This window comes from Colossoma macropomum, unplaced genomic scaffold, assembly GCF_904425465.1.
Source record: "Colossoma macropomum unplaced genomic scaffold, Colossoma_macropomum, whole genome shotgun sequence".
NCBI classification, from domain to species: Eukaryota; Metazoa; Chordata; class Actinopteri; order Characiformes; family Serrasalmidae; genus Colossoma; species Colossoma macropomum.
The window spans coordinates 36,227,960-36,516,317 of record NW_023494799.1 but is presented as its reverse complement, the minus strand read 5'-3'; the positions used below and the strand labels follow the sequence as shown (position 1 = coordinate 36,516,317).

Here is a 288,358-nt window from a genome sequence, read left to right as displayed (position 1 = left end):
CTGTTTAATTATAAGTTTATGGTACATAAACCCACACAAACATAAGTCGACCTGAAAAATAAAATACAAGTACAAGAACAATGTTGAATATGGACCCTTTTTAAATAGAGAAGTGTTAATCAATGATTTTTAACATTCAAAGGGTTGCAAGGTAAAAAGCTGTTCAGTCCGCTCTTTCTCTGGTTTCAGATCACAGTTGAGGACTACGAGCAGGCCGCTAAAAGTCTGCTGAAAGCTTTATTCATCCGGGAGAAATATTCAAAGCTAGCTTACCACCGTTTCCCCCGGACCACTGCCCAGTTCCTTCGCAGCGCTGAGAACGCTAAGTGGAGGGAGGAAGATGAAGTCTTGCCAGGTGTGTCTACATAGTCTTCTTTAAACAGTGACAGAGCTTACATTTCAGGAGACTTCCACCTTAATTTTTTATGCCTTCCATTAATTTCATGTGCAGGCATCGATACATACATGAAAGTGATGTTGGTGATGTTTTTACCTGTTTTGTTCCATGTCCTTGATGGAAATGTCAGTTGTATTGTATCAGGTATTTGAATTCTGTGTTATTGTTTTTAATTGACTTTGTAACATTCTGTTGTCTCATCTGTCCACTGTGCAGATATCTGCCCATGCCCCCACAAGGGAGAGGACCCCTACAGCGTGGAGAACATTCCAGAGAACCTGGGCTATGAACTGAAAATGAGGGATGGGATTATATATGTGTATGACAATGCTGAGGCTCTCAGTAAGAACAGACCCCGCTGCCTGCCTTACCCAGACTTGGAGACGTTTGCCATGGACCTGAGCCATGTGCTGGCCATGATCGCTGATGGTCCTACGTGAGTGTGTGTTAGCATTAAAGCAGACAAAGTTAACTCAGCATAGAGCTGGGCGATATGGCCAAAAGTGTTATCATGATAAAAAAATTCAATCAATATCGATACATATCGCGATAAATGTCAAATCGTTATTTCTTTGGAGTTTCTTTGGCTGATTTTTGCTCCTGAGTGTTTATTTGCTGTTTTAAACTATCCTTTATGGTCAGAACATGATAAACACTCAGCAAACAGTGGGACTTTTCACAAATCTGTCATGTGACAGTGGGAGAAAGTTTCTGGTTAGCTGTTTTTACCAGCTGGAAAAGCACAGCTGCAATTTTTGTAATATTCATAATTTAAAAAACAAAACAAATTACTTTTGGCTGTCTGGTTACAAGTGCTAAACTGTTTAGTTTCTCAACAACGGCAGTACGAACAGCAAACATTAGCTGGCCTCAGTACGTCAGTGATGGATCACACAGCCTTACTGAATGTCACACATACAGCATCATCAGTTTACTTTTGTTTAAATCAGTGCTGTAACTTGCATGAACCCAATTCTTTGTTTCACTTTTGTTGCTATGGATTGCACTAATACTAAAATATGACTGAGCAACATAACACACGGTGCTGTAGTTGTGAGGAGCAGACATGATTTAACGCTGCTAAAGCTCGTTAGGATGTTAGGAAAGAGGTGAGTTCACTGTAGGACAGTACAGTTACGCCACTGATCTCGTCACTCACACTCGGTCACAGGAGAATTGACGATCGCTCCACTCAGACAGGGAACGACTAACCCCAAGTTTCAAACATCGCCGAAGTATATCTAATCATGTCGAAAAACTCGGAAGTGCGCCATCTTGTGACAACAGCAGAGTAGTGTCGCTTTCCTTACAGTAGAAAAGCCACCAGGGCTGTCACAAGAACGTGGAAATGTGAGAATGCTCTGTTCTATCGAACATTTCTTATATTTCAATTGAGGGAAGTTAAATCGCGATAATTATTGTTATCGTTTTATCGCCCAGCCCAAACTCAGCATATTAAACATGCAGTAAAAAGCAGCTTCACACATTTAGACTTGGATTTTTTCTATACTTAGAAAAACGTACTGCCATAGACGACTGAACTTCCTTGGATCGAAGTTCTACCTGCATGAGATGCTCAATGAGATGGCTGAACTCAAAGAACTCAAGGGTGTGCCACACCGGGATTTCTATAACGTCAGGAAGGTACGACTCCTTTTCCCTTCCTTTAATTAGTTAAGTCATACCTACAGAACTTACATACTAGGAATGGGTGTAGTTATTTGTTGTTTGAATGAAACTTGTTGACTGGTAGTGAGTAAAATCACATATATACTTATAAATCACTAAAACAGCTCAACAATCAGGTATGGATAGCTTGTTATGCCAGCTACACACAATAAACACATGTTAAAGGTTAGGTTTTTGGTTTGTAAGACCAACAATATAAAATACTTTTTCTGTTTTATGTATATACACTCATCAACCGCTCCTTAATAACTGGGTGGTGGATCATTCTCAGCACTGCAGTGACCCTGGCATCGTGATGGTGTGTTAGTGTGTGTTGCGCTGGGCACGAGTGGATCAGATATAGCAGTGCTGCTGGAGTTTTTAAACACCTCAGTGTCACTGCTGGACTCAGAATAGTCCACCAACCAAAAATATCCAGCCAACAGCGTCCTGTGGCAGCATCCTGTGACCACTGATGAAGGACTAGAGGATGACCAACACAAACTGTGCAGCAGCAGATGAGCTATCGTCTCTGACTTTACAAAGTGGTCCTTCAAGGTAGGAGTGTTTAATAGAGTGGCTAGTAAATGGACGCAGTATTTAAAAACTCCGGCAGCACTGCTGTATCTGAGTGACAGTGCTAAGTCCACCATCCAAATAATATCTGCTCTGTGATGGTCCTGTGGGGGTCCTGACCTTTTAAGCAGAGGATGAAAGGAGGCTGACAAATTGTACAGAGAAACAGATGGACAACAGTCTGTAATTGTAGAACTACGAAGTGCTCCTATAAGGGAAATGAACAAAGAGTGTAAATACGAGGAGGTGTACTTAATGAAGTGGCTGTTTGATGTATAAGTTAAGATTAGTGTGCCGCTGAGGAACTTTGTGCTTGCCTTTATCCTCTCAGCATGGTGCCATCATGTGAAAGTGGGAGACCTAGCTAGTGGGTGCAATTGCCAATGATGAAATTGGGTGAAAATTGCTTAAAATCTTAACAAAAAAGTGCATACTTTTAAATGTGTTGGTTATTGTTCACAGGTAGACACTCACATCCATGCTGCGGCCTGTATGAACCAGAAACATCTGCTCAACTTCATCCAGAGCACCTATAACACAGATGCAGAGCGTGTGGTGCTGGAAAAGGCTGGACAGAGACTGACCCTCAAACAGGTCTTCAACAACCTCAATATGGACCCCTATGACCTCACTGTGGACTCTCTTGATGTACATGCTGTAAGTGCCTGCAGATGGCTCTTGTTATGCGATACTTTCCTTTGCAGTTTTATGACATTGATATGAGCTGACTTTAACCTCTCACAGGGCAGACAAACTTTTCACCGCTTTGACAAGTTCAACTCCAAATATAATCCAGTAGGTGCAAGCGAGTTACGAGAAATCTACCTGAAAACTGACAACCAAATCGAGGGAGAGTACTTTGCCCGCTTGATCAAGGTACAAGAAGAGTTTATTCATTATTCACATCAGTGCATTTCACATGTGACTTTCTCCATTACTCTATCAATAGACATCCACTGATTCATTTGTAACTTGGCAGGAAGTTGCTCATGATCTAGAGGAGAGTAAATACCAGCATGCTGAGCCCCGCCTTTCCATTTATGGTCGGTCCCCTGAGGAGTGGGAGAGCCTTTCTCATTGGTTTATCCAGCACAAGGTGCACTCCCCCAACATGCGTTGGATCATCCAGGTGCCCAGAATATAGTAAGTGCTGTAGTGTAGTGACACAGTGATGTACAGCCCTCATCTATAACATTAATAAGATTATTTTGAACCATTGAGTGAAATACCTTTTATTTTCTTGCAGTGACATTTTTAAGTCGCGGAAGCTGATTCCTAACTTTGCCAAGATGCTGGAAAACATCTTTCTTCCCCTCTTTGAGGCCACTGTGAATCCTCAGAAGCACAAAGAGCTTCATGTCTTTCTGAAATATGTGAGTTAAGTCCACAGGCATTTGGTCTCACCCACACGTACATGGAGTGTCTGATATCTTGAATAAGCGAGGTTGGCCACAGCCGTTACGATTTTGTCAGTTGCTTTGTGGTTAACTGTCTGCACGTCCATGTGCATGCACAGGTTTTATCAGTCCGACAGGAAACACACTTTTCTAAGCAATGTGCCACTAGCTCTTGTTTTCGAGTGTCACCTTGCCTCTTGGAACTGAGTTAGAAGGGTTGGTGGTTGAAAACTTCCCTACGAAATGGGACCCATAAATAAAAAGATTATTAACAGCTACTAGCGCTGCTCTGTAGGCAACCCTGCGGCTTTAGTTACATTTAGGGCATCATATGCCTTCAAAGATTATGTATTATGGCCCACCCCTAATTCTTCGGTGATATGAAGCTGAAGTCAGCTATTCGCCAGCTTCTTGGTCGAATTTTCCCGTTCCACCTTAAATGGTGCTGAAGTATGTAAATGGAATGTAACTGCTGCACCATTTAAGGTGGAATGGGAAATTTAGCCAGCTAGCTACTGAGACATCAGCATGCTACTAGCAGTATTGTATGCTTCTTATGAAGAAAAGGACCATAATACGTTGAAACAACGTTGAACTAAGATAATTCAAAGGTTATCGTAACTTTTTTACTGAGATAATACATTTGTGTGTTTCTTTGCTTGCTTGTGCAACCAGCTTGCCAATTTTTCTCATAACACTCTGTTTGGAGTGTGCCTCTGAAAAACCTTGTTTGGGGGGCCTTGTAGCCCTAACACTTCATCCTACCCCTCTATCTCAACAAAAATCGAGACACACTACGCCTAGGTGTGAACGCAGAACCGCGGAGTAAGGGCTGAGTGGTAGGGGCGAGGGGTGAAATGGGATTGGGCCATAGTCATTGGGCTGAAAAATGCAGCTAGCGAAGTTGATGGCAGCACATTAAGCAAGATATTCTCACAGTTTGCCAACGCACGTAATTTGTGATATGTACCAGACTCATATGTTCATCTTTTTGGCTTTTACATTTTATTACCTTACCAATATATCTCCTCCTTCAGGTGACGGGCTTTGACAGTGTGGATGATGAATCCAAGCACAGCGATCACATGTTCTCTTATAAGAGCCCCAAACCTGAGCAGTGGACCACAGACGACAACCCACCCTACAGTTACTACCTCTTTCACATGTACGCCAACATCATGGTGCTCAACAATCTGAGGAAGTAAGTGCGGTCTCAGCTATTTGACTTTGGAACCTGTCCAGACTGGAAATTTCCATTAGATGAAGGCATCACCTGTCAAAAGAAGGAACTGACTGCATTGCTCACACCACTAATGGGCTTACCGGGTTCGCCTTAATTGTTCCAGTAAAGAGAAGCTATTGTACTGCAGGGGTTAGAGGTACTTTGAATAATCTCTGGAGGACATGCATAGAGAATGGGTTTCCAGTTGCATGGATGTGAGAGAGAGCGAGTCCTGCAGTGCAGCAGGCCTTCTATAAATACCCCCATATCAGTTGCAGTTATGTGTTGGGTTACAGTTGAAGTTCTTGGAAAGAATGCAGCTCTGTGAGGGGGAATAAAAGATGTTAAGTCATCCTCTTTCTGGGGAGAGGTAGAGGTACCCATGGGCTATAGAATCATTTTTTTTATTGGTGGAGCAAGACATCAGCTCCTGTTCCAGTTGTCACATGTGTGTTACAGAGCCTCACCCTGTAGCTTGTATTTCACCTCATAGCAATGTTATTACCATATTATTACTGATGGTTTGCTTCTAATATTACTTAATGATATTATAATGATATTCCTTCATTTGATTGTAAATCAAAATAATGCCAAACTGGTGTGCTGGCATCCTTCTTCTGGATAAGCGCATCCACTTTACTGTTTACTGGGGAGCAGATTCTTAAGCATTGTAGCAAATCTACATAACAGTCTTTGCAAATTAAATACCAAATTTTCTATTGTATACATTTTTTAATTAACCATAGATTCACATTATAGTGCAAATGGAATAGTTAAACAAAGGCAAAGGAAAAAAGAAAGAAAAATCACATGCTATGTGAAAGAAAATGAAGGAACGATAATTTGCATAATATCTGCACTTATTTAAAGTGTATGCAATAATATGCTCTGTTCTAGGCTACGTTCACATTACCAGGTTGAAGTGGCACAGATCCTATTTTTTGCCCTAATGTGACTCAGATCTGATGTTTTCAGGGCTGTGTGGACACGCAAATCTGATCTTTTCAAATCTGACCTGAGTCACTTTCATATGTGGTCCTAGATCAGATACTTGTCCGATTTGTGGCCATGGGACCTTAATGTGAAGCTCAGATTGGAATTCATGTGCTTTTTTTCTCCACTGCACCATCATTCAGCGTTACCATGGCAGCTGCGCCGAACAAAAGTTAAAGCCTGTAAACGGTGGAAAAGAAGCTCATCTCACTTTTTCACCTTCGTCTCGCTCTAATAATGAAGCTGAGAGCTGATCAGAGTTAATTATCTTCTCAGCGAAGCTCGTTCTGCTCGTTAGTTTGTGCTGATGACACACGTGATTCATTCACCTGACGTTACTGAGTAGGATGTGCTCATGCGGGTCATTTCAGGACGCCGGTTCATCACATTAATGACAGATTTGAGTCACTTACCTAAACGAGTGTGAACCATCGTGTCAGAGAGATCGGATTTGAGCAAAAAATCGGATTTGAGAAATTAGGCTTGTAATGTGAACGTAGCTGTAGAGAAACTTTACCGAGTCAGAATTGTTCACAGTGGTGGTGGTGATGGGAAACACTTGAAGCGTTTAATGCCTCTAAAAAGTACCTCACAATGTTATTATATAAAATGGTAATGAATGTGCAGTCTAATGAATGACATTGTTTTAAGATCATTTTGAAAAAAGGTTCTGACCTCAAATGTATGTTTTAAAACCCATTGATGGCGGAGAGGGGACATGCAAGGCTGTGAACAAATCTCAGTAGGTTTGTCTAGAAAGGAGAATTTCATCAGTCCACTCTGAATAACTTTATTTACATGTCAACAACTGAATTCTGAATACTACGTGGAACTCCCCTTTGATTCAAGTTACATTTATTTTAATATTGATGGTTATGATATAGGTCGGCTCACTAGACCTGTAAGACATTTATATTTACATTTATGGCATTTGGCAGACGCTCTTATCCAGAGCGACTTACAGGCGAAGGTAGTGTTTGGAGTTTTGCCCAAGGACTCTTACCGGTATAGTGTAGGGTGCTTGTCCAGGTTGGGTTTTGAACCCCAGCCTACAGTGTAGAAGGCAGAGGTATTACCCACTACACTATACCAAGACATAAGAGTCTGTATTACTATGTGGCAAAATGGATAGAATAATAATTTGATACTAAGAATATATGTGCATGTTTGTGTGTGTGTGTGTGTGTGTGTGTGTGTGTGTGTGTGTGTGTGTGTTACCACAGAGAACGGGGCCTGAGCACCTTCCAGTTCCGACCTCACTGCGGCGAGGCTGGCTCCATCACCCACCTGGTCTCAGCGTTCCTCACTGCAGACAACATCTCTCATGGCCTGAACCTGAAGAAGGTACAGTGGGGTAGCCTGCCTGCAGCCTTCAGTGGCAGCTTATCTAAAACACTGTCAAACACTCTCTCTGAAACACTCTCTCCATCTGCCTGGCAACCTCAACTCTCCATTAGCTTATCACACTTAAGTGGAGCTGTGTTACCGTTGCAGAGGTGCTGTGTTTCTGCCGCCTCTGACTGCATGAGTGATGAGAGCAGGATCAAAGCAGCTTCAGTGACGCAGTACAGGCACATGCTAATGCACATCTAACGCTTATGCTAAAAATGACCTGCAGGGTGGAGGTAAATGGAAACAAAGACACGGATAACAGATCTCTTTGTGTGTGTATTCTCAGAGTCCCGTACTGCAGTACCTGTATTACCTTGCCCAGGTGCCTATTGCCATGTCCCCTCTAAGTAACAACAGTCTGTTCCTGGAGTACTCCAAGAACCCACTGCGAGAGTTCCTGCACAAGGGCCTTTGTGTATCCCTCTCTACTGATGACCCCATGCAGTTCCACTACACAAAGGTCAGACACAAACAACATCAGGGTCATTCTACAGAAACGTCCGTTTTTGTGTCCCTGGCATTTAGAGATATATTACAAAAAAAACATGTTAGGGTTACAATTTATTTATATTTTAAAATAAAGCTGGTTAAAGTTATATTAACAATTACACTTTCTTGAGCCGTCAATTTAGCAATATTGGTTTTTGAATCAATTATCTAGAATTCCAAGCACCACAGAAGAGCTTGTCCCCCCAAGTCATGTGTAAAGGCTGAGGCCATATTTTGAAGAAAAAAACACATTTTTCTGCATTTTTACCTACAATAAACTATACATGACTATGGAATATATAAATTAAATGACATAAAGAAAACAAACGCCAAACAAATATTATGAAATATATAATGAAAGTTGTGGTCCCCAGGAGTCATGTCACTGGTGTTACTGTGTAACAAAAAATCTCTTATTTTCAAATAGTCACACTGATGACATCACTTGACTTCCTTTTACCTATTTTCTGAGGATCTATGAAGAAAAGCACATGGTGAGTCCACTGTGTCTTTTCAGTCATCAGAAATGTTCTCATTTAGCTCATGATTTCATATGAAGCTTTTAGTTGACGTCACTGGTGTGACCGACTTTATTCTTAGGTAATTGTAAAAAAAAAAAAAGTATACAAATGGATTAAATGAAATATTTTAGTGGATATTCCATGACTGACAACATGTGGTAACACCAGTGACACCTATGGATAGATAGAAAAGTGGATGTTTCTGTAGAATGACCCATCAAACAGCTACATATAATCCAACATTTCATCAGGAACACATACAAAGCTTGACCAAACATGCTGTCTGACATGTTTTGTTCTATAGGAAGCACTAATGGAAGAGTATGCTATTGCGGCCCAGCTGTGGAAGCTCAGCACATGTGACTTGTGTGAGATCGCCAGGAACAGCGTGCTGCAGAGCGGCCTGTCCCATCAGGTAATACCTGTCTAGCCTTTAAGTAATAGTTTGGCAGAAATCTGGTTTACATAATTTTCCCCTTAACTTTCATTTTCTATTAATAGGGCTGGCGCAAACAGCATTTTCAGACCTTGAATGCTTGTTTGTTTGTCCTAACATGAACCTGGATACTGAGGACGATATGCAGGCCAACTTAAGCTCAGTCATAGCTGAGGCTGGGCCTACACTACACGATTTTGAAACTGTTTTTAAGCCTGATTTGCCCCTTGCGCCGAATTTTCACAATCTTTTCCAGGTCATAAGCTTGATCGGAAGCAAACAGTGGTGCGGATGATCTGGTAGTGTGAGAGGAGAAACGAGTAAATCTTTAGCCCTCTGAACGAACTCTGAAGTGATCGGAGGCCCTCCGATCTTATCAAACATGTTTGATATTTACGTAAAAAATGTATTTAAAATCTTCATGAGTCTTATAGTGTGAGAAGATCAGAGATTTACTCAATGAGTGATTCAAACTGCCAATCAGAGAGCTAGAAGAGCAGAGAAACAGGCGAAGGGATGTGTATGCACACCGCCTGAACAGCGAAGCACAGACAGATGAGCTTTCTGTAAAAACACAGGCAAATAAGAGCCGATAACAGGTTTATAATATGTGGATCCAGAGGTCAAGTCACTCTTTTTACGATTTCAGCTCAGCTGCCAGTTTGTAGTGAAATATTTCTTCAGCTCTCGCTGTAATATCAGCTTTTCTCACCACATATTAATCCCCAGTTTGCACTTTCACTACGCATAAAAGCACAAACAGGTCCAGTAAATTTAGCTTTGTTTGTGTCGTGTGGTTTGAGGAGATCTTGGAGTTTACATTTTTATTCGTAGCACAAACTGATTGTGTGTTATTCTCTCTCTGCCTTAGTCTAGTGTGAGCACCCACATGACAAAATGACAAGACATTATGTGACAAACTGACGTTTATTTTGTGATGCTCTCCGTTTTAGAAATCTGTTGAGATTTTAAAATTTGTGTAGCGTACACCCAGCCATAGAGTGAGAGGAGTAGAGGATTAAGGAGGTTTTGGAGTACAAAAGACAAAGTTTCCAAATACTAAATAGAGAAACAGGACAAATGGATACTCCACCACTAACTTAGTAGATAAGTGTTGCCATATAACATCCAAAACAAGCAAGTTTATTTGCGATTACGTAATAACTAAACACAGTTTGGGGCCAGTGTGAGATGAGTTATGCATGCAGTTTGTGCATGCGTAATTGGTGGGTTATAAGTTTCCATTATTTTCTACATTAGCCTCACAGCTTCAGAGCAAAACTAAAGAAGCAAACCTTGAATACCAAACATGTCTTAGCTGATTATCTGCATGTGGTGTAAGGGAAAAATCGTATGAATTAGATTTTTCATCAAAATGTCCCTTTAATGTACTAAAGCCTTGCAGTCACATGGGTCATTGTGGAAGCCTTTTAACAGATAATTCTTCCTGCAGGAGAAAAAGCACTTCCTTGGGGCCGACTATTTGAAGGACGGGCCTGAGGGGAACGATATCCGGCGAACCAACGTGGCGCAGATCCGCATGGCCTACAGGCATGAGACACTGTGCAACGAGCTCAGCTTTTTGGTGGACGCAGTGAAGTCTGAAGTCCTGGGTTCACAACCACAGTGACAATGCTGCATATGTTCCCAAAAGACTGTACCTACACATCCCCATAGACACATGCATGCTGCCATTTAGACGAGATTGCATGCATCGGGGACAGCAGTGTGCTGGTATTACTTGACATTGCTGCTCAGGTTAAGGAAAATAAGACCCTGTAGTCGACACCGTCTTCCATGTCAAAGCAGGTACACGGATGTCTGTGTACCGTTGCATGCGAGTTTTGCGCTGAGCAACACATCCTCCTAGCCTCGGAGGTAAAGCAGGACTCAGGAGAAAACAGGCAGTAGAAAAACAGGGGAGTAGCTCCCCCTTGTGGAAATGTGGAGAAATCAGTTTTCTAGAAGATGAGCTTTGGAGGAGTAGTGAGAGAAATTTGATTATGAATGCAGACTATATATTGTACTGTGGCCTTTAATGTAAGCTTTCACAGCTATTTGAATGAGACTAGCTCAGGGGTATCCAGTTCTGGTCACCCACACCTGCTAAACCCGATAACTGGCGAGATGAAAAGTGCGTTTGAGTAGATACCTCACCAAACTGATGTATTAAGGCCCTCCAGAATCAGAGCTGGACCCCCCTAAACTAGCTGGGCTACGTGTTGACTGAAATCTGGTACCTTTCCACTGTCCACCTCAATCCTACAGTGACACCACAGCCACTGTGAGTTAAGATATAAGCACTAGAACAGTGGTCACCAATACTCTCTTGGAGATCTGCATTCCTGAGTTTAGTTCCAACCTGCATTTAACACTCTGCTCCTCCCTTACCTAACACTGATGCACCTGATCCAGCCAATCAAGGACTTCGGAAGAAGTAAATTAGCTGGAGCAGGTGAGTCAGATTGTAGTTGAAACTAGCAGTGTGTCCCAATTCAGGGGCTGCGTCCTTTGGAGGCTGCATTTGAAGGCTGATAGCGTCACAGTGGCGCGACTAGACTGTCCCATTTCGAAGGCTCCTTCATATGCGGGCCGAGAAACGTGTCCTTTTCATGGTGACGAAGGACCCAACGGGTGCATCCTTCACCAGCCAACGTATCCGGAGGTTCATTGCGTGCTGGCGAGGTAGCCAGCGGTGAAGCATCCAGCTCTAAAAAATGAAAAATAAACAACTAAAATCAAAGTTTCTGGCTCCCTCTTTAAAGAACTTGACAAGAGTGGCGTTTCGTGATGCACCTGTAAGGGCGGGAACAGCGGTGCTGTGATACAAACAGACGTGCCTTCGTAGACCGCGTCCTTCGAAGGATCCAACCCCTGAATTGGGCCACACTGTAGATTCAACAGGAAAGTATATCTCCAGGACCAGGGATGGTGGCTGCGCTTAGAGAAATCACTCACAAACCTCATTTGTTAAATGTGTAGGACGTTACAAACCAAAAACAAAGAAAGCACCATATGTTCTGTTTTATTTGCTGTTAGAAGTTCTCCATGATGTACTGTATGTTCATACAAACACCTTAAAAGCTTGCCTGCTGCCTCTGGTGCCCTTTAAATCCCACTTAATTTAGTAACTGGTCAGAAATGTTGCACATACTGTATATAAAGATATATATAACAGCATATACTCTAACTGTACCTAAACATTAAGGAAAATGTTTGTTTATATTGTTGTAGTGATTAATAAATTGTTCTGAAGGAAGATGAAAAAGGAAATCCTCTTCAAGTCAAACGAAATTAAACGTATGCCAGAGGTCACTAGTGTGGGCTTGTTGGATAAATACTCACAAAGAACATCTGAAATCTAACACCTCAGACAAGTTGCTATTCTGCTAGAGGAGTCGACTAGTTTGTTTTCCTTTAACATACCATCATACTTTTATCCGGAGACAGGAACTTTCACAGTCGGGACACTGGATACGTCCTCAGCCTTTTTGAATGAGCTAAGCCAGTGCTGCAACATCTGCCCATCCATAGCTGACTGAGACACAGTTTAGCTAGACTCAGGTGGCCGTACACTAGAAGACATTAAAAAGAATTTGAAAAGACTTTTGAAAGACTAAAGTCTGACACCCTCTCACACCTAAAGACAATCACAGAGTTTTTAGTCACAGACTATGATTTTGCAAAGACTGGGAAGACTGCAACTAGATTTTTGAGATTATTATCCATCATGCACCTGGTGGAAATTTACAAGCTGATTTCCTTTCATTCTGTAGTGGAACAGATGGGAAGATACGTTGGCTGAGCGTGTAAAGATCCGGGGCTCAGCCCAGTTCACTGTAGAACTGCGTATTCTGGCAGATCATCACCCATTTTTTTTAATTAACCTGTAAAATGTGCAGTTACTTTCTTAATTTGACAAAAAGCAAAAAAAAAAAAAAATTCTGCACATTTCCCTCATTCCTGTTACAGGTTTTATATTTCAGAGAACCTGAAATATAAAAAAAAAAACCAGCCAGTTTGCATTTTAAGTTAATATGATTATTGTACTAAAGCAGATTTGCCTTTTTTTACGCGCGTGCGTTTTCTCCTTTACGCTCTCTCTCGTTGCGCCCATGCGCTCGCTCGCTTGCACTAACGCGCACCCCTGGCACGTCACTATTTGCATGAGCCAAGACTTAAAACTTGCGATAATATTCAACATGGTTGATTTTGTCGTTGACTTAAGATGGTTGTCCTGACCACCTTACACTAAACGATCAAGATGACGTGAGCGCGATGCAAGACTCTCATGATTTTATTCCGACACTGGGAATTTGTCTGCGACAGTGAAAAGTCATTTGGTGTAAGCTGGTGTAAGTTAACTCGGGTAGCTTTAGCTCCCCAGACTGCCTGCTAATCTAGTAAGTCGAATGTAAACTGACATCTTGTGTCCTCGTAGAACAGCTGGTGTGGTAGCACATCAAGTGGTGTGTCAAGATCTCTTGTCATGCACGGCATAAATCATTAATAATTACTTAATATTAGAGTTGGGCAATATTTATCATTATTGTGATAAATTGCATCACAATATGCTTTTCTGAGCATATTACTGTTGGAAGAAAACCTTGTAGCTCCATTTTTCAGTTGTTGACATAATTTGAAAATGCCTGTTGCTGTCTACAGTGTGTCAAAATTTCATGATTAATGAACACAAAGAAACAGCCCAAAATTACTTGGAAAAAAGTCTGGTTCCATTGACTTACATTAAAAGTAAAGTAGGCTTTTCCTTCTCCTGTAAAGTTACCATTTTGAAGATACGAGGTTTTCTTACGACAACAGCGATTTGGTGGATATCAACACTACTTAACACCCAACTGCATGTTTGGTTAAAAAGTGTAGCAGAATGTAAAATGTTGAATACCAGTAATTGGATATATAGTTTTTTGATAGTATTTCTAAAATTTGGTAATATTTTGTGTGTTCCATCTTATCAGATGTCAGAAAAATATAAAACTGTGACGTATCGTGAAAACTGTCCTTAAGGATCGTCATATTACATTGTGCCATATCGCCCACCTCTACTTTATATTGCCCCTTGACATTTGGAATTGAGAAAATTACTTTGTAGATTTTACTTCCTTCACTTGGAATCTGAATCTGTGTTGAAGTCAACTTCAAAATTTCAGCAACTGAACAACTCTGTGTGGTTGAATTATTATTTTTTTTTATTGCTTTATTGAACAACATATAATGGACATACAAAGGGACTGACAACTTAATAACAACTGAGGCCACATGAGCTACAAAACAGGACATTATATCAGTTTATAAGTGGTAAAATGTTAGACTGATGATTGCTAAATGGTTTTTTGAATGCATTAAGGAGTGAATATACATTTCAAAGTCCTTTTTAAGAACAAAAAATATATGGCTTCTTTTCAAAAATTTACATTCGTGTATGTAGAATTTTGCTAAGTACAACAATGCATTGAAGTTTTTTTCATCTACAATGAATACACCAAAAAAAAAACTTTTCTGAATGAGGCTGAAGTCACAAGAAACGTTCTTTCTAAGAAAATTCAAAACGTTATTCCAGAAAACTTACTAACAATAGATACATTCCCAAAAGAGATGATCAGTGGTTTTGTCGTAACAGTCTGACATAACAGCAGGATTAAATTTAGCTAGTTTATAATTTACTAAAAAAACAATTTTGAATAATTTTAAGAGAAACTTCGGAAATTTTACTGGAAAGGAGAAAACTTTTTCTAAGCGACCAAACTTCTTTCCAATCTCTGTTGCCAAATTTGTTATTCCAACGAATACAAGCAGGAGCAGAGATTTAAGATCTATGAAGGATGGATCTTATTTTGTTATTTGTAAAATGCTTACTTATAAAAAGACATTGGTCAGTGAATAAAGTGGAAGAGTCTAAAGGAGTGGGAGTTGATGATGATGTGCCTTTGTGGTTGAATCCTAATCCCGCACTTGTGCGCTTCACGCAGTCATTTCAAATTCAAAATCCAATGGAAACTTCAGACGAGCCCGATCCAGACCAGCAGACATGTGAGCCTCTACACAGGTGAGGAAACGTCCTTGTGTAATTATTCCTAAAAATGAATATCCAGAGAGGTTATTGTTATGCCCGTACTCGCAATGTGGAAATTATTTTGATAACCAGCTTCAGCTATTTTCAGTTTATCGTGGCCCAGTTTCAGCAGTATTCTTCTTGATAGCCTAGCTAAGGCTAACGTCGACAGGACACTCTCATGTCTAAACTGTCTGACTGTAATGTTCAGCTAACATGACTCAGTGAGGTTTTGTTGATTTTTATAGCTCACAGTAAGTCTGTCTCCTAAACAACATCGAAGAGCCGTTGCAACTGTAATGAAGACCTCAATGCGTTTAGAGTGCGTTAAGAGACGCTTTGGGGATGTATTTAAGGAAAGATTTGAGTGTTTTGAAATCTGCCGTTCGTTAGCCTCTTTAACTCCAGCACTGAACTAAATAAGTAAACGTGTCTTGGCTGTTTGTGATAAAGTGTGTCCCTCGACTTCGCAGTATGTTGTAGTGGGAGGCACGTTCTATGGGCAGCAGTGGTGGACAGTAATGAAGTCAATGTTATTCGTTACTGTACTTAAGTATTTCCATTTTGGGTGACTTTTTACTTTCACTCCACTACATTTCAAAGTCAAATATCTCACTTTTTACTCAACTACATTATGAAAAATCTGTCGTTCCTATTGGCTGATGTGTGTATAAAAACGTAACGTCAAAAACGAAAGAAGCGTGAAACAAGAACACCAATCGGTATGATGTTTCTTTTTTCTGAATTTATACAAACACTATTTCATTTTATAGTAAATTTGTTTTGGCTAGTTTATGTTTATGAACAGAGACCTGCAGATGCAGTTTAGTAAAGGAAACTCATTTGTGAATCTGAAAGTTAATATGTGACTGTGGGTTTATAAAGACACTTATGACAAAGTTGGAGAATATTATTTTTGTAAGCGAACCATTTTATCCTGAGTTCAGTTCAGTCCCACATACAACCAATGAAATGGATGTTAGTCCATCTAGATAACCAGATAATGTTCATCACCTGCTGCTCATCCACTCTACATGAGTGCGCATCACAAGCAATTGTAGTAGTTTATCAGTGTATCATTACAGCCACATTTATATCACACATTTGTGTAAGCGTAATGTTTATGCATCAGAAATCATAGTTCAATTAATTATTTCAGAGGGAAACATCAGGGAGGGTCTCTGAACTAGCTAATCATTTCTGTGTGGTGATTGGTGAGGGTGGTGAAGATAAAACATCATAGATACTATTGGTTGATATTATTTTTGTTGCTGCACAATGAAAAATCAGAAAACATTTTAGATGCTGGAGAAGTTATTAGATTTTGATAGTAGGAGAGTGTAGTCTTTTAAATGAGATGGTTAATTGTGACAAACTATAAAGATTAAAGGGGTAATAAGTAATTTAATGTCCATTTTATCTATGTATCTATTTATCTATCTGTCTATATATATATATATAGATACACCGATCAGGCATAACTCATTGTCCATTTTATCAGCTCCACTTACTATATAGGTGCACTTTGTAGTTCTACAGTTACAGACTGTAGTCCATCTGTTTCTCTGATACTTTGTTAGCCCCCTTTTACCCTGTTCTTCAGTGGTCAGGACCCCCATGGACCCTCACAGAGCAGGTACTATTTGGGTGGTGGATCATTCTCAGCACTGCAGTAACACTGACGTGGTGGAGGTGTGTTAGTGTGTGTTGTGCTGGTACAAGTTGATCAGACACAGCAGTGCACTTTTGACTCATCAGTGTACAGAATATTATCCCAAAAGTCTTGGGGGTCATAAAGATGTTTTTTGGCAAATGCAAGATGAGCCTTTGTTGTCTTTTTGGTCAGCAGTGATTGGTGCCTTGCGGCTCTCCCATGGATTCCATTTTTGCCCAACGTCTTTCTTATTGCGGAATTGTGTACACTGACCGTTACTGAGGCCGGCATTTCTGTAGGTGTTCGTCTGGGTTCTTTTGTCGTCATTGCGCTTTTGGTTAAATTTTGATAGGCTGGCTGCTCCTGGGAAGGTTCACCACTGTTCCAAGTTTTCTCCATATGTGGATAACGGCTCTCACTGTGGATCAATGGAGTCACAGAGCCTAAACAATGACTTTGCCACTTTTTCCAGACTGGTAGATTTCAATGACTTTGTTCTGCATCTGTATTTGAATCTCTGTAGAACGTGGCATCATATGCTGCTTTTTAAGACCTTCTAGCCTGATTCATACTGCCAGACAGGCTCTATTTAAGTGATGGTTAGATTCAACAGGTCAGGCAGTGATCACGTCTGACTGTGGCTAGTGAAATTGACCCCAGTAGACAATGGAGTTTGGTTAACTGGTTGATTTAGTAGCTAAGTGGGCAGTTATTTTTTCATACGAGGCAAGGTAGAGATGAACATTTTTCCTTCAATAAATTAAGTCAATTTTACTTGGATTATCTTTGTCTAATATTAAATGTAGTTTGATGATCTGAAACATTCAAATGTGCAAAATATGCAAAAAGTAGAAGAAATTGAGAAGAGGGCAAATACTTTTTCCCACTGCACTGTATGATCATTTCAGAAACTTAAATCGTTCAGATCTTTCACCAAGTGGCACACCTCCAGTATTAGCCAGTGAAAGGCAGCTTTATTAAAAAAAGCAATACATTCTGTTAAAAAAAGTTTAATCAGATTTATAAACATTGTAAAATATATCACAGACAAAAACTACATAAGAAACGTCGAATAAATAAATACATTTGCATCATGCTATTTTAAAGTGGCCATACAAGCAGTTTCTCAGAGTGGTGGTCTGTAGTGGCTGGTTATGAAGTCGCTCTGCTTTTGCTCTCATTTTCGCTATCAGTCTCATCGTTCATGGTCACACTGACATCATCTGCGTCCTCAGGGTTGTTTTCCGGCTCAGTTCGGGACTCTTTCACACCTTTTGTGCTGCATTCGTCCCAGACCTCGGTCTCTATGCACTCCTTCTGCTCCTTCCCATCCCACAGGCCTGTGCAGGACCTGTTCCTAGAGCAGAAAAAAGGTCAGTTTATTAGACTTAAGTATCCAGTGATGCCACAGTGTACATTCAGGGAATTGTAGGATGCCTCAAAGCAGTTTTTCAGGACATTTTATTGAGTTTAATGGACAGGACCACACATATAAACAGTGATATTGGAAATTTCACCTCCCCATTTTAACCCATCCATGCAGTGAAACACCACATACACACTAGTGAACACACACACGCTAGGGGGCAGTGAGCACACTTGCCCAGAGTGGTGGGCAGGCCTATCCATGGTGCCTGGGGACTTCAGTCACATACTGTCGGCTCAGGGGATCGAACCAGTAACCTTCTGGTCACAAGGCTGGTTCCCTAACCCCCAGCCCACGACTGCCCCCAGCCCACAACTGCCCCCAGCCCATGACTGCTCCCATGTCAACAACTGTTCATATTGAATAATCATAGTCTTTGTTCACGTTACAGTGTTTAAGTGGACTGAATCTTTTTTTTACCTACATGTGGTGTTTTTTTTCTGAGCTGTGTGAACAAATTTTTTTTTCCAAATCACAAATAACCTGATTTCATATGTGGTTCTAGAGTGGGTATAAATGCAGTCAGAGAACAGTCAGATGGAAATTCCTACTTTTTTCCATCATCCAGAGTCTACAGTGTGTCAGCAGTGGCTACAAACTATGGAGGACAGCAATTGTGGCTCTAGTCAGTGGAGGGGGAGTGAAATCTGATTTGCTTGAGATTTGGGCAAGTTAGTCAGGGACAGCACTGTACAGATGCAGATTATTTTAGAGTTCTGATCTGTTCACACTTATTAACACAAATTTAGACAGAAATACTGTATCTGGGCAAAAAATCTGAATTGAGCACTGATATTCGACCGTAGCTAAATTATCATTCTGACTGTTTATTTATTCTCACAACAGTTATGTCTGATCACAAGACCATCACTTACATTTTGAAGTACCAAACAGCAACCATGGCAGCCAGTAGGAACGTGAAGATGGTTGTGATGAGCAAAGCGGTTGGGACGACTGAGAAATGAGATGGGCAGGTAAGAGATTTGAACAAATGGCATGTATTTTTTTTATGTATTACACAAAATAATGGGTCAGATTGGATCATAATAATATAAGATACCGACCTCCAATGTTGGGCTTTGTGCCACCTAAGGCCTGGGCTTTTTCCTCGTCCTCTTGGTAGATCAGAGAGCGAGAGGACCCAGGAAAGGTGGACTGGACATCAGACGAAGAGGCGGATGAAGCAGAGTGGGTAGTTTTTGCCCGTTGTAGACGAACTCCACCTGTAGACATGTGTGGTGTAGGTGTCCCACTTGTGGTCTTATGGACTTGTGTTGTGGCTGCTTGAGCTTGAGCTTCAAAATCTGCAGGTTGAATAAGTAGATTGATGTTACGTAAGACACTTGGCAACCCATTACAACTGATCTCTCAACAGTTCTGAAGTTTGGTAACATTGGTCAGTTGCCATTACATCCCACTTATTTCCTTCCGTGTCATTATGTCCAAGCACTTCAGAGGAAGTCGGTAAAGGGACAATTACATACTCAGAATTTCCCATTTCCTCCAGCACTGCACTACACCCTGTGCTGTTTTGTTGCCAAGAGAGACACAAGATTGGCAGGTTTGGCAAAGCAATTAGCAAGACAAAAGTTGGAAAGAAGAAAAAAGCTAACAGCTGCTAAGGAAACTGTAGTCTGTGTAAGTGATGCACAGAGTATCATTCGTTTATTGTTATTACAATATTGGCCTTTGAATAGAGGGCTAATTTGCATATTCCGGTCTTCTGTGGTATCAGTTTCGCAATCATGGCATTTCATTACTGTTCGCTGCAACCATCTTAACCAGTCACACTTCCAAGATTTATGAGACAAGATATACAGGGTGTCCCAAAAAAATTGACATCATTTCGTAGTCTAATAACAGCCAATTATCTCAAATGATCTCAAATTTTAACAAAATTTTTATAAAATAACCAAGATTAATTTTTAATGTTTTTTTTCAGGTTGAAGAATGGCGTTCACTAGAAATGAAAAGGCATTTTGTGTGTTAGAATGTGCTCGAACACGGTCAAACAGGAGTGTGCAGAGTGCATTTTCGAGAAAATTCAATAAAAATGCACCAACTGGAAAGCAGATTTGGACACGGCACAAAAAACTCAAAGAGGAAGGCTGTCTGTGCAGCGCAAAGGGATCTGGACGACCACCAGTATCGGAGGATATTACATTTGTGAAGCTGTGAAATCAGTTATAAAATCTACATCCCTCTGAATTTCTTAATTTTGACATCTTGTATTGTTCAACATGAAGCCTATTTAATTACGTTTGCCTACGACATGTAGTTACTCAGACATTCACATCTCAAATGATGTCAGGTTTTTTGGGACACCCTGTATAAGTGAATTCTTTTGGTCAAAATGAAGTCTTCAACCTGTGCTGTGATTTGTGTCCTACCTGTTGAATTGAAACAGAAGACATCAAACTTTGTACTGAGACCAGCCCGCCATGGGATGACCCCAACTTTTCCTTTACCACACACTTCATTGGCTTGAATCCTTGGAACAACAGCAATTTGTTCATCTATCCATCCAAACCTGAAAAACAAACAAACAAAAAAATTACCGGAGATCCATTTCACACAACATAGCTTGTAATCCAGAAGCAGTCAGTCTTTTCTGGCTGTACCTGCATGTTTCGAAGCCATGTGTAGAAGCACGGAGCACCTGCGCCTTATCTGCTATCGTCACACCCAGCTGTTCACACACATCTCTGGCTGTAGATGCGTTGAAGGCATAGCTGCCTGGGAGTGATGCATGGAATACTCCCGAGATGCTGCCGTGTTTGGGGAACACTGTTTATTATCAGAGGGATAGAAAGTGGATGCAGAGTTAGTGTTAAATGGCTTAAACTTTCATACTATCAAAAATGGTATATGGATCAGATGGCTCAAGAAATATGCAAAAAAAAAAGCCTCAGTTATGAATATTGGGTAATTGTGGACTGTACATACAAGCATTTCATTACAGCAAAGTAATAATCTTGGACTTCTTTACACAAGGCACCATAAGAACCAAATTTCAACATGTATTTCGCCATTGTTGGAACAAAACCTCATTTCTCCAGAATGATAACTTCACAGGAGAAGGAAAAAACCTACTTTTAATGTAAGTCAATGGAACCAGACTTTTTACCAAGTCATTTTAGGGCCGTTTCTTTTGGTCCATTCGTCATGAAATTTACACACAATATAAAGACCAGCAGGCTTTTTTAAATTTTGTCTAAAACTGAAAAATGACAAAATGGAGATTTGAGGTTTTCTTCCGACAGCAGTGATTTAAAATTACAATAGTGATATGAAAAGCACCATAAAAACCAAATATCAACTGACAATCAGTATTCAGCTACTGGAATCAGAAACAGATTACAACTCATAGTTAATACTCAAATACTTATTAATGGCACCATTAGAATTTGATTTGAACTGATATCAGTATTTGTACCAATATTATACCAAGATATCAAACTGATACAGATATGGCTGGTGGAGCCATGAATGGAGCGCTCTTACCTGTGATCTTGCTGATATCAATAAGCACAGCGGATGAGATGAAGCTCGCCAAGAGTAGCGCCAGCATCTTGACTTTGGCCATGATGGAGGAGTCGCTTCACTCCGAGTTCTCCGAGATGAAATGATGTGCGTGTCCGAGTGCCAAGAGAGGAGGTTATAGAGAGGCTATCCGCCCCCAGGGATGCAGGGAGGGTGAGTGAAGGGGGCGGTTATTTCATAAATGCCCCGTGTGAAGTGTCATCACAAGGCCACGGCACTGGGGAAGAGGAAACAGGAGGTGCGCTGGCATCTCTGATGAGGTCAGAAGGGGGAACGTGGGCTTTAGGAGCCCGGGCCAAGCCGAGGAGAGATGGCTTGATGATAATGAATGCCGATAACGGATGACAAAAACCATCATCTCAGCTAAACTTCATTCTGGGTGAAAATGATCTAATGCCGTTTTTATTGTCACACTGTTATACAGTACCAGTCATATGTTTTCTGTATTATAATACTAGTTTTAATGCAAATACACGCAAAACATTATTCTAATATGTTGCTACTATCCTACAACTTAATAGGGTTTAAAGTATTTGTAGGATAATATCAAATTTAGGAAACTGTAAATGGTGAGTCCTGATAAAATCAACAACAGGAATGCCTCATATTTGAAGCGGTGATACATTGTTAAGGCAGATAACCTAAAGCAGATTATTATACAGGAAATTAGGTGATTTTCATATACTATTTATGAATTAATAAAAAACGGCTAGCCTAAATGTACAACCCCATTTCCAAAAAAGTTGGGAAGCTGCAAATCAAGTAAACCATATTTTTGAAGGAAAATACTACAAAGACAACATATCAAATGTTGAAACTGAGAAATTTTATTGTTTTTTAAAAAATATTTGCCCATTTTGAATTTAATGCCAACAACACGTTCCAAAAAAGTTGGGACGGGGGGGTGTTTACCACTGTGTTTCATCACCTCTTCTTTTATCAACACTCTGTAAGCGTTTGGGAACTGAGGAGACACTGCTGTAGTTTTGAAAGTGAAATGTTTACCTGTTCTTGTTTGATATAGGATTTCAGCTGTTCAACAGTTTGGGGGCTCATTTGTCATATTTTTCATTTCATAATGCAGCAAATGTTATCAGTGGAGACAGATCTGGACTGCAGGCAGGTCAGTTTAGCACCTGGACTCTTTTAATATGGAGCAATGCTGCTGTAATACACGCAGAATGTGGTTTGACCTTGTCTTGCTGAAATAATCAAGGCCTTCCCTGAAAAAGACGTCGTCTGGATGGCAGCATATGTTGTCAATACATGTATATATCGTTCAGCATTAATGGTGCCTTCACAGATAAGCATGTCACCCATGCGTATGGTTTCTTCTTTTTGTTTTAGAGTTTTAACTTGCATTTGTGGATGTAGCGACAAACTGTTTTTAATGCAGTGCCGTCTGATGGCCCAAAGATCACGGCCAGCATATACTGGTTTTTGACCTTGTCCCTTGCATACAGAGATTTCTCCAGATTCTCTGTATCTTTTAATGTTATTATGTACCGTAGATGATGAAAAGCAAAAGTTCTTTGTTGTTTTATGTTGATAAACGTTATTCTTGAATTGTTGCTCTATAAGCCCACATAGTCTTTCACAGAGTGGTGAACCCCTCCTCATCTTTACTTCTGAAAGACTTTTTATACCCAATCATCTTAGTGACCTGTTGCCAATTAACCACCAGGTGTTTTTTTAGCATAACACACCTTTACTAGCCTATTGTTGCCCCTGTCCCAATTTTTTGGAACGTGTTGTCGGCATCAAATTCAAAATGGGCAATTATTTTTCAAAAAACAATAAAATTTCTCAGTTTCAACATTTGATTTGTTGTCTTTGTACTATTTTCATAGAAATATAGGGTTTAAATGATTTGCACATCATTGGATTTTGTTTTTATTTACATTTTGCACAGCGTCCCAACTTTTTTGGAAATGAGGTTGTATATCTTGGTGACATTATAAGAACCTTGTGGGAAAAAGTGGTGATAAAGAGCCTCTGACTCTCTAGCAGTGACTGTAAACAAAGTGTCTTTGAAGCTGTTTCCCAAAGCAAATGAAGTCTGATGGGAGACAGTTGATGCGCAGAGATTTTGTTTGTTTAGCTTTGGTACCATACTTGAACAATTATTTCCTGTTCTCCATTGCTGTCATTAACGAACAAATGTTCCTCTCACTTCCTGTGATCTTTCACTGACACACAGCTCTGTCCCACTTCCAGCAAAACATCTTCACTCCACACACATTCATACACACACACACACACTGCATCATTTCGCTGTTAGGGGGAAATGACGCAGGAGCACAGGAAAAATGAGCCAGTTACTTCTCTGCCAACATCAGCGACTCAGCAGCTCTCATATCAGAATGGATTGTGCAGTTTTACCCCCTGCTGATGCTTGCAAAATATGACCTCATGGCGAAAGTCCATGTGCGGCACAAACTGCTGCCTAATACAGAAACTCAATGGCAAAATAAGTTCAGACGGAAAGAAAAAAAAAAACAATGTAAAGTGTCATCGTAACATGCTCGGCCACCACGAGCCACCAGAACAGCTTGGCGTAGATTCTACAAGTATCTAGAACTATACTGGAACGCCATTCACCCAACAGATATTCCCCACTTTTTGTGTTTTGATGATGGTGGTCCACAGTCTGTCAGAATTTAGGACAGTAGCTATAACAGAACAACAGTTCTTAAGTTTATAATCTTATCATTAACTCCAAATAAGAAAACACACACACATCTTCTAGGGCCGCTTATCCTTCTGGGTCGCGGGGGGAGCTGGAGCCTATCCCAGCAGTCACTGGGTGGAAGGCGATAAGAAAACAGTATTACAGAAACATCCTAGCTAGACAAAATTCCTAAATTCTGTCCTAATTTTAAGCCAACCCCAGATCTGTCTTAACTTCTGGCAGCACAGTTCACTATAAGTAGAATAATGACGCTACATTTATCTACACTGAAAACTGTGCTGTTTTCTTTTCTAACAGCGTTTAAAATCTCAGACGCTGCAGACTCGATCTCCACCGTCCCTCTGATTACCTTCGTGTGGTAATGTTGATGATAAAATATTACAGTGAAGGTGGTGAATAATGAGGAGACGGAGCTGAACGTGTGTCTGTTTATTAGGAGGAATAACGTTAGCGCGCTCGACTGAAGCGTTTGGGAAATGGAGACTGAAACTGGGGAGCAGCGACTTTGATAAACAGCAGGGGGCGCTCACAATATTTATAACTTTCAGTTTATCACGCTTTAGTTTTATTTAACTTTCTTACACCAGTAACGTTAGCTTGATCACATGTTTATGTTTCAGCTGTGTGCGTGTGGTCAGTTGCTAGGTAACAGACACAACAGTTGATTGTGGACTTCGATCAAACGAGATAAGTGATAAGATGCTGTAAGATAAGATTCCTAAATTAAGATCAGATTTGCTTCTGTAATATGAATTTGTGAAAAATCTTATCTTGACCTGTCAGATCTTAAGACGTAAAGATAGGAAGTTTCTGTAATATGGTCCCTGGTGTCTATGAAGGCCAAAGCTTATGATTTACTTCATGTTCATACTCATTAAACTCTCACACTCTCATCAGGATAGAAATGTTTCATTTCTGAAGATGAGCAGTCAGTGCTCCCTCTAAGAGGACAAGTGGATTCAAACCACGGCAGCAAATAAAAAGTAAAATACTCTGGGAATACTCTGAACACGAGGGCTCACCTCACAAGATAGAGTTAACCGATGATGGCAAATGAGGCTGAAGTTGGCTTCCTATTCATCAGCTTCCTTTTTACATTTTCCTGTTCCACCTTAAACGATGCAGCAGTTACATTCTCACGCTTGAAGTGCCAGAAAATAACTGCTGCCCCATTTAGAAGGGGAAAGGCTGAACAAGAAGCTGGCGAATAAGCAAAGGCAACATTAAATCAGCTCCACTGAAAAACCAGAGAACACTGGACACACTTAGCTTGACAAAGCTACCTTTTAAATTCCGAACAAGCTAAGAAAATAACACAGTTCATGACGTACGTCAAGTGCAAAGACCTGCGTTCTTATAACGTAGAAAAAATCAACAGCAAAGACACTGGAATGTTTTTTTCACCAACACAGTCGTACCCAAGCGTAACTTGTGATGCTTGAACGTCGAGGGCAGTGGATTCCTATGTGACTATAATAGTGCATTATCTCACAGGAGACTGGTGATAAAAAAAGATAATAAAAAAATAATAAATCTTAGAGAATAAATAATAATAAATCATAATACATCACAATAATATTGTATTGTGAATTAAGTATCGTGATAACATCGTATCGTGCAGCCTTTGGTGATTCCCACCCCTAGTTTTTACCACTGAACTCTCAAATGTGCGTTTGTCTTTGTAATGAGTGGTTTATGCACTGAACCCTACTATAATACCCACATTTGTGTAGATGCAGATAAACTGTTCTCGCAGTCTGAGCACGTCCTGCATTGACATTCTCAGTCACCTGAGGAACAGTTGCTCTTCTGTTTTTCCATATTCCAGTAAAGCACGAACATCAGACATTGAATATGTGCTTTAGGCCACAACCATGTTTACTGATGTTTTCCCCACAGTTCTAAATGCAGATGTGACTTTAATCAATGTTCCTATTGAAACACTAGTCTGTTGAGCAGCCCTTATTAATAAAGCTGCTGCTTCAGCAACACCATTAATGAACTCGCTCTCAAAGTCACTTGTCCTCTTGCCGTCTTTAACCAAATTTGAAGTTAACTGGACCTGGTCAGTTTATCTATATATGCCACAGAGCATGGTAGAATATTAATTGTATTATGCAGTACACCTGTCTGCAAACATCTGCACTCCATTCATTCACTGTTCATTTATTAGGATTTTTCCTTTAGTTTATCAGTTCATCTCTAGATTATCACAGTTAAATACTGTTAACTTTATTAAAGTTTCTCCTCTGTAGGTTCTTCTTGTACATGTACAGTTACAGACTGTAGCCCATGTCAGTGTGACTGCTATATTAAGAATGATCCATCACCCATATAATACCTGTGCATAAACTGACCAATGATAAATTAGGTAGAGGGTGGACATCAAACTGCGCAAGACAACAGATGGGCTACGGTCTGTTATATACACCTATATAGTGGAGCTATAAGGTAGGTGGACCTCATAAAGTGGAAGTACAGGTTATGTGTTTTTAAAAAAAGGAATAGTTGGTGAATGTTTGCCACAGCCGTTGTAGTCTAATAAGAATGCAGTGGTTAATGCATTACAATACTTAAGCAATAGAAGACGAGAGGGAGTGTGTTATCGCGATTTGGTTGCTGTAGATCATCACAGCCGTGATGTTATTCGCGATAACACATGGCCTCGAGTGTTCTATCGCTTTTACACAACAGTTAAATAAATAAAGTAATAAATTAATAAACTGGGCCGTGAACGTGGCGTTTAATATGTTTTAATGTTCGCAGTTCCTTCCGCCAAATTATAGTTCCTTAACAAGCAGCTTGTTGCTACGTCAGAGTAACGAGCTCCGCCCACTCGCTGCACAGCCGGCAGTTCGTTCTCCAGCTCCACACGGACCAACTGACCGTTTGGGAATTTAGTGTAGTCTCATCTTCAGAGTCTGACCAAATCGGCTGTCGGTCAAATGTGATCTTAAAAGTGTCCATTTTCTGTTTGTGGCAAAGTAACAAGTGAAAACGTTCAAATGTCCTGAGCGTCTCCTACAGCTGTCAAAGTCGTTGCTTAGCAACAGCGTCTCAGCGGAGTGATACAGTGTTTGTGAAAAAACCTGTGATGTTATGGCGAAATAACAGCACGGTTAGAGCGCTTCTCAACCAATCAGCTTGCGTGGCCGGAACTAACTGTTGTATAATGTGTGTGATCTTCTGGAAAATATGAAGGGCTGTGAATTTCATTTGAATCTTCAAATTACTGAGCGTGTTTTTAAAGACACCTTTATTAAAAGGTGGAGTGGCACAACCATTAACACACGTGTGCAAATATCTAAAAGGATGACAGAAATCTCTCATGCTAATTCAAAGTGCTCTCTAAAATTTCTGGAAAAAATTGTTCACACCATTGTGCTGCAAGGACACAATTCAACACAATCAAATCAAAATGGCAAATATGTGTTGCAAAAATATTGCACTTCAGCAGCTACCTTGGAATGTCAAATCAAATAGACCATGTAGACATTAGCAAAGATTTTAAAACCCATACCAAAGATTAAAGCTCTTTTAAATATATACTATATTTCTTATTTCATCTCATAAAACCTGAGAAGTACAATAGTAAAGTTTGAGTGGTAATATAATGTGTATCTTTCAAATGGTACATTAGCTTTAGGAAATGCTGGTAGCCAAAGATAAAACCACATTATTCTCTCTAGGTGAAGTAGAACACCTAATAAATCTATACTCAAATGATGGTACGTTACAAGCCCACTTGGTCCCTAAAGAAAAGTAGGTGATTTTGCCATGTTACCCTTTTGACTTCGAACGCTTCCCTAAAACAGCTCTAGACTGAATTATTCGTGATTCATAGATCCCCAAGTTCAGTTCCAAAGTTCAACGAACTCCTCAGACTGTCTTTGAAACGTGGAGGTGTGTAGACTCGGTGTTACTCTGGAGTGGGATTCTTAGATCCTACGTGCAGTCCTAAAAACTTCTTCTTGCCTGGAACGGCGGACTTCTCTGCCGACGTGTCCCCTTGGACACTGTAGTGGTTGCTGAAGAAATGTACGAGATTGACCACAAAGAATAAAACTAAGAATAAGGTAAGAACAATCCACAGAGTCCTATTCCGTTTGAAGATCTTCGGACAAATCCGGTCAAGGACTTCCAGTGCTTCCTCATACCTACTGTAACGATAAAATGTGATGTTGAAAATGGTCGACACAGATCATCAATATCCATTTGCCATTTTAATGTTGTCTTATACAGTGTTTCCCAACCCAGTCTTGAGGGACATACAGACAGTCCGCACTCTTGCTCTCTAGCAGCTCCCAGCACACCTGAACCAGTTTTTCGGTTCTTCGTTGCTTGGCTCAGGTGTGCTGGAACCTGGTACAGACAGCAGAGCCACAGATCATCTGTGGGATTCGTAAGAACTGACTTGGGAAAAAACTGGCCTTAAAGAATAGGATAATAAGGCATAATTACCTGTTTGGCTTCTTTTCTTTTTCCAACTCATCTCCAGTTATCTCTTCAGCCTCCATCAGCTTCTCTTCTGCCTTCTCTTCCTCCTCCTTGACCTCCTGAAGCTCCTTAAGCTTTTTCAGTCCTTCCTGATACCTGTAGATATAAATACATATACACATCAGGAATGCTGTAATATGTGATTGTGAGGACTGTTCCAATATACGTCCAACAGTATCCAGGCACCCCTTCTAATTACTGGATTCAGTCATTTAAAGGGGAAGTATTATGCTTGTTTTTAGTGTTCATAATTATATTTTTTGGGTTTAATAGAATAGATTTACATGCTTCAATGTTCCAGAACACATTATTTTTCTCATACTGTACATCTCTATTCACCCTCTGTCTGAAACGCTCCTGTGTCTTTAAGCGCCCACTCCTGATGAGCCTAGTGTACTCTGGTTGGTCAGCTCGCCCTCTCTGTTCCGATTAGTCAACTGTCAGAGCGGTTAGGCCCCTATATGTTCTGCCCCTGTGTTGCAGTCTGCAGACAGACCCTTCTCTCCTGAGTAGCTGTAAACACTGGTGTGCCTATTTTTCCAATGGCGTCGGTTTTGCTGTATCAGTTAGAGTCCAATCCTGAAAGTCAGGCCAGCGTCTTCACTTGGCTACCAAACTAAACAAACTCTTCCCGGCCTCCAGTAGTTACTGTGTGTTGTGTGAGGGTGTACCAGGCTTGCTGGTAGGCAGCCAATAAGGGCTGCATACTTTGTTAGCCCCCTTTTACCCTGTTCTTCAGTGGTCAGGACCCCATGGACCCTCACAGAGCAGGTACTATTTGCACTGCAGTAACACTGACGTGGTGGTGGTGGTGTGATAGTGTGTGTAGTGCTGGTCTGAGTGGATCCGACACATCAGTGCTGCTGGACTTTTTAAACACTGTGTCCACTCACTGTCCACTCTATTAGACACTCCTACCTTGTCAGTCCACCTTGTAGATGTAAAGTCAGAGACGATAGCTCATCTGCTGCTGCACAGTTTGTGTTGGTCATCCTCTAGTCCTTCATCAGTGGTCACAGGACACTGCCCACAGGACACTGTTGGCTGGATATTTTTGGTTGGTGGACTATTCTCAGTCCAGCAGTGACACTGAGGTGTTTAAAACTCCAGCAGCACTGCTGTGTCTGATCCACTCAGACCAGCGCAACACACACTAACACACCACCACCACGTCAGTGTTACTGCAGTGCTGAGAATGATCCACCACCCAAATAGTACTTTCTCTGTGAGGGTCCATGGGGGTCCTGACCACTGAAGAACAGGGTAAAGGAGGGCTAACAAAGTATGCAGAGAAACAGATGGACTACAGTCTGTAACTGTAGAACTACAAAGTGCACCTATGTAGTAAGTGGTGCTGATAAAATGGACAATGAGTGTAGAAACATAATGTTATGCCTGATGGGTGTGTGTGGTTACATTTGTGGAACTACATTTATCATTCTACATTAATGTAGATTTGCCAGTATTAGCCAGTTATTTTGAGCTGCAGTGGTTGGACTGTCAGACTGTGATGGATGCATCTTGCCAAGATTCATATTCATGTGTGTATTTGGGTGGAATCAACCTTATAGGTGTTACCCTTTTTTGTAGGCTTCCTCCTCGATCTTGGCCTTGATCTCCGCTCTGATCTCCTCCAGGCTGCAGGAAACTTTGAGCGGTGCGGCTGCCTCACCTTCCTGCTCGCTCGGAACTTTTCCACTGCATTGTTTTGGAAGAGTAAAGAGGAGTTAGCATTGGAGCTATAAACATAAGCCATTACGCAGACCGTTGCGCAAAATGACACTAAACCCTTTGGCCCTCACTTTAATGAAGCAGCTGGGACACGGGTTAAAGTGGCACACACTTGGGAGGCTAAATGTCCAAAAAACAATGTTGAAGTCATAAGCTGTACACAGGGAGTGTTAAAAATGTCCCTTGCTTTAAAAGACACGCACTTCAAAGTAGTTGTTATTCTCTTTCATAGCTAAGGCCTTTGGCATGGATGTACATGGCATAAGGGGCCTTTTAGTCTCACCTTATTAACAAGAGTGGGCGCCAGGCCCGAAGCCTGGACTTTGTCAAACGCTCCAGCCCAAATGTTTAGATTAAATCTCAGAATAGCATGTAAAACCAGCTGCAGCTGGGGCTTTCGCGGAATGCTCTGGTACTATTTTGAACCTGCTAAAAAATTTTTGGGGGGAGTTGCATAATTTGCAGTCCTTTATAAGGCCCACGCTTCCTGTTCTAAATCATTTACTGACCCACTCCTTCAGATAGGCTTCCTGAAGGCCAGACAAACAAACAAAATATCCTGCAGCGCAGCAAGATATCTTGATAAAGGAACTCCATGTACATAGTGTCCGAGACTGCAGCCATCACATTGTTTTGAAACAACAGTAAATGACCTTGGTCTTGAACATTTTTGCAGAGCTGGACATTCGAGGGTGTGCTTTTTTGCACTGGTACTGGATATTTCTCAGGAGAAAAGAAATAAAGTTCTTCACTTTAACATACTTTAATGTAACAGAATCTTTAATTTTGAAACATTTCTATTGGTCCAAATGGGGTAAAAGTGAAAGGGACCAAAAATGACAAGTTACAAGATTTTGATATGAAAGCAACAGTATATAGAGTTCATTTGTTTACTCACTCTCCTGCAGCTTGTTGTGCTGGTTCTGAAGCGGCATCGCTCTTCACACTGTTTGTCTCACACTAAATAGAGAAATAAGGGTAACACTTTACTGTAGGGTGCTGTTCATAAGGCAACATGACACCTACATAAGGTTGTCATGACAACTGACATAGCCCTACATAACTGTTTATAAATGCTTGCTCCAATAATCGTCATTTGCTATAAAGGTTACATTTGCCAATTTTGATCAAAGTCAGCTAAAGTAACCTTTATGACAGATGACGCCTGTTATAATAAGCATTTATAAACAGTTATGTAGGGTTATGTCAGTTGTAATGACAAGCTTATGTAGGTGTCATGTAGCCTTATGAACAGCACCCTACAGTAAAGTGTTACCGAAATAAGAAACACGAACAAAATCACAAACCTTGGCACCACAAAATCAGCTTAAACTGCAGCATCTTGACAAATGACGAGTGGTTCTAATTGATGTGCTGACGTTAGAAGTTACTCATGTGAGAGCAACTTTGATAAAGCATCATCAATCACCTGACACACGTAGACACAAAGGCTACAGTGTTGTGACAGATGGGAAGAGCCAGTCGAAAGAGAGCCTACCAGTACAGGAAGTGCACCCGGGCCAGTGATGGGGCCAGGGCCAAGGCTAGTGCCTGTTGTAGTTGGGGTCTGACCAGGGACCAGGAGATTGAACTTCGGAACCACAGCCACACTGACTCGTCTTCTAGGTAACGCCTAGAGGGGCAAAACACAAACTGTTTCTTTATTACAATCAAACCATGTAATATTTCTCCAACCTTTCATTTACTTAAACAAGAACCATCTACCAAAGGCACAATACCTTTCCCATTGTCAGAGACATGGATCTCGACGCACGTGGAACTCCATCATCTAGATAAAAGACGCATAAAAACATGTAGCTTTCAGAATGTGCCACAAAACAGGAAGCATTCAAGCATGTTATAGACCGATCAGGCATAACATTATGACCACCTCCTTGTTTCTAAACTCACTGTCCATTTTATCAGCTCCACTTACTATATAGGTGCACTTTGTAGTTCTACAGTTACAGACTGTAGTCCATCTGTTCCTCTGCATACTTTGTTAGCCCCCTTTTACCCTGTTCTTCAGTGGTCAGGACCCCCATGGACCCTCACAGAGCAGGTACTATTTGGGTGGTGGTAACTGATGTAGAAAAGGTCAAACAAAACTCAAGCCTGAAATACTTTAAGAAGATTGTGTCAGCGCTTAGTGCTGTTCATCAGAGCATAGCCGCTCCCCAGTTTCAGTTTCAGTTTCCCAAACCGCGCTAACATTATTCCTACTGAAAAACAACAATGCATTCAGCTCTGTCTCCACCATCACTGTAATATTTTATCTGACAAGTTTTTATTAACATTAAGAGGTTAATAAGGTAATACGAGGAGATGGTGGAGATTGTCTCTGCAATGTCAGACATGTTTAAAACGCTGTTAGAAAAAAAACCCTCCTAAATCACAGCACCGTTTTCAGTGTAGATAAATATAACATCATTATGTTAGTTACAGTGAATTTTGCTGTCTGTCTCTGCATAAAACAATAGAAACGTGGTTAAAAAAGAAGTTAGGACACTCTGGGGTTTATCTGAAAGTTGGGACAGACTTTAGGAAATTCTGTCTAGTTAGGATGTTTGTGTAATCCTGTATGCTTATGAGTTAGGATAAGATTATGAACTGTAATAGCTTCTGTCCTAAATTCAGTCCTAACTGAAGTTGTCATGGTGACTGAGCAGATAAGATTTCAGAATTTAGAAGTTTCTGTAATACGGTCCATGGTTTTCCATTGAACTGACAAAAAAAAACAACCAATGGAAGTGTGTGCTTTCATAAAACAGGTAGAAGTACCAGTTACCAGAAATTGCTTTTCAGTTTTTGAACATTTTACTTTTCGACTGTAACACTCACCTCCACTTTCCAAGGAGCCACCATAACAGCGGTTGGAGTTCTGATTGGCTAGTTTCTTAAACTCCATCAGCTCTGCATGGTCCTTCTCATATGTCCTCTTTAGGTTCTCCACGTACTGCAGCATCACTTCTGTTGCCTTGTTCATTCGTTTCTCCTGTAACACCAATGCAATGAATTAATAACGAGACTCACTGATGTCTTTATTGCTATCAAAGGCAACACTTGGGGATGTGTTACAACTGACATTCAACGTGTTTTGTTTTGAGTTGATTTTATCCTGTTTTATTTCTGACTTTCTAACTTTTATTTCTCAGCATTCAGTAGATATGTTAGCACTATGATTTATACTACAGTTGTGTGCAAACGTTTAGGGCCCTCCTAGCCAAATTTCATATTGTGTTGATGACATTTTGTACATATTTGTACATATTTTGTCAAAAAATTAAAGAATCTCTGCAGCAAACTATTTTAACAAATAACTTTTTTTCTGCAAAAGCTAATGCACAGTTACTTTATACACCGATCAGGCATAACATTATGACCACCTCCTTGTTTCTACGCTCATTGTCCATTTTATCAGCTCCACTTACTATATAGGTGCACTTTGTAGTTCTACAGTTACAGACTGTAGTCCATCTGTTTCTCTGCATACTTTGTTAGCCCCCTTTTACCCTGTTCTTCAGTGGTCAGGACCCCCGTGGACCCTCACAGAGCAGGTACTATTTGGGTGGTGGATCATTCTCAGCACTACAGTAACACTGACGTGGTGGTGGTGTGTTAGTGTGTGTTGCGCTGGTCTGAGTGGATCAGACACAGCAGTGCTGCTGGAGTTTTTAAACACCTCAGTGTCACTGCTGGACTGAGAATAGTCCACCAAACCAAAAATATCCAGCCAACAGCGTCCTGTGACCACTGATGAAGGACTAGAGGATGACCAACACAAACTGTGCAGCAGCAGATGAGCTATCGTCTCTGACTTTACATCTACAAGGTGGACTGACAAGGTAGGAGTGTCTAATAGAGTGGACAGTGAATAGACACATGTTTAAAAACTTAAACCTCCCAGTCAGAATTGTTCTGAATGCTAACTCACGGTATGTTTTTACACAAAATTCTCCCAAATATGTTGGCTGGTGCCTGAAACACTGTTTGGGCATAAAATGTTTTTTAAACATATATTCATGGTGGAGAGATACATGCAGAAATTGCATTTATCATTATTTTACCATAATCAACGTTACATATAAAAAACTCAAAAACAAGTTCAATAGTCGTTTTGGTTAGCAAATAAAATGGCTGTATATATATTGTAGACATTGTGACCCCTGGTCATCACCATTTCTGATCACAACACTCTGACTGACTGTCTTCATCTTTAATTATGCAGAAATTTCTAAATAAATCGGTGGAATTTTCCCTTATTATCTGTCTCCATTGCTTTGTCTGCCCATGTACCTTTTGCTAGCTCTTTTCCTCACAACTGCAGATCCTCTATATGTCTGAGGCCCCATAATCATTCTTATCTTTCCACATGAAAGGGTTTTCAGAGATGGTTTCTTTATCAGAGATCAAGTGGCGCTGTAATCATGCTGGGTCTCAGTGAGGACTTCCTGATTCCTGTTGTGCTATAATTAAGCAGTGGAACACGAGAGGGAGTGTGTTATGGCGGAATAACATCACGGCTGTGATTTGGTCACCGTAGATCATCACAGCTGTGATGTTATTCGCGATAACACACTCCTTGAGTGTCCTATGGCTTTTATACAACAGTTAAATAAATAAAGTAATAAATTAATAAACTGGGCCGTGAACGCGGCGTTTAATATGTTTTAATGTTCGCAGTTCCTTCACCAAATTATAGTTCCTTAACAAGCAGCTTGTTGCTACGTCAGAGTAACGAGCTCCGCCCACTCGCTGCACAGCCAGCAGTTCCTTCTCCATCTCCTTACACTGAATTACCAAACTGTCACCACTGAGCAGCTTTTTGTTGTTTATTGGGTCAGTTTTATGGCTCAGTCCGATTTGGTCAGACTCTGAAGATCAGACTACACGTTTGGTGAATGGTGTTGGGTTCATTTCTGGCTGATTCCAGGTTGTTTAGCTGTTCTTCTGTCACAGCTGCCGACTGAAAAGCTGCTCAGTGGTGATGACAGTTTGGGAATTTAGTGTCGTCTCATCTTCAGAGTCTGACCAAATCGGCTGTCGGTCAAATGTGATCTTAAAGTGTCCATTTTCTGTTTGTGGCAAAGTAAGAAGTAAAAAGGTTCAAATGGCTTGAGCGTCTCCTACAGCTGTCAAAGTCGTTGCTTAGCAACGGCGTCTCAGTGGAGTGATACAGTGTTTGTGTGATGTTATGGCGAAATAACGCTTCTCAACCAATCAGGTTGCGTGGCCGGAACTAACTGTTGTATAATCAGAAAAGAAGATAACCGAATGACTGATATCTTCTCAAAGGGAGTCGTTCTCGTAGACATATTTGATTAGAACTGTACTAATATAAGTTAGAAAAAAGCGGTTTAATGGAGGTAAAGATGCTCGCAGCCGGGCCCCGAGGCATGCAGAGTCTAACATTAAAAGTGTTGCCACTGGCGACAGACATACCACTGAGTACCTCTCCATTCACATAGTTTACTTTGGCTTGCACATTAACCTAAGGGCAAGCATAACATTGGGCTAAATCTCTCACAAACATATCGGTTGGAAAAAGACACATTCCTGTGCCCCCTTAAGCCCCTCGAAGAGAGGCCCATTTCCCTCATGAAAACAAGGACGAACACTCGCGCGTGTCAGAAACTTCCTCGCTGAGATTTGCAGCAGGGGTCCAGCAAACGGAGGACTAGCCAAGTCTCACCTGCCGCACTGCTCCCACCATCTCGGCTCGGCTGGATAGACGGTTGGCCAAGCGGTGCAGCACAGCCACAGTCTCGACGAGGCGCTGGTAGGACTCCCTCTGCTCGGCATTCTGCCACAATGACACTGTGCCCTGCAATGGAAAACAACAAAAATAACACTATGACAACAACTGTGATCTTGGCTTGGGGAGTTTTGCCACTTCTTAGGGGTCCCATTCCCCATACATTGACTGTGGTTGCACAATATAGACAAAATAGCTCCACTTACTATACAGGTGCACTTTGTAGTTCTACAGTTACAGACTGTAGTCCATCTGTTTCTCTGCATACTTTGTTAGCCCCCTTTTACCCTGTTGTTTAAAGGTCAGGACCACTATAGTAGAGCAGGTATTATTTGGGTGGTGGATCATTCTCAGCACTGCAGTGACACTGACGTGGTGGTGGTGTGTTTGTGTGTTGTGCTGGTCTGAGTGGATCAGAGACACAGCAGTTTTTAAACATGTGTCCATTCACTGTCCACTCTATTAGACACTCCTGCCTTGTCAGTCCACCTTGCAGATGTAAAGTCAGAGACGATAGCTCATCTGCTGCTGCACAGTTTGTATTAGTCATCCTCTAGTCCTTCATCAGTGGTCACAGGATGCTGCCCACAGTGTTGGCTGGATATTTTTGGTTAGTGGACTATTCTCAGTCCAGCAGTGACACTGTTGTGTTTTAAAACTCCAGCAGCACTGCTGTGTCTGATCCACTCAGACCAGCGCAACACACACTAACACACCACCAGCATTTCAGTGCTACTACAGTGCTGAGAATGACCCACCAGCCAAATAGTACCTGCTCTGTGGTGGTCCTGTGTGGGTCCTGACCATTGAAGAACAGGGTAAAAGGGGGCTAACAAAGTATGCAGAGAAACAGATGGACTACAGTCTGTAACTGTAGAACTACAAAGTGCACCTATATAATAAATGGAGCTGATAAAATGGACAATGAGTGTCGAAACAAAGCTCTGTACGTAATGAATATGATATCGGATCATATCACATATCAAATCACTGATTTGTTAAAACTCACACTAAACACTCTTCGGCACAACTACAACTGAGGTTCATTGATGCTCCCAGCTCATAGTTGAGCTGTGATTAGTTAGAGGAGTCATTTTGCAGCCTGGTGAAATAGCCTTATAATAAGTTTTATAATAAGAGTCTTATAAAGGCTGATATTACAGTAATGATTTTCACTATTACTACATATTTGTTACAGTGAATGATTTTAGATCTGTAATATTAGACAAAAAGGACTTTATGAAACATGTTTTTAAAAAATATATAATTTCTTTAAGAAGGATAGAAATCTAATGAACGGATTACCCCTGTGAAAAAGTAATCGCCCTCCTAGTTACTCACACAACACATGAACCAAATTTAACTGATATGAGATTCATGGTAAATGAGACCCTCGCTCATATCAGTGTTTACCATCAGAGGTTTACTGGCATGTTTTCAAAGCACTGTAACAAATGATATATTGTGCACCCCACCACCCCTCTTATCTCCTGTAGCTGACCTTCAGCATGTTTTTAAACTCTTCCAGTTCCTTCTCCGTGTTGTCCTCTGTGAGGTTGCGCTCTCTCTCTGCCTGCTTCAGCCGGGTCTCCAGCGTGTAGTTGTCATTGCGGAATGCAAGGGACAGTTGCACAAAGGCATTCTGCGGGAGAGAGGGGGTCATTTCTGAGAACAACAAAAGAGACACTAAATCCAGAAATGTACCGTAAGGATGCAGCTACGCAAATGAGAACGGCAGCGATGGACCAATGACTCAATGTGCACTGTTACAGGTTGCGCTTGTGCTGCTTTATGAATTGCATTGACAGAGTTTAGAATGCAACAACATGGAAGTGTTGTGTTTGCGTTGTTTTTGCATTTGCATACTAGCATGAGGTATGTTTCTGGCCTAATATGCATGCAAGGAAACCAGGTGTGGAGACAGTAGTCCAACAGGAAACAATGTACATTGGAAACAGTGCAATACTGGTTTATATGGGTATATATTTAGAGTCTAATGTGTTTATATTTATCTGTTTTTTCTTATATATATTTTATTGTATTTAAATTCTACAAGGGAGCTACGCACCTAAGATTTTTACTCACCTTCGCACCTGTATAAATGTGATGTGACAATAAACGTGATTTGATTTGATTTAATTTGATGTATCCTCACTGTCAGAACAAAACCTTGTATGTCCAAAATGGTAAATTTACAGGGGAAGGAAAATCTTTCTTAACTTATAATGAAAGTAAACGTAGCCAATTTTTTAAAAGTAATTTTAGGCCATTTTATTGTTCTATTAATTTCAAAATTTTAACACAAGGTAAAGGTTAAATTATGCAAACATGTAAAAAATGACAAAGATGCAGAAAGGCTTTACATGAAAGCAGCAGTATACTCAGAAACTCATAAAAAGGTAATAAAAAGTTCCACTGACATGGCTGGAATGCCATATGAGGAAGCCAAGACAAAAGATGTTTTGCATTTGATGAACTCTATACCTCCTACGAAACCCTACAAATTGGCAAGGATTTCAGCAACGCCTGTCTGTTATGCCCACTGTAGCATTCAGCCCATTAAGCGCAAGATCAAAGCAGAGCTGGCGATGGAGAGGAATGCAGAAATGACCTGAAAGCCCCTTGTGCGATCAAAGCGCAGTGTAGAAAACAGCAGAGCCAGAGCGTCTAAGGGGAAGACACAGAGAGCAGAAGCCTGGGCCTTGACCCTGTCCAGCTCGCTAGCGTCATCCTGGGAGCAGATCGTATCCACAGAGGCATGTTTGCGCTTCCTCACAGGGGACAGGAAACCACTAAGGCCCATCAAAATTGCCTCGTCCTAAGCCAGGCTTGGGAGTGCAGACAGAATGCCATGGACTTTCCATACATCAGTGCCTTCAAAACAGCCTCAGTCAGGGACACAGTGTACCGTCGGCCAGCGCAGCTGCCAGTTGCACTGTAACTGGCAACTAGTGCTGTTATGACCTCTATGACTCATTGTTGTCTAATAAAAAACGATCCTCCTAATCATCCTCATAATCCCTCCTCTATCACCGTTTGTTTAATGAACGCTCTCTCCCTCCCTGGTGGGCTGATCTGTCCTCCTTTGCTGCTCTGACACACACCAGAGAGGCTGAGTGGAGAACACACGCTGATATAACAGTCACAACACGTTAAAGTGTTTGAAACAAGGTGATAAACACCCACCTCGACTTCTTTCTCTGTGAGAGGAGGTGCGCTGGAACAAAGAACACAAAGGTTCAGTTATTGACATAACATAGCTCAACTGTACTGCATGCTGTATTACAAACCTCAATTCCCAGGAAGTTGGAATAGTATGTGAAATGCGAATAAACACAGAAACACAGAAAGCAGTGATTTGCTGCGGAAACAGTGCAAAGTAGAAAACAGTATAAAGATGAGATATTTGATGTTTTACCTTATTGTAAATAAACATGTTCCCAAAAAGTTGAGACAGGGACAATTTAAGAATTGGAACATTGTGAAATGTTGAAAACAGGTGTTCATCCCAAACAGGTGATGCAATCATGTTTGGATATAAAGGCCCTGGTCTTTTATGAGAAAGGATGAGTTGAGACTGCCATTTTGGAAAAAATGCGTCAGCGAAAAATCTAGCGGTTTGAGAACAGCTTTCATCAATGAGTGAATGCAAGGATTTTAGGTATTACAGCCTTGCATAAAGCGTAAAGCGCAAGACCAAAAGCCACAGATGAATGCTCCGTGACCTTCAATCTGTCAGATAGCACTACACGAAAAACCTGCATTTTGTTGTTGTCCAATGAAAAACAAGTGTCTCTAAAATAGTAACTTTAAAGGAGAGGGCAAAAATGTTCTTTACTTTCAATGTAAATTAATGAAAAAAAAATTATTCTAAGAAATTTTGGAGCATTTCTATTGGTCCAGTCATCATCAAATTTTCACACAGCTGTTGAGCTCAAATGATTCAGAAAAAAAAATCGCAAAAAAAAGGAGATACATGTTTTTCACTGGACAGCAACGATATACGCGTTATGTATATCACCACATCAGATTGTTTATGGAAATAGTGGATGTTGTGTTCTCCAGGCCAGGTAAGAAAAGAACCATCCAGATTGTTACCAGTATAAAGTTCAAAAGTCAGGTTTTGTCATGGTCTAGGGGTGTATTAGTGCCCATTACATTGGTAACCTGCACATCTGTGAAGGCACCATTAAGGCTGAAATGTGGAACAAAAATACACTGCATTCTATATAACAACACTTTTCAGGGATGTCCATGTTCATTTTAACATGACAACACCAAGCCACATTCTCCACGCTCTCCACCAGCATAGTTGTGTAATCAGAAAGTCTGAGACTGGCCTCCCTGCAGTCCAGACCTGTCTCCCATTAAAAAACATATGGTGCATTATAAAAATATGAATATGAAGGTTGTGTGACTGATGGCAAATAACTGCACTTTCAAAACTGGATGAATTGATGTCTCCAGTCCCCGAACAATTAAGTGTTGGTAAAAGGAAAGGTAACACAGAGGTAAACATGCTCCTGTCCCAACTTTTTTGGAATGTGCTGTAGGCCTCAAATTTGTAATGAAGGTATATTAAACGGTTTATAAGCTCAAACATCAAATGTTGTGTTTTTTCTCCTTTTTTATTTAATATAGGCCCAACAGAGTTTACTAATCACTGCTTTTCGTTTTTATGATCATATTTATATAAACTCACAGATTTTTTGGAATTGAGGTTTGTATATCACTGTTGTCAGAACAAAACCTTCTTTACTTTTAATGTAAGTCAATGGAACCAGACATATTTCTAAGCAATTTTGGGCCGTTTCTTTTGGCCCATTCATCATGAAAGTTTGATACAATATAAAGGACAAAAGGTTTTTTCAAATTATGTAAAAAAACTGGAAAACGACAAAAATGGAGATACGAGGTTTTGTTCCGACAGCAGCGATATGATATGCAGTAGAGGGCTTATGACATGGTGAATGCAGTGTGTGCTGACCAGCCTGGTAAGCCTCGGTGTAGTTTGAGCTTGCGCAGCATGATGTCTGATATGTTGGGCATGGCATCTGCTTTCTCTTTCGACTCCTCATCTGCTGGGGAGCTACTTGTAGGAGAGGAGGGACCTGAGAATGAGAGAGCAAAGTGAGATGTTGGTCTGTTTACAGTGTTTTCCAATCTGTCTATATCTAACTATATCCATATCCATGCAGGGCAGGGCTCTCCACAACCAGGACTGAGAAACAGTAGTCTAATTAGTACATACTAGTGCTGCTTAGAATGTCCACACTTGTTGACCTTCTCTGACAAGATATCTACAGTTGGCCTGTAAACTAATAATGACAAGTTTATTGCCATCTTCTGGTGTGTGTATGTAATAACATGTTTAGACAGTTCCATTGGAAGAAAAGGTCATCAGGTTCATGTAAAGACAGGGTCTGAATGAATGCCAGCTGGGGTCGCACCTCTCTCCTGTTCAGCCGTCTCACTCAGGTCCGGCAGCTTTGACCCAGAGATGCTCTGGTTCCTCATCAGCTTATGTTCCTGAAAGAGGACAAACAAGCTCACATGATTCAGATAAGCTTGGAATTGTTTTCTTTCTATAGTCATCTGACCACATTAGACCATCACAGGAACAGACAGTACTGAACTCTGTTACTTCTTGCATCATACCTTGCCCCAAGGGTCCTAAAACCCTGTGAGCTACAAGAGTCACACAAAGGTTGTAACATCAAATTAAAATAATAATAATAATAATAATAATAATAATAATTGAATCATCAAGAGAGCCTAAGATTAGCCCGTTGTTTGTACCATCCACTCTCTTGATGCACCTGGCTGCCCCAGAATTACCACAGATGGACAGTGATCACCTCCCTTTTAAACTCCTGCTATGTTGTGATTGGTTTTCTTATCCCAAATTTAGTTGATCAGCCAAGAAATGGAAAAAGTTCCATGCTAAAGTTGCAAGGCTAATGTAATGGAAGTCTGTTTTAGCCACATTAGCCTCATAGCTCCAGTGCAAAATTAAAGCCAAGTTCAGACACCAAACATGCCTTGTTTGATTGACTAAGTTTAGAGTAAGGGGACATTTTTTTTTCACTGATTTTTTTTTTGGTGAGGCAATGATTCAAGCTAATGTGTAGCTAATTACAAATTATAACACAGCAGAGTTTAACAGAGGATGATGGTGATTTATCTTAGATAATTCCAGGGAGGCCAGGTGTGACATTTCTATAACTGCCATTTAAATGCAGTTTTTGGCAGTGATTGACAGTAAGAAAGTAAATGTAATTCGTTTCTGTACTTAAGTAGTTTTTTCGTGTATCTGTACTTTACTGAAGTATTTCCATTTTGAGTGACTTTTTACTTTCACTCCATTACATTATACGAAATCTGTTGTTCCTTTTGGTTTATGTGTGCATGAAAACGTAATATGTTAAAACGAAAGAAGCGCAAAGCAAGAACACCAATCAGAGCACAGCATACACTTTGTTTTGAGCTTGTTTTGACCTGTTGGTCATACCGACCCAATGCAAACATACAGTGCAACAGTGTAAAACTTTGGGAGTGTCTATTCAACATAAATGATGGAAGAAACTCCTGACTCTAACTTAACTTTGTGTAAATAGACCACAATATAGAAATATGTACACATATGCAGTTGTGACTGGCGTGTTTCTTTTTTCTGAATTTATACAAACACTATTTCATTTTATAGTAAATTTGTTTTGGCTAGTTTATGTTTATCAACAGAGGCCTACAGATGCAATAGTTACCTGCCTTATTACCCCACTTATCTGACTGTCACCTCACTGATCCCTTACTTTGCCACTACACACCCTTTAACTGCTGCTGCACTCAGCACTTTAACTTTAGACGCATACTTCGCACGATGTAAAGGTTACAGGCATGACTGTGTGTGTGTGTGTATGAGTGAGTGATGGTAGGAATGCATGTTTATTTTATTTTTTTGTATTCTATTTTATTTTATTTTATTGTATTTTATTCTATTCTATTTTATTTTATATTTATTTTATTTTATTTTATTTTATTCACTACATGTAAATGTTCTGTTTTGGCTGAGTTCTCCTGTTAAGCTGTCTTGAACTTTTGTTGTCATTCCACTATCCAGTATGGCCCAGTGGAGGATAGTTTCCCCCTTTAAAAAGGATTTTTGCTGATTTTTCAACATTTCTGCATAATGAAATATTTTAAAAAGATGTAAACAAAGTCATGTAAGTGCTGTGATGTGAAAGGATCCATTCTGGAGAAACTTACTGAGTCAGAATTGTTCACAGTGGTGGTGACAGGAACCAGACGTTCGACAAAGTTTAATGCCCCTAAAAACTCCCTCACAGAAAGTTATTACATGAAGTGGTCACAGATACATTGCCTGATGCCAAACACATTGTTGTATGATACTTTTTTAAATCGAATCATGGTAGAGAGGTACATGAAGGGCATGCTAAGGCAAAATATTAACCAAAGAAAAGTTATTTCTTTCTCATACACCACTATTTAACCTTTACCAACATTAGGTGTAGAAATTCAGAAGACATTTAGGTTCACTATGGTTGTACTAGACATCATGACCCCAGGTTCCTGTCACAACCATTGAAAATCATTTTGAGCTAGTAATTTCCTCTGCGATGCATCGATGCCCATCAAACCACTTTGAATAATATAATAACTTTAATATAATTATATAAAAATAATATAATAATTTTGATGATTAAGCTATCTGGAAATTTAGAAAAATCAGTGAAATCCTTTTTAAGTCATAGTTACTCTCAGCGTTTGCTCACTGGGGGTCTAGACCTGGATTTATGTGATGCAGATTAATGACAATGCGGTTTAAAGCCCCATATAAATGAACTGAATTGAACTGATTACCTCTCTCAGCTTGGACAGTTTCTGGACTGGAGGCACCGGGAAGTCCTTGTAGCCAGAAGATTTTAGTTCCGGGAAAGGACCATCCTCATCTCCTTTGGGCGCACCGTTCCTTACGGAGCCCACAGCATCCCAGGAGACGGCCCTCATAAGGGGTGGGAAGGCTCCAATGGTTTTGATCTCGGCCGTGCACGGCGCTTGCTGGGTGGGCGGCCGCGGGACGGGTTTGGCCACTCCGGTGGCTGGGGTCTGACTGTCTGGTTTCACTGAAGGTGGGCCAGGCTTCTTTCCCTGGCCGGGTTCTGTGCTGTCCTTCTGAGCTGTGATGGGCTCTCTAGCTGTGGCAGGAGCGGCATGGCGAGGAGTCAGAGTGCCAGAGGAAACCTTACGCTTCTCAGGTGGCTTCCAGTCCACAAGTCTCTTTAGACTCTACATGGGAGTGAAGGGGAAAGTTTAATGTTACTGAACACATACTTTACAACTGTCTTTTGACACTTAGTTACTGCACAGCGCTGCTGTGGGAACAAAACCTCAATCTCCAAATGGTAACTTTACAGGAGAAGAAAAAAACAACTTTACTTTTAATGTAAGTCAATGGAACCAGACTTTTTTCCAAGTCATTTTGGGCCATTTCTTTTGGTCCATTCTTCATGAAATTTACAAACAATGTAAAGTTCAACAAGCATTTTCATATTATGTCAAAAACAAAAAAACGACAAAATTAGAGATATGAGGTTTTGTTGTGAAAGCAGTGATAAATTACTGACGTTTTTGAACAATTTAATTAATCTCGGTTGCCATTGGTGTATAGTCATATGCAAATTAAGTTTTGTTGATTTTCTAAGTGAAAATAAGTAAATACACATAAATAATAATAATAATAATAATAAAATAATAATTCTCTACCGAGAAGACTCCTGCACATTTTAATTCACAATCACTGTTTATTTGTGGAATTTAACATATTGTGCCCCAATAAAAGTTGCTGAAAAAGTCATATTGAGGAGTGTTCCCTGTAGAAGACGGTTAATTAATTTTCAGTTAGAAAGTTAATTAATTTTCAATTAGAAAGTCAACAGAACATGTAATTTGACAAGGAGTGTTTAAACTGTTGTGTACAACTGTAAATGCCATGAAACCCTCTTATTATTTCTCAGTTTGTTCATTGAAACAAGCAAAGATGTGCTGTCGAAAGTGCGATCAACACCACATTCGTCTGTGAATCTTATTATCATTTGAATATAAAGAAAAACTGATGCGTGCGTAGTCACGACTTGTTTAAAGAACAAGGTCTGTTATTTTTTCCCATGTTTTTGTTGTTTTGTTCACATCAAAACAAACCAAAGTCAGTAGTGCAGACTCAAACTGAATGGAAATTTAACTCAACTATGTCATTATGTATTAAAATACATCATTACTTTAAAATAGCAAAGCAAAGTGACAGTATAACCCAAGACTTCTAAGGGTTAATAAACAAACAGTAATAGAAAGAGTGACAGAGACTGGCAAAATATAATTGACTGACCTCCTGGTCCGCTTTATTTACTTCTCCATGCTCACGCACAGCAGGCACCTCCAGTCGCTGACCATATAAGAGGTATACATAACAATGTTGGAGCAATGAGAGAATTGCTGTAGTCCATATTAGTCACTAATAATCACTAAGAAGAGATAAATATTGCATAAAGTGACATTACCAATCACAGATAACTCACCTGACTTGTACTTGAGCTTGTAGGGGGGCTTGGTGTGACCTCTATAGTTAAACCAGCTGCAAACCACAAAACAGAAAAAGAAGATCATTATTCTGTAGGTCGTAGGTCACGCCAGTGATGAACTTCCACACCAGTGATGGTCAGTGAAGGCGTGTAACTGTAAGGTTGTACCTGTTTGTGGGGGAGCAGAGGTGGAGCTGCTGCGTGAGGGTGCGGGAGAAGAGCCGGGAGTCGGGTTGGGTGAGAGAGCTGAAATCCAAACACACTTGTGTTAACCACGTTTGGGTTTGCACATGCTTCATCACATAATAATAAACAGAAAGAAAAAAAAACATCTAAATAAAGGAAGGAATGCACGTTTGGGTGAATGTTTGCTGTTCATAATGGAAATGAAACGTGATTCTGATTTAATTTCACTGAGGCCTATAATGTTAGAACTGAAAGCAGAGTGGAGAGTCAGAGTTCAGCAGAAACATGTAAGACAACCTCAAATCAATCCTGGTCATATTGAACATGATTCATCATACCATGCAATTTAAATGACAAAACTCGTGTAATCTTTGAAATAAGTGTAGAGACTTTTGCACACCTCTTCTGCCCCACACCTTCTGAGTTTTAATTATGCCCCTGTACTCCAGTGGGCATGAAATAATAACTACCCCCATCTCTCACCAAGAGAAATAGTCAGCCAGCTCAGAGCCTCTTCCTAATGCTGCATTTCACTCTGAAATACACCACAGCACGGACGTAAAATGCATTATGATGTCTGATTCACAGTGATTTTAAAGCTACACTATGTGCATTTGGGGATTTGGAGACCTCTCTGGTGGAAACGTGTAACTGCATGCAACGTGCAGAACATTTTGTAACACCGATTGTGCTTCAGACCGCTTCCCTGAGCGGATGAGTCTGATGACTGAGAGCACGCTGAAGGAGTATTCAAAGAACTCAGTCAAAACTGGTGAACGACACGGTGGTGAATGAATTATCTACTCTTGTCATCGTATTTTCATCAGTATAATGTTGACTTTGCATTTGCGATGTAAACACTGAGCTGGACATTCTTCTTGATTCTGTGATATTTAAGTTATAGAACACCAGAGGGAGTGTGTTATCGTGAAATAACATCACGGCTGTGATTTGGTCACAGGCACAAGCCGAAGGTAAGTACCGTAGATCATCCATATTTTATACAACAGTTAAATAAATAAAGTAATACATTAATAAACTGGGCCGTGAACGCGGCGTTTAATATGTTTTAATGTTCGCAGTTCCTTCCACCAAATTATAGTTCCTTAACAAGAAGCTTGCTGCTACGTCAGAGTAACAAACTCTGCTCACTCGCTGCACAGCCGGCAGTTCGTTCTCCAGCTCCACACAGACCAACTGACCGTTTGGGAATTTAGTGTCGTCTCATCTTCAGAGTCTGACCAAATCGGCTGTCGGTCAAATGTGATCTTAAAAGTGTCCATTTTCTGTTTGTGGCAAAGTAAGAAGTAAAAAGGTTCAAATGGCTTGAGCGTCTCCTACAGCTGTCAAAGTCGTTGCTTAGTCTCTCAGTGGAGTGATACAGTGTTTGTGAAATACTGTGATGTTATGGTGAAATAACAGCGCGGTTAGAGCGCTTCTCAACCAATCAGCTTGTGTGGCTGGAACTAACTGATGTATAATAATAAATAGGGATGTATGATGTGGCCCAGAAAACACCTGTGAAATCCAATCTGACACTGCTGGCTTTAAAATGTTTATTTCGTGCTGTACAGGGAGACTGGCAGGCACCATGTTTTAGCGTGTTTTCACTCCTGACTCAGTAGCGCTACTTTTCTTTGGCAAATTTAACAAAAAAATGTAACATATTGCAGCTTTAACTTCTGGTTGCTTGGCATGTCCTTCTCTGACGTCTAGGCTGGACCATAAAGTATGGCCTCTGCTTTCACGTTCTTGCCCCTCAGTGGTGAAACGGGCTTTCTTTTTAAGTTTACAGTACCAGTCTCTCTGTTCTTTCCACCATGAACAAAAGACTTACCTCTTCAAACAATACTTAGGGCAGCACACTCTGATATTATCTGCACTTTAGTTTTATGCACTTGGGTTTTCTGCACTTAACGTTTGTGTTTATGGTTGGATTCAGGGACTTTGATTATCTTTGTAGTAGATTACATTGAAGTAAGCCATAATAAGGCTTTTGTCTTTTAGGTCATGAATCCCTGCAAATCCTCTGGGTATTTTGTATCAGTTTTAGGGTGTAAAAATGCATAGTGACATTGTGATATGAGACCATGTGCATCATGGAGAATCGACATTCTGTTAATTATGGTATTGAATGCACCTGCATTGTTTAGACACCAATCAGAGCCTTACTCCAGCACTCCTCAGGGGGCCCTAGGGAAAAGACAGGAATGGGGTCCCCGGGATGCATATTTTTAAATTAGTTCATTTCTGTGGGTTTTTGTCCCACAACAGTACTTTTATATTTGACTGGCCATTTTCCAGCCTCTCTTTATCCATTAGAATGAACCTTTTAACTCCTTGAGACCTCCGGTGGTTCCAAAACACACTTTGTCATATTCTTTACTTCATAACTTTCATATTTCATAAGCTTCATTCAAAAGCTGGGTGTCATATGGGAGCTGTAACTGTCTTCTTTCCAGTCAAATAGATGGGTGATGTAATTTTAAACCCTTATAATAAAAGAAGCTGAACTCAAAATTTTTTTTTCTACTGAAAGTCGACCCATTTTTCCACAAATCTGAGCTACAAACTGGATCTCAGATGGCGTCTCTTCAGTGATCTGCTCTGTAAAAATTATTTTTATAAAATAATACAAAGAGCGTCTAAGATTTTTGGCTTTCAGCAGTAAATTGTGAGCATATAGCAATATGTGTATGATCATAAAACACATGTTCTGTTCATTTGAAGGGGAGCTTGTACAAAAACAAATACCTAAAATTTACATTTATTTCATGCAGTTACTGAATAATTTGCCCTTCGATTTGGGCCTGTAAATTCAGATGGAAAACCGAAATATACCCACGAGCATAAGAGGTTTAATAAACCTGTTGACTGTGCCTTTAAGATTGATATATGTAAATTCTGTTCTGATTGGCTGCCCTGTATTGCGTCTTATTCACTGGGCTGAAACACTCCTTACAACTTCAGCGTGACTGGGTGGGGCTAAACAGCTGTTGGCTACATGGGCAGATACATGTAAATGTAAATGAGTTGGGTTTTTAATGACATCACAAAAACAATGATTTAAAAATGGGCTGTTTTTGCAGCTTAGGTTTTGTCTACATACTAAATAAATCTATTTTGTTTAAAAAAAAAGGAAAAGTTTGGTTTCCCTGACTTATATCTAAATATTTTTTACTTGTTTCAAGTAATTTTATTATGTGAAATTATCTCATTATATTAGTGGATAATTGAGCTTGTTTTAATAAATATGCAAAATTATCTGCCAATATCGTGAGAATTTCACTTAACAAAATTACTATAATAATAATAATATCAAAAATAATAATTAAAACAGCAGCAAGTAACAGCTATTTCTGATATATATATATATATATATATATATATATATATATATATATATATATACACATTTCAGAAGAGGTTATTTAACATCAAGACGTACAGTATATCTAATCTATGTCTTCATGGGGGCCCTGGGTGGCTTCCTATCTTTGCCTAGTGCAAAGATGAGCCCTGGCCCTCCTCCTGTCTCCCAGCTCAAGTGTTCTTTGCAACAACATAAATAAAGTCATTTTTCTTCATTTGAATTTTGCTCAAGTCTGAAAGGTGAACCCAGCATTGTGAATCTTTACACCCCAAACAGCTCCAACTCATCGCACATTTTGCAAGTTGGCCTCAATAAGAGCTTCTGCTGAAGGAATATAAACTACTTGGGTTGCCACCCTGAAAAGTCCAGGTTTTTGGTGGCTCTCCAGGAAAAGTTAATTCCATTCACGCACACACAATGTTCAGGAATCCACGCATTTTCATATTTCTCATTATGATTAAACTGCTTGTTTCTATCCAGGCAAACCATTTGTATACAAAGAATGGGTCTGATTAGCTCAGATTGCACTCTGGATAAAGACAGCTTTTTGGGAGAGGTGCACTGCTGGCGACATGTTTAGGCACTAGACAGCACTGCGGCAGGGTAACAGAAGATTAGGATCTCCAGCTGAACTGACATCTAATCACCTTACACTGTGTAGTGGGCACAGCTGTCCACCTGCTGAATGCAGTAAAAATGAAGCCACTGATTGAGTGTCCAGGAATTTAATGGGGCTGAAGTGGAAACTCTAAAACCTACATGTAAATTCAAAGCTGGGCAAAGCTGCAGGGCACATGTTTAAAATTACTTAGCGGTGTGAATAATGTGCACTTACATCTCATAAAATAGTGTGCAAAGGTTTGGGTGCCTTTGGTCAAATTACATGTGTTGTTGATTTTCTAAACAAAACTAAGTTAAACATCCTCTACAGAGACACGTCTGCACATTTTAATACACAAATACTGTTTCTTTGCTGAATTTAACATGTTGGGAAAAAATAAAACATAAACTGTGAAATGCAGAAGTTTTAAATGTCTGAACAATTAATTTTATTTTATATATTTTTTCCAATATGCTAAACTCAGCAAAAAAAAATAGTAATTGTGCACTAAAATGTGCAGGAAATTGCTATATTTAAGTTTGTTTTCCTATAGAGGATGTGTTATTTTCATATAGAAAATCCACAAAATGTAATTTGACTGGGGGTTTTTGCATGTGACTGTTCACGACACCATCAGTCAACCAAGAAAGTGTGAAAATGTGTGTGCAATGACAGCAGCATTTGGCAATGTCAGGTCACAGTAGTGACCTTTGAAATGCACACTTTCAAAATTCTGCCTCAATTTGCGCTGCATGTTTCTGCATCGTTCAGTTTTTCTTATTTCTCTGATTTTTACTGCGACTCCTGAATCTTTTGACTTAGTGCTCCAGGTGCCCCAAAGAAAACACTGGAGGCCTGTAAGTTTGAGCTGAGTTTAGAGTTTAGAGGAAGAGCTGGAGGCCTGTAAGTTTAGAAGTCCATTTAGAGCTGGAGTTACCTGTGGGTGACTCTGTGAGGCTGCAGGTTGATCGTCGCCCCCTACGGGTCAGGAACCGATCACTCACTTTCTTTGCCTCCTCCAGCAGCTCCAGGTTTTTCTGCCGGTCCTCCTCCGACAGCTGTATCTCCGGGAGCTGATCCTTCACCAGGTCAATCACGTGGCCATCATTATCTGAGAAGCACACACACACACACACACACACACACACACATGGATACAGAAATCCCACACACACACACACACACACACACAGATGTAATCTATATCCTCTTTTCTTAGCTCAGCACAGGGCATTATGCCAAAATAAACTGTAATCAAAGCAAAATTGTCTCAGTCCCTCAAATTTTGCGTTCCAAAATAGCCTCACAAGTAGACCCCCATGTTTCTGAGCTCTATAATGACCAAATTTAGACATTTACAAGACCCTGGTACAAAATAGTGCGTGCTGAAGTCATAAATCAAAGAGGATTTCATTGACAAACCTAAAAGGCCTTGTGTGTGCTTCGCTAAACTGATCGTAAAATACAGCACACAAAACTACATATTCTGCATGTCAACACATGGCAAACTCTGGGGCTAAGCTTGAGTAACATACCTACTGTAGTGATGGGCCCTGAAGAACCAGCGTTCCTTGACAGCCGAGGTCTAGGACTGTGCGGCCTGAGACAGCAAGATAAAAAACACAGATTAACACATTATCTGTGTAGAGTATTGTGCAAAAGTCAGAGAGCACTTCAGTCAAATGCAGTCAAAATGTCCCTCACATACAAGCTATTCATTTTTCAGCGTCAGGTGAAAAGCAGAAAACACCTTAATACATTAGATCTCAACGACTAAATATCCCTTTTTCAGTATTCAGTGTTCACCCTCTGCCTTTCGTACATCTTCCATGCTTTTCAGGAGACTTAAAATCTACAGGGATATTTTTCCACAGTCTTACAAGTTGGTTGGTTTTCTGCTTTTCACAATCTAAGAATTCCAAACACATTCGGTGATGCTGAGGTCTGGACTCTTGAGTGCTCAGTCCATTGTTCTGAGAACACCAGCAGCTTCTTTGTTTGTTTGACTTCCTTTTCTGTCTCAAAGATGAAAGCTTTAAATGCTGTTAATCTGAAGGGGACAGGGGACAGTTTTGGTGGTCTACTAGGTCTTTCGCGGTTGGTAGGAGTCCTATTTTCTCCGTATTCACTTATTTTCCTTCCTCTTCTGTGGAGCCTTGCTGGTGACATTGCGTATAAATAAAAGCAATGCATGGCCACAACGTATTAATGTACGGGAATAAGATCCTAAAGTGTGGCCACAACTTATTAAGGTGTGAGATCATGCCTTATTAAGGGGGCAGTTCTGGGCTGGAGGTTGGGGAATCAGCCTTGTGACCAGAAGGTCGCCGGTTTAATCTCCTGAGATGACAGTTCGTGACAATAGTGCCCTTGAGCAAGACACCTAACCCCCAACTGCTCCCCGGGCACCTTGGATAGGGCCGCTCTGGGCAAGTATGCTTACTGCCCCCTAGTGTGTGTGTTCACTAGTGTGTATGTGGTGTTTCACTGCACAGATGGCTTAAATGCAGAGGTGAAATTTCCCCGTTGTGGGACTAATAAGGGTCTCTTAATCTCAAAGCTGTGGTCACATATTAATTATCTCATTCTCACACCTTACTAGGTCGTGGCCATGCATCTTTATACAGGACGTCACCAGCAAGGGCCCCATACTCTTCTTTATGCACGTGGATTATTCTACATCTAACCTCCTCAGAAATATCTCCTGAAAAATTAATGCATTTTTAACTGGAATAAATGAAGGGGGGTCTCTGACTTTTGGACAGTACTGCGTATGTGAACCCAGGAAGGCTCATGCCCTGATACCCTTGTCATTCCCACTGGACATCGGCTGAATAAATGTTGCACTACTTGTGAAAGCAATGATTTGTTGAAAACAATGTTCTTTACTGGAATCAAGCACAAATTTGAAAGACAAACAAACCTGGTTTTCTCCAGTGGACGTGGCTCTTGTTTGCTGGTTTGTCTTGGCAGTACAATTGCAGGGGGAGCAATAGTCACATTCACTAGCTTAGTTTCAACAGGGATGTACTGAAAAACACAGAAACAGACTTAAAGAGATAGCAAAATTGCACAATTCTCTCATTACCCCAAAAGTAGATGATAAACCAAGATATGTACAGTGTCCAAAGTTTGCCTCTTTAGTTTTGCACTGGGGCTACAAGGCTTTTGAAGCTTACAAGCAACAGAAGCCTAAAGCCCGGATTACATATACAATGCTTTATTCTTCAGGCACCAGAATATTTAGCTAAAGGTTAAAGAACCCATATTCTGTTTTTTTGTGGTTTTACGTACCAAAAAAAATTGTCAAATCACTTTTATACCACCATTTTCCAGCCTCTCTTTGTCCTTTAGAATTAAGCAGGCTCTTTCCATTATTGTGCCTTTAAGACTGATACATGTAAATGATCTCTATTCTGATTGGCTGCCCTGTTTTCGAACATGTCTCATTTGAAAAGCAGTCCAGGATGAAACACTCCTTGTAACTTCCACATGAATGGGTGAGGCTAAACGTCTGTAGGTTGAATAGGCAAATATATGTAAATGCTTTTGAATATATGTATATTATATGTAATATATGTAAATCACCTCATAATGTTTAAAAATTTCAGCAATGTAAGTATAATATGAAATAAAATAGTACATCAACATTTTATTTAAAAAAAAAAACTTTAGGAAAATTCAGTTTTCCATGATATGGACCGTTTTTAATATTTCCTAGAAGGATGGGAGGCAAATGACACACTTCTACTGTCCAACAAAGAAGGCCATTGCCCATCTCGGGCTCATCTTTCTAATGTGGTTTATGTGGCTGGCACGTCATGCATCACCGTCTTGATTAGAACATGCACACAGCAAAGGATGAAAATTATCCGTGCATCCGTGTTTTCAGTGGAAAACCACAGCACTGAGAGCTCTCCATGGTTACAGCTGAGCGGGGAACATAACAAATGTCCAAAACGTTCAAAGAATTTATGGGAAAAAAAAAACAAAAAAAAAAAACAGAAGCTTGGTGGTTATTTCAGGAAGCATCAGAACATGGCCGGTTTCAGAAGGTGGTCCATCAGCCGCAGGGAGATTTTCCATCTGCAACAGGCTTTGCTCGAACGTCTCCAGAACTTCCACAGAATGCTCTAAAACTTGGTCTCCTGAGAGCCGCTGCACAACATACACACGGGCTCGTCCCACGGGAAAACAGCCCGTCTGTAATCACATCCTGCTCCCATCATGAGATTAGTCTTTGTAACAGTCCATAGTCGTTTCCTTCTGCTTCACTGAACTCATAGCAACTGCTTCTTCATGATAAAACCCATATTGTACTTATTTTGCTCCCTAAGGTACAGTTGAAACATTTGTGTGGTTTTATGTACTAAAAAAACCTGTCAATTTATTTTTACAACATCATTTCCAACCTTTCTATATCCTTTAGAATAAAACAGGCTGTTTCTGTGCCTTTTAGACTGATATACGTAAATGATCTCTGTTCTGATTGGCTGCCCTATATTACGTCTCATTCAAAAAGCAGTCCAGGCTGAAGCACTCCTTGAAAGGGTGGGGCTAAACTGCTAAAGACAGATTAGGTCAGGGGTCGGCAACTTGCAGCTCTTTTACTGCCCTGTTGCGGCTCCACAGCAGAATTAGATTTGTTGGTAAGAATAAAATAATCCTCGTCTTAAACGCTGGAGTTAATGTCGAACTGCTAATTCACCCTTTAACCCTGAAGGTTGGTGCACAGACTTAGCAAATAACAGACAACAATACCAAGCTAGTGGCTACTGAAAAGGCAAAGATAAAGATTTAAGATGAACATCGATAATATAGAGACAAATGGACTTATTTGCATTCGTAATCACTCAGCTGGTTTCCTGATACGTTTAATCTGCAATGAGAAACTGTCAAACTCTAAACAGGCGTGAGGCTGAAGTCAGCTTCTCATTTGAATTTGTCTCGTTCCACATTAAACGAAGCAGCAGTTACATTCCAGCACCTCAGTCACCGTTTAAGGTGTAACGAGAAAATGCGAACCAGAAGGTGGGGAATGAGAAGCTGAATTCAGCCTCGTAAAAAGCTGAATGTTAAGAGACTTTTTAGAAGAAATTATTACACTTTTGAAGAAAAGTTTCCTGCCGGAGATGCGAGAAAATCAGCTATAGGTGGCCTAAAGCTTAAAGCAAAGTAAGTCTTCGTTTTCATTTATAATTTTTAGCCTTTACTAGCACATCAGCGCATACTGAGACATATTTACAGCCAAGACGGTAAAATGGACATAAAATGCTGTGGCTCCCAAGGTGGTTTGATTTTTGTTGAAAAGACAAAATGGCTCTTGTCAACATTTGGATTGCTGACCTCTGGATCAGGCAGATGTATGTAAATGCGTTGGTTTTGGTGACATCGAAAAAGCAATAAATTTAAATAACTTGGTTTCCATATATGAGCACTGTCCTCTAAAACGTCTGCTATATTTTCAGTTCTCTATGAACTGGCCATCATTGCTAAAGATCTACAGTGTAATACAGTACATATTTAAATGATACGTCACAGCAAATAGCATAACGCTGCTGTAATGCAGCAGTAAGAGTTGCTTTTATTTGCTTGGCCTGCACTCTGGGATTAGATTTTCAGAGTTTAATATGGTCCTGCGGCAGAGTCTTATCTGGGCCCTGAACTTTATGAGTGTCTGTGTGGGACGTCTCTGCTCTCTCAGCAGAGTATCGCAGTTGCTTTAATGAAACAGCAGAGCGTAGCAGGCTTTGATGTCCCAACAATCCTTGGTTTCCAAAAAAGAAACAGAACAGTCAATCCTGTCTTTTTCCTGGGCCTCTTCAGACAGTGCTATGGTTTTAGTCACTGAGACTATATGACAGAGACAGCTACTCAAATAGGAAAGCGGACATTATAGGGCCTAATAAAAAGTCCTTCAGAGCTCAAACCAAAACAGCTAGACTCTTTGGTTAAGGAGTCCAGGTGAGCTAATGGCTAAAAATACAATGTAAGAACCCTATAAGTACCAACAAGCACTCTCAATGAACTAGCAGGAACAAGAAGTTACTGGAAAAGGAACAAACTCTTTCCTTACAGCAACACTCACTGGTGATGAACGTGACTCACAGTGAAAACAGCTTCAAATCAAGCTTGAAAGATTAATCATAAGTTATTTTTGCTGTACAGCAAGATGCAGATCCTAGTGCTACTCTAGCAGCAACGGGAAATCAGCAAAGCTAACATAAGTAGCTATGAGTTGCCAGATTTCAGCGTGTCAAAACCTGACAGCTGTAGATGCAGGAAGGGTACAGTGGCAAAATGATGTCTTACCATGTTTTTGTCTTTAGTTTTTGTCCTATTTGAAAACACTTTGATAGTTATCTGACTTGTTTTTGCATTTTTTATCATACTTGAAGAAAACACACATATACATTATATATTAAACTCGTTAGATGCTGTACAAATAAATTTTCCAGTCAACTATTTGTTCTGCCATTGAAAACTTTGAGGTGAACAATCTGTTTATTCACTCTGTCCTCTGTAAGTTAACTGATGCATAAGATTAAGACGCCTATTTAACAACTTTTGGAAACTGAGAAATAAGAGGTTTATCCTGAACCGCACCAACACCCAGCGTAACTGTACTAAATACAAGGTGGTTCAAGAAGATTCATCCGATTTCAAAATGATGTATTTCACTTGTAAATCATTACAGAACAATGCAGTGAACTGTAAATGGTTTAAATGAGCATAAAGTTTATTATGTAATTTTACAAGGTCTCAGTATGAACCTCCTCCAGCTGTACGGACAACATCAACACCAATAATAAACAAATAAACAAATAAACAAATTCATCCCATACTCGATTGAGCATGTCAGATGTCACTCACGGCTCTTTCAGTGCGATTTCAGATCATCCAGTGTTGTGGAACCAACGACGAACGCTCTGAGCTGTTGGAGGTTCTCTGCCGATTAAAATCACACTGCACAGTTATGACGGATTCACTCTTATTGAAGTGGAGAACGCAGAACGCTTTCTGCTCAGGGGTCAGAAACTCTATGACCCCCTCTTTTAATTGGATTGTGATTGGTTCCTAGGCGCTTCACGGTTCTAAAAACATGGCACTTTGAAATCGGATGAATCTTTTTGAATCACCCTGATAAAAATAGTAATGGCACCATTGATGGTGCACTAATTTGATGTGCTAATCAATACAGTACATGTACATTGAAATGCAGCCGCAGAACGCACCTGAGCCTGAAAATCTCTGTGCACACGTCCCCGTGCAAGACTGCAAGCAACAGAGAGAGTGAGCGAGTGCTTCAGAGAGAGAGAGAGGTGTAATGACAGGACTAGAACAGCACGTTATTTAGTTCAATTCAGGGGATGCGTTTAAAGTGAGATTCTACTAGACATTTTAAGACTGGATAGCGATCTTTCTGGACTGTCTGGTCCAAAATTGGACACCTGGCAACCCTGGTCTTTAATGTGCATCACTGTTGTTGTAGCAAAACTCCAAAATGGTCGCTTTACAGGAGAAAGACACAAAATACAAAAGGTTTTATTCCAAGTGATTTTGGACCATTTCTGTCAGTTCATTCATCAGGAAATGTTCTCACAATGTAAAAGACGGCAGGCGTTTTAAAAAAAAAACAAAGGTTATGTGATTTTGATATGACATCATCATACATTTCATGATTACATGAATTTAATTTCATGATGATATGGTCCAAAATAATACTCTTGAGATAAAAAGAACATTATTGAACATCAAAAACTTGTTTTTTGCTTCTCCATTAAAGTTATCATTTGGAGATATGACAGTGACGGTTTATAGTGTAATAATATAAAGTAATCAAAAAAGGATGCTTCACTTTCTTCCTACCATGAGCACTGCATTTGTGTGTGATAAGGAGCAGAGGGAGAAAGTGGATGGTAGAAAGTGTTCCAACTCGTCAGGATTACTACATCCCTACATGAGGAAACAGGTGTAGAGAGAGAGGGAGGCTCACTCACGGTGGAGGGCGAGCTGGAGGAGCTGTCCATCTCTTCCGGAGAGTCCTCCTCCTCTTCAGGCAGGGTGGGCATGGCGGGGGTGGCCGAAGGGCGAGAGCGGGTGTGAGGGAAGATAAACGGTGTGTGGGACTCTGGGCACAACAAGGTGATGAACGCTGGGAGAAGCTCGCTTAGCCGCAGACCCTGAAGAACCACATACAGCTGAGATATCCTGCCCCGACTGCAAGACAACATCAAACACACATACACGAGTTAATATTACTGTTTCTATAATACTTTGAGGACCTATCGTAGGGCAGTGTTCATAAGGCTGCATGACACCTGTGTAGGCCTTTCAGGACAACTGCCATAGACCTACATAAGCACTTATAAATGCTTACTCCAATATTGCATTGTCTGTCATAAAGGCTGCTTTTGTCAATTAGGTATTCAGGTCTTTGATCTATTTAAAGCCTCTCGTTTACGTTTATTTGTAGCCAATCAATAAGAAATATACACCGTTCAGGCATAACACTATGACCACCTCCTTGTTTCTACACTCATTGTCCATTTTCTCAGCTCCACTTACTGTATAGGTGCACTTTGTAGTTCTACAGTTACAGACTGTAGTCCATCTGTTTCTCTGCATACTTTGTTAGCCCCCTTTTACCCTGTTCTTCAGTGGTCAAGACCCCCATGGACCCACACAGAGCAGGTACTATTTGGGTGGTGATCAGACAAAGCAGTGCTGCTGGAGTTTTTAAACACTGTGTCCACTCACTGTCCACTCTATTAGACACTCCTACCTTGTCAGTCCACCATGTAGATGTAAAGTCAGAGACGATAGCTCATCTGCTGCTGCACAGTTTGTGTTGGTCATCCTCTAGTCCTTCATCAGTGGTCACAGGACGCTGCCCACAGGACGCTGTTGGCTGGATATTTTTGGTTGGTGGACTATTCTCAGTCCAGCAGCGACACTGAGGTGTTTAAAACTCCAGCAGCACTGCTGTGTCTGATCCACTCAGACCAGCGCAACACACACTAACACACCACCACCACGTCAGTGTTACTGCAGTGCTGAGAATGATCCACCATCCAAATAGTACCTGCTCTGTGAGGGTCCATGGGGGTCCTGACCACTGAAGAACAGGGTAAAAGGGGGCTAACAAAGTATCAGAGAAACAGATGGACTACAGTCTGTAACTGTAGAACTACAAAGTGCACCTATATAGTAAGTGGAGCTGATAAAATGGACAATGAGTGTAGAAACAAGGAGGTGGTCAGAATGTGATGCCTGATCGGTGTATAAATGGCAGTGCCAAAATTTGGATCTTCAGTGTTGCTATACGAAGGACCGCCACTTTAGAGGTCAACACAGCCAGAACAGCTGTGCTGCTGGTCAAGGATGCAAATTAATGTGTCAGAAATTTAAACCTGATGCAAAGTTTTGCACACAGCATTTATTCACAGCTTATTATGAATTCCATTGAAATTAATACAGTACATGGTGACTTCAGCCTGGTGATTTTCCTGCTCTCCACCTGCTGCAACAGCTGAGTTGAATCAGGTATGTTTGAGCAAGTAAATGACCAAACCATGCAAGGATAAGGTCCTCCAGGTATTGGACACATCTAACCTCAACAACCCCCCCAAAAAGAGGGAGAGAGAAAAAGCAAAAAAACATTTTTCATCACGGAGACCAGTTGTATGTCCCCACAATGTCAAAATGTTCGTGTTGTCCCTCATCTTGGGGACAGTTCATCGTCACAGAGAACTAAATGCCTGCACATACGCAACATGTCAGGAAATCACTCAGCAGGATCAAGCTTAATCAAGATTGTGTGTGGTATGAGATTTGCCTACAGATGGTCGCTGAGGGCAATGTGTCCATCACAGGTCTTGTCCGCTGCCACCCCTTTGCATTTTTTCTTTTATCGCCGAGATCCATCTCCCTGTATCTACCAGAGGGGCCTGAGAGGAAATGTTTTTCATCTCCCTTCAGCAAATACCGATTACATTTCAGATACTGGCTGTACGTTAAAAAACTGAGTGAGCGTTTACCAGTGGTGGACGAAGTACACAAACCATGTACTTGAGTTAAAGTAGAGATACCCAAGGTAAAATGTTACTGCAGTAAAAGTAGAAGTTCCTCCCTTTAGACCTCCACTTGAGTAAACGTACTAAAGTATTTGCCTTCAAATGTACCTAAGTATCGAAAGTGAAAGTACCAAAAGATGAATTATGGCTCTAATTAATCCACTCATTTTAGGTGAAAATATTCTAGTGTCACTCTTGTGACACCAATATTTTAATAGAATGTCATTAATTAGTGACGCTGATGTCTATTCAAATTATCAAAAGCAGAAAACACTGAAGGCAGACAGTTTCCATTAGATTTATTTCCAACTTAGTTACAAGTTTAAGTTTAATAAAAACTTTAAACTCAGGTTCACAAATGAGTTTCCTTTACTAAACTGCATCTGTAGGTCTCTGTTCATAAACATAAACTAGCAAAAACAAATTTACTATAAAATGAAATATTGTTTGTATAAATTCAGGAAAAAGACACGTCAGTCACAACTGCATATGTGTACATATTTCTATATTGTGGTCTATTTGAACAAAGTTAGGTTAGAATCAGGAGTTTCTTCCACCATTTATGTTGAATAGACTCTCCGCAGACTTTCCTCTAGACTTTTACGCTGCTGCACTGATGTTGAACTGTATGCTTGCACTGGGTCGGTTGACCAACAGGTCAAAACAAGCTCAAAACAAAGTGACCGCTGTGCCCTGATTGGTGTTCTTACTTTGCGCTTCTTTCGTTTTGACATGTTATGTTTTTATGCACACATAAACCACAAGGAATGACAGATTTCTCATAATGTAGCGGAGTAAAAGTAAAAAGTCACCCAAAATAGAAATACTTCAGTGAAAGTACAGATACACAAAAAAACTACTTAAGTACAGTAACGAATTTCGTTACTGTCCACCACTGGTGTTTATGTGCATGGGATTTAAAAAAGCCTACAAACATCATCATTCAACTGATCTTCATCATGACAGGGTCAGTGAATCCTGAAGAAGATTTAAAAACCCATAAACAAGAGCTACAAGAGGGAGGCGAGCAGAATGATCATAAAGCTGCAGTTATAATGTCGTTCATCTCACTCATGCATCAACAACTTCATTAAAATATGGCTGTTTCAGCTGAGAAACCCATCTGTCTGTAAAAGTTAGGCAACAGTACGGCTTTCTTGGAGTTGGGGGATGAAAGAGCAAGGCCAAGTTGGGAGACTGCTTCATGCTCCCTGAGGAATGCATTCCTAATTCCATTAAATCTATTCTCATTTCGTCCGAGTTCTACAAGAAGCTATCTTTGGCTTCATGTTAACCCAAACAAAGCAGGAGACACTGTTTCTGTGTTCTTAGGGATCAAAATAGATGGACAGAATGATAAAAAAACAGTGAGCGAGAGACACAGAGAGAGAGACAAAGAGAGAAAGTAAATGAATTTCCTGTAAGAGAGAAACGTCTTGTGATGACTGACTTAAATATCAGTCCAGGCTTCACGATTCATAACTGTACAATGCAAAATACTGTGAGTGAATGAAAGGTCAGCAATGACACAATCATAACGCCAGGAAATCAAAATGTACATCTAAAATGTTTGGAAATGACAGACCAGCGAGTAACGTTCCTATTTCCTTTGAGCTGAATCAACAAAGAGTGATGGACTGGAAAGATATCACTACATCAGTGCCTGAGCCAAAGATAATAATGTTAGACAAGCTACCGATGAGAGGACAGCGGGCAGAGACAGTGCTGTATTTTCTGACCTGAAGTCATCATCACTATTGCTGCAATGCCTAACTTTCCCCTGCTTTGCTCCTCACTGACCCTCTCTGTTCTTTTCCATCCATCATCCAAGTGGGCTCATACTCCTTCACTTTCCTCAACTAGGGGTCTGGGGTGAAACCTGAAGCCTAGCTGAAATACATCCCTTAAAAGGAGAAGCTGCACTTCAGAACACATTCTCTGCAGACTCAATGAGATATAGGCATATCCAGCCTGGGTGGGGGGCATCATACCATTAAGTCCCCTTTTCAAACAAAGATATTAATAATTACCAAAGGCCTGAAATCAGGATTTGGTGAGGAACGTGAAGCATCTCTGTTAAGGCTTCTTATCGCAGCGGAGCTTGAGTTCATCTGCTGTGTGCACATAATTTCCGGTCAATCGCAAAGCTAATTAAGAAGGCAGCTAAGCTGCTGTGCAGCAGGGTTGTTGTTTGTCTGATGACAGATAGAAGACTGACCGGAAGCCACAGAGCTTTTGGTGGGTCGGTCTTATTCTGCAGGCTCTCACAGCCTTGGTAGAAGGTTTTAAAGTGTTCATCATTTTTAACATGAAATATAATGTGGGGTGTCAAACACAAGGAGAAACAGCAATGAAGTAAGCAACTTTTGAATAGAAAATGCATGCAAACTAAGTGAAATATGCACAGTTTTTACTTTAAGATTAGCTTTTAAAATTAGTATTTGTTCATTAAAGCTGTGGTATGTGAGATTTGGGGATTTGGAGACCTCTCTGGTGGAAATGTGTAATTGCATGCAATGTGCTGAACAACATTTTGTAGCATGGGTTGTGCTTCGGAACCACTCCCTGTGTTGGTGAATCTGATGATTGCAAGCACTTTGGAAGAGAATTCAAAGAGAACTCAGTCAAAATTTGGGGAGGCATGTGTCTTCCAGGGATGTTTAAAGTGAAATGCTTGCCAATTTTATTGTACCATCATCAGCTTAAGGCTAATTTTTGAGTCCTAAACATCGAGTCAGACCCTCTTTTTAAGCTGGGCATGTGATGTTAATGCGTAAAGATGCATGATGTGGTCCGAAAAACTCCCACAAAATCCAGCCTGATGCATCTGACTCTCTTTTTCTGACTCAGTAATGCTACTTCTATCAATTTCAACCAAAAAAATTACACAGTGCAGCTTTAATTAAGCTTAAATAATGCTTTCCTAAAGACACCAAATACTGACCTTTAGTGTTCCAGTAGAATCCGCAGTCTGTGGTTGACAGGCTTGGACAGAATCAGTCTCTGGTGCCTCAGAACTTTGCTCCTTTTCAGATCCTAACTCTGCGGCTTGACAAGTCCAGCTTTTCTGTGGTGCCTTTAAGATCTCGTTGTTTCTTGTGTCTTCTTGCCTCCTCCCACTGGCTTCTGGTTCCTCCTTGCTGCTTCCACTGCACTTTGAAGCACCTTCACTCAAACTTAGGTCAGTTGTATCAAAAGCACGTTGCTCTTTTTCTGAAAGTTGTCCTTTTTCCACATGCTCCGAGATTCTACTCCCTCCACTAAGCTCTAATTCTGAGCTTCCAGAACTTGCTGACTCTTCTTGGCTCCTTCCACTGTCCTCCTGCTTATGTCTGGGACATTCGTTCCCCTCAGGGCTGGCGGTTTGGCCACTGTCACCTTCCTCTAGTACAACTGCGCTGCTCTTACTTTCTTCGGACTTTGATAGAAAGCCTTCACCACAGTCTGGCTCCTCTGACCTGAAGTAGAACAAAGAGTGGTGATTTCCAGAGAAGATGCGTTTGGAAAGCAGCCGCCTATGTAAGTACTAAACAGGTCATATTAGAAGCAATTTGTCACCGTGCGTAATCAACATAACAGTCAGCAGAGCCGTATCCTGTTGCATTACCTAAGAAAAATGTGTCTTTGTTCAAAGTGACAGATGGGCCTTTCATTCTAAACTAAAAGCTCTCTGTGGATTTTTGCAGGAACTAGTAGAGAGCAACAGTAATTAATTGGAGCTTTGGTGGGTGACAATGTAAACTCTGCTGTTTCTGCACAGTCTCACCTAGCATTGGCTCTCTTGGGCCGAGGATTTTACATAAACACATACGCGACTCGTCCTGTAAGAACTGGAAGAATGTAAACACTGACCCGGCTACATTCTCCCATGTGTGACTGTGCGTGAGCTCCTCGCAGGCAGGGCCCAAGAGAGGGGAAGTTTCCGGTAAAGGGCTGTGAGCGGCAGCAGACTCTCTCTCACAGGTGTTCTGTTCTGGTGGGCTCTGTTTGCTAATCAGTCCCACAAGAAGACGATCTGACAGAGAGGAACCAACATTGTTAAAAAAAATGGACGTCCCTGCAGACGCCATGACGTTTTGTCAAAGCATGCTACCCAAGGTGGAGTCAAGGGGTGGCCAATGCCACCCTGAAGTGAGACGAGGCCAGTGATGCAAACTGGTGCAGTCAATGAAACTGTGAAAATGATTAGGCTAGTTTTTACACAGAGACTCTCCAGTCAGTAGTTACTAACCAATGAAGTGTGTTGACATATGACTCTACAGCAAAGAAGCCAGGCCTACTCTGAGTTACCTAAAGCTCACTGCTACGAGCTCTGTGTAGAAACAACTGTGAGTTTAAGAGAAAGCAACATATTGTAAACAAATCAAAAATAGGAAAAGGATTAAACATTGTCAGATTATGCTATTCATTTTACTAATGCTAGCAGCTCACACAACTAGGCATTCTCTTAGCAAACACTTCATTAGTTAACATTATTAGCAGCTAGTTGGCCTCACTGATCATTGTTTTGGTCATTTTATGGAACCACATTTAGCCACCATGTTCTCATGTTCTGAGATTATATTAAATAGCAGGTTTTAAAACCTGAATGGATAAAGAATTTAAAAAACCCAAATATCTCAAAAAAAGTGGGACGAGGTGAAAAAAAGTTGCTAAAACCAAAATAAAAAAAAGTGATGGAAAAGCGTTTTTTAAATAAACGGTGATGAGTCCATGATTCCTACAGACGGTCTGATTGTGGCGCAAAGCTTTCCGAAGGTTGCTTTCGACATTCTGAAATGCCTAATCCAAAGCTGGTTTGAAAAAAATCGTTCTGCACAGTGAGCTCTCGGAATTGTCTGGTGCGCTTGCGTTCCCATATGTAAGCTGGATGTCTTTGGGGTTGCAAATGAGATTTCAGCCCTTTTTAGGTGGGCAATTTCCCATCCTGCCCAGCATCTATGCAGATAACATGGCCATAAAAACATGCCCAATGGTTGTAAAGATAAATCTCTCCATTTTGCTTGTTTCAGTGCAGCCCTCTAATCATGGTAGCTTACATCGTTGAAAGTTTCTTTGCATAACTGTGGTGAATGGAAACTTAATTCGCTTTTTTATCTGCTGAAATTTATGCATGAATCATTTGTGAAAAGTTTGAATGGAAACCCAGCCAGTGTCATGTTAATTTAAGTTTGTTTGTTTTGTGAAATAAAAGACATTTTTTAGCTCATTATCCAAACAAGTGTCAGCATAGTAAAACTAATAATAATATGGCCTTTAAGATCACTTAAGGTCCCTTTACAGAGCATCCAAAAATAGGCCACCGTAAGAAAAACAAGCAAATAGAAGCCAAAGCAAAACCAAACAAAGAAGTGGAGCAATGGTCACCAACCCTCCTCCTGAAGACCTACTTTCCTGTGGAGTCTAGCTTCTAACCCGCAACTCACACACTGCCCTGCCCACTTACCTGACACTAATGATAAGTGTAAGGTGGGGGGGGGGCAGCATGTCAGCTGCAGGTTAAATTTGAAGATCTCTGCACTAATGCTGATCCAGCCAATCACGGACTTCTGAAGAAGTTAATAAGCTAAAGCAGGTGTAGTAAAGTGTGGTTGGATCTAGACTCCACAGGCAGGTCGATCTCTGCCACCAGGGTTGGTGGGGGTTGGTGACCACTGATGTAGAGCATTAACAAAAACAAAATAAACAGAACAAGCAGGAAAAAGCACAAAGAGGCAATACGAAGACAACGACTACACAAACTGAAATTAGATAAGATGATCAGAACAAAAATAAAACGACAACATCTAAAAAATATGAGGTTGAGATGAGTGATGCTGTTTTCAAATCAGCTTTAAACAAAGAAATGGATGACTAATCACAAATATATAATCGGGCAAGATTTTCCAGAGTTTAACCATGAATTTATGATAGTTCACCTGCCAGGAACATGCAGAGTAAATGTGGTATATTAAGAAAATCACAGTTTTTACCAAATGGGCTGAAGTCTTTGGGCCTCGTTCACCAATTGTTCTTAAGAAGAAATTTCCTCTTAAAACCCACATATCACTGCTGTCGGAACGAAATCTCCATTTTTGTCGTTTTTCAGTTTTTGACATAATTTGAAAATGCCTGTTGCCCTTTACATTGTGTGTAAATTTCATAATGAATGGACCAAAAGAAAAATTATTTGGAAAACATTCTGGTTCCATTGACTTACATTAAAAGTAAAGTAGGCTTTTCCTTCTCCTGTAAAGTTACCATTTTGAAGATACGAGGTTTTCTTACCTACATTAAAAGTGAAGTATGTTTTTTCCTTCTCTTGTAAAATTGTCATTTTGGAGAGGTTTTGTTCTGAGAGCAGCGTTATGCATGTTTTATTAAGATTCTGACAGTCACCGGTGTTTTCTTATCTGGGGTTTGTTCTTAGGTAAGAACAGAATCTACACACACCCAAGATCACAAAGGTGAGAGCAGTTCTTCGCTTTCAGAAGACGTCATGAATCTGATTTTTTCTTATGGTCTTTCTCATGAATAAATTTAAGAAAAAACCAGGGAAGATGTTGTGAATGAGGCCCATTCTTTTCATAAATAAGCTACTTTTACTATACATGTTGGGTTGAAGTCCAACCTTGCCACCCCATTGTAAAAGTTCTGGCTGTACAACTGATGCCAAGAATGAAGAAGCCATTAAAACATCAATTTAATGGCTAAATATAGTAGTTTCTGAAAATGTGACTAATGGCCAGTACCTGTAGAAGAAGCCTGTGAGATGTCAGTTCTGGTGCAGTTCACCCACGCATCAGATGAGTCAGTAGAGTCATCTGTGTCCTGGGATGCTTCCTGGTTGCTGCAGCCCTGAAACGGAGATGCAGTATTACCATGGTGATCTTCAAAACAGACCATAAAGCATTGCTTCTCTTCCCCCTTGGCCCTTTGCTGAATGGTTGCTGATCTACTATTGGACCAGATCTACGCTGACATTCAAAAAGCCATAAAACACAGTTCGGGGTTTGTGTGTTTTCCTGACACTAGCCGGAAAGGGCGACTGTGAGTGCTGTCTCATAGGAGCACTTGGAGACACAGCATCAGCACAAAAAGTCTTCTTTTCAAAAAGAGATATGAAATCAAAGCTGAAGCTCTTCTTCAAGCTTCACAGCTGTTCCCAAAAGAAAATAGTCCAGATAATCTACAGATCATGTCTTTTCTGTCTGGTGCAATAGCACAGTTTCAGCATATGACACATTCTGCTCTATACATAAGGCAACATGACACCTACATAAGGTTGTCATGACAACTGACATAACCCTACATAACTGTTTATAAATGCTTGTTCCAATGATTGTCATTCGCTATAAAGGTTACATTTGCCAATTTTGATCAAGGTCAGCTAAAGTAGCCTTTATGACAGATGATGCGTGTTGTAATAAGCATTTATAAACAGCTATGTAGGGTTATGTCAGTTGTAATGACAAGCTTATGCAGGTGTCATATAGCCTTATGAACAGCACCCTACAGTAAAGTGTTACCGTTTTTTCTTCTATTCAACATTGGTGTATGGAATATTTCTTGGTACAAAGTTAGAAATAAAGGTACTGTGTTGGCACATTTCTAATTTATCAAGGTACAAACAATGTAAATGTTCCCTCAAAGGCGCGACAGCGGTTTTAAGGTCCAGCTGTGCTACTTAAATAAGTTTTTCCAGGTGAAAAGTTTGTATTTATACCTTTTCATAACCGAATATTTTAAAACAGATCAATAAAATAAAAGCCTGGAGACGAGACGGGGTGTGTGGAGTCAGTACAGCTTAGAAAATATCATTTCAATGGATTTAGTACAGTTATGTTCCCTGACTAAAGGCACTGAGATGTACCCTAGAGGGTCCCACACCAGCGACAAGAGGGGAACTGCCCCAGTGATGGTTTAGCACCTTTAATTCTGAGAGTGTAGCAGATAAAGAATAAAGAATAACTGAAGCTGTTGCTTCCTACTCTGATGTTGAAGCATGTCATGCAGTCTGCCATGTGACCAGCAGCCTTCTGGTTATAGACAAACAAACCTAAAAAATGATTTTGTTAGTGCCTACACAAAGTCATTCTACAAGAATCATTTTGGCCCATCAAGCGTATCTCATCTCATCTGTTGCTGTTACATCCATCAGATGTAAATGTCTTATTTTATTGTTAAGCCTTAAATCCTTCAAACCTCAAGCAAAACTGCAAAAATGTACAGTTCTTAAGCCTTAAAGTATTAAAGCCACAAGCAAAACTGACCAAATTTGCAGTTCTTAAGCCTAAAATCCCTCAAACCTCAAGCAAAACTGCACAAATTTGCAGTGGCACCTAGAAAAATGCCTGCTTGGTGGTATTGGTTTTGCACTGGCCTTCAAAACAACACTTTGGTGGTGGAGCGAGCCGCCGGCAGGACTCTCGCAGCATGTTCCCCTGCTGAGAGTGACACAGATGAATATTGCAGTGTAATCGAATCACTCTGATTATTTCCTGCCGAATCTGTGCTCCACACGGGCTCCTTCGCCCTTTTTCCCGCTCATTCTTTTTTTCTCTGGTCTGTATGGTCTTCTCATTGACCGGAGCTATTTTTAGCAGACGTTCTCAATCCCTGGCCTGAGAGGGCTGGCTTTGTGAAAAAAAATAAATCTGGCGAGGACGCGGCGGGTCAAGCCCAAGGGACCCGGCGGCCTCAGGGTCACTTCGCGGTGAAGCCCTCGCCGGGGCTGCATGAGAAAGTCAGTGCTTGGCCCCCTCTCTCTCTCTCTCTCTCTCTCTCTCTCTCTCTGTCCCTCTCTCTCTTTCCCTGTCAATTATGTAAGCCAGCCTAGCTCGCCAGATTTGTTTAAAATTTGGTTGGGCGAAGCACAGCCAGTTCTCAGCCCAACGAGGAAGTGAGGGAGATAACAGAAAAGGCAGGGACGTGAGAGAAAAGAGGGGAGCCGAGCTGAAGAGCCAAAGGTCAGGCAGGTGAGTGGCACCCTTCGGCGCCTACAGCTCATCGTGCCATAAATAAATAACCGGCAAAGAGAAGCTGCTCAAACATGGGCACTGTACTGACCTGCTGTAAAAATTTACATGTAATCTGCTGCACGGCATGGACCAGCGAGCAGCTCTGAAACGCAGAAACCGAAAGCTTCTCACAGTCACGCGTTCAAACAGGCTACAGCTGTCACGATGCAGCCATGCACACACTTAAAAAGGATGGTTCTTTAGATTGGGTTCCTCTATTGTTTAAAGTTTGACATCATAACAATAGCAGAACCCTTTTTGGTGCTATACTAAACCATTTTCAACAAAGGTAGGTTCTATGTAGAACAATATACAACGCATTCTCCATCTATCTGAAGAACCATTTCACCATGCAAACAACCATTTAAGCATGAAACGGTACTATCTAGAACTCATGGTTCAAAATAGAACCAATGCCTTTTTAAAGAACCCTTTTAAAGTGTGTACCTTTAGGTCAGTTTACACTTTAGCAGCACTATTCTGGAGTTGCATGTTCATGTGAGAGCCCAAAAACATCACTTGCAATAATCATGTTCTAAGATAAGTTCAATTCCAGTTCCAGACAAATATGACAACCTTCAAAAATACCATGCAGCCGTCATGTACAGCTGTTCTAAACGCTCAGCAGTGCACAAATCCTCCCCCATCAATTCATACAAACATTGAATAAGCAAAAAAAAATATATATATATATATATCTATATATCTATATATGTTCAGATATACATCTATACCTGAAGGTCCAGCAAGGATCTCCAACGCTCCTTCCCCACGTCTCTACTCTCCTACAACTCTCATCTCGTTCCAGCTCTCAGTTGTTGTTTTTTTTCAGCTCCCCAGTCCTCAGCGCTCTCTCTCTTTTCCTCTCCCTAACTTTTTTTCTCTCTCTACACCAGCCTCTCTTTGACTCCTGGGAGCTTTGACCATTTAAGGAGAAGGCTTCTCTGGGCAGCTACTGCTGCGCTGTGCTCTCTCTCCCGACGCTCCAGCGAGCTGCAGCTGAAGAATGGCTGTGTCCTCTCTGTACCACAGCGAGTGGTACCCTGCCCTGCCTGCCTGTTTTGATCCTCACTGTGGCACAGCAGCCTTCATTCTACTATCTCAAAAGCCCTCGAGTCACAGAACAGTGATATCCAGCCGTCCCCTAAATCCTCTCCATATGTACATCCCCCAACTCACAAACATGTCACTCTAGGGGAAGTGAAGAAGGCTTTTGGTAAATAGTAATGCCTGACTACCCATGCAGAGAAAGGCACGCTTGGTATTTTTGGCTAAACTTCTGCAATATGTACCAAAGCTGCATCGCCTTTCAAGCAGTGCTGTTTGATATATAAAATATTTTGTTCGCACACAATCGATAACTTTTCGATAAAGTTGAATGGGAGCAAATGGGAGTCTGATTAGATAGAATGGAGTGAAGAACAACCTATTCAAGCCTTTATTCGCAGTTCTTCACCTGTAACTATGTAACATAGATAACATACTTCGCTGCTGTTGGAAGAAAACCTCATATCTCCATTTTTGTTTTTTGACATAATTTGAAAATGCCTGTTGTCCTTTACACTGTGTGTAAATTTCATGATGATTGGACTAAAAGAAATGGCCCAAAATGACTTGGAAAAATGTCTGGTTCCATTGACTTACATTAAAAGTAAAGTATGTTTTTTCCTTCTCCTGTAAAGTTACCATTTTGGAGATACGAGGTTTTCTTCCGAAAACAGCGATATTAGTGTGATAGTATATTAGGAGATTCAGAATAATGCATCGTACACTGGCAAAAATGCTTTTCGGAGAAAAAACACTTTTGGTTGTCTATGAAGAACCTTTAAATGGATGGGTCCTTAATCTCTAAAACTGCACGTAACCATGTGCAGTTCTGGGCGTTCCTCACTCATATATAGTTGCATGCAAATGTTTGACTACCCCTGGTTAAATGACATACTTTGTTGATTTTCTATGCGAAAATAAACTAACAAACTTAAATATGGCATTTTTCTGCTAAATTTGGTGCACAACTTTCGTTTTTGTTTTTTCTTGGTTTGAAATATTGGAAAAAAATAAAAACAAAACAAGTGCCAAAACATTAACTTTTGCATACGACTGTAATTTAAGAAGAACTCAGCCAGACTGGATTGCTTTCCATGTATTTATTAATTAATAACTCGTTAAGGATGTGATAAAAGACTTTAAGGAGTTCAAGGCTGAAGAACCACTTTTTAAAATGAGAGGCGTAAGTGTGAAGAACCCTTTTTAAAGCATGAAGAACCTGATGTAAAGACTGCATACCAAATGAAAAGTGTTTCCTGGAACACTGTACATCCAAAACCAAGAACCACTGAGGAGTCTTTATTCTGGGAAGCTGAAAAGTAAGTCATAATGTTAATAACTGAGTAATAAGCCTGTAGTTTTAGAGGTTGAGGGGCCACGTTTGGAGTAACACATGCTCCAACCTGAAATATCCAACACAGCATTATTCCCCGTTATGGGCTGACAGGTCACTTTGGGGCAGGAGGATAATTGTTCACTTTGCTTGAGGGCGCTTGATGCCCAGATAGGATTAGCGCGGACGAGAAACGTCTGTGGAAAAAATTCCAGTGATTCTCCTTGAGTTATCTAGTACGATCAAACAGAAACGGCTGGATTCAGAGCGCTGCTCTGTCAGGAGTCTCACCGCTGCCTCTGCCCCGTAACTGCCATCACCTGTGAGTTATTTCCAAGCATCTCTGACACATTTGAAACAGCAGTTGACTTCACACCACTGCACAGCCGAAAGTGTAAGCTACGACCATCTACACGTCCACCGCCGGACAAAATAACGTAAAAGAAGGGAGCTCTTACCTTGTGGCTATTATCCTCAGCTCCAGCGCGCAGAAGCGAGCCACCTGTTTGAAGAGAAGCAGTTACAAAGAGGCACACGGGTTCATTTGCATCTCACTGGCCTGTCATGCAAATGACCAAGTGTTAAAAAGCACCAAAATAGCCGGCCTTCCCTGCACTTGTGACGCACTGGAGGAGGGAGGTTCAGGCGACTGATTGGCAGGTGAGCTTTTCCACACTTCTTTTCAGCTCTTCTCTCTCCCTCCTTCTCTCTCTCTCTCTCTCTCTCTCTCTCTCTCACCCTGTCTCCATATCTATGGGCAACAATAACCTGGCAACCATTTACATGAAGCGCTTGATCCTGTGGCTGAGAGCGTGCGGCCCACACTGGCCTCATTGTGTTACTTCCAATGGAGCCGAGCAGGAAAAGTGACCGCTCTGCAACTCAGAAACACTGCTGTAACTCTGTAGGTCAGTATTTCACTGTAGCATCACTGATACACTCCAAAAAAAAGAACATTTAAAACAGTCAGAACATTTAAATTCAGTCAGAGCAGAGCGAGCATTTACGTGGATAATGGCATCTATTAGTGTCAACATCTTTTCAGTTTGACAGTTAAACGACCCCCATGGTTCATGTTTTTGAGAGTATTTCAGTAAAAAATCTCCAAGAAGTGAACAATAATCGTCTGCTTCATAATTCAGGCGAGGGTCAAAGTGCGGTTATGCGAGCAAGGCAGACAGCTCTGTGTCATTCATCGGCAAGATCACAGAAAAGCATCCTTTTGTGCTTCAGAAGAGACAAAACACACTGTAGAACAGCACTGCGAGATGTGTTGTTTTATCTGAAGTGCGTTAAGGAGAGCTCTTCAGCTTCATAAATCGCTACCAACTGACATTCAGCCTGCTGCCTGTGCCGGAAATGTAGGCTCTAAAGAAAAAGCTGGAAAAGCTCTGTATTAAGAGTATCATGTTTCTTTAAGGTCAACCCCTAGAATTAGCCGCTGTGTGAGACTGGAACAGCAATGACCTTCTCGGCGTACATTATGATGCTGTATCGTCATGAGGAAGGAACTGAAACAACCATTAAACTGTTGCCATTTAGTGCCCTCCAGAATGAACACTCTTGGTAAAGACAAGGCCATGACAAAATGCCTCTGTTGTTGATCAAGAAAAAAAAGAAAAAGAAAACAAAAAAATTCTCAAGTAAATGTCACCATTCCTGACTCACACTCAAAACTATCCAGCCCTTCATCTAATTTCCAGCCTTTTAGCTAATTGAATTACAACCCTATTTCCAAAAAAGTTGGGACGCTGTGCAAAATGTAAATAAAAACAAAATTCAATGATGTGCAAATCATTTAAACCCTATATTTCATTGAAAATAGTACAAAGACCAAAAATCTAATTTTGAAACTGAGAAAATTTTTTGTTTTTTGAAAAATGTATGCCTATCTTGAATTTGATGCCAGCTACACGTTTCAAAATTATAATTTTTTGTAATTACATTTGTAATTAAAATTGTACATTATTATAATTAGACTAATTTGAATTACAAATTGTGATTTGTGAAAGGTTTATGCTTTTTCTTCCCAACACATGAGTAGTTTACTGTTTCAAAACTGCTGTTAAGTGTATTTAAAGCTTTTTTAACTCCAGTTAGAGGACTTCTGCCTCATATACGTTCATACGTTCGACATTTTATTCTCAGCCAATGAGCTGATCAGCTCACCAACCAATCAGTACCCAGCACAGAAATGAGAAAATATGTTATGTTATATCCATATTACAAGAAAGTATAGAGTACAATTCGAAGTGAAACAAATTTAATAACAAATAATTATAACAGTATAATAATAATAAATTTCAGCCAATTCAGCTACTGCTAAAATTTTCACACACAGCTTGAACAATCTTTATAGAAAAGTACAGCTAATAGAATGGGACACTCTGGGGCAGTCACACATGGACCTAAGGTCACCATTCCCAGTGCCAAGAGTCGGCTACAGGGGTATAAACCGACCCAGTATTGGGCTGTGGAGCAGTGGAACTGTGTTCTCTGGAGTGATGGAGCTCCATCCAATACCTTTGGGACAAGCTGGAGTGGCGTTTGTGTTCCAGAGCTAATCATCCAACATTAGTGACCTCACTAATGCTTTTGTGGCTAAATGCAACCAAATCCTCACAGCAATCTTCCAACATTTCCAAAATCTAGTGTAAAGCCTTCCCAGAAGAGTAGAGGCTCTTACAGCAGCAAAGAGGGACAAACTGCCTATTAATACTCTTGATTTCAAAAGAAACACTGGATGAGCAGATAATGACAAAATTTTGGATATACACTGTACATTGTGTTTTCTCATTGATTTACATGATAAAGTGCATTTGGGTCTGAAATGTTCTGGAGGATAAATATTAGGTGCAAAATTACTGCAAATTTACAGTAATGTACTAGCAGTCGAGCTGCCAGGTAGTTGCAGTAATGAATATTTACAGCATTCATACTGTCATGTTTGCTTACATATATATATATATATATATATATATATATATATGTAAGCAAATATATATATATATATATATATATATATACACCGATCAGGCATGACCACCTCCTTGTTTCTATGCTCATTGTCCATTTTATCAGCTCCACTTACTATATAGGTGCACTTTGTAGTTCTACAGTTACAGACTGTAGTCCATCTGTTTCTCTGCATACTTTGTTAGCCCCCTTTTACCCTGTTCTTCAGTGGTCAGGACCCCCATGGACCCTCACAGAGCAGGTACTATTTGGGTAGTGGTGGTGTGTTAGTGTGTGCTGTGCTGGTCTGAGTGGATCAAACACAGCAGTGCTGCTGGAGTTTTTAAACACCTCAGTGTCACTGCTGGACTGAGAATAGTCCACCAACCAAAAATATCCAGCCAACAGCGTCCTGTGGGCAGCGTCCTGTGACCACTGATGAAGGACTAGAGGATGACCAACACAAACTGTGCAGCAGCAGATGAGCTATCGTCTCTGACTTTACATCTACAAGGTGGACTGACAAGGTAGGAGTGTCTAATAGAGTGGACAGTGAGTGGACACAGTGTTTAAAAACTCGAGTCAAATGCATTTTCAAAGGCATTCTGCCTCAGAATGAGCATGATAGGAGAGAGTATGATATTGCAAAGAGGAGAGGTGCTGTTTTTTCGCCGTCTTTCCAGCGCGGCGGTGAGTCTGATAATCAAATTTCAAACACATCGCTACTGAGTACAAACGCATAGTAGGTGAATCATTTTGAAACCATTATTTCTTAATCCACTTTGGGAAATACATTTAATTCAAACTCCTGAAGCATCCAAATCCCTGTGTAAATGAAATATCAATAGTAGTCTACCAAACGGCAAATGGAAAACTTGCATGTATGAGCGGGAAATTTAAACTCAAACTTAGCCATTTTGCATATTACATTTTCATTTTCATTTTGATACTGATATGCTTTCATGCTGTGGAATCATTCGTTATGTAAATCCAGAGTAAACGTCTGATTCGAATATCTTCGGGAAAATGCTGCAGATCTCAGTTCTGACAATGAAAATAAAATCATCATCATCATCATCGTTAACCGCTTAGTCCAGATAGGGTCGCGGTAGCAGTTGGGAGAGCAGAGAATCCCAGACGACCCTGTCCCCCGCAACTTCCTCCAGCTCATTCCCGGGGACCCCAAGCCGCTCCCAGGCCAACTTGGAGATATAATCCCTCCAGCAGGTCCTAGGACGACCCTGGGGTCTTGTCCCGGTAGGCCGTGCCTGGTAGACCTCTACCGGGAGGCGTCCAGGGGGCATCCGGATCAGATGCCCGAACCACCTCAGTTGGCTCCTTTCAATGCGGAGGAGTAGCGGCTCTACTCCGAGCTCCTCCCGGATGGCCGAGCTTCTCACTTATGTAAAAGTGTTACATAATCAGTATAGAGAAAAACTTAACTGTACTCTGCTACGACTTAGCTCTGAAGATCCCTAGACCACACAAGCCCTTCCTGGATCGGGGCCTTGTCATGGCGGAAGGGCTTGTGTGGTCTAGGGATCTTCAGAGCTAAGTCGTCGGGAGCAATATGCTCCTGGTAGGGTCTCCCAGGGCGAACAGGTCTGGAGTGAAGACCCAGACTAACTCGATCCCAAAGTCCTCCATGAAAGACAGACACAGACGATCGTGTACCCTGCCCGGGAGAGGGTCACCGGGACCTACCCCTGGAGCCAGGCCTGGGGGTAGCATCCCTCAGCGAGTGCCTGGTGGCCAGGCGGCCCACATAACCCGGCCGGGCTCAGCCCGAAGAGGCAACGTGGAGAGACCATGTGGGCCCACCACCCGCAAGGTCCAGTGTGGGGGAGCGGTGCAGTGCTGTATAGGCAGTGGGAGATTGCAGGGGGACCCTTGAAAATAAAATACTTGATAAAAAATTCTAGGGGTTGGCTGAATAAAACACTGTGAACTACTCCTTCCCCAAATTAAAAACATTTCAAATCCACACGATTCATGTGACATAACAGAAAACAGGGAATTTCAGCAAAAGGCAACAAGATTGCATGTATGTGTTTTGAAACTAACCCTGCTAATCACCCTATTTTTATACTGTATGTGTAATCCTACATATTCATTACATATGATCTCTTATTACTACCTTTTTTACTGTAACTGTAGCAGAGTACAGTTAAGTTTTTCTCTATACTGATTATGTAACACTTTTACATTTATTCTGTCACTACCCAACCCTGCTAACAGGCTAGCAGGCTCATCTAATAACACTTACAGTTGGGCTTTAGGTTGAAGTATTTGCTAAAGGATTCACTGAAAAACTGCAATATACAAAGTAAAAAAATGTTAAATGCATTTAAAGCTCCAAAAGCCAGAGCTGTATAATATTAAACTCAGTGTGGAAAAGCGAACGTACACTCCCTGTTAGTTTGGTGCTAACAAAACCCATAGTTAGCTGGGTCACACTTTATTTGAATGGTCCCCTATAGATGCTCTACAGATACTTAAATCATTAACATGCTTTCTGGTGATGTTCAGTTGATTATCAACAACAGTTTGGTTTCGGGTTAGGGTTGGAAGTAGGTGTAGGTTTTGCCTTGAGCTTCAGGTTAGGGTTAGGTTTAGGTTTAGGGATAGATTTAATAAACACTTTCACACTGAACTTGAAGTTTAATGGATATTTAGTTGAATGTTACTTAAAGGCCGATTGAACATTTACAAAACACCTACAGTGGACCATCCAAGTAACACTCAACTTCACACTCGGTTGCATTTAATGTATATTTAGTTGAATGTTGCTTAAAGATATACTAAACATTAACCAAGAATCTACAGTGGACCATCCAAATAGAGTGTTACCATTAGCAGTGGTAATCAGGTAAACAAAGAAAAAAAGACAAAGTGAAAGTTTCTACATTAGTTAATGCTATATGATGATGTTTATGACAAAAAAGTGAGCTCACTTCAATATTACCTGTTTTATTTTATGTTGGTACAGGTTGTGCTGGGTAAGCTAGTATGCTATTAGATAGCGAGCTAGGCTTATGTTAACTGACTTTACCACTCGTTAAGTATAAACTTGTTGTGTTTACCCTGGTTCACAGATATTAATGCAGCTAGCAGTTTTAACATTTAGGCTTAGGAAAAATAAGTCAAAATCGAAGTGACGATGTTGACCCTTTGCAGAAAAGCACCTTTTTGGTGCCTGGTTTTACAGTAAAGCTTATGATACTGTTTATGTATTACAGTATTTTTACGATGATAATCTAAGTGCCCTGCTAGAAAAACCTGCCTTTTATTTACAGTATAATCTGCCTGTACTGTAAATGACTTCCCAGAATTCAACAAAGGATGCTGAATAAAACTGTAAATCACATTTAATGAGTCTTACTGGTTTCAACACAGTACATTACTGTAGGAATTACACAAAATGTGTACAGTGTGGACGACACTGCAGCTGAGCACTAATAAGAAAAGATTATTGTTTGATCACTGTTTTTTGTGATTACTTGAAAAAGGATAACAGTGTCTTAGATGAATTGACCGCTCTTTACTGTCTTATTCTGGGAAAGCTCTGGTGAAGGTTGTCTGACCTTTGTACCTTTGTACTCAGCAGCCGAGTTTGTTTAATGACATGTGTGCCAACCTTATTCAGTGCTTGACCTGATTACTTAACAACAGCCAGATGGATATACTGTAAATGCAAATAGAACATAGTGACACAGTGGATCATTTTTCTACATCATTTGAGCTCAGCAGCTTTCCGTGTGGTGAACGTTTCATGATGAATGAACCATCAGAAATGCCCCAAAAGTACTTCACATGTCTTTTTATCTTAACTTACATTAAAAGTGAATAATGTCTTTGCCTTCTCCTGTAGAGTCATCATTTCGGAGATAATTGTTTTACTTTTCACAGCAACAATATTTAATTTAGTGATTTAACAGCCTGAGTACTCTGCAGTTGATTTGAGGAAAAACAATCCTCAAAAGTCAGCGAATGGCAAACGTTGCAGAAAAACTAAAACACAATTTGACAAATTAATTAGCGTACCTGTAGCATGTGCAGGGGGGCATCGTAACAGAGCCTACATGGGCCTATCAGACATTTCCTACATTAACAGGGTGGAGCCCACCTTATTGACTGGCTTTATGACCAGTGACAACATATCGAATGAGAAAATGAACACTCGCTTTCTCTTTTTTGTCCATGCAAAGCAATGATGTGGAGGCCCTCAGCAATGCGGAGGCCCTAGGCAAATGCCTGCTTCACCAGTAGCTGCCACCGGCCCTGCCTGTAGCCCACCTGTTCGTCAGCCAACCCCTACCACATTCATCACTGGTCAGTTTCTGACCACAGGACTGCTGTTGACCAGATATTTTTTGGGTGGTGGACCAATCATAACACAGCAGTGACAGTGACATAGCAGTGGTGCTGCTGGGGTTTTTACATGTCACTGCAAGAGTGAGAAAAGCCCACCATTCATAAATATGCAAGAGCAGCTCTGTGGCCAATAACTGACCTCTAATGAAGAGCTGGAGGATGGCTAACACAAACTGTGCAAAAAAAACAGGCCACGGTGTCCGTACACCAGCAGCGTACATGCAAATATAAACAAAAACTGGAGATATTACTTACAAAGTCTGTATCAGTTGCTGAGACACTGCGGTTTATTTGTTGTACAGTTAGCAGTTAATTTATGAAGATCTTATTGTACTTATACACTTAAGGGGTAAATATTCCGCATGCAGCTCATTTTATCTGTCTGAGAAACTATAATAATATTATAATAAACAGAATAACATTTAATAAATGAAAAATCCCTTTGTTCTTCTCTAGCAACCCCAAAGAAAAACAGTGAATAAACCCAAATCAACTCCCACAGGAACGAAAGTCCTAAAAGCTATTTCTGTGAAATACTGATGTTACTCAATGAACATGTGCGGTGAGCCAACACAAACAGGCCATCTAAAGCAGCTCGCAGCGCACACAGCTGCCACATTACACAACCTCCATGTGCCCCTCATTTACCTGCTCATTTGCCAAGCAAATGAGATACTGTTAAATACTGCATGCTGAAGAAGGAAAAACAATAATGACATGATAAGAGGCCCAAAGATGAGTGCTGACACACAGGATGAAGATTACATCTTTGCTGTTGCATTTTTTACATCACTCACCCACCCATACAGACCCTCATATGATAACAGGCCCAACTGATGTCAAATTTTATATCTGATACTAGGACTGATACTTTTAACCCTCCACTGCACACATTATGAGAGCAATTTAAAAAAAAAAATATTCAGTTCACTTTTCTTGCATAAAATGGTCCTTGATTAATTTTTTCGGACCTGTTTATTAAATTCAAAAACATAAAAAAACTCATAGTAATAATATGTGCTGGGGACCTTTTAGAGTATGTTGCCTTGAGGTAACATTGTGCGACAATGGAAAGAAATGATATAGAGCCGTGTTACCTGAAGTGGTGAGACCTGGCTTGTGACTGGCTAAATCTATTCCACTGTCACACAACGTTGCTTCTAGGCAACAAACATATTTCTGCAGATTCTCAAAATAAATTGATACTGAATGTTAGAAAAGAGGTTTAAATATGCCCACTACGAGATAGTACAACCAAGTACATGCTTTTTATTGACTTACTCAAACTCTTCCCTTTATTGTTAACATTGTCATTGTCTTTAAATATGTTTAATGTTATTGCAAAGTGAGGAGAATGAATTTGTTGCCCTGAGGCAACATCGTGCAATACAGGGTTAAGGAGCTAAAAAGTCCCATAACTAATAGTCGAATAGTAGTAAAATAATAGTATTAGAAATTTTTATGGTCAGCTGTGATGCTACAGCCATCCATGGCTGACAACCCAAGACTGCACAGCTGGCCTTGCTCTCTCTGGGTGGCTGGTAGGCCTGAGTGATAGAGATATAATCAGATATCACCAATGATTGACAAGTAACCCTATGAAGATGCATAAAGGCGATGATCACTGTGTTGGGAAACTGACAGAGAACTAGAGAGGCGAACTGGAGAGCACTAATTTACCAAACAGCTTACTGAATACACTATGTGGACAAAAGTATTGGGACAACCCTCCTAATTATTGAGTCCAGGTGTTTCAGCCTCACCCATTGCTAACAGGTGGATTAAATCAAGCACATAGCCTTGCAGTCTCGATAGACAAACACTGGCAGTAGAGGGTCGTACTGAAGAGCTCAGTGACTTTAAACATGGCACTGTCATAGGATGCCACCTCTGCCACAAGTCAGTTTGTGAAACTTCTGTCCTGCTAAATCTGACCCCTGTCAACTGTAAGTGCTATTATTGTGAAATGGAAGCAACTAGGAGCAACAACAGCCTAGCCACAAATGGTAGACCACGCAAACTCACAGAGGGGGGTCCGCACAGTGCCTCTGTTGAATCACTTACTAAAGTGTTCCAAATTGCCACTGGAAGCAACATCAGGATAAGAACTGCACATCAGGAGCTTCATAGAATGGGTTTCCATGGTGAAGGAAAGTGAGTGAAAGGAAATCTTACTGCCTCAGCAGACCAAGACACTTTGGACAGTTCTATGCTTCCAACTTTGTGGGAACAGTTTGGGGAAGAGCCTTTTCTGTTCCAGCATGACTGAGCCCCAGCGCACAAAGCAGCTCCATAAAGTCATGGCTGGGTGAGTTCGGTGTGGAAGAACTTGACTGACCCTCACAGAGCCCTGACCTCAACCCCATCGAACACCTTTGGGATAAACTAGAACGGAGATTGTGAGCCAGACCCTCTCGTCCAACATCAGTGTCTGACCTCACAAATGCTCTTCTGGATGAATGGACAAAAATTCCAAATCTTGTGGAAAACTTCCCAGAAGAGTGGAAGCTGTTATAGCTGCAAAAGGGGGACCAACTCCACATTAATGCCTATGGATTTAGAATGGGATTCATAAAAGCTCCTGTAGATGTATTGTGTAGGTGTCCCAATATTTTTGTCCATATAGTGTATGTTGGAGTTGAAGTAGGAACGGCTTATATGGCAAAACTATTATATCAATACTTCAAGACATTTTTACGATACACAATACGCATCATAATATTTAGCTTTTCTTACATTTAATAAGCTGGAACAGACAAAGTTACAGTGGCTGGCAAGAGCCTATTCACAGTACAGTTAAAAACATGTTGCAAACTCATAAATGAGCTGTAAACACAGAAAACACTTTCCTCGAAATGGCTACACCTGAACTACATTCTGCAAATGTGCTGCAAATGGGTCATTCTGCAGAAACGTCCATTTTTGTGTCCCTAGATTTTACAGACATATTACACTTAAAAACATGTTAGGGTTGCAATTTATTCATATTTTTAAATAAAACAATATGTCATTTTAACTATTACACCTTCTTGAGCCTCAATTTAGCAATACTGGTTTTTAAATCAATTATCTAGAATTCCAAACACCACAGACGTGCTTGTCCCCACAATCATGTGTGAAGGCTGAGGACATATTTTAAAGAAAAAAACATGTTTTTCTGCAATTTTAACTACAATAATCTATACATGACTATGGAATATATCAATTAAATGACATAAAGAAAACAAATGGCAAATAAATATAATAAAATATATAGTTGTGGTCCTCAGGAGTCGTGTCACTGGTGTTACTGCACAACAAAAAATCTCTTATTTTGAAATAAAAATCACACTGATGACATCACTTGACTTCCTCTTACCTGTTTTCTGAGGATCTATGAAGAAAAGCCCATGGTGAGTCCACTGTGTCTTTCAGTTATCAGAGATTTTCTCATTTAGCTCATGATTTCATATGAAGCTTTTAGCTGAAGTCACTGGTGTGACCGACTTTATTCTGAGGTAATTGTGAAAAAAATTAAATTTAAATTACATATTTTAGTGGATATTCCATGATTGACAACATGTGGTTTGATGCTCCGTAGCCATTTTGTAAAATGCGTTTTTCATTAAAAGTGTCTCTAGTGTTACCTTTATTATGTGTAACACTAATGAGGATTGGTAACACCAGTGACTCCTATGGACAGATAGAAAAGTGGACGTTTCTGTAGAATGACCCAAATACAGAAAACATTTTCATGAACATGACTACACCGCAAATAAAGGCAGCACAGGCAGCTTCAGAAAGCCAGTCACAACACAACGGAAATGTTTCTGGAAGACTCAAAGGGGATGAAATGTCTGTGATGGAAAATTACTGACAGAAGTAAATAAGACCGCAGACACACACATCCCTGGTTCATAGTAAACCTGGCTGGCCGTGGTGGTGTTTTGTGTTCAGCCTTTTATAGTGACAGGAGTGACTACCTTAGTCTCTGTAAAGGTTAAAAATGAGTCATTTGTGTGTTTATTGTGATATAAAATAACCAATTTAAAAGCAATGTTGGTGTTTTATTAGTAGGTTTATTGCAAAAGTAAATGAATCTGCTATCAGTTTGACCCTAACTAAACACCATAGCAGCCCCAGTGTTTTCCACTGATATAGGATTACAGCCTTTTCTCATTCTGGATGATGCAAAAAAGGCCTTTTCCCATTATAATCGTGTGAACTGATTGCTGGTCTCACAGCAACTTATACCATATAAGTGGGGTTTTCTACCCAATGTGTTTTCCCAGATAAAGAATGGGGGCTAGGGACAAAGCCACACAAGCCCCCCCTGAGGGTCCGGCAGGAAAAAGCAGAAACCAAGAAACAGCTTCACCACCCACACAAAGACAACGTTTAAATTAGCACGTAGTCGCTGTCTGAGCAAAACCTCCTATTTACAAACTAGTAACGTTACACAAAGGAAGAAATGTTCGTAACTTTTGATGTGAGTTCATAAAATTGCAGTTAATTAATTTAGTTAATTAATTAATTAGAAATAATTTTGGGCCATTTCATTGATCCATTCATCATGAAATGTTTTACGGGATATAAAGGGCAGCTGGCATTTTCAAATGATGTAACAACATAAAAAACAGCAGAAATGGAGATACAAGTTTTTTCCAGAAGTGACGACATAAGACACTCTTTTTATAATAAAAATGACCCAAATTTTAAAAATATGGAAGGAAATCAATCAGTACCATTTGTTGGAGAGGACAGGTTCAGGCTGCTGGGCTGAGAGGCAGTCTCCAGTTCAGAGTAGGTGATGGCGCTTCTGCTGCAAACCGCTAGATTGCCGACATCTGCTGGGGTCACATCAGAGCACACGGACGTATCTGAGGACTTGAGAATACATTTGACAAATATTTTAACCAGAAATTGTAGCGTACGGAGCCACGACTTACTAAGGCGTGGGGACAAGATCCTAATGCATGACCATGACTTAGTAAGAGAATGAGATAGTTAAGCCTTGACCACAGCTTAATAAGGCCTTACTAAGTCATGGCCACGACTTAATTATCTCATTCCCACACTTTACAAAGTTGTGGCCACTCATCACGATCTCGTTCCCACACTCTATGCTAACATCTTCAGTGTACGGTTGGAGTGATTTGTGGGGTTCTTCAAACTTCAGAAAGGTTCTTCACACTCACATGTCTCATTTACAACAATGGTTCTTTAAAGGAACATCCACTGAAAGGTGCTATAAGGAAACAAACGTGGTTCTTCTATGGCACTGTTCCAAATGAGCTTTCATTTTTAAGACTGTAGATTTCAGGGCTAGAAGTCAACAGAGATCTGGAAGAAATGTTAAGCAGCAAAAACTGTGATTGGCTTTTCGTCCAAATATCAGTTACTTCAGTTGTGTCTGAAAGTTATATTATAGCACAGAGACAAAAAAAGACAAAGTGCAAATGCAAAGCTGCTGTTGTAAAGAATGTAATTTGTAGAATTTAATGTATTGTGTCCTGATATTATTGTGTAATTACACATTCACTGATCAGGTATTACATTATGACCACCTCCTTGTTTCTACGCTCGTTGTCCATTTTATCAGCTCCACTTACTATATAGGTGCACTTTGTAGTTCTACAGTTACAGACTGTAGTCCATCTGTTTCTCTGCATACTTTGTTAGCCCCCTTTTACCCTGTTCTTCAGTGGTCAGGACCCCCATGGACCCTCACAGAGCAGGTACTATTTGGGTGGTGGATCATTCTCAGCACTGCAGTAACACTGATGTGGTGGTGGTGTGTTAGTGTGTGTTGCGCTGGTCTGAGTGGATCAGACACAGCAGAGCTGCTGGAGTTTTTAACATTTCATTGTCACTGTTGGACTGAGAACAGTCCAACCAAAAATATCCAGCCAACAGCGTCCTGTGGGCAGCGTCCTGTGACCACTGATGAAGGACTAGAGGATGACCAACACAAACTGTGCAGCAGCAGATGAGCTATCGTCTCTGACTTTACATCTACAAGGTGGACTGACAAGGTAGGAGTGTCTAATAGAGTGGACAGTGAGTGGACACAGTGTTTGAAAACTCCAGCAGCACTGCTGTGTCTGATCCACTCAGACCAGCACAACACATACTAAAACACCACCACCACGTCAGTGTTACTGCAGTGCTGAGAATGACCCACCACCCAAATAGTACCTGCTCTGTGAGGGTCCATGGGGGTCCTGACCACTGAAGAACAGGGTAAAAGGGGGCTAACAAAGTATGCAGAGAAACAGATGGACTACAGTCTGTAACTGTAGAACTACAAAGTGCACCTATATAGTAAGTGGAGCTGATAAAATGGACAATGAGCATAGAAACAAGGAGGTGGTCATAATGTTATGCCTGATCGGTGTATTTTGTATTTGACTGTGTAGCAAAATGACCACTCCAGACCTCTATGAGTTAAAGGTGAATTCTAGTGATTTTTCAAAATTTATGCATGATTAAATAGTTAATATATAAACAAAGTCATTCAGAGTTGTTTGATGTGAAATGCTCCGTTCTAGAGATACTTACTGAGTCAGAATCATTCACAGTGGTGGTGATAGGAACCAGACATCCAAGGCATTTAATTCCTCAGAGAGGGTAATTGCACAGAATAAATACAAACATCTAATGTCTGAGACTTTGTTTTACAATAATTTTGAGATAAGATTTTGGCCTAAAACGTATTTCTAAAAACACATTCATGGCACAGAGGTACTTGCAGGGTGTACACCACAAGTGGTCCTTTGAGCGCACTATAGAAAAAGCACTTTTGATTACAGAAAGAACCATTTGAAAGAGAGATATGTGAGCGTGAAGAATATTTTAAAGGTTCAAAGAACTTTCAGTTTCTACAATCCCATTTCCAAGGAAGTTGGGACGCTGTGTACAATGTAAATAAAAGCTGAATGCAATTATGTGAAAATTTCGAACTATATTTAATTGAAAATAGTACAAAGGCAAGTTATTAAATGTTGAAACTATGAAATTTAATAGTTTTTTGAAAAAAAGGTCCATTTTGAATTTGATGCCAGCAACACATTCCAGAAAAGTTGGGACGGGGGCCTGTTTACCACTGTGTTTCATCACCTCTTCTTTTAACAACACTCTGTAAGTGTTTGGGAACTGAGGAGACACTGCTGTAGTTCTGAAAGTAAAATGTTTTCTTGTTCTTGCTTAATATAGGATTTTAGTTGCTCATCAGTTCAGGGCCTTTGTCATATTTTTCATTTCATAATGCACCAAATGTTATCAGTGGTGACAGGTCTGGACTGGTGGCAGGGCAGTTTAGCCTCCAGACTCTTTTACTACGAAGCCATGCTGCAGAATATGGTTTGTCATCATCTTGCTGAAATAAGCAAGGTCTTCCCTGAAAAAGACATCATCTGGATGGCAGCATATGTTGCTCCACAACTTCAGCATTAATGGTGCCTTCACAGATGTGAAATTCACCCATGCTATGTACACTAATGCACCCCTATACCATCATGAATACTGGCTTTTGAACTGTTCACTGATGGTCCCTCTCCTCTTCAGCCAGAAGGACGTGGGGTCCATGATTTTCAAATAGAATTTCAAATTCTGATTCGTCAGACCACAGGACACTTTTCCACTTCATCTCAGTCCATTATAAATGAGCTTGGGCCCAGAGAAGGCGGCAGCATTTCTGGGTCCTTTTTATGTATGGTTTCTTTCTTGCATGGTAGAGTTTTGAGATGCTCTTTGTTTTTTTAATACCCAGTCATGTTACTGACCAGTTGCCAATTAACCTAATTAGTTGTGAGATGTTCCACCAGATGTTTTTTTTTTAGCATCACATGACTTAATTAGTCTTTTGTTGCCCTCGTCCCAACTTTTTTGAAACGTGTTGCTGGCATCGAACTCAAAATGGGCATATATTTTTCAAAAAACAATAAAATTTCTTCAACACTTGATATGTTGTCTTTGTACTACTATGAGTTAAATTTATGGTTATATGATTTTCACATCATTGTATTCTGTTTTATTTACATTTTGCACAGGGTCTCAACTTTTATTATGGAAACAGGGTTGTATACCTAAAGGTTCTATACTAATTTAAGGATTTTTTTCAGAACGTTTACATTATGTGGAGGGCTTAGAACTTTCAAAACGTTCTTTATACATTCTAGGGCTGCATCATATGTACATGTACATGAAATGCAATGTTTAATAAAGCTGTCAGATATCACGATGATGATATGAGAAGCGATAAATTATTATGGATGTGATGCGAGCACAGACCTTTTTTTTCGGATGTGTAAACAGAAATCTAACTAACCTCTTTTAAGCAAATACCAATATGCAAAATTACAAAAGCACCAATTACTATCATGCAAAGAAGAAATAAAATACTAACAGCTTCTTACATCAGAACTGCAAGCACATTTCTTCTAATGGTTCGTGCCAATGAAGTCTCTCCGGCGCTGCGTGTACGAGGTAGTTAGATCTGTTCTTTCATCACAGCTCTTAAAGATGTGTTTATCATGAAAACTCATATAATGATAAAAATATGATTTATCTCACAGCCCTAACACTTAGCATATCTAACGCATTGTGCAAAGAACCCTTTTAGTCGGCCCAAAGGAAACAGATAACCATTATCAGTATCACATATAAAACTCAAAAGACACATGTAGGTTCACTGGTCATTTTGGAGTGTAAATCCAGTCCTAGTTCCTATGTACTGTAGAGTCTCAGTCGCCAATTTGGCTATTTTGCACCATTTCATATCAAAACACTCTAATAATTTGATTTAGTGACTGAATTCTGCAGAAAGATAGAGGAATTGGACTCCCTCTTTAAAATAATATAAAATAAGAAATGTTGATATATATTTTAATCGCAGAGATTGACCACTAAAGCAGCAGGTATAAGAACATACCGGTGTGCTGGACACTCGGGCCTCCAGTGCGCTGAGCTGGCTCTGGGTAAGTGCGGCTCTGCTGAGTGCATCCTCCACTCTGTGGCTGATGGTCTCCAGTCTCTCCTTCACCCTCATCTGCCCTTCAGTGAGCAGCTGAGCGGCCTGAAGTGCACTGCCTGCCACCGCCTCCACCCGCCTGATCAACTCCAGCAGCTTCTCTCCAGCCACACGGCAGATCTCAGCCTTTTCTCCACTCACATCTCCTGTTTGCTCTGTCTCCACACCTATGTCTTTCTTCTCAGTCTCAGTCTGGCTCTGGGCATCTCTGAGTTTCCTCCTCTCCTGCTGTTTCTGAGAAAATGAAGCAAAGAAAAATGTTTGTCAAAAACACCTCATAATTCTTGCCAATAAAATGTGAGACATATTATGAAACATTGCATTTCAGTAATTTTATAGGAAAGAATTTTTCAATGTACACTTTCAAAGTGTTATAAGATTTTACTATTTTATTGCTATTTTGGACCATTTCTTTCCATCCATTCACCATGTTCACAGACTGTGAAGGACAGCTGATGTTTTCAAGAAGGATTTAAAATATAAAAACCTGAAAAAAGTTTTGTTATGAGGCTTTGATGAGACAGTGACAATATATTTCCAGCGACATTTTACCTTAAGCGCACTGAAGCCTTTAAGTACATATTACTTCCGTTCTTACAATTTTAGTTTCACCTTAACCTTATGACATCAGTATTGTTATAAATAGGAACTAAGTGCTCAAGACGCCAGATACAGAGACCACCCCCCCATCAAATTAGTTCTAATTTGAAGTCATATTTAAGTTTATTCCATGTAGAACTTATTCTCACTTAGAAAATCAAGACGATTTGGAATTTGACTAGGGGTGTTCAAACTTTTGCATATGACTGAATGTATTAACTCTAGAACCACATATAAAAGCAGCTTAGATCTGATTTGAAAAGGTCTGATATTTGCATTCACACTTCTTTGAAAAAATCAGATCAGTGGCAAAATCATAATGTAAAGGAATTGGACTTCTAATAGGATCATAGCCTTTGTTTATCATCTCAAACTGAAAAATACTGGACAAATCTGACCTTTCAATGAGGTAAAATGATCAAAAATGATTTAAATTTTCTTTCTCAGAAACGTGTGTCACAGTTCTTGGCACCTGTAAATATTCTTACAAGCAAAATCTCACGTATTCCCATTCATGTCACCCCATTCATAACCTTTCTAAGCTAACCTGAGCCTTAATTATTCATACGCACCTTCAGTATAAATATGAAGTTCTAATAATTCTGAAGGGTGCTGTAGCTGAGTTAGCACACACCCTGAGTTACTCTGACAAGGTTGTTTGATGGGATCACTTGAAATGGGAACTACACACGTTTCAAACAACCTGCATAAAATCATACTCATAATAGGACAAAGAAATGAGACTCTGAGAATTGATGACCACTGGATGTAATCAGATTTAATTCATCACCTCCAGACGGGCGGCCTTCAGTTGGCCCTCCAGGTTGCTAATCCTCTCCTGCATTTCCCCAGCAGCCTCCTGGGCCTCCCGCGCTGCCCGGCTCCTCTCGCCCTCCAGTCTCAGAGCTCTCCACCAGGTGACGGCTGCCGCCCTGCGCGCCTCCTGCGCCTGCCGCTTAGCGTCAGCTAGCCTGCGCTCCTGCTCCTCCCACGGAGCCCGCAGCAGCTCCAGCTCCTTCACACTGCAGCCACAGCCACGGCAGAGAATACATACTGCTAATGTATGGCATTGTGTCATGAAATCCCATATGTAGTCGATCAGCCAAGACATGTTTGGTGACCTAAATTTGCTTCTTTACTTTTACTTATGTGGTTTTTCACCCTGTATGACACACTGTTATCTATAAGAATGGACATAGCTACGTCACATAGCTGAAAAGCAGTAGCAGCCGTCATGAAGCCACAAATTTGTCTATTTTTATAGATAAAGGTATATTATACTACAAAGCCCACATCAGCGAGTCTATTTGGGATTAATTAAAAGCTCAATGTGATTGTGATGATTTATGCACAAGGCTAATTGGTTGTCAGCGTCTTCCTTTAATTGCTAGCTACATTAGCCTAGTAGCTCCAGTGCAAAACTAAAGAATCGAACATGTCTTGACCGTAGATTTTTCTGTGACATGGTAAAAATTCCTTACATTGTCAGAAAGTGTTGTTTTGAGCTTGCCTGCTGTTGCTGGTCTTGTAAGTAAGCTCTCTCTAAAGTTTCAGCTGTAGGACCGCATACAGCATCCTGAAATGCAGTTAATCAAACAAATGAGTGTTACAGTGCAGTAATTATTGAGTGAAACACAAAAAGAACAAAGACATTTTGTTAGGAATGTTAAGAACGTCAGTCTAATGAGCTCCCATTAAAAGTATAGTACAATCAAAAAAGGCTAAGGTCGCCACAATCTGATGAAAGCGATTGGGCCTTCAGAGAACGTCTAATAATTTCTATGAACTAACAAATACAAACTTTTAGCCAATTTTGTTTAAAGGCCTAATGATTTTTGGGAACCAGCAAGTTTACATTTTTTAGCTTTGTTAACTGGAAGAAATCATTATTCTTGTTTTTAAAATCTGTAGTTATACAATTAGTAATACACTTATTTTATTGTTAGAAACAAAAGTTCTTAACCTCCCAACTAAAAATGGTCCAGTCAGTATTTTTTTTCTCATGACATCTCTGTAGATACAGCCAAGCAAGCTTCTCTGTTGGTTAGGCCTTCAGGAGCTGGACAGTCTGTCCCAAAGTTCACACTTGTGGTTTTGTGTACTGTTGTGCACGTTCAAGTCCCATTTCTTAAATGTGCCAAAGCACAGTGTGCAAGACCAGACAAAACACTCTGAATGCATCATTTCCTGAACAGTGCATCAAAACGGTATTGAGCTAAGCATATTTCCCACAGTGTTGGTGATTTTGTTACACATTTTTTGGGAAAAATTCAGGGAAGAACATTCACATCACAAAAATGTCAGCAACTGCATGTCCCACAAAGATACGATACATATCTGCACATTTATGGTCTTAATGAGAGCTTTTTGGAAATACGTCACGCAAGTGTGCACCTACGCAAACCCACAAACCCGCAAATGTGGACTTTAAGACAAGCTGCAACTAAAAAAATAATTAGGAAGTGACAATGGAATCAACTAATCACATTTTGATCACAACCAATCACATTTTCAAAAACGGTGGGACCAAATTCATGACAAAACGTCACTCTAGGCCAAGGGTGTCCGAAGTCTGGCCCCAGGGCCAAATTCCAAACCTTGGACAGATTTTAAGTGGCCTTGGCTTCTGTTTAAGATTGTGTGTATAAGTGGCCCAGTATATTGCAGTTTTTCGTTTCACCTGATGGTGGCAGCAGCACTATATCAGAGCAGTTTAGGTAGCTAAGTAAATATTAACCCTTTAAGATAAAAAAAAAAAAACTTGGCTATTTATGCTGTTTAATCTGCTCTTCTTGTTTAAGAACGTGATTTCTGAATGTAGTTGCTGCATTTATTTTACATGTAAAGAACATTTTTAAAAAAACCAAAAATGTGTAGGTTTTTGTTTAGGCTCAGAAATGATATTTTTGAACCAATAAACACGTGAATAAGAACATGGTAGCACACAGAAAACTCTGATAAAATGTTCTGATATTTTGAAAACTTAATATTTTGAATCATTTGTGAATAATTTTTTGGCCCTTAAGTATTTTGACATGGTACAATCTGGCCCTGTTTGAGAAAAGTTTGGACATTCGTGCTGTAGGCCTTTTCAAAGTCACTGTCTATAAATACCAGCCACAATCTAACCAGATTTCAGTGGATTTTTAGAAGCAGAAAACAGTGGCAGCAGCTGTTTGCCAGGACTTTTTACTGAAAGAGTCACTGTAAAACTGCAACATATAAGGTAAAATATTTATTAATGGCTACCAGCTTCAAATAAAACCTATGCAACATCTTTCACAATCCAGAAGAGCCAAAAATGTTCACGTTCATTAGCTTAGTACTAACATGTCATTAGAAATCCCATAGGGGTGCTATCAGAAATGCTGCCTTCTGTTCATTGTTAGCCACATTAGCATGTTTGGTCAGGGTATTCCTTTAAGTGAGTGAGACAAACATCTGTAATTATGTGATAAGCATGTACATGTTGTTGTTTTTAGGCTCCTCCCCTCTCACCCTCTCTGAGACATGTACTTGGAGCAGCTGTTTGAGGTCTGCAGACTTGATCTTGTGGATGATGTTCTGGATGTCTCCTCTTGGAGAGGGAGGAGGCAGGATCTCAGGCATGGAGCCACACGTCTCCTCCATAACTGTCCTCTGCTAGAAGAGAGAACCGCAGCTTAGGCCACTTTGGACTCTTCCTGCATCCTGACCAAAATGTCCCTCAGGTTTAAAACAATTTAGTACACTGTCTAAAAGTTTGTCCAAAAGTTTGTAGACACCAGCTTATCCGGTATTATAAGGGTATTAATAGGGAGTTTGTGACCCTTTTGCTGCAGTAACAGCCTCTACTCTTCTGAGAAGGCTTTACACAAGATATTGGAACATTGCTGTGAGGATTTGATTGCATTCAGCCACAACAGCATCAATGAGGTCAGGTACTGATGTTGGATAGTCTGCTCTGTAGCACAAACACCACTCCAGAGAACACAGCTCCACTGCTCCACAGCCCAATGCTGAGGGGCTTCTAGCCATTAGCATTGGGCATGGCTTATTCTATTAGCAATGCTTTTCTAAGGAGATTATACAAGCTGTGTGCTCACTTGAACAGCTGTGTTAGCAATGGGTGCACCAGTGACACTTAATTTCACACCGTAAAAAAATGAGAAGTCAGCTCAACTTAAAATGACATAGTAACTGATTACTGGCTTTTCTTGAGTTGACTAAACTTGAAGACATCAGAGTTCACCCAACTCAAACTTCTTAGTTGAGTCAGACGTTCTCCCAGCTACTGTTTATAGCTCTGCATCTCAGTTAGATAAACAAAATTGAATTTGTGTTTTTTTTTTTTTTACTCAGTTTCCCCACTAGCTGGCGCTCCTTCTATCATACAGTCCCATCTGGCATATTTTCCTCTTGGGCTTCCACATGTGGACAGCTGTGGTATTGCTGGGATTCAAACTCACAACCTCCTGACGTTGGGATGAATGTTCAGTCAGATGCACCACATGAGATGTTGCCATGCATTCACATTTATGGCATTTGGCAGACGTTCTTATCCAGAGCGACTTACAGTGTGATCATTTTACACAGGTAGGCGAAGGTGGTGTTAGGAGTCTTGCCCAAGGACTCTTATTGGTATAGTGTAGGGTGTTTGCCCAGGTGGGGATTGAACTCCAGTCTACAGCATAGAAGGCAGAGGTGTTACCCACTAGACCACACCAAACATGCTTTGAAGTTAAAACAGCAGATATTTTCTCCAGTGTATTAAACATCTGTAGACACAAAATCTGAGTTGCTTCATGTGTTCTTGAGTGGTGCAGTGGACTAAGCCGTCACTCCAAAAGGTGGTTGTGAGTTTGAGCCCTAGTGATGCCACAGCCATCAGTAAGTGTGAACCCAAGAGGAAAACTGTCTAGCAGCAATGTGTGATGGAAAGAGTCCTGGCTAGTGGGGAAGTTGAGTATAAAAAACGAGTTCATTTTATTTACCTAACCGAGATGCAGAACTAAAAAAATTAAAAGAACTTTTGACTCAACTAAGAAGTTTGAGTTGTGTGAACTCAATTTGTGTCCTGAAGTTGAGTCAACTCAAGAACAGCCATGTAATTAGTTACTATATCATTTTGAGCTGAGCTGACCTCTCATATTTAACAGAGCATAAATCAGAAGGGGTGTTTGGGCACTTTTGGACAGTTTTAGGTATTATGTATGCACATGTTTAATGCATTACCGGCTGAGCCTCCATTATCTCATGGTGTAGTGAGTAATGGTTAGGGATAGCGCCTCTCTTCACTCCAGGAGGACTCAAAGCACATTTGTCAAACCTGCCACAAAGCAACAAACCGCCTGAATTTAGTCATGTAGGGTCCAGACATTCATCCTGAACAGGCTATTAAAACTGGCAAATCGCTGCCATTTACCTCAAGAGTGCTTGCTGTGAGTGCTCTTGTAACCTCATCAAGTCAGATTGCAGACTCTTCAGTGGCAGAAGAGAAAAAAGTGATTCGGAAATGTTTATAAATGACCAACAAACTGTCTCTGAGTTTTCAGTGCAGGTCCAATGCACACACAGTGGCGTGGGCCGAACATTGTATTATGAATGTGCAATATGAATGCAGAGAATGTAGTACCTCGATGATTTTGTGGTGCTCAAGATAAGTGTCCTTCAGCTTCTGCAGTGCAATGTTTTTCTGTGAAAGAGATAAAATGAGAATGACTTAGGAGTAATCAAAAACCCAAATTGTGGTGACTTTCTTAAGATCTACTTTCCTTTTTCTCAGTAGAAAATAAACACAGTTGTATGCAAAAGTTTGGACACCCCTGGCTGTTGATTTTCTAGGGGAAAAAATGAGTTGACACATCCTCTACAGTGAACATGGCATTCTCCTGAACATTTTAGTGCACAATTTCTATTTATTTGCTGAATTTAACATGTTAGAAACACATAAAGTATGCTGTAACCTTTGCACGGGCCAGACTTTGTTTTATTTTTTCCCCCAGCATGTTAAATTCAGCAAATAAACAGAAACAGTAACAGTAGATAAACATTAAATTGTGTTATCTGTAGAGCAGGGGTGTCCAACGTCCGGCCCCAGGGCCAAATACGGCCTGCAGGTTGATTTTAATCGGCCCTCTCACCTATATGTTCCTGCTGTTCCTTTCACTTGACAGTGGCAGCAGTTTACAATTTACAATTAATTTACAATTAATCTGCAAGATAATTTGAATGACTTAGTCGTGACTACATACAAACAGCACAGCTGACGGGACAACCGGCAATTTCTACTTATTCATCCAGAGCCATAACAAATATGTGCCTCATATGTCAAGAGACTGTACTGAATTTAATATTACAATACATGACGAAACCCAGCATGGACAGTACAATTAATGTTCAGGGGAAAAGAAGGGCAATAAACGAAAGCAGCTTTTTATCAGAACAAATTCAGTAGTTTGTACAGCGATTATTACTTGTTCTATATGTTTGTGTTTTTTATATTTTGAGTGCAGAATATTTAAAATGATTCAGGAGTAACATCTTGGCAAAGATTGACCGGCCCTCAGGTATTTTGATCATGTCCATTCTGGCCCCCTTTGAAAAAAAGTTTGGACACCTCTGCTGTAGAGGATGTGTTGACTTATTTTCATGTAGAAGATCAACAAAACATTAATTTGATCAGTTCTTCTGCATATTACTGTATATTACAATATTGTATTATTGGATCACCGATTACTGAATTCTTTCTGTTTTGATCAGTCAGTGACTCAGTAAGAGACAGTGACTCTTGGAGGCCCCAAAACTATCGTAAATAAATGCCTCAGACATCATGCAGTGTGTTTCCCACCATTTCATGTATTAACTCTCTGCAGTGTAGCTCTTAGACGCATTAAATGCTTCAGAAGTTTGGTTCCTATCAGCACCACTGTAGACAACTCAGTAATTCTCTAAAATGATGCATTTCACATCAATCTGTAGTGGGAAAATAGTGGTAAATCTGACAAAAAAAAAACATGTTTTCTTTGGGGACTTTTACCCTGCAAAGCCCTTCATGTGTCTCTCCACCATGAATCGATTTTAAAAATACATTTTGAGCCACGACTCCAACTCAAAACTATCATAAAATAATGAATGCATATACATGCGCTCAAGAATTCGATCATAATCGGATTTCTGCAGTTATCAGATTATTCAAATGGTCATGTAAACACCATATTCTGATCTAGAAAGCCGATTTAGAAATCCGATAAAGAGGCTGGGTTTTAGCTCATTAATAGGATTTCTCAGTGCATGTGAACTCTTACTCTGATTTCTTTCTATTTCTCAGTCTGCGCATGCACGAGAACAGACGGTGGATGTTGCGAGACGCAGCAAAACACTTTTGGAGCTGCACTGAAACCAACCACGAATTAAGGGATTTAAATATTCTTCATCTTCTAGATGATGTGTTTTCATATTTTCAGGGAAAGTGGAGCGATGTTTAAAAAAAAGCTGCAGCATGAAGTTTACGTTACGTTGCATTTACGTCACGTCCTCTTCTGTGAGTTTATTGGATATCTGATTACTGTCTGACTCATGAAGACCTGGAGTTTCCTCATTATCTGATTACTCAAGAGCATGTAAACGCATTGATCGGGTTTTCTGATTAAAATCTGATTTTCTGCAGTTATCGGATTATTAAGTGCATGTAAACACACTGAATGCCGCAGATATCAGGCAGTGCGTTCCAAACAATTGAGTGAAATAACATTTTGTGATGTCAGTTTTGGAGGCATTAAAATGCTTCAGATGTCTGGTTCCCATCACCACCACTGTAAACAATTCTGACTCTGTAAGTTTCTCTATAATGGAGCATTTCACATCAAACTACTCTGAATAACTTTATTCACATCTTAACCATTAATTTATGCAATTTTAAAAAAAATCAGTGGACTTCCCCTTTAAAGCACATTTCCTTTTTAAGTTAAATTACTATTTCAGTCTACGCTTCTGGATAAAAGATGAAATATGAAGTGATAAACTATGAAACTGTCTACTGAGGAAACTTATTAATGGAATTCGGCCATTTTTTCAGCAGAAACAGTGAAAGCTTTTGAATACAGTGTGATACAGATGTGTCTCACCTTGGTAATTTCCCTCTCTTTCACTGCCAGTAACACACGAGTCTCCTCCAGTTCTTCCTGCACACAGTTAGAGACCAATATTACAGATATTGCAATTACAGATCACATCCACCACAAATAAACAGTGTGTTGATCTCAGGGGAGCACTCTCACCCTGATGTCTGTGTTGGCTCTTTTCAGTTTGTTCATCCGGTCCTCAGCACAGCTCCGCTCAAACATCAGCTTTTCATTCTGTTGGGAGAAAAGCATCGGTGGGAAAAGTGCGACGCAGTTATCTTCAAAATAAGTGCTGATTTGTGAAAAGTTACCTTTTCTTCGATTGCTTTGATACGGGCCTTCAGGTGTTCACTCTCCTTCATCTAAAATATGAAACACCTCATAATGTAAAGATCACAATCAATCAAATCAGTGCTGGTACAGTCCATTACACTGCATATGTTATATTGGCTGACATCATTACTGATCGACAGCTGTGCTTTTCAAAGAAAACTCTCAACACTGCCAAAATAGTATCTTGTTAAGTCAAATGATCTTAAATCTAGTATATATATATATTCAATAGTTCTCCTGTTGATATTGTTGTAAGCTTAATTTAAGAACTTATTTCCATTTTTTACATGTTTTAAGTAATTTTATTAAGTAAAATTATCTCAATATATTGGCAGATAATTTTGCTTGTTTTAAGAAATGTGCTTGAAATAAGCTAAATTATTACTTAACCCTTTTGTGGTGTTCAGGTCTGTGGGGCCCATTTTCAATGTTTACCAAAATAAAGAATTATGCTATTTATTATTATTTCAACCCCAGATTCCATGTCCTTTGCTCATTTTCTGTGAAGAACATATAAAATAACCCATTTTCAGTTTCTTCACTCTGTTCACCCCCCACACATTTATATTACACATGTGGTGTTGGGTGAACCCTGTGGGGAATAAAAGTGTGGAAGTGCTGTGTCCTTCACTCTGTTCTCCTCCTACATGGCCTGCTGTTAGTGTGTGTGTGTGTGTGTGTGTGTGTGTGTGTCTGTGTGTGTGTGTGTCTGTGAGGGTGGACAACATGGACAGGCTGCTGACTGGCTACAGCTGCTAAAGGAGAACCCTACGCTGGACACGTAATATTTTAAACATCTGGCATTTACATAAATTGTTATGGCTGTATTGATTTAAAAACCAGTAATGTGGTTCCACCAGACCACTGAGTAACAAACACATCAACACCACACAAGGGTCAAAACACATAATAAATGTCTGGAAATAAGCTAAATAATCTTATAATCAGTGCACAACCATCTCAAAATAAGAAATATTAGATAGACTAGAATTAAAATAATTTAACTTGACAAGATGCTATTTTTTGCAGTGAAAGTTAATCATTTTGAGTTCACCAGCTTATCAGTGCTGTGGAGTTTATTTGGGGAGGGGGGGGACAGATAGAACCCTTTCATAGAACCTATTTCCAAAGAACAATTCTTCTTTTTCCTCACTTTTTTCACATTTTTTTTAAATAATAGTGTTTGACATATGATGGTAACATACCATTTACTTCAGTTCATACAGTCCATATATGGACATTAAGCTGCTAAAACAGCCTGTTTCAAACTGACTGTGTCCGACACATGCAGCATTTTAGCTCCACCCATTCACACAGAAGCTATAATTAGGGTTTCAGCCTGTACTGCTTTCTGATTGAGGCGCAATACATGGCAGCCCATCAGAACAGAGCTCATTTGCATACACTGTCGTGTGCAAAAGTGAAAACGAGTTAACACATCCTCTGCAGAGAACACACTTCTGCTCATTTTAATACACTATTACTGTCTATTAGTTGAATTTGAAAAAAAAACAAAAAAACATAATGTGGCTTGTGCAAAAGTTTTGGCACATCCTATTTTGTTTTGTTTTTCCAATATGTTAAATTCAGCTAATACATAGAAACTAGAATTTCCAGATACATGCCATGGCTAAGTGTGTTCTCTGTAGAGGATGTGGTGACTTACTTTCACTTACAAATAAACAAAACATGTAATCCGACCGGTGTGTTCAGACTTTTGCATATGACTGTATCAGTCGCAGTAACAAAACCAGCCTGTTTAATTCTAAGGGACAAAGAAAGAGCACATAAAAGCTGTTTTTAATAGATTTTTGTTACCAAAAATGCATAAAAATATAGAATATGGGCTCTTTAAACTCTTCTCTACCTTGTATTATTAAGGCATCCTATCTTCTATATTATACATCATTTATGCATAGAACTCTTGTATAACATTGTATAAGTAATTCGTCAGACTGTAATGACCTCCAAGGAGCAGTAAGCAGTTCCAGAAGCAATAAATAAAGCTTTAAGAACTCTTGTTTAGGAGTGCGACTGACCAGTGCATGGCTGTTGGTCTGAGCTTTGGTGGCTCTGTCTTGGCTTTCTCTCAGCGCTCTCCTGGCTTCATCCAGCTCCTCAGACAGAGAGCGCGCTCGCACTACACACAGCTGAGCACTGGTGATATTAAACACACAGACACCAGTGCGGTTATTTATTAAACATTTCAAATACGTTAGGCATCGTTCCAAAATACATGCTAAACACTAACGTCTTTCAGGATGTACTGTCTACATACAAGGGTTCTGCAAGTTACACCCAGACTCTGGAACTGTACTGGAGGAACGGAACACCAGTCTTCCAAAAACGTTCCCTCAGCTGGTGTGTTGATGATGGTGGTGCAGAAAAATCAGTTTACAAATTCACACACACTCACACACACACACACACACACATACACACACACACTCACACACACACACACACACACACACACACTCACACACTCACACACATTCACACACACACACACACACACTCACACACACACACACACACACACACACACACACACACGCACACACTCACACACACACACACACTCACAAAGGTGAGTCTCTGACATTTTACAGTCTATGTACACTGATAAGGCATAACATTATGACCACCTCCTTGTTTCTACACTCATTGTCCATTTTATCAACTCCACTTACTATATAGGTGCACTTTGTAGTTCTACAGTTACAGACTGTAGTCCATCTGTTTCTCTGCATACTTTGTCAGCCCCCTTTACCCTGTTCTTCAGTGGTCAGGACCCCCATGGACCCTCACAGAGAAGGTACTATTTGGGTGGTGGGTCATTCTCAGCACTGCAGTAACACTGACGTGGTGGTGGTGTGTTAGTGTGTGTTGTGCTGGCCTGAGTGGATCAGACACAGCAGTGCTGCTAGAGTTTTTAAACACCGTGTCCACTCACTGTCCACTCTATTATCTTGTTGGTCTACCTTGTAGATGTAAAGTCAGAGACAGCAGCTCATGTGTGTCAGAATAGTTTGTGTTGGTCATCCTCTAGACCTTCATCAGTAGTCACAGGATGCTGCCCACAGGACGCTGTGGGCTGGATATTTTTGGTTGATGGACTATTCTCAGTCCAGCAGTGACACTGAGGTGTTTAGAAACTCCAGCAGCACTGCTGTGTCTGATCTACTCAGAGAAAATAACTTAAGTCTCACTCGGATTTTAAACTGGACTTAACTGTGTCTAGGAGAAGAACCTGAGACCAAGAGGAGATCTCATTTAGAATATTGAATTAAATGAAATATGAATAAGAAACACAGCATTATAATACCTTTTTTAACATATAAATATATTGCCTAAAAATAGTCATTATATTTTATTAATCTGCGTGTATTTGCATGTCATTTTTTCTGACCTTTTTTCAATAATGGCCCGTTAATGGGACGTGCTAAAACGCTTAACATGAACAAACCTTAACATGACTTCATGCACTAAAACAGTGACCAAGGAACACAAAATTTCTCTCCCATTTTACTGGTCAGAGGCTCTCTTATGCCAAAAGATGAAGTCAATCTAAGCAGAAAGTCATCATTTCTGTTACATACTGGACATGATTGCCTTCTACTACCAAAAGAAGAACCTGCATTGTAAAAGTTTTAATTTTTTATGTTCAGCTTTTTCCTTTGTGTTTAAACCCATTATAAGGAAAAAACCTCACACAGCTTAATGTACTGAAACAATTGGTTTAGCTTGTTAGGCCATGTTAAGCTCTTGCCTTACATGTTTCTATGGAAAAAAACTATACTTGAAAAATGATTGCTTTATTTTTAGATTACAGGCTTGTCTTTTTTATAGTAGTGTGTACTTAAACACTCAGCAATACAGTAGAGTCTATGTTAAATGTGCTATTCCTAGATTATTTTCTTAGTACAGTGAGCCATGTTAACCTTGTAGTAAATGGGTTTCAAAAAAGCTTAATGTAAAAATGATTACATTTAGATTACATATTCATTCTTTCAGCTCTAGAGGGTCCTTGTGACAAGCAATATGTGAGAGAAAATTGGTGGTTCTAGATAGCTGTTTGAGTACATTATGCCACTTCTTTACTAAGCATTTTAGAATGTCAGTTAAGTACATCTCGGACAACGACAGCACACCTGGCCAGTTTGCTGCGCAGCTCTGACACCTCCAGACTCAGCTGAAGGTTCGCTTCCTCACACTGAGACACCGTCTTCAACAGGCTGCTGTTCTGCCCACTCAGCCTGTTCTGAGCGTGCTTCAGCTCCGCCACCAGGCCCAATAAATCGCTCGATTCACTGGAGCCAAGAACAAGAACAGCCTCAGTGCAACACAGGTATAGCTAACATTCATCTTGCTTTACAACTTGTCAAACTGTAAAGCCTGAAGAAATGAAATGACTCTACTGACCAATGACATTCAGCTCGGTCTGTGAAAGTGGTTTCAGTGAGTAAAGAAGAGTATTCAGTCCCTGTGAATGAACAGCGAGAACATTAATATGGTCTAAAACCAAATCCTATGTATTAGGATGATCTGATACTCACCACTCCCAGCTGCTTTGCACAGATCTGATCCTGACGCCTGGTAGTTGTCGTCAGATAACCTATAAGTAAACAGCAACATCTGGTCAAACGCAACAAAGTCCAGACTATAGAATATGAGACTTATATGGATTATTCTACTGAACTGATTCAAAGTCAGAGCTGAAAACACCAAAGTGATAAAAAAAACTACTGAAACTTTACCAAATGTTTCAGTAGTGACTGTTTTGTGACAATTTTAGCTCATTTTCAGCAAAAGTTAAAAAACACTAGCAGGTACATAACTAGTAAATACAGCTGTGAATAGTTGTACATACATAAAATTATAATATTTTTATTAAAACACAAAAACGTATATTTAATTGCAGAAAATGTGTGTTCCGGTACTGACAGTTCTTTATGCTACATATTAATTTTCAGACTTTGGAACGCATTTACTTCAAAACAAAGTGTGTGTTTACATGCACTTAATAATCCATTCATAATCGGATTTCTGCAGTAACACTGACGTGGTGGTGGTGTGTTAGTGTGTGTTGTGCTGGCCTGAGTGGATCAGACACAGCAGTGCTGCTGGAGTTTTTAAACACTGTGTCCACTCACTGTCCACTCTGTTAGACACTCCTACCCTGTTGGTCCACCTTGTAGATGTAAAGTCAGAGACGATAGCTCATCTGCTGCTGCACAGTTTGTGTTGGTCATCCTGTAGTCCTTCATCAGTGGTCATAGGGCGCTGCCCACAGGACGCTGTTGGCTGGATATTTTTGGTTGATGGACTATTCTCAGTCCAGCAGTGACACTGAGGTGTTTAAAAACTCCAGCAGCTCTGCTGTGTCTGATCCACTCAGACCAGCGCAACACACACTAACACACCACCACCACATCAGAATACAAACCCATGTTTGAAGTGTATAATCACCTATAACTACAAATTGTTGTAGTTTTGTTAGCTTAGAATGAGCTTTCATATCTACATAGGGAGCAGGTCCTCTTCCAACAGAGGTTGTCATGTTGCGCCGCCATGTTTCTACAGTAGCCCAGAATGGACAAGCCAAGCCCTGGCTCTAAAGACTGCCTTTCGCGTTTTTATGTTGAAGCAGCAGCTTGAATTTTGTTGGCGCAACAGCACCGGTTGTAAGACGTAGAAAGAAGAAGAATCAGTGTGCTGCTTGTGCTGGCTGACCATTTTGTGTTGTGAGAAGTTTGAGAACCTACATTTTGACAAATGGAGGATCAGACTTAATACTTAGAACAAGTAAAAGCAAGGGAGGGTAAATCCTCTTCGTCAAAGAAGGGAAAACATGATGGCCACTGTAGGTTCTACCACTCTCTGCAACAATCTGCAACCTCACTGTTAGATGCCACTAAGTCTTACACACTGCACCTTTAAGTTTGTTGATGTTTGTCTGGTCGGCCAAGAGACTTCTATTATATCAGCCTCGTAGCTCCACTGCAAAACTACAGAAGCAGACTTTGGACACCGAACATGTCTTAGCCGCTCAACCACTAGCCGCTTTGGGATAAGGAAAAAACTGTGTCCATTCCATCACCCCTGGCACATTTGGTTCAAAGAAGAAAGCACAAATTGAAGACATATAGGCCTACAAGTTTGTTTGTTAGCACCCCTTACCTGTCTTGGCTACACTGAGCGATCCACTTCCTCATGGTGGTGTGGAAGGCGTCTCTGCTGACGAGGGCATCCTGGTCCTCAGGGTCCAGCATACGCTGTAGAGCGGTCAGCTTGTCCTGGCCGTGGCTGTGGCCCGTCATGGCCTGTAGATACTGCACCACAGTGGAGGCCAGGACCTCTCCTGTTGGTGAGAGACATCTCTGAGCTCTGTAGAACAGCTAACGGCTCATTCCTTTCATCACTGAAAGAGGAGACTCTACCTTGGCCTGTAGTATCGCATGCCTCGAAAGTAATATTCAGCAGCTCTTCTTCTGAAAAGCCATTCATGTCAAGTTCGCACAAATCCCTGTTGTCAGGCCTGAAGGCTGAAACAATGAAAAAGCGGTGGGCTCGTCATTGTAATCACGTCTGTAAATGCAAATGACCACATAAAAGCTCTGTCCATCAAAAAAGACTTACTTTCACTGAGGTCATACATCTGGCAAGGCTCAAGGGAGCAGGTTCCAGAGTCGATGGACAGACTAGGAGCGCTGTAGCCATGGTGGTCACTTTTTTGTGCCTTGGACTGGTGAGACAGAGAGGTGGGCTCACTGTCCTCAGCAAAATCCCCAGAAAAACTTTGGCCCCCATTAAAGTTTACTGAGGCCATCGCCGCTGGGGAAAGAAAACAACGTAGCACTATCAGTGTAGATCACTGTGCCAAATTTGCTCTGCCAAGTTGCCATGATATTGATCATGATATTGACTTCATGCACTTGCAGCTTAGAATGAAAGAGGACTATATTGTTAACTATATATCTTGACCATAAACCATAATAGTAATAATAATTATTCCACAGAAATAGTTTATACTGCAGTCCGCCGGTAAAGGGAAGTACTCAGACCTTACATATTTATGGATTATGCTATGATCTGGTTAAGCCCAAGGCATTATCTGTGATATTAATAAGCTAAATATATACAAAATTATCATTGATAGTACTTTCTATTGGGAGGTGTCTGTCCCAAACCCTAACCCCTAAAACTACACTTGTGAAAATAAGACATTTTTCTCAAAGTGAAGCTGAAAGATTTAGTTTGATCATTAGTTTAAATTTTAGTTTTAGTCCAGAGGGGGAGCTGTGTTTGACCCCTGCATTGTAGAGCAGGAAGTGAGACTGCATCCCTGTCCGTCATGGCCACATGGTGAACAGTTGTGTCTCACTGTTTTGAAGCAAATGTGTGAAATCAGACGTGTCGCTACAGAAACACATATTGTCAGCAATTTACTACATTTTTTGCGTTTTAATGTCGATTTTATGTGTGTACAGCTGTTCAAAGCTGTGTTTGCTAGTCATGTGAATTCTGCTCAAAATTAGCAAAAACTGTTACTACGAAAAATAGTCATTACTGAAAATTTGGGATTTGGTTTCAGTAGTGTTATGATTGCTTTGTTAGTGACAAAATTAAATGTAAAGGGGTCACTCAAAAAAACAAAAGGATTTCAGTGTAAAGTCCAAGTCAGTTAAAAGTCGGAAATATGTTTTGAACTCTAACTTTGAATCAGTTTGGTAGAATTTTACACAGATAGATAGATAGATAGATACATAGATAGATAGATAGATAGATAGACAGATGAGCAAGAAACCAGTAAAATGTGCAAAAAATGTATTTATTTTAAGTTTAAAATTGGAAAAATTTAACATGTGCCTTAACTTTTACACAGGCCACATTGAATGTTTTAGACAAGTTTCACAGAAGTGTGCCTACATATATATATATATATATATATATATATATATATATATATATATATATATTTATATATATATATATATATATGTATATATATATACACACACACACACACACACACATATATATACATATATATATATATGTAGGCACACTTCTGTGAAACTTGTCTAAAACATTCACCGTGGCCTGTGTAAAAGTTAAGGCACATATTAAATTTTTCCAATTTTAAACTTAAAATAAATACATTTTTTGCACATTTTACTGGTTTCTTGCTCACAGCACACCCACTTCAAGACATGAATGGCTTGTTAATGAGTTGATTTGTCGGACCAGGTGTGTTTGGAGCAGAGAGAATAAACTAAGGTGCAAGAAGGGGGGGCTCCAGGACCACGGGTTGGGAGCAACCGCTATAGAAGATGTATGTATGGTGTGTACATATATATTTATATAGATATATGCAAAAGTCTATGCAAAAGGCACATAAGTGCATTTTTTGAAATCACTCTTTATAGATGTATGTATATATCAAAATATCACATTCAGAAATACTGACAGATATATGCTGTAAGAATATGACTCACTAACTCACTAACTCACCCTCAGGCCACTATTGACAGATATATGCTGTAAGAATATGACTCACTAACTCACTAACTCACCCTCAGGCCACTATTATATCTATTATATCTGAAAAAGAAGAAAAGATCCACAGAAACATACCTTTCAGTTGACTACTTTCCTCCTGAAACCTCCATTCTGTCAACACGGTGGCTACGGTGGTTAGACTCTCAGCACAGGAAGCATGTTCTCACCGAAGGCTGAAAGCTGCACTGTTGTGTAAGTAAAGTGTAAGCAGCGTCCTGTTGTCCATAGCTGACTGTGCTGTTCAAATAGAAACCCCTTCAAAGCTAATCTTGAGAAAGGCTTTGTCTGTTTTCATCTCAGTACACACATCAAATCCAGCTGACATGGCTGCCCCCCAACCCCCCCAGCCCACTTATTTCACTGCCTGTGTGCTCGTAACAGGACACAATGTTGTAATGGACTGTTTTAATTAACATTCTGCAGTTTTCCATATCAAATGATTCAGCTACGCCGATGCTCCACACTAATCGAGCCTCCCATTCAATTCCCTCATCTCTTTTGCCTCAAAGGCATAACCAAACTCCAAAGAATTTTTACAAGGCTAGTCAGAATTTCATTGACTGTACAGGCTCATTACTCATTCATTCATTCTTTCATCATCATCATCATCATCATCATTATTATTATTGTTGTTGTTGTTGTTGCCATGTTTGTTTTTTATTAAATGTTGGTAGTATTATAAGGCTGTTTCTAATAACTAAAATTATTATTATTATTATTATTATTATTTATTATTATCATAAGTATTAGTAATAGCCAATTGCTGTTTTTGAATGTATTTTTCTTTTTCTTCTTTTTTCTTGCTGTTGTTAGATAGATAGATAGATAGATAGATAGATAGATAGATAGATAGATAGATAGATAGATACACAACTAGGAGTTGCAGCAGTATTACAATGTAAAGTGCATAGTGAAAGAGTCATTACAGCAGGTTATGCTATATTGCACAGTGAGTATTAACAGGAGAGGAAATATAGTGATGTGGTTTAGCACAGTTCAGACAGCAGGAGATCAGTACCGACTCTGCACTGTCGTTGTAGAGACTCATTGTATCAAAAAAACACATTTCTAAATGTACCTTAATCAAAATGTTTTCAATTTGCAGTCTGTGTTCATTTCAAATTAGATTGAATAATCACACAAATCACTCGCAGTAATGATCAGTCGAGATATACGTATGTCTGGACCTAAGAAGAAAATATCCTGGGTCTTCTTAATGTAGACCTGAAAAGGCCCTCACAACAACAGTAGTCAAGCAGCCTTGTGGAAGATTCTACAACTGGGTTGCCAGACAGCCCTAAAAATATTTTTCCACATACAACCTGAGAAAACGTGTTATTTAACCATTAACCATGTGTTAACAAGTTTCTTTGCTGGCAGTGCCTAAAATGAGTAATGCGGTTGAGTTTTTAGGATAGAAATATGCAAGATGGTTAGAAAAAAAAGAAAATCTTTTATTTTCTTCCTGCCATGATCTTCAGGAAATTCAGATGATGCAACATCTTGTTCAACATCTGTGGAATATTCCAGACACTTTATAGAGCTGAACGTGTTCAGTTAACAGAGTTGACTCAGCAAAGTCAAGGGACGCCTGAAAAAGGATGTTTCAAGCATGAGATGTTAGATAAGTCTAATATTAGACAAACGACAAAATGCTCTTCTAAGAGACTTTTATCACTTTATTTTGCCCATAAATTGCACAGGTACATACTGTTACAATACAGCCTTCAGGGCTGGAAAAGGAAAAATGTATAATATATACAGGGTGTCCTAAAAAAATGGACATCATTTGAGATGTGAATATCTGAGTAACTGAGTAACTACATTTCAAAAGAAATTAAATAGGCTTCATGTTGAACAATACAAGATTTATTTATCTAAATTTGAACAAGAAATTCAAAGGGATATAGATTTTATAACTGATTTCACAGCTTCACAAATGTAATATCTTCCGATACTGGTGGTCGTCCAGATCCCTTTGCACTGCACAGACAGCCTTCCTCTTTGAATTTTTTGTGCCATGTCCAAATCTCCTTTCCAGTTGGTGCATTTTTATTGAATTTTCTCGAAAATGCTGCTGCACATTCTTGTTTGACTGTGTTCGAGCATATTCTAACACACAACATGCCTTTTCATTTCTTGAGAAGGCCATTCTTCAACCTGAAAAAACACATTAAAAATTAAACTTGGTTAGTTTTTACACATTTTGCTAAAATTTGAGATCATTTGAGGGAGAACTGGCTACGTTATTAGACTACGAAATTACGTCATTTTTTTGGGGGGACACACTGTATTATATATAAACAAAAAAGGAAGAAAGAGAGATGAGGGGAAAAAAGAAGACTAAGAGCATTTAAGGTTTTGCAAACATTCAGGATTTTACAATATTCTAGCGTGTTTTGCTTTAGTGTTCTTCAGTCACTGAGGTCAGTGTTACTGCAGTGCTGAGAATGATCCACCACCCAAAGAGTACCTGCTCTGTGAGGGTCCATGGGGGTCCTGACCACTGAAGAACAGGGTAAAAGGGGGCTAACAAAGTATGCAGAGAAACAGATGGACTACAGTCTGTAACTGTAGAACTACAAAGTGCACCTATATAGTAAGTGGAGCTGATAAAATGGACATTGAGCGTAGAAACAAGGAGGTGGTCATAATGTTATGCCTGATTGGTGTAAGCAAACGCTTCTAAACCCATTTATTTGGACAATAAATGCCTTTAAAAACATTAGAATAATAATAAACGCAGTAAAAAGTAACAAGGATTTCTTATTTTCCAAAATGCAATTAAGACATTTTGAGCTGGTTAGAAGAACAGTGTATGGGTTCTGACTTCTTTTCATGGCCCCAGCCATTGAATGCATTAATGCAAAAAGGAAGAAAGAGAGTCGAGGGGAAAAAGAAGATGAAAAGCATTCAAGGTTTTGCAAACATTCAGGACTTTACAATATTCTAGCGTTTTTTTTTGTTTTTGTTTTTTTTTGCTTTAGTGTTCTTCAGTCCTTTCAGTGACTGAAGAACACTAAAGCAAAAAAAAAAAATACATTTAGTTTTTAACCATTTGTATGGCACCGAATCGATTCTTTTACGGAAAACGGAGAGATTTTGCTCATTTTGTGAGGACTTTTATTTTGCCCTCTTCAATCCTGGCACGGGAACTGATAGCCGTTGTTGTCCTGAGGCTGTGGAGAACCGTGAGAGGAGGAAGGCAGAACAGAAGAAGCCTCTGCTGAGCCGAATATCGGGGTTTAAAGTGTCACCATGTCTCGGGGATCCATCGAAATCCCCCTGAGGGACACGGATGAGGTACGTAGACACTTCACATCTTCACGTTTTGTCTTTTTTCACAGCTGTTCGTGTAGCAGAGCGCGCGGCGGCTAACTGACCCTCTGTCGTTAACGTTAGCCACGTTCGCTAGGTTAGCTCGTTAGCATTCGCGCCGCTGTGAAAAGTTCGCTTAAATTTCATTTAATTCGTGTTTGTCTGATTTTTTGGGACACATTATCTGTTTTACTAACTCTATCCAGGCTAACGACCACATATTGACTAGTTACATAGTTATGTCTTCCACATAAGACGGTAGTAACTGGCTTGTTGACCTGCCAAGGTAGCTAACTTAAAGGGACACTCCACCAAGTTTTCAAAAATTTTCATAACTCAGGCACCGAGATATGAACAGAGGCATTCAGAGTGGTTTGACGTGAAGTGGTTCATTGTAGAGAAAATGACAGATTTCTCTACAGTGGCGGTCACAATATCTATCTACAACACAAATATGGCAATTTTAGTCAGTATCCGTTTTATTTACTAACATAACGCTACGTTTGTCTTCTGAGGTTTTATATGTAGTGTTAATGATGGTAGAAAGTCCTAAAAGGTAACTTTTCTTTGAGGACTATTTTGCCTTACAGTACCCTAGATGTGTCTCTCCAATATAAATGGATTAAAATACAGTTTAAGCCAAAACCCTATCACAAAACTATCCTAAAACAAAGTGTCAGACATCAGACAGCGCATATCCAATCATTATGTAATAACTTTCTGTGAGGAAGCTTTCAGAGGCATTAAACTCCCAAGATCTTTCAAAGTTCCTATCACCACCACTGTGAACAATTCTGACTCGGCGAGTTTCTCTAGAACAGATTTCACATCAAATCAAATCAGTTTTTTTTTTTTAATTGGTGGAGTTCTCCTTTAAAGGGTTTATATTTGGGGGTGGGCTGTTTGAATATTTTTTGGCTTTCTGGAAAAACTTTTTTTTTACAAAAAGAAAAATTTGATGAACTGCTAAAGATAGTGGTATATCACCTATGCCAGCTTATGTTGTGTAGTTGTGTAATGCATGTTGGGTATTATAGGTGGAGCATGCTGATGGACAAAAAACAGAACAAGATACAAAACCCTGAATGCTAACAGACTACTGAGGCTGAGGGGTCCAATGCCGCATGCTACAGAATGCTATGTAACATGACAGATAAAATACTACAGGGAGATTCACTCGAAAGAGGCCCCGAATGTTCCTCTGTAACTCCCGTTAGGATGAAGCAATCTGAACCAAAATAACTACACCACATACCTTGACGTATGTGTAATCGATTGCATTACATGCGATGCTGGAAGTGATCTCCATTTTCTGCCAGACACTTGAAGGGGTAAGGGGGCTATACACCCAGAAGTTGCAAACGAAGGTTAAACGTCGTGAAGGCTGTCCGGTGCCTACCTCATCGCTCCGATGCAGGGGCATCCCAGCTTTATCGAAGCTCAATATACTGAGGAGCACATTGCACGTTGTTTCGTTCAGATTGCTTCATTCTAGCGAGAGTTATTACAGAATATTCGGGGCCTCTTTCAAGTGAATCTCCCTGTTTATGCTAGATGTGTGCCGGAATATTCCTTTAAGTTGCTCCTTCAGTTGAGTATGAAGTATTACTATGTATTAGCTGAAGAAATCAGACTGAAGTCATTTTTTGTTCAAGGGTTAGCTGTTAAGAATTAACATGAGTTGAACTTCAGGTTTACTTCATTATCTGGGCTCTGCTGTCAGGTCCACTGTAACATTCATTGAGCTGACTGTCATTGATCTAACATTTGTCTTTTAGGTTATTGAGCTTGATTTTGATCAGCTTCCTGAAGGAGATGAAGTCATCAGTATCCTTAAACAGGAGCACACACAGTTGCACATATGGATTGCACTTGCTGTAAGTTCTGCTGCTGCCTTCTTCTCTTTCTTTTTCTTTTTAAAGCCATTGTTTGTACCATAGTTGAAACAGTGCCATTGCTTTAAACTGACTGTGACCTTTCACAGCTGGAGTACTACAAACAGGGGAAGACGGAGGACTTCGTGAAGCTGCTGGAAGCAGCTCGCATCGACGGAAACCTCGACTACAGAGACCATGAGAAAGACCAGATGACCTGTCTGGACACTTTAGCCGCTTACTATGTGCAACAGGCACGCAAAGAGAAGAACAAAGATGCAAAGAAGGACCTCATCAACCAGTCCACCCTTCTGTACACCATGGCAGACAAGATCATCATGTATGATCAGGTAAAAACAGTGTTTTACACATGTCTATTTCAACACTGAGCATTGCTGATAGAGGCGTGGTTAGTGTTCACTTTCAGCAGAGGTTGAAGACAATATGTGTTTCTGTTTGTTTCAGAACCACTTGCTGGGGAGAGCCTGCTTTTGCCTGTTAGAAGGGGATAAAATGGATCAGGCAGATGCCCAGTTTCATTTTGTCTTGAACCAGTCCACAAACAACATCCCTGCACTGTTGGGTTAGTAAAGCTGGGTTGACATCACACATTGTTTGAAAGTCATATCAGAACCTCCTAACTCACAACTTTTTTAAAAAAAAATTACGCTATTTTAGAAAAGCGAGATGCATTTTACATGAATGGACCAATAGAAATGACCCCAAATTACTTAGAATTAAATCTTTTACATTAACATGCATTAAAATAAAAATATTTTTTTCTTCTCCTATAAAGCTTCATTCATTTCAGGGTTACCAGGTTTTGTTATGATTTTACAGTATACAGTACTGTGCAGAAGTATTAGGCACATACACCGATCAGGCATAACATTATGACCACCTCCTTGTTTCTACGCTCATTGTCCATTGACCACTGATGAAGGACTAGAGGATGAGGTCAGTGTTACTGCAGTGCTGAGAATGATCCACCACCCAAATAGTACCTGCTCTGTGAGGGTCCATGGGGGTCCTGACCACTGAAGAACAGGGTAAAAGGGGGCTGACAAAGTATGCAGAGAAACAGATGGACTACAGTCTGTAACTGTAGAACTACAAAGTGCACCTATATAGTAAGTGAAGCTGATAAAATGGACAGTGAGTGTAGAAACAAGGAGGTGGTCATAATGTTATGCCTGATTGGTGTAAGAAAAACTCTTCTAAACCCATTTATTTGGACAATAAATGCCTTTAAAAACATTAGAATAATAATAAACGCAGTAAAAAGTAACAAGGATTTCTTATTTTCCAAAATGCAATTAAGACATTTTGAGCTGGTTAGAAGAACAGTGTTTGGGTTCTGACCTTTTTTCATTGCCCCAGCCATTGAATGCATTTGCTCAAGTCCACCGCCAGCACACCTGGGGCTTGTATTCTTGCTTAGCCAGCTAACTTTACCGTAGTTCGATCTCACACTGGATTTTCAGTCTTTTAATATTGAATCAGTTTTTACCAAACTTCATTACCATGGCAACTTATGCTGCCTTCCTACCCTGCTCCAGGACCAGTTGTGGTTGGGATTTTGGATCATAAACAGATTTTGGGTCTTTTTTTTTTGTAGCATCAATCATATAAAAGAATGCTTTTCAGTGGAGAACACAAATCATACTTCATGGATATTAAGCATATACCAGTTGCTCCATTAAATGCTAATACAGAAACCTTTTTTGCAGTTATAAATGCTTTATTTCTACATATTTATGTAGTGTGTTTTCTGTCTTTTTTTCTTTGTTGAAAAACAGGCCACTTGACTCTGTTTTGTGCAGTTGGTGTAAGCATGACGTCTGAAATGTCATGCTTTCATATGCACTCACACTGTGACTAATCATGGTTTACGTATCTAAACTTAGGTTAACAGAAAAGGTTGTTAACTGTCATTGTAAAACTGAAACTCCATCAGAGACTTTGTGTAAGCTGAACGTGCTTCATGAGGTGGTGCTTTGATTTAACGAAGGATTCATGAGCCAAACTAAGTATTGGAGGAATTAATACTGGGTGCCGCAGGGAGAGTTTTGGAAGTGGCTAAGAGAACACACTGACATACATAACATGTTTGTGAATGATAGGTTGGTTCATATTTCCATTTGATAATAATTATTGCATTTTACCTTTGCAGGTAAGGCTTGCATTTCCTTCAACAAAAAAGATTACAGAGGAGCTTTGGCCTACTATAAAAAAGCGCTACGCACAAACCCAGGTTGTCCAGGTGAGCTCGGTGAATTACATCCCAACGTATGCATTTTGTTTTCTTATACTGTCTCGAGGTTAATGTTCTCTAATTCTTTCCTGTAGCTGAAGTGAGGCTTGGAATGGGCCACTGCTTTGTGAAGCTCAACAAACTGGAGAAAGCTCGTCTGGCTTTCAGCCGTGCCCTAGAGCTCAACTCGAAGTGTGTGGGGGCTCTGGTGGGTCTGGCTGTCCTAGAGCTCAACAACAAAGAGGCTGACTCCATCAAGAATGGAGTGCAGCTGCTCTCTAGAGCATACACCATTGACCCCAGCAACCCCATGGTGCTCAATCACCTTGCAAACCACTTTTTCTTCAAAAAGGTAAAGATATAATAGCCATGGTTAATTTTCATGTATGTTTTTTCATTCTGGAGACTTTAGACTTCACCTACATTCTGTGTTCTTTCAGGACTATAGCAAAGTACAGCACTTGGCTCTTCATGCATTTCACAACACTGAGGTAGAGGCCATGCAAGCAGAAAGCTGTTATCAGTTAGCCCGCTCTTTCCATGTTCAGGTAAGAGCAGAGTTCCCATATATTCAAAGCAGAACATGTTTGGTTTAAATTTCTTGGTGATTAAACCTTTTGCACCTTCACTACAGGAGGACTACGACCAGGCTTTTCAGTACTACTACCAGGCCACCCAGTTTGCCTCTTCCACCTTCGTCTTGCCATTCTTCGGCCTGGGCCAGATGTATGTGTATCGCAGAGACAAAGAAAACGCAGCTCAGTGCTTTGAGAAGGTCTTGAAGGCTTACCCCAATAACTACGAAACCATGAAAATCCTCGGGTCCCTTTATGCCGCCTCAGATGATCAGGAGAAAAGAGACATTGCCAAAGTATGTCTTGGTGTCTACGGGTAATATGTTGTTCACTTTTTATCTTAAAATGAAGCAAATCAATTACACATTCCCTTTTTTGTATTTTTGAATATTTTAGGGCCATCTGAAGAAAGTCACTGAGCAGTATCCTGATGATGTAGAAGCTTGGATTGAGCTCGCACAGATTCTTGAACAGACAGACATTCAGGTAAGATGGGTGTTCACAATCATGCAAAAGTCTGGAAGCAATATTAACAATTTTTATTTGATGTTTAATAATAATTTCACTTTAAATGTCACAAACTTAACCCTATTTTAGATGTTTTATTAAATTTGTAAAGAATTCTGTGAGCAAGAACTTATTAAAAGTTTAACTAACCTTTCTTAGTGTTTGGTGAGTAAACCTCAGTGCTCTAGGTTTGTCTTCCACTTGGGAGAGTCGCTTGTCGGTTTTTTCATTATTTGTTTTATCTTAGCATCCTTTAACACCTCCAGGGTATTGATTGAAATTTTTTTTGGAACACTAATGTGAAAAAATTTCCCATGAATACAGTGTTCAGTTGATGTCACACATTTCGCTGCTGCCGTGTTGTTGACACACCACTGCTTTACACAGAGAAAACAGCGGCTCTCATAGAGCAACTGCTTGTACGGTGTTAGTCAATTAAGCATCACTGACAGATAAAATATAGCCATGATGTCTTGCGTAATTCATAGTCGTAGGAACAACAGCAAGAAAAATAAGATAATGTAGGCTAAGCTTTTATAGTATCAGGCTGTTTGACGTTATGAGGGATAGGAGACAGAAGAGCTGAGCCAGAGAAGGAGAATTCAGTGGGTAGTGAGAATAAACAGGAGAAACTTTCAGCTTCCCATACCAAAGTCTACACTCATCACTTTGTCACAAGTAGACTGTTAGATAAGGGATGAATTCTGTTTAGCCGATTCTGTTTCGCTCCATTTATCATCGTTCATCTTTGCGGCTTCATTCTTCATCTAAAATTGCTTAATGTGTCTTAAGAATTATGTTTAAATTGCACAGGACAAGCAATGAATGCAGTTAATGCCAGAATAATAATTAGCAGTGCTCACTTAAGCTAATGTCAAGTTAACCCATCAAGCATAGTTATGTAGCTATTAATTATGTTCACGATCTCAACAGTGTTCACTGTTGTAGTTGATGGTAAGAAAGACTTTTTATTGCTGACCCTTCCACAAAATAAGGAAATAATTAATAAAAAAAAGATAATCTAGTGATTTATATGTCTTTAGCTCCTGTGATGTGAATGTTGATACAGCATTTATGGTAATTATAGATGTCTGGTTTTGTTATTATGGGCAATAACGCATAATCGTGACGATAACTTATCAGTTTATAAAGATAAATTATCACCTCAGACAACATTATGGCCACTTCAGAATGTCAACAGTAAGGCCACAGGATGCTTTTTCTAGGTTCTGCAAATACTGTCCATACAGGCTGACATTTTAGTTGTCAGTAGAGTTGTGCTGTCAGTTTTTCCTGAGATGGAAAAAAAGATATGTGCTATGTGATTAAAAAAGCACAAGATATGTGCTTTTTGTCAAGTTGTTTGCTTTATCATGAATTCTGGATGTTAATTTTTAAAATATATTAAACTTTTAAATTTTATTAAACAGCTTTATCAGTCATTTAAAATCTTCTTTGGCTGCATTTATCATCGTTCATCTTAGCGACTTCATTCTTCATCTACAATTTCTATAATGTGTCTTAATAATTATTTAAATTGCACAGGACAAGCATATGAGCACTTTTGAACAGCAGTTGCATTTTAAATTGTAGTATACACTGATCAGGCATAACATTATGACCTTGTTTCTACACTCATTGTCCATTTTATCAGCTCCACTTACTGTATAGGTGCACTTTGTAGTTCTACAGTTACAGACTGTAGTCCATCTGTTTCTCTGCATACTCCAGCAGTGCTGCTGTGTCTGATCCACTTGCACCAGCACAGCACACACTAACACACCACCATCATATCAGTGTCACTGCAGTGCTAAGAATGATCTACCACCCAAATAGTACCTGCTCTGTGAGGGTCCATGGGGGTCCTGACCACTGAAGAACAGGGTAAAAGGGGGCTAACAAAGTATGCAGAGAAACAGATGGACTACAGTCTGTAACTGTAGAACTACAAAGTGCACCTATATAATAAGTGGAGCTGATAAAATGGACAATGAGCGTAGAAACAACGTGGTCATAATGTTATGCCTGATCGGTGTATTTATTTGGGGCTTATAATTTGCTTGGTTTGCTATTTCTGTTACAAATATCTTCTGATCCTAATTCTCCTCCCCCTTCCAGGGTGCTCTGTCTGCATATGGCACAGCCACAAGAATCCTCCAGGAGAAGGTGCAAGCTGATGTGCCTCCTGAGATCCTCAACAATCTGGGGGCTTTGCACTTCAGACTGGGGAATCTTGGGGAAGCAAAGGTAAAACTGACGACTGATTAAACATGACAGCTTTTTACTTTATAAAGACCTGATACTAACAGGGCTGCAAGGCTGGGATCATCGGATAACTCGGCACTTTCCAATTGTTCATTATAGAAATACTTCTTGGCTTCTCTGGAGAGGGCCAAAGCTGAGGGCGAACATGACGAGCACTACTATAATGCCATTTCCGTCACCACATCTTACAACCTGGCCCGACTCTATGAGGCAATGTGTGAGTTCCACGAGGCTGAGAAGCTATATAAGAACATCCTGAGGGAACATCCTAACTACGTGGACTGTAAGGAAGCTAATAAACTGTACACTTCAAAGATAACACTTTCTTTTAATATGAAAGATTTAGTGAAATACTTATTTTGTCATGTTTAATAGGTTACTTGCGTCTTGGAGCCATGGCCCGTGACAAAGGCAACTTCTATGAAGCCTCAGACTGGTTCAAAGAAGCTCTTCAGATCAACCAGGTAGTTACTGTTTTTGTAATTATTACTTTCTTGTAATTTTTGTTCTTTGAGAGCTTCGATCACACAATTATGTTTTGCAGGATCACCCGGATGCTTGGTCCCTGATTGGAAATCTCCACTTGGCCAAGCAGGAGTGGGGTCCAGGCCAGAAGAAGTTTGAACGCATCCTGAAGCAGCCGTCCACTCAGAACGATACCTATTCCATGCTGGCGCTGGGCAATGTTTGGCTTCAGACGCTGCACCAGCCCACAAGGGATCGGGAAAAGGTGCTTGATGATTTATTTATTTATTTTTTTTTTTCTGTTAATTTAGTGAATGTAACTTCCAGCCTTGTCAAAATGACATTCCAATCTTACCAACTCATCCATGTCTTTTCCATGTGACAGGAAAAGAGACATCAGGATAGAGCTCTAGCGATTTATAAGCAGGTCCTGAGGAATGATTCCAAGAATCTATATGCTGCCAATGGCATAGGTATGCGGCAAGTTTATGTTCAGTATGTTCATAAATAAGGTGACAGTAAATGCTACAAACATTTTCTTCAGTTGCCCAGTGATTCTGTTGTCCTTGAGGAGATTTCATGAGAACTTTAGGAGTTTTAAACATATTTTTTTCTCTCATTACAGTCTTTCTCCTTTTCCTCTTTTTCAGAACTGATACTTAATGTTTACTATTTTTAACACAGGGGCTGTTTTGGCCCACAAGGGCTATTTCCGTGAGGCACGTGATGTATTCGCCCAAGTCAGGGAGGCAACTGCTGATATCAGTGATGTCTGGCTGAACTTGGCACACATTTACGTGGAGCAGAAACAGTACATCAGTGCTGTGCAGATGGTGAGAGTCTGAGAAAACAAATACGACTGTATTGATGAGGATAAGAAAGCCTACAGCTGCTCCTGTCTGTCCTCATGACTTGTTGTTTTTGTGTTTTCAGTACGAGAACTGCCTGAAGAAGTTCTATAAGTACCAGAACACAGAAGTGTTACTTTATCTCGCGCGAGCGCTCTTTAAGTGTGGAAAGCTGCAGGAGTGTAAACAGATGTTGCTGAGGGTGGGTAAACAAATTGGTCAGAGTCATGTGGAAAACTATGATTGAACATCTGTGAAGTCTTTTTCCACTTTTTGTAATCTCCTTTCCTCTTCACTGTGGGTCACCAGGCTCGCCATGTGGCCCCCAGCGACACGGTGTTGATGTTCAACGTGGCTCTAGTGCTGCAGAGGTTGGCCACACTGGTGTTGAAGGATGAGAAGAGCAACCTGAAAGCTGTGCTGAGTGCGGTGAAGGAGCTGGAGCTGGCCCACAGGTGGGTTGGCTGCTTAGCTCACCCCAAGTGTCTGCAACACGTCCGTTGTAGACTTATTTAGGACACTTCCATAATTCTAACATGTCCCTCTCTGCTCACACAGGTACTTCAGCTATCTCAGTAAGGCAGGAGACAAGATGAGGTTCGACCTAGCACTTGCATCGAGTGAAGCAAGGTGGGTTCACATGATGTAGTCATTATGGTTTAGTAGTTGTATGTAGCTCAGTTTTCTTGACCTGGCTTTAGTTTAAATCAGAGCTTCCCAAAATGAGGCCTGCTGGCCAAAGTGGGCCTGTGAGGCCATTTGATTTGGCTCTCAAGAAAGTTTCCCCAACTCTGCCCCATTGCTTACCATGAGAGAACAAACGTTTTTAGAGTATAAATAGTGTTGTGTACAAAAGTTTGGGCACCCCTGGTGAAATGATTTGTTGATTTTCCCCTATGTGAAAGAAAAGTTAACACACTCTATACCAAGAACACATATTTTAGTGCATTACTGTTTATTTGTTGAATTTAATTTACTGAAAGAAAAAAAAAAACTAAAATGTGGCCTGTGCAAGAGTTAGGGTACACATTAATTGTGTTAAACTGTTAAAAATTGAAATTGTGCACAAACATTTGCAGAAAATGGCATATTTAAGTTTCATACTTGTAGAGGATTTGTTAACATCAACAAAACATGGAATTTAGTAAATGTTGAAGTTACATATGAAATGTTATGAAGTTACATACTCTATTTGAAATCTACCTACCCCTCATTGGTTTACTGTATTGTAGTCAGTTAGCTTTTGCAACAAGTAAGCAAATAAAGAAAGCTTATGACCACCAATTAGCATAGTCAGAATTATTTTGCGTAGCTATATAGCATTTGGGCAACCCGAGTGTTAAGAAGAGCCATTTTGTCCTTTTGTTAAAAATCAAACCACCTTGGGAGCCACAACATTTTATGTCCATTTCACCATCTTGGCTGTAAATTTGTCTCAGTATGTGATAAGGTGCTGGTATAGGCTAAAAATATAAACGAAAATGCAGACTTCCTTTGCTCTGCTTTAAGCTTTAGCTCATCTATAGCTGCTTTTCTCACATCTCCGGCAGGAACCATTTCCGCAAGAATGGAGTAGTTTCTTGTAAAATGTCTCTCAACGTTTGATTTTCATGAGGCTGAAGTTGCTTCTTATTCGCCAGCTTCTTGTTCAAATTTTCCCGTTCCACCTTAAATGCCACCTGACGCACTGGAATGTAACTGTTGCAGCATTACAGGTGGAACGGGAGAATTCAAGTTAGAAGCTGGCGAACGAGAAATTGACAGCTTTGCGACTTTTTAGTGTTTGAGGGTTTCAAGTTGCAGATTAAGCATATCAGAAAACCAGCTGGGATGATTATAATAATAATAAGTCCATTCGTCTCCAAATTGTTGGCGTTTAACTTAAATCTTTCTTATATCTTATATCCTTCTGTTTGCATTTCATTAGCTACTAGCTAGGATAAATGGTGATATTAAACTATTGCTTTAGGAAGACAGGTTTGTTCCAGCTCATTGATATTACGGTTATGTCCTTGATCAAAGCACTTAACCCCAACTTCTTAGAGCAAACTTGACATGATGCATGTATTGCCCTTCCAGGCAGTGCTCTGACTTGCTAAGCCAGGCACAGTACCATGTGGCTCGGGCCCGTAAGCAGGACGAGGAAGAGAAGGAGCTGCGGGCAAAGCAGGACCAGGAGCGGGAATTACTGAGGCAGCAGATGCAGCGTGAACAGGAGGAGAAGAAGGTCAAAGAGGCCGAGGAGCAGAAGAAGCTGCAGGAGCAGAGAGCTCAGTTTGTGGAGAAGACCAAGAACCTCCTCTCCTTCACTGAAGAAGTAAAAGAGTCTGCAAAAGAGAAGAAGAAGGGAGGCGGTGGGCGGGTGAGTGTCTGTAGGGTCCTCGGAGTGTCTTGTGTGGATTGTATTTAGAGGATGGAACGGTCCTGTAAACGTTGTTTGTATTTTTCAGCGCAAGAAAGGAGCAGACTATGATGACTTTGTTAACGATGACTCTGATGAAGATCTGCCTGTGAAGAAGAAGAAAAAGAAGAAGCCTCGCAGTGGCAGCGAACAGGAGGAAGAAGGCGAAGAGGGTGAGAAGAAACCACGCAAGAAAAGGAGGAGGTGAGGACTCTTGGGAGACGTGTGTATGTGTGTATGTTTGTATTCATTTGGTTAGAACTCTATGTTGACCATGCTTCTGTTACTGTATCTGTAGACCAGCTAAGGGTGGAGATGAGGAGAGTGATGAGGAAGGAGGCTCAAGACCTAAGAAACAGCGTAAACCCAGAGAGCGCAAGAGGATTGAGAAGGTACAGACCTCATTCCACATAGTGACTGTGGTTATTCTGTGTGAATATTCTAAATTAGGACCCAGTGCTAACTATGCTTTTCTCCTCGTAGCCCAAACCTGAGCGCATGCCACCGTCTCTTAAAGGGAAGATCAAATCTAAAGCTATTATTTCCTCCTCGGAGTCCTCGTCTGATGAGGATGGCCTGAAAATCGCAGAGGATAGGTAGGTGTTGTATTAATTGTTTTGATCATTCGGGATGTTTCGATCTTTTGTGAAGTTTTAATATTGAATATCTGCTGATACTCATTCCTGCTTCAGTATATTTTGCGTATAATACAGCCGCACGGCACATTAAAGTTAGTCCGTGTGTAATTTACTTTAAAAGTATTTAAAAAGTACTTGTAAAGTACTTTAAAAGTACTTTACTACTAAGTGTGTAATTTACATACCCTTGGTTTAACTGTTTTGACGAAAGGGTAGCTTAACTGCATTTAAAACATTGCAAGCATTGCAGGGGTTTCAAATGGCTTTTGAGGTGTTTCAATTTACACTTTAAAATAGTTTCTCAATATAAACATTCATACAGCTTGTTAACTTCTAAAAATGTGCCTCACTGCTGCAAATTGTGAATTATAGCTGTTTGTTACCTCAATGAGAGCTGCATAAATAGGCCTGTCACAAGTGTTCCATAATTGGCTAATTGCAATTATTTAAGCTGATGTCAGTCCTTTTCCACAGTTGCTACATTTCAGTCATCTGGAGCTGGGTGATATGGCCAAAAAGGTTATCACGATAAAAAATTTCATATGAGTCAATATCGCGATAAATGTCAAAAGATTTTCTTTATATTTGGCGACTCTTTTTAGTCGCTCCTCCCTCTCTAATCATGTTGTAAAATTCGTAAGTGCGCCCTCTCGTGGCGACAGCAGAGTAGTGTCGCTTTCCTTGCAGTAGAAAACGCCACCACGGCTGTCGCCAGAACGTGGAACTGTGAGAATGCTCTGTTATACTGAAAATGTATTGAACATTTCTTATAGTTCTATCAAGGGAAGTTGTATCGCGATAATTATTGTTTATCGTTTTATCACCCAGCCCTAGCTAAAGCTAACAAAATCAATTTGGAGACAAATGGACATTATTATTATTATTATTATTATTATTATTATTACTCCAGCTGGTTTCCTGATACGTTTAATCTGCAACTTGAAACTATCAAACACTAAAGTCTCAAAGCTGTCAATTTCTCGCTCGCCAGCTCCTGTTCCACCTTAAATGCTGCACTTTTAGGCTTGTAATGTAATTGTTGCGAACAGTGAACCAAAAAAATATCGATCACAATTATTCATGACAATTAAAATACAGCTAATTTTCATTATGACAGCCGTAGGCATAAATACCCAACAGTGTTGTAAAATTGCATCTATAACACAATGTTATTTAGATAAATGTGATTTAGGTTTCACATAATGCTTTACAGATCTGAACGTCAAATATGTTGAAATTCCTATCCCTAAAATTGGATCGGCTTAATAACACCAATGCTGATCCACCATATAATGCCTCAGTTACGATACTAATCTTTCAGATTAGACCGAGAGATTCCAATTGATCAGTTGATCACGTCTTTGCAACGAGCTCGTTTATAGTCTTAACTCCGGGTTGCTTTCTGCCTCAGGAACCCACAGGACAGTGGTTCCGGCTCGGACGACGGAGGCCACCGGAAGCGCATCGCTTCCGACAGCGAGTCGGACGGAGAGCGAAACCGTTCGGGCAGCGAGGGCGGCAGCCCCCGGCGCTCTGCAAACTCTGATGAAGACGAGTCCGGCAGCGAGCGGCCAGTGAAGAGGAAGAGACCACGGCCGCAGTCAGACTCGGAGCAGTCGGACAACGAGAGCAAGAGGAGCCGGTCAGAGGGATCAGAGGACGAGTCTCGGCCTGCGTCTCCAGCAGCAGTGTCGGATCAGGGCTCGGACAACGAGGGATCACCGCAGCGGTCAGACAACGAGTCCGAACCTGAGGGATCCAACAACGAGGCCTCCAATCGAGGCTCTGATGATGAAAGTGACTAAGTTTGTTGATACAGAAGAAATAAATGCGCGTTGGTCCGTGACGTGAGTCCTGGAGGTGTTTCTCAAAGCAGGGTTTCACAGTTAGCTGGATCATTTAAGCAAGAGTTGCCCAGTAGAAACATCCCTCATCTCCACTCCTATTGGTTGCTTGATTTTGGGCTTAATTTTTCTGGCTAACGGAGAAAATCTTCCTTTGTTAAATAGTCCCATGTGAGTGAGTCATTGTCATTTTTTTTTCACCTCTACCACCTTAGCTGTTATGACTGTCTTCTCTTTGTTTTTGACGCAATTTGATGCTTTAGTGACTTTTCTTCAGAGTAGCTGGTCATTTATTATTTTGGTGGGGGGAGAAAGAATCACTTTGTTTTGAGTAAAACTGCAAAACCTACAGAACAATCCCAGTTGTGCTTCTCATCACTTGGTGCATATATCGAAGTAAACCAGGTTGGTGCACAAATATTTGGAATAAAGAATCCAGTACAAGATGTACATTTATAAACTGTGTTGGAATAATAAAGAAAAAAATACATTTTTCAGAAGCTCTCACTCTTTCTGTACTTATCATACACTTAGTAAAACAGATTATGCATTATTTAAGCAATAGAACATGAAGGGAGTGTGTTATCGTAAAATAACATCACGGCTGTGATTTGGCCGCAGGCACGAGCCGAAGGCGATAACACACACCCTCGAGTGTTCTATCGCTTTTATACAACAGTTAAATAAATAAAGTAATAAATTAATAAACTGGGCCGTGAACGCGGCGTTTAATATGTTTTAATGTTCGCAGTTCCTTCCGCCAAATTAGTTCCTGAATAGTTCCTTAACAAGCAGGTTTTCAGTCGACAGCTGTGACAGAAGAACAGCTAAACAACCTGGAGTCAACCAGAAATTAACCGAACGTGTAGTCTGATCTTTAGAGTCTGACCAAATCAGACTGAGCCATAACACTGCTGCAATATCAAGTTCAGCTCAGTTTTGTCAGTTTTTGCCAGATCAGTATTAATGTTGTTTTGTTCCAGCCAGTCTGTAAAGCATCTTACAGCCCATTTAGTTTGGCGAATGGTGTTGGGTTCATTTCTGGCTGATTCCAGGTTGTTTAGCTGTTCTTCTGTCTCAGCTGCCGACTGAAAAGCTGCTCAGTGGTGATGACAGTTTGGGAATTTAGTGTCGTCTCATCTTCAGAGTCTGACCAAATCGGCTGTCGGTCAAATGTGATCTTGAGAGTGTCCATTTTCTGTTTGTGGCAAAGTAAGAAGTGAAAACGTTCAAACGGTTTGAGCGTCTCCTACAGCTGTCAAAGTCGTTGCTTAGCAACGGCATCTCAGCCAAGTGATAGTGATTAGAACGCTTCTTAATCAATAAGCTTGCGTGGCCGGAACTAACCGTATAAAGTGTACTTAATGATGTCAAATGCTTTCACATTGTATTTTCAAATGAAGTGATAATAGTTTTTGACATCATTGCAAGATTTTGTTCTTGAGTCTGTATAGAGGTGGAAGGTCAGAGTGTGACTGTAAAGTTGGTATGTTTGTAGTGCACAGGTCTTTCAGAGTGTTTTGATATGAAATGTGCCTTTCTAGGTCAAATTTCTAAATCAGGATTGTTCCCAGTGGTGATGGGAACCGGACATCTGAAGAGTCTGTTGCTTGAGACTTTCTTTCACAGTAGTTTTGAGGTGGCGGAAAGATACTCAGAGCACAGTAAGGCACAGTAGTACCTAGAAAATGATCAACGTTGCATATCGCTGCTGTCAGAACAAAACCTTGTTTCTCCAATTTTTCAGTTTTTGCCATAATCAGAAAAAGCCTGTTGCCCTTCACTTTGTGTGTAAATTTCACAATGAATGGACAAAAAGAAATGGCCCAAAACGACTTGGACATAATTCTGGTTCCATTGACTTTAAAAGTGACTTTAAAAGACATTAAAAGTAAAGCTTGTTTTTTGCTTCTCCTGTAAAGTTACTATTTTGGAAATATGAGGTTTTGTTCCGACAGCAGTGATATAAAAACTCAGATGTGTTTGGTTTAAAAGCCATTTTTGATAATATATGGCTATATTTGCATGGCAGAGATGGTGATGCTCGGTTCCCATCACCTCTATTGTGAAAAATCCTGTTTCTTTGCACTGAACCAATTCACATCAAACCTCTCTGCCTTTGTTTACATCTCGAATTGTATGGCTAATGTCACCAAACAGCACTGGTAGTTTCTACCGAACAGCAGAGTGAAATAACTAATACGTAGTGAAGGAGGACGTGCCAGGTTTGCTTCTAACAGAGACAAAGTTTGTGTTGAGTCCAAAGCTGTGGCAGAATATTTTAAACAAGGAAACCTTCTGGAAGGAAGACCTGTTGTCAATAGTTGCCCCAACAAGATCTGTGTTTCATTGGTGTTAGATAAGATTTATGACCAGGTACTGAACTCTTAGAACTGTGGAAGAAACTATCAGGGTCCAGTGAGTCACCTTGTATTTTGGTTTCTGCACCTTTTGAGGAACACAAAGAAACCTCCACTTGGCTGGCTCCCAGCTGTCCCACATAGTGGGCCTGTTCTTTCGAAAGAAAAGGTACTCTGGAAACAACGGGAGCCAAACACCATAATGTTTCCATGTTGCTAAGGCTTTTCATTATTTTTATACCCTCTATTTACTCCAACAAACTGCTTTTAGCTCAAGTATCTACAGCAGGAACAGGGATGTTTATGTCTTACAGCCAAACATCAGATATTGGCCTAACGGCCTGCTATTGTAAGCTTTTTCATCACAGAAGGGTGACCAAAGCTCTCTTGACCTTTCTATTCACATAGACTTAATCTATGACCACACATACAAAAGCCCACTGAATCCTGGTGTGTAACTTTATTGAAAGTTAAGCAATAGTGGTACACAGAACATTCTGAGCTTTTACATCTTACAGTAACACTTTAAATAGCAGGTAATTCATTGTACAGATGTATGCATCAAGTTTTATTGTTCTACCTAGAGATAAAGCATCAATTGATTCTTTCATAAGGTTCAATAAATAGGTATTAGATATTATGGCAAAACATTGTTAGGTTCACAAAGTAAATGGTTGGCAATTCCAAATTTCAGATGTCAATACTCATTTCTTTAACTTTATTTCACCAATTAAAAGTCTTCAATCTAAAAATTCATGTTTACACATTGCTGTTTCAAAAGTTGTTGCATCTGAACAGGCCATGTCTGGTAATCCCTGAACATGCTGTAAAGAAAAGATTTTCAAGTATCAAAAGTTTGACAAGTAATGGAGGGGACAAACATGGGTTGATTTAAAATCGTATAACCATTTCTCCCACATGGCTTTCCATTAAAGGGGTTTGGGGTGGGGGAGTGGGGAGCCACCTTAATCAGATTGTAGCAAATAAAAATAAACCATGATTTTTCTATCACAGGCTTGGAGAGTATTTTCCTCCATTTGAGGAGGGATTAAATTCAACCCAGCAGACTAAACCCATTACTAAAGAGGTAGAAACAAACCGACTTAAAACGTATGGTTTCCACTGATTACAGTTATGGATCCTTTGTAACAATCATGGGAGCGTATTGCAACAACTCATGACACTTAGCACATAGTGCATTTCTACAGTTGTGTTATAGAGTGAACAGCAGCTGGAAAGGTTCTTGCAAATACATGGTTTTTAAAAGGCCAAAAATAAGTAGTTTCAAGCTGCTAATACCATTTCGTAGGTGGTTCATAATCAGTAAACCATTACATGCCTTATGATGAAAGCGGGGGGGGCGCACCAAAAAAGGCACCAAAAAAAACAAAAAACAAAACAACCAACAACAGTACTGCAGACTGAAGTTCAGTAATCGAGAATGCAGGTCATTGAAGCATTGTTGTACAACAAAAAGGAGAAGGTGTGGAGGGAAGAGGGTGAACACACAGTAGGTTAAGAGAAAAAAAAACAAAAAAAAAAAAAACACAATTACATCTTTGCACCGTAAGGCTTTGGCTGGTTTCTTAGTCAGCCTCCTCCTCAGACTCCTCTTCTTCAGCTGTTTCCAACCAGGTAAGCCACTGGTTCACCTAAATGAGAACAAGTCAGAATAGGTTTAGGTGTCTAACATACAGAGACTGGTCATAAATACAGGGAGATTCACTCGAAAGAGCCCTGAATATCCTGTAATAACTCTCGCTAGGATGAAGCAATCGGAACAAAACCATTGTGCAATGTGCTCCTCGGTATATGGAGCTTCGAATGAGCTGGGATGCCCCTGCGTCGGAGTGATGAGGTAGGCGCCATCGCCATGTTTAACCTCTCTAATGCTTGTCGATACATGCAGGAACATGGAGTGCCACATCGGAATGTGTCTGGCAGAAAATGGAGATCACTCCCAGCACTGCATGTAATGCAATCGATTACACATACGTCAAGGTACGTAGTGTATTTTTTTGGTTCGGATTGCTTCATCCTAACGGGAGTTACAACAGAATATTCGGGGCCTCTTTCGAGTGAATCTCCCTGTATGTATTCAAATTACAACATGCACCAAGAGTACCTGGAACAATGCTTTTCCTTTGCCAGGAAACTCTTGGGTAATATCTTCTTTCCATGCAAGGAAGGCTTCTTCTTCAATTATCTCCATATCATAAAAGTTGACAAAGTAGCGCAGTAACATTCCTGGAAGAGAAACACATTGTTATCCAATTAGCCTAAAGATACAAGGCCCCCACACACACACAAAAAAAAATAATAATAATAATAAAATAATAATAATAATAATAATAATAATATCCCCACAGACCACAGTATTAAAGCTGCATTCAAGCATATACCTTTGGGAAAAGCCTTGGTATTGCAGTGCACTTGCAGCGCATACAGAGCACTGACTTGCAGGTCCACGTGATCATGCAGGAATTTTTGCATCACCGGTTTGAAGGCAAGTAGCAGCTGCTTCTCCTGGTCAAGCTGTTCTTTAGAAGGTGCTGATAACTGGTCGTCTCCGTCGTTGGAATACATCTCGTGGAATATGTACTGCAAAAAGCTGAAGCAGAGAGAGTAAAATGAGTGGATAGTGCAAGTGACTATAAATAGTAATGAATGAATAGGTTACGTATCAGCATCATACCTCGTCATCAGAATGTTGACAAAACCTTTGTCGGTGTGAAGCTTGGGAGAAATGTTGTCCTTGATCCACTTGTAGATGGACTGGGGAGCTGGATCAGCTTTGATCTGCTTCAGAAGCTCCTTCTCCAATTTCATGAGGGGGAACAAGAAGCTCAGGCCCTTCCCCTCCAAAATTTCCAACATGCGGTCTTTGTTTTGGTCTATTTCTGTGAACAGAAGACATGGTCAACGCGAGTTTCATTCCAAAACACCATACGCCCATTTTAGCAATTAGTGATACAAGTTTTTGAAAAGAACAGCTAATGAAGGTGTTTTTTTTTTCTTTAATAAAAGGTGGTGTTAATCATAAAACAGCATTATTTGGTATGTGTAAATCTCACTACCAACACCACATCATGGGAACAAGGGAGAAAAAGGTCTGGTGCAACCCTTCAAATAAAATATTCATTCATAAATTAAATAAATACATTAAGACCACAGAAAAGTGGCTCCACAATAAACTACGTTCTGAATACTTGTGTGCATGCATAACAAAGCAGAGATGAACATGTACCTGGCAGCATCTTCTGCATGTTGACCTTGCTCTGCTGAAACAGATCGGTCAGCCACTCCTTATCCCTCAGCTTAGCTGTTTGCTGAAGACAGAGCAAGAAAAGAGGAAAGTGGGTGCCGTTCTCCAGAGGGTGGGCCAAGTCCGCAATGCTCATGAGCTCAGCAATGATTGCACGGGCAGCAAACTGTGCCAGATAGGACTTCACCAGGGGAATGTCACCCTCAAGCTTAGGACACTGGTCCAAAACGTTAAGGAATGCCTGCGAACACACAAGATAGCTTGTTTTAAAACAAGAACCACTAAAAAGTGACTCTGAAACAAAGTTGGCGCCTCACACACCTGCATGAAGTTCTCCCCTGTAATCAGCCCCTCACTACGGAGTGCATGGATCAGACTGCTGACGTGCTCTTTATCGTCATCTGGACAGTCCAGCGAGCAGACAATGATCTTGCTCAACATCTCTGGCAGGAAGTGTTTGGGAGCCTTCATCTCCCTCACTCCATTCACAGCATCACTGATGTTCTTGCTATTCAGATAGTCGTTCATAACTGTCTCCTGAAAAGTAAGTGTTTAAACCTTTAGTCTACTCATTTAGACATGCAGTATTTTACGCTTTGAATATAAATTAGGAAAATATGCATACAGTCATCTTAAGCAGCTCCTCTTTGGCAGGAGGTGGTTTTTTGTTTGTCTTCTGAGGCTTCTCCTGAATGGGAGGAGGATTGGTTTTCAGGCCAAGCTGTGGTGGCTACAGTAAGCAAGGGAACAGCTTTAAAAGCAGCACAAAAAGTCAGCAATGCCATGTGTACAAGAAGTTATATGAACAGTTTTACCTGTCCAAGCGGAGGAGTGGATGTGCGTGGGGGTTGAGCACTGGGAGGAATCATGGTGGGTATCTGCGGCTGCAGCTTTGGCACTTGGGTTTTGTTCAGAAGAAATGACTGAGCAGGTCTCAGGCTAATCTGCAAGGGAAAAGTAGAAGGATTAGTCAACTCTTTACAAAATAACTGCATCCTCTGCCCTGAAATTTAGACCAAAATACAAACAAACCTCATCAGCATTCAACTGTCCTTTCTTGGTGAATCGTGGTGGCATATCCTTGGACTGAGCTTGCTGTTGAGCTTGGTTCTGGAAAAGCAGATTCTGCCCCTTTGGAAACAAAAGGGCAAATCAGACACCAACACACATACTGGGTTTACAGATATGAACGTTTGCATGCACACCCATGTCAATAAAAGGTCAGCCAGTTACCTGGTTGGGTTTCATGAAAGGCTTGTCGAACTGAGACTGGGAAGCAGGAGCTATGTGGCCGCCATGGCCGTTGAAGAGCGGGTTTACACGGTGACGGCCCATGGTGGGGGAATACCTGTCTTGTATAACCCCAGGTCCAGTTCCAATCCCGCTACCTAATATCAGGTAATAAGAAACACTTCAATTTTTCATGCAATAAATATTCTGCCTCTTAAACTACAGAGAAAACACCAGTGAGAGGGACACTAAGGTCAGGACGTACCCGGCATTTGTCCGAACATATCAGCTAACCCTCCAAGGGTCTCTCTGCTCATCCTTGTTGGCATGAAGGGGTTATCTTGAAAGAAGTCAGTCCTCATTCCTGAGGTCATCGCTGGAATAAACACACCCAAATCCTGAAAGAAAGCAAAAAAAAATTAAATAAATAAAAAAATATATATATAATAACAGTAAAACAATGCATAGATTTAACAGGAAAAAAAAAAACAGACAGATAGACAGAAATAGGAAGAGAACACTAGCCTTTACTGCGTCCTGGCGGATCTGGTTGATAGTCTTAGGTCCATTATCAATAAAAGCTTTCCTAGGCACCCAGTTGTTCTCTCGCAGCTCTACAGTATCCTGCAGCAGGAAACGAATCCTTGCAGGCAAGTCCTTGTTGTTCATTAAGGATCGCATGCGGCCAAAGTACTGATCCATTAAAGACTGCAAGGGAAAATAAGTGGTGTTTAAATAAACCAAGTGTGCAGTTGAGTAAAGGAAGGGAGAAAACTACAGGCTGTTTTTAACCACACCTTACATAACAATCAAAAATCACCTTGGCTTTCTCGTGATCAAGTCTAGGCCCCACAGTTCTCATTATCTGACAGAGGCACTCCAAATCCTCCCCCATATCTTTAAGTTGGATTCTTTTCTTCTTTTCCAGAAGCTGAAACAAACAAGTTTGATAAGCACTTTGAATAAAATAAATTATACATACATATATACACACACACACACACACACACACACACACACACACATATACACACAAAAAAAGAAAATGAAGTTTTCAACTTACTGTTTTGATGCACTTATGAAGGATAGACTCATGAATGAGATCAAGTTTGCCAAGCTCTCCAATGAATTTGATGTTGCCCAGCATTTTGATCTTGGCAATGGCACGCTGCTCCTCTTCTTCAGAGGTAAGAGGGCCATCGTTTTTGTCGTAGACTGTAAAAGAAAGAAAAGCAGTCATCATAAATTTCTGTATATTAACCATAAGAGAAAAACACAACATAAGCTGTTTTTGACCGTTAACTCACTTTCAACATTTCTGGTGCGGTTTTCAAATTCATCTTGAAGCTTTGATATCAGAAGTCTCCTGAATGTCTGCAAACAACAGTAGACAAGCTAATTAATCTCTCAAAACGTCAAACAATCAAGAGTTAAGCACAACACCAGTGAGTGTTTCTTCCAAATACTTACAGTGCTCTGCTTTTGTGATGACTGGATCTCAGGTGATTGGTTGTCAAAGTTTGGTGCATCCTCTGCCAAACGCAGACATAGCTGAGCATATAGCGAGCTATACTTGGGCTCTTCGAGGGCTTTGTCTACAATCTATTGGAAATGGAATGGTAGATAAAGCATGAAGGATCTCTAGCCCAGAAAATAAAACCCAAACAGAAAACTCCTCTTAACACCCGTTTAGAACGGCTACTGAGAAAAAGTGGGCGAAGAGTGTGACTATGATTCTCACCAGCAAGATGATTCCTTTGAGGACGAGCTTTGAATCCACGCCCACATTCAGAAGCTCAAGGCATAGCTTGTCAAACTTCTCAGGGGTCAGTTTATTAAGTATGCTGAGGACAAAAAAAAAAAATAGCAATAAACAAATGTTCTCTAAAACAGCACAAGTGAACTACACATCCTGAACAGTGAAAATAACTCAGAACGTGGACCCTACCCTCTCACTTTCCTGAAGATTGCATCGTGTCGTTCTTTTTCATTGGAGGAGCTGACCTCTCGTCTAGTGCTTCGTGAAGGAACCCATCTCTGAACGCTAGGCCCTGGGGTTTTCCCCAGGAACTCGCTGTGGAGGAAAAACAAAGAGCAGCTTAATGAAAGCAACACAACGTTACTCTATTCTGGACATGCAGCCCTGAACACTGGAACAAAAACCAGAGCTCCTACACTAAACTAAAGAACAACCAGAAAAGCATGCCAACACAGATTAACCGTACCTGTTGCCGACAGTCTTGGGATAGTGCTGAGGTGCACCCCTACCTCCTCCTCCGCCCGAAGAAGCACTGCAAGAGGAAAGAAATATAACAGGTAGAATCCAGTCATTTCTAAACTGAATGTAGGTGAAGATGTGCGTTTCACAAGAAGGGACTTCATAACTGTACGATAGTGCCTGCGTGGTTCACATCCCCTAGACTAAACAAGCAGTGGACTAGCTAAAAATGGAAATATACCTCAAGGCTATTCAGTTCAAAAACAAAGTCCCGAAAGACAAAGGAAAGCGTACGAAAAATCTAATACAACTCACCTGAAACGAGAAGCACCCCCCTCTGCAATCACACTCTCCACTTTGGCGGCTTGACAACGAATGATACCCAAAAAGAATAATATAGAAAGGGTGGGGGTGGAGAAAACGACCTGGGGGAGAAAGCACAGGAAGAATTGTTAAAAGGAGGCTGAACGTTTCAGTAAATGGCCCAGGCCTACTGAAGACAGAGCCCAGGGGGGGAGGGGAACCTAGCCCTTCTAAACAAACGCAGAAATATTCATAGATGCTGATTTTTTTAGGATTTAGCACTCGGGCAAGATGGTTATTGGCGGGTGATGTATACTGAATTACTTACTATCTAACGTTAAGGCACAGCTGGACCACTGTGTGGCCTGTAGGTCCGCGGTGCCTAGAGAGTCGGACAAAAGGCTTCTGCCATGTTGTTCCCTTCGATGATAGAGGAAAGAACACGACGTACAGCGGAGCAGCACGATCACAATAAGGGGTGTTCAGTAGATTTTCCCCCCATAAAAATAACGTATAGCCAAACACAAACAAATATCTTGTCCAAAACGGTTGGTTTCTGAACAGCTCGCTTCCAAACACTTTATTGTCCCGGCGGAAAAGCTAGCTAACCGGGCTAGCTGGTCGGCTAAACATTTTCGGGGAGAAAAATAATCAACTTGGGAACCATTTGACGTTAAAAGCAAGTTGTTACACGTCAGAGCAAAGCTGTGCAAACCGGACTCTACTTGATAAACTATCTGACAGCGTTGTTATCTAGTTTACACTTGAATTTTCCTGTTCGCCGGCAGCTGCGCAGCGTGAGCCCACAGCTGATCCGGTAATGTTAGCCTGCTAAGGCTTAGCCAGCTCGCCAGACGCCATTTTCTGGTGGAACCATCGCGAAGCTGGCAAGAAAACGGACTCAAACGGTACAGAACCACACGGAGAGACCCGGCCTCTAAACGGGCACCGAAAACGGCAACGGCGCCGGCTGGAAATCACAAAGCCGGCTCCTCTCCCGAGCAGCAGGAGCCAGTTAGCAACGAGCGGGGCCATTTTATAACGGCCCCAGCGTTAAAACGCTTCACACAGTACCGCACAGGATAAAACACACAATTTAAGAGTTCAAAGTAACAGAAAAAACACCTTACCTTTTCTAAAAGACCTTCAGCTTTGTTGTGTTTCGGTTACCAAAAGAGAAAGAAAATAAAAATGAGGAATAGAGGGTGAATTTGTGGGAGAGCGCCTGCTAAGTGTCTTGTTGAAGAGCAGTACGCCTGGAGGCGATGCTAGGCTAGGCTATGCTAAGCTAAGCTGTGTTCACCGGTTCGGAGCAGAGCGCTGAGAGAGTCTGAAGCCTGACGTCAGCGACAGGCGCGACTTTATTCGCCAGACCGACCAACCCTGCTGGCTGCAACGTCACGATGACAGCGTGGGTCGTAGCCGCAGGTGGGTCGGGTTTCCAGTTCAGCTACCTCTTAAAGGGACATCCCACCGATTTTTCGCATTCTCTTCGTAATGAAATCGTTGAGATGTAAACAAAGTCACCGATGTTTGATGTGAGATGGTGCACTGCAGAGAATCCTAGCAAGTCAGATTTCTTCACAGTGGTGGTCCCGGAAACCAGGGGTCGCGATGCCTACAACGCAAATATAGCCATTTTATTTGCTATCCAAACTGATCATTATGTCTTCTGAGTTTTGATATGTAGGGTAATGTTAATGATGGTACAGTAGCGGTTAATCGAGTGACTTAACGACTGAGTTATGCAGACATTTTGAAAAGTCTTTGAAATTCCATTTTAAGGTTATTCTATATATATATATATATATAATATATATATATATCATAATATATATATATATATATATATATATATATAGGCACACTTATAGTATAAAAGTATAAAAGTAGCAGGTCAAAAAAAACAAAACAAAAAAAAACCCAAAAAATGAAACTACTGAGTACATCCAGTATCTATTATAGTTGAGCACAATAACTGTTTACTTTAACACAGCATATGTATATATATATATATATATATATATATATATATATATATATATATATATACAACAATTACAGACTGTAGTCCATCTGTTGCTCTGCATAGTTTGTTCTTCAGTGTCAATGGTCAACACTGTAGTCGCACTAACGTGGTGGTGGTGTGTTAGTGTGTGTTGCGCTGGTACGAGTGGATCAGACACAGCAGTGCTGCTGGAGTTTTTAAACACCTCAGTGTCACTGCTGGACTGAGAATAGTCCACCACCCAAAAATATCCAGCCAACAGCATCCTGTGGGCAGCGTCCTGTGACCACTGATGAAGGACTAGAGGATGACCAACACAAACTGTGCAGCAGCCGATGAGCTATCGTCTCTGACTTTACATCTACAAGGTGGACTGACAAGGTAGGAGTGTGTAATAGAGTGGACAGTGAGTGGACACAGTGTTTAAAAACTCCAGCAGCACTGCTGTGTCTGAGCCACTCGTACCAGCACAACACACACTAACACGTCAGTGTCACTGCAGTGCTGAGAATGATCTGTGGTGGTCCTGTGGGGGGTCCTGATTGGTGTAGAACAAAGTGAAAGGGGCTAACAAAGTAAGCAGAGAAACAGATGAACTACAGTCTGTAACTGTACAACTACAAAGTACACCTATATGATAAGTGGAGCTGATAAAATGGACAACGAGCGTAGAAACAAGGTAGTTGTTCCTAATAAAGTGCTTGGTGAGTGTACATACATGTACACAGTTGTGGGCAAAAGCTTGAATGCCCCATAAAATCACTGTTTAAGGCAATGTTCTAAGGAGTTTAAGGAGTTTTGTGTGATGACCACTAGAGGGCAGTAGAGATCAGCCTTTCTAATGCCAGGTTGCGGGAGGGATTTTAATGTTTAAACATGGCACAATGGGAGACCGTGGCCCATTATCTCCAGGCCCAGTCTGTGAATTTTGATCAACTGCAGAAGTAAAACCACTTCAGTGAAAACAGCCTTAGTTTACAGTACAGACTGGACCATAATCCTGCTCTTAGTGTGGGCAACTACACACAGCTGGTGATTTCACAATCCCTGGAGAGGGAGGGGTATTTACTTCTCTACTGAGGCACTATTTCGAAAGGGGTTCCTGGAACTCTTTTTGTGTCAGACACCGTCATCACTTGTTTCTCACTCAGCTCAGTCATGCCTGCGGCCTTTGGGTGTCTCGATATGGTGCGAGACACAGAGAGTACAAAGAGGCCTGCCAGCAAAATGGCACCATTCCTTTCTCCCATTTTGTTTGGGTCTTCTGAAAAAAGTCTTGTTTTCAGAAATTCAGTTGTTTTCTGGGCAAATGTAGCTGTATTTGTATTCCAGCGGTACACTCTTTAAAAATATGGTTCCTCAAGGGTTCTTTAGTAAAGGCAGTGGTTCTATTTAGAACCACTTCATGTTTAAATAGTTCTTTGCATATTAAAATGGCTCTTCAGCTTGAAGGAGAATGTGTTGTATGTGCTTATATATAGGACCTTTCTGAGAACGGTTCTAAGTAGCATCAAAAAGGGTTCTTCTACTGTTATGATGTCAAGGTTGTAACATCAAAAGAACCCCTTTTGGTGCTGTATAGAACCCTATACGACACATTCTTCATCAATCTGATGAACATTTTACCATGCAAAGAAGTTTTTAAGCATGAAACGGTTCTATATAAAACTTGTGGTTCTAAGAACCCTTGAAGAACCATCTTTTTTAAGAGTTTAATTCAGATTAGATCAGTTGATGGTTTTAAATCCACCAGGCACCTCATGGAGAGATAAGAGTAGGGAGGATTTCGGTTCTCATCCACATTTAATTAGATCATACTTTTGCCTGTGCCTCAGCTGAACGGCGGCGTCTGTTGAAGGTGATCACAGAAAGTAATAAATTGCGCTGATATGAAGTGGCGGAAATTTACTGTAGACTGGAAGACCTTGGCAGCGCACAGGAAGCCCCAGGAAAATGAAATGAGTTTAGTCAGAGATTGTCCAAGGATTAGTTCCTTACCGACAGACCTTGCTTGACATCACCGCAGAGCTGATCTGCTGAGCTTTTCATTTCACTTCTATTGAAAGCGCTATTATAATGCAGAATACTTATTAATATAAGAGTCCAGTGTTCAATAGGACTAGTGCCGCTCTCCATACTGCACACACAAAAACTGGTTCAATACAGGGTTCGACTTTAATACACATTACCATCCAAAAGGTTGGAATCACTTGATATATTAATAATCTGTGCTGATTTATATACAGTAATAACTCATACAATACTGTAATGATCTATGTACAGTCATTTTTTGTCAAGTTATTCAAGATCTGATCACTACTGTTCAAATATGAGGTGTTCAGGATGTTATATTCACCATAACATAATTATTATAATATTATCTTATAACTTATAGTCATTATATTTATTTGCTTGTCTACAATCCTGTGCAAAAGTCAGAGACCACCCTTCATTTATTTCATATCCTGTCAATATGGACATTGAGTGCAAGTTATTCATTTCTCAGTGTAAAGGAAAAAAAAAGCACAAAACATATTTAACAGAAAATTACACAGAATACCTCAACAACTAAACCAGTGTGTCCACTCTTTGCCCTTATTACAGCGTCCATTGTTTTCAGTTTTTCACAGAAATCTGCAATGACATTTTTCCACACCTCCAAAGTTCAGTCTTAGAAGTTGGTCGGATTTTCCGCTTCTCACAATCCAGTTAATCCAAACACATACAGTAATGAGGTTGAGGTCTGGACTCTGGGGTGGTCAGTCTATTGTTCTGAGAACACCAGCAGCTTCTTTGTTTAATTTGCACAATTTCTTTTTATTTTGTCTATTCTCTTTTCTCAGTAAGGGCTTCTTGACAGCTACACATCCTTTCAGACTCATAGTGTTGAGCGGATGAAAGCTTTCAGTACTGTTTGTCTGATGGTGACAGTTTTGGTGGTCCACCAACTCTTATATGGTCCCATTTTCTCTATCTTTCAATCATTTTTTCAAATCATTTACTTGCACTTTTTATTTCCTTAACAATGTCTGACTACTTGTATGGTATCGACCAAATACTGTATTCCGTTGCTGTTGTTCTGGTTGCTACCTCAGTGACTACAATGTTCAAATATGCTAGGCTATCTGCTAATATGTCATAGTATGTTCCATCCTCCTTTGCACAGCTCTACATACTCTCAGTACCGTGTCCTGCTTGTATTTATTATAAGTCTTTTGTATTTATTTATTGTACTGTATTGTCTGCACTGTGTATATTGTATTGTCTCGCACTTGTGTTCCAGTTTTGATCCTGGAGGAATGTTGTGTATAGCTGGAATAACAATAAGGCCTCTGACTGGCGGTCACAGCAAAAAGGGCCTGGGTTTGATTCCCCAGCTGGGCATCCTTTCTGTGTGGAGTTCTCCCCGTGTCTGTGTGGGTTTCCTCCCACAGTCCAAAGACAGGCAGTCAGTCCAATTGGACATGCTAAATTGCCCCTGTTGGCTGGATATTTTTGGTTGGTGGACTATTCTCAGTCCAGCAGTGACACTAAGGTGTTTAAAAACTCCAGCAGCAAAAAACTCAAAAAAAGAAAAATCTCTTATATCCTCCACTAAAACCTAATCAATATATCGGTTGGCTGGTATTGACAACCTGCAGCTTTAGTGATATCAACGGTATTGTGATAATATGTCTATAATCACTGGCATTTTTTGGGGCTGTTGCACTGGCAGGGTTTAAACATGTGATACCCTGAAAATAGAGCAAAACCTTACAAGTTTGCCCACTGAGAGCCCAGTTAGCAACTGCTAAGCTTAAAGTCACCACCTGTTTACTTTTATCAGAGCAGGACAAGCTGTACTGATGAATTTGAACTCAAAACACCACCAAGGTGAACAAAACAAAAACAAAAAAAACTTAACTATGAAGAGAACCGATGAAAAATAAGAAAATAATTGTTAATTAAGAGAAACTAAAACCCTGTACTAGTAACCCTGTCCTCAGTGATACATTCTAAACAGAGTATCTGAGGTAAAATCTCCACCATTACAAATGAAAGATAAAACTGATTTCAGCATTTGCCCCTATATATCTACCATGTTTTATAAAACATTCTTCTCCTTTACCAGGAGATGCTACGTGTTTATCAGTGAGGCTAACTGGCTACTGTGAATCAACATTAGCTAGCTTAGCTAGCTGGCTGTCATACACCTAAACACCTTTCATGCCTTGTTCATTGGCAGAGCATTAACATTTCTGGGAAATTGTAGTGCCTGCTGACAGATAAAGGTAGTTAACATTGCTGTAAAAAGTCACAGGAAAAGAATCCAAATATAAATAAGGCTAATCTTATGCTAGCTTGTTTGCTAACTTAACAGCTACTTTAATTTTTCTATGTTCAGGTAAAGTTCATTGCTGGAGCCACATGTCTGAGTTTATACTCTACCTAACATTTTCATCTTATTAACAAAACGTTTGAATTTTTCATGGTCAAAAAGCAGCTACACTGTAAGAAATGTCCGTTTTTTAAAACAGGTTATTTCTCTGTTTATCTTTCTGTGTTTTCAAGCATGTTGGGTATTAACCTGTTACTCCACTGCTTACTGCTGAGTGCAAATAAGATGGCCTACAGCTATACGGTGAACATAATCAATGGTGCTATTTATTTAACAATAACCAAACCACATTACATATTTCACTGTTGGCAATATTTTTAACAAATAGTCAATTTTCAGGAAAACTAAGTGGGACTAGTGTCAAATACCAGAACTAGCTGCTTGACAGCTTGCTCATACTGTAGTGGTTGGAGCTGCAAACTCCAGTTTTACACCCTGGAGGTTCATGAAGAGGTTTAAACCCAACCACTCATGACAGACAGACACACAAAGCTCCAGGCCAATGCCCTGTGCTAGAGACAGGTGTGAATGAGGTGTGGACAACTCGCTCGTACTGTTTTGCTCAGCCTTCTGTTATGGTGCCCTTAAGCAATGCATTCAAACCCCATCTGCTCCAACACTACAGCTCCAGACCATGTCTCTGAACATTAATGTCCAGCTAGGAGGTCTGTTAAAAATGTATGGAGCAGAAAAAATGTGGCAAAAACATCACAATGCTTGAAGACATTGTTTCTGAAGTTTGCGAACAAGTTGGAACCGAAAAAAACCCACCAGCAAAACAGTAGTCACTTTTAAAAACTATGAAAAACTGAGTGCAATGCTTTTTTAATTCAACATTTGCAAAAATAAGCTACTTTAGAAGAAACAGGAGGAAAAACTAAACAACAGGTTGATCACAATCATTTCTAAATGTTCTTTCCTCTGTCAGTCGTAGAGGAACTCCTCGAAACAAACCAGTGAGAATGATTTTGGCGGTAAATTAGTCAAAATTATAAGACTAAGAAATGTGAAAAGGTATTTCTGAGGAATGTATAATGCCTGACATGTTATACTGATCACCTGGAGTCTGGGGATGATTTTGTTTTATTTCTGAAGAGGAAAAGGTTTCAGAACTACATGGAGATCCACTGACAGCTCAATGGCAACACTATAAACACGCAGACTGATACTAGGCTGAATTTTATCTGGGTTGCTATGATAACTAGCTATAAATAACCTTAGTTAAAAATGTTAAGGATAGTCGGCTAACTAGTTAGCTTTTTTCAATTTAGCCAACAGTGTGATAAATCAGTGAGATTAAACAGGACTGTACAGCACTGATTTGTGCACAGATAAATATTAATTATTGTTTCTTTAATGTTTTCAACTCCTTGAGACCACCGGTGGTTCCAAAACGCACTTCGTCATATTCTTTATAACTTTCATATTTCATAAGCTACATTCAAAAGGTGGGGGTCGTATGAGAGCTGTAACTTCTTCTTTCCAGTCAAATAGATGAGTGATGTAATTTTAAAACCTTATAATAAAAGAAGCTGAACTCACAATTTTTTTTATCTACTGAAAGTCGACACATTTTTCCACAGATCTGGGCTATAAACTATAAACAGATGGCGTCTCTTCTGTGATCTGCTCTTGAAAATTTATTTTTATAAAAAAAATACAAAGAGTGTCTAAGATTTTTGGCTTTCAGCAGTAAATTGTAAGCATATAGCAATATGTGTGATCATAAAACACATTCTGTTAATTTGAGGGGAGCTTTTTAAAAAAAAAAAAATAAATAAAATAAAAATGTACATTTATTTCATGCAGTTACTGAATAATTTGTCTTACGATTTGGTCATGTAAATTCAGATGGACAAACCAAACCATGCCTATTATGTTTAGCCAGTACTCAAATATATGTGTCTGCACTGAACATCTTGTAATGCTGTTTTATTTTTGAAAGGAAAATGTTTCAGAGGTAACAGGTAGCCTGAACTGAAAGTTTGAGGGGCATAGCAACAGTAACCAAGGGCGGTGGGTCTTCCTCAGAATTTCTAATTCTCATGAATAAATGAATAAACTAAGACGATGACTGTGTCCCAAACAGGATAACACAGCACTAGACAGTATGTAAAAATAGTGCACCACCATTAGAAGTGCATTCATTAGTGTAGTATGTAAAAAAAAGTGCATGGTTTGGGAAGCAGCCGATGTCATAATGGGACGACATCCAATCAGCTACACAGTTACTGTGCTGTTTATGTGATTACTGTGCCCTATACAGTATATATAATACTATATTTAAAACCATTAATCTTACACTAAGTGCGCTTGTGCTTGTAAAAATGCCACAAACCATTAGAGTAAATGGAAATAAACACAAATACAGTAAAAAGTAACCATTTTTACTTGTAATTATATCTTGTGAGCTACTAAGTTTGGTTCTGGATTTCTCCTGGACACTTGATTTAACCTAACGAAGCTCTGATTAGCCAAACCAGGGACTGGATGACATTGACAAATAATACCTGGCTGCCATAAGCCATTAGGGAAAGGTTTGGAAATGGTTAAAGCAAAAACATTGACATACATAAAATCGCTACTATTTGTATTAATATTATTGCATTAATTGTAATACTGGGCCTTCCAATACACACACACACTTGGGGGGTGGCCCAAGCAGGATGTCACTTAAGCCCCCCCCAAACTCATAAACAGCCCTGCTGGTAAAAGAATATAATCATTTCTGGCTGTTCCTTCATTGCTGAAATTTTACAGAGATTGTACAGTGAGTCAATGTTCTGTTTTTGTGTCTTGAGTCAGCATAGAAATTAAGCCTTAAATCCTGTTCAGTATCATTATTTACCAGCAGATGGAGTCGGTAATACAAAGACTACCATTTTTCTACCTCTAACACGGCATGAATCTGTGCGAGTGTTGAGTCAAAGCCAGCCTACCTCTTCTTCCACAATGTAAAATTCCAAACAGTCTGCATTTAGTAAAACTCACTTAATCACGTTTATTTACAGCCACATTAGTTTCCACTGATGTTCAAAACCTTGCTTATGATATTGCAACCCCATTTCCAAAAAAGTTGGGATGTTGTGAAAAATATAAATAAAAACAAAATGCAATGATTTGCAAATAATTTAAACCCTACATTTCATTGAAAATGCTTCAAAGACAACGTATCAAATGTTGAAACTGAGAAATGTTATTCTTTTTTGAAAAATATATGCCGAATTTGAATTTGATGCCAACAACACGTTCCAAAAAAGTTAGGATGGGGGGAACAAAAGGCTGGTAAAGTTGTGCAATGCTAAAAAAACACCTGATGGTTAATTGGCAACAGGTCAATAACATGATTTGGGATAAAATGAGCATCTCAGAGAGGCTTTCAGAAGTAAAGATGAGGAGGGGTTCAGCACTCTGTGAAAGACTGCACGATCAAATAGTGCAACAATTCAGGAATAACGTTTCTCAATGTAAAATAGCAAAGAACTTTTGCTTTTCATCATCTTTGGTACATGATATCATTAAAAGATTCAGAGAATCTGGAGAAATCTCTGTATGTAAGGGACAAGGCCAAAAACTAGTATTTGCTGGTTGTGATCTTTGGGCCCTGAGACGGCACTGCATTAAAAACAGATATGATTCTGTGGTGTAAATCACTGTATGGGCTCAGAAACACTGTCTGTGAAAACAGTTCATCACTGCATCCACAAATGCAAGTTAAAACTCTAAAACACAAAGAAGAAACCAAATATAGACAGGATTCAGGAACGCTGCCACCTTCTCTGGGCCTGAGCTCATTTAAAATGGACTGAGGGTGAAGTGGAAAAGTGTCCTGTGGTCCGACGAATTAACATTTGAAATTCTTTTTGGAAGTCATGGACACTGTGTCCTCCAGGATAAAGACCACTCGGCTTGTTATCAGTGCACAGTTCAAAAGCCAGTATTCATGACGGTATAGGGGTGCATTAGTGCACATGGCATGGGTGATGTGCACATCTGTGAAGGCACCATTAATGCTGAATGATATATACATGTTTTGGCAACATATGCTGCCATCCAGACAACGTCTTTTTCAGGGAAGGCCTTGATTATTTCAGCAAGACAATGACAAACCACATTCTGCATGTATTACAACAGCATAGCTCTGTATTAAAAGGGTTTGGGTGCTAAACTGACCTGCCTGCAGTCCAGATCTGTCACCACTGATAACATTTGGCGCATTATGAAATGAAAAATGTGACAAAAGAGACCCCGAACTGATGAGCAGCTGAAAATCAAACAAGAACTAGAAAACATTTCACTTTTAAAACGACAGCAGTGTCTCCTCAGTTCCCGAACACTTACAGAGTGTTATTAAAAGAAGAGGTGATGAAACACAGTGGTAAACAGGCCCCCGTCCCAACTTTTTTGGAACATGTTGTTGGCATCAAATTCCAAATGGGCATGTATTTTAAAAAAAACATGAAATTTCTCAGTTTCAACAATTGATATGTTGTCTTTATGCCTGTATTTTCCTTCATAAATATGGTTTACATGATTTGCACATCATTGCATTGTATTTTTATTTACATTCTACACAGCGTCCCAACTTTTTTGGAAATAGGGTTGTATTTAACATGCATTGTTGTTCTGGTTTCATTTAAAGAAATAATTCTCACCTCGAATGTAGCCAGTCATCCAAAGCAGATTTAATGTTTGATGTTTGCTTCTTTAGTTTTGCACTGGATTTGTGAGGCTGATGCCACTAACAAGTAGTGGAGGGTTATACCCACCAATTAGCACTGTGCAAATGCCTAAAGCCATGCCTAAAATCACCACACAGTTGCCTCAATCCTTGCAGAGATGTTCAGTATAAAAATGAGCAGAAGTACAGGCAGAACTCAGACTTGGTGGCTGCTACTACTTTTTTGTGCTATGCTGCATACTTTTGTCTATTTTTTATAGATAGCAGTGTGCCATATAGTGTCAGAAACCACATAAATAAGTCAACTTTGATTAATAAATAAGTGGTTTGAGGCGAAGGGTGAAGATTTTGCCTTGCAGTTTGCACAATTCCATTGGCAGTTATGAGTAGAGCTCCAGTGCAAAACTACAGAAGCACACTTGTCTTGGCTGACTGACTACAGTAAGGGGGAAAATTGCGTAAACTTCATTTTCTCCAGTTTCTCGCTTTAAGGGACCACTGTACAGATAACTGGTTCTGGTGGAGGGTGAAATAACGTGGTTGTTTGGGCTTGAGAGGACTTTTGCGCTTCCTCCCGTGGCCTTAAGAAGCTCGCATGATTGATGGACGGCTGTCATTAGCAGAGATGGGTCATGTGTTATACCTGTAATGGGCTGTCAATAACGTTAGTGACGCTCACTCTTGTTCCGGGTTCTTGGTTATTACAGGCCCATAAATACAATTAGGTACAAGGATGCTTATTGGTTTTGTGTCACAGTCGAGGAGTGAGGAGTGTAAATCCAGTTGAGTGTCTATGTGGAGAAATCAGGAGCAAAATGATCTATTTAACCTCCCATTACTTTCCTGTGCAAAGATAATCAGCTGTACGCACAGCTGTTAGCACGAATTAGACTCACTTCGAATGTTCACTAATATGAATAATTATCTTAAGCTATGTGGGTGAGAAAGTAAATCCCACACTTTGTCAAATAATATTAATTCTCTTTCAATTGAGATGACTGCCTTTGCCAATAGAGCCGTATTCAGCACACTAATTGTCCACTTCATTAGAAATCTACCTTGTATGTACACCTTGCTGGCTGTAGCCCATCTGTAGTCATGCACAGTTTGTGTTAGCCATCCTGTAGCTCTTCATCAGTCATTATCTGACCACAAAGCAATTTTTGATCGGATTGACTGGATATTTCTGCTTTCTGAGCCACTCTTGACCTGGCAGTATCAATAGCAACCTTGTGATGAGAAACTGACCAATGGCTAACCAAAAATTTGCATGACAACAGATGCCCAGACCTATAAGGCAGATGGATCTTATGAAGTGAGTGGAAGTACAAGGTAGGTGTTTCTAATTTCTAAGTGGATGGTCAACAGTGGGGATCTTCAAGGCTTTCTAGGCCTTCAGAGAAATAGAAATTAGCATTATTGTAGAGGTGTTTTCAAACAAGTTTTGACATTTCTGGCTCAAACCAGTGGTGCAGACAGAAATAACTTTCTGGGCAGGACTGTGAAAAAGTAGGTAGACCAACCTGGTACATACAATTTCCAAACATGCTATATCCCACAATGTCATAGCATCAGGATTTGCCTATTCCTGACAGCAGTGCAGTCGTCACCCTACCTATTATACTACCTCTACCCTGCACTCTCAGAAAAAAAGGCATGAAACTGTCACAGGGGCAGTCCCCCGCTTGTCACTGAGGTGGTACCCTCAAAGGTACATCTCAGTACTTTTAGTCAGGGAACATAACTGTACCATAATCCACTGAAATGATATTTTCTAAGTTTCACTGACTCCACACACCCCATCTCGTCTCCAGGCTTTTGTTTTATTGTTGTGTTTAAAAACATTCGGTTATGAAAAGGTTCGGAAATGTACATTTCCACTGGGAGAAACATACATAAGGTACACAATTGGACCTTAAAAGCACTGTTGTGCCTTTGAGGGTACATTTACATTGTTTATACCTTGATTAAAGAAAAATGTACCTGCACAGAACCTTTATTTCTAACACAACAACAAGACTGCATACATATCAACCAGAATACTGAATTCACCCAGACACAGCCAACACTGCAACACCTTCAATTATAAAGCATGCGTCCTCTTACCACATGCACAACCTTTGCCCAATGAAGACGACATAATCAAATTAAAATCAACTGAGATGTACAAAGATGAGGGGAAAAAAACACAGCAGGCTTAAAAACCTAAACCTTACTATTTTAGGCTAAAGCGTACTGCCACAGCTAGCATGACAAATGTGTCTTATCTTTGCATTGAAATGCACTGAAGTAGACATTTCCTGTGACAGAACCCATTTGAGCTTTTGTAGTATAAGAACATGGTAAGTACCAGTTTTAAAATGTGTTTTAGACTTTGGAATTATGTCGAAAACAACATACTCTACTGGGTGGCATTTCACTGTTGTGTCCCTCAGGCACATCTTTTGACTGCAGCTTCTAATTCAACCACTTACATGCAAATAACAAACTGAAGGCTTAAGGCGATGGCGTACAGCAGTGGTTGGAGGGCTCAGGAAAAGAAGGGGGAGCTTAGCATAGAGCATAATGATTTGACTCACTATAATACAACGGCAGCACTATAATAAATATAGTCCCCATTTATTAGGGTAGGCCTGTGATCAGTTTGAGTGGGCTAACTCGTGGCTATGACTCTGGTTCAAACTAACAGTGGTGGACAGTAATGTAATTCATAAATGTACTTTAGTAGTTTTTTCGTGTATCTGTACTTTACTGGAGTATTTCCATCTTGGGTGACTTTTTACTTTCACTCCACTACATTTCAAAGTCAAATATCTTACTCCACTACATTATGCGATGTTTGTCGTTCCTTTTGGCTAAAGTGTGCATAAAAACGTAACTTCAAAATAAAGGAAGCGCAAAGCGAGAACACCAATCAGGGTATCATGTTTCTTTTTTCTGAATTTAAACAAACATTATTTCATTGTTTATGAACAGAGACCTACAGCTGCAATATAGTAAAGGAAAACTCATTTGTAAACCTGTGATTAAAGCAAGTTTTTATTAAACTTAAACTTGTAACTAAGTTGCAAATAAATCTTAAACTGAAACTTTGCTTGTTTGCAAAAAGTTATTTCAGAGCCACTCAGTTCTACCTGATGGAAACTGTTTGTCATCAGTGTTTTGTGCTTTTGATAATATTAATAGACATCAGCGTCACTAATTAATGACAGTCTATTAAAAGACTGGTTAACCAAGAGTGACATTGGTGTATTTTCACCTAAAATGAGTTGATAAAGCAAGAGTTTTGTTACAAAAATGATAATAGGACATCAGAGCCATAATTAATCTTTTAGTACTTTCACTTTTGATACTTAAGTACATTTGAAGGCAAATACTTTTGTACTTTTACTCAAGTGGAGGTCTAAAGGGAGGAACTTCTACTTTTACTGGAGTAATATTTTACCTTGGGTATCTCTACTTTAACTCAAGCACATGGTTTGTGTACTTCGTCCACCACTGCACACTAAAGACCTAGCTCTAATAGTCAGGGCAGATAGCAGTATCTTCAGTGCTAGCATGGTTAGCATGTAAAGCTACAGTACATTTGAAACGTCTTGCCAAACATGTAAGCAACTAGCAAATGCCTTGTAATCTGTGAAGTACTGACTTAAAAACAAGGTTTTCTTCCTCAGTGTTGTTCAGTTTTAGGTGTTCGGTGGATCCACCAGCTGTAGAGAAATAAAAGCTTGTCACTGTGGCAGTGCAAATTTCTTTGGCATGTAGGGCAACTTTCCTGTCACAGCAGAGGAATGAGAGCAATTTGTTTCATTCGCTTCTCTCAGCGAGACCATTACACTCTGATTAAAGCCCCGGCAGTGGCCACAGCTGGTTGATGTGCACATTCTACAGGGACTCTAGTGAAGATGACCTTACAAATGGGTAATAGGAGAAATTGTGAGCGCAATTTTATGAGCTTAACAATATATATATATCTTTAAATTGCTTCTGCAAAAGAATGCCACACTTTATGCCATAACTCTTAAAAATAAAGGCTAAATGGTGCTTGTCTTGGCCATACGGTTCTAGAAGAAAACTAAACTGGTATACATTACTTATCATGTAAAATTGGATGTAGAATGTAATATTAAATTTGATGCAGATTGTAAACATTGCAAAAGTTTCAAAACGTCCCAGTCTGTATATGGAAATTAAATTGCAAAAACAGCCTGCTTAGTAATGACTGTTTTTGTGATGTCACAAAAACAAACACAGTTATGTATTACTGCCATTCAGCCTACAGCAGTTTAGCCCCGCCCCATTCACACTTATAATGAAGTTATAAGGTGACAGGAGACAGCTTGGCTTGCTTTTTGAATGAGAGACAATGCAGGGCAGCCAATCAGAAGAGAGGTCATTTACATTTTTACACCGATCAGGCATAACATTATGATCCTTGTTCCTACGCTCATTGTCCATTTTATCAGCTCCACTTACTATATAGGTGCACTTTGTAGTTCTACAGTTACAGACTGTAGTCCATCTGTTTCTCTGCATACTTTCTTAGCCCCCTTTTACCCTGTTCTTCAGTGGTCAGGACCCCCATGGACCCTCACAGAGCAGGTACTATTTGGGTGGTGGATCATTCTCAGCACTGCAGTAACACTGATGTGGTGGTGGTGTGTTAGTGTGTGTTGTGCTGGTCTGAGTGGATCAGACGCAGCAGTGCTGCTGGAGTTTTTAAACACTGTCCACTCTCTGTCCACTCTATTAGACACTCCTACCTTGTCAGTCCACCTTGTAGATCATCTGCTGCTGCACAGTTTGTGTTGGTCATCCACTAGTCCTTCATCAGTGGTCACAAGACAATGCCCACAGGACACTGTTGGCTGGAAATTTTTGGTTGGTGGACTATTCTCAGTCCAGCAGTGACACTGAGGTGTTTAAAAACTCCAGCAGCACTGCTGTGTCTAATCCACTCGTACCAGCACAACACACACTAACACACCACCACCATGTCAGTGTTACTGCAGTGCTAAGAATGATCCACCACCCAAATAGTACCTGCTCTGTGGGGGTCCACGGGGGTCCTGACCACTGAAGAACAGGGTAAAAGGGGGCTAAGAAAGTATGCAGAGAAACAGATGGACTACAGTCTGTAACTGTAGAACTACAAAGTGCACCTATATAGTAAGTGGAGCTGATAAAATGGACAATGAGCGTAGAAACAAGGATCATAATGTTATGCCTGATCGGTGTAAATCTTAGACGCACAGTAACAAAAACAGCCTGTTTGATTCTGAGGGATAAAGAGAGTTTGGAAAATTATCATGTAAAAATGCATTATTATTAAATTATTTTTGGCACATAAAACCACACCAGGGTCATATGTGGAAACAATATAGGCTGTGGGCCCTTTTGAACCACCGATTGAAAGGTTCTTTAGGGAACCAAAAGTAGTTCCTCTATGGCTACAACCTTCGTTGGCACCTTTATTCGTAAGAGACAAGAAAAATATTAGAAATCTTTGTCCAAAAATAGGACTGCAAAAATGTGATTATGTCAGAATGGTCAGATTTGCAGTCTTCAGTGGATTTTATTTTAGATCTGTGCTCCTGTTGGCACATCAGTTTTTGACATCACTGTTTCATCTGAGTACAGGTAGAAAAATCCTGTGCTCATCACATTTCAGTTCATTTCAGCACTCACAAAAGACCCCAGCCTTAGCGCACAAGCTAAGTCCTAGATAAATGTATCAGTTCTTGTCATCAGAAGCCAATATTGGGCTGTCAAGCAGTGTTTGATCGATATTGGCCGCAGACCGCATTTTATAGCCGACCCCTATAACCGCTGCTATTGATTCTGGAGCGCTCGTCTCTGCGGAAAGAATACAAAGCGAAGGTTGCTGAGTCATGCATAGACCCCAGCAAGAGGACTTTTTAACCCTTTAAGATCAATAAAAATGCAGCTATTTCACCAACTCTTCACCATTAAAGGTCAATTCCAGTGACTTTTCGAAACAATTCACATAATTCAGTGGTTGAGATGTGAACAGTCATTCAGAGTGGTTTGATGTGAAGGGGTCACAATGTCTACAATACACATATAGCCATTTTATCTACTATACAAACCACAAGTGCACCTACACGTGTCTTCTGAGTTTTTATACATAGTGTTGATGAAAAATATGGAAAATAGTAGAAAATTTGTGGGAAAAAAAACTTTTGGGGCTGTTTTACTTCACAGCACCCTGCATACACCCCTCCACCTTGAAGAGATTTAAAAAAATTGTATAGGCCAAAATCTTTTCAAAACTTAATGTCTCAGGCATCAGGCAGCATATTTATAACTATTTCATGTTGTATCTTTCTGTGAGGGAGCTTTTAGAGATGGACGTCTGGTTCCTATCACCACCACTGTGAACAATTCAGACTCAGTAAGCTTCTCCAGAATGGAGCATTTCACATAAAACCACTCTGAGACTTTGTTTAGATCATAACCATGAAAATTTCAATAAATAAATACGAAAAACACGATTCTAGCTAGATTTTTTTGTGTGTGTAGATTTGTAGAAGGGGACTTTCCTTCTCAATCATGAGCTGAATTGCTGCATAAAGGCCTTTACACACTGAGTGTGATTTATCTGTGAGATTTCTTCAGACAACAAAACTAATTCTAGCATGTCTATAACAGATGATATCCACTTTTCGGATGCAGAAAATGCAGCATTATTTTATTGCACGCTCTGTTCAACTTTTGTTAATTTCACTCGCAACCTTAACTCACTGACCAATCACGGCCGTCTCTGGTGTTGGCATGACAACCAAGATGATAAATTGGCTGTGTACCAGCTATTAGATCTTTTGTTGTTGCTGATAATCAGAAGAAGTCTTGAATTCTTGATAAAATGAAATCTTACATGCTGAGATAATTGTATATAATAATAATTCCTACTACTAAAAGTCAAATTTTAAGATGTTATAATTCGGTGAAAAAATACTGCATCTTAAAAAAAAACTGGTTCACTAATCCCTGCCATAGTGAAGTCTTACTTACAGTATAGTGCATCTTTCAGGACAGTCCTCTGTTACTGCCGTGGTTTTTGAATCTGGCCCAATGTGTGAGTGCATTTGAAGTGAATATATGGATGGGAAATATGTTAAACAACAAAAACAAAAATGTCTGAAAATTTCCCCTCACTGTGGGTCGAATAATCATATGTTTTTACGACAGTCTAATAATGAGCAAACTAGATATATTGACGTTAAGTTGTTTTCAGTTGCCAATATATCATTGTTTTGGAGTGCAAAACCTTTTTATAGGCAGCTCAGATTGTTCAAGAAGGAATTTTGCTTTTGATTGTGTTTTTGAAGTTGCCTTCAAATGAAAACTGAACAAGACCCGGCGTTCGCAAAGAGACATTTTCCTGATGTGTTTGTGAGCTGCGACATGCTGTTTTGTGTCTCTGTCTTATTCAATTGAACAGTGTGTAGCGCCGGTCTGAAGCCAACAACACCAGCTAATGGTTACCGAGACCAGACTGGGAGTCGTGTCAATGTCAGAATGTGAAATTGAAGTAAGTGGGTTTTTGAATGCAGGTCCTGAAAGGCGGCGAGCTCTGAAAAGCAAACGTGTGAGAATATCACATTGTGTATGATTCATCCGAGATGGAGGGAAAAAAAACCCACACATGCACACTTTAGGACGAAAATGAAAAACCTGCAGCAACAGCAGCAATTTTCCCATAAAGTATGAAAGTGCTCCCTTGCGAAGGTTTGCATCTCTCTCTGTCTGGAGAAGCTGGGAACTTTATACTGAGCTCCCTTGCGACTTGTTATGAATGAAGTGTCAGGCCTGTCAGCTGAGAGATTTCCAGCGTACAGGGGAGGGTGAATTTAAAGTGATTTTTCAGGATATTTATGAAAAATGTACTTTGTATCCTCAAAGTGATGGGAGTACCTTTTCTTCCAGGATTTATGTTGTTACACCCGGAAAAAAAAACCCTTTCTTTTTTACCCGTAGCAAAATGAAATGACAGATACATCAGGGAAAACATTTATTCTTCCTTTATGTATTGCCATTCTATGGAAGCTCATTCCCACCAGGTAGAGGAAAAAAACATGTTTTTTTTACTCCTCCTCTGTTTCTGGCAGCAGCATGTCAAGATTCTGACTTAGTATCTTGAAATAATGACATACTTTGTAAAAGTAATGACTTATATCAAAATAATGACTTACTATGTCAAAGTATAGACTTAGTATCTCAAAAGACTGACTTGCTGTGTCAACATAATGACTTTGTATCGCAAAATAATGATTACCATGTCAACGTAGTGACTTAGTGTATCAAAATAATGACATACTATGTCAAAATAATGACTTACTACATCAAAATAATGACTTACTACATCAAAATAATGACTTACTATGTCAAAGTATAGACTTAGTGTCTCAAAATAATGACTTACTACATCAAAATAATGACTTAGTATCTCAAAAGACAGATTTGTGTCAAAATAATGACTTTGTATCTAAAAATAATGACTTAATATTTCAAAATAATGAATTAGTATCTCGAAAGACTGACTTGCTGTGTCAATATGATAACTTAGTATCTCAAAATAATGACTTACTACGTAAAATTGATGACTATCTGAAAATAATGACTTATTATCTTGAAATAATGACTGAATATGTTGAAATAATAGCATACCATGTTGACACAATGACTTAGTATCTTGAAAGACTGACTTGCTGTGTCAAAATAATGATTTTGTATCTCAAAATAATGACTTAGTATCTCAAAATACCGACTTAATATGTTGAAAAAATGGCATTCCATAATGACATAATGACTTAAATATTGAGAAATTAAGCAACTATTTCAGAATAAAAAGTTAGAATTTTGAGAAAAGAAGTCATTATTTCAAGCTTGAGTCACTAAGTTATTATTTTGACATAATATGCCATTAATTTGAAATACTAAGTAAAAATGTTGAGTAAATAAGTTATAATCTTGATATGGTATGCCATTATTTTGAGATACTAAGTCAAATTTTTAACATACTGCTCCCAGAAACAAAGAAAGGGGAAACCAAAACAGATGATGTTTTTCTCCTCTACCTGACAGGAATGAGCATCTGTATAAATCCCAGGCACCTGTGAATAATGTTTTTTAGGATGTGTTTAAGGATCTGGATTTGTGAGGAAAGTGTGGAGAAATGCTTTAGAAATCAGAGTAGACGTCTAAATTTTCCTTGTTTTTTGCATTCTGACTGCACAGCTAGTGCTTGTCTTCTGGTACTAAGCCTACACACACATGCATGGATACTTTTCTGTGGTTTTCCATTATTATTATGAATCATTTTCACAGTCTGACCACCTCTGTCCCAAGTACACCTGTATGCTCAGAGGCAGTGCGCCCTGATGTAATGAACTAGAGGCATTATGCATGTGGAGTATGTTATTTTTTGGGCAAATCCAAAATCTGTCATTGTTATATGCAGCAGAGGTCAGTACATGAGTAAGCAATGTTAATGCTTGGCCATCCTCGTTATCCAAAAGCACAGCAAACATATGAGAAACAGAGAGACACAGAGAACATACAGCTCCGAAATTTAGAAATAAGGAAGATGAATGCAGTAAGAAAACACAGTCAACTTTACAGTTCTGTATATAAAAGGTTTTGGCGCTGTTTACAATGAAATCTCTCGTATTCAAAATGGTAACTTTTTAGGAGGAGGAAAAACCTTTTTTTATGCTGTACATTAATAGAAAGAGGTTTTATTTACTCATAATAGATTCATTTCTATTGTTTTATTTGTTACAAAACCTGAATATACACCGATCAGGCATAACATTATGACCTTGTTTCTATGCTCATTGTCCATTTTATCAGCTCCACTTACTATATAGGTGCACTTTGTAGTTCCACAGTTACAGACTGTAGTCCATCTGTTTCTCTGATACTTTGTTAGCCCCCTTTTACCCTGTTCTTCAGTGGTCAGAACCCCCATGGACCCTCACAGAGCAGGTACTATTTGGGTGGTGGATCATTCTCAGCACTGCAGTAACACTGACGTAGTGGTGGTGTGTTAGTGTGTGTTGTGCTGGTAAGAGTGGATCAGACACAGCAGTGCTGCTGGAGTTTTTAAACACTGTGTCCACTCACTGTCCACTCTATTAGACACTTCTACCTTGTGAGTAGACCTTGTAGATGTAAAGTCAGAGACGACAGCTCATCTGCTGCTGCACAGTTTGTGTTGGTCATCCTCTAGTCCTTCATCAGTGGTCACAGGACGCTGTGGATATTTTTGGTTGCTGGACTATTCTCAGTCCAGCAGTGACACTGAGGTGTTTAAAAACTGAAAAGTTAGGCCTTCAGGAGCTGAACTGAAGGCCATCAGTGTTAGATTAACCACGACCTTATCTGAATTAAACTATCTTCATTTCAAATGAGTGGAATAAATGTGATCACTTTCAGAGCTAGCTGGCCCTTATACGCTCACTATGCACCCCCGCAAATTATGCAAGGCTCTTGCCTCATCCCTCAATAGGTTCAATAGGTCGGCACCAACTTCAATAGACCTGAGCGATCTTAATTTACCACTGTGACCCGGTGCATTGTGTATTGCAGTAAAACTACTTTTACCGCATCTGAGCTGCGGCTCCTCTCACTGAACAGCAACTTATGAAGGCTTTACTGTTTGGGAAATGTCCTGCCCCCCTGTTGAAATGGACATTCTGATTGGCTCTGCCAATGAGTTTGGCTATCTCTCTGTTCGGGTCTATTGGTCAGCAGTCTGTGTACTAGTTTAACTTCTTCAAATGCCCACTGACCCTTGTGGTTTCGCCAGCCCTGTGAAAGTCACAGTAAAACTGCAACGTATAGAGTAAAATGTTTTAATGTCTGTTACAAGCTTCGGATGTCAGAATTTAATTTAGAATGGCCAAGATCTTTTCACATGCACCAGCTTTAGCTTAGTGCTATCATACTATGAGAAATGCCTTGAAGCGTTAACAAAAGTTAGCATTAGGCCCAACATAGAGATGTCCCGAAGCCTAGGTGTGATGCCACAGACATATCTATGTTCCACTACTGTGTAAATGGTTACATTTGTGTTTTCAGTTTATTTAAAAAAAGTCTGAATTGTATCAAAACAATCAATTTATGGTGAAATTTGAGATTTCATGTAACACTGAATCCTAAAGAGTTGTAATCAAATCTTTATCCTATACATGCTATAAACTAATTATTTAACAGTATATAAAAACTACATGCACAGTGGGTCCAGAAATGCGGAACAGATGTTGATGAGCATTAGTAATCGGGATGAGCTGGAGGATGAAATGACCAAATAGGACAGAAAGACACTGCGTGGAAGAAGGAGACTCTGATGCACCTGAGCTGCATGGAAGTGTTTGTCAGGAAGCTGACAAAACGTGTTAGTGCTTCTCCCTCTGCTGGCTTTGTTTGGAGCCGTTGGGCGTAAAGGGAGATGAGGCTGCAGGGCAGAGAATCAAAACCTGCTGGATGGACTGTGACAAGCAGAAGGGGATGAAAGCTCAGCCTGAGGTCGTGGACCAAAAGGTTGATGTAAAAGTCCCCTCTCAGCAAGTGTGATACACCCACTGGATAATCTGGGGGGTTAAAGGGCTTCAACAGAGAATGCTCAGGGGCTTCATCTGGTACAGACTACAAGCAAATGTCAGCACCTAAAGTTCTGTACACTTCAATCAAATATCAAATATTTGATGCTCCATCCTCTGAAGCTAAAGAAACTAAGCAATCTCTCGAGTTTAAAGGGGCTCACAAATATTAGGCTTCAATATGTGCCATTTGCTACTCAGGCCATATGGACTATACATGGAAATTCTGCTGTAAAAACAGCCTGTTGTAAATTTGTTGTTTTTGTGATCACAAGCACCAAGTCTATTTAGCCTTCAGCAGTCTAGCCCCGCCCATTCACACTGAAGTTCTAAGCAGTGTTTCACCTCTGAGTGCTTATTTTGGTACCATTATATGTACTACTTTTGATACATGAAACCCCACCAAGTGGACCTCTAGGGAACAAAACAAGAAAAATGTAAGATTTGGGTCCTTCAAGAGTGAAAAGGGTCATACAGTGTCAGAAACTTAATCACAACCAAGTTTATGGCATTGCTCAACAACTCTATGAGGTTTTAAGCCAGGATGTAATGATTCTGGCATGTTTACATAGTGCTAATCTGATATAATTAGGGCTTGATCTGAGGAGGAGTGCAATGGGATGCCGTCCCCCCATTAAAAAAAGTGAAAAAAATCACCCCATTGCCAAACTGCTGTCCCACTTTCCTTCCTCTGTGGATTACTGTTGTTAAGTGATGAGATTAATTATCATTAATTGAATTAGGATGTCCGTTATATGTATTTTAATCTCATCCACATTTCAGATTTGCCCACCAGGTTGTCATGGATGTAACTGGAGTATCTCCACTCTTTTACTCTGTTGCCTGAACCCACCATATGCATTTCATTTTAATTTACAATTTGACCCTGGATTTAATGCTATTTGATGGATGTTCATAACTCAGAATTTCTGACCTCAGGCTATGAAAATTGACAGAAAGCGCTCCATCAACTGGGAATTCATCCTCAGAAATTCAGGGTGCAGTTCTCAACTCTGAGCTCATATCGTCAAATCAACATAGTTGCTAACACAAAAAAGTAATAACATCCCTGTGAAAAAAGAACAAGAACCACTACAAGAACCAGGTAAAACCTGATGGTTCTGCTTTCTAATGGGAATTGGCTTAATGTTCACCATGAGAGGCCACTAGTTTCCTGAAGCACACCTTTAGGTCCTATTAGGAAACCATCAAATGTATCTGGAATCAGTCCCGGGACACCTGTTAAACCATTAAAATCATTTACACTGTGATATCAACCTATCAGGAAAACACAAAATACCACTAGAGGCTATTAGAGACCACCAGGAACCTATAGATACCTTTAATGGTTTCTGTGTTTTTTATCAGCAGGTATATCACTTCTCTTAGATTAAAAAGTAGTTGCTTTAGACCAAACAATGTACAGACAGTTGGTTAATTTTATAACATTAAACATAAAATTGATAAAGTTGAGCTGTAAAGGTAAAGTTATCAGTCATATCACTCACATTAGCTGGCTAGCTTGTTGCTCACAACACTTGCTGTTATTAGGGTGACCATATGTCCCAATTTTCTAGAGACAGAGCCTGTTTTTGGCTGGAGCTGTCCCCAGAAATGTCCCTGTTTTTAACTGTGAATTAGAAACACACCAGAAAGTCCTAAGACAGACCTGCAGTAGAGCTGATGGGCAGACGTCTCACGTTGTACTTGTTTTGGCCAGCAGAGGGGGCTGGCTGCTGCTACCTACTAACCACTTCTACCACTTGCTTGCATAGTTTTAGAGAGCACTGTTGTGTAAAACTGACCAGAAGCTAGCAAATGTCAAGTGAGTCCACAGCATCACCACAAATGTCTTTTCAGGACACGAGGTGACCCAGGGATTAAAAGCAGACGTGGACTGAGCCACTTTTGCGCCACTTTTTCATGAATGATATATGGCAGATGTTGCTAGCAGTCGTCTCTGTCTCTCCAGAACTGGAGCTGGCCCAGGGGTGTGTTTAGGGTGTGGCTATTGGGCTACAGCCACGGCTCTCTTTCCGTAGTCACGGGTTTCTTTTTACTGCCAAAATATGAATATGAATTATGGGCCCACTGAATCTTTTGTGCTAAACATGTCCCTGACTCATTTTTATCAGCTGGCTTTCACCATAGTTTATTACAGTACAACAGTCACCATGGTCAAAATGCATGAAACTGGACCTGTCTCCCTTTTTTATTTCATACACAAAAACCTTGGATGTGTTAATGATATACTGACCATCACACTGGACATGTCCCCGGTTTTCAGTTCAGAAATCAGTTCAAGCTTCAACTTCCCACTGGTGAATTAAATCCAAAGCCTCTATTTCTTGTTAGCTCCATTAGCATCGAAGCTCTAGCGCAAAACTAAAGTAGTGAACTTTGCATATCAAACATCTGATCGACTACATTTGGAGCAACTATTTAAATTAGATTTTTTTCACCAAACTACGACTAAGAACATCAGACCCGCCAAATATTTATTCCATTTCCATAGCATAAAGCTAACTGTATAAACCTTTTCACTTTAGGAAGGAAATGCCAGCATATTTAAGAATAAAACACTCTATAATATTTTTCAAGAAAATCTTTTGCCTACCATAAAAGGTTCTTTGTTCCGTCTTAAATGTTTACATTTAATTTCAAGTCCCTAAATCTCTTGTAGTGTCATCAGTTCAATGTACCAGTGCCAATATTAGTGAGTCTGTCTTTGCAATTTAAAACACAAGGTAGCAGTTAAGTCAATTTAATTACTTGGAGTTGGAAGCACTTTGCTTTTAGTGTTATAAACACACTTGCTTATGTGCATTGGAACCCTCTTGGGTCCAACTTTAGCCTAGGCTAGAAATCCTCAGCTGTAAATGGTTTGGCAGTGAATGCATCGGCGCATGTTTGTCTCCAAAGGAACCCGTCCAGAGAAAACTCAGCGGATGATAAGTCCTCAGCAATATTACCCAAGCTGTTGTTTTCCATTTCAAGGACATGGAAATCATTACCTGCCTCTCGCGCAAAATCCCTGATATGTTGTTTTCAAACACTCGAGAAGGTGATTGGCAGCCTGAATTGCCCGCTGAAAGCGCACTGCAGAAAGTCCATGAATGTGACACTCCACCAAGGGCACTCCACAGCTACTAAAAGAGCGGCCTTGTGGCCTGGGGAATCGTACGGCCTCAGTTCCAAAGGACCGTAAGATGCCTCTGGGTTTTTGTTGAACTGCATGGTCTGGCCAGCTGTGGAGCGTGATTCACAGGAGAAATTCCCTGAGGCGAGACTTTTCTCTCTCCTTCAAGTTCAAGTCAGGCTGTGAGAAGCCTCAGAACCTTCTTGAAAGGGCTAAAGCATTATAGGGGGGGCGGCGAGTAGGTTCAAAGCTTGGATGATGCCTCATGCTTATTCATTTGCTCTACCATTGTGAAGCATCAAGCAAGTTTTGAAGTAAGTCCTCCAGTTTGCGTCCAGCTGTCCACGGCCCTGCTGTGCTGCCTAATCTGTCGATGTGGACTGCAAAAACATAGCTTTTACCTCAAAACATCATATCACAGCATGACCTGTTAAATTGGGACGGGAGCATGATTTCAGAGCTGCAGATCTAAAGAGTCCTACCGAGATAAGCTGGTCACACATAGGTATAGTTTTCACTGCGGAAGCGAGAGGGGGTGGGGCATGTCCTCCCAATTCAAAGTTAGTTAGAGGTTGTGAGGGATTTCGTCAAATAGGGTAGATCTGTGCTTGTTGCCCAGTTGTAATCCAGATGATAGGACTGATTTGTTGAAAACTACAACACTGATACATGGATCCATGGGCTACACTCATTTCTGTGCTTATGCTATGAGTAAGAACTTCTGAGAAGCAGTGGCTGAATGCAGTGGTGAAGATGAAGAGGCAAAGAAAGTTTGAAATATTCAAAACTATCGAGCAGAAGAAGAAGAAAGTAGATGTAAGTCAGCACTAACTTCAATAACATTCCAGCAGGGATGTAACAACTGGGGGGCCTGGGAGGGCCTAGGCGCTCTCACATGGAAGCCAGAAGAGAAATTGTACTGAATTTCTTATTGTGCTCTTATCTCTTTCAGCAGCTGTTATCACCGTACATGACTCGGGAAAACGTACTCCACATGTCCTTATTAAAGAAGGCTGAAAGGAAGACGTTGTGCTCTGAGACACACAAGCTGGACGTTCGTCCCACCGCCGTCTTTTAAAGATCAGAGCATAAACTTCGACTCCTCTGCAGACCAGTTTCTGCTCTGCCATGTTGAACGGTATAAACTTTCACTATGATGTGACGAACATGATCAGAACAGACTTAAACCTTCCGATAGGGAATGTAATCAGATACAGGCGTTTACACGGCTATTATTCTTCTATTTAACGGATTATTTACAGGATTACCCACCTCGTTCAATCAGATAGAAACTGGATTCTGACTGGCCTCAATCAGACTAGTCTAGTCCGACCAAGGTGTTTATATGGACGTATTCTATTCTGATTGAGCTGTTAAGTAGAAAAGTTGACCATGGTAAAGAAACCAGTCTGATACTGCGAGAAAATCAATGAGAAGATCACGGCCTTCAGATGTTTGCCCCAGATATCTACTCCTCCTGCTGTAAAAATGCTACTTCCCCTGTCAAGAGAGGAAAGAACTCTTCAAAACAAACCTGCAGTGAGAACGATGCTGACAGTAAATGAGTCAGAATTACTAGACAAAGAAATGGTAAAGATGTGTTGAAGAGGAATGTATCATCACAGCCTAAGCTGGTTTGTGCTGGTCTAGTGATGGTCTGGTGCTGGTTTAGCTAGTCACCCAGCATAGTCATGCTGGATGACCAGCATACCAACATCCAAAACACAACATATTCTTGTCGATGCTGATTTTCATAGCAGGCTCTCTACAGCATATAATGCACTGATTACCTTGTTAGCTCTAGTGTTATCATTCTCAGATGTTCTTTAATAGGTCAAGAAGCCCACAGCAGCCAGTGGCTAAAAGATTTCCCTGGTTTAATTAAGGTAAGCTTGAGTTCCATATATTTTGCTTTAAATTGGCCTGTATTCATATTTTGTCAATTCTCAAATACATATGAATTGTACATCTTCTAAAGCCATTATTTTTTCATTATTTTCATTATTTTTCAATAACACTATGTCAAATATATTCCTGTGCTTATCAGTTTTCAATTGTGATGTTAATTTTTTAGTTTGTTAGGTTCTAAACTCTGGAAGAAACATTCTGAATTGGTGGGCATGCATCATGGTGCAGCCTGTAGTCGGGAAAGGGTCTTGAGGTTCTGCTGGGTCGGTGTGTGCAGATTAATGAGGTGTCCCTCCACACGTTTTAACCTTGCATGCTGTCCTGGAACCAAGAGCCAGATAATTAACCGTGTTCTGCATCAAGTGTTTCATGTGCCGTGACCAAAAAGCGCATCTCGACACGCCGGGCAGCGCGAGGTCAACGCCTCATTTGTAGATCAGGTCTGTGGGAAGCAGCAAACAGTCTGAACCTCGTCTCACAACAAAGTAGCAAATATTTCTTCTTTTTCTTCTTTTCATCATTCACTCCTCTTCTTCTTTTTCCTATATGCTTCTTCTTCCCATCTTCTTTCCTCCTTTTTCTCTCCTTTTATCCCCCTTCTCCCCGTCCCTTCTTCTTCTGCACCTTCCCTTCCCTTCTTCTTTTCTTTGTCTTCTTCCTTTCTTCTTCTTCTTCTTCTTCTTCTTTCTTTTTTCTTTAGTTCTTTATTTTTCTTCTTCATCTTCTTACCCTCCCGCTCATTCTTTCCCCCCTTCTTCTTCCTTTAGTTTTCTATTGCTTCCCTTCTTTTTCTTGCTTCTTATCCACCTTCTCCACTTCTTTATCTTGTTTCTTTCTTCTTCTTCCCGTTCTTTATATTCTTCTTTCATTTTTCTTCAGTTCTTCTTTTTATTCTTCTTCATCTTTTTACCCTCCTCCTCACTGTTTCCCCCTTCTTCTTCCTTTCTTCTTTTTTTCTTCCTTTCTTTTTCTTGCTTCTTATCCTCCTTCTCCACTTCTTCTTCTGCACCTTCCCTTCTTCTTTCCTTTGTCTTCTTGCTTTCTTCTTCTTTTGCCTCTTCTTTTTCTTCAGTTCTTTATTTTTCATCTTCTTCTTTCTTTCTTCTTACCCTTCTGCTCATTCTTTCCCCCTTTCTTCTTCCTTTCCTTATCCACATTCTCCACTTCTTTATCGTGTTCCTTTCTTCTTCTTCTCTTCTTCATATTCTTTTTTCACTTTTCTTCGGTTCTTCTTTTTATTCTTCTTCATCTTTTTACCCTCCTCCTCATTGTTTCACACACTTCTTCTTCCTTTCTTTTTCTTGCTTCTTATTCTCCTTCTCCTTTTCTTCTTCTGCATCTTCCCTTCTTCTTCTTATCGTCTTCCTTTCTTTTTCTCTTTTCTCCTTCTTCATATTCTTCTTTCATTTTTCTTCAGTTCTTCTTTTTATTCTTTATCATCTCCTTATCCTCCTCCTACTCATTCTTCCTTTGTTCTTTTCTTCCTTTCTTCTTCTTCTAAATTTCTTATTTTTCCATTTGTTCCTCCCTCCCCTTCTTCTTTTTCTTCTTCCTTTCTTTTTCTTCCCTTCTTCTTCACAGTCAACTTTTTTCATCCATACTTTTTCTTCCATCTTCTTCTTCTATTTCTTTCTCATCTTCCCTTCTTCATCATCCACTTTTCTTCTTCTTCTTCTTCTTCTTTTATTTCTTCTTCTTCCTTTCACCTTCATCCATTCTTCTTCTTCCTTATATTGTCATCCACTCTTCTTCTACTTCTAGTTCTTCTTCATCCTTCCTTTTTTTCTTCTTTTCTCATTCTCATCCTCCTTCCATTCTTCTTCTTCTTTTTTCTCTCCTTCCTGTTTTTTCGGTTCTTCTCTATTTTGTCTCTAACAACATGAGCTCTGAAAGAGGCCATTTCGACTTAATCATTCCGTCCAACACTCGCCATCTCACACTCAATTTGCCCTCTTGAGATCCCAGCATATAGTGATTCAGCAGATGCTCCTCTGTGCCAGACACGGTTCAATGGAACAGCGCTATCCATTTAAAGCACTGAATGTGAGGATATTGGTGCACATTGACAGAGGCTTTAGCCAGATCAATGGGCCTATGTGTTTTGGGAATGAATAGTCTGTCCTGGGGGTAATCAGAGAATCTTTTAGGCAGAAAATGAGAGTTAAAACACATGAAGGAGACCGAAGCGCTGCGGCTGATGAATCGGAAAAGGAGTCTCTACTGTCTATTGATTTCATTTACAGATGATTTACTAAGACAGGCCGACCATATGGAGCACAAATGAATTTGGCCGGTTATCACAAAGACAGTATAATTAATTTAAACCTGCATTTTTGTACCGAGAGCTCAATTTACTCTGTCATTGATTCCTGTTCTCATGCACTGCACCTTCCCGATGTTCTTGATTATACATGTCTATGATGTTGCGGTCTGGTCTTGTGAGCTCTTAAGGTACAACAGATAATAAGCCACGCTGCTTGCTTAGTGCTCTCACGTTTGAGAGAACAGTGCTGAAGAAAGTCACTTTCATCTTAAAGGATTTGTTTTACTTGAGTGATACATTTTGCTAATGATCCTTCGAGTCAGAGGCTGATTAGACCAAAGCTTAGAGAGGCGAGGAGTGACCAGCTGTACTGCAGCTCACTAGCAGTAGTCTATCTCTTCTCTCTGTGTCTTGTGGTGGAAAGTAACTTCAGTCACTTAAGCACAATTTTGATGGATTCGTATCTCTCTAAGTATTGCCTTCACTTTTCCTCTAGTATATTTGTGAAGAACCTTTTTTTTCTCTGCATTTTGAGGTCTTAGCAGGGCTGTATGTACAACCCCATTTCCAAAAAAGTTGGGATGTTGTGAAAAATATAAATAAAAACAAAATGCAATGATTTGCAAATAATTTAAACCCTACATTTCATTGAAAATGCTTCAAAGACAACGTATCAAATGTTGAAACTGAGAAATGTTATTCTTTTTTGAAAAATATATGCCAAATTTGAATTTGATGCCAACAACACATTCCAAAAAAGTGGGGACGGGGGGCAATAAAAGGCTGGTAAAATTGTGTTACGCTTAAAAAAACACCGGCTGGTTAATTGGCAACAGGTTAGTAACATGATTGGGTACAAAGAGCATCTCAGAGAGGCGGAGTCTTTCAGAAGTAAAGATGACGAGGGGTTCACCACTCTGTGAAAGACTGCACAGGAAAATAGTGCAACAATTCATGTTTCTCAACATTAGATAGCAAATAACTTTTGCTTTTCATCATCTATGGTACATAATATCATTAAAAGATTCAGAGAATCTGGAGAAATCTCTGTATGTAAGGGACAAGGCCAAAAAACAGCATTTGCTGACTGTGATCTTTGGGCCCTCAGGCGGCACTACATTAAAAACAGACATGATTCTGTAGTGGAAATCACTGCATGGGCTCAGAAACACTTCTGAAAAACACTGTCTATGAAAACAGTTCATCGCTGCATCCACAAATGCTAATTAAAACTCTTAAATGCAAAGAAGAAACCATACATAAACAGGATCCAGAAATGCTGCCATCTTCTCTGGGCCTGAGCTCATTCAAAATGGACTGAGGTGAAGTTGAAAAGTGTCCTGTGGTCCGACAAATCAACATTCAAAATTCTTTTTGGAAATCATGGACGCTGTGACCTCCGGGCTAAAGACCACTCAGCTTGTTATCAGTGCACAGTTCAAAAGCCAGTATTCATGATGGTATAGGGGGCATTAGTGCACATGGCATGGGTGACGTGCACATCTGTGAAGGCACCATTAATGCCGAACGATATATGCATTGTTGGCATTAAATTCAAAATAGGCATATATTTTCCAAAAAACAATAAAATTTCTCAGTTTCAACATTTGATTTGTTGTCTGTACAACAAATGTCTGTTGTACTATTTCCAATAAAATATAATGTTTAAATGATTTTCACATCATTGAATTTTGTTTTATTTACATTTTGCACAGCATCCCAACTTTTTTGAAAATGGGGTTGTACATTTTTGGAGCAGATGGTGTTGGTGGGATAACTCTGACTGAACTTCTTACAACAAACCTGCAGTGAGAACGGCACTGACAATCAATAAGTCAAAATTATTAGGCTAAGAAATGTGAAAAAGGGCTGCTGAGGAATGTATGGTTGTATGTAAATGTTTTGCTGATTTTCAAAGTAAGTTACACATCATCTACAGAGAACACACTTCTGTGTGTTTTAATGCACATTTACAGTTCTTTTTTTGCTGAATTTAAGTTATTGGCAAAAGTAATAAATTGTGGTCTGTACAAAGGTTGTTAATATATTATATTTTATTTCTTTCCTGTATGTTAAACTCAGCACATTAATAGAAATTGAGCCCTAAAGGATGTAGAAAATGTAATGTTTAAGTCCCTGTGAAGGATGTGTTAACTCATTTTCATTTACAAAAATCAACAAAACATGTGAAAACATTTGACTGGGGTGTTCAAACATTTGCATATGACTGTATGATGCCTGACACACTATCCTGATCATCTGGAGAGTCATTTTGTTCTTATTTCATTTATAAATCTGAAAATGTTTGGATTAAACGATATAGAAGACCATGCCAGGTTAATGTCAGGACTATTAACCAGCATCTCTAATGTACACTAAACTTTATCCAGATTACAGTATTTACTAATGTAATATCTAACAATAATTAATGTTAAAGAGCATTTATGTTCCATTTCAGTCAGTTACCTGCATAGAAAGATTCTTTTTTTAGGACTTCTGAGCTCTAATCAAGGCTGTGCACACATTTTTGGAGCAGGTAGTGATGGTGCTAGGAAAGTTGCAAGTGTTGTAGCACAAATTAAACTGAATACAGCACTGAGGTGCCTGTTATTAGATGAACAGTATGTCATTTGTCATGTCATCAGAAAGAGCACGTAAAGGGTTTGAATCTGAATGTTCATTTTGTAAAATATTCAGAATTTATTTCCTCCAGGGTAAGTCAGATTCTCCACAAGGGGCACTATTAGCACTCAGGCGGTGTTTTTGTGCATCACTAAAAGAGATGAAACCCACACCAGAAGGATTTTGTGTATGCTTGCTGTACAGGGCCAGAGTTGGACTTGTTTTTAGTCCGGTAGTCACTTGATGCAGACCACCCCACCCCAAACTCTCTCTCTCTCAGCATGGCCTAACTTTTAATTTCTTAGTCTTTACTTTTATACATGCTACACTGAGATAACCAAGGTAGCTAGTGTTAAAATAAGAAGTGAAAAAAGTTTTAGCTTAAATGTGACATTTAATTTAATAACTGCGACTTGTATTTTATTCCTCTAGTACTTTAACTTATGTCCAGATTTATTTCTATTTTCTGTTTTTCTGCATAGTATGTGTAAATTTATCTGCAATTATATGTCCTGCTACTGAAACACTGCAATCTATCTACATGACCATGATAGTCAATATGCTACAAACTAACGCTAGCTATGTAAGTTAAGGTCAGTATTTCTCACTGCCCTCTTGATTGAATATCCTTAAGTAGCTTTATTAACTCTTGTCTTCTCAGTGCTACCTTGGTGTTTCGCAGTTCATGCTGCTGCTGTGCATCTTCACATGATTCACAGATGAAAACTGCTATATTGGTAATGCATAAGAAAGTAATGAACTCTGTAAAGCCTGTTGTGTCACCCAGAACCAGGTTCATGTCGCTTGGATTTGATATGCTAATCTGTCAGGGCTGATAATAGCTTCTTATTCAAATTTCCGTTCCACCTTAAATAGTGCAGCAGTTACACACTCGCCCCCATACGGACATCTGAATGTTCGTCATCATTAAAGGTGGAACGGGAAATGAATATAATCTCCATCCAGTATGAATATGTATGAGTATGAAGTGTGAGTATGAATACAAGGTTCAGTTACAATCAGCAAACCAGGGCTGTACAGCTTGAGGTGGGGGTCGTTTGATTAACTGCTAAATGACTACAGATTTACACCTGGATGGAATGGTATAGTTTGTCTGAATCGTTGTTGTGCTTACATGCAGGAGTTTATAGATATGTTCACAGTAGCTGGCCCAAAATGCTACCGGCCCACCGGGGCTTCTCCTAACTCTCCCAATTACCCACAAAACAGGATCCAAAATAGTTTATTACCTAAAGGCAAGATTCAACTTTATTAAATTTGTAGGGGATGCAGGCTAAAGATAACAAAGGCAGTTAGCACAGCGGAGGGTGCACCAAATCATTTTAGGCCCGACTAACTTTATTCAACTGGCAAATGGTAAAGTTTAATTTCTTAATTCGATCTGTGGCGTTCAAACTACCTGATGAACTACAATTACCATAACTCTAGAACTGAGTGTGCCTCACAGATGGCATGGTAACACTTGGAGGGTGGCAGCTGGGAAACACACAGCATGTAGCAAGAAAGTTTTGTTGACGATTACTTTCTCCTATTTAGCCTTTTATTTCAGGCAAACAGAAGAGCAGCACCCAACAAACATCAGTTCCTATGCTGACTGAAGCTGGAGGTACTCAGAGGTTTCACTGCAGTTCTACTTGAGTAATTTTTTGACCTTTGTCTTCTTTGACATTTGTACTTGTGTAGTTTTTTGTGGCTACTTTTATTTCTAGTAAGTAATTAGCTGCATTCCAAAGCCTGGGCTGCAGCCGAGGTAGTGCGGGTCCTCGGTGGGACTGTCCTATGAAGACTCCTCCTTAGTGGCCTATTGGTCACACAAGTGGAACAGTCCTAACGAGGCTGCATGGTGACGTCACCAGAGTAGCGCAAAACTTGTGAGAGAAAATGGAGGCTGTTGCATTGAGTTTGTTGCTTTTTTATTTCTTCTCAGAAACGGAGATGTTCCTATATAGTACAATAAACGACATATTTACAAATACTTCTAAATAAAATATGATCTATGGACGAATTATTTAATTAATCAGTCATTTTCACACTTCATAAGGTAACGAAAGGGATTCAAGTATGTGCAACAATTTACATTTTAAAACAAGCTCTGCTCCAACGGCTTTGTTTTCCACTATTTTTGCTGTTTTTCGTGTCGTTCATGCGCAGAGAACTGTGGGTAACCAAAGGCTGGGAAGGATACACCTGATGCATCCTTTAAATCTCCCACAACATAGGCTGCATTTCTAGGCTGTAAAGGATGCTTCACTTTGGAGCGGCCTTCTATGACGTAGCGGCCGAGACATGCAGCGTAGACTTTGGATCACAGCTATTATTTAAAGGAGGTAACAACACTTCTTGAGTGTTGTTTTAGGCTCCTTCACCCACCTCTGCCTTTGCCACCACCAGGATTCTCCATATCCTGCTTATGAAGCACAACGCTGTTAAACTGATTGTCAGGTAATAATCAGCAGTTGGATTTGCTTTGTAAAGTGATTGGCAGGCATATTCATTTATACCAATAAAGCACACAAATCTGTGGACAAGTGCAAGCATTATTTGAAGGAAGGAGTTTTATGATTGATTACTCCATGAAGTCTTGCCTTTTTCTTCTCCCTCGTCCATCATCTCTGAGAGTAATGCCATCGTCTCACATTTCCACCCAAGTGTGGATGCAGAATGGAAAAGGAGTGGCTGCTGAAATGAGCCTAGTGATAGATCACAGGGTCTGCTCCGCCTCCGGAACAACACAGCAGCGTGACAAATCCAGAACATTGTAATATTCAGGCTCATTGCTCTGACTGCGGTGTGGAAAGACACTGATGTCTTCAGTAACTCAATCAGTAAGCTATGCCTGTCAGTGCAAAACTCCAGTTGCAGTATTCAGAACACACCTTAGCCAAAACACTGATCGCACAATTTATTTTGATGTATATATGTATACAATATATCAATAAATGAAAATCTGTTGATTTTTATCTTGTTTGTCACAAACTTTCATTTTGACTAAATGGTATAACTACCTAAACAGTATGAAATAACTAAAGATTGTGCAGAAAACCACTCTTCCTTCCAATGTATTGTGATGTACATCGATCAGCCATAACATTATGACCACCTACTTGTTTCTATGCTCATTGTCCATTTTATCAGCTCCACTTACTATATAGGTGCACTTTGTAGTTCTACAGTTACAGACTGTAGTCCATCTGTTTCTCTGCATACTTTGTTAGCCCCCTTTTACCCTGTTCTTTAAAGGTCAGGACCCCCATGGACCCTCACAGAGCAGGTACTATTTGGGTGTTGAATCATTCTCAGCACTGCAGTAACACTGACGTGGTGGTGGTGTGTTAGTGTGTGTTGTGCTGGTACGAGTGGATCAGACACAGCAGTGCTGCTGGAGTTTTTAAACACCGTGTCCACTCACTGTCCACTCCATTAAACACTCCTACCTTGTCAGTCCACCTCGTAGATGTAAAGTCAGAGACGATAGCTCATCTGCTGCTGCACAGTTTGTGTTGGTCATCCTCTAGTCCTTCATCAGTGGTCACAGGACGCTGCCCACAGGACGCTGTTGGCTGGATATTTTTGGTCGGTGGACTATTCTCAGTCCAGCAGTGACACTGAGCTTAAAAACTGTAGCCAACATGGACATGCATGCATTACAACTACTCCAGGAGCTGAATATAATGAGTTAAAGGGGACAAAGCCTGTGTCTCTTAATGTGTAGCTGATGAGACGTTAGGTAAGATAGAGTTGTCTAAAGTTTAGACTTGGGTGGACTGGTCAACAAGAGAAAGCTAACGACTCACAAATGAGTCAGAGGGCCAAGCAGGCCAAGCTATTGCAAGTGTGATATTAAAATGTATTAGCCGAACAGTGCTAAAGAGAAAAAAAGGGCAAAGGAGTCGTTTTAGTCAACAGACGTTTGTCAGTGCTTCGCTAAGACACCACCCCACTCAGGGCAGCCATCACCCCTACTTCTGTCCAGTCTGATCCATGTGCTTCAGCTGAAAATGTGAACAGCATGTCAGGTCCTTTCAATTAAATTTAGGTCAAGCCAGATTCTAATTCTAGCCGAAGCCAGTTGACGTTATTTTTCAACACGTTAGGCATCATTTAACAGCAGTGACTCTGTTTGGTGCCCTTGCTGTTATTTATTGTCATTGTATCTTGTACTGTAATTCATGTGCAATACTCCCGTCCTTGTTGACTTTGTGTGCGGCTGTTTAAATATTCCACTCGATTTACTGAAGTATGAGCTACCCGCGATGGTTTTGCATCAGTTTTCTTCTGCCTTTTAAAGGCAGTGGTAAGTTGCTTTAGGGTCTCAAAAGACTCAGAAGTGTTGTTGAGCGACTTCCTCTAACAATGGCAGCAGACACCATGTTTAGACAGAGGCACAGGCTTCAAACATGAGCTGAAAGAATGTTCACTACCAGAAAGACACTGTTTAACCCCTTAAAATCCCAGGTTTATTACATACCAAGGCCTATTATTCAGTAACTACAGGGACTTCAATTCAAACTGGTTGGGCTATTCTTTGGCTAAAGAAGTGTGTAGTAACACTGTGGACGTACTGGTGGCCCCGGCTTTTTTTAAGGTGTTAGACTCTCGGGACCAGATGCACATGTACTAGAAAATGCAAGGCAAGCAGTTGCAATACATGCACGCAGATCGCATGCCAGACTTGCATTTAGGTGGAAAAGGATTTAACACTGCTGTCTCTTCATCACTGAACATACATGCCATGTTTTGCCTCAACTTCATTATTTGATTGCTCTTTTTAAACCTTGTGCCTCATGAGGCAACAGTTAGTGGGCGGAGCTATGCACAGTTAAGTGCGACAGAACCGTGGTCCTCCAGAAATCACAGGTCTTGGTCTGAAGTAATTCCTGGTTCAGTTTGCTGCTTGTAAGAATGCATTTTCATGATGGTCCGCACTAAACGAGGGAGTTCAACATTAGAACATGCTTTTCTTTTGCACTTCAGCACTGAGCCCTCTACATCATATGGTCTACATCATATCCTCTGCTCTCATTTCATATTTGACTCCTAACAGACACTTATATCATTCTTGTAGCACGAGCTGCTGCTAAGCAATAGTAAATAGTAAAGCCTATCGCTGCTGTCGGAAGAAAACCTCGTATCTCCATTTTTACTGTTTTTCGGTTTTTGACATAATTTGAAAATACTTGTTACCTTTTATATTGTATGTAAATTTCATGATGAATGGACTAAAAGAAATGACCCGGAATGACTTGGAAAAATTCTGGTTCCATTGACTTACATTAAAAGTAAAGTAGGTTTTTTCCTTCTCCTGTAAAGTTACCATTTTGGAGATATGAGGTTTTCTTCTGAAAACAGCGCTATGATATTGTGACATGGACTGTTCAGGCAAAGTGACCTTCAATTTAAACAAAGACATAATTAAAAAAATTAGTCATAAAGATCAAGTAAGGTTTGTTTTTATTACTCTGAAAAATAATGGGAAGTATTATATATTTTATGAAGAATATGTGAAATTTTGCAAAAATTCAACAGTAAGCAAACAAAAATGATGTCTTATTTTCACCAGCTGAAAAATAGTTTTGGGTATGCAAGAGATTTAGGTTGTCCTGCATGTAATAATCCATATAACGTTTCTGCAATCTGCTCACTGCCTTTTTCTGTCACATAATACAGTTACCTCTTTTGTGTTCTGACTAAGTCGCATGTGTTCTGTTACCATCCAAGTCAGATGGGAAACCTGATCATGAACTGGAACACACTGGAGCTGAAGACTGGGCGGTTTGTTTAGTGAAAACTGAAACGTCCTTTAGTCTTTGACAGTGTTTAGTGCATGACACTCACACCGGGGATCTATATGGGGTATAAAATAAAGTGAACAGCTCTTTTATATTACTGCAGTAATGTACAGTGAAATCAGTGGTCTCAGCCTTAGGTCATTTATGGTTTGTTGCGTTCTAGGCTTGGATTTTACGACTCAGCATAAAAATAAAAAATATGTCGCATACAGTAGATGTTTAATGTGTCTTTTTGAATACATTGCAGAGTTTCACTGCAGCTTACCTCCATCTTTCTTCACAAATAGGACCTGAGTGAGTTGGTTTTGTCCAGCAGAGACAGAAATGACAGAGAAATGTTTTGTAAGTGAGCGTGTGTTCATACAAGCATTCAACTGCCTCAAAGCAAGTCTCCTGAATAGACTGGAAGTTGTTATAAAGGTGAAGAGTGGACACTGAAACATTGGATATTTAGCTGTTTTCTGATGCTGAAAATGAATATCTACCACTTAATAGCTATTTTGACTGACAAATAAATAAAAGGGCAATATCTGATTTTTGCATGGTACTGTGTGAGGTATACACTGTATGTACTTTTTAAACATACGTTCTTAAACATATGTGTGCACATCTGTGAAGGCACCATTAATGCTGAACGATATATACATGTTTTGGAAACATATGCCGCCGTCCAGATGATGTCTTTTTCAGGAAAGGCCTTGATTATTTCAGTAAGATGATGTAAAACCACATTCTGCATGTATTACAACAACATTGCTCTGTATTAAAATAGTCCAGGTGCTAAACCGGCCTGCCTGCAGTCCAGATCTGTCACCACTGAAAACATTTGGCACATTATGAAATGAAAAATATGGTAACACTTTCTATGAATGTCACCGTTGTAAGCATCTATAAACACATTCATAACATGTTATAATGCATTCATAAGGCTTTATAAACATGGCTATAAATATTTATAAAAATGCATTATACGTTATAGCCATGCTTATCATGCATTATGAATTGTTAACATAATACATTTTAAGTACTGATCATAACAAATTCTAAGAGCTCATAAGTGGTATTTGTCTGTTCTAAGTAAAGTGAAGTGTACTGTACTAAAGCCTCCTCCAGTGTTCAGAGTGAGGCTTCAAGTTGAAGTATTTACTGAAGGATTTACTAAAACACTAAAACATTCACAATAAAGCACATTACAGGCTTCAAATGTCAGAGTTTAAACTAGAGCTGCCATCAGTGTTTTACCCAGTGTGGGAAAGGTAATGTTCACCACCGTTAGCTTGGTATTTGTCTTTACTTTATGCTCTCCAAGCTGGGACTGACTTCTTTGGCACTGACAGTATAACATGTTATCGACACTACTTATAATGCATTATATTAACAATTCATAATGTATAATAAGCATGGCTGTAAAGTGTAATTCATTTTTATAAATGTTTATAACCATGTTTATAATGCCTTATGAATGCATTATAACAAGTTATAAATGTGTTTATAGATGCTTACAAAGGTGACATTCATAGAAAGTGTTACCAAAAATATGACAAAAGAGACCCTGAACTGATGAGCAGCTGAAATCCTGTATCAAACAAGAACGAGAAAACATTTCACTTTCTAAACTACAGCAGTGTCTCCTCAGTTCCCAAACGCTTCCAGAGTGCTGTTAAAAGAAGAGGTGATGAAACACAGCGGTAAACAGGCCCCCGTCCCAACTTTTTTGGAACATGTTGTTGACATCAAATTCAAAATGTGCATATATTTTTTAAAAAACAATACATGTTTCCAGTTTCAACATTTGATTTGTTGTCTTTGTTGTATTTTCCTTTAAAAAATGTGGTTTACATGATTTGCATATTATTGCATTCTATTTTTATTTACATTCTGCACAGCGTCCCAACTTTTTTGGAAATGAGGTTGTACTTTTGAATTAGTGTATGTAGGCTATGGCCTCCTGATGCTGGTCTTGTCCACTTGTCAGGACAAATTTGCATGCCTGGTCAACATTTAGACTTATTTGGCACACACACACACACACACACACACACACACACACACACACACACACACACGTCTTGTTTATATTGTAAGCAGTCTGTGTTCAGGTAATTCAGCCTATTGAAAACATTTTCCTTTGGAATCATGTTTGCTGTAATAAACATTTCTAAAATAATTTATTATAATCGTTCTTGAAAGTGCTTGAATTGCTGAACTGAATTGTTGTTTAGTGTATCAGATCAAATCAAATCATGCTTAATCGTTCTGCTATTGTAACAAAGTCGTCTTATAACAACAGAAGAACCGTTTTGAGGTCATCTAGAACCATTTTCAAAAAGGTGCTATATAAAACCATATACAGCATATCCAAAAAACCATATACATTTAAAGTGGTTTTATATAGAGCCATTGCCTTTACTAGAGAACCCTTGAAGAACCATCTTTTTTTAAGATTCCCAGATTCTCCCGACTCTCCTGAATACGACTCTTTGGTATTGAGCTAGAGCTACCGGTGAGGTAGAGTGGTCTGCAGCCTTGTATGTCTTTTCTTGAGAAATGGCTGTTAGTTTTAGGCACTTGGTGCCAAATAAAAGCCGTTCGTGCTGCATTCAGTGTTTGTATTTGCTCCAGCTATGATGGAGTAGTGTTGGGCGTAGTGTGTCCAGGCTATTGAGTGGAAATCAAGGCTGCCTGCATTCTCATGCAGATAACACAGGCTTTCGTTTTGCCTCCTTTTCTCCTTTGTTCCTTTTCTTACTCACTGTATTTTCTGCAGGTTAGCAAATCCCCCTGAATTCTCCATCTGGTGAGTTCCTTTTTCCAATCTGCAGTTATTCCCTGCAGAGCTGACAGACATAAATCATTACATTCCTATCTTGCGCGAGTTTAATGGAAAAATAATTATGTTTCTTGCCGAGCCATAAGTGTGTCGACTCCAAAAGTCAATCAGCAGAAAAAAAGAGCCGAGTGCAGAGCGTGTTTGTTCATCCTCTTCCTCCGTCGCTCCTTTGTGCGGCAAATATCATTTTTGACAGGCACTGCGCGGTAATAACTGAAGATCTGCACTAAAACAGCAATATTTGTTCCATTCAGCGCTGCTCTGTTGGAGCACATTGTCTGACGGCACGTGAGAACACAAAGCAGGGAAAGAAAAGAGTGAAACAGAATGAATAAAATAACAATGCCTGTTACTGTAAATTACAAATGAGTGAACGCAGAAATCGTAATTCATCACCTTTCAGGCAAAACAAGCTAAAAAAATCAATCCACAACAATCACATGAGAAAACATAATACATCAAAGTTTATCTACTTTGTCCTTGAAAGTCAGTTCATTTCTAGATGGTTCTCATATATAGTAAAACAACCCCTGTTGTTACAAACCAAGCTGATATTTCTTCTTTAAGATGGACTATTTTTAATCGAAGCACTTCATGAGCATCTAAAAGTAGTCAATCATGCTCGAACTGCTCAAGCTCTGTACTATTCCACAGGAAGAAATGCACAGCCAGGTGGGCCAGAGAAAAAAAATGTTTAAAATTTAATTTTTAATTCATGTTGTGCTGTGACCCAAACTGGCCACAGTATATTCAAAATATGCAAAAACTTCAACAGTAAAACACAGACACTTGTAGTAGACCTTGAAATATTACATGAACACTTATAATATTCAAAATTCAACGTCCCAGGAGCTCAGTCTCCTAAACCTACCTATTTGCTTGAACTAGACTCCTGGCATCCTTTCCTGGCCTCAGGTTCATTAAGATGTGGGCTCAGTTTCTGAGCTGCTGAGCCGATGTTTAGTGTTTATGTTGGTTAAACTGCAGCTCAAATGCATTTTTTGTGATATGACTGGTGTGGATTTGCGTAGAATTGTGTGGAACTGAAGTGTGGCTGCTGTCCCACAGACTGATAATAGGGTTGGAGAGTCAGAGAACGTTACATTGCAGTGCATGCTGGGGACTGTAGTGCAGCACATTGTGAAATGAGCTAATGTTAATAGAAGATTAAAATACATTTGAGGGCCGGATAGGATTGTGTAGTGGGCCTGATCTGGCCTTGTGTTTGACACATGGGCTGTAGGCTATGGAAATAGAAGTTGCCGGTAATACAAACCTTGGTTCTAAAAACTTGGGGCAGTATGTGAAACGCAAATAAAAACAGAAGTCAGTGATGTGTAAATCTACGTTGGCATGCGTTTAAGCTCAGACAGTACAAAGACAATACTTGTAACGTTTTGCCTTATCAGCTTTATTGTTTTTATGGATATATGCTCAATCAGAAATTGATGCCTGCAACACATTCCAAAAGAGTTGGAACACTGCAACAAAAAAAACTTAATCTTAAAGAGGTGATGCAATAATATTGCAATGGTTTAAGAACACCTTTGCTCAACAAGTGATTGCAAGGATTTTAGGTGTTTAAAGTGCATAAAAGGCAAAGCCAAAAACCACAACTAAATGTTTGTTGATCCTTCAAATGGCACTGGACATGATTCTGTGATGGATCACTTCATTGGCTTGGAAATATTCTAAATAAGTCATTGTCAAAACACTGTTTGTTGCTGTATTCACAAATGCAAGTTTAGGCTGTACTAAGCATAGTGGAAGCCATATGTCAACAACGTTCAGAAACACTGCCGACTTCCCTGGGCTTGAGCTCAGATGTAATGGATGAAGTGTTCTCTGGGCCAAAGAGAAAAAGGACTATCTAGAATGTTACCAGCATAAAGTTAAAAAGTCAGGTTCTGTTGTGGTATGCGGTGTATTTGTGTCAGGTGTGTAGCACCCAATTTTGGACCCCAGGCACAGCAATATGCCTAGGCCCCAACTCCCTTGTCCAATGACAATAAAGGAAGGGGAAGTAAATGTAGTGTAAATATTACAACTTGGCGGCGCCATTGATGTGCCTGGCTGAACCCAACATGGCATCTATGTATGTATATCTATGACTAATCGCTAGTTAGCCAGCTAGCTTATGTCACTGCAACATACTAACTGTTTGGCACTTTAGGCTCACCAATTAATTTTTTAACTTCATTTTTTAACTATTCTAATTTAATTTCTAATTTGATTTTTAATTTAATTATTTTCTCTTTCAAATCTATCGTTTTTAAATTTAAAACTGTATTCTTGTTTATTTATTTATTTATTTATTTATTTATTATTTTAACAACTTTGAATGACTATATAAATATACTTGCCTTGCCTTCTTCTAAAGAAATGGTCAGAAGTTGTTTGCCCGTTTATTGCTTACTAGAATTAGAATTGTTGGGCAGCCACTAACAACAGACATGTGAGCTGGAGGATCAAACCACTTTTGCTTTTAAGGTGGGGGGGTAGATAAGCAGGGTTTATCACTATGCAGTCTTGTATTGATTATTTCTATAGTAACAAAGAGTATCAAAAATTAGACTCTAAAACCTATTTATACATTATACATTACTTGGAGTGCAAACAGTGAAATCTACCATTGAAATCCTAATGTAACTCTAATACATTGTGTCAGCTCTGATACTGTACTGCATTTCATTTTTATGAACCACTCACTTCTCGTTTGCTTGTTTTGTCCATGAAAGTATGTTATGCAAAGTGGACACAGAGCCTTCAGCTATGCCGACCACAGAGCTGTAAGAGAAATGAAGTTGGAATTTAGAGAACTGATCTTAATTAGATCCACAGGTCCATAACTCATTAACTAGAACAGATAAGATGATACCAGCAAATGGCACCAGCCGTGTTCTCTGGTCTCTGCTGCATACTAATTAACATGATACGTGAGGGTTTTTGTCGTTTGTTTACCGGGAACCATAATATTCCACGTCCAGTTTACTGAACATTTGGAATTAGACGCATGAAATGTGAGAGTTTTGGAAAATGAACATCACCAACAAAAGGCATAAAGCAAGCACTGAACTTTTCCTGTGTTTACTGTACGTACAATTGCACGAAAACGTTTCTGAACTCTTGGAACCAGCTGGACATCTGCATGAGTGGTTCCCAAATTATTAAATATTTTTCATAATAATTTTGAAATCAATATGATAAACAAGAGCTTTTTAAATCATAAATCATATACACTGATTTGCACTGCTATACCTACAATGAACAAATGGTTGAAAAATCGATGTCGTTGTTGGGAAAAAAAGTCAGAAAACATTGCATAAGCTGTACTGCATACAACACAGATTTACACACCGATCAGGCAGAACATTATGACCACCTCCTTGTCCATTTTATCAGCTCCACTTACTATATAGGTGCACTTTGTAGTTCTACAGTTACAGACTGTAGTCCATCTGTTTCTCTGCATACTTTGTTAGCCCCCTTTTACCCTGTTCTTCAGTGGTCAGGACCCCCATGGACCCTCACAGAGCAGGTACTATTTGGGTGGTGGGTCATTCTCAGCACTGCAGTAACACTGATGTGGTGGTGGTGTGTTAGTGTGTGTTGTGCTGGTATGAGTGGATCAGACACAGCAGTGCTGCTGGAGTACCACGCACTGTCCACTCTATTAGACACTCCTCCCCTGCCAGTCCACCTTGTAGATGTAAAGTCAGAGACGATAGCTCATCTGCTGCTGCACAGTTTGTGTTGGTCATCCTCTAGTCCTTCATCAGTGGTCACAGGACGCTGCCCACAGGACACTGTTGGCTGGATATTTTTGGTTGGTGGACTATTCTCAGTCCAGCAGTGACACTGAGGTGTTTAAAAACTCCAGTAGCACTGCTGTGTCTGATCCACTCAGACCAGCGCAACACACACTAACACACCACCACCACATCAGTGTTACTGCAGTGCTGAGAATGATCCACCACCCAAATAATAGCTGCTCTGTAGGGTCCATGGGGGTCCTGACCTTTAAAGAACAGGGTAAAAGGGGGCTAACAAAGTATGCAGAGAAACAGATGGACTACAGTCTGTAACTGTAGAACTACAAAGTGCACCTAAATAGTAAGTGGAGCTGATGAAATGGACAATGAGTGCAGAAACAAGGAGATCGGCGTATGTAACATTATGCATTTTACATAAATACAGGATCATTCGGAAACAATGAGAATCAGAATCAGAAGCTTTATTCACTAAGTACTGGTGTACTTGTAGGAATTTCTCTTGGTGCAGGTGTCAACATAAAATGTAATCCAATAAAATAAATCTAGAAAATGATAAACTATATAAAAACATAAAATGGACAGTACACAAACAAACTGCAAGTAAAAGGATGTGCGATGGCAGATCAAACAGATTCAATCAAGTACTGGAGTAATGTATATACAATGTGTACAGCTAAGAGAAGCGAGCAGCACATATAAGTATCAACATAAATGTAAACATGTTTATAAAATATGTATATTGAAACAAGTGCATCTGTCTGACTACATTAGAGGAAAGTAGGAACGGCTCTTATTCAGAAGGATCACAGCGTGGTACATACAGGGGTTATGTACTTTACATGTGGAGGTGGCAGCTGGTCTGAGTCTTTAGAGCTCTTACTTATGGTCTCCGATAGAAACCACTGGAATACTGAATGACCAGGGTGTGAGGGGCCAGCCATGATTTGCCCATCCTCTTCCTCATTCTGGATGACTAAAGATCAAAGTGGAGAGCTGACAGCCACGCATTGCATCGTTCGCTGTATAACTGCAGTGCTCTGTCTGTCCCATCCTGCTGGATAGTGGTGCCCATGAAACTGTAAGACTCTGCTGACTGTGGAGCCGTGTGTTTCCTGCGGAGGCAGTGGGTGGGTTTCTTTCTGAAATCAGTGGTCATCTCTGCAGTGTTTTCTGTGTTTAGATCCAGGTTGTTAGCTCCGCACCATGACGCCAGCTGTGTTACTTCCTCCCAGTACATGGACTCTTTGTTGTTTGAGTTGAGACTGCAAACTTAATGAGTAACAGAATCACTGCTAGAAGACAGTCATTGGTGTAGAGAGAGTAAAGCGGGGTGGAGAGCAGCACACAGCCATGTGGAGCATCAGTGCTCAGGCAGAGAGGGTCCGAAATGTGGTCACCCACCCTGACGTACTGTTTCCTGTTAGACAAGAAGTTGTGGCTCCAATAGTGGACAGATGGGGGGACACTGAGCTGCCACAGTTTATCTATTAGAAGGTCATGAATGGTGTTGAAAGCAGATCTTGTAGACTCCAGCAGAGCTAAAGGTAAAAAAACATTCTATTAAATTATCAACCAATACAAAGCGAGTATGATGACAATCCTTGCTTCCTGGGGAAAAATGTCCAGTCTACTGGATATTTGGAATGAGGAGGCCAGACCAAAATGTAACAGTGGCTTTGCCTGACTGTTTAGCAGAATGGCTCAATCAGTGGGTTTATATATACAGTAACAACAGGATCATTATCTGATGCTGCCATTTATCAGATGATTCAAGTGGCCATGTAAACATCCTGCTACAATGTCTTATTAAGATCCTTGTCAGATTTTAGGGAATCCAATAAACACCTGGGTTTTAGCTCAATAATCAGCTGCTTATATCATTAATCTGGTTATCTCTTGTGTTTCTGTATCTGAGCTTATGCGCAAACATAACCGGATTGAGAAGAGCAGATCAACATGATAACTTCATTAAACTATTCCTGCAAAATATAGTTCAGGAAATATGTAGTGCTGTGGAAAATTTTTAGGCGCCTGAGAAAATTAGAATTCAAAGAAATATTTCTGAGCAGTAAACGTTTATTTATTCAAAAACACTATTAGGATAAATACATATAACAATAACACAATAGGTAGTGGTTTTATGTGTGTCACTGTGTTTGTTTAACCATTTCCAAACCTCTCCTCAAAGAAGTCCAGTATTATTTGTAGTTATCCAAACCAATGTAAATGTTTTTAAACAATGTTTTTCTTTTGTACTTTTTCAAAGAACACAAAAAAAACAACAAATGTTTCTGTCCATCCTTCCACTGTGAGACGACAACTCAATGCTATGAGTCTCAAAAGATGTGTAGCTGCCAAGAAGCCCTTACTGAGAAAAGGAAATAGACAAAAAAGAAGAAAATTTGCACTAGAGCACTGAAACTGGACATCTAAGCAGGGATTTGTAGGCCAAGGAGTCTAAACTTATCAAAGGGATTATTTGGATAGTGAGAAGCGGAAAATGCAACCAACTTCTGAAACTGAACTTTGGAGGGGTGGAAAAATATTCCTGCAGATTTCTTTGAAAAACTGAAAGAACCTCTAAAAAAAGAATGGAGGCTGTAAGGCAAAGTGTGGACACACTAAACACTGAGAAATGTTGATATAATTCGTACCTGTTGATGCTTCTGTGTAATATTCTGTCATATACAATATTCAGTTGATTTTCTAAACGTTTTGTTGATTTTCTAAGTGAGAATGAGTTACACTCCTCTACAGAGAACACACTTCTGCACATTTAATGCATGATTACTGTTTATTTGCTGAATTTAACATACTGGGGAAAAAAAGTAAACATAAGATGTGGCCTGTGCAAAAGTTATGGCACATTTAAATTTTTTATTTTTTATATTTTTTCCCAATATGTTAAACTCAGATAATAAATAGAAATTGTGCACTAGAATTTGCAGAAAAATGCTATCTTCAAGTTTGTACCCTTTAGGGCCAATGTGTCAAACACAAGGCCCGTGGGACACAATCCTATATGAAATCATGAGCTAAATGAGAAAATCTCTGATAACTGAAAGACACAGTGGACTCACCATGGGCTTTTCTTCATAGATCCTCAGAAAACAGGTAAAAGGAAGTCAAGTGATGTGATCAGTGTGACTTTTATTTCAAAATAAGAGATTTTTTGTTATGCAGTAACACCAGTGACACGATTCCTGGGGGCCACAACTTTCATTATATATTTTATAATATTTATTTGGCTTTTGTTTTCTTAATGTCATTTAATTTATATATTCCATAGTCATGTATAGATTATTGCAGTTAAAATTGCAGAAAATGTTTTTTTTTTCTTCAAAATATGGCCTCAGCCTTCACACATGACTGTGGGGACGAGCTCTTCTGTGGTGCTTGGAATTCTAGATAACTGATTTAAAAACAATATTGCTAAATTGAGGCTCAAGAAGATGTAATTGTTAAAATAACTTATTGTTTTATTTAAAAATATAAATAAATTGTAACCCTAACATGTTTTTTTTAAGTGTAATATATCTGTAAACGCTAGGGACACAAAAATGGACATTTCTGTAGAATGACCCATATACAATAAACACTTAATGTCAGCTCAGCAGCTCAGAAATTGAGCCCAAGTATTAATGAACCTGCAGCAAAGAACGGACGCCAGGTGTCTAGTTCAAGCAAATAGGTAGGTTTAAAAGACTGAGCACCTGGGGACACTTAAATTTTGAATATTTTAAGTATTAATGTAATATTTCAGGGTCTACTACAAGTTTCTGTATTTTAATGTTGAAGTTTTTGCCTATTTTGAATAAAAAGTGGTCAGCTCGGGTTTTGGCAATAAAAACACAGGTGTTCTCCGGCCCACGGATTGGTTGAGATTTTTTAATATGGCCCTTTTACTGGTTGAGTTTGACACCCCTGCTGTAGATTATGCATTATTTTTTTTTACTTAGAAAATCAACAAAGAATTGTATACAGGACTATTCAAACATTTCGATGTTCATATCACCAACAGGTCTGACTCAAACAGACCCAGATCGTTGCCCATTACTACATCATGAATAATTCATTAACAAAAAGAATTATTGCCAAAATCTGATTGTTTGCAGTAACCAGATCATTTTGTACATGTAAACTCACTGGTGATAATCTGAGTGTACTGCACATTTGGCTTTAACACTTTTTTTTTCACCATGGCATTATGAAACCATCCCACAGCAAAAGCACTTCTCACGCACCAACCTGCCATCAGACGAGATGAGTGTGAGTTGTGAAACTGAGGCTGGAGGTGTGATCTGGCTCTGCATAATAGCACATGAATATGGATGACAGCATGGCGCCCGTCTCCCTCCCCCCCCATACCCTTTAAGATCCAGTTTAATATTTCACTTAATTTTCTGAGAGGCTTAGAATGTCAGGATGGGTTTTTGCTGGGATGAGAGAGATTACGGCGGGCGAGAAAGCGGGGGATGTACGAAAGATATCAATATCTCTCCTCCAGAAATGCCCATGTGATCTTGCCGTCGTGGTGCGTAAAGCTGATTGAAATGTGGCGGCCCCGTTTGACCTCTGAGATGATATCCTAGGCTGAATGACCCAGACTGTGGATGGGAAAGCTGTCAGAATTCAGATTTATGTGACTTCTGTCAAGGCCGTATGACACTGAGCAATGATCCTGTATTCGCTTAAGAGCTAATATTCTCATTTCTTGTTTTTCAGTTTTTGACATGAATTAAAAATGCCTGTTGCCCTTTACATTGTGTGTAAATGTCATGATAAATGGACCAACAGAAACGGCCCAAAATGACTTGGAAAGACGTCTGGTTCCATAGACTTACATTAAAAGTAAAGCAAGTTTTTTCCTTCTTCTGTAAAGTTACCATTTTGGAGACACGAGGTTTAGTTCGGATATTCTACTCTGCATTTTTGACATATTTTCATTATCTATTACTCAGCGCAGCGTAGATGACAGTATTTAGATATATCAGGCATGAGTTTGTTTTGATTGTGCAAAGCTGATCAGGCATAGCACGGCTTTAAAATACCTCAAATATGCTTGCTGCAATATATTGTTTCAAGGACGACAGATCAATCAGTCAATGAATGTAAATCAGTGCTCCGTACAACAGTGTGTACAAAAATCTCAGCCGGCTCACAATAATGCCTTCAATAAACACTCGCCCGGACCTTGGGGATCATTGCTATGCAAAAGCGTTCCTCGGAGGCCTGCGAATAAAAGAGAAAACCATTTCGCCCTTGAAACAGTCTTAGTTCAGAATTGATTGATAAGCGATTCATGTCGAGCCTCTTTTGTTCGGCAGGGGGAGAGGAGACTGCATCTTAAATTAGCATGTTTAGAGGATGCAAAAGCAAATTTCACTCAATTGTTCTGCGTGTTGTTAGCAAAGAAAGTGGGATGATGCTCATGGGGGCGATGCGGCTTAGACCGCTAGGTTCCGTTCAGGCATGGCGGTTTGTTTTGTGGCGCTCCCATGGGCTTCACGGCAAACTTCAATTTGCAGAAATGTTCCAGCTTTAAATGGGCCCTGAATCAACAGCCTCGCGTAGGCCCGCTATCAGGACAAACATTTGCTTTTGATAGCAGAGACTGAAGGTGCAACTCTCTTGCAGTTTTGCATCGACACAAAGAGGATTACAGATATTTGCTGTTGTGTAAAGTGCAGCACAGAGGCCTGGTCTTCCTCAGCGGGCCTGTTCAAGGTCAAGCAGAATCAGATCTTGCAATACAAAGCAAAAACATCCACACGCTCAGGTTCTTTGAAACAGAGCTCTTTATGCAACTATGTATGAAACTGTTGACTGTATCACGCTGAGGTAAAGGTGTTTGTACAGACCACATTGAAGCTCTGGCATGTTTGAATGCTTGGCCTTTTGCCTTGGAGCATCTCATGAACCTGGCTTGTATTCACTCACCCCATTAATCACACACACATTTTCCTTCACAGTGATTATACTTAACTGTCTCATGAGTGTAGACTCCAGACCGGGTGTTGCCACTCCTCCAAAAATTAGAACTACCTAATACAAGCCCCAGAAACTGTTACGTGCTTATAAATAAAGGTTTCTAAGTTTCTAGGAAAACATTTAAATGATTTTACGTGGAACTTTTATATTTATGTACAGCCCCATTTCCAAAAAAGTGTGGATGCTGTGCAAAATGTAAATAAAAACAAAATGCAATGATGTGCAAATCATTAAACCCCATGTTTCATTGAAAATAGTACAAAGACAACAAATCAAATGTTGAAACTGAGAAATTTTTATGTGTTTTGAAAAATCTTTGCCCATTTTGAATTTGGTGCCAACATCGCATTCCAAAAAAGTTGGGACGGGGGGAACAAAAGGCTGGTAAAGTTTTGTAATGCTAAAAAAACACCTGGTGGGTAATTGGCAACAGGTCAGTAACATGATTGGGTATAAAAAAAAGCATCTCAGAGAGTCTTTCAGAAGTAAAGATGAAATTCTTTTTTGGAAAAAATTTCATTTGAAATTTGAAATTCTTTTTGGAAATCATATCATCAGGGATGTTGGTGTTGTATTTACAACTGGGAAACTGTCTAGACGATGCGATATAAAGATGAGATAAAGGTGTAGATAATTAGCTATAGGATTCACCTGGCTGCTTTGGAAGAGTTTCAAATATATCATAAGCTGGCCTTGTTTCTTCAACAGTACACTCAGCTGGGAAGGTTTTAGTCTGGCTGGACTGTAGACTCACATTTTTATTTGTTCAGCCAATCTCCTGCCAGATAATAGAAGCATTCTCTGCATTCCTTTCATGTTATTCTGCCATAATAATCTTTCACTAATACTGTAAAATGTGTAAATGGGAGAGAAAACAGTCCTACAGCGTATAGCAGAGCTCTCTCAAATAGACATGCAGTGCAAATCGAGCTGGAAAAGGGCAGGAGGATAAATATGCCCTCCTCTTTGAGGCTCTGTGAGGGAAATGGAGCGCCATGCCGTATGGAACTTTTGCCTTCTGGCCGCCAGATAACAAAATTTACATACAAGGTCACGTTTATATAACTGAAACGTGCAAAGCCAGGCTCAGAGTCATGAATATGAAACGCTGGCAATAGCTTTAAAGGCCATAGGCATGACCTATAAAAATTCTTTCACTCGCGAATGAACTGAAATGCACAGCAGCTGATATATGTATGTATCTGAGGGGGTCTGACCTCTGCTCTACGGTATACAGATGAGGAGAGGTTGTAGTAGGTTAAGGATTCGGAAGGAATACAAAATGTCTGGAGCACGACTGAAAAGGGTTGTACTGAAATCATACATATCTCTTCCCCATTGCTGTCAGCAGTGCTTACAGCACGGAAAGTTTCTAGGGTTAGGAGATGTATGGGGGGGGGTAGGGGGGGTTCATGAAACAAAGAAATTAATTAATTGACTCTGAACATGCTTATTAACAAAACCGAAATAAATAATAACAAATACTACAGCAACAAGTTGTGCAAAACAATGTATGGTAACTGTATCGAAGTCCAAGCACAACTTTCAAAGCCTCAAAAATATCCAGTACGCCTGTCCTTCAAACTGCGTGCGACATACTGTTGAATGCGTGGTCACATGCATTACTGAGCTGACGCTTGACTGAGCCACTTTGTAAACAAAGGCTTGTGTATAACATACAGAATATAGTTTTTATTTATGACCGTATACACACATATACAGCCATATGCTTGCTATGCAACGCAATATTTTCCATGGACATATAATTAAGCAATAAGCCATGAGGGGCTGTGCATTGCTGTGGTTTTATCACAGGGGGAAGGGGGTTCAGAGTAGAAGAATGTTCAGTCGCTCATCACTGTGTAATACTTTTAATGATGTATAATAATAATAAACATGTCAAAACACAGCACTCTTTAACACAAAACCTTCACTTTATAAGTACTTTTTGGTCACCAAATTACCACCGCGAGTCTTATTTAGCACTAAGCTTACAATGCCCCTCTTCCCATGCTGGGGCTGGATCTCAAATGGCTCCCTGCTCCCTACAAAGTGTACTAAGACATTAAATACTGGCTCCTGCACCACAATATTGCTTGATATAGCTAATAAATTAGTCATTTGGTTTTCAGCCACATCCATACTCGACCAAAAAGGGCACTATTTGGCTGTAGAAGCTAGAATTTCAAAACTTCCCTGGCACACTATTTAGGTAGTACAGAGCCGATTGAGCTTTAGCCTGGATTTAATGCATAAGGCAGATCTGACTAGAACATCTGAAGCTTGCAAGCAATTCAAGTGGTGGTAGATTCTTCCCAGTTTTACGTTTTTATTCATAACACTCTGTTTGGAGTATGCCTCTGAAAAACCTCCATTTGGATGGCCTTGTAGCCCTAACACTACCCCTCTATCTCAACTAAAATTTGGGACACCCTACTCCTAGATGTGAACGCGCAAAATGTAGGGATAAGGGCTAAGTGGTAGAGGCAAGGGGTGAAATGGGACTGGGCCACACTTATTAGTATTTTTAATGTATGCTTTTCAGTAATCAGTGAGGACAGAGAAGGAAGAGAGACAAAGAGACAGAAGCTGAACGACAGATAAAGCAAAATGAAATAAATTCAATGTAACTATCAACTGATTTAGTATATATAGGTTTCAGTGTGTGTTTTCAGCTTAAAACAAATGGGTGAGTAAATAGTTGAATGATTAATTGAATACAATTAAACAGGGTGATTGGAGTTTATGGAACAGTAATAGCAGTTTATGGAAGACTGGAGGGATGAGAAGTCTGCCCAACTTAAAATGATATAGTAACTGATTTCATGGCTTTTCCTGAGTTGACTCAACTTGAGGACACCAGACTTCACAAAACTCAAACTTCTTAGTTGAGTCAGAAATTCTCCCAGCTACTGTTTCTAGGTCTGCATCTCAGGTATATAAACACTATATATATATTTTAAAACACTATGTATATTTTTCTCTTGGGCTTCTGGACACGGACAGCTGTGGCAATGCTGGGATTCAAACTCACAACCTCCTGTTGGGGTAAATTATTAGACAGTTGCACCACATGAGACGACGCCCTGCTTTAAAGTTAAAACAACAAACATTTTCTCCAGTGTATTAAACATTTATAGACACAAAATCAGAGTTGCTTCATGTGTTCCTGAGTGGTGCAGTGGACTAAGCTGTCACTTCAACAGGAGGTTGTGAGTATGAGCCCCAGCGATGCCACAGCCATCCGTAAGTGTGGTCTAGCAGGATTGGGTGATGAAAAGAGTCCTGGTTAGTGGGGAAGTTGAGCATAAAAAAGTTCTTTTTATTTGCAGAGCTAAAAAATTAAGTTTGAGTTGGGTGAACTCAAGTTGAGTCAACTCAAGAAAAGCCATGTAATCAGTTACTGCATCATTTTGGGTTGAGCTGACCTCTCAATGTTAACAGTGTGGGAAAGGATCAAATGAAAGACACAAGGTACATAACAATTCTAGACACATGAAAAAGGAGAAAATGGAAACGGACAGTTGGCATAGTACACATACACAGCAGTTAGTTTAGTCACTTTCCTGCAAAATGGACTTCTCTAAAACTTTGATCCTGACCATTTCTTAGCACAAACGGACAAAGAGAGAGAACTTCAGTCAAATGTAAAGAGTTTGGAGAAAAGCCTTCCAGCTTTCTGAAAAAGCTGCTCAACTGCCTGTTGTTGAGGAAACTGAAAGAGATAAAGGGACCTGAAGACAGTGCATTCTGCCTCGGGTTGAGGCCCCGTACAATCTGCATTTGAAAGAAAATCATACACTACAGTAGCTCACTGGTAAAATACTGTTATACTTCAAAAATCGGAAGCGTCCAGCACTCTCCCAGTCATTTTCCCTGCTCTCTACCCTACAAACTGCAATCCTGGTCCAAATGTTTAGGTAATACAGGGTTGTTTCTCGCCATCCATCTGAAAAGGCCATTCAGTTGAATAGAGGGCTGAAAGTACTGCTCCAATTCTCAATATACGTGCGAACACAATGGCCTGTCCCTTTTTCAGCAGTCCGAGGAGGGCTGTTAAAAGCTTTGGTGCTTTATCAGATTTTCTGAGATACTGTGTCACTTATTCAGTTCTCTGCCAGTCTCTCCTGCCTCTCTGCTTCATAATAAGGCACAGAGATGTGCTCTGGTGCACAATGAGGACGACGACTGCAGCGTCAAGCTACAGCGCAATCAAAGCCAGGAAAGACAGTTCTGTTTCTTCAGCTGGACTCGGCTATTCAAATATTTTCTGAAGAGATTACAGTAATCATTTCGTTGTTGTTTCTCAGAGTATCGCAGCAGCTCAATATTCATCAGATGCTTTCGTTTGGAATGATTGAAAGGCATTGTGAAGAGCAGACAACACTGAGCTTAACAACCAATGATCTGTAGCTGTGAAGTGAAGTAGGATTTTCTCCATGTATCTGATCCAATATGATAGCAGTTTAAATAAGAGGACTGATAGAATCACAATCTGCTAATATTATGGTACTCATGAGTCCACGACAGATCAAAATCATCCCAGATTAGCTCTTTCGCACATTTACAAGAACATATGGTGCTGTGCAAATGTCTTTGGCCATCTGAGGAAATCATATTTCTCTGGAAGGCGAGAATTTATTTGTTGGATAATAAATAAAAATCAACAATACGTGGTGATTTTATGTGTGTTTTAGCTTAATGATGTCCAAACCATTCTCTACGTTTGTGAACCCTACGGCCACTTTGACTGTTCCATCCTTCCAGTCTTAAAACCAACCAGTTAAAGCTGTGTCCTACCGACAAAAGCTGTTCCCAAAGACTGACATTGGCTGTTTTCGATATAACCTACTATATAATGCATCGCATACCGATTCTACTCAAAAGTAGGGGATAGTATGCAGTATGTGACCAACATGAATTTCCCCAGTAAGCCAAAGATACCCAGATCACATACTACTCCGGCCAAACATTTCAGTTCGCTAGAAGAGCTATCGTCATGATATACTGCATCCCAAAATGCAATGTGGTGAATTGAGGAGAACGTAACCACTGATGTAACTGCCGGAATATTTAGCCCAGTATTCAGCAGATCGATACATTAATAAACGCAAAATACAGACATTTGTCCAAATCCTTCTGTACTCAGTGCAACGCTGAAGCGACTCCAGGTTTCTCTGCTGGTCTTGAGGTGGTTTTGCTTACTTTATCTTTATTTAATAAAGTTAACCCACAGCATTGATAATCCGGTAAAAACATAAATTTTTAAGTAAAAACATAAAAACATAACTTACTAAGTTGGTCTCAGTCGAATGATCTGCTCAGTATCACGTGTGCAGTCATGCTGCTTATTGCCCTGCACAAAATGACATTTTGTCAAGTGAAACGATCTTAAATCTAGTCGATATATCTACTAGTCCACATTTCGAGATGACTGTGCACTCACTATAAGATTATCTATCTTATTTCAAGACACTTTTGACTTGTTTTAAATAATTTCATTAAGTAAAATTATCTCACTATACTGGCAGATAATTTTGCTGGTTTCAAGCACGAATAAACAACTAAAACAAGCAAAATGATTTTCCAGTATAGTGAAATAATTTTACCTAATAAAATGACTTAAAACAAGCAAAAATGTCTAGAAATAAGGTAAACAATCTTAAATTAAGCTTTACAACAATCTCAACAGGAGAAATATTAGATTTATCGACTGTATTTATATTTGATTCAGTCAAATTAGCTCATATTACCAACTATGACAGTAATGAAAATGAAGTGAAACAGGAAAATAGGTGTGTTTGGTAACCACACAGGTTTACGGTAGAGATGAATCTAAAGCAAATTCCAAAAAATTGGACAGAAAACAACATTGTGCCCTCTGTCATAGAAGCGGCTGTCTTTTAAAACTCACACAGGCCCGTCGTTTGGCCAAACTATAAACGTACACACTGCAAAAGCAGCTAGCAGCAGTTGCTAAGTAGTGATCAGAGGGAAAGGATAATAGGGCGGGTCTTGAGATCAGTCTGATTGGCTTAGCACCTAATGATGGCAGTCTAGTCACGCCCCTTCACTGTAGTACAGCACACAGCTTTTGTCGTATACTGGTTACTGGACATTATGCTACTACGAACAGTAGCATGCAGTATACAGTATATACTGATGCAGTATGCAGTGTACAGTGCACAGTATGCTATATTAAACACATTCCCCTTCAAAAAGACACTAACATTCACAAAATCGACTATCCAAACTCACCTTAGCTGCCTTCAAAATTCTTTCTCATGTATATCTAAAACAGCTGAAGTCGCAGTCACACTACGTTTTTGCAGTTCTCGTCACTTTCTGAAATATCGCATGATCGTTTGGCGATAAAAACATCCATGTCAGTGCAGTTGGCAGTCTAGTTAACTTGCTAACCATAAACAGTAATAACACAAAAGTGAACATAATTAAATCAGATAATTGTACTTGTGGGAGTACAGTGCAGCACACCCCCCCCCAGTAAAAAATGTAGAAAACAATGACTTTTGTGCAGCTGCGGTTAGCCAAGGAGCTAATATGTCTGTTAGCAAACTGGTTAACTCAGCCATCATAAACAGTCACAACATAAAAGTGAACATAATTATATCAGAAAACTATATAATCACCACAGTATAGTGCTACACCAGATAACTGGCCTGGGGTGATGTGTGCGACTGTGGTTAGCCATGAAGCTAACATCACAGTTAGCAAACTGGCTAAATCACCTACAACAATACAGTCTCCCTTTCATGTGTTTATTTGTTGCTAGTGGGGATGAATAGGTAAAAGGTTGTTATGTGAAGCCCTGCCTGTACATAAACTATATATTATACATTATATATATTTTTACCTCCCGAAACATAAACTGAACCGTTCTATATTGGGAGAATTTTAGGCTGGTAGTTAACTTTAGAAAAGAATCGTCTGTGTATATTGTGATAAATTCAGTTTTAACACACAGATTTTAAAGTAATTCATTTATCAATCTTCTGTTTTCTTTGCCAAGCAGCAGAATGTAATCATAAACAAACAAAACGCTCATCACGCAGTTTGCATGCGAAATGAAAATGAATTACTCTTTGCAGTGTAAATGATCTGTTAACAGCATTGTACCATGATTCAGAGGTTGCAGCTGCTGAAGGTTTGTGACAGCGCGGCCTTCAGAGGCTTGTTAGTGGAAGTGTTCACACGTCGGGAGGAAGAGTGAATGGCAGCGAGAGCCAGCCTTTAAATCTTTCTGCATCAAGGATTTTACACTGGCACTGCTGAGCCTGTACATGGAGAGTGAATTCATTAGGTTTTCAGCTTTTTTGGGCTTAATCTGCTCATTTGTGACGCCTTTTGACTTTGTGATAATATGGTATGAAATGTTTTTGTATCAGAGCATGCTCACACGTTTAATCAAAGAGTTTTATAGAGGATATTTTTCCAACGAGAGACAATGAGTGAGATCTATTTTTGATATTTTTCAGCAAAAGTTACTTGATTAGCTGTGGATTTTGATGTCAGTAAAAGCTGAAGTTCATTTGATGCCACAAAATGAACACTCATTCAATATGGTCTAGCTGTGGTCATTCAGAGTGGCCAAACGCAGGTCCTGGAGGGCTGGAGTCCAGCACAGTTTGGTAATTTCCCTGTTCAAGCTCACCTGCTAAACCTGGTAATTAACTGCAGAGTTCAATCAAGCATGTTTGAGCTGGAAAATAACCAAACCGTGCTGGACGAGGGCAGTGGTGGAGTCTGGTCTGAAGTAGCGAGTATAGAGTGAGTTGCTGTTAGGAAGACGAGCCTAGACGACACATTTAGCCTTAATAAAGGGGCATTCTGGCCTAAAAAACAGCATTTAATATGTTATAAAACAAATTAAAGGCTCAGCGTGTAATATGTTTAATAATATATTATGGATGAGGCCAGAATACAGCTCGTAAGTCAGCTTGAGTTCGATTGGAATTCATCTTGAGTGGCCCCACTGGAGCAATACCACAGCCTGTGGATGTCCTTAGTCACTGTGACCTGTCATGCATCACCACAGCACTGGAAATACCAGCAATACAACACTGATAATCTTTTAAAGTGTCGCATTTCATAATGTGCTAATTTTGAATAACATCCAAAACATGATGTCAGCAATATGGAGAGTTAACATCTTTCTACACCATGTTTTCATTGTTGTAAAATGCAAGGATTTATATGAAACTCAGTGGAGCTCTGAATGACAGTTACAGCGAAACCCTAGACAGCAATTAAATAGTGTAGTGAGTAACACTATGGCTTTGCATGCTGGTGGTTAAGGTTCAAATCCATGCCTAAGTACTAACAGTGTTTTGGCTGAAACCGATTTCACTGTCTCTTGATAAAAACTGGCTGTAATATACAGTAAACTGTATTAAGTTTAATTCCTATTCTCCCTATGAACAGGAGTTAAACTTAATGCACCCTCCCTGCTTCCCCTCTCCAAAAACTTGTGTGCATGGGCCTGAGTTCACTCAGCATTTGCAATGTTGTTGTTGCTCAGTGGTGGACCCACCACATTAATGGTTTTCAATCAATACAGCCATAACAATTTATGTAAAAATACCAGATGTTTAAAATATTACAAGTGGCCAGCGTAGGGTTCTCCTTTAGCAGCTGTAGCCAGTCAGCAGCCTGTCCATGTTGTCCACTCACACACACACACAGACACTAACAGCAGGCCATGTAGGAGGAGAACAGAGTGAAGGACACAGCACCTCCACACTTTTACTCCCCGCAGTTTGACCCAACACCACATGTGTAATATAAATGTGTGGGGGGTGAACAGAGTGAAGACACTGAAAATGGGTTATTTTATGTTCTTCACAGAAAATGAGAAAAGGCCAAGAAATCTGAGGGTGAAATAATAATAAATCACATCATTTTTTATTTTGCTAAACATTGAAAATGGATCCTACAGACCTGAACACCACACAAGGGTTAATCCACTTCTTATATTTAGTGAGTTTAAAACCAAAAAAAGACTAGCTAGACAGACTGGCTAGTTAGCCACCCTGTGTTTGGCCACACTACTGGATAATTCAACCCAACAATCATAAAAAAGTGCCCTGATTTCATGCTAGTTTTATATGATTATCTATCCAGATTTTCCGGTGTTTGGTGTGTATAATCCAGTCGTTACCCCTCCAGTCTACTCATGCTCTAGTTGTGATTGGCCTGATATAGATTTAGACTAAAAATCATGTGCAGGCAAAGCCCATTCTCTCATGTGAAATGTTGTGCTAACATCATGCGCTAAAGACTGTTAACCAATGAGAGCCGAGCTGAACGGGAAGGATAAAAATCACTTTATCCTAAAATACATTGTAAAAGGTCTGTGCCTTGCTGTCATCTTCCATGTTTGTTTTGATCTAAAGGCATGTTTGTCCAGGAGAAATGCAGAGATGGTTCTGAGAGACGGGACAGTTGATTCGTGAGCAGAATCTGAAAGTGTGTGTGGGCAAATAGAGGCTTTCATGACTGAAGGACGACTACAGACAAAATATCAGTGGAATCTGTCATTATGAATGTGGTCTCTCACGTTCATAACATCGGTTGGGATTGCGGTGGGCTTTTGTTCGGGCCCTTGAAGCATAAGTATGCATGTTCTGTGCGCTTTTTAATAGGTTTATTTTTTAAAGTGGCCTTTAATCCAGATCCTTCACATCTCCACTTGTGCATAGAAAATGAGTGAAATGACATTCTCCTCTCCGAACTCCATTCTGGGTACCTGATGTACAGCTCCTCCCACACAGCTGTACGTTGTAGAGTCTGTATTGTAGTTTGAAAAGCTTGTGACAGGTGCCTGTACAATTTCTAAGCTCTGATCGGACAGTTGGCATTCAGGTAAGGGGTCTAACGTGCAAGGTTTTGTTTTCAAACTTGCTTGACCAGCAGTGAGGGAGAGTTTTATTTCCATGGCTTTTGATTTTTCACTGTTAATCTCACATACTATGATAGTAACAGCCAGGGATATGCTTTGTTGTGCATTTTAAATGGGTATCCACAAATCCGAGTGGCTTCCTAGTGCGTATACAATATACCACATAGACTACACCTCTCAACAAAGCCCCCTAGAACTGCCCCTGGTTACACCTGCCCTAAATAATCAAAACACTGCCACATTCTATCTGTCTGTCTGAACACTATCTATCTGACAGTGCAGCAACAAGCGTTCAGCTCACCACCACTGTCTGTTTTTCAGCACTATCAGGAGATCTTGTTGTGGTTTCATAATTGCGTGAGCTCTTCTGGTCTGGTACAAGCACTGAATTGCAGTATATAGAAAAGCAAAGCCAGGACCGAACTCCATTTGCCAAGCAGCCATTTGTCAGTAGCTGACAGCAGAGTCTGTGTGAAGAGTAATGGAGGCAGTCCTTCCTCCACTTTTCATGCTCTTTCATCTCCCGAAGGCCAGCCACTGTCGCATGAGCCTGTCTATAGAAGCAGCAGACGATCTCGGACAAAAGACACTCTCTTTTTGGTTTTCTTTTTCTTTTTTTTTTACACGTCCTGAAAATGGCGACTGCTCTTCACATTTATCACAAATGGACAGGCTGTTAAAAGGCATTTCGTTTTTAAAATTACATTGACAGATGTTAGGAATAAAGGCCCTTTGACTTGGAGAAGTTTTGTACAATGTGGAAAAGATTTGAGTGCAAATGTTGAATCAGCTTCAGTGCGTGAAATCAAGCGCAAGCCTACCAGCACCGCATTCACGTCGTTTACTTCAAGCATGCCCTAATTTATGCTGATGTTTTGGTAGGGAGTCAACAGAATGACATCATTAAGCAGCTCGTGAGCCACTGGCTGTGCTCGTAGGGGGAGTCTGAGGTTGAGCAGTGAGCTCACTGCTTCCTCTACTGTTTAAACTTTATAGTGTTATAGTGTTTGAAATAAAGAAAACGTCTTTGCTTTTTAAGATGAAGATAGAATGATGTGAAGAATGATGTGATTGCATAGTGTGATTATTTACCTGGCATAACATATTTTATGTCAGTAGTTTAAAAGAAATGAATAGAGTAATATGTCTTTAAATGGAACATAGAATTGTTGCTGATTTGTTTATACCAATGTGCATGTAAGATAAGTAGGTCCATGTTTGTGCTGGACTGCCATGTGCACAATAATAATACTATTAGTATTATTGTGATTATTTTTTTTCTTTTTATTGGCATTTATAATAGTTTTGGTTAGATAACTGCAAATGAAGCATTTTTACAGGTAGTTAAAGTTTACTCTCAAATTTACACGCAATCAGATGTGAGTTTGTTTGTATCGTGAAGATACAACAATAATGACACCTCAGACTACTGATTCATTTTATATTCACCATGTCATTCATAAACCTGGGTACTGCTGAAAAAATTCAATACCACAATGTTTTTTCAAATTTATTAGAGAATCGTGGTATTTAATTACTTTTAAGAATGAATTAATTAAGTGGTCACACTATATTTGGATGGTCCCCTAAAGACGATCCACAGATACTTACCCCGATCAGGCATAACACTGCTGAGTGGATCAGACACAGCACAACACACACTAACACACCACCACCACGTCAGTGTTACTGCAGTGCTGAGAATGATCCACCACCCAAATAGTACCTGCTCTGTGAGGGTCCATGGGGGTCCTGACCACTGAAGAACAGGGTAAAAGGGGGCTAACAAAGTATGCAGAGAAACAGATGGACTACAGTCTGTAACTGTAGAACTACAAAGTGCACCTATATAGTAAGTGGAGCTGATAAAATGGACAATGAGCGTAAAAACAAGGAGGTGGTCATAATGTTATGCCTGATTGGTGTATTGTTCAGCTGTACTTTGTACACTCTTAAAAATGGCTTTGGAACTGTTCTACATAGAACGATGAACACTCAAAGAGATTATGAGTAAGAACCCTTTTTGTTAAGAGTGTAGTCTGTAAAGAAAACTCTAGAAGCTGATGTTTTAGCACTTGAGACGGAGATGGAGATGAAGCTAATAGCAGCAGGAACCCTCGGGGCCTTCAGGCCTTCAAGTTTTGGGCCCTCTGAAAATTTCATTTCATGCCCCTTGCCTCACCTCATTTCCCTTAGTCCCTGTCAAAACATAAAAACATGCCAAAAGTTTCACATCCTCACTCTTTACTTTGTTAAAGCACCAAAATTCCAACTCTTAGAATTCAGCAGCAAGCTGACAATATAAATATAAGCGACATGACTAAATATCAGTATACTGCAGATATTTATAGATAGATGGAACTGTAATGTTTGTTGCTTTTCAAAAGCCTTGCGTCTTTGCTACCAAAGCAAAGCTCTATTATGAATTGTTTTTGACTAGTATAGGACAGATGCATCATTCAAACCCCACCTAAATCTCCACAAATGCACTTCTTCATCCAACTATAGATCATGACATCCAGTTGTGGAATAAAGAAGATAGAAGATAGACTACTTGTCTCCGTTGTATTCTCTTTCAAGTTAAAGTCTTACTTTTCAGTGCTCAAGATGACACAGAAGGCACAAAAACAGTTGTTGCACTATTTCTTTATGAAGGGGAGAAACTCACTAAAGGTTTGCAGTAGAACACGAAGTCACAGCTCAGTCACATCACTTCCATTACACACCTACAGTTACTGTAGCATAGGCTTCCTTTCTTTGCTGTTCTTTTTTTAGTCTTTCTTGTCTTTTTCCGGATTGAATCACTAAACAGAATGGCACAGAATGCAAGATGCATTGCTGTCGGCCTCCTGTGTAAAACTAGTCTTCAATCATTGTTAAATGAATGAAGCATTTCATTCAGAAATCTTCCAGTAAGCGTGAAAGTCACTTAAAAACATGCCGTGGTCCTTGTGTGTCTCTTCGAGAGCACTTCAGTGAAGGCCTAATGATTTCTGAATAAAAAAAGCCAATACCATGGCGCTAACATAACAGACACATAACACACAGCACATGACAGCAGTGCTGCTCTGCGGAACAAAGGCTACTTACTAAGTGAATTAAAAATGAAAACGTTTCTGCATTAATCGCTGCTATGCAATGTCACGTCACTCCCTCTCACACACACTAAAGCTTTATCGCTTTAATCTTTTACGTTTTTCTTGTGCTTATTTTCACAATTCCTGAACATATGATGCTGGGCATCTATACAGCCTTTTCACAGCTGATTAAGCCGTGTATTTCCTTAGTTTTTGACTGAATGTTCACTTTTGTGACTAGCTCTGTTACGAATAATCACTGGCTAATATTAGTGATATGTAACAAGTAAGAGAGAAAGTTAGAGGTGCATTATTCATGAATCTAGATACTCAACCTCTAGCAGGTGAACTCCAATACTAGAAATGGAAGCCTTAGCGAAAGTTCTGCCAGGAAGACTCTAATGCTACGTCATTCATTCATTACTCCTGACCAATCACGGGCCTACACCTGTCTTTAAAATGACTCGACTTATGTACCTACTCTGCTCCTTTCAGTTGCCTATACGTTTTGACGTTCCCCTCCTTCCTCCCCACCACCACCAGTTGGGTCCCTGTCTGGTTGTCTGGGGGGGTAGGCTCCGCCCCTGTTGTCTCTATCCGGCAGGACCAGGGTCTCGACGCTCCAAGACCCAGACCGAGGATGGGGCCACGGCCAAAGTCTCTTAATTTCTACTGAATTGTCATCTTTCAATCTGTAAAACTGAGGGTATAAACTTGTCCTTCTTCACTCGCCTCCTGAGTCTTTCTGGCAGAACTGTTTTTCTACTCTTTGGATTCGCCTCTCATTCCCACACATCAATACAAAGCACACCGCTAGAATCAACGGAGCCCGTCTCAGTTTAATTATAGTTGAGCATCACCAGACATTGTCATGACTTCACTTTCTAGCGATGAGACAGGCTGTTTATATGTGGTATTGCATTACTTCATTATTTAGATATAGATGATAAGAATATAGAACTATGCTAGCACTGCTTCAGAAGAGATCAAAGTACTTCATAGAGAAACTTAACTAAAAGATAAAAGAGTGCCACCGTGCCCCCCCCAGCAAAGAAGTGATTCTACTAGGTAAAATGTCTTTCAGAGAGTCTTTCTGTCTAATCATGCTATACAAGTACTCTTCAGATATTTCTTTGCACTTATGTACATTATAAAAAGTCAGCAGTTGAAACAGTTCAACTCTACTTATGTTTTTTATTTATATACCTGGTATGTTTTATTAGCCCAACAGCGGGAGAAAGGGGCGGGGTTATATAATGTAGGGGAGCGTCTTATAAAATGACTGAGGAGGTCATTGTAAACACACACAAGCCCCTCAGTCCATAGTACAGTTTTCCAAATGGGGTTTCTCAGGCACTGGTGTCGGTGCTAAAACAATTGTTTTCATCATATTTATCATATTCTACATATTTTCCAGTGTATTTGTGCTAGTAAGAAAAGAAAAAAAAAAAACACCCAATGCACCTTTAAGTGTGCTAATATAATTTATTGAATACAGGCCCGATCTAAAGCACTTTCATGAGATGGCAGCAACTGTTTACCCCATTCCTGCTGTTTTAGTCTTTCATATACTTTTCAAATGAAGAACATAAAAAATCTCTTGCATAGTCTCTTATAAGCGTCACAGTGATACTTCACAGTTTTCCCAGCTTCAGTCAGCTTGGCTGTCTCAGCGCATGTGGCTCAGTCGTCTAGAGAAAACGAGTGCATCACAAGCTCTTTCTCTCAGATGTACTTGCTTAGAGAAACAATATGTGAGTTTATACCTTATTCATCTGAAGCTCGCCACACGTTTTCCCTCAGAAAAACCAGCCGAGTGTCTCATGTTAGTCCCAAAAGGATGCCACACTGAGGGAAGGAATTGACGCAGTTAATGGATGGATGATAACAGAGCTTAAACAGCAAAAGCGAAGCACACTGGCAATGCTGGTATCTGGCTGTCAAAAATCGGTGTTGGAATACACTGAAAAGGATGAGCAAATGGTTCTGCTTTGGCTTTTCACACTCTGTGATCTAATTCTCTGCGTGACAGAGCAGGTGGTTCCCTGTTAGGCCCAATATGTTGGCTGCAGCTGGGCTCTGCTGGAGTTGAAGTGGAGCTCCCGCTCTGGGGTCAGTGCCAGCGCCTAGGATGGCTCTCGGATGTCCTCCTGACTTTTGACCTCCTGACCAAGCACTGACGCAATTAACCCCCAGGACCAGGGGAAACTCCTGCACAAGATAAGGCCCAGTTTCTTTCCTGTGGGTTACATGAGATCTAATTGTGGTGCAGATGGTCAGCCGTTTCAGGCCGACGCCTCCTTTCTCAACCGCTTGGTCACTCTTTTCTGTGCCAGTATGTGGCCATCTGGAGTGTGAGGACTTCCTGGCTTCTCTGCTTTGCAGCCTTTAAACTTGCTTACATGAAAGAAATTGAAATACTTTTTAATCAGTTTTTATACCTGCGTTCGCAATTCCTCATACATCATAAATCAATATGATACATAGAGGGAACCCATGAATGAGTACACCAAGATCATGGTTAAGATCATCAAAGGTCAAACGAAGAACAGCGAGGGGCAGATTTTCCAATAGGAACACACTTGCACTCAGCTAGGTTAGCCTCAGTGATCAATTTAGCTTGTTAACTGGTATTTCAAGTGTCCAAACTTTGTGATTCACATTAATTTTTGAGATGTCTGATTGTAGAGTACATAAACATTTTGAAGAATTGCTCTGTCTGGTTTAAGTGTGGAGAACCACTCTTCTTTTAGTGTTGTTGCTAGTTATGTAGCTTTTAGTGTGCTAAGTAATTAAATTAGTTAAAAGTTGAGATGGTGTAACAGCAAATGGTCAAGGCAAGTTGACAAGAGTACATTAAAATCAGTACTGAAGTGTTGGAATGGAGGGTAGATGACATTAAGGATTGGCTTAAGGATTCCATTGTTAGCATGAATGTCAACTTTGGCAATGTTTTGTAATGTTCAGTCAGAGTGTGCTTTAATAAGGGAATGCATATGTAAACAATTCTTTTCATTAAATATATAACATCAGAAAATGTATATTTGTGAATATACCAGAAGTATGGACATCACATTTATATTCATATTGAGGTAATGTGGCAGTTTGGAGCTATTTCCTATGAAAATTCAGGGGACATAGGACACTGGGAATATGGGACTGTGCTTAAAAATGACATAGATAGAACCCTGGGCCTGGGGAACATAGAGCTTTGGAAACACGGGGCTGGTTCCTACAAATTTCAATAAGAAAATCAAGGGCCTGGTGACCGTAGAACCCAGGGAACATAGGGATGGCCACAGTTTTTGCTAGCATTTTTAAGAATGATAGTATATCATACTGTCAAAACCATAAAAGCAAGTCCATCTGAGATTACCTAACTACTTGATGTGGTTTGGGGCAAGTATGATGATTTAGACATGGCTAACACGAGGCTAAGTGGGGTATAAGCTTCTATTATTTGTTAGCTACTTTAGCTAACTTCAGCTTTAGTTCTGGTGTAAAAATAAAACAAACCAAGCAAACAATGTCTTGGCTGCTCAACTACATTTGGGTAACTGGAAAATTGTGCAAACTTGATTTTTAACAGTGCATTTTTATTACTGCATCAATGTTTACAAGTGTTAATAAGCTAAAGGCCATAGATATCCATACCTAGATGCTCTTAGTCTGTTGTTCTCTATCTGAGGTGATACGTCTGTGCGTCCGCCATGTTGGAGAGGTCAAGATCCGCTTGTGGACAAATTCGCTTGTCTTGAGAGGTGATGAGTTTTCAGGATTAAATCAGCCACAACTTCCTTATTACTCAACCGATTTTCACCAAATTCGATTTGTTATAATCCTCAGACACAGATTAATCTGGGCTGCACGGATCTGCTCTCGGTAGCTTTTACTACTTTAATAACTGATCGTCATAATTAGCCATCCGGACCAGCAGGAAAGTATTCAGTCTGCATCTGACGTTAAAAACCGAGTCTAGCACTTCGGTAGAAACATAATCTCACACACATCAGCAAATCCATCAATCTTAATACATGAAAAAATAAAATAACCCCGCCAAAACACAGTAAGAAGGACGAAGCTAAAGTCGGCTTCCTATTCGCCAGCTTCTTGATTTTCCCGTTCTACCTTAAATGGTGCAGCAGTCACTTTCTGGTGCCTGAAGCTGCACCATTTAAGGTGGAACAGGAAAATTAAGATTAATAATTAAAAAGAAGCTCGCAAATAAGAAGCTAATCTATTATGAATATCTACACTAATTAAGGAATGCTATGACTTACCGAGGTACAAAGCTTTAACCATCATTGTAAATAAATAACCACTACATAAAGTTACGATCCCCTGAATAGACTATTAATTAAAATAAGCTTAATATAAAACCAGAGGAAAAACAATCACATCAACAGGTTCTCTGTGCTTCACCAACCCTGCAACTTTCTTAAACTGCCGCTCTGTAATGGTACTGAATGCAGTCCAGCAGCGATGTTGACCACCCTAAAATGGTGGTGCCATTGACGTGCCTGGCTGGACCCAAAGCATCATCTAGGTATGTAGATCTATGGCTGAAGGCAGGTGAAATATTACCTTAGGTTAGCGCTTATACTTTTATATGATCTCTCATCATTGGCAAGACTTTAAAATTTAGAAAAGTTTAAAGCTCTGCTTCTTTCTTACCTCCCTCTCAGATCTGCCACCATTTTGGAATCTCTGTTCTCTCAGGCAACATTCAGTTGAACACTGAATACACAAGGCGCAAGCTTTCTTTAATACGTTCTGAATTCCACAGGAGACTCTCTTAATCACTGCCGCGGATGAAGCCGGCCTTGTAAATCTCTGACAACACTTCACTCGGATCTGAATGCATCTGAAAGCTCAGTGCTTCTAAGCTGGTTTCACGCAGCATAATGAACAGGCCCGGCGTGCTCCGGTCCACAGCATGTTTCTCGCTCATTATGCTCCTCTGTATGACCTTGGCTGTTCTCCAGCTCTCCCGGTGTTATATATAATGTGAGTGCAATTAACACATGGCCAAATGCTGCATTCAGCAGAGTGTGCAATAAAAGAGAAACTTGTCTGGTTGTAAGAATGATTTTTAATGATACAAAGCAGATGTCAGTTCAGTTTTCACATCTGATGACTCAACACATGGATAAATGAGTAACAGAGTGTTTTTTTATTCAATTTTACAGTCTTTTGGTTTGAATTCCAGCTTTTGGGCTGTCATTGAAATAGAGTCCTTCTTGCTAATTAATATTGTGCTGTATTGGAGGACATCATTTAATTTACTAAACTGAAAGAAAAATGCATTACTGAGTGAATCTGTACTTTTTCTCATGATTAAAGGGGCACAGAAATGAAATTAAATATGAAAAATGAAACCATCACTACACGTGTTGTAAATGTGCCCTGCATTAGAATCATCACGATTAAAACCTGATGATTTTGCTTAATGGGAATTGGCTTATTAGTTACCATTAGAGACCATGAGTTGTGCTGAGTGGGCTTACTTGTGCTGCAGTAGTCCCTGGAGTGACATTTTCCAGTTAAAAGACTGAGGCCCAATCCCATTCCTTATTTTTACCACTACCCCTTGTTTCTGAGTATCACCTTACCCCTGGAACTGAGTTACAAGGGGTAGTGGTTGAAATCTTCCTCTATGAAATGGGACCCTCAAATAAAGAACATTACTTTATTAACAGCTACTAGCGCTGCTCTGTAGGCGACCCTGCCAGTCTGCAGTGACAGCAGAGGAGGGTAAAGTTCAGCTCCTCACTGCTGGGCTTTAGTTACATTTAGGGAGTCATATGCCTTCAAAAAGGGGGTATAAGACAATTATTTATTATCGCCCACCCCTAATTCTTCAGTGATATGAAGCTGAAGCCAGCTATTGGCCAGATTCTCGTTCGAATTTTCCAGTTCCACCTTAAATGGTGCAGCATTTCTGATGGCTGAGGCTCCAGAATGTAACTGTTGCACTATTTAAGGTGGGACGGGAAATTTAGCTAGCTAGCTACCGAGACATCAGCGTACTACTAGCAATTTTTTAAGCTTGTTGTGAAGAAAAGGGCCAGAATACATTGAAACAATATTGAACTAAGATAATACAGTAGTTATTGTCATTTTTAACAGAAAAATTCTCACATTTGTGGGTTTCTTTGGTCGTTTGCTCAGCCATCTTGCCATGTAGCCCTAACACTTCACTCCACCCTTCTATCTCAACAAAGATCAGGACACCCTACTGCTAGACGTGAACACACAAAGAGAAGTAGGGCTGAGTGGTAGGGGCGGGGGGTGAAATGTGATTGGGCCTGAGAAAAACTGTTTTGTGGTGGATTTTTCTAGGTGGGCCTTTTTGATTTGTTTGATTTTTTTGGGTAGCTGGTGAATACAGAAAGAAGGCACGCAGCTAAGGATACTACTAAGAAGCAGAAAATCTTTTTGCAGTGGTTTAACTGTAGTATCTGTCTCCAAATCATCATTAAAATGGAGGGGATGCATTACTCAAATGACAAAAATAGCTTGTCAGGTAAGGAGGACAGCAATCTAAAGCAAAGTTAGCATGGTAGCTGGCTATCTAGATACCTCACCTCCATTTGGCTTATTTTCTCTGGCTCAAATAAAATAGAATGTTTATTTCTTTTAATTCAACCACCAAAGTAAGTGTTACACTAATGCTGGCTTGTGTTTATTAGCCCTTCGATCAGTGGCTAGGCTAGCAGTCAGGATTGGTTGACACCTCTGGATTTCCCAGTGGTTATATCAGAGCCGGTTTATGAGGAGCCTGGCCACTTCCTATTTCCCCCGTTATATCAAAAACAGGACTGCCAAACAGCAGAGGGCGCCCACGAGCAGGTCCTCAATGAATGGGAGTTAATTGAGCTCAACGGCTAAAAACAAAAAGTTAAAATAGTTTCTAATCACTGAACCAGAACGTTTCTTTAATTTTAGAAAGTATAAGAATGTATTTCATTAAATAAGCAAAGAAAACTCACCTGTATGTTTCCTTTTTTCTACAACAAACAGGTTTTGGGCAGCAGAACGCTGGCATTCCTGCTACTGAGTGCTGATTGGCCCATAATTTGAGTTTAAAAGCTCTTAAAAATCTAATAGCAGTGTTAAAATGTTTTATGCTGTTTTGTGTTCAGGATATGATTGCATTCTTTTACATTTAAAAATGTTTAAGCATTTATAAACTATGATTTTTCTTAACTGCTCCATCTTAACCCATTCATTTTGGAATTTCTCAGGAGCGCCCTCTAGCATTTGAGAAGCCAGGAAGACATTACAGAGTGGTAATTTCTCCTCTCTTCAAGTTCTCTAGTTGTATGATGTATTTGCACAGTGCATGCTGGGTATTGTAGTGAGAGAACACTGAACTAAAACATTTTTTTTTCACCAAAAATTGAATTCTGTCAAACAAAGCCTGGAGGATATAATGATTCCTCAAGTAAGCTTTTTTTGTGTTTTAATGACAAATATAATTTTCTGTGTGTAAAACTATTCAAAGCTGTGTTTGCTGGTCATTTACTGACTAACTGACTAAGATTGTCACTACTAACGCACTCACTTCTGAAACATTTAGTAAAGTTTCAGCAGTGTTATGATTATTTTTTAGTGACAAAATAGAACGTTCAATCATTTATTGTAATAAAATAAAAATAATTATGGTCACTCAAAACAAAGGGGTTTTAGTCTAAAGTTAAAAATCTGAAATGTGTTCTGAAACAATTCAGTAAAATGATCCATACAGCAATCACAAAAACTCTTAATGACTGTTTCCCATGTATTTCTAAAGTTTTATCTCAGTCATCCTGTGACTAACAGGCCTACGCTGTGTTATCATGTAGATGTGTACAGTATAATGGAGTCATAGGCGGCACTGACATGTCAAAGCATGAAAGAAGCCACACAGACCCAGAGACACAGATGAGAGTGGCTAACACAAGGTCAGGCTTTCAAGACTTTAATTTAACGCATGGAGAGAGATATGGCCATAGGGTTCCATTTGCATCAGAGCAGGAAAGACAGATAAGACCCTGAAGGACAGCAGGCTACGTTTATGGGGGCAGCGTGTGTGTGACTCCACTGTGTCTCTGCCAGCTGGTAGCGTGTGAGGGACAGTAGAGGAGAGCAGAACACTACAGTAACAAGGAGGAGGAGAAGAGCAGCCAAGCTGCAGTGTAATTACCGCTACTGCAAGCTAAACCGCACAGGGCCAAGGCTAATAACTCCTAATAATGTATGTGTGACCCATTCAATTGAAGCAGCATCTCCAATCACACCTCTTGTCCCCAGGTCCTATTTTCTCCTCTATCTCCGACCTTGAGACTCCACTTTAGATGCCTTCTCATCAACTGGATGCTCAAATGCTCAGACTGTAGTTATATAACTAGCAGCACTTTGCCAAAAAACGTTCACGTCACATCCAGCAGCAAGTTTATACAGACCCACGTCAGGTTAGTCAGGCCTGCTGTCTTGGCAGTGGAACCAAATCCCACATTGTCTTTACAGCATTGCTGCTTCTAAGTTCTTTGAGTGAGAGACACAGTTTTATTTCCGTGAAACCAGAAATGGGCTAAATAGCAAGTAATGGTGGCAAAAATATCACAATATTTTATATTCCATCTCAGAGCGATGCCACAAAACGTGTACATGCATGTCTTAAAAGCAGGGTTGATCACTGTAATGGTCTTTTTATTGGCCTTCCAGAGAAAACATGCTTCCTCTGCACATTACAGCAGCATGGATCCTTACAAACACCTAACAAATAAAGCACATCACGCCTGTTTTAAAAGAACTGCACTGAATGCCTGTAATCTATTAGGATAGATCTTGACGTTTATTGGTTTAGGCCATTTGGAGCTTATTAGTTTGCAAAACTCCAAATGGACTTGCACCCACATACATCACTGAATGTCAAAGTCAAAGTTTATTTATGTGGCGCTTTTTACAACAGATGTTGTCACAAAGCAGCTTTACAGAAAATCCGGGTCTGAGCCCCAATGAGCGTCGCCAGTGGTGACAGTGGCAAGGAAAAACTCCCTAAGAGCAAGAGGAAGAAGCACTGAGAGGAACCAAGACTCAAAAGGGGAACCCGTCCTCCTCTGGTTGACACCGGATAGGGAACAGTGTTAGTATAAACTATTAGAATACAAAATGGGGAAAAACAGGTGAAGCAATGGTTAATTAGCTAGTTTGAGTCTGTGCAGCAGCAGCAGCATCAGAAGGGTCAGTTCATGCAGGTGAGGTTTGCACAGCGTTGTACAGCGAGAAGCTCCATGGTGGTCAAACCGGTCCAGAAACGTCTATCTATTTATGTTCCAACACATGATCTGAGATACTGGCCGTCAGCAAATAGCTTTTATAAAATACAGTGCTGCTTGAAAGTTTGTGGATCCTTTACAATATTGTGAATTTCTACATAAATCTGGCCTAAAATATGAACATTTAAAGCATGACAATGGATAAAAGAATCCAATAAAACAATAACACAATTATATACACCGATCAGGCATGATATTATGACCACCTCCTTGTTTCTACGCTCATTGTCCATTCTACATTCAGGTTCTACATTCTGCTGTAATGAATTTATTAATTAATCAATGACTTTAAATAATCCTGAAACTTTTTTTTGTCTGGATAAACTTTAGCTCACAGAGGCTAGTGCATAATTTTCATGCTGGCCTTGTGGACCTTGGTGGACGTCACTGCCTCAACATGAGAAATCAGATATGAGTAAATCTGTCCATTTTATCAGCTCCACTTACTATATAGGTGCACTTTGTAGTTCTACAGTTACAGACTGTAGTCCATCTGTTTCTCTGCATACTTTGTTAGCCCCCTTTTACCCTGTTCTTCAGTGGTCAGGACCCCCACGGACCCTCACAGAGCAGGTACTATTTGGGTGGTGGATCATTCTCAGCACTGCAGTAACACTGACGTGGTGGTGGTGTGTTAGTGTGTTGTGCTGGTCTGAGTGGATCAGACACAGCAGAGCTGCTGGAGTTTTTAAACACCTCAGTGTCACTGCTGGACTGAGAATAGTCCACCAACCAAAAATATCCAGCCAACAGCGTCCTGTGGGCAGCGTCCTGTGACCACTGATGAAGGACTAGAGGATGACCAACACAAACTGTGCAGCAGCAGATGAGCTATCGTCTCTGACTTTACATCTACAAGGTGGACTGACAAGGTAGGAGTGTGTAATAGAGTGGACAGTGAGTGGACACAGTGTTTAAAAACTCCAGCAGCACTGCTGTGTCTGATCCACTCGTACCAGCACAACACACACTAATACACCACCACCACATCAGTGTTACTGCAGTGCTGGGAAGATCCACCAATCAAATAGTACCTGCTCTGTGAGGGTCCATGGGGGTCCTGACCACTGAAGAACAGGGTAAAAGGGGGCTAACAAAGTGTGCAGAGAAACAGATGGACTACAGTCTGTAACTGTAGAACTACAAAGTGCACCTATATAGTAAGTGGAGCTGATAAAATGGACAATGAGTGTAGAAACAAGGAGGTGGTCATAATGTTATGCCTGATCGTTGTAGTTTTTCATTCATTTGTTGAACAAAGTGATCCAACATTAAATATCTTCCCTGCCAGGCTCCTAAGTGGCACAGCCATCTCAGAGTTGGCTGTATCACCAGGAGATTGTGAGTTCATTCCCTGGTGATGCTACAGCCATCCCTGCCTGAGGGTCCGAGAGAGCACAACTGGCCTCCCTCTCTCTGGGTGGGTGGGTAGGCTGGCCATGACTCAGAGAAAGCTTGTGTTTGCCTTTGCCTCACTAGCGCTGGTGGTATCATGTGACTAGGGAAGTCCCAACTAGGAGAGAAAATTGAAAAAAAATGTCTTTGTTGGCATGTGAAGCTCTGCTTTTAGGAACTGGTATGACCCTTTGAGCAGCAATGACCTTTACCAAACAGCTCCTGTAACTGTTGATCAGCCCTGCACATTGACTTGGAGGAATCTTGGCCTATTCCTCCCTACAGAGCTGCTTCAACTCTGTTATTTGGGTGGGCTTTCTTTCATGAATGCCACATCTGAGGTCCTGCCATGACATTTCTATTGGACTAAGGTCTGGACTTTGGCTCAGCCATTTCAAAATGCAACAGTTCTTCTGCTTTAACCATTTGCTGTTGATTAACTGGTGTTTTTAAGGTTGTGTTTAGGCTCAGTTCAGGGTTGGATACCCCAACATTCTTAATATAATCCAGAATTCATAGCTCCATCAATGGCAGGCTGTCCTGGTCCAATAGCAGCAAAACAGCTCCATAGTGTGATACTGCCACCACCATGTCTCAAAGCACCATGTTTCAAAGTAAGGATAAGGTTCTTATGTTGGAATGCAGTGTTTGGTTTTGCCAAAATAACATTTCTTATTGAAGCCATAAAGATCTATTTGCCTCATTTGCCAACATAAGGTTATTTCAGCAGTCTTTTGGCTCATCCAGGTGGACTTTAGGAAAGTTTAAACAGACAGAAATGTTCCTGTTGGAGAGTAGTGGCTTTCTCTACGCTATAATTCCATACATACTATTCTTGTTTAGTGTTTACCTGATTGTAGACTCGTGAACGCTGACATCGGCCTGCAGATCCTTAGATGTTACCCTGGAGTTCTTTGTAATCTCCCATTGTTGTTGGATGACCACTCCAGGAAGGGGTAACAATGGTGCTGAACTTCCTCTATTTGTTCACTCTCTGCTTGACAGTGGGCTTGTTTAGTTTCGGAACCTGTTCCAGCCAAATGAGCTCTGGCAAATATTTCTTGTCTGAGGTCCTCAGAAACCTCTGGCTGAGACACAGCATGCACTAACAAATGTGGGTGGTAAAGACCAGACTTTGATAGCGAAGACTCAGGATGATGTTTTTTAAATAGGGTAGGGTCAGCCACACTCTAACCTGATCATCGTCCAGTTGATTGAACCTCCTGGCCTTAATTAATTTTTTTTGGGGGGTTCTTTTTGTCTATTGTTATGACTTAAATGAAGATTGGAGCATATTTAAGGTCAAACTTAGGCAGAAATGCACATAATGCTAAAGGATTCACACCACACACTTTTAAGAAACACTTGAAAACATATCTTTTTTAATTTAGCTCTTAAAGTTCTACCTGGTTTTGTGTACTCATCTTCTGTATTTTATCCATGTTATCCAGTTAATACTCATAAAATTTATATTATTTATTTTAATTTTCTTTTAGTAATGTTTATCAAAGTCTATATCAGTCTATTAAAGTCTATATCAGAGTCTATCAAAGGTCTTGAGCTGTATGGTGTTTGATAAGTGCACTATAAATAAATCCTTCTGAAATAAAAAGCAGAGGCCAGCATGTATTCCATGCTGGTTTAAGCAGCTTGTTTATGCTGGTCTGGTGCTGGTCTGGTGCTGGTTTAGCTGGTCACCCAGCATGGCCACGCTGGTTGACCAGCATACCAGCATCCAAAACACAACATATTGCTGTTGTCGGAAGAAAACCTTGTATCTCCATTTTTGACGTTTTTCAGTTTTTGATATGATTTGAACACTCCTGTTAGCCTTTACACTGTGTGTAAATTTCATGATGAATGGACTAAGAGAAATGACCCAAAATGACTTGGAAAAAATTCTGGTTCCATTGACTTACATTAAAAGTAAAGTATGTTTTTTTCTTCTCCTGTAAAGTTACCATTTTGGAGATACGAGGTTTTCTTCCGACAACAGCGATATGCTGGTTTTGCTGCTGACCAAACTGCTGGTCTGCGCTGTTCATTATTACCCATTAGTTGACGCTGTGTTGAGTCTTGGGAAATAATGATGTTACTGTCAAAAATGACAGTGTGATTATGTGAAAAACAGAAAGGTATGCAAAAATGAAAGGCTTTAATTTAGGTGTAGAATAACGCTTTTTAATTTTGGTGCAAGTCATAACAAGATTAACACATCCAGGCACTTTAATGATGACTGGCATCTACACAGATATCTGCCAGCAGCACCGTATGTCCACATTGGCTGTTCCATATTGGACAAATGGCCTACTTATGATCATTTATTGAGGTTTACTCAGCTACTCTGAACCAAAACATCCTGTAGGAAAGAAATGAACATCCCACTTAGCTATGACATTCTCTTCTCTCCAGTTTCCTGCACCATGTTTCTCGTTCTTCCCTGTTTGATTTTGGAAATGAGTTTAGTTTGTCAGTGCAGCGAAGCACAATTAAAAGAATTCTTCACCCATAACTTAAAACTAGGCTAACAATGATGCAAATGCATAATGTAAGCATTCTAACTCATGAGGTACTGTAAATGCTTAACCCAAACTAAAAATTCTCCTAACAGAGATGCTGATGCATAATGCAGAATGCTAATGCAAGTAAAATGCTGCAACACTGTGTTAACTTCACTGTTTTTTTGCGAGTGAGGTCGTTATTATGTGAAGTCTACATAATTGCAATGAGTCTTTAAGCATTTTAGGTCAGGCTCTCTGGAACCAGATTACAAGGCTTCTACTTTAGCATTAGACCTGAATTCAAAACCCCTTATAGCAAAACACCTGAGGGCTAGAATCTCTGAACTGTGGTTATTCCTGCTGAGACAGTTTCTGCCTCTTACACAACCTTAACTGAGTGAGACATTCCACAGCCCTTTGAGCAAACGTTCACGCTCCCATGATACATAGAAACAGACGCAACACTTCAGCATAGAGAGGCAGGTGTTTACATTACGTTACAGAGGCAAACACATATGTTGCCTGCAGGCTCCCACCTCCTATATGTGAAGTACAACCTGAATCGAGCCAGAACCTGAATAGGGCTGGACAAAATTCTGTCTAAACCAGACCCGCCCTGACGCACAGCACCAATTTTTGAATCCTGACCGCACCCTGAAAAAAGTCCTGTCCGAGTCTAACCCAAACCCAACCTTCATCAACCTGAGACTGAATAAAAGTCCTTTATAATCATAGTATTAATAATAAAGGTAGCAACAATTACAAAAATGAAAATGAACAGTGAGTGCATTTGCTTGCACTTAATAATCTGATAACTGCTGAAAATCTGATTTTGTCAGTAATCCGATCAATGCGTTTACATGCTCTTGAGTAATCAGACAATGAGGAAACTCCGGGTCTACAGTAATCAGATTTCTGCTTTTTAACCAGTCAATAAACTCACAGAAGAAGACATAACGTAAAACTTAATAAAGCTTTTTTTGAAACGTTTTACCTGAAAATATGAACACACATCATCTAGAAGATGAAGAATATTTAAGTCCTTCATTTCATCAAGCATGTAGTTTCAGCGTCGCTCCAAAAGTCTTTTGCTGCGTCTCACGGCAGCGCTGCTTGCTTGTTTCCGGTACCGTGGTCCGTTTTCACACATGCACAGACAAGAGAAATATGAAAGAAATCAGAGTAAGAGTTTACGTGAACTGTGAAATCTGATTACTGAGCTAAAATCCAGCCTCTTTATCAGATTTCTTAATCGGATTTCTAGACCTTACTCTGATCTAAGAAATCAGAGTGTGCTGATCACATGACCATTTCAACAGGCAGATAACTGCAGGAATCTGATTAAGAGAATTCAGCTGCTGCTAATGCATAATACAATCCTGCTAATCCAAGGAATTCTACTTTAATGCCCTGCTGAAAAAACAGCACAGACCAGCATCAATTTCATGCTGGTCTAAGCTGGTTTAGGCTGGTTTATGCTGGTCTCATGCTAGTTTACCATACCAGCTTCCAAAACACAGCATATGCTGGTTTTATTGGTGCCTTGCCTTGCTGGTCTATGCCGGTTTTTCTAGCAGGGTGATACTAATGTATAATGCTAAAAGGTTGCCAACCATAATTGCTACAACCAAAAAGCTTGAAGCAAAATGTTCATGTACTGTAAATGATTCACCAAAACCCAAAAATACAGCTAACTGTGATGCTATTTAAGTAAAATGCTAATTTGTGAACTCTAAGCGCTTCATCCAAAACTGAAAGCTCAGCTAACTGTGCTGCTAATATAAGCATAATAGGTACTAAATTCTAATTTGATGATGCTAATGTATAATGCTAATTCACAAGGTAGTCTATAAATGCTTTACTTGAAAAAAATGTAATTCATTTAACTGTGATGCTAAATAATGCTAACAAATTGCTAATCCATAAGGTTCTACATTCTGCTGTAATGAATGTATTAATTAATCAATAACTTTAAACAATCCTGAAACTTTTTTTGTCTGGATAAGCTTTAGCTCACACAGGCTGATGCATAATTTTCATGCTGGCCTTGTGGACCTTGGTGGGCGTCACTGCCTCAACATGAGCAATCAGAAATCAGTAAAATTGATTTAAGCAAATAAAAGTATTAAGTAGAAAAAGTAGCGCCGAGAAAAGTGCAGGCCAACATTCATTAAAGGTGAGAAACCCACGCGATTTTGAGAAATGGCGTCCGAACCCGACCAAACTTGATGTGATTAGACAAACATTTAAAGCTCTAATGTGAGAGCACTGGGTTGAGCCCTGCCCCACGTTTAGTTCCAGACTGACCCTTCGCTCTATCTTGACAACAGCATTTCCTGGGCTTGTGCTCATGCTTCCTGCGCTAATCTCCCAGCGCCTAAAGCTTACTGCCGAAGTTGGCCTTCCTCAGGCCAGTTGGCTCAGCTGCTGTTGCCTGCAAACGAGTAGATACCGAGGGCGGGCTGCGACTCCATGCTGATGGTTCCTCTTGCCTGACAGAGCTGATCTCTCGTACGCCGCTGCCTGGGGGTGCTGTCAATCACACCGTCCGTCCTCTGCGAGTGCTCGACTTTCGCTGGGATTTAATTGCGCCTCTGAAAGTTTGCGATTTGTCACGACGCATTTCCGGGGGACCACGTGAACGCAGACAGCTGCTTGATGGAGCCGCATTGTGTTTGTCACCGCTTAATCTCCAGAGTTGCCCAGGGAGGATAATGTGGCGTTTAGGATATGGAAAACAGTATTATCTTCAGTGTCAGCTGTGAAATGATAGCCAGCCGCCTCGCCTCACTTTGTAATATAGAAGTTAGCCTAGCGCTGAATAAAAGACGGTTCCAGATAGCAGGCGAGGTTTTTACAAAGTGGTTCGCTTGTCTGTGGTGACACCACCTGGCATTTTAAGCATCGTTTGGCTCGTGTTTGTTTACCTGCTAGGAGTATGAATCTCTGCCTCCCTGCTAGATGCCATGACATTCAGGTTTGGGCTTGAAGAATTGCCATTGTCATTTGAGCAGAACAGATGCACAAAATAGATTTGGCCTCATACTGCGCGCCCTGGGACCTGGCTTGACAGCCTTTTCTGCTCTCATAGTTCACCGCAGTGGCATTATTGCTTGCTGCAAGCTTGGCATGTCTGTCTTTTCCATATGTAGCAGGAAAAAAACTAATGCTTTTTGACACAATGTGTGCAGAGCTATCAGCTCTGCTTGTGAGCTCCTGACGCAGCGTCTCTGAAGATTCTGACTGCAGCCAGCTTTAATTGTCCTACCGATGTGTGCCATCACGTCAAACTGACATTAAAATCTCTCTGGCCTCCTAAAAGCCCACAGAATGAGCAATGTTCACGAAGCGTGGGAGACAAACACAGACCACTGTGTTCTGACCTGCAGAGATTTTAGAGCGGATGGATGGAGACGAGCTTACTGTGGTTCTTTTTTTGCTGTAGACCCATTTTTGTTGCCTTTTATTTTCTCCGTTGAGGTAGCTTAAGACATTTGTGTGGTTTTATGCACCCAAACAGTCATAAATCATTAATTACATGGATCATTCTGCTGAATTGGTTCAAAGTCAGAGTTGAAAACACACCTCAGTTTTTTTAACTGAACTTGAACTTTAGATTAAAATCCTTTTGCTTTGAATGATCCCTATATCTTAATTATGTTCATTTTATTGATAAATGACTGAACAATCCATTCTCTCACTACCAAAACAGTCATAAAACTACCGAAGTAAATGTAATTCGTCACTGTACTTCAGTAGTTTTTTCATGTATCTGTACTTTACTGAAGTATTTCCATTTTGGGTGACTTTTTCCTTTCACTCCACTACATTTCAAAATTCAGATATCTCACTTTTTACTCCTTTTTACTTTCTACTTGAGCTTGTTTTGACCTTTTGGACATGCCTACCCAGTGCAAGAAATATGTACACATATGCAGTTTTGAACACTTTCTCAAAACTCTCACTTTTTTAAAGCAAGTTTTATTACATTTAAACTTGTAACTAAGTTGCAAATAAATCTTAAACTGAAACTTTGCTTGTTCGCAAAAGGTTTTGTGCTTTTGATCATTTTAATAGACATCAGTCATCACTAATTAATGACATTCTATCAAAATATTGGTGTCACAAGAGTGACACTGGAGTATTTTCACCTAAAATGAGTTAATGATTCAAGAGTCTCGTTACAAAAATGATAATAGGACATTAAAGCCATAATTAATCTTTTAGTACTTTCACTTTTGATACTTAAGTACATTTGAAGGCAAATACTTTTGTACTTTTACTCAAGTGGAGGTCTAAAGGGAGGAACTTCTACTTTTACTGGAGTAATATTTTACCTTGGGTATCTCTACTTTAACTCAAGCACATGGTTTGTGTACTTCGTCCACCTCTGTTCATTTGTGACAATTTTATCTCATTTTGAGTAGAACTTAAAAAGGCTAGCCAGTACACAACTAGCTAACACTGCTTTGAACATCTGTACACACATAAAATCATAGTATTTTTCAAAAAACAAAAAAAAGTTTACTTAATTGCAGAAAATGTGTGTTTCAGTAGTGACAATTCTTAATGGTACACGGTGATTTTCAGATTTTAGGAAACATTCACTTCAAAACAGTGGGATCTAACTGCTCTCCATGTGGCCATGAGGGACAGGGATGCAGCCTCACTTCCTGTGCTAAAATGCAGGGGTGTGGCTAAAATCAGGCTCCGCCTACGGACTAAAACTTTTCAAAAATTGAACTCATGATGAATCTAAATCTTTCTGTTTTGTGTGTGACAGACGCCTCCCAAAAGAAAGTATATTCAGCTTATAACTGTCTCACTGAATGCCAGAGGCATCACTACAGCTTCATGGATAGGTAGGCTAAGCCTTTAATGGGGGGTCTAGGGGGGTATGCTCCCCAGAAGAAATATCTGTCATGAATTATTAGAGAAGCAATAACACTGATATAAAATATATAAAATATTGTGCAGTAGGCACAAAGTAGTTTTATATCTTTATAGTTTGTATAAACACGAATCTAACATGACCCAAATGCTCCATCCATTTAAAACAGACACATCAGACAAGCTTCTCTTTCTTAGATGAGCTGCAGATCCTATTCATCCTATGTTATTCAAATACACAGATCATAGACTGTGAGCACACACAGACTGTAGTACCTGATGATACCTGCTCTTTCAGCCCTGTCAGGTCCCTTCAGCTCCTTTCTCTCTCCTAATTATTAAGTTCAGGAGTTGAGCCACAGCCATTGCTAACAGGTGGATTAAATTAAGCACAGAGCCTTGCAGTCTCGATAGACAAACACTGGCAGTAGAGGGTCGTACTGAAGAGCTCAGTGACTTTAAACATGGCACTGTCACAGGATGCCACCTCTGCCACAAGTCAGTTTGTGAAACCTCTGTCCTGCTAGACCTGCCCCTGTCAACTGTAAGTGCTATTATTGTGAAATAGATGCCACTGGACTGTGGAGCAGTGGAAACTCTGGGTTTGTCAAATGCCAGGAGAACGTTACCTGCCTGACTGTAAAATTTGGTGGAGGAGGGTGATGCCATGGGGTTGTTTTTCAGGGGTTGGCCTAGAACCCTTAGTTCCAGTGAAGAGACACCTTAATGCTCCAGCAGACCAAGACATTTTGGACAGTTCTGTGCTTCCAACTTTGTGGGAACAGTTTGGGGAAGAAACTTTTCTTTTCCAGCATGACTGAGCGCCAGTGCACAAAGCAAGGTCCATAAAGGCATGACTGGTTGAGTTTGGTGTGGAAGAACTTGACTGGCCTGCACTGAGCCCTGACCTCAACCCCATCCAACACCACAGACACTCTCCAAAATCTTGTCAAAAGCTTCCCAGAAGACTGGAAGCTGTTCTAGCTGCAAAGGGGGACCAACTCCATATTTGCCAAGGCATTTAGAATGGGATGCCATTAAAGCTCCTGTGGGTGTAATGTGTAGGTGTCCCAATACTTTTGTGCATACTGTGTATAAAATTGCATTGTGACACTTTCACTGACATTACCTTACTGTAAAAGGCTGCCAGTAACATTATTTCTGTCTCTTTCTCTCTCTCTCTCTCTCTCTCTCTCTCTCTCTCTCTTAAAAATAGCTGGATTGTCCACTCGCTAATGTTAGTGCTATAACACCTATCCCCTTTTATCTACTCACATAAACATAAAGTTCATTAGCTAGCTAACAAACACATAACCAGTAAAAACTCTATAGCCAGCTATATTTATCATAATCTGTCACAAATTCATATTGGAGAGAGGTATTTTCAATCTGTATACTGTATATTACAAGTTCTGTTTATTTTAAAAAGCAGTCGCCAACCTTGCCAAGTGAACCAGGTCTGATACGACTGGTTTAAAATGCGTGAGGTTTGATATGATTGGCTTACAACTTACAAGGCCAGATATGATTGGATGAGCCAAGCAATACACTGTGCCACAATTCTAAGCAGCAGGATTGCCATCTGCTATGTTAGTAAATCTCTGGTAGCACAGCTGAGGCAGCAGTGGATTAGAGCAGCAGCAGCGCCTCCCTAAGTTCTTAGCGCCCTGCTGTCACTGTATACTGTGAATTTAGAGACCCGATGGCACATGATGAGCTGAATGAGAACAGCTATTGATGACTTGAACTAACAACGTACATTTATCTGGGGGACTAAATAACATAGCAGTGGCTGAAGCCTCCTAAAACGGGCCTAACAACACCCCTGATAAATGGATTGGGTTTAAATAGATCATACAGGAATCCTTGTACATATCTAAGGTCTGAATACTCAATTGCTTTTTTTTATAGTTTTTGTTACTGTGGGTCTGCAGTTTGAAGCTAATTTGGTAGAAGGAGATTGGTCCATTACATACATAACATGAAAGGAAGTCTCTGAAATGAATGGAAGCTGTAATGAAGGGTGGACACACCAGACACTGACATATTTTATATTTAGATGTTGAGGCTTTTGTACCATTTTGTATAATGTAGGTTTTCTGCTTTGTTGAAACCAAAATCCAGGCTGAACCACTCCTTATATCTTCAATGTGAGTGTCCGGGTGTGAATTACTGCAAGTAAATGCAATGACTTTTATGACATCACAAAAACAGTGAATACAAAACAGCCTGTTTTTGAAGGTTAATTTCCAAATATGGACTGGGCAGTGAATGGTACATATTGAAACTTCAACAGTGTTTACACACTACATCAAACATGATTTTCCATGGTGTGGGCCCTTTAATGACCTCCTAAACACTCCCAGAAAAAGGTACAAAACTGTCAATGGGGCAGTACCCCTCTTGTCACTGGGGTGGTCACAGCACTATTGTGTCTGATCCACTCAGACCAGCACAACACACACTAACACACCACCACCACATCAGTGTTACTGCAGTGCTGAGAATGATCCACCACCCAAATAGTACCTGCTCTGTGAGGGTCCATGGGGGTCCTGACCACTGAAGAACAGGGTAAAAGGGGGCTACTAAGGTATCAGAGAAACAGATGGACTACAGTCTGTAACTGTAGAACTACAAAGTGCACCTATATAGTAAGTGGAGCTGATAAAATGGACAATGAGCGTAGAAACAAGGAGGTGGTCATAATGTTGTGCCTGATCGGTGTATTTATGTATCAAGCAAAGGCTCTTTTTCTCCTACCGTGGAAAAAAAATCAGGTCCATTTCACCTGAGTTTTCCTCAGTCGAGAAGTGCAGTTTGCCTTTACAATGACTGACTTCTTGGTAGTTTTGAATTGGCGTTTTCTCCAATGAACCACCCACTCGATTTGCCCTTTTCAATCAAACGTCTGTGTGAGCTATTGGCTCAGTTAAATGTTCATAACGGTCTACACATCAAACAAGGCTTTCAAAGTCACCACAAATTTTCATGGCCAATTTGTGGTAATGATTTCCTGCAGCAGGCTAAATACGTCAGATGCATTAAGGTCAATTGTCCTGTCATTCGTGCAGTATGATGCCTACTGAAACAATGGTGGGGCTTTCTGAAGAGAAGGCCAGCAGCGTGTGTGGACGGACAAAGCTTGAACATTTGAAGCAGCCAGCGTGATGAGGATAAAGAATTAGAATGCAAGTGCGGCAAATAAAAGTGTTCTGCCTCACAGGGTCTATTAATTTCCCAGGACGAGGCAACAAAGTAGCACAGACTCCCCCGTTATTTAACACCTCTTTTATTTCTCCTGTAGTCTTTGTGCTAATGTGAACTGGCCGCCTTTGAAAGGCCAAACTGCCTCTAACTGAGAGGGACATAAAAGAAATGAAAGAAGAAAGGACAGTAATTTCTCCCGTTGCTCTGCTGCTTGTTAAAAGGCTATAAATATGTTTTCCTGATGGTCTGAAGTGTTTGTTCTTGCGTATGGCTGTATTTACCTGCGAGTAGAGTGTTGGTTGTAACGAATTAATGCATTAGCGAGAGCTATTTCTTCACACAATGAATGTATTGTAATTTATATTTGTCATTTGTAGTGTATTCTCATCAAAGAGAACATTTTTATTCCATCACAGCAACATATAACAGTGCAACATACACACTGTACATTCAGATGATCAATGCTAAGATGTCTTAAAGGGGAATTCCACCATTTTTTTCAAAATGTCTGCAAAAAAGTCACTCAGAAGCGAAATGTGCCATTACAGGGAAACATGTCAAGTCAGAATTGTTCACAGTGGTGAGGGGAACCAGATGTTGGTAACACTTTACATTAAGGGCACATGATCTGCCAGTAATTAAGGCATTTACTAATGAATAACTAATCAGAAAGTAATGAGTCATTAATCAGGAACAAAGTAATAAGTCATATATTAACAATAATATTAAATTACTTAGTATAAACTAATGCATGTACTAATGAATAAAGATGATCTTGTGGTTGTTAATATATGACTTATTCATCTGTTCTTGATTAATGACTCATTACTTTCTGATTAGTTATTCATTAGTAAATGCCTTAATTACTGGCAGATCATGTACCTTTAATGTAAAGTGTTACCCAGATGTCTATAGCATTTAATGCCTCTAAAAGCTCACAGATAGTCTCAGCCTTAAAGGCTCCTATTATATGTCTACTGCATGCCAGGGCTGGAGTGGGACTTGTTTTCAGATCAGGAGTTACATGACGCAGACCAGCCTGCCCCAAACTCTAAAGGGCATTGCACACTGGACACGCTATGTTGCTTTGAGTAGCGCAGCGTCACGTAGCGGAGCGCTGCTGCAGAACGCTGGCAGGGAGAGAACAAAAAAGGCCAGGTTCATGTTCATTTTTACACTCTACTCGTAAAAATTGAATTAAATGAAATGTTCAGCAACACTTGGCCTCTCTTTACTACACAAACTGGCTGCTTTTCAGCTGAAAAAGACTAAATTAAAAAAAGGTAAATTACTATTAGCATCTCTCTGTTTATCTAAAAGACTGGCTGCCTTTCTCTTGTAAATTTCAAGTCACATGTGGTCTGCTGTGGCTTTCTGTGGTCTTATGGCTTTAATTTAATGTGATAATGGCAAAATGCTGCATGGCGCACTGTAAACGCACCAGTGTGCGTACCTCCATCGAAACAATGGTTTTAAATTTAAATTAACTTAATTTAACCTTAACTGTATTCCTGCTGCTACACACTCAGCATTGCCTTTGTGCAAAATAACCTTTCCTAAAATCTGTGTATTTTCATCTTCTTTTATTAGACCTAAGGGGTCTATTAGTGATACAATTATAACTGGCAACGGCATTTATCTAAAATGTGACTTAACCATGATGATCAATTAGTAGGTTAAGCTCAGCATTTCTCACTGCCCACTTGCTCGGATAGGTCCTCATCCTCCTTAAGTAGCTTTTTCATTCCTGTCTTCTCAGAACGATTTTTTTTGCTGTCCATCTTCACATGATTCATGTACAAAAAAAATTTATGAACTCTGTGAGCTGTAGTGTCAGCCACTCTGTCGCACTGAATTTGATACACTAATATCTCGAGGCTGATTTTAGATTCTTATTCAAATCTCTGTTCCACCTTAAACAGTGCAGCAGTTATACGCTAGCACCCTTACAGGCATCTGAATGTAACTGCTACATCACTTAAGGTGGAATGGGAAATGAAACTTCAGCTTCATCTAATCTCTATCTACCCTATCAGACTCAGTTACAATCAGCAAACCAGGACTGCACCACTTGAGGTAGGGGTTGTTAGTTTAACCCCTAAATCATGACAGAGATTAATTTGGATGTGACATTTATAGTTTGTCTGAGCGTTCTTGTGTTTAATGTACGTGAGTTTATACATTAGCACATAAAAACCAGCCCAACCGGCCCAAACTGGTTACCATTATCAAGAATGAAAAAGCTACTTAAGGAGGATGAGGACCTATCCGAGCAAGTGGGCAGTGAGAAATGCTGAGCTTAACCTACTAACTGATCATCATGGTTGTGTCTCATTTAAGACAAATGCTTTTTACATATAACATCTGGAGTAAAATCAATGACACAAGCAAAACATGCCAGCTAGTGCAACACTATCATTAACAGAACTGTTGCTAGAAGCAATGTTTATTTTTACTGCATGTACTGCAATTGGAGTTTCTTGGGGGAACCTTTCAGCTAATCATGCTATCTTACACTACATCCATGGGCTAAAGACAGGCTTGCTGTCTGTCTGACAGCAGTGATGACAGCATCATCACCCCTTACTTTGATCTCTGCCTTCACGAGCCATCGGATTGGTTTAGAAATTTCGCTCTCAGTCTGTCCCGCAACCTAAAAAGACTATGATCTCAACATAATTAGCCCAAGATCTCTCATGGTTGTCCCCAGATGTGCTCATTATGAGATCACATCTGGCCCTGCAGGACTGTAAACTGTTCGTATTGTACAATTTATTGTGCATCTTATGGATATTAATATGGATTTCAAAGTATATCTGACTTTGTTGTTCTACAGAAACTCTATAGAAAAAGTGTACTAGTTTTCTGCAGGGAGCTGTAATGGACTCTCTGCTCAAGATCAGGTCATAGGACTCGGACCTCTAGGGGCAGAGTAATGCACTTGAGAGGGGAAAGCAATACTGACCACTCAAAGCTGTTCTTCCATCTGAAAGAAAGAAAATAGATGGTGTCTCCTGAAGGATCGATCTCTCAAAGGAGTTAAAATTGTTAACATCAAGTTCTTCAGGATTACAAGAGGATTTTGGTGATTAGGTTTGAAAAAAAAAGAGATTCCACAAGAAACTGGCTTTAAGAGTTTTACTAAGAACAGGAGCACCCTGAGAGGCAGGTAAGTCTTTTTTTGGTATATTTTTAGACAGTTTGTGGCATTTACTTCTGAGATATTCAAGCATATTCTGCAGCTATCAAATGAAAAGTACAATTCAAAAGCTGAAAGTGCACATTCTCCTAGGAATTCTAATAACTCACATTGTGCGTATTGTCCCCGGAATAATTATCTTTGCTGCATAATGCATTGTGATGCACGGGCAAAAAAATCAGCCTGAAGAGATCGGCCCAACACCCCGGAACACTGAAATCCGAAAGGGACCGGCGGTTCAAAGGGACGGAGAGCATGAAAGAATTACGGGCCTGCAAAATTAAGTCATTTCTCTCTGCCTTGCTGATTCCCTTGTAGAAGAGTAATTCTGTGCCATTAAAGAAAAAGCAGTGAACTGTACAGTACATTCAGCTAGGAAGCTCTCAGGCCCGTTGTAAAAGCATTACCATGGAAACCAGAGGAGATGAGCGCACTGAATGAAAGCAATCTTTTCACTATGGGTGGTGGACTTGTTTTGTGGAATTTCAGTCATAGTTCAAACAGGCTGTGCATTAAAAGGCTGCAAAAAGCCATCACATTTCCGTTTGTTTCACCATGTTTTTTTATTTATACAGTCACTGCCTTTTTGCTGCAATGAGAGAATAAAAAAACTCAGCATTACAAGGATTCAGTGAAAGATCAAATATTTTAGAAGTCACCGCACAGATGAAGATAAACCTACATAACAAAACAGTGGAGATTCATCTGCTTTGCAGCTTGGAGTGGTTAAGCTGTAGGTTTTGCATTGATTACACTTACTATTGATTTATTAATCAGAGTGATGATAAAATCCAAAGGTTTTGTGCATTTTGATAAAACTATATGAGCGGATGAAACAAGCTTCATGATCTTGATGAGAATGATTTATTGCTGGTAACACTTTCTATGAATGTCACCTTTGTAAGCATCTATAAACACATTCATAACATGTTATAATGCATTCATAAGACATTATAAACATAGCTATAAATATTTATAAAAATGCATTACACATTATAGCCATGTTTATTATGCATTATGAATTGTTCACATAATACATTATAAGTACTGATCATAACAAATTATAAGAGCTCATAAGTCGTATTTGTCCGCTCTAAGTAAAGTGAAGCGTACTGTACTAAAGCCTCCTCCAGTGTTCAGAGTGAGGCTTCACGTTGAAGTATTTACTGAAGGATTTACTGAAACACTAAAACATTCACAGTAAAGCACATTACAGGCTTCAAATGTCTGATTTTAAACTAGAGCTGCCATCAGTGTTTTACCCAATGTGGGAAAGGTAATGTACACCACCGTTAGCTTGGTATTTGTCTTTACTTTATGCTCTCCAAGCTGGGACTGACTTCTTTGGCACTGACATTATAACATGTTATTAACACTATTTATAATGCATTATATTAACAATTCATAATGTATAATAAACATGGCTATAAAGTGTAATTCAATGTAATTCTTTATATATATATATATATATATATTGCCTTATGAATACATTATAACATGTTATAAATGTGTTTATAGATGCTTACAAAGGTGACATTCATAGAAAGTGTTACCTTATTGCTTTCAGTAATTAAACAAAAAATCGCAAAAATCACAAGAGTTTTTAGGTTCATTACTGACTTCCAGTGAGAGCAAATGTGGCTTCCAACCAATGACTGTGTATGGATCACTCTAATGAACCGTTCAAAGCCATTTGGATTATTAACTGACTAGGTCTTTAAACTTGTTCTGAATAACCCTATACCTAAATTTTATTAAAACAATCATATCACTACCGGAACTTTACCAAATGTTTCAGTAGTGACAATTTTAGCTCATTTTGAGCAGAAATCAAAAACACTAGCCAGTACATGACCAGCAAACACAGCTTTGAACAGCTGTACACACATAAAATCATAATATTTTTCATTAAAATACAATAAAAGGTTTACTTAATGGCAGAAAATATGTCTTTTGGTAGTGACAATTCTTAATGTTACACACTGATTTACTTTTTTGATCTACAGTGGGATGTAACTGCTCACCATGAGGCCATGAGGGACAGGGATGCAGTCTCACTTCCTGCTCTGAAATGCAGAGGTGTGGCTAAAATAAGGCTCCGCCTATGGACTGAAACTCATAGGGTTTCGTGAAATGTAAGTTTTTTATTTAAACTCATGATAAATCTTAACATTTAAATTTTCACTCTAAAATTCAAAAGATGTTTAAAAATCATCAAAAGAAATGCAAATAGAAAATAAATATTTTCACAAGTTAAACTCTAGGGGTTAGGGTTTGGGACAGCCCACCTCCCAGTAGAAAGTAAACTATAAATAATGATTAAGTATATAAAGCACTGTCCAGCGTATTCTGCTGAAGGTGCCACAGGAAACTTTAAGAGCCCTTTAAAAGCTGTATTTGAGGGTTATAATCATGGATTCTATCATTTAAAAAAGTGCACAAGCAGCTGGGCTTCAGTCTGCACTACTACAAATGGTTTGAAGGGCCAACCTAGAAAAAAGTGTTATCAATGTTTAAAAAAACAGAGGCATTAATTATTTAATGCAGTAGCTCCTTATTGACGCACCAGTAATAACCCTGACACTTTATGGTGCTATATGTACTGTAGAGAAGAAGGCCCCTCAAAAGGCCAATGCCGCTGGCAGGCCCAACATTTTATTACACGCTTCTATAACCTAAGAATAGCTCCATCAGTTTGCATCGAAGTCCCTGTAGTTACTGAATAATAAGCCTTTGTGCGTAATAAGCCTGGGATTTTAAGGGGTTAAACAATGCAAAGAACCATTTATGCATTCAATTGGTTCTTTGACTTCTTATGGCTCTATGCATAACATTGCCTTAAAGAACCTTTGAGGAACCCCTTTTTAAGGGCGTGTAAGTGAGTGTGTCAGGCTCTACTGTCTCTTATTCCCTTCTAGAATCTAAGAATCTAAGGTTATAAGATTCTTGGCTTCTTGAACTGAGACACACTAAGAATTCAGACTGAATAAAGAGTACACAGTGTTAAGGTCGGCCTTATCACGAGAGCACGTTTAGATAACGTTTGCCTCTTTTCTGTAACTGTATATGGTGCTTTGTTTCCTTCTTTGTAAGGTCTGAGTTACAACCTAAGGTCTTCTTCCAGCACAGTGATATCCAGCTGGTGACCACTTAACTCTAGACCATGTAAAAGCATGAAACCCAGAACAAAGAGCGTTTTTTAAAGAGTATGTACTGATTTGATACTCTGCAGGTGGACGAGGCATTGTAGAAGGGCAGGAACCTTGACACCTGGTCGGGAAACAGAGAACGGGAGTGGGGGGTGGGCCAGGATCGTGAGCGACATCAAAGACAGCTCTGTTGGTTAACGGCGACGGAGAAAGAACACAATCTTGAGATTGGCTTTGTGTAAAGCAACTTGTACAGCGCACGCCGGCGTGTGAACACCTACTGTATACAAGAGACCAGTTCAAAGGAATGTAGTGTGAGGAGACAGAAATCTAGTGTGAGCTGGGGCTTTGATCTGGAAATGAGGGTGTTTTTTGCTTCCCTCAGAAGTTAGCATTCACATCGGCATCAGTAACAGCCTTTCCATCGGAAGTGATGCAACTGCTACATCAAATACAAGGCAGCTCGGCAGTGGAGCAGAGCGACTCCCACAGTATTTCCAGCCCTAGACTGGAAAACAACATTGCATGCAGGCCTGTAAATAACCAAGGGATAGACGGTGTATTGAAGAGAGGCTGTCTTGCTGAGCGAACCCTGGTTAGCACTGGAAATTTTGCCAGTCTATATAGGTATCCTAGCAATCCCATGTGAGAAAGATTAGTGCTTCAATTTGCAAAATAATGACGGACACACCTCTTATCCAGTCACAATGGTCTCAAAGCTGTACTTGCTCCATCAAATGTAGGAAAAAGTCCAACAAAACCACCCAAAACAAGGAATAATGCTGGCAGGAAATTTGTCTGAATCAATAGGTTAACATGAAAAGAAGTTACTGAGGAAAACTGATTTTAAACAATCTGCAGGTTCGGTGTTGTTTGTGTTGCATATTAGCTAAAGAGGTTTTAGATTAAACTACACATACTGGCATATTGTAAAAACTGTTAATGAGCTGATTTATACCAGAAACATTACGAAGGAGGAGGCCACTGGTTGAAAAATGAATAGGAAAGCTTGTAATGCCCAACATGGTGTCTGTTTACAGAGAAAGTCCCACCCTTCAATAAAAAGAGAAAGTCAGCTTGCTGGTTATGCTGGCTAGCAGAGAAGCGTCGACAATATTGCTGCACTAGCAGAAAAAGCTTCCCCTAGTTGAGGAGATCTGCGTAAGCACAGGAGCCAGAACAAGCTGAAAATGTATGTTTTCTGTGCTCTATTGAGCCAAATGCTACAAACTATTTATGAAGTTTTTGTCAGATTTTACCAGTGATTTCAAATATGTTTTTGAAACCATAATTCAGTTTCGAGTATTTTGGCCTCTCCCTGGTCAAAGAGACAGGAAATAACTGCCCAGTGGCGTTGGAAAGACGGCCACCAAGTGAACAGACTTTTCTCTATGGACTTTGCTTATACTGGCTTTAAGATGAGCTAAACTTCGTCTGAATGACTGTATTTCTGTAAACAGAGCTGTACAGCACATTCTATGTAATTTAATGTCCTCCCCAGCATCCAGTGCTGCACTGACTAGCTCTGGTGTTAGCTTTAGCATTAGCTCATCTGAAAGGGTAGCTTTCTCAACTCAAACCTCTTTATTAGACATGAAAACCTGCCGCTTTAACCTCTTATTCTCCAGGGTATATTTTGGTTTTTCCATCTGAATGTACATGAACAAATCATAAGGCAAAATATTCAGTAACTGCATGAAATGAATTTTTATGTATTACTTGGAAAAAAAAGCTCCCCTCAAATTAACTGAACATGTGTTTTATGATCACACATATTGCTATATGCTTACAATTCACCGCTGAAAGCCAAAAATCTTAGATGCTCTTTGTATTATTTTATAAAAGTAATTTTTACAGAGCAGATCACAGAAAAGACGCCATCTGTTTATAGTTTATAGCCCAGATTTGTGGAAAAATGGGTCGACTTTCAGTAGAGTTCAGCTTTTTTTATTATAAGGGTTTAAAATTACATCACCATCTATTTGACTGGAAAGAAGACAGTTACAGCTCTCATACGACCCCCAGCTTTTGAATGTAGCTTATGAAATATGAAAGTTATGAAGAATATGACGAAGTGCGTTTTGGAACCACTGGTGGTCTCATGGAGTTGAAGAGGTTGTGCAGTCGCTAAAACATTTTCCAGGTTTGATTAATGTTAACTTGCTTTTAATGGGCCTACATTCATGTTATGTCAATTGTCAAACCTGTGTGTCTCCACTGAACAACTTGTAAAGCTTATTTTTGAATAATTATTCATTTTAAATTGTACTTTTCTGTCTGCTTCTACATTTTCCTTTGTGCTACGGAGTTTTATTAGTCAAGCGCTATGGGCGGCACCAGCCAGCCTGAGCTGAATGTTTGACAGACATATTGCCCATTATTAAGTGGACAAATTCTGCATTAGGTTCACTGGGGATTTTTCCCAGCATTCCATAAAACTTGTCCAAGCTCACAACAGTTGCTATGAAAGAACATAGCAGGCAGGTCCTTTACAATGTGAATGGAGATTTGTAGGTAGAAATCTAGTGCAGTGACTGTAGTGCATGTTGGGAAGGGGTTCAATAAGTGTGAATTCTCTCAGTTATAGAGCAACACGTCACACCTCAAGGCTCCTCCATCTCTCTTCTGTACCTTGATGAATGGCTTGTCTTGCTCTCAACAGCTCTCTCCCCACTCACTCACTGCGGGAGCCGCTGTGAAAGTCAGATCTGATTCTAAAGCACATTCTAGAGAGGATAACATAAAAGCTACCATGCATTATCAAACTAATGAAATCTTTCTGTGATTGTGGAGGAGCAAAGTCAGTTGGAGGTTGTCGGGCTGTAGTCTCGCAGTGATGGGATCTTGCTGTGATATTAGGATTTTTACGGCCTGTGACTGTCATAGTTTTGGCGGTCCAAAACTGAAACGGTAGGAATGAGAGATTCTCCGTCACATTATCTTCAATTTTACTTTATTTGCAGCTCGCGATGCACTTATCACACAGAATTTTCTCAATAAAGGGACACACAGGGGAGTAAGAAGTGGGGAAACTGGAGTTGAAGTAAAGTACAGCTTTACAAGTGGCCATGAGGGGCTTGTTATCAAATTGGAACACAGCATTTGGATCTTTCGTTGGGTTCCATAGCAGATCTGGAGAAGATAGTTCAAAGCGTTCTTTGAACCCACCGCCAGAAGAATAGCTTGTTTAGTACTTTAAATTTTAATGTGAACAAGAACTGATGTATACTGATGTATAGGGCACTGTAGATCAGCTATATGAGGGGGTTAAATTGGGTGTTTTTCCCATGACTGTCTCCAAAGTGGGTATAATTATATAGAGTTCTACGCACTGATATCACATACATTGGAGGAAAACTGCCACGCTTTCTGGTTCTCTTGATGCTCCTGTCGAGACTACACACTACAACTCCCATGATTCTATAGGTACCAATGTCACTAGCACATGTTCTCAGCCAGCCAATGATGGACTCTGCTCTAGGTCACTTTCACCAGAATACTAATGTATATCACCTGTTTGTAATCTACCCTGTTTATATATGCCTGTCTGCTTTGTTTGAACCTTTGCAAAGTCATGCTAACCTATTGCATTACCAAGTGTTTATCCAGTTTTTTTGTTTTCTGCCATCTTTTTGGACCCATTTCTATCTTTCTCATTCGTCCTTTTGACTTGGTATTTGGTATGTTTGCTACCCTGGTTTTGACTTCGCTTTTCTGCTTATGCACTTTGTTATTAAACTGCTTTTTACCATTTTACACCCACGAGTGTCTGGTTTATTTGACTTATGTTAGAAAAACTAATAGCCTTTCTGTTTTTGGGAATTCCACTGATGTTTTAGATGGATGGATGGATGGATGGTTGGATGGATGGATGGATGGATGGATGGATGGATAGATAGATAGATAGATAGATAGATAGATAGATAGATAGATAGATAGATAGGTAGATAGATAGATACGTAGATACTTTATTGATCCCGAAGGAAATTTAGCAGCGAGTAGCAGTCATACAACACAGAACAATTATAATAATAAGGGTGAAACAATATAAAAAGAAGAATATACACAAAAATCCTATCTACAGGCATATATACAAACAGAAATATACAAAAATCTGCAATAAGATCTATAACCTGAGATAAAAAAGGCAGTGCAATAATGACTGTACAAGGAAGTGCAGGCAAACTCCATATCATCAGTTCGTTAAGATGTAAGCTGAGTCAGTCAGAGTGGTTTAATGTGAAGCAGTTCATTGTAGAGAAACTTGTAGAGAATTGTTCACAGTGGTTGTGATAGGAACCAAACGTCCAAAGCTTTTTTGCCTCTAGAAGCTACAAAGTTTTTACATTATATAGTTGTGACTTTGTTGCTTGATGCCTGAGACATTGTTTTACAATAGCTTTAAGAGAAGGATCTGCCCTATTTAAAAAAAAAAACAAACTATTTTAAGTATTGATATTATTGATTTGTACTATTTTACTATTATCAATATTACATATAAAAAAATCAGAATGTTTAGGTTCACTACTGGTTTTGAATAGTAAATAAAATGGATTTTTTTGCATTGTAGACATCTGCAAAAGTACCTCTATTGGTGAATTCATGTCTTTTGAGTGTTGCAACCAACCTTTTTAATGATACACCTGTGTTAATAATTGTAATATACAGACCTCCGAAGCAAAATAGTAAATTTATGTCAGAAACTTTGCAGAATTATTATCAGTCAGCGTCCACAAACTATGATAAGATTCCTCTGTCTGGGGACTTTAACTTACATATCGATAGTCCTTCAGATAGTAATGCATTAGAATTCATTAGACTTCTAGAGACATTTGATTTGAAGCAGCACGTGGGCAGCTCTACCCACAAGCTCGGTCACATCCTGGATCTGGTCATCACTAAAGGTTTAAAAACAAAGGTGTCTAAAATCTCAGATGTTTTCTTATCAGATCACTTCTGTATTTTCTTTCAAATTGATTTAGAAATAATAAAAGAAAATACCTGAAAGTTACTTTAAAAAACGTTACATTGACTCAGAAACAGTTGAGAAGTTTAAAACTGTTTATAATAGTTCAGCGAATACAGATACGACTCCATCCTGTAATGATCTAGTCTCCGATTTTAGTGCTAGATTACGGGAAGGCCTTGACCTTCTCGCCCCAATAAAAAGGAAGAAAAGCTCACGCACTCTTAAAAATCCATGGATGAATGCAGAAATGTGCCAGCTTAAGAGAAATTGTCGTAAATCAGAGCGCTTATGGAGGAGAACTAAACTGCAGGTACACTATGATATTCTCAAAGAGCAGATCTCAGTCTATAATAATGCTATGAAAATATCCAGACAGTCATATCTCTCTAATCAATAGGCACAAAAATAATACCAAAATCCTTTTTTCCACTATAGACTGACTAATTAACCCTAACTTGTCTGCTAGTGCGTTTAACGATGATTTATCTTCTAATATCTGTGAAGAGTTTGCAATTAATTTCCAAAATAAATGTGATAACATGTGATCTTGACCCTGTTCCTACTTCATTCCATAAGATGGTTTTTGATTGTGTGCACAATGATGTTTTAACTATTGTAAATTGTTCTCTGTCAACAGGTGTTTTTCCAGATGCTTTCAAAACTGCCCTGGTGAAGCCTCTGCTAAAAAAGAGTAGCATGAATCCTTCCATACTAAATAATTCTAGACCGATTTCAAGTGAAGTCTTAGAAAAAGTTGCTTTCAAACAACTAAATATGAATCTAACATCAAACAGTTTATATGAGAAGTTTCAGTCAGGTTTTCGTTCTGACCACAGTACAGAGACAGCATTGATTCGCGTTATGAATGACCTCAGGCTCAGCACTGATGCACAAAATCCTTTTATTTTGGTTTTATTAGATGTTAGTGCAGCCTAACTAACTGTTGACCACAAGATTTTACTCCAGCGTCTTGAATGCTGGGTCGGCCTCTCAGACACAGTTTTAGAATGGTTTAAATCATATTTAAGTAATAGGCAGTTCATGGTTTCACTTGGAAATCATTCATCAAAACGATTTGCCGTTTCTTGTGGAGTCCCCCAAGGTTCAGTCTTAGGGCCTTTGCTTTTCTCTTTGTACATGCTACCTCTAGGTGATGTTATTAGGAAACATAGTATACATTTTCATAGCTATGCTGACGACACCCAGCTATACATTACTATTCCTTCTGAAGATCAAGACTCTGTAGACAGACTAACCAGCTGTGTGTCAGATATTTCTCAGTGAATGTCGCAACATTTTCTACAATTAAATCATAAAAAAACTGAATTACTGATCGTTGGTACAGAAACTCAGAGAAAAATGATTTTTGAGAAACTTGGTTCTTCAGCTTCATCTACCAAACCTGAAGTACGAAACCTGGGTGTGATCTTAGACTCTGAGCTCTGTTTTACCCCACATGTAAACACAGTCACTAAAGTAGCTTTTTATCATTTAAGAAATGTCGCTAAAGTTCGGCCTTTTCTCTCTCAGAGCGACGCAGAGGAACTCGTTCATGCGTTTGTTACAAGCAGACTTGACCACTGTAATGATCTTCTTGCTGGACTTCCTAAGAAAACTACACATCCCTTACAACTCGTACAAAACGCAGCAGCATCCTAACAAAAACAACACAGAGAGATCAGATCAGTCCCGTTTTGAAAGAACTGCACTGGCTGCCTGCATCATTCAGGATAGATTTCAAGGTTCTGCTACCAGTCTTTAAAGCTCAAAACAACCTTAAAGCACCGCTGACATCTCAGAGTGTCTGTCTGTTTATGTTCCAGCACGCAATCTAAGATCTGCAGACAGTGGCCTTCTATAGAGACCCTCTGTCAAATACTGAAAACATGGAGAGACTCTTTCAGTTATTCTGCTTCTAAACTTTTATTAGACAGTCAAGCTCAGAGCTCACTTTTAAGAAGCACCTAAAAACGTATCTCTTTAAATTAGCATTTAACTAAAACTGAACGTCTCGTGGTTTTTATCTTCTAATTTAATCTTCTTCATTTTCTTCTGATTCTAATTAAGTACTAATGATCTCTTCTATAACTATGTTTTACCACCTGTCTGTAAAGCACTTTGAGCTGCCACCGGCATCAGAAGTGCTATATAAATAAAATTATTATTATTATTATCATTATTATTATTATCAGGGACCCCTGGTTTCTGTCACCACCACTGTAAAGAAATCTGACTATGTGAGTCTCTCTACAATAAGCCATTTCATATCAAAGCACTCTGCATGATTCTGATATCTCAGCAATTGAATTATGCAGAAATTTTGAAAAGTCTGTGGAATCTAATCCCATCTAATTAAGTCAATTAACTTACTTAATTTGTGTTTTTAGTTTTCCTTATTTGCCAGTTTTAGTTAAACTGATATCAAAACATGATCTGATTCTTTTCTGACAAAGACGAAAGCCACACTAAAGCCCAGAAACGTGTTGCTCAAACTGCTAAAAACTGCAGGCTTCCTACCTAACATCACTAACCAATTTAGCTCTGATTAGCAGTATTAATCTACACTATTAGCAGGCTAGCTACGTGCAAATATGTGCTGCTGAGTACTTTTAACAACAGCCAGTTGGCAAAACATCATACAGTTGCATGCAAAATTGTGGGCAGTAAAAAGTGAAAAAGGTAACAAATCCTCTACAGAGAACACTCTTCTGCACATCTGAATGCACAATTATTGTTTGCTGAATGTAACATATTGAAAAAAATGAAAGCATAAAATGTGCCCTGTGCAAAAGTTACGGAACATTTTATATTTTGTGCTTTATTTTATTCCCAATATGTTAAACTCAGCAAATAAATAGAAACTGTGCACTAAAATTAGCAAAAATTGCCATATTTAAGTGCGTTTTTCTAAAGGAGTTGTTTAAACTTATTTTCACAACTTATATCCTCACAAAATGTGATTTGACTTGGGGGTGTTCAACCTTTCCTTAAGACTTGCGTGCAAGGCTAACTGCATAATCATTTTTTTTAATTAGCTTCCTTAGTCGTGGCATATATGACAAAATACTTCTTTTTAACAGGATAAATAACCACAACCAATAATGTAAGGCTACTTAAAGGTTGATGCCAATTTACAGATTTATTTAGTTCAGTATACAGTTTAGGTAATTTAGTTTAAGCTGAAACCTGGACACACCGATACCACTTTAGTCTTTGTGATACTGATACCTGATCCTTAGGTATCGGCCATTACCAAGTACCAGCGCTAACTATATTTAACCTAACTAGCTTATAAATCCTGTTATTTATACAATTCCACTTTCTAAACATTTTATTTTGGTAATAAACCATGTTCTGTGTCACAAATAAAATATACCCAGCTTGAAGATATGGCATTTACTGGCAAGGAGAAACCTATTTACTATACTAATTGGTATATACTATTTCATAATACACCGATCAGGCATAACATTATGCTCATGCTCATCTATGCTCATTGTCCATTTTATCAGCTCCACTTACTATATAGGTGCACTTTGTAGTTCTACAGTTACAGACTGTAGTCCATCTGTTTCTCTGCATACTTTGTTAGCCCCCTTTTACCCTGTTCTTCAGTGGTCAGGACCCTCACGGACCCTCACAGAGCAGGTAGTATTTGGGTGGTGGATCATTCTCAGCACTGCAGTAACACTGATGTGGTGGTGGTGGTGTGATAGTGTGTGTTGCGCTGGTCTTAGTGGATCAGACACAGCAGTGCTGCTGGAGTTTTTAAACACCTCAGTGTCACTGCTGGACTGAGAATAGTCCACCAACCAAAAATATCCACCCAACAGTGGGCAGCGTCCTGTGGGCAGCGTCCTGTGACCAAACTGTGCAGCAGCAGATGAGCTATCGTCTCTGACTTCACATCTACAAGGTGGACTGACAAGGTAGGAGTGTCTAATAGAGTGGACAGTGAGTGGACACACTGTTTAAAAACTCCAGCAGCACTGCTGTGTCTGATCCACTCAGACCAGCACAACACACACTAACACACCACCACCACGGCACCCCTTGCTGCAGCTGACCGACAAAGGAGCACTGCAGGTGGGGCTAGTGGACACAATCCTAGTGCACACCTTCCATATGTCTGTTTAACGTTCGCTCTCTGAAAAACAACCCGAACTAACATTAGCTCAGACTGTAACTGGCTACACAGCAGGAGATGAGTTATTACTGAACGAAGCTCGGCTCAGCCATTCAGATAAGAGGCTCCCATTACAACAACAACATTTATTTGTATAGCGCTTTTTACAACTAGAGGTGTCTCAAAGCAGCTTTACAGAAAAGCAGTTTATGGAAGGATCAAAAGAATAAAAAAAGAAAATAAAAACAAAATAAAAGACAAATAAAAAGGAGTCCAGGTATAGACGTAAGGAAACTGAATCCGGGTCCGAGCCCCACATGAGCAAGCCAGAGGCGACAGTGGCGAGGAAACACTCCCTTGGAGTAAGAGGAAGAAACCTCAAGAGGAACCCAGGCTCAAGGGAGGAACCTGTCCTCCACTGGTCGACCCCGGATGAAGAGAGAACGACACAGCTAATGAGATTGTATGAGATTTTATGACAGGATACAACAAAGAAGCATGGAGCTTGAACATCTTTCAGAAATATTCTGATTAATCCAGGAGGAAGTGATGTAAAATTAGAACCATCTCATAGGTTCTGTGTCAAATTCAGAGGTAGGGTTCATGATCAGCGCCAGACGCTGGTGGCTCCACTGTGGTAATTGTAGTCACGCAGGCTGACGAGCAGGAGAGCATCATCAGGTCAGGCAGGAGGGACAGGTGATCAGCCATTAGTGTGTATGTTGTGTTATCTGGCATTCCAGTGAAACTAATACCTTAAGAAGGATTTCGACTGGTATGTCAGCCGCTACCTTCGCCTTACCACTGAATACTGCCGTTCCAGATTTTGCCATGTGGATTTTTACTGCTGCTTGTCAATCCACACACCAATATGGTAAGTTGCATCTACTTGCACACGTGTGTCTCGCTCAGTAGTGCATGTGCATGTCAGAAATTGCTTAATCCTATTCGATATCACTATTGATAATGTGTGAAAGTAGCAATATCAATGCCAATACCAATGCGGTATTGATGCAACCCTAGTTATACCATCATGAGGCCAAAAAATAGACAAGCTACTGTGGGGTGGGGGTGGTGGTGGCTGGGAGGTTAAAGGTTTAAAGGTTTTTTGTCAGCTTGGTTCATCACATCGCATAATGAAATGGATTTCACACAAACCCAAGGTGGGCTGCACTCCAGCCCTATTCAACCCCTGGCTGTATGTGTTTCTCCTGTTACACCACAGCCATGTTTATCTCTGGATATTTAGAGGTGCACTAATGGATCCTGCCATTTATGGCCTGATAGAGCTCCTCTGTCAATGTCACAAAGCTGGAGAAGATCATAAAACAGGCCTCCAGCTTCAAGCTTGAGAGCTACATTTTATGACGTACTGGCAGAGGTTTACTCTAGAGATAAAAATGTTATGTCTTTGGTTCAAACATAAAATTATAGTTGTAATTTCCATAGATGTACTTTGATGCTGATGTTATTCAGAGAAGCACTCGGGCTGTTGTTCTCCACGAAACTCAGAGCCGGATTTCTGAATAAGTGTAATAAATGGGATGTATAGTAAGGCTTCCGAGCCAAATCCCCCTGTTCCCTTGGAAACATTAAGAACTTTATCCTTCTGTGCAAACCGGCGTAATAATTCAGTTACATCTCTGTAGCGAACGCTCCTGTATGGGTAGCGAACAGCTTATCTGACTCATTAAGAGGCTGCAATCACAAAGCTGTTTCATCTGGATCCTGCTGGCTCGTCCTTTTACAAGTAGACTCTCTTTAATAAGAATAACCTGAATATTAGGAGATGTCTTATCTCAGGTCTAACACTGATCTTTGAATTGGTGGACTTTGTGTTACCCTGAGGTGTTAATAGAATATTATAACTTCAGAATCAAATCAGTTTATGAAGTGGAATCCAGTACTTGCTGATAACTTGCTGATGTGTAGCTCTCAATTTGCCCAAAGAATTGAAAGCTATTGAAAAAACATCTCTGATTTCCCCCCCAACAAATCAAAGCCTTGTTGTAAAGGGGGCATATCTTACAATCTTTCCTTTTCTTTTTAATTCCATAATGTCAGCTTGTGACATTTGTGTGGGTTTCTTAGATAAATACAGTCATAATTCAATAATTCAAAGTTAACATATTGCTGTCCAAAGAAAACCATGTATCTCCGTTTTTGGTGATTTTTAGTTTTCTACATCATTTTAACACACCAGCTGTGCTTTACGTTGTGTACGTGGACCAATAGAAATGCTCCAAAATCACTTAAAATAAAATCTCTTTACATTGACTTCCATTGAAAGCTAAGAGTGTTTTTATATTCTCCTGTAAAGTTACTATTTTGGAGATACTTGTTTGGAGTCTTTGGACAGCGACAACATCCTCCACAGGGAACAAACTTAAACCTGGCTTTTTCTGCAAATTTTACTGCCCAGTTTCTATTTTTTCTATTTATCTATTTCTGTTTATTATGGTTAGTTTAACATACTGTAAACAAATTTAATAAAATAAAATATAAAATGTGCCAAAACATTTGCACAGGCCCCTTTTTATGTTTTATTTTTTCCTCAATATGTTAAATTCACCGTGACCCAGAAGGATAAGCGGTTTAGATGATGTATGTATGTATGTTAAATTGTCATTTGACCATTTGTTAACATTGTTTGACCAGGGGTGCCCAAACTTTTGCACATGACTGTATATATGTACATATAACTCTGTTCTGACTGGCCGTTCTGCATTGTGCCTCATTCAAAAGGCCTTATACCTTCAAAGTGAATGGGCAGACCTAATTGCTGTAGGCCAAAAAGGCGGATATGTGTAATTTTTCGGTTTTTGTGACATCACAAAAACAATGCCTTCAAAACAGGCTGTTTTTCCAGCTTTGTCTGATTAATTAAACTGTATGCACTGGAAGTGAATGGCATGGCATGTTATAAACACTGCTTATGTAATACATAAAATAAGGCCCAAATCCCATTTCACCCCTCGCCTCTACCACTTAGCCCTTACTCCTCCTTCTTGGCGTTCATGCCTAGGGGTAGGGTGTCTCGATTTTTTGTTGCGATAGAGGGGTAGGGTGAAGTGTTAGAGCTACACACTCCTCTAAATGGAGGTTTTTCAGAGACACTTCAAACAGAGTGTTATGAGAAAAATAAATGAAAAAATGTGAGAATTTTCTCTGATAAAAATTATGATAACCACTGTATTATCTTAGTTTAATGTCGTTTCAATGTATTATGGCCCTTTTCTTCATAACAAGCATAAAAAATCTTTAATCATTAATAGTACGCTAATGTTTTGATAGCTAGCTAGCTAAATTTGTCATTCCACCTTAAATGGTGCAGCAGTTACATTCTGGCACCTGAGGCATCAGTACTGCTGCACTACATAAGGTGGAACGGGAAAATTCGAACAAGAACCTTGAATATCTGACTTCAGCTTCATATTACAGAAGAATTAGGGGTGGCCAATAATAAATAATTGTTTATACCCCCTCTTTGAAGGCATATGATGCCCTAAACGTAACTAAAGCCCAGCAGTGAGGAGCTGAACTTTACCCTCTTCTGCTGTCACTTCAGACGGGCAGGGTCGCCTACAGAGCAGCGCTAGTAGCTGTTAATGAAGTAAAGCTCTTTTTATTTGAGGGTCCCATTTAGTAGAGGAAGATTTTAATCAGTACCCCTTGTAACTCAGTTCCAAGGGGTTAAGGTGACGCTCAAAAACAAGGGGTAGTGGTAAAAAGAAGAAATGGGATTGGGCAGTGCAATTTTCCATAATATGGACCATTTAAAAATTGAAGATGCTCTTTCAGTAGCATCGCATTGATTTGTTCGGGAAAAAGCACACCTGCTGTTTTTTAAACTCACTGGGCCTGTTAGAATAGGAGAGCTAACGAGCGATGGTCAGCGACATCCCCAATTATCATTTAAACCTTCACCTTGGCTTTTATTATCATTCTATAACCTTAACAGTGGGAAGCCCGGCCCTTTACAAATTACCTTGCTGACAGGCTGTCAGCAACTCAGCCTAATGCAGTTGGCAAAGCCGTGGCTCTCAGAGAACAGTGACAGGAGTTCACCAGCCTACATAGTGCGAGCTCCATTTAGCTAAATGGATGGTCCATGATCACAGCCTGAAAGCTATTATACAACAGGCTGCAGCAGAATGTGGATGTGAGAAAAACACATTAGTAAGTAGGGTTGCAGACCCTGTGCGATTAACTATTTGTTCGCGAGCTTAATTGTGGAAAATTAAGTGCTTATTTGTCACCCTGACAGTTCTGGTAAACAGCCTCTGAATTAAGCTGGAACACAGTGATGTATGTAAATGTCATTGACAACAATATGGCACACAGTCACATAACTGGAAGTGTTTAATGGGGCTTTTTGAATTATGCTATATATACGCATTTTAATCAATGTAAATGTGCCACTCTCACTCTTCTGTCACTGTTAATCCCTTGAACCTCAGGCTTATTGTACAAATATTATCTCTAAGAAGTTATGGTTATTGACATTAATGTCAATGTCAATTAATTTCCCACTCGTAACTCTTTTAAACTGACTTTAGGGGAAATCCACCAATTTTCCAAGAATTCTGTATAAGTTAATCATTAAGATGCGAACAAAGACATCCAGACTGGTTTGGTGTGAAATTCTCCATTTTAGAGAAACTTACTGGTGGTGATAGGAACCAGACGTCCGAGTTTAATGTTTCTAAAAGATTTCATACACAACATTCTTACAATGCTTATGAATGCCCTACTTGATGCCTGAGACATTGCTTTATGATAGTTTTGGGAGGAGTTTTGGTCTAAAATGTATTTTTTTTTAATCCATTAATTTAGATAGGCACAAGGAGGCAAAATGGCTTCCAAAGAAAGCATATTTTTTCAGATTTATAACTATTTTACCATCATCAACGTAACATATAAAGATTCAAAAGGCTCATGTAGATTCTCTGGTCATTTTTATAGTAAATTTGTGTTGTAGACGTCACGACCCCATCAAGAACCAGCAGAAATAAAATCAAAACCTCATCTGCTTCAGCCCGGAAGCTCAAACTGGGCCATTGTTTGGATCTTCCAGCAGGACAATGATTCAAAGTACGCCTCAAAATCAACACAGAAATGGTTCACTGACCACAGAATTAAGGTTTTGCCATGACCACTCCAGTCCCCATCCTGTTGGATGAGCTGAATAGGAGAGTCCACAGTGTGGACCTCAGAATCTGAAGGATCTGGAGAGGTTCTGTATGGAGGAATGGTCTCAGATCTTTGGTCATGTGTTCTCCAGTCCCATTAAGCATTATAGGAGAGGTATACAAAGCATTAAATGAAGGGGTGCTAACAATTGTGACACACACAGATCTGAGAAAAATATTTACTTCATGATAAGATTTAGGTTATTTTAAAACCAATGCACTTCAAATAAAGGTTACATTTTTGTTAATATTTTGAATGAAAGTTCAAAAGGAAAAGCAATAAAAGATGTTTTTTACAGCACGCTTGTGTTTACCAGGGGTGCCAATATTTGTGGAGGGCACTGTTTAGCCATTTTATTTACTATCCAAAACCACTAATGAATCCACACACGCCTTTTGGGTTTTTTAATGCAATGTTTGTGATGGTAAAACAGCAAAAAATCAGACTATTTTGGGGACTATTTTACCTTACAACGCCTGGCATGTACCCCTCCACCATGGATAGTTTCAAATAAATAGATTAAAATACATTTTAAGGCAAAACATTATCACAAAACTATCAGAAAACAGTGTGTCAGACATCAGCAAGTTTCTCTAGAATGGAACATTTCACACCAAACCACTTTGAATGGCTTTGTTTACATCTTAACCATTTAATTATGTATAATTCTTTAAAAATCTGTGGTGCTCCCCTTTAAGTAGGAACAATAAATAAACTTTCTCTCATATAAGGCTGAAACTTGAGTCTGGACAGCCAGGCACTTCGGGTTAATCATTCAGATGCCTGAAGACACACACAGTTCCCCCTTTCACATCTTTATTACTCTGTTACTGGACTTAACAGTCTATAAAGTAACCCTCATGGCTTCCGTGGATATTCCTGTCTCTCCGAACACATTTGAGTCTCCACTTTGGGAGGCTATTAGCTCTGTAATCAGATGTGACAGTGGCTTCGACAGATGAGTGGTTACAGATAGGCTTGGCTGTAGGCCTTACGGAGCATGCTCAGTGTGGCTGAGGCCTCTTTAGAATGCTCCTCACCAGGGATAAGCTGCTCGGCTGCATGCACACCAAATAGCCACCATTACGCTCCATTTGCAAAAAGAAGCAGGAGGGACCTGATGTTGCTGTGTTAGCAAGCCAATTTAATCTCACTGTTACAGGGCGCGTGCCTGGAGGACAATACAGTTCAGCTTGTCCACATGAGTACCCTTGCTAATGCTTTTCTGCATCCAAATTACTTGCGATGTTTGGCTTTCTTTTTTTTCTCTCCGCCTGACCCCTCAGAATAATGACCCACCACTTCAGAAGACTATCGACTGGCCTTAGGCGAGAAAATAGAACGGACTACAATTTAGTATTGGATCAATAGCGTTGTAACAATCAAGGAGCCCATTCCATGGTGACATCATGCTTGCTTTGGAAAACATGAATATGAGGCACACAAGGGAAAGGGCTATGCACCAAGCTTGGACTTTGGTCGAAGTTGCCCGTCTTTGCAGTGCTCATTGGCATTGGTCAGTAGTTCGTGATAAAGTTGACTGGTTTCTGACTTAGAAGTCATTGGCCTATTTTTTGTCACTATTATTTATGTTGGCCATGTTGGAACCATTTAAGCTGCACAACCATTCTAGTGAAATACACTATACTTCCAAAAGTATTCACTCGTCTGCCTTCACACGCATATGAACTTGAGTGACATCCCATTCTTAATCCATAGGGTCTAATATAAAGTCGGCCCACCATTTGCAGCTATAACAGCTTCAACTCTTCTGGGAAGGCTTTCCACAAGATTAGGAGTGTTTATGGGAATTTTTGACCATTCTTCCAGAAGCACATTTGTGAGGTCAGACACTGATGTTGGATGAGAAGGCCTGGCTCGCAGTCTCCACTCTAATTCATCCCAAAGGTGCTCTATCGGGTTGAGGTCAGGACTCTGTGCAGGCCAGTCAAGTTCTTCCACACCAAACTCGCTCATCCATGTCTTTATGGACCTTGCTTTGTGCACTGGTGCGCAGTCATGCTGGAACAGGAAGGGGCCAAACTCCCCAAACTGTTCCCACAAAGTTGGGAGCATGAAATTGTCCAAAATCTCTTGTTCTTCTGAAGCATTAAGAGTTCCTCTCACTGGAACTAAGGGGCCGAGCCCAACTCCTGAAAAACAACCCCACACCATAATCCCCCCTCCACCAAACTTTACACTTGGCACAATGCACAATACAAGTACCGTTCTACCGTTCAACCGCCAAACCTAGACTCGTCCATAGGATTGCCAGAGGGAGAAGCCTGATTGGTCACTCCAGAGAACACGTCTCTACTGCTCTAGAGTCCAGTAGCGGCGCTTTACACCACTGCATTCGACGCTTTGCATTGCACTTGGTGATGTAAGGCTTGGATGCAGCTGCTCGTCCATGGAAACCCATTCCATGAAGCTCTCTACGCTGTTCTTGGGCTAATCTGAAGGCCACATGAAGTTTGGAGGTCTGTAGCGATTGACTCTGTTAGTGACCTCTGCGCACTATGCGCCTCAGCATCTGCTGACCCCGCTCTTTCATTTTACGTGGCCGACCACTTCGTGGCTGAGTTGCTGTCGTTCCCAATCATTTCCACTTTGTTAAAATACCACTGACAGTTGACTGTAGAGTTTTTAGTAGTGAGGAAATTTCACGACTGGACTTGTCGCACAGGTGGCATCCAATCACGGTACCACGCTGGAATCCACTGGGCTCCTGAGAGCGACCCATTCTTTCACTAATGTTTGTAGAAGCAGTCTGCAGGCCTAGGTGCTTGGTTTTATACACCTGTGGCCATGAAAGTGATTAGAACACCTGAATTCAATGATTTGGATGGGTTAGTGAATACTTTCGGCAATATAGTGTGTGTAGTCCCTTAACTGGATTTGAGTAGTGCAGCAAATGGACAGTTACAACTATCGATTAGTGAGGTTTGAAAACATTCTGTTGACCTATTATTACTGTGTGTCTTTTGGGGTAACGTAGCGTAGGTGTTGAATAAATAAAGCCGTGAATCTCTGCTTTAAAATAGATCAGCTCTATTTTTACCTGCGTTTGTTCAGGCTTACAGGCCGCGGTGCACATTAGATGTTTTATTCTGACTGAGGCGGCAGCAGAGGAAGACTGAGCTGGACTGGATGAATGTAATCCATTCTGACTGTTTGACATTCCTGGACTGGACAGGTGATGTATTTTATAAGGCATCGCATTGGTGGTTAGTGTGTACGCCAAAGGAAAAAAAAACTGATAAACAACCCCTATACACAGTGGTGGAGCAATCCGTTGAGGGCCAGTCTGTGTACAGGTTGTTTTGAGGTTCTTGCGTCAGATAAATCTGCAACACGCTGCAACAACACTCCAGAAGAGCGACTGGTTTGAGAGAGAGAGAGAGAGAGAGGGAGAGAGGGAGAGAGAGAGCGACTGCTTACTTCTGCACCGTACTTGAATTTTTCAACATCATCTGACTGCTTAAGAGAAGAGATGAGACCTGACAGTTGTAAAAATCACCTTGGCACACAGCTTCACCAACCTGCCTGCAAGATCAGCTCTCGGGGTGCCGTATGCTCCTCCAGGTGCCCTAGAAAAAGCCAGGCAATTCATTTTGCATGAGCGTACTGTGCCATCATCCAGACAGCTCTTATTTTGCAAGCTTGCCTCCTGCTGAACTGCACATGTGATCACGTGAGGTGCTGGTGTTGGTTACACCTCCGGTTAGAGAACGTGATCTGAGAGTCATAGGGTTGTCTAATTAAAGCTGTCTGGTGCACTGTTTCAGTGAGGTGTGAACAGTTTTCCCAGCGACCTAGGCCTAGCAGCCAGGATACTTCTTTGGAGTGATGCTACAGTGTTCTGCGGTTCCCTCAACAAGCAAGGTTTTTTAAAGGGGCACATCAGCCAAAAATACAAATTGAGCTATTATAGAAAACCGTGTAGGAGTAACAGGAGTAGCTTTTTTCCTGGTTCAGATCTTACCTGACTGATCAGTTTGTAAATGTAAATGGCAAATCATCTGTTCTTGCAAAAGTAAAGTATGGTGTTCCACAAGGCTCTGTTTTAGGGTCCATATTATTCACATTATATATGCTACCACTGGGTACCATTATCAGTAAACGAAGCATCAGTTTCCACTGCTACACTGATGACACATTTGTATATATCAGCCAAACTGGATGATAAACTTCAACTTTACAAGACTGAGGACTGTATAAAAGACCGGATGTCGAGTAACTTTCTCCTACTCAACTCAGATAAAACAGAGGTTCTTCTTCTTGGTCCAAAAGCAGCTAGAAATAAACTGTCTAATTTAACACTTAAACTTAATAGTTTCTGAGATTCCCCAGGTTCATCTGTAAAAAATTGATCCCGTTCTGTCCTTCGATGCACATATAACGAATATTACTAGAATAGCCTTCCTGCATCTCTGCAATATTGCTAAATTAAGAAATGCGATGTCTCTACAGGATGCAGAAAAGCTAGTTCATGCATTCATTACCTCGAGGCTTGACTACTGCAATGCTCTGCTGTTTGGATGTTCCAGCAAAAGCCTTAACAAGTTTCAGTTAGTCCCCTTTTGAGACTTGGTTCGTCTCAGTGTTTCTTCCTCTTGCTCTTAGGGAGTTTTTGCTTGCCACTGTTGCCATTGGCGACGCTCATGGGGGCTCGGACCCAGATTTTTCTGTAAAGCCGCTTTTTGACAACACCTGTTGTAAAAACAAAACAAAAACACGGACAAAAAAACATCTGTTGTAAAAACGTCTACTCACCTCCTGAAGTGGTGCCACAGTCATCTCTAGAGCGGGATTTTCCAGTTCAAAGTTCATAAAACTCTCCTTCTGATGACGCATCCTGAAGGTGACAGAAAAGCAGAAAAGGACTTAATTTTTGTTTTTTTTTTCCTGCTAACTAACTAATGTAGAAGAAAGCCAGATAGGTACTGTTTCTGTGTACTGTTTGGAATCTGAACATCATGTGTGCATTTTTAGGCCTTTACATTACTGGCTACGCTAACATTGTATGATGAGCCAATGCACATTTGTATATTGTCGTCAGAAAACATTTATATGCAAAAAAACACAAAAAGGATACAAAATCATCAAATTCGGTTAAACTATTGAGGCTGAGGGATTCAATGCTGCACAATAGAATATTACATAACACAATAATTCACATTAAATGCTAGCTTTATGCTAAAATGCCCCCTTTTTAAAGGGCCCATGTCTTATAATTTTGTTGTATCGTACATTTTTCCCTGATACTTAGAACGTACGTGTGGTTTTATTTACTAAAGTCGCTCATAATTTACAGAGCCCTGCTGGTGACATCCCGTATAAATAAAAATAATGTGTGGCCATGACTTAGAAAGGTGTGGCGACAAGATAATTGAGTCATGGTCACGACTAGGCATGATCTCGTACTAAGTCGTGGCCACGCATTAATGTTATTTATAAGGGAAGGCACCAGCAGGGCTCCATAATAATTCATTATACCACCACATTCTTACTGAGGTCATCTTAAGAAAGTTTTTGTGGGTGTATGTACCTAAAACAGTCATAATTAATTTTCTCAATTCTAAACTAATTACAATTTTCCAACCACTGTTTATCTCTTAGAATTAAACAGACTGTTTTAGTTACTGTGCCTTTAAGACTGATATCTGTAAATGATCTCTGACCTCGGTCAAAAAGCTGGTATTACATCGTAATACACTGCCACCTAAAGTCTCCTGCTACCTTAACTTCACTTACTCCTTATAACTTCAGGATTAGTAGGCGTGGCTAAACTGCTTTAGGCAAAATAGGCAGATATATGTAAATGCTTGGTGTTTGTGACATCACAAAAATAGTGAATTTAATACGGACTGTTTAGTGTCCATATTTGGACTGCCTTGAATGGGGAGTGAATGGTACATATCGATATTTTAACATTGTTTATGTACTACATAAAACTATTTTATTGTAAAAAAAATTCAGGAAAATTCCGTTTTTTCATGATATGGGCCCTTTAAAGAATCACTATTATATTGTAAAAGTATTATAATTTTTTTGTTCCAATTCAAGAACCATTTAGGGGCCTTTATTTTAGTCAGTGTACTTTCTACACAATATACACTATTTGAAGCTAAACTCTGAAAGAGTGCGCATTTGTTTGGAATTAAATTCGCATGTCTTAATAACGCACTTTGATTTGCCCAAAGAGGATTAGAGGTGACTTACTTCATCCTTTCCCATGTTGTGCAGATTTCACGTGGTGTATTTTCCACATCAAAGCGCTTTATATCACAAGGAGAAATGGATTAATTTGATAGCCTCGAATGCACCACCAGTGCAGGCTGTACCCCCTGCACAGCCTGCCAGCTCTCTCTCTGACAGACCCCTGACCCCAGCTTGACCCTGGCTTTACAGCTCAGAGCTCCTAAGCTGAAAGATGGCATCAGCTCAGTGTGAGGAGTTACTTAGCTTAGCCAGGCTGGCCCACCCTGCAGTTCAGCATCTTCCCCCTCAGCGGCAGCATGAGGCATGTCACACCAGACAGGCATCTGTCTGAGGCCTGTTTAAAGGGCCTGTATGAGGGAAAAGTGACATTTCTCACCGTTTTAAATACAAGTTTAATGTAATATGTAGACATTGTTGATGTTTAAAATGTACCCACTCCTCAGTCCAAACAGACCGTTTTGAATTCATTGCTTTTGTGATGCCATAAAAGCCTACATCAGTTTGGCCCTGCCCATTCATGCTGATGCTATAAGGAGTGTTTTAGCCTGGACTGCTTTCTGAATCAGAGCCAGTACAGGGCAGCCAGTCAGAACAGAGCTCATTTACATATCTCAGTCTAAAAGACACAGCCTAAGTAAAAGGATTACGAGAGGTGAGAAAATAATAATGTAAAAATGAATTATGACTCATTTAGATGCATAAAACCGCACTGAAAAAAGTGTCCCTTCAACTGTTAGTGGATAGATTGTTTGTCAGTACTTGAATTGTTGTGAAAAACTCTAGTGGAAGCACTTTTAACTGGAAAAACAATTCAATTATGCCATGTGACAGGATTTTCATCATGTGCAGAGAGGCACAGCTGGATTGAGAAAAGACTTGACAACCTTTTTTAATTAAATAAATGAAGCTATTAAAGCCCAAATAGTATCAGAATTCATTAGAAAGAAATGAAATCAGAATTAATGGAAACCTTTTCCCCAAAAAAAAACGCTTAGATGGAAACCTTCGATGAGGCATTTCGCTGAGACATAAGATGTTATAACAAACTGCCCAAAGGTCCTATTAGGTATCAACGTCACACTCAAAATGTACCAACTTAAAAAGAAGGCCTCAAATGCAAAATCAACGTTATACTAATAAAGATATGATAACAACAATAGATAATTGACTCACATCCTCAGAAGACATGACCTTCAACACACTCACAATCATCAAGGGATCTGAAGCACAACTGATGTTACAAAAGTTCTTCCACACACTGTGTGCAATTACTCGTTTCCACCAGAGAGGTCTCCAAATCCCCAAATCTTACGTAGTGTAGCTTTAAGCATGTATTCATTTTATTTGATAAAGATTTGATTTAAATAAAGAAACAGTGTTTTTTTTCCCAGGAAATGACATTTTTACATAATATAATTTTATTACTGTAATTCAGCTTCACAAAAATATGTATATTTATTTATTGCTTACAAAATGCGCATAAAGTGGATGAAAGTCTAGTTTCCAACGCTGCAGCAGTGGCCCTGTGGCTCTGTGTTGGCACGGCCTTTGCCTGAATCTATGAGCCCAGCCAGCTTTTCCTTCATCCTCCTGACCGAGCACGGGTCAACGGGAGGTAAAGCTCTAAAGCTCCTTCTTGCTCCCCCTCTGTCTGTTTTTCACCCATTTGGGACTTTGTGTATCTCCATTGTTCAGGGGCATTTTTCTCTTCTTCATTTCTACCTGTTTGATGCATTTCACCAAAACACAGAGACATTTTATGTGTCGTCTCGCCTCATAACACGTCTTTGAACTCAAAATATGTCTTTTGGGTTTCGCTATTGTTTCTGTTTCATGAGTTTAAATGGGCAGATTACTCATGGAAAATTTCATTGCCATGGTGGCGTCCCACAGGATTTAAATTCAGCGTTGACCGTCCACCGTGCGCGGCAGTGAGGTATCAGCGGCCAGCAAGACAGGAAGAGCCAATAACCATGAAATAAGACACTCTGCAACTGTCTGACCCCAATTTCAGCAATAAAAAGACCAAATTATGGCAGAGGAGATTCGGGCCACTCTAACTGTTCTGTTATGAAAGCAGAGTAGTGGGAGATAATAAACAGTGGGAGGTAATAAACAGAGCTGGCTATACTTTCCATTATTTTCTAAATGGAGACAAATGAGATATTGGCTTATTACTCAGCTAACAGGGAAGCTGTCAAAACTAAAATGTATATGTTTGAATTATTGGCCAGATTAGCTTTGACATACGTGAAGTTCTGTAGTATATATGATTTTCATGGTTGATTGGATTAATATGCAGCCAAGCACAGAAAACCAGATAAGAAACCTTTTGTTTGTTTTACTGCATTTATCGTATTTATCTGCAGAAATGTCTCGATTAGACAGTTGTCAGGTAGAAGTTTCAAATCAGTGATGGAGCCTAAAAATGTCATTTATGCAATTACCTCTCACTCCAGATGTAGTCGAGTCAAGACATGTTTGGTGTCCAAATTTAGTCTCTTTAGTTTAAAACTGGAGTCTAATGTTGCTAACAAACATAAGAAGTCAATAGTCACCCAAATGTGTTCTATAGAAACATCCCTAAAACTTCTCCCAATCCACTCAAACTGCATCCAGGTCTTCAGTTAAGTCTCACATACTTGTAGGTGTGGTTCAGGACACTGTATGACTCACTGCCATTGGCATGAAAAGTGCTATATAAATAAAAATGATTATGGATTTAAAAATATATGGATGTTAGACTACATTTGTGATTTCTGTCATTTATTCAGGTTTTTCTTATAGACATATATCTTTAGTCTCAAAAATTCACCATTAACAGTTATTTATAAATACAAATAACAGAAATCCCAAAGATAATCTGTAGCATTCATATGCCGCCGTGTCATCCTGCACAAAAACAGGAATCCAGACAGAAACTGCCACAACACCAGGTGTATAGAGTGGTTGCTCGCTCTTATCAGCTACACGTTGATGTTTTTTTCATCTTTATAGTTCACAGTAAGACATATGGTGTCCTAAACTACATCTACAAGTCTGAGCAACCTTAATAAAGACGAAGAAGTTTGAGGGACGTTTTGGGGACATAATTACAGAAAAGATATGATTACTGACTTCTAGTATTTGTTAGCAAGTTTGGACTCATAGATCACATTCAAAATGAAAGATACAAAATTTAGACACCAGATGTCTCAGTGATGAGTGGAAAATTGTGTAAATTAGTGATGAGTGGAAAATTGTGTAAATTAGATTTTTGCTGAACCATTGCTAGAAGAGTGACCGTTTGGATTAATCAGTCTTCACAACAAGAGCAGAATCACACCTTACCATGGGCAATTATAACACTGGGCTCAGATTAGTAACCATACCCTGTCATACTGCACAGGGTGGTGGACAAACACCTCAAGATTACTGGTCAGACTAAGATACCCCTGATAGCAAGTGGATAGTGGACCACCGTCCACCCTCTGCTGATGGCAAAGCTGGTGGTCCACGGGCATTTTGCTCAGCGTTTTCGGGGAGGCCCACCAGTGGTTAAGCAGAGTATTAGACAAAATTCCATTCATCTTCACTCATTTTCCACTTACAGTCCAATGTACTTATTTTTCCTGCCTTCCTTTCTTTAGTTCTACTTTGTAATAATAAATAGTAAATAGTAAATGATTTTAATCTAGCGCAGTGTCAGCAAGAATATTTTCTATAAAATCATTTCATATTGGACCTAGTCATATTTTTTTCCTCTCAGTTATTTGCTATATTTGTCTTAGTTTATTTTCCAAAATAAAAGTCTCTGTGCATTTATAATCTGTTTGAGGGGATAAAACAATTAGTTAGAGCTTGTATGCAGGACAGTAATCTGGGTGGTCCGAGGGTGGACTAGCAGTGGCAAATAGTGAGTGGGGTGCAAGCCTTTTCAAGCCAGCAGACCGATATTTGTTCGCTATTTGGGATTTCATATCAGCTTGATTTCAGCCTCAGAGAACAATGAGCCTAATTCTTCAGTATCTTCAGTTTTTTCTTGAATTTGTTTTTTTAAAAAGGTCCTAAGAAAAAGTCTTCAGATTCATGACGTGTTCTTAAACCGCAGAACGGTTCTCACCTTTCGCTCTTGAGTGTGTGTAAATTCTGTTCTTACCCAAGAACAAAGCCCACATAAGAAGACACTGGTGAGTGTAAGAATCTTTGTGAAAACTGCAGAAGTTTCTTTGCAAGAACAGTTGGTAAATTATGCCCGATGAGGCTGAATTAGCTTGCTATTCGCCAGCTTGTTCGAATTTTCCTGTTCCACCTTAAATGGAGCAGCAGTTATAATTTGCCACCACAGGTGTTATAATAATAACTACTGCACCATTTGAGGTGAAACAGGGAAATTTGAACAAAAAGCTGGCGAATAAGAAGCTGAATTCAGCTTTGTCAGTCAACCATCCCTTTCCACAGGATTTGATAGTGTGTTACTGACATGTCGATTCGCTCGGAATGAACATAACCTGAGGTTATTTTTATGGCTTGTTTTATGGAAGGCAAAAGGCAATCTTTACGGACAGGGGAGCACGTAGTCGGTAAAAATGACTGACATGCCGCATTTGGACGGGACTGAAATCACTGAGAAACACCGGTAAAAATTACATTACCCCCACCCTAATCCTGTCCGAATACGCCTATAGCCTGACTAAGGTCTTAAGCCCTATTTGGACAGAATTAGTTTTCCATGGGGAGGTGGGGTAATGAAAGTTAACCTGAGGACATCAATGATGTTTATGAGTGATTTGCATGGGATGAGAAATCTCGGTATAAATGACAGAGATGGGAGTGGCAACCACTTTTACCCCAGAAAAGAGTAGAAAAGATGTTACAACATTTAATTTTGCCATTACTTAATTTACTCTAACCATTTACCTTGATGTCTTGAGTGAATGAAGTGCGTCACTAGCATCGCCATCAGCTTGGGAATTCACAACAAACAGTCAACTTCAGCGCACAAAACTTTTTTCCTGTAATTTTTACATATTCTGAGCTGTAAGACAGGACGGTAACGTTACATCTTGGCCTGATTTTAGCCACAGAGAACAATGAGGCTGAAGTTGGCTTCGTATTCATCAGCTTCTTATTACAATTTTCTCGTTCCACCTTAAATGGCACAGCACTTACATTCTGGCGCCTCAGGTAAGGTAAAAGGAATGTAAAAGAAAGCTTTGAATATCTTGGAATCTTTACTGATGTGGGTGCATAGTCCATCAGTAATAATTACATGACCCCACCTTCTCATCTAAAGCTAATCCCGTTCGAATAGGGCTTTGGTCAACCTAAGCTTAGCACAAATATGTTGTCATGAATGGGGCTGTTACCGATGTAAAGGGAGACTATTCAGCTGTGCATGTAAACAGAGCTAGAAATGGACTGGCCCTTTATAAACATCATGCAACCATCTTCATTTGGTCCAGTTTCTTAGACTAACTGAGAGCTTACTCAGGCTATTGTATTCATGTAAACAGACATAGGAGAAAAGCTTTTGGTGCCCTAAAAAATATTTTGTCATGGAAGCTTCTTCAAAGAGTAATTTGTATAAATGAGAACATTTTTAAAGTTCCATTTCCAACATCAGTTTGAGCAGAAAGTGCCTGGTGAAATGATATTTAAACCACCGCTTCAGCAAACCAAACACCACATGCACAGCATTAATGTTGAAACTGAAAACTCATAAAGCCTCTCTCAGCATATATAGGACTCCATGGGTCTCCACAGACCTCCACAAGCATCTTCAGTGGGGCTCTAGACTTAATAATCCCCCCAGGTGTCCCTCACACATGCCTGCCTGTTTGGTCCCAGTGTAGCGGAGGCATGCGGCTCTAAATGAGCTGTCTGAGCAGGTTTACAGTGACTGCAAATGCCACCGGAAAACGAAAAAGACAGAGTCTGCGTCCGGCTTCAGGGCTTAAGCTGCGGCTTACAAATGAGAGTGGCTGTTTGCTGATTCATGGACCCGCACTATTTTCTTTAGATTCAGCCAAGAAGCCATGATGCACTGCCCGTTTCATTTCTAGAAAATATGGGCTTCCTTTAGCATTCTGAGGTGGAGCAGAATTTCCTGAAAGAGAGAGAGTTATCGTCTTCAGTGAGCATTCAGTCTTTCACTATAAGCCCTGAATAATGTGTTACATTTATAGTGACCTTTCATGTTTCCTCACCCCTGCTGTTGTTTTCCTGGATGAAAACATCAAATTCATTAAAAGTGATGGAGAACTGTTTGCAGAGCCGTAGTATTTTTTTCCTTCATATTGGTTTTAAATCTCACTTTATTGTTCTGTCCAGATTAGAGCCTTACTGAAAGTCAATAACTGAAGTAAAGTGCATGTTTAAGGCTCATCTAGCTGCCAGGTGGTCTTGTAGGCTTCTTATTCTTTTTTACATTAGTTAGAATAGCAAACTGTGGTTGAAACAGTAGCTGAGTTTACGTGCAAAGATTTTTGCCAATCTGATTGAATACATTCCAATTCCAGATTAAGACTGAGGTGTTTATTCTCACTCTACTCAACAATCTGATGGAAAATCTCCGTTTACATGCTCACCACAAGTAATCAGATCCAAAATTAAACACATGCGTAGAGAACCACTTAGTGTAGATGTTGCCATGACAACGAGCATCACGTGAGTCCAGTCAGAGTGAGATGAGCAGCAGTGAGCAGTGCTTGTGTTTCTAATTACTTTAAAATGATGTCAGACTCAGGTAAACGTCCTTCACATGTCCTTATTAAAGAGGCCGAGAGGAAGACGTCGTGTTCTGAGACACATAAGCTGGACGTCCGTCCCACCGTCGTCTTTTAAAGATCAGAGCATAAACTTTGTCTCCTCTGCAGACCAGTTTCTGCTCTGCCATGTTGAACGGTATAAACTTTCACTATGACGCGACGAACATGATCAGAACGGACTTAAACTTTCCGATAGGGAATGTAATCAGATACAGGCGTTTACACGGCTATTATTCTTCTATTTAACGGATTATTCACAGGATTACCGACCTCAATCAATCGGATAGAAATTGTATTCCGAATGGCCTCAATTGGTCTAGTCTATTCCAATTGAGGTGTTTACATGGACGTTTTATTCCAATTGAGCTATTAGTCGGATTATTACTGGATTATCAGGCTGCATGTAAACATAGCTAATGTTGATTTGATGCTGGACACCACTGAATCAGTGTAGATCTTTGATGCTGAATTGATCGTGCTGTTGGCCATTGATTCAATGTTGGAAAATCAAACATTTTGAACACTGATCCTCCTTTAATAACTGTTAGATCTTGTGTTGTCAAACACAAATTCTACCGACTAATGATGACAACACAATCACCTGTAATAAATGTAAAGAATGGTGTTGATCTTTGTGCAGAAATCTGGTGGTTTGATCCCAATCCAGGCAGCACCGCCATGTAAAAATAAAAGTCCTTGGACAAGTCTTCAAATGTTGCACTTGCCTATTAAATTGTTTTGGTTTAGAGTGTCTGCTAAAGGTCTAAAAGTAAGTAAAGTGTTTTGTCAATACTCAACTGAAGCTTCTGAATAAAACTCAAACTTCATACTGCAGCTTTTTTTTAAACATCACGCCACATTACCTGAAAATATAAACACACGTCATCTAGAAGATGAAGAATCCTTAAATCCTTAATTTCAAAAGTGTTTTGCTGCATCTCATGGAGACGCTGCTTGCTTATTTCCGGTACGGCCGTCTGTTTCGCACATGTGCAGACTGAGAAATCTGAAAGAAATCAGAGTAAGAGTTCACATGCACTGAGAAATCTGATTACTGAGCTAAAATCCAGCCTCTTTATCTGATTTCTTAATCGGATTTCTAGACCTCACTTCAATCTAAGAAATCAGAGTATGCTGTTTGCATGACCACTTGAACAATCAGATAACTGCAGAAATCAGATTATTATCAACACTATAACAGAATTAACTGTGGGGGTTAATTCATCAGATGTGTTTGTTCTATGCAGTGGTAAACCAGCTAGCTACCAGTTCAGTTTAATATGTCTGGCCTACATGGTCCAGGCTTACTCGAAGTGTGAAATATATCGCAAAGAATATAATCTAGCCAGACCTCTGATAATGTGCTAGATGAATAATCCTAGTCACTACACCTAATAACTAAAAGCCTAATAAAGGACTTTGGAAAGGATCCTATTGCATCGTTCTGCACTAATACTTCGGCAAGTGTCCAGAAGTGCTGTTGCGCAAATTAGCAGAGATGGTCTACTTAGTGGGGAGAGTTCAGTCAGTGAGTTAATGGGCCTGCTCATAACCCCACATAGAGCTGCACTTATAACATCCGTCCTGCCTTTTAACTGGAAGTGACCAATCACAAAGGCTTTCTGCTAAAAAAGAGACTGTGTGCATATCAAATGTGGGTTAGATCAAGATACAGTGATTCGCTGTGACAACATGCTTGAAATATCAGTCAATATAAAGAAAATGTCAACTTATTCGTCTCTTTAAAACAGATAATAAGGTTCTTAGGTTCAGCTCAGATTTCCAGTGGTGGTCTTAGTTCTAAATATGATGTGAGAAGGAGCTGTTTGAGCAACTGAAATGCTTGTTGTGCTGGTCTGAATGGATCAGACACAGCAGTGCTGCTGGAGTTTTTAAACACCTCAGTGTCACTGCTGGACTGAGAATAGTCCACCAACCAAAAATATCCAGCCAGCAGCGTCCTGTGGGCAGCGTCCTGTGACCACTGATGAAGGACTAGAGGATGACCAACAGAAACTGTGCAGCAGCAGATGAGCTATCGTCTCTGACTTTATATCTACAAGGTGGACCAACAAGGTAGGAGTGTCTAATAAAGTGGACAGTGAGTGGACACAGTGTTTAAAAACTCCAGCAGCACTGCTGTGTCTGATCCACTCGTACCAGCGCAACACACACTAACACACCACCACCACATCAGTGTTACTGCAGTGCTGAGAATGACCCACCACCCAAATAGTACCTGCTCTGTCAGGGTCCATGGGGGTCCTGACCACTGAAGAACAGGGTAAAAGGGGGCTAACAAAGTATGCAGAGAAACAGATGGACTACAGTCTGTAACTGTAGAACTACAAAGTGCACCTATATAGTAAGTGGAGCTGATTAAATGGACAATGAGTGTAGAAACAAGGAGGTGGTCATAATGATTCATAATAATAATTGATCGGTGTATGTTTAATATGAACAGCTATTAATTTTAACAAAGTTACTGTTTATATTGGGGCATCAGTGTAGAAGGAGACATGGCCATGATTCTGAGTGTAGTGCTCCTTTATTGAAACATCAGTAGAAAATCCATATAACATCCAGCCAAACCATGAGGGCCACCAGTAGCCACTCTTTCACCTTGATGACCCCCAATCAGACATACAACCCACAGCCCAGACACAGAATAACACATAACACAGTTTATGCTGCCTTTCGCCCAATGACAGCTGGGACAGGCTCCAGCACCCCACCATGACCCAGAAGGATAAGCGGTTTAGATGATGGATGGATGGACAGTTCATGCTGGTCTATGTTGGTCTGGTGCTGGTTTAGCTAGTCACTCCGGCATTATTGTGCTGGTTGACCAGCATACCAGCATCAAAATACAACATGTGCTGGTTTTTCTTGCAGGGAAAAAGTCTCTTTTCTGGTGGACATGCAGACACTGAGCCTCCTTGCTTGGCCTTTCACACGGCCATGTCTTTAGAGACTCTACAGCAGTAGAGTATATGCTAATAAAGCTAGCTTCAACGTCATGAATTTGGCAGACTGGAAGAAAACAAGGTACTTAGCATGTTAGCATAACTAACTCTAGCAATAGGAGTCTTTTAACACATAAGTGGTTATTTTTATTGCTACTCCCTGCTAGAAAAGAGCATAGACCAGCATAGTTTGTCACCAGTAAAACCAGCTTTGCGTTTTGGATGCCGGTCAGCAACAATGGAAGCCATTATGCTCATCACTACCAAAGCAGGCATATGTTGTGTTTTCCTGACCAGCTAAACCAGCACTAGACCAGCGCTATACCAGCATGAACCAGCTTAGACCAGCTGGTCTGTTCTGTTTTTTTGCTTTCAGCAGGTTATTGGAACCATGTTGCGGACGATATCCATTGCCTGAGTTACATCTCCAATTCCATGACTTGATATTGAGTTCATAAGTCATTTTTAAGCCTTATGTTTCCTGAAACTTGTGCATTGATTTAAAAGGTAATGTTGCTTTTTTATTCAGCTTTAAATGACTAAGAAATAAGAATGATCCTGATATGAAAGCCTACAAGTGAACAGGGTTTGCCATAAATGCCTTTATTTCTCTTCTAGACACTTAAAAAGAGGGTTCTTTACGCTCTTTAGAAGACTCAGGTTCTCTTTAGAGAATCAGTTCTGAATAGAACCATTTCAGGTTCTTTCCATGGTGAAATGGTACTTCAGATTGATAGAGACTGTGTTGTATATGGTTCTATATAGAACCTTTTTGAAAATGCCTCTCTAAAGCCCAAAAAGGGTTCTTTGATTGTTACAAGCTTGACAACGTAACAATAGAAGAACCCTTTTTAGTTCTCTATAGAACCATATACAACAAATTTCTCCATGCAATGAACTTTTTAAGCAGGAAATGGTTCTATACAGGGCAGCATGGTGGCGCAGCGCTGTTGCCTCACAGCAAGAAGGGCCTGGGTTCGATTCCCGGCCGGGTGACCAGGGTCATTTCTGTGTGGAGTTTGCCTGTTCTCCCCGTGTCTGTGTGGGTTTCCTCCAGGTACTCTGGTTTCCTCCCTCAGTCCAAAAACATGCAGTTAAGCTAATTGGACATGCTAAAATTGCCCCTAGGTGTGTGTGAATGTGTATGTCTGCCCTGTGATGGACTGGCGACCTGTCCAGGGTGTATCCTGCCTTCCGCCCAATGACAGCTGGGATAGGCTCCAGCACCCCACCGTGACCCAGATGGATAAGCGGTTTAGATGATGTATGTATGTATGGTTCTATACAGAACTCATGGTTCTAAAGACCATTGTCTTTTACTTAAAAACCCTTGAAGAACCCTCTTTTTAAAGTGTGTCTGGGAAGCTATTGTCAGGGAACAAAATAAATGGGAATAGTTTGGTAGAAAATTCACTCCAATTCATTACATAAAGAAGTTCTCTGCAAGCCATGCATGATCATTTTGAGTGTCATGAGCAAGAGGTTAGCGGTTAACTCTTGAAGCCAGGGCAGGAAGCGGTATTGAAGTGTTTGATGTTCACTTCCCATGGAGAAAGAGAAGAGAGAGAGAGAGAGAGAGAGAGAGAGCAGTAGAAAAAAAACCCACGAGTGCTCAGAGTAAAAGAGCACGAGCTCATCAAAGTGTGGCCCCAATCCTTAACGACATCAATGGAGCACAAAAGTCCAAACAGCAAGTGCCTCCGCAGTCCACGGGCCCACAGTTACAGCAGAAGAAGCCTTTCATTCCAATTGATTTCCCCTTTTCTTCACATTTAATGAAATCAGATGCGAGTCTTGGAGCTTCCCCATCTCTGACTCTCGCTCTCTGCAGCTTTGAAGTGTAAATCAGATCTCAGTGATGTATGAAAAGAGAATTTCTCTCAGATCATGCACCGGAGACCTTTGAAAGCACAAAGGCCACTCACGAGGTTGGAGACGTCAAGTCATGCTGCATATTTAACCACGTGCGTTGGACAGAGGCCATGCCAACTAATCAGAAAGTGAGAGTAAGGGTGAAATGCTTTCCTCATCCTGCATGCTAAACATGTGAGCATCATTTCTGGAATTCGAAGACGATAATCTTCCAGTGGTGGACGAAGTACACAAATCATATACTTGAGTTAAAGTAGAGATACCCAAGGTAAAATATTACTCCAGTAAAGGTAGAAGTTCCTCCCTTTAGACCTCCACTTGAGTAAAAGTACAAAAGTATTTGCCTTCAAATGTACTTAAGAATCGAAAGTGAAAGTACTAAAAGATTAATTATGGCTCTAATGTCCTATTATCATTTTTATAACAAGACTCTTGATTCATTAACTCATTTTAGGTGAAAATACTCCAGTGTCACTCTTGGGAAACCAATATTTTAATAGAATGTCATTAATTAGTGATGCTGATGCCTATTAAAATTATCATAAGCACAAAACAGCACAGCAGTTTCTATCAGGTAGAACTGAGTGGCTCTGAAATAACCTTTTGCAAACAAGCAAAGTTTCAGTTTAAGATTTATTTGCAACTTAGTTACAAGTTTAAGTTTAATAAAAACTGTAAACACAGATTCACAAATGAGTTTTCCTTTACTAAACTGCATCTGTAGGTCTCTGTTCATAAACATAAACTCGCAAAAACAAACTTACTATAAAATGAAATATTGTTTGTATAAATTCAGAATAAAGACACATCAGTCACAACTGCATATGTGTACATATTTCTATATTGTGGTCTATTTACACAAAGTTAGGTTTGTTCATCATTTATGTTGAATAGACTCTCCCAAACTTTTACTCTGCTGCACTGATGTTGAACCGTGTGCTGCACTGGGTCGGTGTGACCAACAGGTCAAAACAAGCTCAAAACAAAGTGCGCTGTGCCCTGATTGGTGTTCTCGCTTTGCGCTTCTTTCTTTTTGACATCTTATGTTTTTATTCACACATAAACCAAAAGGAACGACAGATTTCTCATAATGTAGCGGAGTAAAAAGTGAGATATTAGACTTTGAAATGTAGTGGAGTGAAAGAAAAAAGTCAACCAAAATGGAAAAACTTCAGTAAAGTACAAATACACAAAAAAACTACTTAAGTACAGAAACGGATTACATTGACTTAGTTACTGTCCACCACTGTAATCTTCCAACGTGTGCTAAAATCAGGGGAAACTTTCCCTCACTTTGAAATACAGGAGAGATCCTTTGTGTATGAGTCAGCAGTTTACTCAACAGCGAGACTGGTGTGGTTCTTTTCATTACCCAAAAATGAAAAACTTTCACATTTCTCTGTACAAACATGGTAATTCAGTGGCCAGTGGGGCAATGAGCCGTCAATGTAATGGTTAGGCATAAAGAGGGGGAATTAATTCTGTAAGAGGACTATAATAAGCAAGGCAGTCATCTTAGTCTGTCTCATATTCAGAAGAGAATGCTGGGAGAACACATTAGTATTTGTATTATCTAATGAGCTGTGACTTCAGATCAGATGGTACATGGAGATAGTGTCTCCACCAGACAGTGAAGACTTCCCTGAAACCCGTTGATCATTCAGTGTTGCTTTATGCAGTGACATGTTTGCTAGCAATGAGGTTCCGGAACACTGAGTTGTGATGAATCAGGCAGATTAGGCGAAGTTTAAGGGGAACCCCACTGATTTTTCAAATATTCTACATTAGTAAACAGTTGAGATGTACACAAAGTCATTCAGAGTGGTTTGGTGTGAAATGCTCTATTCTAGAGAAACTTAAAGAGTCAGAATTGTTCATAGTGGTGGTGATAGGAACCAGGGGTCCTATCCTATCCTACAACACAAACATTTGTTTAATGCCTCAAAAATCTCCTTCAGAGAAAGTTATTATATGGAATGTATTGACATATGCTGCCTGATATGTGACACATTGTTTTATCATAGTTATGGCTTAAAATGTATTTTAATCCATTTATTTTATTCCATTAATAGCAGAATGGTACATGCAGGGCATTGTAAGGCAAAATAGTCCCCCTAAAAAACTTCATTTTTTCAGATTTATGTCTATTTTACCATCATCAACAAATGGCTATGTTTGTGTTGTAGGATAGGATAGGATTCCTGGTTCCTATCACCACCACTGTAAAGAATTCCGAGTCTGTAAGTTTCTCTACAATGAACCATTTCGCACCAAACCACTCTGAATGACTTTATTTGCACCTCAAGGACTGAATTATTCAGAATTTTTGAAAGAATGGTGGAATTCTCCTTTAAAGATGCAAAACACAGAGAGTTCCAGGTTTAAATTCTGATCGAATCAGCCACTTTTAAAGCCATTCTAAAATACTTGCACATGTATCCAGCCAAAACAATACAAACGAAGTGCTAATGCAAACAGTTTGCTAGCGTTAGGTAATGTTAATGGAATGCAGGTGGCTTTTTCACCTGTGTGTATGTGACTCTATAAGCTACAAAGGTGTAGTGTTAGCAAAGACCACATTATCAGTCAACACTTATTCTCTAACATTAAAGATTAACTATCCAGATATTAGCTTGCAGGCAACTCACCGCCGCACCTTGCTTGGCGTTCGGACTGAGCATTAGAGAGGGCTATGGCCTTACGCCAGCATCTTCGGTGTGGTTCAAACCAAGACACTGCAAAATGAAGGAGAGAAGTCAGTGCACAGTTTGCTGGTTGTTTGCTCCAGGATTGCAGTAAAAACAAGAGAAACAAATCACGAAATCAGAGGAATTAAATGTATTTAGGAAAGATTTGGGAAAGAATTTTCAGAGAGGCTGAGACGAATCGTGCCCTGAAAAGTAGGGGTGCCATTCTACGCATGTTAATATAATTTTTTTTCTACACAATTCAGATGCTGTGAATGAAATACAGTTAGATTCCATGATGTAAAATGTGTGAGACCAGGAATCGTTTCTGTACTTCTATTCAACACGGTTCATGATATTCCTAACCAGAAATGTTAAAAAAATGGAAAAAGCTGGTTTGGTTAGCCTATGTTGGAAATGCTTGGATGACAAATTTAGGTTTTGAAAACCATTTATCAATTAACCCATAAGTGCTAGTACTGGTCCTAGACAACCAAGGCTATACAAATAGCTTACATGATATCTTACTGTAAGAAATCATTATTAAGCATTATTTTAAAATGACTTACTTTGAATTGTGAACAAAAAAGAACAGTAAAACGTAAATGTAGTGATTCTGGTGCTTGGTGGCAGCTTTTTATGTTACCTTGCAGTTAAAAAATCTTGCTTATTTACTGCAAAACATAACAAAACATCAGATGATTTGTTCTTGTAAACTGCTTGAAATTAACTTATTTAAATTCATAAGACTAAGAATTACAAGCCTCATTTCCAAAAAAGTTGGGACATTTTGTAAAATGCAATAAAATAAAAATCTGTAAGAATTAATTAATTCTCTTGATCCTTTATTTAACTGACAAAAGTGCAAAGTAAAGATTTCCAATGTTTTACTGACTAAATAAATATTTTGTAAATATAAACTTATTTCGAGTTTCATGTTTGCAACACAGTCAAAAAAAAAAGTCGGTGCAGAGGCATGTTTACCACTGTGTACATCAGCTTTTTTCCCAAAGTGAAAGGGAACTGAGGATACTAATTGTTGCCGTTTTGCAAGTGGAATTTTTGTCCATTCTTGCTTGATACAAGACCTCTGCTGCTCAACAGTTCATGGTTGTCATTGTCACGAAGAACTAGACATCTATTTTTCCCCAAAACAAGCTTTTGGACCATTTGAGATGAACTTGGGCCCAGAGAACTCGGCGGTGTATCTGCATAGAATTTTGCATAGAATCTTGATGCATCTTCTGATTGTGTTAAGCGACAGAGGTATTTCAAAGTTCTCCCGAGCCCAGGTGGCTATATTTAAAACAGTACCATGACAGTTTCTCATGCAGTTTTATAAACTTTTCACTTTAATTTTGCTCCCTTTTTTTGAGTGTGTTGCAGGTGTCAAATTCTAAAGTTGTTTACTTTTACAAAATCCAATGAAGTTGGTCAGCCAAAACATTAAAAGTAATTTCTTTGTACTTCTGTCAGTGAAATAAAGCTTTAAGAGAATTAACAAATGTTCCAACTTTTCCAGAAGTAGAGTTTATATATATTGTTTAAATCTTTCAGGGTGGTTAAAAACTATTTAGTATAATCAAAATGAAATTCTTTCAGCTGCGAACATTGTGTGAGCTGATATGCGGCGCGGCTACACATGAATGCAAGGTACATTCAATGCTGCTGCCAATCCAGTAGACAATAGCACCCCATTCACTGTTTCCAGCTAACTAAAGTTTTATAACAAATGTGAGGAATCTGTTTGCCACAGCTTATATTGACTGATCTTTTCTATTGTATATCTCCTGTTCTTTTCTGTTTGAGGTCATATTTTACCAATTCTTTCCAGATATTTATCTGAGGAGTCGGCTACTTCATAGTTACTGCTAAAATAAAGTCAGACTCACAAGAATAGCGGCGATAAAGAGCTGTTTTGTGAATGGTTTTATGTATGTAAAGACGGACTTGAATCAAGATTTTTCCTCATTTTCCTCTGAGCCAAACTGAGTCATAATGCAGAAACTGAAATATTCCAGCACATAGTAAAAGGGTACTGCAGTAACACTGATGTGGTGGTGGTGTATTAGTGTGTGTTGCGATGGTACGAGTGGATCAGACACAGCAGTGCTGCTGGAGTTTTTAAACACTGTGTTCACTCACTGTCCACTCTATTAGACACTCCTACCTCATTGGTCCACCTTGTAGATGTAAAGTCAGAGACAATAGCTCATCTGTTGCTGCACAGTTTGTGTTGGTCATCCTCTAGTCCTTCATCAGTGGTCACAGGACGCTGCCCACAGGACGTTGTTGGCTGGATATTTTTGTTTGGTGGACTATTCTCAGTCCAGCAGTGACACTGAGGTGTTTAAAAACTCCAGCAACACTGCTGTGTCTGATCCACTCGTACCAGCGCAACACACACTAACACACCACTACCGCGTCAGTGTTACTGCAGTGTTGAGAATGACCCACCACCCAAATAGTACCTGCTCTGTGGTGGTCCTGACCACTGAAGAACAGGGTAAAAGGGGGCTAACAAAGTATGCAGAGAAACAGATGGACTACAGTCTGTAACTGTAGAACATAATGTTATGCCTGATTGGTGTTGGCTTGCTCCAAGTATTTGAGCCCCCTCCAGCTTTGTCATCTGAGGCTACCTGAGGCCCCTGGGCACTGTCCTGGTCAGTAATCTATCCCTGAGTACGGATAGTTCTGGGTTCAGATTTGTAACCATACCACAACATACCGTCCTGCCTGGTGGAAAACACCACAAAAGTACATTTAAAATCACCTCTCGCTGATTGATTGACAGCAAAAGGCAAAGGGTTGTGCATTAGAGCGAAACTCTCAGACATCAGGCAGCTGAGCTGAGACTGTGCAGCAGGAGCTCTACTGTTTCAGCTGCTTTTACAAGCTTGGCAACTTGACGCCCCCGTTAACTGACTGCTTCATCCAGTCGCGCCTTCATGCAAGCAGAAGTGGACGTCTGTTCGGTCGCTGTTCACCCACGTTTGACATCACATGCTTTATTGGACGGGATGACAGAATATTGAATATTGAAATAACACCTCACAGTGGCTGCGTTCGACCTACGTGCACCGTGTGCTTTTTTGATACGTGACCCCATCAGTGCCACGCAGTGTCTTCATTAGAGCTCCGCTGTCTCTCTCCCAGAAGGGCACTGACTTTTACTTTGTGCTGAGCTGTATTGTTTGGTGACCTCAATTTGCACAGCTACTGCAAAAGTTCCCCCTCTCTCTGCACCTGAGGGAGTTTGAACCTGCACGTCTAAATAGGTTTGACATTTGGAGGAAATGTTGTATTCGTTTGCACACATCGGTTGAGGGGGTGGTTTTCTTTCTCTAACGTGACATGCAGATAATATTCCAGTGCAGTGGTTGTAATATAATACAAAGAATGTGGACTGATTAAAATGCAGGCGAATCATTTTAGGTATTAGTCTTGAAAGGAGCCATATGACACAATAACAGTTTTTCTTTGCGTTATTGAAATAATAGAGCTTGGTGTGGTTTGTAAACACTGTTACAGTTTCACTGCCCAGTCCATACAGTCCGAAAATGAATTGAGTGTTTTTGTGATGTCACGAAAACCATTACATTTACATGTATCTGCCTGTTAATCCTTTGTTTTAAGGAGTGTTTCTTCTTGTATCAATACATGGCAGCCAGTCGGAACAGAGATCATATAGTCTTAAAGGCACAGTAACACAAAAATGCCAGTTTAATTCCATGGGATAAATAACACTAATAACAGAATGAAAGAAGTAATGATAGAAGTAATACATACATACATACATACATACATACATACACCATCTAAACCGCTTATCCTTCTGGGTCGCGGTGGGGTGCTGGAGCCTATCCCAGCTGTCATTGGGCGGAAGGTAGTGATAGAAGTAATAATAAACTGAAAATTCAATCAATTCAAAAATTAATTGTTTGCTAAATAAACGCACACAAATGTGTTTAGTGGACCTGAAGGGGGAAAAATACTATAACCATGTAGGATGTGGTCCCATTAACACGTATTAATCAGTTAACGCTATAAAATTTTCGGTAACTACTATAAAACTGTTATGTACACTACGATTCAGAATTGGAATCACTAGTCATATAATAATTGTTATACAATAATAATTCATACATTGTAGTTTGAACTATAATCTAGACACCAAAATGAAAACCAATAGTTTATTCACAGTTTAAAGTATTTTGGGACAAACAAGCAGTTATGATACTGGTAAAAAAGGAGCAAAAGTTGATTTTTTTTTAAATAATACAATGTAATTATCTACTTAGAATAACTTTTATCATGGAATTTACTATATACTTATATATAAACAGCCAGTTTTTGAATATGAAGCATGCTGGACTTTAAAAGTTCTTTTTTGATGTGATACAGCTTTCTCAGTTTTTATGGAGTTATCTACAGCTCCATTCATCATTAAAAAAATTGAATTCTTTTCCTCGATGTCCACTTATGTTTGTGTGTTTATGCATTTATGCATGTCATAATTCATTTTTACCATCTCTTAAACAGGCTGTTCTCATTGCTGTGCCTTTAAGACTGATACATTTGAATGCAAAACAATACAATTGGATCATTTTTACAGAGGTAAGCGAAGGCAGCGTTAGGAGTCTTACCCAGGGACTCTTATTGGTATAGCTTGTTGTGCTTGTTCAGGCATGAAATCAAACCCCAGTTTATAGCGTAAAGGGCATATGACTATATATGTAAATGTACATGCTAATGTATTGCACCTCATTCAGAAGGCAGTCTGTGCTGAAACATTCCTTATAACTTCAGTGTGAATGGGTGGGGCTAAAATGCAGTAGGCTGGATAGATGGATGGTTTTTGTGACAGCATAAGAAGACTGAGTTCAAAAACAGCTGTTTTTACAGTTTCGTTTGCACAAATGGGACTGTTTACTCAACACATCAAACAATTTTATTTCAAAAAAGGAAAGAAGATTTATTTATTTATTTATTTATTTTTTGCTTTTTTAAGATTTGCATTATTTGCTTTTTACAGCTTCTTACACTCTGCTTACAACATATAGTACATTAGCATCGTATTAGAATCAGTTTATATATGTATGAGGAACAATACAGTATACAGTAGTGTAAGTTATATAGTTGTGAGAGTGAGGAATGGAAGTGTGGGCTTGCATAAGGTCCTTGCAGTTCATGAAAAATTGTTTTCCAAATTATATTTCAAATAATAACTCTACTGTACGGACCATACTGTGACTACTGGCAGACTGACACACTAATTAAGTAGGAACAGTGATTAAACATAGTGATTAAATACATTTTCCCTCATATGAGGCTGAAACTTGAGTAAGTCTGGATGGTCAGGCACTTCTGGTTAATCATTCAGAGTCTCCAACTGCACTGAATGGTGGGCCTGAATTATTAAACCAATGAGAGTCAGAAGGCTGGTGCCTGCTTGGCATCGATTTTGTTCTCATTTACACTAAAGCTATTCTAAGGCTGCTGTTACAGCCTAGACTTGATTGGGTTATCTGAGACCATCATCGTCTTGTGTTTCATTCAGTGAATTAAGCTATGAAAAGGCAATTATGTCACGATTCGATAGCCTTTACGTTGTACTTGATTTCCTTCAGCCTGCTAAGGGAGGGATAAGTCTTGTCTTAAGAGGGTTTCACATTACATACGCAGTGCTTGGCCTGTGAGGCAAGGTGGATCAGTTACAACTTCAGCTTGAGTCAGAGGCGTACACTCAAGTTCAGAGGCCTAAGCAAGTCAAGGCCAACGAGGTACAGCATTTAGCGGCAATAATAAAAAGTCTATTGACACATGCTCCCTTGATGATCAGCTCAGACGCCACTGCAATGAGCGTCAGCGGTGTAACCAAGTTCCAGAGGTCAGCGGGGCTGGGCAGAAGCTTCGGACAGCAGACAGAGAGATCACGACCCCTATCTTCAATATCCACTCTGGGCTGTTTACGGCCGGCTCTTCAACTGTCACAGCAGATCCATGATTCACTGCTTACCAGCTCGCACGGAGGCCATTCACTCAAACTGAATTATCTCTGAATGTCACACGCACATTCAAGCGCACATGCAGGATTCGGATGCCGTCCTCTTAGCATTTACGCTGAAGAGAAGCTACCTTAGCCGAAGATGAATAGCTCGTGTCCCCGAGTCCCCGAGCCACGTAGGATCTGCTGAACTGTAACTTATTTCCATCTATTCGTATCACAGTCAAAAGAAAAGGAAATATCCTTGAGACATGCAGAGAAGTGTTTCACCGAAGACGAACCAGCGCTTTAATGTTATTGCCACTGCTATTGCTAGCCGGCAAAGTTGGCTGAGACAAAGACACACTTTTTAGAGATTTGTGGACGACATTCAAAAGCCACTTCATCCTTCTCCTAAGACATGCTCATACCTGACATGACATACACTCAACACTCATTCCTAAGGTTATATCACTAAAGAGCCTTTTGCTTTTGACATGTAAGCATTCTAAAGCGACTAGCGTCAGCTATTATGCTGTTAATGTGCTCCTGCTGGATGGAGAAATTACCAAGTCCATCTATGTGCGTCATGGTTGGCGAAAGATGACTCATTATAAATATACTGAAGCATATCGCATTGTTTGAAAAAGTCCAAGGATGGTTCATAGACTGGACAGGAAATGAGTCGAGTACACAAAACGCTAATGAATATTGTGCTTTCATAATTCAGTAAGATGGGGCAGATGGGTCAAGTTAGCAAAAGATGTTCCTACACCCTTTCAGAGGGATTAGAATATAGGAGCAGTAGGTCAGGAGGATGGATCAGTGAGGTTTTGTATGGAAAAACAATTGGAAAATCTAGCAAAACTAGCTTAGCTCATGACCTATGAATGTGCTGTACTGAATCCGACCATTTTGTCCTGATTTTATTAGACTGCACTCTTAAAATGAAAGGTTCCTATATGGTTCTTGACTTGGACTGACTGTTCTGTAAAAAAACGTTTAAAGAATTCCACCCATTTTTATAAATTTCTGCATCATTCAGTTGTTGAGGTGTAAACAGTCATTCAGAGCAGTCATGTGAAATGAGAAAATTACTCACTGTGACTTTCTTTATAATGGTGGTGACCAGGGGTCACAACGTCTACAATGTAAATATAGTCATTTTATCTACCATTGAAAAGACCAGTGAACTTAAGTCTTCTTAGATGTTATATGTAAAGTTGATGATAGTAAAATAGTAAGAAAGTTCTCTTTGGGAACTAGTTTGCCTTACAACACCCTGAGTTTTAGGCCAAAGTGTGTGTCTCAGGCATCAGGCAAAGTATTTGTAACCATTTCAACAACAACAACAACAACATTTATTTGTATAGCACTTTTTACAACTGGTGTTGTCTCAAAGCAGCTTTACAGAAAAGCAGTTTATAGAAGGAAAACAGTTTATGGAAGGGTTATCAAAAGAATACAAAGAAAATAAAAGACAAATAAAAAGGAGTCCAGGTATAGACGTAAGGAACTAAAGCCGGGTCCGAGCCCCACATGAGCAAGCCAGAGGCGACAGTGGCGAGGAAAAACTCCCTTGGAGTAAGAGGAAGAAACCTCGAGAGGAACCCAGGCTCAAGGGAGGAACCCGTCCTCCTCTGGTCGACCCCGGATGAAGAGAGAACGACACAGCTAATGAGATTTTATGAAAAGATACAACAAAGAAGCTTAGAGCTTGAACATCTTTCAGAAATATTCAGATTAATCCAGGAGGAAGTGATGTAAAATTAGAACCATCTCATAGGTTCTCTGTCAAAGTGAGAGATGGAGTTCATGATCAGCGCCAGACGCTGTGGTAATTCTAGTCATGCAGGCTGACGAGCAGGAGAGCATCGTCAGGTCAGGCAGGAGGGACAGGTGATTTCATCTGAAAGCTTTTGTGATGTAGCTTTGAGAGGCATCTCTGTGAATTTCTCTGTGAACATTTCACATCAGACCACACTAAATGACTTTGATTTAATTATGCAGAAATTGTCAAAATTTGGTGGAATTCTCAATTGACTTACCTCAATTCCAAAACAGTTAGGGCAGTATGTGAAATGTTCATAAAAACAGAAAAATATGATTAGTAAATTCTGTTTGACCTGTATTAAATTAGAAACAATGCATATGCGCAATATTTGATGTCACACCTTTTGAACCTTATTGTTTTTGTAAGCATGCATTTTTCAGCACTTAATAATCATTTGTGAACTGAAGACACTAATTGATTGAGTGGAAAGTGGATTTTTTGCCATTCCGCTGTTACACAAGACCTCAGCTGCACAACCATACGAGGCCTTTGATGTTGTATTTTGTGCTTCGTAATGCACCACACATTTCAGTGAGAGACAGGTCTGGGCCAGTCTGGGCCAGTTTAGCACCCACATTCTCCAATTATGAAGCCAAGATGTTGTAGCATGTGCAGAATATGGCTTGGTGTTGTCATGTTAAAATTAGCATGGAGGTCCCTGAAAAAGACGTCAATTAGAAGGCAGCATGTGTTGCTCCAAAATGTGTTTATACTTTAACCATTAATGGTACCTTGACAGATGTGCAAGTTACCCATGCCATGACATTACCCCCTTACCATGACAGACCCTGGCTTTGGAACTACGCTGGTAACAATCTGGATGGTTCTTTTTTTCTTTGGCCTGGAGAACACAACATCCATTATTTTCATTAACAGACTGAAAGGTTGACTCATAAGATCGCAATACACGTTTTCCCTGTGCACAAGCTCATTTCAGATGAGAAGCCAGCAGAGTTTCTGAATGTTGTTGACACGTGCATAGTACAGCCTTGAGAGGAACAGGCTCCAAGCATGACTGCATCACCTGTTTAAGATGTTTAAGATGAACATTTCACAATGGCCTGTTTTCCACTGCAGGCTGAATGGTTCTGAGCACGGAGGGTAACCGTTCCAGTGCCGTTTCCACACGGACACATTTTGACACAAATTACTTAAAAAATGGGTTCAGCCCGTTTTTTTTTGGCATGTCTAAAGAGTCCCAAACACCACAGTGCAGGTTCAATCTGGCTGACTGCTCTGCTTTCACAAGTATAGATGATAAAAACTTACAGGGAGAGCAAAGTGGCTGATCGGTGTTGGAGTACCGGAAAGCCGAAATCTGTAGTGTTCTGTAGTGCTGTAACATTAAGGTGTAACATTAGCCTGTTAGGCTAAGCTAACATGAGTGCACTGTACCTCCCACTGCAGTACGGGCTCAGTTCTAGCAAACCAATGATTGAAAACACCCGTTTACAGGATAGAGACTCATATCTCAGAGCTCAAATTCAAATGACTGCTGTTTAATTGACAGAAAGATAAAAAATAGATTTGTTCTGTGCTGCTTTGAGTTGTACCCTGTCGCGCGTAAAACCCACTGCAGTACAGGCTGTTTCAATAACAGATGCTTAAATACCACCTGTTTAGAGGATAAATAATCTGAAAGCGGCCGAGAGACTGGAGTTGGAGTGACGGACGTAATCAAACGTGTTTTGTGGTGGGTGGCGTGTATGTTGCTATTAGCCTGTTAGCAGTTAGCCATTCATTTGTGTAGTTCTGATTTAGCGATGCAACAGTTGGGAACAGAAACCATAACCAGTCTCGAGGGGTCTGGACCAGCATGGACCGGCCCAGTACAACCCTGAGAACTTGGCTCGACAGTGCCCAATGTTCCTATCCTTAAATTGGCCCTGTCCCAACCTTTTTGGAATGTGTTTTAGGCACCAGTTTCAGAAATAGCAATGCAGTTTATAAAGCTGTTATAATACAGGTTAAAGTGGGTTTACAAATCACTGCTTTTCGTTTTCATTTAGGTTTCACATACTGTCTCAACTTGTTTGAATTGAGGTTCATAGAACCTTTTCATATGTGAGCGTTCTTCAAAGTTGGCACATCTCATTAATAACAATGATACTTAAAGCACCATTCATTGAAAGGTTCTTTAAAGTACCAAAGATCTTTCTTCTCCAAAGATGTTCACTTCAAAGAACTCTTTTTGCACTAAAATACAGACTCAAATCTATACCAATCATGCTCAAACATGTTTCTGTATTGACAGTACCAGCTGTCTTTCTTGCACTAGTGGGTGCATCTAGTCATGCGCATGTATGGTCTTGCACCACAAATGAGGAAGAAACAAGCAGCAGCCTTTGATTTTCTGACACTCACTGTGGAAGCACACATGGGTGGGAATTCCAAAAAGCAACGAGAGCAACCAGGGCAGGTTCCTCTCGCAGTCAGCTTTCCTCCATCACTTTAACAGCTTCCTATAAGAGGCCCGTGTTTGGCTTCCAGCTCTGTCTGTCGCAGAATAAACAAATTATCTTTGGGACGAGATGTTGAATCAAATCATTCCTCTCGTCGGTGTTATCCTTATTTGACTTTGGAGTTTACAAAGAGCCCAAATCCCAGCTAGACAAGCACACTGCATCTGGTTAATCTTATTTCTCCAATCCCCTGTGACATCACAAATAATTTGCCTCGAATACTCATCTCAATAAATGAAAACCTAGAAATCGCATTATCTCCAACATAATTCTGTTTAAAGATTTGAGATTACCTTTTTTTCAGCATGATGGCTTATGAGAAGATTAAAGTGGAGCTCGTAGCTGAATTTCTTATAGAGCTGATCATCAGTACCAGCAGCAGGGGAGTTGCTGAGTCTCTTCAGTGTGAAGACTAGTTTGAGTCAATCTTTGCGGCTGAAATGTGGTCTTTTTCTCTTTTTTTCCCTGTATTATTCCCCACAGTGCTCTAGGTGCGGTAATCAGTAATTATTAACCTGAAGCTACATGATGTTCATCATTTATAGTGGTTCCTTCTGAATGTTAGAATCAAAAACCATAACATGGAACCGTCACTGCTTTCGGGACTGTTTGGCCATCCAAACACTCTGGTCAAATATACTTCATATAGTACAATTATATACTTTAAATTAGTACATTTTTATTGTTCATCATCCCTTGGTCTACTTGGTAGTAGAGATGAAATTCTTACCAACACTTACTGTAAATACAATGCACGCAAATGTATAATGCTCATTCACGTTATTAGTATAATTCCCTATAGAGCTTTCTACACCTCTTTAAGACGACAACCTTTAAATTTTTTGAAAGCACTAAATGAGGGGTCAGCAACATGCGGCTCTTTTACTGCCCTGTTGCGGCTCCACGGCAGAACTTTTTAGGTAAAAATAAAATAGTCCTCCTTTGCAGTAAAATAAAGCCCTGCTGATCTTTTAAACACAGTTTTAGTTTATAAATTTTAGAGTAAATGTGTAACTGCTTATTCCCCCTTTAACCCTGAAGCTTGGCGCACAGACTGTTGGTCACATAGCAACGCAGATAACAATCTCATCTAGCCGGTAGCCAACGAAAAGGCAAAGAGGCGAAGAGAAAGATTTAAGATGAACATCGATAATTTCGAGACGAATTGATTTACTTGCATTTATAAGCTGTCAGCTGGTTTCCTGATATGTTTAATCTGCAGCAGGAAACTGTCAAACACTAAAAAATGTATGAAGCTGAATTCAGATTCTCGCTTGCAACCTTCTTGTTTAAATTTTCATCTTCTACCTTAAAAGGTGCAACAGTTAACTACACAGTTAGCTACTCTAACTATCTAAAATCTAAAATATTTTTATTGAGCGAAATTGTAAAAATAGAAATGAACGATATGTAGACAGGCGTAAATATTTTTTTCTAATCCTTACAAGATAAACGTGAGTGTATGTAAAGCCCACAGGAACATCTCTGAGTGCGGCCAATATGGTGCTGAATGTTGTTTTACATGTGAAAGTCATCTCTTACATTTTACATTTGGCAGAGGCTCTTATCCAGAGCAACTTACAATTTGATCATTTTCCACAGGTAGGTGAAGGTAGTGTTAGGAGTCCTGCCCAAGGACTCTTATATAGTATAGTGCAGGGTGCTTGACCAGGCGGGGGATCAAGCCCAAACTACAGCGTAGAAGGCAGAGGTGTTACCCACCACACTATACCAACCACATACCAACTACATCCAAGCTTTAACCTACGATCGTCGAGCTGCTGCTGAACTTTAGTAAATATCACAAGCCGCTCACACTATCAGTTATAGCTGAGAAGCTGTGGGGCCTGTCGGCTTGTAGGCCGAGACCGCGGCATCGCCTGAAGCAGCTGGAGTCTGAAGCGGCATAGGCGGTGCACACGGAAAGCTGGGTAGTCTATATGCTAGGCTACTGGCTAATGGCTAACCCCAAGAGACTGGCTTTTCCTTCTTCTTCTTTTAATTCATTTACTCATTACAATCTGATGTCTGCTTCTTTGACAATACACTGGACTAGCTGAAGGCACTGAATGTATGTCACATCATCTGCATTTATTTGCATACCAGTGTAACGATAAGAACAAAACTAATACCCTAAAAAGAATTTCAACTGGTATATCGGATGAACCAGTTTATCACCCACTACTACACTGTATGTATTATAATGGGAAGTGCCCAGTATTCCCTTCACTGATTGACATAATGTCCACTGCTCATTTGAAAGTCAGAGTGACTCAGAGGTCACGTTAGGATTCACCACTGTTTCTATCTTTGTGTCTTCCACATAACAATAACGCCGCTTAGCTATTGGACCCCCTCCCACTTCCCCCCAGTAGATCTCTTTAAAGGTGTTAGGAGGGATATTAAATAAATTAGTAATGTCTGCCTAATGCTCGCTCTGTAATCCCACATCACACAGAGAGACAGCAGCCACGGCATCTGCCTCATTCTGTTCAGCGTCTCTAGGCAGTCATCAGCCGTGCAGTCATTAAGATGAAGCTTTTGCTATGAGGGTGCCTGAAAGAGATCTTTTTGTCTGATCCAAATGACCGCCGATGACCCAGATCAGACGTTTTTGTACTGCAGAACGTCCTAGTTTTAATCTGTTTATGTTTAAAACAGACAATTTTATATTGTTCGTTGTCCTAAAACATGTCTATTTGGTTTTATAGATTAAATCCCTTCCAGCTTTTATACGTATTAAATTTATAATGCTCTCTTTTAGCTTCTCTCTAGGCCTTATAGATTTGTTGTGTCATTCGATATTGTACAGAACTGTGCAAAAGTCAGAGACCACCCTTAATTTATTTAATTTCCAGTCAAAATGGCCATTCAGTACAAGTTTGTTGGAGTGTTAGGGGAAAAATGTAGAAAAACATATCGTCGCTGTGAAAAAAAGAGAAAAAAAAACCTCTCCAATTTTTCTGACTCTTAGTTTTATGCATAATTTGAGCCTGGCAGCTGTCCTTTCCATTGTGTGAATATTTCATGATGATGGGACCATTAGAAATGGTCCAAAATTGCTTTGAATAAAATCTCTTCCCATCAACTTACATTGGAGGTGAAGAATGTTTTTGCCCTCTCCTGTAGAGCTGCCAGTACTTACTTTTCTTTGGACAGCAACGGCATGTTTAACGCCTTAAATCCCAGGCTTATAACATACTAAGACTTATTATTCAGTTACTACAGGGACATTAATGCGACCTAGATGAGATGTTCTTAGGTCATAGAAGTGTATAAAACAACCTTGGGCCTGCTGACAGGTCCTGGGCGTTTAAGGGGTTAACAGTAAATGACACTAAAGCCTCAACAATTAAATAACGTCAGGTTTTGTAGTTAGTAGAATGTCCACTCTTTGCCTTTGTTACAGCTTCCATTCTTTTGTGAAGACTAGTTTTCAGTTTTTGGAAGAAATCTGCAGGGATATTTTTCCACATCTCCAAAGTTTAGTCTTACACTTGGCATTTTCTGTTGATGACCATTCAAGTAATCCCCCAAACATTCAATAATGTTGGGGTCTGGACTCTGAGGTGTTCATTGTGCTGAAAACAGCAGCAGCTTATTTGTTTGTTTTATTTTTTTCTTGTCCATTTCCTTTTCCCAGCAACAGCTTCTTGACAGCTAAACATCATCTTAGACTCAAATCATTGAGTTATCGTCTCACAGTGGAAGGATGGACAGAAACACCTACTATCACCAACTATCACATTGGTTTATCAGTCTACTCAGGCTTTAGCAGAGCTCAGTAACACTGAGATTAATAACTGATCATCACATTGATTTATCAGTCTACTCAGGCTTTAGCAGAGCTCAGTAACACTGAGATTAATAACTGATCATCACATTGATTTATCAGTCTACTCAGGCTTTAGCAGGAACTTCAGTGTTTGTAAAGAAGCTGTTAACTAACTGTATTAACTGTATTCTGAATAATGCCTTTACCAAATGTAACTTGGACTGAATATAGATACTTCATTTCTGTATTCTGAATACATATTCCCAGTACTTGTATTCTGTTACATCCCAACCCCTGACTGTAGGTCAAGTCAAGTCAAGTCAAGTTTATTTATGTAGCACTTTTCACAAAAGGCATTGTCACAAAGCAGCTTTACAGCAGGCTTCTGTGCAAAGAGGCTCTTTCCCCTCTCTTAACTTGCTCTCTCTCTCTCTCTCTCTCTCTCTCTCTCTCTTTCGCTCTCTCTCTTTTCTTTCTCGCTCTCTCCCTCTCTCTCTCCCCCCTTCTCATTCTCTCTCTCCTCTTCTCACTCTCACTCTCCTCCCTCTTATTTTCCCTCCAACTCCATGTTTATCTCTATATATATATCTCACTCTCTCATTCACTTTCTTTCTCTCTCTTCTCTCTCTTTCTCTCGCTCATTCTTCCTCTATCTTTTCCCCATCTCTCTTTTCTCTCTCTTTCTCTGTCTCTCACTCTTTTTTTTAGATCTCAATGCATTCCCAAGTGGCAGGCCATCACAGTCAATGAGCAGAATAGGAGACAAGCTGTTTCATGTAGTACACCAATATTTGTGGTAAGGCCCAACCCAGCACATCCATTTAGTGATGGGTCATCAAAGAACTTGGAGCACAAGCTCACTGATGCCACTGAGTCAATAAAAAAGGAAAAGAAAAAAAAACAATCCAGCACTCTCAGTCAAAAGAGAGACAGTGACCAATTTGGGATTCAATTTGCATGTATCCGCATAAGGCAGAAAAGCTGGGCAGGCATGAATATTGGATGATGTTTATCTACTCATGAATTCGCAAATGTGACCCTATTTTCACGGCGCCCTCAGTGAATCATACTTCATTTGTGTTTTGACAAATAAATACAAGTTTTCTACCAGCGGCACGCAGAGGCACCGCTTGAGTCAAGCAGGGGCACTTAAAGGGCCTCAGGCCTACTTACCACCTAACTGAACATCATTTTACGCAATAAGAGAGCACTTCTGCACTCTGAACTGATTTAAGAACTGGTTTTATGTTCTCTCGTCGCATTTGCCTTGAACTCACAGGGGTCGAGCCAATAGGACGAGCCGAGAGTCATTTTATTAGCCCTAATCCAACAGTTAGGCTATATCGACCGATTAGGCTTATCCCAACAAGTAAGCTTAACCCTTTAACCCCTTAAAATCCCAGTATAAGTACATAATACACAGTACATAAGGGGTTAAATGGCCAAGACCTTGGTCCATGCTTCCATTCCTCACAACTATGACTTAAAAAAATAACTGACTAATGCCAGCTTACATTGTTTTCCATACAATTACTAAAGAAAAAGCCTTAGTAGGAAAGAAGCCTGGGAATTAAGGGGTTAATCCAACAGTCGTAGTCTAAGTTCATCAGAGGAATCAAGGCACAGATATGCACAGATATGTGATCATCTCTAAATATGAAAACAAGTTAGAAGCTGGGGAAAAAGGAGGGACAACCTATAGTGGGGTTACATGTGACACTGATGTTTTGTAATTAAACAGCTTCAAGTAAAATATGCTTTTTATCATCTTCTCGTTTTCGCATAGCAACATCATCTGTGCAATTTTTACAGCTACCAGACAGATATTTTTAGACATTCGGCCCTAACGACTGTTTTAAAACTGTAAAAAATTACACATTTTACTCATACAGTTGTGTGCAAAAGTTTGGGTCAATATAACATGTTTTGTTGATTTTCTCAGTGATGATGAGAAGAACACACTTCAGCACATTTCTATGCACATTTACTGCTTATTTGCTGAATTTAACATGTTGGAAAAAAAACAAAAACAAAAATATGGCCTGTGCAAAAGTTATGGCACATTTATTTTTACTCCCAATCTGTTAAACTCAGCAAAACCTGAAATATAAGTATTTCTAATTTTCCACAATGCATGTAATTTGACTGGGGGTGTTCAAACTTTTGCATTCAACTGTGTATTATTTCATCATCCTCTTGGAGTCATATGCAAAAGTTTAAACACCCTGGTCAATTTTTTTTTACATTTTCTATGTGAACTTAAATATGGTATTTTTCTGCAAAGCTAAGTGCACAATGCAAAAATGTTTGCTGAGTCCAAAATGGAAAGAAAAAGAAAATGTAAAACATTTAATGTGCCTTTACTTTTGCACAGGCCACATTTTATGTTTTTTTTCCCCCAATATGTTAAATTTAGCAAATAAACAGTTATTGTGAATGAAAATGTGCTGAAGTGTGTTCTCTGTAGAGGATGCATAAACTTCTATTCGCTTAGAACAGCGCTCTGGATCACTCGCTACAATGACTCAGAGACACTAGGAGAAGTGCAGGATCAAAACACTCGCAGTACTTGATGTTCAAGAAGAATCAAAACAGGAACATAATAACAAGATAATGAGTGGATTTTGGGTAAAGCTGTGATAGCTAAAGAATGAAAATCCTGTCATTCATTCTGTAATGAATATAACCATAGGGGCTCAGGACTTTCAGAAAACCCTTGTCAGTAAACACAGTTCAAAGCTAAAAGTTAAGACTCTACTATGCAAAGTGGAAGCCAAGAACAACAACAGTAACATCAAGAATATTCAGAAACGCCGCCAACTTCTCTGGGCTAAAGCTCACCTGAGATGGACTGACACAAACTGAAAATGTGTGCTGCGTCCACCTTTCAAGTTTTTGGAAATGATGGACGTTGTGTCCTCTAGGCTATAGAGGAAAAGGACCATCCTGATTGTTACCAGCTTAAAGTTCAAAAGCCAGGGTCTGCCACTGTATGAGGGCGTGTTATTAGTAACACAGTGGTAAACATGTCCCTGTCCTAACTTTTTTAGAGCATGTTGCAGGCATCAAATTTAGAATAAGTGTGCATGTACAAAAAACAAAATTGAAACATTAAATATTTTGTTTTTCTACTTTTTTAAACCGAATACAGGCCAAAAAAGCAAGTCATTGCTGTCTGTTTTTATTTGGTTGTCTAAAGAATGGACACAAATGGTGTACAGCTACAAACTCTAGTGGCACTTGTCTTTAGGCCTGAATGTTGTAGATAACAGTAGGACACACAGCTTCATAAACCAGGTAAATAAATCTGAGATTACTTAAGTCTCAAACTGGATGGTTGACAGCTAAAAGCTTCCATTACTTAGCTAAATAACTCCAGTGCAAAACTAAAGAAGTAAACTAAGACATTTGCAAATTTAGCCAGTTTGTACTGTGAGAATTTGCAGTGCTCTAACACTGCTTTGTTGAACTGGTGGTCTGTTGTGCTTATAGGTGTTGCTATTGTGTTTGTATGAGCGATGTAAGTGTCAGAGGAAGCCCTTGCCAACACTGCCATAACTCAAGCCTGTAGAGCAGCTGAGGCACAGCCTGTAACTGGCACTGTCGTCTATCCGTCATAATTGCCACTTAGTGTCCCCAAGCCAGCCAATAAGAATAACTTATGGGCGCACCAAAGACATTTCAATGGCACTGCGTGTTCCTCACTCAGCGATAGCACACTGTAGCCGTTGTGCATTCTGAGGCGATGAGAGGAGACATAAGAAGCCTTCCAATTAAGCCAAGAAAACTCGTACAGCATGTAGCATTTGTCTCTGTCCTCTCTAATGACAGGATGTTCTCTGAGCTCATGGCGCCTGCCTGAGTGCGCTGGGGGTATCCGCGAGGCATCAGCGCCTAAAAACCATCTGGCTCGGCAGGGTATGGAGTGGAGGAAAGTGTTAGACACTGGGATCAATTTTTAATCATCAAGGGGCACCGCAGGGGGCTGCGCTTTTGGTGTTTGACTCCTACATTTGCTTTTATGGTGGGTATCATATCAAGTGGTGTTCTTACTGATAAACCACTGCAGCCAAGACTCCCACTGAACTTGCTGTCTTAAAGCTTATATTAGGTTTGGCCAAAAAATGAAATATCATGATACTTGAAGACATTTTTATGATATGATTCATATCACAAAGTTTTGTTTTTCTGTAGTTCGACAAGTTGTAAAAGACACAGAACACCAACAAAACAATAGAGCTAAATGTCCTTAATAGTTACTGGGTTGCACATATGATTCTACACTCTCAGAAATAAAGGTATGAAACTTTCAGTGGGGCAGTCCCCCTCTTGTCACTGGGGTGGTAGCCTCAAGGGTCCATCTCAGTACCTATAGTCAGGGAACATAACTGTACCATAATCCACTGAAATGATATTCTCTAAGCTGTACTGACTCCACGCACCCCGTCTCGTCTCCAGGCTTTTTACTTTATTGCTCTGTTTTAACATTAACATTAATATTAGTTTATGAAAAGATACAAATATGTACCTTTAAGGTACACAGCTGGACCTTAAAACCGCTGTTGTACCTTTAAGGGGGAAAATTAACATTGTTTGTACCTTGATGAATAAAAAATGTACCTGCACAGAAACTTTATTTCTAACAGTGTAGGAAAAACCTTTGATTGATATTGAAGCAATAGTCAAAATTCAAATTTACATGATTTTCCACTTAGCTTAAAGACAGTCGAGTAGCCAAAGACATGTTTGTCCAAATTTTTAAAAGTTTAGAACTGGAGCTGCTAGGCTATCTTTGCCTACAAACACGGGAAGTTAATAGTGACCCAAACTTCTCATTAAAATTCACCAAATTAATTAAAAAATAAACGGTTTAGTAAACTGGAGCTGGACTGAGGACGAAACAAGAGCAGTTTTAAAAAGAATGCTTCCTCTTTTCTGTATTAACAGGGAGAGATGTGCAGAAAAACCTATTCTTTCTACATGGAAAGTGCTCAAATAGCTTTTGTATGGCAGAGAATTGTTATCTTATGTAACAGTCCAGAAGGAAAATTATAAATAAATTATTTTAAAAAATTTAAATCACTACCTTTCTTCTGAGAAAACGAATGCCCACCTGTCTGGCCGGACACTGCTGGATGATTGTCTGTAGAGCTCACCGGCTACCCGCTTCAGACCAGTTGCCCACACCCCAGTCACCGCCACCTGCCTTGGACTGGCTGCCCACTCTACACTGAAGTGGACTCCTAACTATTACTACTACTACTACTGTTAATATTAGTAGTATAATAATTTTGTAGGTAGTTTGACCAGAGGAGGATGGGTCCCCCCTTGTGAGCCTTGGTTCCTCCCAAGGTTTCTTCCTCAGCTCTGAGGGAGTTTTTCCTGGCCACTGTCGCCCCTGGCTTGCTCACCTGGAGGATTTACATTTCATGTTGAAACTTTGTCCTAAATGGATTTCTGTGAAGCTGCTTTGTGACAACATCAGTTGTAAAAAGCGCTATACAAATAAATTTGACTTGACTTGACTTGACTAGTTTATGGGGAAGTCAGGACATTTTGATGGAAGGTGGCTCAATAAAATGCTATAGTCACATGCAATAAAAGTTTGCACAGTGTCAACTTTTATTCAGAGCCAGGGAAGTTGATTCTGTGAGAATCCCACATCACCTTTGGACGGCTTCAGCTGTTAACATTACACCAGGCTGAAACCCTCCTTATAACCTTAAAGTGAATGGGCGGGGCTACACTGCCATAGGCAGAATAGGCAGAATACACACACATTGTCTAAACCACTTATCCTTCTGAGTTGTGGGGGGTGCTGGAGCCTATCCCAGCAGTTACTGGGTGGAAGGCAGGATACACCCTGGACAGGTCACCAGTCCATCACAGGGCAGACAGATAGACATAGACATCCACACACAAAGGAGGAAACCCACGCAGACACAGGGAGAACATGCAAACTCCACACAAAGGACCCTGGTTGCCTGACCGGGGAACCGAACCCAGGCCCTTCTTGCTGTGAGGCGACAGCGCAAATTCAGCCACGCTCATTCACGATGAAGTGTTTCAGGACTTTTCAGGATTTTTTTATATTTTTTAAGAAGGGGGTTTCTTCTTTTTAATGAAATGTGCAGTTTTTAAGTGTTCTTTCAGCACTAATTATACCCGCAATATGGTCAGAAAAAGGTATCTTGATGTCATTTATCAGAACAATATCATATCGCATTGCCCGCCCCTAGCTTGAATGCACATTTTCCCATGTGATAGAATTCATAATCTAATGTGCAGTAATGTTATTTAGCTGTGTCTTATCCAGCTGGAACTGTAAATACTGAAGGCACAGCCTGAAGCTTTGATGAGACGAAACCTTCTCCAAGACATAATGTGGCATTTCAGATTTTAATTCTAGACAATCGAATCCACTGAAGTGCACTTGAAATAAAAGCTGATTATTTTCAAATCAATCTCTCAGAACATGATAGCCTCCTGTGATTGTGTGCAATCTCTCCACTGATTGAACTCAATAGTGACAGACACCCTTCATGGAAATGCAATCCATTCAATCAGCGATACAGAATACTTGGGTGATACCAGCACCCTTCCTCAAGATGCAATCAACCAGCTGATCTATGCTTTTACGAGGAAGAGCAGCTCCTGCTCATGCAGAACATTCTAACTTTAGATATTCTACATTTGAGTTGTTTTGCTTGAATCATATAATGACTTATTTAAATCTTATATTTCATTTTTATATGGCAGCTGCATAGATTTAGGCCCTGCCCCCACAGCGTAAGTCAGATGTCTCGTGCAGCGGCCTTTTGCTGGGAGTGAGCCTGCATCGATCATGTGAAGCTGAGTCATTCTCTCACACGCCGCTCGCACAGGGAGGGAGACGGATGCACTGATACGGCCCATGGACATTTTTCCCCCCAGAAAGTGGAATCTGTGGGAAGAACACACCAGGAGAGCAGCGATCCCTTCATCTTCTAGTTTCTCCACTCAGATGATCATAGTCAAAGTCAAAACAGCCACTGAGTGCAAGTTAGTCATTCTTCAGCAGATTTTTCTGAAGAGATTAGATATAAAACAATCAACTCACTGAAGGAAGAAGAACGTCAGAGAAAAATAACAGGAGTTCACAAAACTGGAGCTCAAAAATGATTGAAAGAAATAGAGAAAATGAGACTCCTAATGGCCTGCAAGACATGGTGGACCACCAAAGCTGTCCCCATCAGCTGTGTTTCTGTCCATTATTCCACTGTGAGAAGACAACTCAATACTATGGGTCTGAAAGGATGTGTAGCTGCCAAAAAGCCCTGGGAAAAGGAAATCGACAAAAAAGAAGAACATTTACAAATCAAACAAAGAAACTGCTGTTGTTCTCAGAACAATAGACTGACCACCCCAGAGTCCAGACCACAGCATCATGTTTTGGGACTACTTGGATTATGAGAAGCAGAAAATGCAACCAACTTTCAAGGCTGAACTTGGACGTTTGAAGATATCCCTGCTGATTTCTTAACTTTGACTTTCTGAAGTCATAATAAAGGCACACTAAATACTGAAAAATTTGATATTATACTTGGTTGTTGGGGTTTCATTGTAATTTAAATACAACCCCATTTCCAAAAAAGTTGGGACGCTGTGCAGAATGTAAATAGAAATAGGATGCAATAACATGCAAATCATGTAAACCATACTTTTAAAGGAAAATACTACAAAGACAACATATCAGATGTTGAAACTGATAAATGTTATTGGTTTTTTTCTTCTTTTATTAACACCCAAGTGTTTGAGCACTGAGGAGACACTGCTGTAGTTTTGAAAGTGAAATATTTTCTCATTCTTGTTTGATATAGAATTTCAGCTGCTCATCAGTTCAGGGTCTCCTTTGCCATTTTTCATTTCATAATGCACCAAATGTTATCAGTGGTGACAGGTATTGCCTGCAGACAGGTCAGTTTAGCGCCTGGACTCTTTTAATACAGAGCCATGCTGTTATAATACACACAAAATGTGGTTTGACATTGTCTTGCTGAAATAATCAAGGTCTTCCCTGAAAAAGACGTCGTCTGGATGGCAGCATATGTTGCCAACACATGTATATATCATTCAGCATTAATGGTGCCTTCACAGATGTGCAAGTTACCCATACCATGCACACTAATGCCCCCTATACCATCATGAATACTGGCTTTTGAACTGTGCACTGATAACAAGCTGAGTGGTCTTTAACCCAGAGGACACAGTGTCCATGACTTCCAAAACTAATTTCAAATGTTGATTCGTCAGACCAAGGGACAATTTTCCACTTCACCTAAGTCCATTTTAAATGAGCTCGGGCCCAGAGAAGGTGGCAGCATTTCTGGATCCAGTTTATGCAAAGTTTCTTCTTTGCATTTTAGAGTTTTAACTTGCATTTGTGGATGCAGCGACAAACTGTTTTCACAGACAGTGTTTTTCAGAAGTGTTTCTGAGCCCATACAGTGATGTCCACTACAGAATCATGTCTGTTTTTAATGTAGTGCTGTCTGGAGGCCCAAAGATCACAACCAGCAAATACTGGTTTTTGGCCTTGTCCCTTGCATACAGAGATTCCTCCAGATTCTCGGAATCTTTTAATGATATTATGTACCGTAGATGATGAAAAGCAAAAGTTCTTTGCTATTTTATGTTGAGAAACTTGTTGCTCTATTTGATTGTGCAGTCTTTCACAGAGTGGTGAACCCCTCCTCATCTTTACTTCTGAAAGACTCAGCCTCTCTGGGATGCTCTTTTTACCCAGTCATGTTACAGACCTGTTGCCAATTAACCACCAGGTGTCTTTTTAGTATTACACAACTTTACCAGCCTTTTGTTGCCCCCGTCGCTACTTTTTTGGAACATGTTGTTGGCATCAAATTCAAAATAGGCAAATATTTTTCAAAATATAACAATTTCTCAGTTTCAACATCTGATATGTTGTCTTTGTACTATTTTCATTGAAATATAGGGTTTAAATGATTTGCACATCATTGGATTTTGTTTTTAGATACATTTTGCACAGCGTCCCAACTGTTTTGGAAATGGGGTTGTATATTAGGCTTTTTTCCTGAAGATAAATAATGTGTACCTTGCACTTATAGGACGTCTTGGCTGGAAATGAAATAAATGAATGGTGGTCTTATACTTTTGCACAGTAGTGTACCTTCATACTTCACATTTGTTTTAGCCCCTAAACTCTGAGGATCCATTCCTGCTTTGAGACTCATTCCTCACTCAAATAACTACATAACTTATATATTAGTTCCATAGATGTTACAGAATAATTAATAACACTAACTGAATAATAAACCTGAATATGGATAGCTGAACGACAAACCTGCAATTTTGAAGGCCAAAGAACACCAACTCAGCATTCTCTCACAGCAGTCTGTTCTCTCACATTCTCACTATTCTTGAACGTTCCCCCACTCATACTGTTCTACAATGTCCTTCCCGATTCACACTGTTCTGCAGTTTCCTCCTCATTCACACTGTTTTAGAATATTCTTCCTATTTACACTGTCCTAGTTATTCCCCTGGTCCACAATGCCTTACAATGTTCCATATAAAAACTGGTCTAGTTATTCCCCCTGGTTCTACAATGCTCTCCCTATTGGCCTTGTTCTAGTTATTCCCCATGGATCACAGTGTTCTACAGTTTTCTTCTAATTAACACTGTTCACTGTTCTCCACAATTCCCACTATGAAAGAATATTCTCTCCACTCACATTGTTCTTGAATGTTCTCCTCCATTTATGCTATTGTAGAATACCCTTGCCCCCATTTACACTGCTCTAAAATGTTCTCCCCATTCACACTGTTCTAGAGTGTCCACCCCATTCACACTATTGTAGAATACCCTTGCACCCCATTCACACTGTTCTAGAATGTTCTTTTCCATTCACACTAATGTAGAATACCCTTGCACCCATTCACACTGTTCTAGAATGTTCTACTCCATTCACATTATTGTAGAATACCATTGCCCCCATTTACACTGTTCTGGATTATTCCCCCCCATTTACACTGTACTAGAATGTTGCTCCCATTCACACTGTTCTAGAGTGTCCTCCTCCATTCACTCTGTTGTAGAGTTGCCCCCCATGTATACTGTGCTAGAAGGTTCTTTTCCATTCACACTACAGTAGAATAATATTGACCCCAATCACACTGTTCTAGAATGTTCTCCTCCATTCACACTATTGTAGAATACCATTGCCCCCATTAACGCTGTTCTGGATTGCCCCCCCCATTCATACCGTATAAGAATGTTCTCCCCAGTTCTCTCTGTTCTAGGGTATTCCAAATATTCTTCACTCTCCTAGGAGGTTCCTTTCATCTGCACTCTCATAGAATGTTTTCCCCATTCACACTTTCTCCACAATGTTCTCTTTCCCCTCATTCCCACATTCTGGAACAGCGACTGCCAACATTAGAAGCTTGGGGAAGGTGTGCCAAGGCCTTAAGGGGGCATCTAATTTAAAACTGTTTTCATCTATTTTCACTCATTAAAGAATAACTGATAAATTATTAATATTTTCAGTGTTATTAATAAAAGTCTGTTTTAATTGCATGCTGCTAATATCTAGGATGCCCCTTCGTAGAAGTGTGAATGCCCGTATATTTCTTTCTACTCTGATGCTTATCATTGGGCCTTGCTTACTTGTTGCTGTAGCTGGAACGAGACTCGTGGAAAAACTGTTTAATTTGCTGCTGTTGGTAGGCTGGAAGATTGCCGGCCCCCCTGCAGAGAGAGGGGACGAAAGGGCAGCCACTCAGTCCCTGCTGTGCCATAAATACTCATGGTCATTACTCTCAAGCACAGTGCTGTATTTCTTTGAACTGTACATTTGTCATAATTATCCACCTTTAATTCTGTACAGGGAACAGATACAGCCCACTGAGGCTGCCTCTCTATATTTCTGCCATCCTTATCTCCACCTCTTGTCTCCTCTCGCTTCACCATGACGTTCATCATCTCTCTGGCCCCACTGCTTTTACCTTTTGTGTGAGCGTTCTGATGGAGAAGCCTCTGAGGGACAATAAAGCTCCTGACTGCTTTCAAACCAGATTAGACGGCCAGGGCCCGTGGACGACACCTCGCCCAGCGCATTGGACGAGGCTTCCAATTTCTACCTTTGCAGGGGGAGTCTGGCAATGAGAAGCTGTGACTCGCTAGACAAAGCAATATTACCCCTGATACACAATTAAACAGAGGAAATGTGTGATATTACAGGAACGGTGTGAAAACTTCCCTCCAAGTGAAGTGTGGGTGTTCTTTATTCTATAGAAACAATATCAACACCAACCTGAGCTCGCCGAACAGACCAGCATCCTACATACAAGGATCAGTGAAAAACAGACTTGGTGGTGGCCAACTGCTGTTTTGAACAGTGTCTAAGACAGAGACCCCCCTCTACTCCGAAGTTAAATGGGGTATGACTATTTGCTGCGGCCTTTAATGGAATCCGTTCCTCGGTTGCACTCAATTTACCACGTCACAAACTGAAAAAAAGCGAAAAAAAGGCAGAGAAGACAACCGGGCAGTCAGACTGATTATGTGATTGAATGATAAAACCAAATCTTCTCATGTTATAAAACCTTGGCATGTGTCCAGTGAGCCGCATAATCATAATATGCATTCTGAACATTCGCCCCACTATTAGAGAACCTCGGCATCTTCCCTCGCCGAGCCTCCAGACATCGGTAGTCTCGCAGGCCCTGTGGTGTTGGCGCCATTAAAATGCAACGAGAACTTTTTTTTTCTGAAGATAATGAATAATACAAGGCATACCCCAAGGCACAAACAAGAAGCTAGTGATGTCACAATTTGGGTTTAATGTGACAGCCGAAGACACTGTCATTATTTCTCGTCGGGGATGAGTGTATGAGAACCCGTTGTGGTTTCAGATTTATTGACGTTATGAATGCAACTGTTTTGACAGGGCTTAGGAGAATGCCTGATGAGTTATTGTCATTTTTCGCAAAGCTGACTCCACATTTTCCATAGACGTCGGCCGACAAGCACAAGCATACACAGGCTTGTTTCTGTATAATGACCGCATGTGGGGTCATATATGTGTGTTATATGGAGACCATTCTACTGAATTATTTCAAACACACATATTTTCTGAACCGCTTATCCTTCTGGGTCACGGTGGGAAGAGTTGGAGTCTATCCCAGCGGTTATTGGGCAGAAGGCATGAAACACCCTGGACAGGTTGCCAGTCCATCACAGGGCAGACATACACATTCACACACTCATACCTAGGGACAATGCAACAACAGGAACATGCAAACTCCACACAGAAAGGACCCAGGTCGCCCGGCTGGGGAATCGAACCCAGGCCCTTCTTGCTGTGAGGTGACAGCGCCACCCACTGCGTTATTTTAAACAGGTCTCCTATTTCCTCTTTAATAAAACAATTAAGTATTCAGACCTTAGATATTTAAAAGGACTGTTATGATATTTTTAAACTCAAGGCATCACTTGAGAGAGTAATAAGCTAAATATATACACACTCGTCATTTATAGGGTGCTTTCTATTAGGAGCTGGCTGTCCAAAAAACACACCCCTAAATTTGAACTGTTTTGTTTTATTTGTATTTTTTTTCAATGTTACCTTTTAAAGGGAAATTGAAAGATTTAGATTTATGATGAGTGGATTTTAAAAAAAAATAAATCCCAGTCTTATTACACACTGGCTTACAAGGCTAATTATTGAGTAACTACAGGTACTTTAATGCAAACTTTTCAAGCTATTGTTGATGCAAGCTATTCTTAGGTTATAGAAGTGTGTAATAAAACTCATTTAAGGGGTTAATTAAAAAAATGCTGTCTCATGTTTTCATGTCGCTACTAAAACACAGAGATTTTTAGTCCATAGGCGTCCAGAGGGCCTTATTTTAGCCACACCCTGCATTTTAGAGCAGGAAGTGAGCCAAAATGGCCATTAAGTACACAATATCAATTTTTCAGGAGATATTTTTGAGGGGATGAGATATAAGATAAGGCATTTCCATAACTGGAGTTCAAAAAATGATTAAAAACTCACAGAGAAAGTGGGACTCCTAACAACCATGCAAGACCTGGTAGACCACCAACACTGCCCCCATCAGATAAACAGCACTTAAAGCTTTCATCTTTGAGAGAGAGGAGAAAATCAAGCTGCTTCAGATCTGAAAACATCCACAGGTGTTTCTGTCCGTCCTTCCACTGTGAGAAGACGACTCAGCGCTATGGGCCTGAAAGGATGTGTAGCTGTCAAGAAGAACCTCACTGAGAAAAGGAAATAGATAAAAAGAACTGAATGACCACCCCAGAGTCCAGACCTAAACATCATTGAATGTGTTTGGGACTACTTGTACTTAATGGTCTTTTTGACTGGAAATAAATGATGGATAGCTGCTTTTTTCACAGTACTATATGTAATAATAAGTAGCACACGTATCAAATATATTGACAATGTTGGAACAAAACCTCATGTCTACAAACCAGCAACTTTACAGTAGAAAAGACTAAAAAAAGTTATAATAAAGTAAAAAGTAATAACTGGTGTTTTCAAATTATGCAATGATAGGTAAGCATCTATATTTATTCTACATCCAACTCTACACCCTAATCTTAACCTCAGTAGTTAAGAATGCTTTGCTCTCTTGGGTTAAAAAATAAAAGATTTAGCTTTTGTAAAAACAAATTTGAAATTGCAGGTTACCTCTGATTGCCTCTCTCTCTCTTACACACACAAACACACACACACACACACACACACACACACACACACACACACATTCACCTACAGAAGAACACAGCTGTTCTGTTTTGCAAAACGCACTGGAGGACGCAAAAAGGGAGCATAAATGAAGAATTGGAGTGGCGTAGCTCTGGTGTATTCCCAACCTCCTTTATGGCTTATTACCCCAGCGCTTACGTGTCAGTGTGCTTCTGGAGCACTCGACACAATTACTGGCATCAATCTTTTATGCCGCCTCGCTATAAGGCTGTGAAAAGATGCAGTGCTTATTCCCCCGGTGTGGAGACGGAAAAAAAATCTCTCAGACGCATTCATGTCACTGCGGAGCGCCACACATCGGCGCCAACACAAAGAGGGCTGGGATCAATGCCACTCTGAATGAGCCCACAGCTTCACTTTACTGCTGCGTCAGAGCAGAAAAGCTGGAACCATCAGAAGCAGCACTCTCACTCCTTCTCACTCTCGCTCCGTCAGCTGACCAGTCCATGCTCTGCGTTCCTTCTTAGCAACTGTTGTGAGGTAGGACAAGCTTTCTGGAATGCTGGTCACATTAAAGCTAAAGGAGATTAGATTTTAAACATAACATTGAGTTACCAGATTAAAATGCTGCATTACTTAGCTGAACTGTGTTATTAGTTAATTGAAGGTTGGCAGCAGGGATGGATTATTGACTGGGCCAATGGAGCCAGTGCACAGAGGCCTCTGACCGCCTGTTCCCAGGCCCCTCAAGCTATATTTTAGCATCTGGACTTTGTGTTTGCCATTCAAATGGGATAATTTAGTGGGTATTTGATACCTATTTACCCTTCAATGCACACAGAACTACTTCTGCTTTTGCATTATGATTCAGTCTGGCTTAAAAAAGACAGAGAAGAATGAATCAAGTTTGTCTTTCAACAAACAGATCTTATAGCACAATATGTTACAGTGTAGATACCACAGGATGCGCCACCTTAAGAAGGCTGATTTGGTTTATTATTAAAACAAAAAATAAACAAATATATGTTGCTCAAAATGCACACAAACATTAATGTGAACTATTGTTTGATCTCACTAGTTTGTTTGTTTATTTATTATGTGTTACTGTTAGAGCTTGGGGGTCCTCCAAAGATGCTTGTCCCCAGGGGCCTTGCAAGACCATAATTTGCTATGCAAACTAATCTTAATCTTAAAAATGTGACCTTTCAAAAATAACTATGCAATAATCTGTCATCTGAAATTCTTAATGCTCACAAAATTTGACATATTTTGCCAAAAATTGAGTTGTGTGCTACAGTTTCCCATTAGATTGAATGGGATTTTTTGACAGTGTTGTCCAACCTCAGAACAGTTGCTACAAAAGAACACCTTTGTGGGCGGAGCATGTATAGGTCAAATGACTGTTTTGTCAATCTGACATGTTTAGTTAATGTCCCTGGTCATATTAAGCGTGTTTCATCATACTAAACCATTTAAAAGGCAAAATTCCTGTTTTACGGTAAAATTCCATTAAAATGACTTTTGCCTGTCTCAAACCTTTTGTGACTTTTGGCAAAATGAACCAATGTTTTTATGTTTCACCTATCCTTCCCACCGCCTCCCTCCTATCACCAACAAGGCACAGACCCTCCCTGATGACGTACTTCATTCAGAAATATGTCACAATACAGAAGGCAAATGTTTGATGATTCAATTTTAAATGAAGTTAGAAGGTACCTGTGGCATGACAACCAGCAGTACAAGTGGGGCAATCGCACTGAAGCCTGTAGCTCAGGGGGCTTTTGGAAACAAGGCCCCCTAACATATTTATTGGACCCTTATATTACTACTTGAGCAATTTATAACATGATTCATGGGGAGCTATGATAAGTTACTAATATACTTCAACCATTAGCTTCCATCTGAGGACCAACTTGGTTGAGATGTAGATTACTGATGCAATAGATGCAATAACAAGTAAACAAGCAGATTACATTTTCATTTTTTTATTCATTGAGGGTCATTTTCATTTCTATGGGCAGCCGATTTATATGTTTTTTGCAGGTCCGTAAGATTCTAGGGTACATTTTACTTAAACCCTGCTATGT

At 39.9% G+C, this 288,358-nt stretch overlaps 6 protein-coding genes and 1 long non-coding RNA gene across 10 annotated transcripts in view; 2 read left to right on the top strand and 5 right to left on the bottom strand.

Annotated features, from left to right (window-relative positions):
• The window catches only part of ampd3a (adenosine monophosphate deaminase 3a), a 22,813-nt gene extending 10,463 nt beyond the window's left edge, over positions 1–12,350 (top strand). For all 3 annotated transcript variants that reach the window (XM_036586849.1, XM_036586848.1, XM_036586850.1), the window contains 12 exons: positions 190–355; positions 614–833; positions 1,912–2,041; positions 3,104–3,298; positions 3,386–3,517; positions 3,621–3,784; positions 3,888–4,014; positions 5,076–5,239; positions 7,477–7,597; positions 7,932–8,105; positions 8,960–9,070; positions 10,545–12,350. In XM_036586849.1, coding sequence (XP_036442742.1) covers positions 190–355; positions 614–833; positions 1,912–2,041; positions 3,104–3,298; positions 3,386–3,517; positions 3,621–3,784; positions 3,888–4,014; positions 5,076–5,239; positions 7,477–7,597; positions 7,932–8,105; positions 8,960–9,070; positions 10,545–10,721 — 1,881 coding nt within the window. In that variant the 3' untranslated portion in view covers positions 10,722–12,350. The remainder of the gene's footprint in view (positions 1–189; positions 356–613; positions 834–1,911; positions 2,042–3,103; positions 3,299–3,385; positions 3,518–3,620; positions 3,785–3,887; positions 4,015–5,075; positions 5,240–7,476; positions 7,598–7,931; positions 8,106–8,959; positions 9,071–10,544) is intronic.
• Positions 12,351–17,753: 5,403 nt separating this feature from the next.
• Positions 17,754–21,962, bottom strand: lyve1a (lymphatic vessel endothelial hyaluronic receptor 1a). Its single transcript, XM_036587314.1, has 6 exons — positions 21,746–21,962; positions 20,863–21,028; positions 20,632–20,771; positions 19,306–19,545; positions 19,117–19,195; positions 17,754–18,172 (listed from the first exon to the last, which is right to left on the bottom strand). Exons 1-6 carry the CDS (start codon positions 21,825–21,827, stop codon positions 17,968–17,970), a joined length of 912 nt encoding a protein of 303 aa, XP_036443207.1. The 5' UTR covers positions 21,828–21,962; the 3' UTR covers positions 17,754–17,967.
• A 5,755-nt stretch (positions 21,963–27,717) lies between these two features.
• Positions 27,718–63,468, bottom strand: mrvi1 (murine retrovirus integration site 1 homolog). 2 transcript variants are annotated; one of them, XM_036586933.1, is made up of 21 exons: positions 63,236–63,468; positions 58,216–58,435; positions 53,139–53,245; positions 51,751–51,815; positions 51,153–51,326; positions 46,224–46,301; positions 46,053–46,108; positions 45,863–45,919; positions 44,341–44,766; positions 41,910–41,988; positions 41,447–41,570; positions 39,646–39,676; positions 37,961–38,101; positions 36,397–36,528; positions 33,546–33,699; positions 32,444–32,493; positions 32,203–32,337; positions 31,603–31,664; positions 30,552–30,671; positions 28,938–29,069; positions 27,718–28,636 (listed from the first exon to the last, which is right to left on the bottom strand). In XM_036586933.1, the coding sequence occupies exons 2-21, from the start codon at positions 58,285–58,287 to the stop codon at positions 28,396–28,398; spliced, it is 2,436 nt and encodes an 811-aa protein (XP_036442826.1). In that variant the 5' UTR covers positions 58,288–58,435; positions 63,236–63,468; the 3' UTR covers positions 27,718–28,395. The 2 variants fall into 2 exon arrangements, with proteins under 2 accessions (XP_036442826.1, XP_036442828.1); XM_036586935.1 differs by having other exon boundaries at positions 27,718–28,633.
• Positions 63,469–63,649: 181 nt separating this feature from the next.
• LOC118819230 lies at positions 63,650–70,204 on the bottom strand. The gene is made up of 3 exons (XR_005008141.1): positions 70,025–70,204; positions 67,023–67,128; positions 63,650–63,749 (listed from the first exon to the last, which is right to left on the bottom strand). It is a non-coding gene; the product is annotated as an uncharacterized LOC118819230 (long non-coding RNA).
• Positions 70,205–93,630: 23,426 nt separating this feature from the next.
• Positions 93,631–103,876, bottom strand: LOC118818666 (inositol 1,4,5-triphosphate receptor associated 2-like). The gene is made up of 12 exons (XM_036585954.1): positions 103,687–103,876; positions 103,228–103,408; positions 101,604–101,662; positions 101,470–101,530; positions 101,199–101,357; positions 99,084–99,201; positions 97,023–97,073; positions 96,868–96,945; positions 96,715–96,771; positions 94,224–94,283; positions 94,014–94,069; positions 93,631–93,917 (listed from the first exon to the last, which is right to left on the bottom strand). The coding sequence occupies exons 1-12, from the start codon at positions 103,874–103,876 to the stop codon at positions 93,812–93,814; spliced, it is 1,176 nt and encodes a 391-aa protein (XP_036441847.1). The 3' UTR covers positions 93,631–93,811.
• Positions 103,877–108,764: 4,888 nt separating this feature from the next.
• ctr9 (CTR9 homolog, Paf1/RNA polymerase II complex component) lies at positions 108,765–123,095 on the top strand. The gene is made up of 23 exons (XM_036586480.1): positions 108,765–108,912; positions 110,706–110,804; positions 110,912–111,151; positions 111,267–111,384; positions 112,975–113,064; positions 113,151–113,407; positions 113,496–113,603; positions 113,690–113,926; positions 114,027–114,116; positions 116,256–116,384; positions 116,502–116,685; positions 116,778–116,866; positions 116,947–117,132; positions 117,253–117,340; positions 117,552–117,700; positions 117,801–117,917; positions 118,025–118,170; positions 118,274–118,345; positions 119,795–120,077; positions 120,166–120,320; positions 120,415–120,508; positions 120,600–120,712; positions 122,166–123,095. Exons 1-23 carry the CDS (start codon positions 108,868–108,870, stop codon positions 122,557–122,559), a joined length of 3,483 nt encoding a protein of 1,160 aa, XP_036442373.1. The 5' UTR covers positions 108,765–108,867; the 3' UTR covers positions 122,560–123,095.
• Positions 123,096–126,226: 3,131 nt separating this feature from the next.
• eif4g2a (eukaryotic translation initiation factor 4, gamma 2a) lies at positions 126,227–283,504 on the bottom strand. Its single transcript, XM_036585953.1, has 23 exons — positions 283,440–283,504; positions 283,202–283,282; positions 242,732–242,813; positions 131,987–132,096; positions 131,679–131,744; positions 131,402–131,527; positions 131,195–131,297; positions 130,924–131,055; positions 130,761–130,827; positions 130,517–130,668; positions 130,274–130,384; positions 129,979–130,161; positions 129,719–129,851; positions 129,457–129,611; positions 129,256–129,354; positions 129,039–129,167; positions 128,849–128,953; positions 128,545–128,760; positions 128,206–128,464; positions 127,654–127,858; positions 127,361–127,569; positions 127,084–127,205; positions 126,227–126,610 (listed from the first exon to the last, which is right to left on the bottom strand). The coding sequence occupies exons 1-23, from the start codon at positions 283,502–283,504 to the stop codon at positions 126,545–126,547; spliced, it is 2,976 nt and encodes a 991-aa protein (XP_036441846.1). The 3' UTR covers positions 126,227–126,544.
• Positions 283,505–288,358: the final 4,854 nt, after the last annotated feature.

Excerpts from the sequence above, each read along its gene's own strand:
- lyve1a (XM_036587314.1), bottom strand. The coding sequence starts at position 21,827 with ATGGCCAAAGTCAAGATGCTGGCGCTACTCTTGGCGAGCTTCATCTCA. Across the intron at positions 19,546-20,631 it reads CTTCTGTTTCAATTCAACAG|ATTTTGAAGCTCAAGCTCAA; the intron begins GTAGGACACAAA and ends TTCAACCTGCAG. Across the intron at positions 18,173-19,116 it reads GCTGTTTGGTACTTCAAAAT|GAACAGGTCCTGCACAGGCC; the intron begins GTAAGTGATGGT and ends TTTCTGCTCTAG.
- mrvi1 (XM_036586933.1), bottom strand. The coding sequence starts at position 58,287 with ATGCCCACCCTGCCTGAAGAGGAGGAGGACTCTCCGGAAGAGATGGAC. Across the intron at positions 41,571-41,909 it reads GACGGCTGAACAGGAGAGAG|GTCCCTCCTCTCCTACAAGT; the intron begins GTGCGACCCCAG and ends TCTCATTCTCAG. Across the intron at positions 36,529-37,960 it reads AGTTTAAAAACATGCTGAAG|GGCACAGTGTCATTGTGGCA; the intron begins GTCAGCTACAGG and ends TTTCCATTGCAG.
- LOC118818666 (XM_036585954.1), bottom strand. The coding sequence starts at position 103,876 with ATGGCCTCAGTAAACTTTAATGGGGGCCAAAGTTTTTCTGGGGATTTT. Across the intron at positions 96,772-96,867 it reads GAGCCAACACAGACATCAGG|GAAGAACTGGAGGAGACTCG; the intron begins GTGAGAGTGCTC and ends AACTGTGTGCAG. Across the intron at positions 93,918-94,013 it reads TCACAGCAAGCACTCTTGAG|GTTTGACAAATGTGCTTTGA; the intron begins GTAAATGGCAGC and ends GCTTTGTGGCAG.
- ctr9 (XM_036586480.1), top strand. The coding sequence starts at position 108,868 with ATGTCTCGGGGATCCATCGAAATCCCCCTGAGGGACACGGATGAG. Across the intron at positions 110,805-110,911 it reads ACATATGGATTGCACTTGCT|CTGGAGTACTACAAACAGGG; the intron begins GTAAGTTCTGCT and ends GACCTTTCACAG. Across the intron at positions 116,867-116,946 it reads AAGCTCTTCAGATCAACCAG|GATCACCCGGATGCTTGGTC; the intron begins GTAGTTACTGTT and ends TATGTTTTGCAG.
- eif4g2a (XM_036585953.1), bottom strand. The coding sequence starts at position 283,504 with ATGGTGAAGCGAGAGGAGACAAGAGGTGGAGATAAGGATGGCAGAAAT. Across the intron at positions 128,761-128,848 it reads AGGAGCTGCTTAAGATGACT|GAGACAGTTATGAACGACTA; the intron begins GTATGCATATTT and ends CTTACTTTTCAG. Across the intron at positions 127,859-128,205 it reads CATGCAGAAGATGCTGCCAG|AAATAGACCAAAACAAAGAC; the intron begins GTACATGTTCAT and ends TTCTGTTCACAG.